General features: G+C 36.5%; 1 protein-coding gene and 1 long non-coding RNA gene across 2 annotated transcripts; both read left to right on the top strand.

The window, feature by feature from the left end:
- Window positions 1–16426: 16426 nt before the first annotated feature.
- LOC108639107 lies at window positions 16427–20877 on the top strand. Its single transcript, XR_001920278.1, has 3 exons — window positions 16427–16539; window positions 18273–18392; window positions 20827–20877. It is a non-coding gene; the product is annotated as an uncharacterized LOC108639107 (long non-coding RNA).
- Window positions 20878–53958: 33081 nt separating this feature from the next.
- UNC13C (unc-13 homolog C) lies at window positions 53959–185975 on the top strand. Its single transcript, XM_025894835.2, has 32 exons — window positions 53959–56923; window positions 71817–71839; window positions 72358–72422; window positions 77684–77753; window positions 79418–79423; window positions 82554–82625; window positions 87582–87801; window positions 93865–94092; window positions 95999–96140; window positions 103833–104002; window positions 105472–105587; window positions 106893–107056; window positions 115194–115344; window positions 117785–117853; window positions 118637–118726; window positions 119764–119892; window positions 127960–128093; window positions 133876–133961; window positions 144456–144582; window positions 145496–145592; window positions 146032–146175; window positions 147193–147270; window positions 150531–150608; window positions 157324–157412; window positions 159605–159754; window positions 160993–161116; window positions 163604–163660; window positions 164735–164815; window positions 168464–168611; window positions 182635–182727; window positions 183457–183616; window positions 184574–185975. The coding sequence occupies exons 1-32, from the start codon at window positions 53962–53964 to the stop codon at window positions 184857–184859; spliced, it is 6609 nt and encodes a 2202-aa protein (XP_025750620.1). The 5' UTR covers window positions 53959–53961; the 3' UTR covers window positions 184860–185975.
- Window positions 185976–288358: the final 102383 nt, after the last annotated feature.

Below are 288358 nucleotides of genomic sequence, written 5' to 3' on the forward strand. Positions count from 1 at the left end.
CTGAACTGCTGAAATACTTAGTCACAGTCACATCTAGGGCTGCAAATAAAATCACGAGACATCATTATATTAAAAAAAGATCTCTAAAATCACGTCTTCCTAAATTTGTTTGCCTGATGCTTTTCAATTTTTTAAAAAAAATTACGTTGAAATCCCCAGGGAGTTGAAAGGATGCTAAGAGATTTAAGTATATATTTGGTGCCTATTTTAATGTAATAAATGCCTATTTTAATGTAATAAATGTGGTAGCTAACGTATGCAATGTTTTTATTTTAGCATTACTGGATTTGCATTTACACTAAGACTGTTTGCCCAAGACATCTGCCTCAACATAAATAGTAATGTTCTCAAATGCGTTTCACAGTCTGCATCAACAGGCTACATTTTATAGGTAAGCAAATACAATAAATAAAAACAAAAGTCTGTAAAGTTTGTAACATGCTGAGCCATATTTCCTGCAAACTTTTTTTTGTTGTTTTAGCAGTTTTGTAGTTTGGATTTCAAAGTATTTTTAGTACAATAAAATAAAAGACTTTAAAGATCAGACTTCTTAAGCCACATCACTTTATGAATTCTTTTAGGTAGACAAGTCCTGAAAATGGAACTTCAATATAAAGGGTGATGTTTGATTAGACTGCATCAGGCCCAGTGTAGAACAGTGAAACATGGTGTCTGAGGTGAAAACTTACAAAAGTACCTCTTTTCTGGGCTTGTTTAGGGGGATTTTAGTAATAATCATATCGAAAGAAAAATGAGATGATACAAGTCAACATACTTTAAAAATCATAATACTGCTTTTCTCAGAAAAGGGGAACACTGCCCCTTTAAAGTCAGTAGTGATAATTGGAGCCTCAGCTAAAGTTTTTGTAGTCAAAAGATGCTTATCAATACAGTGAAATAATTGTATGAGACCAAGTAGCCTAATGGATAAACTAGATATTGCTTGTGCTTTTTGACACTTTGTGTGAGTTGTGAATTCTGCCTGTGAACCTAAATAAATTATTTTGACAGCCTCTCCTTAATCATCAATACCTGGAGGTTTCCATAAGAAAAACTGTCACATACATTTTAGCACAATTTGACACAAAGGGAAGGTCACATCGAAGACCTTAATTGCATCTTTTGCTCAGACAGGGTCATGAAACTGTGATTCATATTTTGTCTTTCAGCACCATACTTGTTGCCTTGGTAGAACAAATCACTTCATAAAAGTAATACACATTAATATCATATGAATATATTTCATAGAATCACAGAGTGGTTTGGGTTGGAAGAGACCTTAAAGATCATTTAGTTCCAACCTCTCTGTCATGAGCACCTTCCACTAGACCAGGTTGCCTTTCAGCCCTGACCTTGAACACTTCCAGAGATGGGGCATCCACAGCTTCTCTGGGCAATGTGTGCCAGTGCCTCACCACCCCCACAGGAAAGAATTTATTTCTAATATCCAGCCTAAATGTGCCCACAAACCATTCCCCCTGTCATTACATGCCCTTGTCAAATGTCCCTCTCCAGATTCTTTGTAGGCCCTCTTCAGGCAGGAAATAAAAAAATTTGCTGAAAATTGTTCTGTTCACATTCTGCTATTCTTTTAAAAACAATGATTTGGCTCTGAAAAAATTACCTGATTTATAGATATAACAGGATTTTTAATATAATATTATTCAGTGTTTGGGAACTCTGTTGTAATTTCTTTTAAGAGACCAGAAAGCGAGATTTTGATGCGTGTTTCAAGAACAGAATCTAGGATTTTAGGTATAATTGCCCTGAGTATGAGGGTGAAACAATAATTGAAATCATTACTATAACTTTTGCATGTTATTTCTGAAAGTGTTGATATGATGATCAGGTTCACAGAAGTCTGGTTTATTGCACTTTTCCTGTGAAATGCTCCCTCACTATGTCCCTTTCTCACTATCCCTGGTTTAGCCATCTCATTCCATCTCATTATTTCCTTGAGCAAAGAGAGTCATGGAATGGTGCTGTTGTGCCACTGAGAAATCCCATGTAGGCCATAGCAGGTGTAGGCAAAGTACTTAGATGAGGTTAAAGATTTGATCCTTAATTGTTTTTATGATGTTCAGTATTTTTTTTTTAATGTAAACACTTCACTTTTTTTTTTTACACAAGTAAATATACACATACACATTAAATTGAAAATGTTGTGGCAAAGGCAAGACTTATACAGGAAGACAGAATTACAAAGACTAAATATTCATATATAAATTCCTGTTTTGTGGCCCTGGTTCTTGGCAAAAGCCTGCATTATGGGGAATACAGAATGAACAGACTCATCAACCTTCCTGCTGCGACAGCAGCTGGGTTTGCATATGAAAACAAACTATAAGAATTACTTTGGCTCTAATTTTCTGAATAACTTGTGATGTTTACAGAATATTCTTGATTTGGAATCCATAATGAATCAGCATTGGGCAAGGGCAGTTCAGTGATGAATACACACACAGAGGAAAAGGGTGGAGACAGTGAACAATGTAGACATGAGAAGAATCTCTCCTGAAGGAAGTAAGACTTTTTTCTAAAGTGAATTTTCCACACCACAGCTACAGAAATCAGTTGTTAGTTGTATTCCTTGGGCATTGCTCTCACAGGCTGTTACAGAAGGCTTGCATTCTAATTCTAATCCTTTTCTTAATTTTTGGTCTGACATGCAAACCACTTCATCTCATTTTATCCTGACATAATTCTTCTTAACAGAAGGGGTAAAATGAGATTTTTTTAAAGTATTTTTCAGATTCTTTTGTTGCAGAGGATTTATCTTGGCTTGGTGAACTAGTGCTGGATTCAGAAAGGCAATGTTGCACTACAGACTTGGGTATTCAGCTACTTGGAGACATTGTGCAGCTAATTTCCCCATTGGTGGTTTATTTTTCTCAGCTGTAATTTCATAAAAATTATATTTACTTCCATTATGAAAAGTCTTGACATCCACTAATGAAAAGCACTTCAAAAACTTTGAAAAAACTTCAGGAATGTGAAAACCTGGGCCTGTTTCTTGAGATCTGGGGTCGTATGAACCTGAACTTGTACATTCATACTTCTCATTAGAAACAATATTGGGCCACTATTTTATTAACCATTCAGGCCATATAATAATTTCAGTCTTTGCCAGGATTATCATAATCCAGTAATTAATTTTTCTAGTTTTCTTCCCTCCAGCTTCTTTTGAAATTTTTTCCTCTTTATCTCAATGGGCAGCAAAGCAATTTCAATAAACTAAAATATTTATCTGGCCTCAATTAGCAATCAAGGCATGTTTCTGAGATGAATAAGAGCAATTAGTGGTTAACAACATTGTTGACAGATGTTACATACTGAAATATGAAACAGCACTAGCTTAGATTGCATTAGGGGATAGTTGTCAAGTACTGAGAATTTATTATATTATCCTATGTATAATGTGATGAAATATTGATGAAAAAATGTAACATTTCATGACACTGGAGCTATTGTTTTGCAAAGATAAGCTGTATGTTCACCATTGGGTGGACTTCTGGAGACTTAAGAATGCTGTTGATTAAATCAACAAACCTTTATGAGAATAAATGTAATTTCACAAATTGCTGTGAGATAAAAGGGTGAGATAAGTCTGTGCTTGTTACGTTGTGGAATTAAAGCCAGGCAGTGCTTGGTGATACAGAACTCTCTCTCTTAATAACTTTCTTACTGGCTTTACAAAATGTAGTTTATTGCTTGGTTTTTTTCCCAGAAAATAATAAATTTGTAGTCACTACGTCCAACAAAGAGGTAGTTTCACAATATTAATAATTTTAAAATATGAGTAATCAGTATGTTTTTGCTTATTTATTGTAACGACCAAGGAATGTCATACACGCTTTGAGACACCAGAGGGAGCAAAGTGCAAACAGGGGGGAAGGAAAAATCCTATTTACAGTTTAATTCTCTTGGAATGCAAAACCGTGGTTTGTTATTGTTGAATTGTGGTTTAACTGCACTTTGAGCTTGTAGAAGGAACCTCCTTGTTTTGTCCTTCTCGTATATATTTAAGGGCTTTTTCCTTGCTTTAATTCCTCACTTCACGTTTTTTCCTTGCAAGATTATATGCGTAAAATGGATTTATTTTTCATTCTTTGCGTTTTTCTGAGGAAAAGTGTGGAATAATAAATTATATTTTTAAGGAGGAAAAACATGAGGGAGTTTTTGTAACAACTTTCCCAATTTTAAAATGTCTCATAATAAGGATCACAGCCACAACTTTTCAAGTATTCTTGGTCCTGTAAAACCATATATATTTGTTTCTAAGAGTTCCTCACTTAATACTTTTGGGGGATATGAGAATCCAGGAGAAAGAAATGATCTATTCTGTTTTTCTGCAGCAGCAGAAATATTTGGGTTTCTTATAGGTTTGTATTTAATGTGGCTTTAGGGTATAAAGTATTTTCTAAAAAAATATTATTGGTAGGAGTTTTGTTCTGCCACCTTTCTTTTATTCCCGTGTAGAACAACACGACTGACACCGAGAGAGCTGCCTGGGTTCAAGTGCTCCGTTAAACCAGGAGTTCAGAGGGAGGATTGTATGAGCACCAACATATGTGAAACAATGAAAAATGACATCTAGTTGAGATTTATAGTTAGGACAAGATGCAGACGCCAGAATAATAAATCTGGTGCACAAGATTAGTAAAATTGAATTTCTTGAGGAAAAATAATTTAGGTACATGCTCTATGGTATTTTTTAAAAAATAGGTGTGTTTACTCATTTTGAAAATAATGAAAAAAGGGACAAACTTTTTGTTGTTGTCTCCAACTTTTCATGTGCACTATGAAATACAGTTGTGTATTTTAGTATTTTTTTTCTTTTTTGTGAAGTAAAATGTTTACCATGCTGTGTTTTAAGAGACTCAGATCTGGAAACACCTGAAGTACGTTTGGAAATGAGAAATCATTGCTGTTTTCCAGAGCAAATCAGACACGAGCCACTAGAGGTCTCTGAATGTAAAATAAAAGCAGTCAAGAGCGTTGCTAAGGCTACAGCAGAACATGTGGAAGAGCAATGCAAGAGTCTGGAAAATATTTCCTTTCATAGGGAACAGATTGGTACTTCTAACAGTGAGTTACTGAGTACAAATGTTTGATTTGGCCTCTGATAAGCTGTTTGTTTCTTTTGAAACTTATTCCTTCTCAATTATAATGAGCACAGTGTAATTTTTGTGTGGCAGCAAGCAATTTTACAGAAGTCATACCAATGAGCAGCAATATTAACAAGGAAATAAAAACCTGTAGAAAATCTTGGTTAACTTGACATAGACTCCAAAAGAGAAACCGCATATTTTTAGAAGATTTATATTTCCTTGCAGGATTTAAGGTCGCTTTTTCTAATCTGTCTTGCTTCACAAAGGGTCAATGTTTTCTGAGGCATGAGGCTTCAGTGGTCCAAAAATCTCCATCACTGAGGAGACAGAGGTCGCAGTGGAGGCAGAACTGGACCCGAACTTAAGGACTATAATCAGAGCCTGTGATCCTCTTCCCAGTTAGTGCAGTAGTTCAATGTTTGTATGTATTCAATTTCTGTTTATGCAAAATAGTAAAAATATTTTTCTTTTCACGGCATCCTTGATTGGAAGATCCAAAGCACCGTACAAATGCTAATTCCAACACTATTTTCAAAAGACAGGTAAGTGACAGTTTTCTGAGTCTGCATGAAATTGAAATCAAGGAAGGGGATATGCATAAAAAGATCCTTCAGGTTAATGTGAACTGCATAATCTAATTTTTTCTAGAATTTAGGGTCAAATTAAAAGAAAATTATATGGTTTTTTTAATACCTCCAGGTATTCAATTATTCAAAATTTTAAAATTTGGGGCACTTATTTGTAGTTTAAATACCATAATTTATTAAGATCAAACCTGTGAGATAAGTCTATTTTTTAGTCTACTATCTCCTGTGACTATCACAAATATGAGAGGTGGAATATGAATCTATGACAAGTTATTGTATTTTTGTTTGTGTTAAAACTTCAAGATTATTTTATTGCTGTGACTTCACTGCAGTTTTGGAGATTAATACCAAGTAGATATTTCAATGAAATTTATATCTATATACTTGGTGGTTAATAACACAGAACATTTTGAAGGAGGGCCCTTGGTTTGTGTCCTGTTGGAAAAGGGTAAATGGAGTGCTTCAAACTCATTTATCAAGGTGATTCCTGTGAAGCCCAGAACACATCCCCTATTATCCCTAACCATAGTTGCTCCAATCTTTTGGAGACAAGGACAAAACTGATCTAATTTCTAGTTCCTATCTGCAATATTGCTCATAGTTTCTCAGGGTCAGAAATCAGCTGATTGATTTTCTGCTTATCCTGTCGCTCTGATGATGTATCTCTTGATAGCATATTTTGTTACAGAGTTCATTATTTCTGTCTTTTATCACTTACAAACTCTACTGAAAATTATAGAATACACTGGGGGATGCAGAGTCTATATTTCTGAAAGTCAGAAATGAACTGTCTAGGAAAAGTGATTTTTTTTTTCTTGCTGTCGTGGTTGAATTCCTGTTCATGGGTCTCAGCTTTGTGTGTTAAAAGGATCACCATAATGATAATATAACTATTTATCTTTGAATTTTACCTGAGTTGTGCATAATTTTTTCCTTGTAATAGACAAAAATCTTCTCCCACTAGCTCCAATTTTAAACTAATGACTGACTTCAAGGGGAACGCAAAAATACACTTTATCACTTAGTCTTCTGAGGTGACTGAAGTATTTCTTCATGTGCTAGTGTTGAGGAGATGCTGATGAATGACCAGCTGAAAATTTCCCTGTCTATAATAATTTGCAAAGGAGCACATTCTCTTTCTCCTCAAGAGAAGAACTTCAGAAGAAAAATAGCTAAAATGTTGGTGTTCCAAGGCCAAAACCTCTTTAAAAATACACATGGGTCAGCATAAAAATAACCAAGAAAAGATGGCTTCATGATGGTCTCAGACAGAAAAGTAGGGTATGCAAGGAAACTGCTCCTATACTCTGTATTTTTAATATCAATTGAAATTTGGATTTTTTTTCCCACCAAGTTTATTTTTTAATGTTCTCTTTTATAACTGATATATATTAAAACAGCAGTAGGCTGTGTCTCCTTTCCCTGTGAAAGTTAGAAGTTGTCTTCCACATTCTTTTGCAATCAGTATTTCAATGTTCTCTGTTCCTTGTTTTCCTTTTACAACATATTATATTAAAATCTATGAGTACATGACCTTAGTTATTGCATTACGAGTATCCTGTAGACAAGAAACTTCCTGAAAAGAACAATATGTAGTTTTGCTGCCAAGTAGGTAAATCATCAGAGTGAAATCTCCTTGCTTTTGATGAATTAACTGGAAGATGGTGGCAGGCTTTAATCTGCTAATGTATGCTATGTGATTTCATATTAAAAAAAGAAGTTAAATAAAAAAAAGGCAGATCCTCACTAAAAAAAAAGTGTACTCACAAATGAAAAGAATCATATCATCCTCATATCAATTGAGAATTTGGCTTGGAAAATAATTAGATAGCTCTTTTGGAAGCTGATCACTCAACAGTGTCAGGTCTCAGGTGACACATCTATACATAACAGCATTGTTATACATATTGTTATAACATATTGAATAGAGTGAAGTCACTATAGGCAGTCTTGAAATACGTTAGGTAAAAAATGCAATGTAAACAATTTTGCTCCTTTTTTTTTCAAATTTCTTTCTAAATTCTTGATTCTGTATATAGATCTGGAATGCTGAGACCTTTTAACTGAAGTCAGCATATAGGGCTGAAGTGTTATATCAGGCATTAAATGGGAATTGTAATATGGAAAAGGGAAACCACTGAGGAAGGCCATGGCTGAGTAACAGGGTAATTAACTGAGGAACTGAAACTATCAGTTGGTGAAAGGTGCATGTTGTACTGCAGCCTCTACTCTTATGCCCTTTAGCCAAACACCATCTTGACAGCTTGTTCCAGCTCAGTGCTTTTCACTATTCCTTTGTTAAATATAATAAATGCTTTTTCCAAATGAAAGAGCATTTGTACATGCACTGTTCTGAGTCCACAGTGACCTTCTGCCTATGTTCAGGTATTCTCTGCATATTTCTTACCATAAAGTCATAACATCTTTCCCAGTAGCTTATGTAAAAAGCAGCCATGGCATCACAGTAAAGTAAATGAGCCACAGTGGCTGCTGCTGCTGCTGCAGCTGCAACCCAAGAATTCAAGGAGAAAATTCCACAGGAAGGGCCCTGATATTTGAGGAAGGGAGTGGAAGAAAGGAAGAAGAGTCAAGTTTGTACAGTTTCAGAGACAGTTTCAGATACAACTGTGTAACTTTGATTGTGTAACTCAGGCTTACTGTGAACTCTATTTACTGACTCTTAAGTCAGCAGCTATTAGATTTTTGTTCCAAGTAAATTTTTTTTTTTCATGTGATCCAAATACACTGTTTGGGATAATTTCTCAGCCAGTGTGTACCAGACTAGCTTTGTTAACTACAGTGGTATTCCATTGCTTGCATAAGGTGGAAACCTGTCTCTAAGAGGATCACACTGTTGTGGGAGACTTGATCAGAACAGAATTCAGAAGAGAGAGATGCAAATATATTAATCTAAAACACAAGACCAAAACGTAATATGCTGACAACTTCAGATTTTGGCATAGTAGCATGATCCTGAAACAACATAGGTACTTCTTATGACACTTCTATGGAGGGGAAAAAACTCTACACATATTACACATAGTGACTGTAGATTTTTGTGATGTCCTGAACTACATTTTCTTCAGTCACATTTAACAGTTTGACCTTGTGAACTATCATAGAATCACAAAGAAACTCTCAATACCATCTAGTCCAACATCCCTGCTCAAAACAGGGTCAGCAAGAGCAGGTTGCCCAGAGTTTTGTTCAGTCAGGTTGTGGGTATCTCCAAGGACAAAAAGAGTCCACATCCTCTCTGGACAACCTATTTTAGTCTTAAAATACCCTCACAGGAAAAAGAGACTTTTCTTATGTTCCGGTGAAACTGTGAGTTTCAGTTTGTGCCCATTGCCTGTTCACCTGTTAATAGGCAACAATCACAAGAGTCAGTCTTGTTTACAGCCTCCCGTCAGGTTTTTATAAACATTGATTAAACCCATCCTACCTCCCAAAGGTTTCTCCTGGCCAGGCCAACCAGTCTCAGCTCTCATTTATCTTTTGAGGTGTGCCTTCCTCCAGACCCAGTTTCCTGGGGCTTCAGACAGCCACTCCTTAACTCAGATATATGCACTCCCCTCTGCTCCAAGGACACTTCCTTACTTGGATTTAAGACCTAAGTATTCAATTATAATATAATGGAGAAAATTATATAAAAATACTATATATCTGTGGAAATATATATACTGTTAACCACAATTAAAAACAAACAAACAAAAACCCCCAGTATTAATCTGAACAACTAGTCATAAACACCACTATTTTTATGATAATTTCAGTGTTTTGAGTATTGTTATAAAATATTTTAACATTTTATGGCAACATTTACAATCCCATGAACTGCTGCAATAGAATTAGAAATTCATGAAGTATAATAAAATCCAACTTTTTGTGCAATATTTATTCACACTATTTTAGAAAATTAAGGCTACTTATGCCTAGCTATAGCAAATACTGTAAAATATGTGTTCTGACTGTGTGACTGTGTTAAAAGATAAAAAACCCGTGAACTTTCTGTATTCCAATTCAGATGCTTTGCAAGTATTAAAATCAAAGTGTCAGATCTCCAAAAGTATGTCCTTAATAAAATAATTGCACTGAGTTTCTTATTTCTGGAAAAGATGACATTCAGAAATTTGTTTAGACTGGAGACAGCTGCATAGAGCAGATAGAAGTTGAGGAAATGAGGGTGAGGAAATGAGGGTAAGCGAACAGTTATAATATTTCTCTTTTCCTCTTCCATCTCTGTGTGTAGAGAGGGAGAAGGAATTTGTCGTCAGTATTTTACTGCTCCATCAATTGATTGGCTTTGCTCCATGAGAAACATGGGAGGAGCGAGCAGCAAAAGTGAAACACACTTGCAGTGAGGGAACAGCAGCAGAAGAGTCATTTAATTCAAGCCAAACTATTTCTTTTCCTCTTGTGAAGAAAAAGCTGAATTTCAATGCGTGTTCTTTAAAATATTTTTCTCCTGAAATGGAACTTCTCTCTGTGAAAGGTAGGTTTTTCTTCTCGTAGAAGCTCCTTCACCCATGTGACAAATATTTAGTACGTGGCTATAAAAAGTAACCTCATAGACTGGAGATGTGCATTGTTTTAAGCTGATAAGAATATTTCTTGCAGTGCTTCCTTCCAGGGAAGTCAAGTAAATGCCGTGTGTAAATTCTGCACTCTTGCAGTGCAGTTGAGCTGCTGCAGTGTTTAGACTCTGCTGGTAGCTCAGCAACATTTTGGCCCCTCACCATTTGTGTGGAAAGTGAAAGCTTTCTCAGTGTGACAGTGGTGGAATCGTTCAGGCTGTCAGATGAACAGTCTGCAAATGTGGTGCAATCCCATGGCATTCTTAGGGAAGTTTAGGGAGAGATGAAAGCAAAAATAAGTAATAGGAAGGTAGGTGAGGTTAAGCAAGTGGGAAGGATATTGGAAAACAGTGGCAAGCTTTTGGGAACCTTTGCATTGTAAAGTTGTGGACTTCTTGTTTTATTGGCAATTACTGCTGTCCTAAGTGCAGCAGTGAAATATATCATGTATACATTAGTTTATTGCTGGAGTTTGTTCAATTATTGTAGGACTGCAGTGATGTTTCACTCAAACCAAACTGTCTTACATGCATTGATATGGCAGGAAAATTTAAAGAATATTTAGTTATATTGTTTAAAAGTCTAAATTTAATGAACTTTAGGAGTGAAATAAAAAATTATGACCAGGTTAGATCTTCATAATTATGATTATATGAATCCAAATCCTATTAATTTCAGGGCATTTTTCATTAATGGAAGAGATGCCATAGTGTGAAACATAAGGTTGCTAAGCAAAATCAGGATTTGAAATGTTCACTTTTTATTTGGTAAGGTATTTACTGAAGTGCATCCTTTCTAACAGCCAGAGTAAATACAATGTAATAAAGGATTCTCTGTAAGATGATAGAAGCTACTTTAGGTTATATACAGTCTGTGAGTCTCCTGTGTCTATTGGGAAGAATTTTGAACTAGCATTACGAGGTGATGAATAGCACACTACCTTTCCTGGACACCTGCTCTTCATTCTGCCCTCTGTGTTGTATCCATGTATTTATTAAGTTCTTGTAAGGTGCAAAGAGTTTTCACATGTTCTCTTTCCCAAAGAATTCCGAGAAATCATATTACTGTCCCACAATGATGTTTATATTTTTTGAAGATTCCTTGTTTTCATTTTTGATTGAGGTTTTTTATACCACATAAGTCCTTTAGATTTTATTTTTCATAAAATCCATTGGCAAGCATTGTTAAGGTATTATCTGAAAATAATATATATTTTCTTTTTTAATACAGTGAAAAAAGGAAGGCTGGATAAAATGACTGGTAAGTTTAATTTCCCTTTCAATTTCTACTTTACATTTTTCTTTCTTAGGCATGCTTGTCTGTGTCACACTAAAGAATCACCTAAGCTTGGGACTACTTTAATATATTTGATCAACAGTTCAATAAAAATGAATAAACGTGGAAAGAATTAAAGATTATACATATGTTTTAGAGATCAAATTATCTTTACAAGGTGGTGGCCTCAGACAATTGGAGATTGTGTCTGAATTTTCCCAGAGAGGAAATACAGGTTGGAGATACTGATGGACAGTTACAGAGATCAGGTGTGTGCCCCAGCCAATAAATATGAGCAAAACCAAGCTGCCCAGAACTCTCTAAGTCTGTTTCCAGGACCAAGATTTAGCCAGGATGGAAAAGAAAGTCCAGACTCAGCCAGAGGTTTCTCCCACAGAGGTGGACTATAAATTTAAGGCCTTCAAGACCTTTGTAATTACTAGTTCTCAGGAGAAGCTGATATACAACCAAATCAGTGCAGCAAAATTGGCTGGTTAATACATTTAAGCAAATACAAGTTGTTTAAAGTTATTTGAATTAAAGAAAGGTAACCTGAATGGGCACAGATCAAGCTGTTTGTTCTTGACACTTCTAAAAGCAGGCTGTGAAATCTTTGTACAAAGTATGGACTGAAGAATCTTCTCTTTCTCATTGAAACCCTAATGCAGCCAGAAAAATGTTCTGCAGGGTTCAGCAAATCTCATATTTTGTTGATGCTCAAAAGAGGTGATAAAGTACAGAATATGACTATCAAACAGAATAATTTGATAAAAGAGATGTAGTTTCAAGTTTCTTTTGAATGCTGTTGAAGACTTGTTAACACCATAAATAATAGCAATAAAATTTGAATGGCATATTCTCTGATAATTAGTCATGTTTTCTTGGGCAGAACCATTATGCAGGTGGTGACCAAGAGCAGCATTGAAATGCCCTCATGTTTCTCAAAATTCTGTGATTATCCTGTAGTTTATTTACTCCTTTGTGTAAACTGCTATGAAGTTGCTGTGCTGTGCTCTGGGTTGAAAGCTGGAGGTTTGAGCAAGTGGATAACCTGCTGTTTGACAAAAAATTGCACTACATGCCTCTGGTTTTTGACAGCTGAAAGGTTTGGGAGCCACAATAATGGCTTCATGGAAACAAAACTGCAAAATTGACAGCTCCTTTCTGCTGCCAGGGTATTTTAATAATATTCACCCTGGGCAGTGTTATTCCTCAAGGAGGTTATATACTCACAGTTATTTACAAGGTAGAGTATCTTTTTCTTACTTGACACAACTCATGACATCTAAAGGTGAATTAGTCCTAAAGCACTGAAGGGTAATATTTAAATCCAGAGAAGAGCCAAAGAAGACAAGGAACTACTGGAAAAATAGCTCTTTTAAAAAACAAATGGCAGGGTTTCAGGCAAGACAATAATGCAAGCAGTCCAAAATATTTTTATTTTTTGTGATAGAAAAGGAGGTGGGGAAAGATACAAGGTGATTAGGTTTGGTCACCTCGTCTGGTCCGTGAAATTACAGTTGAATATAAAGATAATAGTATAATGAAACAGACTACCACTAAAATGTGTCTTTAAGTTTCTATCTTGTCATTTATGGCTTTATTTAAGGGACATATGTTTTAATTATGAGGGAGGTTGGTTATTGTAGTTTTAATTTACATGGGTGCTCTAAATGGCTGAAGTTAAAGACTGTGGGTTGCTATTTTTCAGCCAAGCAATTTAGAATTCTTTTGAAAATTTCTCAAACCTTGAGTTGCAGCTAAAAAACAAAGTCCTGATTGAGAGGACTGGTGCACTGAGTTATAGAAAATAAATAGATAACATTGGCCACTGTTGAATGTGTTTATTGAACAGAATAGTTCCTGTTACGTGATATCTTTTGTCCTTTGGCCAAACATTATAATCAGTTCTAATCAATAAGATCTACATACAGGATGTACACAGCTAACTCTTCTCCTTCACACTTTTTGTTAACTGCAGTGTAATTTGATACAACCTATTCAGTAATCTGGTGTAGACATTGACACCTTCCCTGTAACTCAGACTGTTTGACTGACCTGTGGTAAAACACACTGCTCAAAAATTCTGTTCTGAGCTACCTCTTGTATATATATTTTGGCAGTAGTTCTATTAAAAAAAAAAAAAGGTTTTCTTCAGTCCTATGTCAATGTTGATCCTTATCTAGGATGCTGGAGGGTAGTGAAGGATGTGTTACCTGCATGCAAGCTAAAAAGCCACATTCATTGAGATGATATAATATACCTTTTACCACCTTAGATTCCTGTATGAGGCCCTACAGAATAGAGCTTTCCCTCAGTTCTTTCGCTTTTTTCTGGCAGTGATATTTTCAAGTCCTTTGAAATTTTTAAAATTGTATTCTTTTTGCTGATTGGGTCCAATTTATGAATACTCATACTGTGCTTTTACAAAGGCATTTACAGAAATATGAGTTCATTTGGGGCTGCATCTGAAACCCATTTTGCTGCTGCATCTATAACAGAACTAGATTCATGCACCAAGACTGAATTACATATTACAAGACTGTGGCCTTGCCTTAATTGGACATAAAAACCCGTTAGTCAATCATCAATATTATCATAGCAATGGAAAGGCAAAGAAAGTCCTAATTTTCAGAAAAAGAGTTGCATGCTGGTTTCATGCAAGAGCTGTCAGGGAGATTGATAAGCAGTAAAAAGCCCTGTCTGGAAGCTGATCTTTAAAATACATTCAGTGAGATGTTCTCTCTCACCTGTCAGGGGCAGAGATTTTTCTGGAATAATCCCATTAGAATTAATAAGAATTTTCTTGTTCAAATCCACATATTTGAACCACACCTCTAAATGTTTTGTATGGAGTAAAAATTAAAACTGCCTTGGGGTTATATGTTTCCAGTTTCTGGAAAGAACTAAAGTGAGGTTTAATGTGCTGGTTATTTCTTTTTCAGATGCATCTAAAACCTATGTTGTTTTGAAAGTCCAAAATCTGAAAAGCACAACAATCGACAGACGAGGAAGTGACCCTTGCTGGGAACAAGACTTCATGTTGTAAGGAACAGGGAATTCTTATGAATTGATTTTGTTGTATCTTTGTTTTATTTGTATAGTTTAGAACAGTTTAGTACATGCAAGGCCATGTACAGACCACAGAAGCAAGGAAAAAGTATCCAGCTCAGAGAAAAGGTGCAGACTAGCCCTGGGGAACAAAAGTAAAGTTAATTTTGCAAGGTACATTGCAGATCAAGGCCAGGACCAACAAGGGGAAGAATTTGTCTCCAAATTTAATTTCATATAATGTTGTAGAAATACAGGAATGAGAATAAAGAGAACTCAAATTGATCCTCAAGCAACTTGATTTTTGTTCACTCAATTTCCTTTTGGTGTGACTCATATTTTATGCATTAATTTATCTCCTCAGCTGCCAATTTAGGTAGTTACTTTAATACTGACCCCTGCTCTTTCTCACTTCTGTCTGCAGATCTTTGTCTGCTTCACTCAGCTCTCCATCTTGTTACTCTGTTGTTATTGTCCTCTTTTCTCTAGAGCCTTCTACACACCTCACTGGTCAGGAGGTCCAAGCATTTATATACTACCTGACATTCTGAGGAAATCTGCTTACAACTGTCAATTCCAAAGCAGTTAAACCCAATAGATATAATCTAATTAGATCCTGATTTAGCACATTAATCTCCACCATTTTTGGTCCCTTCTTTTTCCCTGCACAAATCTTTCTCTGTCACCACATTCCTGTTGAGGGAACATAAATTTAATTCCTGAGGTCTAGAGTTGGTTGAAATATTTTTGCAGAATTCAACATTTAATTTGCTGTAGTTCTTATGAAAAAATGTCATTATGACAATTTTGGGTATTTTCTAATCCAAGTATTTTAATATTTTGTCAGACACATGAGTTGTTTTGAATAACTTTTTCGTATTTTCTGGTTACCTGAAGAATGTGTCAAAATATTAGTTAATACATTTGCTTTGCTGTTGTTTAAAAGATTTTCTTTTTATCATATTATATGTAAATGAGTGTTGCATGATATCATTGAAAATGAGCAATTTATTAGGATTATTTTCTCAGTTGGCAATGTAAATCTTGCCAAAGAATGCTAAAGCACTTTTCTAGCATGTTACAAGGTTGCTGTAGCTCCATCTACTGCCTGCTCATCTATACAACACAGCAGACTTTTAAAAGGGATTAAAAGTAGGCATTTACAAATACATTTAAGTAGACTTTGGTGAGTCATACTGTAGTTCATTTTCTTAAGGGCTGTCACTCCATCTCTCACTTTTACACACAGATATTACCAGCTTGCATTTTAAAAACTGCATATTTTTTAACCTTTCAGTCTGCACTTTCATTGTTGCTGGTGCAACAGTTTTAAAGTTGGGGTCTAAAAATTTACAATCTGTCTTCCATAACGTATTTATAAAGAGAGAAGCTGAGCAAAACAAAAATTCAATGAATCTATTCAACTGCATGAATACAGCAGGAAAGCAGACATTGATGCAGCCAACATAATGATTTATGAGAGCCATGTGATGAGTTAAAAAGTTGTCTCAGAGGTGGCAGCCCTTGCCCTTCTCAGATTTCATTTGTTCTTTTCCTGATAACTTTAAGTACACAGTAATTCTCTGTGGTTCACCACACAGTAACTTGAAGATTATTTTAATAAAAATTAATTCAGACAAATGAAGATGATGTGCAATCAGTCACAGCAGAGACACCACTGCCTACTATTTTATGACTATATAGGAAAAAACCCACCTCTGTATCTCCTGTAAGTCACTAACTTATTATTATAGATTATTGAGCAGTTGAAACTGCGTTTTCAGATTCAGTTTAATGGTTTCTATATTCATTCTTTTTAGTGAAATCTGTGCTGATGGAAAGGGCTTCCTTGTAGAGCTGTGGAAGAAAGGCTTGCTCTGGGATAGCATTTTGGGAGTTTTATGGATTCCCCTTGCAACTGTGGAATATGCAACAGATGTAAGTTGACTTTCTGTGGAATTATAAAACACTGAGTAAAATCCAACAAATTTCTCATTCTTAATCTCCCCAAATACTGTAAGGACATTTATGGTCAGTGTATACTTCTATCTCCTTTGCTCCAATCTGCAATGGTGAGGTATAATGTACCTGTGACTCTTAAAGTGAAAACTGAAATGCATTATCCATATATCCTGGAGAAATGGCTCAGATACTGAACCAGGTATTCTACAGGCAGTGGATTAGTTCATCTGCTCTCATGAACTGTTAGGGAGGCAGGGGTGGTTTGGCTTATATGATTAAAGTGAAAGAGTTTTAGATTAACTTTCCAGGCCTGGCTCTTCATTGTGTGACTTTGGGTAAATCTCTACTAAAGTGGGCAAAATACTGTTGTTCTCTCTCTCAAGGGAATTGGCCACTGGCTCAGAGAGAAAAGCTGAAATTTGCCTTGTGGAACTACAGAAGAAATTCTAGAGTGCACAGAGAAGGATGAGTGGAGAAATTGGGTCAATACCAAGAGTTGTGTATCCAGCATAGTAAGTTGGCTGCCAGAGTGAGCATACTTGCCCTCAGTAGGATATCAAATAAGGAGAAAAGGTTTCTGGGATCGTGGAAATACAGAAGCAAACTGCCTGTGCTGCAAAATTTTCTGAATTCAGAAAACATAAGAGTTACCTCATTCTAATATTCCACAATTCTCCCATCCATGAATATGCTCTGCTACACATAGTCCATGGAGTCTGTTTTTAAAGTAGCTCTGAATGACAGAAGATTAATTTAATCTTTGAAAAAATTTTTACCTTCTTTAATTTTTCTAAAACATAAAAAGGCAATTGAAGATGAGGTAAAGGAGAGAAAATCAGAAAACAACTTCCTACAGTATCTCTCATCAGACCCTATAGCAATTTCTTTACAGGAACTAATAAATATTCATATATACATTGAACTGATATTTCAGTGATTCTACTCAGAAAATGGAAGCAGAGGAAGAAAGTAGTTCCTGCTTAAATTAGAAGTTGCTCTGTATCACAGCTGCCAAGTGCCATTTCCAGCCCCAAGGCAAGTGGTTCTGCTCTGCTGCCCTGGCTGTTGTTGAGTTACAACTTGCTGGCACAGAGGTTGTGGCTTACTAGTAAATATTGAAACTTTAAACAAACACAGATGAAAGATAAGGGACTTGTTCTTAATTTCTTCAGATCCTCTAAACCTTCATTTATAATTAATCCACTGCGGAAATTTCCTAGAAATGCTGCTTGTCTTAACCCCACAGTTCTGTTCTGGGCTTTATAGCTCACAAATAAACTATAAGGGAGCATTACTTCAGAAACAAGGTTTTTTGGCTTTGTTATTAGTTTATATGGATTGTTTCAGTCTTTCTACAATGTACTTGTTTGGCACCAGTTCAAAGGGAAACTGGAAAATCTGAGTTGATAAGTGTAATTTTCAATATTCATATTTCTTGTGTCTTAATCATCTGACAACCTAAATGTGCATTCATCTCTATTGTGGAGCAAATGTTATATTATTTTGAATTCAATGACTGTGAGAAAACTTGATGAAGTCCTAAGTAATACTCACAAAAACAAAAGTTGGAAGAGTCTAGAATGGATATCTAAACATATTGTTGTTACAAAGAAACTCCTATTGACTCAGGGGAAACCTCATCCAGTAAAAAGTAGATAATCCAATAAATCCTGTCCAGGTAATTTTCATAACTTCTTTTTCCTAGGAAGGCCCAGGTTCCTGGTGGACATTGAATTCTGAAGTAATAAAAAATGGAAGTGAGATTGAAGGCACAAAAACACCAACTTCACACGAGATCTTACTAGATGTCTACTTTGCATTACCATTTGGTGAGTTACAGATTAAGATCTCTCTCCAGCATTCCAACCATTCTATATTTCACTCTAAGTTTCTGAAACACAAAGAAGAGGCAGTTTATAAAGAAGATGACAGAGAAGGACAACAGTTTGTCCACTAACAGTGGAATGTCCATTAAAAAAGGAAAAAAAAATGGTACAAATGGTACTTTTATGGCACAGGTCACCCAGAGAAGTTGTAGATGCCTGGAAGTATTCAAAGCAAGGTTGGATGGGACTTTGGACAACCTGTGGTAGTTTTTCTTGTCCATGGAAGTGAGGTTGGGACTAGATGATCTTTAAAGCCCCTTCCAAATGAAACCCAATGATTCTTGAAACCTCCTTTGAATCAGCTGAATATTTTAAGTAAGTCCTTATATAGTTTTCATATCTAGAAAACTACCACAAATCTGTGTTTACAAGCTGTAAATTCAGATTGTTGCCGATTTCAGGCTGATACTTGGAGGCAGTGTTGGTTTGTATGTTGCAGTTTGTCTTCTATTTTCAAATAAATACATTTGAAAGTGTTCTAAAGACAGTCCCTGGGACTGCAGTCTTGGAGCACTGTGGAAATCCTGTAGAGGTCACTCTTACACTGTAGTTTTCTACATGGAGGGAGGAATCCTAAAGCATTATGTCTCCATTACTGAGAAAGCCACGTTTACCCTGTACCTGGAGTTTAACTCGGACATTCCATTTCGATGGCTTACTCTGTTGAATGGCTCTCAGCTCTGCTTTGAGCAGCTGAGGGTCTGTCCTTGCCTGTTGGAGTCAGTACAGCCTCTTTATTTTGACAAAGTTACACTGGGAAGGTAGAAGGCTGCAGTTACTTCTGACAGTTCCTGAGATGTCTATTTGAGAATGCCAGATTCTGCTGCTTTAACAATATGACTTCATTTGGACTTGAAGCACTTGTGTGTAGTAACAGGGAAATGTTTTCACATCATTAGCTCACCATGAGTGCTTCTTTCTAGATATATCACCTGATGTGGTAGCAACAAAATTGTCATTTCACCATTGCCATTTATACTAAGCTCCATTAAAAGGCTGCTAAGTAGAATGAGGATCTAGTATATTTAAAATTCTGCGAGCAAAGTCACAATAATAAAATCCTATTTAGATAAATACTACAGCTGGATTGCAAACATTTTTAATGTGTCTAAAACTCAAGGTTTTTTAAAGATAATCAGGGTTTGTTATAAAATACAATAATTTCAATTTTATGAGGCCTTTCTTGCAAGAGACAGAAGAAAATTTACAGGGCATATCTTATTTTTTTCTTAAATTCATTTTCTTAAATGCATTACAGACGTATGGCATGCTCCTTAACATTCAATTACACCTTACATAAAGAGTATAAGAAATTAAAGAAAACTTTAGTGAAGTGAATTGTAATTTGCAATAGCTATAATTCTGAAAATCATTTATGTGTCTTGGGACAAGTAGCCCTCTGAAAGTCAACAGAATTTTTACCTCATGAATAATTTTGGAACATACCATGCAGGTATTCACCTCTGAGGCTTGGCTGAAATTCAGCTCATTGTCACATTTTTCATATACATTAATTAGCAAATGAGGTAACAATAATAAAGGAACAATGATGAGATGAATCCCTGTTTCTGCATTAGTCACCATACTAAGTCACTGATACACCAAGGGATTAGCAAATGACAACATTAATTGTTCTGATACAGTTTTGATCAGCATAAACCAAGGTCCTGAAAAGTCACAACAAAGTGATTGGGAAAACTCATGTGCCAAAGTATAGAATTCTAAGTACAGACCACTTTAGTTAGTGTAGTAATTCACATACTATAAGTATATATTACATATGTATATACTTACAACCTAAACATATACTTACATAACCTTACATATAACCTGAAAGTTGTGATTAACTTATGCAGTAGGAAAACCAAAAGATCCTGTTGTTTTCCAAAGTATTATCTCTATCTTCTCCTTGTTTCACAACAGTGTTGCACTCACTTTGAGCAAAATATATGACACAAATTTTTGGCAGCTAACCTGGTGTTAGTAAACAGTGTGAGAGGAAATAAATCAAAGCATAGTTTCTAATTCGTAACAAAACTTTAAAAGACAAAAGAATTAAAAAAGGAGAAAAGACATGGGTGCCCAAATTTTTCTCATCATTGTGGAAGAAAATGCCCCACAATCAAGGTCAGGTCATGAACCCCTTCCTCTCACTACAGCTAAAAGGATAATTTATAGAGCAAAATTATCATATTGGAACTCTATTTCTGCTGTTCTCGTCATAAGTGATTTAATCATTATAATGTTTGTAATTGACTTCATTAATTCCCTATTACTGTAAATTTAACGAATTAAGTTAATTAATTTAATGTGTACTTCCTCTTTTGAGAAGTAAAATGGGCTGAAAGATTTCTATCAGCTTTTTCCTTCTCTACAGATACCCACAAAGACTTAGATTGCAGAGCCTGGCACAGAGAGCCACCCCTCCAAAGTACAAGACCTTCACATCAAGATACATCTGATATTTGGTCACCCATGGAAAGTGGTCTCAGCACACAAGAGAGCAAACCAAGGTATTTTGTCTTGTCACATCAGACATGTTTGATAACGTTTGTTGATTTTTTTAAAATGTCTGAATGCCAGAGTGATACTTTACAATCATTTTAAGCAAGAATGTGACTTATAAACTTAAAAAGTTTCATAAACTTATAAACCCATAAGGGATGTATTTCCTTATTATGGTGGGACAGAGCATGATAAATCTTCATATTCTAATGAAAGGAAAACCATGAAGGATACTGTCTCCTGTGAAACCACTCTGCAAACATGTGCCTTCTCAATAAATCTTTGGTGGTAAGTAAAGCAGATTTTAACCTACAAAAAATGTAGGCATTAAAGAAAAGGCAACCAAACTTATATTTGGCTAATTAGTACAAGACAAGAGTATGAACTATTAATGATGCAAAAGGGGTAAGTACCATTCTAGACTGTTCTGCAGCAGATTGCTACATATATACAAATGACTTCAGAAGTGCAAGGGGATTGATTGATTGGTGTTCATTTAAGGTGATGTTTTAAATGATAATGTTTTAAAGACAACACAGGTATTAATTAGCTCTGCTATGTTTTTTTATGGCAGATACATGTATATCTGTCCTGTTCTCACCCTTGGGCATGTGTCTACATAGAGTTCACCTATTCAATAGTGCCTTTCTGAAAACTTAAGAAAAGAAGGGTAGCAAGTCCTAACATGATTTAGATATTGTAACTGATTGCATCTGGAAATCAGGAAAGACATTTGATTCCATTTTTGAAGCTAATATATTTACCTAGACAGGCTACCTTTACTTGTGCAAGTTTTCCAGAAGAGAATTAATATTTTCTTTTTGCTTTGAGCAAACACAAATGCTGTGGGGAAAAAAAAAATAAGGAAAAGATAATTGCTGTCTTTCTGCTTCCCTGAGTGTGGAAAATGATGATGCATAAAGAGAGGAAGGGGCAAGGTGGCAAAATTGTATTACTTTGATGCCATCACCTTCTGCTGAGTGGAGTTGAATGCTCAGGAGGGAGTCCAGTCAGCCTCTGAGAACATCTCTCAGCAGTGGTCTCTGAGCAGAGAGAGCCTTCTATGCCTTGGTATAATCACTTCCCTTCTCTTGCAAAGGCAAACTGGGGAGAAAAAAAGTTTTCTGTCTCTACTGCTCATTTTGGCTTTCATGTCAGCTGTCACAGACTGTTACATTTCATTATGGTGTCCTTTATCTATAGTAGTGCAGGAAAGATACTGTGAGCAGCTGACACTCAAAAAAGGCGTTTTCTTGATGAAGGGTAGAACAGGCTCTTGGGAAAAGCAGCAAGAATATATGGTGTGTCAGGCACTTGACTCATGTTTAAGTCGTGCTTAACAGCAGTGGTACCAGAAAATTAGCTCAAACACAAGAGAAAATAGGATAAAACCTCTTCCATTATGAAGTTATGTGTTCTCTGAGGCAATAACATGTGGATGCACTTAAATGACCTTTTCATGGACTCTAAAAAAGCAGAGTCCTAGTGCATGTACCATCAACACAAAATTACTAGGAAACAAATGAGTCTGCAAAAGGATCATCAAGCACATGGATGCAGTGAGTCAGAGACTGTACATGGACAAGGTGCCACAGCATCTCTTTGCTTCTTGTCATCCTTAGCCTGTTTACATTTACTAGTAAGTCCTTGCAGGGTATTTACAGAGGCGTACAAGTGCCTCCTTAGGGGGAGAGCTGTCAGTAATGGCAGCGTTCAAGAGCTGCTTCTCTATGTTTTTCTAAGCACAAGTCCAGCCATTAGCATATCATCTGGGTTGATGTGTATTTTTCAGCAGAGATCTGAGCCTCTGAGCAGGTTAAGTTAAACCAAAAGAAGTTAACCTGATCTGACTATGGAATTATTTCCTTTACCTCTTTGTACCAAATAATTTTATTGAATTTAATTAAACTTTTATATTAATAAATTAAGGGTAAGCACTGAACTACATATTATTTTTAAGTGGAAGGTTCTTTCATCTAATAATAGGTATTTTCAAAGATTATGAGCTGAAAGATTATGATTGTTTTAAAGTTTACTTAGAGATGTGTATTTATTCAAAATAACTGTTTTGTACTAAAAGTCTGAGAAGTTAGATTACACTATATGTTTTGAATAGCTGTATTAAACACCAGTTTAGCTATCCTGTAAATATTCAAGTATTAATGGGGATAAAATTTCTTCATTAAGTTTTTTCACACTGATATTTGTTTGTCAAGTCTTTGGTTATATATATAAATGGTGTTTATGGCAGCTAACTTTAAATGTAGACTGATAGCTAATTAAGTGTAATTGATTAACTTTTTCCAGAAAGCATAAACTCACTAAATCAGATTTTGAAGGATGTGGTAAATTATTAAGTGACTACTTATTAGAGCAATATATTTTCTCCCAGAGGCTTAAAAAAAAAAAAAAGAAATGCAAGAGAGAGAGAGAGAAAGGCAAAATACTGGTAAAAACACCCCAAACAAAAATCACCTAAGTATTTCTCCATTTAATGTAATCAATGAATGAATGACTGTGAATTTATAAAAATTAGCAATCGAGTATTTATTATATACTTCATTCCAGCTCTGTATAGTGACCATATGATAAGTCAGTTGGCTCTTTCTGTTTGCATCATTAGTACCCAGTGCTGAATGCTATTACTGGCAAGAATGAGGATTTCACGGTTAATCTCTTTGGTACCACTGAGGTAGAAATATGTTACTGTATATCCAGAAGTGCCAGAAATTTCCAGATATGCCTGTTAATCAGAAACTCAAGTGAATGGCATAAAATTGATTAGGGGCATTTCCAAAAAAGAGAAAATGAAACAAGAATTTCTTATAAAAAACAACCAACCAACCCCAAAACCTAAGGAAGTACAGCAACATGGACAAGGATCTCTCTTTTAAAGAGAATATTGATTTGTCCTGGGATAATTTTCTTCTCTGCAGAACCGAAAATCAGTCATTGGACAAGGAGAAAAAAAGACTTTGTTACATTTAAAAAAATTACAAATCCATTATTCGGGTTTATTTATTTCTACCTGCATAGGCCAAATGAGTAGATATCATACATACATGCACAGGAAATGAAGGAGGGATATGCTGCCCACAGACCCGTGCTAGATCTATAGAGATTTTATGGACAAATTTGGATTTGAGTATCTGATTCTGAAGTGTTTGGTTTTAACAGTGTTTCCTCTGATCTAATGTTTTGGGTTGTGGTAACTGTTGAGTGTTAAAAGGAGACATATTACTAAAAGTGGACTTCATGACCTGCAACCATTGCAATGTTGTTTTCAGTGTAATATTCATTAAAGTGATATTAATTAAAGCAAATTAGTGATCTATGACAGCAACATACAGGTTTATTTTTTCAAACTGATGAATGCTGAAAAGAAAGCTTGAATGTGATGGACTTAGAAGTTTCTTAATACTTGGAGCATCATTAGCATTAAATGGCCTTTTAAGAACATAATTAATCTTCCCTGGCTTTAAATACAGAAAGAACCAAATGATTGCTAAGAACTAAATTAATTTGAAGTGATCACTTTGCAGCCATTTCTCCAAAAATCTGTTTCATTATTCATGCCTAGATAACAGAAAAATTGATGGGCAGGCATAAAATTATTTCTAAACCATGAAAATTTCCATCTCTACCACTTGGCTACAGGTTATGAACTCCTTAAACCAAAGCCATATTTCCAGTGCACAGCCATAGCTGTTTATTAAGCAGATAATGTTTGTCCATGTAAGTTTGTTTTCTGTTGTGATCATTCATTGAGAGATTGTTTCTCAAAGTTAAATTACAGAATAGTTCAGCATAACTGATCTTGCATAATGTGTTGTTGTTTCCTTTCATGTTTACTGCCAAAAACAAATAAGGTCCAAAAGAAAGTAAAGAAGGAGGCAGGGTAACAAAAGTTGTATGTCACATGTAAGCCTTTTAGCTATGACTGTCCACTGGTTCCCAGCTTTTCAGAACTGGCATATTATTTTTAAAATATAAAAAGCAGTTGACATTATAATTAGTGATAGGTGGGTTTACATTTAATTATTATTCTGAGGCTGTTCTCTAAAATTCAGATTGTTTAACTCATATAATACTTCTGTGTTCCAAAGGCAAGGTAAAATGGTTGTTTACATCAAAACACATGAACCAAGAGAAATGAAATATTTTTACTTAATATGCATGATCATTCCTGCTCTGCTGTCATTTCCAAGTTCAGTTCCACCCTCTTGCTTTTTGCAAATGTGTTTCCTTCAGATGTTCTGTACCCTAGAACTATTGCTCTTGATTGGAACAAAAGTAGTATTTTAAAAGACTACTTTAAAAAAAAAGGTTCCAAAGAATTTTAAAGAATGTTGCAGTAGCTCTCTGCAGCAGGAAAACTACAAACAAAATTTAAACTTAGAACTGGAGAATACTAAGTCTCATAAATATAATGAATTTGAAGTTGAAGCAATTTTTATGGGTTTTGTTATACAGCTCTACTTTATGTCTATGTCAGCTTTACAATCATTACCAGTTTTATTCTTACATTTTAAAAAATACTCGGTTGCAAAAAAAATACAAAAGAAGATAAATTAGCAGTTAAAAATATAGAGAGAAAACACTGTATTTGAAAGAGACTGAGAAAAAGGACATTGAGGGAATTGAGAAACATTAAGGGAATTGAAGATTCTGTCAGAAAAAAAACAACAACAATGAATTACGTATAAAACTGCTTAGAAGTGTAGTAAAGAACAAAACAGCTTTACTTGGCAGTTAGAACAAACGATGGTGAGCTCATATGACATGTTGATGCACATTTTCTTTCCCGAAGTTGTCCCAAATAGATTTTGGTAAGTTATTTTTGTAGCTATTTTTTATATCTCACTATTATTATGGCCTTTCATTAGCTAAAACCATAAGGAAAAGAATCCTACAGATGTTCAACCTGATGCAATTATGACTAGTTATGTCTTTCCATGTTTTTGTTTAGAAGAAGAGACAGATCGAATCTATCTAAGGATCTATTTGATATAGAAGTTTATAACAGTCAGATAGTTTCATGCATGAGGCCAAGTTCAGGCAATAGTTACCTACAGGATCTTCTATGAAACCTCTCTTAGAAACAGTGAGAGTTTCTTTCTTTGACATGAAATCAAGCTTGTTGGACATTTTTTCTAAGGCTGATTTAGAAATTCAGGCAGAGATGTAGCTGTGGAAGTGTGATGTAACACACTCTATAAGACCATCCTGCATCTAAAGGTTACATATTTATTTGGTTTATTGCATGCATACACAATCAAATACTTTTATAATACTGACTTTTATTTTCATTTTAAATTGAAAGATTAGGCATTGGTTTTGAATACAGAGACTTGATAATGTAAAAGAAAATTGAGTTCAGTTGAATGAAGAAATATGTCATATTTGGAAAAAAATACATTATTATTTTTTGAGTTGGATGTATTAGAGGAAAAAAAATGTTTTAAAATTGGTGACTACCAAGTAGCTGCACAGTGGCAAACCCAGGCAAAATCTGGAGCAATTTGTAAAGTTTCTCTAAGTGTCAGTTAGACATTGTTTGCTTTCTGGGAATAATCCAAGATGACACTTTGACAGATTCAAGATTGACTAAAAGCTGCAACTTCACTGGACAGCAGATCAGTGTCTTGCTAATGTCTTATTTGTACAAAAATGTGTTTCTTTGTGTCCTCTGTCTTCTGTGATAGCCTTTGGTCTTGTTCTGTTTTAGTTCCATGTTCTTTTGTTCTGATAAATATCTTGCAGTTTGGAAACAATTAATGTAGTTATTTCAGCACTGAGGAGATAATGTATCTTGTGAGTGTTTCTCAGGTAGCAAAACTGCCTTGTAGACTCCTTACGTCCAGAAAACTTGGAAGTTACTTTGCAAAATCTTGATTTACTGTCTTGGCACACTTTAAAAAAAATAGAATCTTTCTTCAAAGCTATTTTTCTATGGTAAGGTAGGAGAGAATATGAGCTGTTACTTACTGACATTCTATGAACTATACTAGATAATTATCACAAGTGGTGATTTTGACTGATCTGAATGACAGTTTACAGTCCAGTTCAGAGTTTTGAGTGGTAATAATTGATATTTAAATATTTTAGGTATGGATTACTGTACATCTCTCTTTGCACACCCTTTAGCATCAGGCCTTCAGTTGCAGTGGTTCTTCAGAACAAGGTTTAATTTGGTTAAGTTCCTCCAACATAACAAAAATAAGAAGCCATGAAGTTGAGTGTGCCACCTTTTGAGAAAGGGGCACATTAATGTTTGAGAACAATAGTTGATCAAAGAACAAGAAAATCCCACAATGTTGAACCCAAAATGCATATTTTGAAGTCTAAGCGTTTGAAGTGGCCTAAATACAGAAGTTTCAGTAGTTATCACCTCCCTTTCCCAGTACCTATTCTCAGCTACACAGAAAAGTTTGCTGTTTCTCTACCTGTGATAAAACAAAAGTTTGCTGGGTCATATGGGAAGTCAGAATACTCAAATAACCTAACTGGAAAGTAATTGTTAAAGCAAGATGGGACTTTCTGAATCAGCTTTAACACAGACAGCAACAACCAATAAATAATTCACACTGAGATCAGACTTCACAATAGTCTGAAGGGTGAAAAGACACCAGGTAGATGAAAGTACTTTCCTTGCAACAAAGAGTTAATTATCCCCCGGAAGGGCAGTGGTGGGGGGACTGCAGTAATTGCTGGGTTATCTTGAGCAGCTGTGCTGGCAGGGCACTTGGCTCAGGGGTATTTCTAGAAGCAAGCAGGGGCAGACATCTTCTCTCAGGGTGTGAAGGTCCACATCCATGTGGATTGTGCCTACAAAAATCTTGTGAAGAAGTAGAGGAAAAAGTCAAAACATGAGTTCTGTTATGAGGATAAATTCGTAGCTTCAAACTATTCATCTTCTCTAGAGGTGAGTCAAAAGATGTAGGTCTTGTATAACAATTAAGTTCTTAATGGTTAGGTGAGTAACCTGTGTAAGAGTGCTGGAGGAAAAACTCTAAGAACTTAAGTAAAGCATATATGTAAGCATAGTTTTGTTTCTGTTCATGCCTTGCTAAGCATTAGGACCTGAATGGTTAGAAAACATGTTATATTATATTATATACATGTTGTGTTATGTGTTTTAGGCACTTATACAAGGTGATCTCAAAGAAATCAGAAAATGTTATTTCATTACTGTAATAATGTTGCTCTCAAAATACAAGCTGAAAAAAATTAAATACCTTGTCCCAAAGAAACTAAGGTCTTGCACTTTTAGCTTTAAAACACACAAACCCCACCAAGAACTCAGAAATGTAAACTATTTGAAGTGAAAGCAAGCAGTTATCTAATTGATATAAACATGTGATTGAAGATGATAATGCAGCTACTGAAACTTCTGATTTTGGACAGTAAGAAAGCAGATGGAAAACAAAATAATAGTCAAATTTAAAACTAAAATTTTACTGTAGAGTTGAGTAACTGGTTGGTGTTTGGAAACTAAGTTTTTAAGTACAACTTAAGCATCTGCAAAAGGGAACTTGTGTAAGGGTATAGATTTAGTGCTACCAAAAAGTATCTTGGAGGAAAATCTGCCTTCTTTTGCCACTGACACACAAAAATATCTATGAGGCAGTTGGGTAATGCTAAATTATATTTATCTATGTGAGGCTTAAAAAAGTGGGTCTCACTGTGCTAGAACTAACCGTGGAAAGCCGAAATCACTTAATTTTCCCTTGCAATTTTACCACATCAATAATTTCCTTTTAATGTGATTATAGCTAAGATGGACAAGTAGTGCCTACAGTTACTCCTAGTGTTCTACTAAACTACTACTTATTGCACAGCTTTTTAATGTTATACTGATTTTTTTTTTATCTATACTGTATAATTGAGGCCTATGAAAAAAAATTAAAATTGAATTATAACTTTATAGTACAATAATCCTTAATGGGATACCATTAATGGGATACCATTTCCATAGTTCCACATCCCAGATATATTTTCCAATAAGAATAGTGTTCCCTTATCCTAAGTGCATGAGCTGACTTGAAAGCTAGTGATTTAGAGCACCTTGTTTTCAGCTGGAAACCATTTCAGTGCAATCAGCTTCAGATAATCCCTGGCAGGTACTATAACGAGGACAACGTTTGGTAGCCCAGGTGCAGTTAATACAAGTAATGACACTTTGGCCTGATGTGCAAGGCTGGGGTAGCAACTGCACCAGCAGTGACAGTCCCAAAGAACTGTACTGCTGCAGCCTAAATGAGTAACAAATGTGGAAATCCTCACACTAAACTTTTGAGTCTCTTACAAACTGACATACTTCCAATGCACATTAAATTGTTTCAGAAGTTATAGCACTGGAAGTGCAACACTTGAAAGTACTTTTTAGGTTTTATAAACAACAGAGAAGCTGTTATTCATCTTTATTTATTCTTTTCTATCCTCCTCCAGAACTATAAAAGAATGTAAAATAAAGATCAAAATTGCCATTAGCATCCTTATCCTATATTTGTACAAGAATTACCATTACTGGAATGTTCTGGGAAGCATATTTTAAAGGAAAAGAAAATTAAAAATCCTGGTTTTGTAGTAGTGTACTACCAAAGTACAAATCTGCTTGATCTGTCCATTAGAGATTGATTTGAGCACGTGATGTGTGTTTCAGCTTGGCTGCTGCTAGTGGGGAGTGGAAGTTGCTGAGTAAATAATTGTCATAATATGTCATAATAGAGTGTGATTATTTCAGTTTTTCTTCCCCAGTTTATTTCCAGTTATAGTCAAAGCTGACAATATTGACACTAGTGATGAGTGCTTACAAACCCATGCAGATGTTCAGGATTGCCTATTACAAACAAATAAGCATTCAGAAGATGTTGTTATTTGTCCATATGTGGTCACACTGCAACTGCTTTATAATTAACTGCTTTACAATGAGGTCTGCAGTGGGATTTAATTTTACAAGAGGTGCTGTGAAAATGCAAATCATCGCTGAAATACTAGACCAATTTTAATGTAATTGTGCAGCAAAATTGACAGGGAAAACATCTATTAAATAGAAGTGTCAGTGTGACTTTTGTTGTGTATTAAAGATCTCTTTCAATAAACTAGCCTGAAGAGCCCTCGTGTTTATCTAACCTGTGCCTTCCTGTGCATGTAACTGTGTTCTCTTGCAACAAAATTCATTATTTTGATCCTTCCCGCTGGGAGATGTGGAAGCCTGCTGGTTTGATGCATGGTGCATCAAAATTTTAACCTGGGCTGCTTCCTCAGCTTTCTGGATCTAAATATTGTTGGACTTCTCCAGAGGCTTTTCTTCTGGTTCTACAGCCTGTTGTTCCTGTGATGTGTGTTGGTTCAGAGACTGCAGCTGGGCATTATGTTGCAGGAATGGCGAAACAGTGTGATTTTCAGGTGCTCCTGAGGCATTTGTCATTTGTTTTCAAGCTTTTTGTTGTTCTACCACTTGCAGTTAATGCTTTTCTAATTATAGCTGTGATTGCTTTATTTTCTGACTTAATGCTTGTTTGAAGTTCTCCTAATCTGTTCTTGTTTAAATTCTCAGTTTCAAAAAATTGTAGCAATGCATTTGCCTGGAACATGATAGTTCAGTTGCCAGGACAAATGATTCCCAGCAGTATCTTCTTGGTATTTGTTACTCAGAATTCCTGCAAATCATGTGTCATCTGGAGGCTTTGTTCAGTATTGATAAATTGTTTTCTGCCAGGTAACTGATTAGTTTTACTAGATCTGAATAGAAAATTAACAATCATTTGTCTAAACTGGACCCGTCCTTGTGTGAGCAGGCAGTGGACAGGTAAAAAGCTACTCCTGGCTGTGTCTGTCTGTGCTGAGTTTCTACGTGGCACAAGCAGAAGTGTATTCAACTGCCTCATTTACCTGCTCTGCTCAGCAGTCTGGTCACAGCCCAATGTCTTCCTGAAGTGCAAACCAGTTAAATGTTTCTGTCTGCCTGTGAACATTATGCCTCCAAATTTAAGAGTGCTCCTGACCTTACCTACCTTCAGTTAAGACAATAAAAGCTGTTTTTTTCTGTTCCCTCTGAAGCAACACTGGCACTCTCCATCTGACCTTGAGGTTAATTACCTTAATAATTCCTAAGGTTAATTATTACCTAGTATTTCCAGTCTAGTTAACAGCTGCAGAATGGAGTGGAACCATTACTAGTATCACTTGGTTGATTTACCTTACAATAAAAAAAAAAAAAGAAAATAGTTGTGAAAAGGAAAAAGGCTGAACCTGCAAGGATGCAGCCTCAGAGATGAGGGCAGGGGAAGAAAAGCCTCTTCACACTTAGTTTGCATCATGTGCACTCAGCTGTGTGTATCAGAGAGAACATTTTTCTCCTCAAATAGAAGAGCACTGTTCCAAAAGTCCAAGATAATTAAATAGTAATGTGTAGACCAAGGGGTGACACTGAAATATAACAGAAATACGCTCCAACAACTTTACTTAGTAAACAGGCTGCTGCTGTCCCTTGTAAACTGTATCTATAGAATGTTACTGTACATTTTTATTTTGCAACTTAACTGGTTTTGTACAAGTGTCTTTTGAATTACTTAGAATCTGGCAAGAGTGGTAGAGCCTACACTAACTATTTTAACCTGTGCTTAGCAGCCATGAACTGAATTAGCATTTTTCAGGTTAAAACAACATTCTTCACAGGGGTTGTGAAATAGCTGAATAATGAGCTCTCATTCTAATAGGCCTGTGCAAGTGTGCAACTCCTGTGTGGGGGTAACCAGTCGCATAACAGATTATATTTGAAAGATTTGTTGGACTAAATGTAAGCTTCTGTATGGTGGCTTTTTGGAGGGGGGGGGCGGTGGTTTTCTGTTTTCGTGTAGTGTGATTTCTTAGTAACTCCTTTAATTCAGTTTGCAAAGACTTGTGGTAGCACTCACTCTGTGCCTCAGAAGGAAATGCCTTTACTGAGGAAATTCAAAGGTTTCCCCTTTTTTTTTCCCTCTCTTGGTGGTTTGGGGTTTTTTTTGCTGTTGTTTTCCCCTTCTCCTCCTGCCATTTGATGCAAAAGACCTTGTAATCCTGATTTATGAGCTGCTATAATTGGAAATATATTCCTTTGCCAATGGTCTGTTATACCCTGATAATAGTATGAGGAACAGGAATCAAGTCTTTTCAAGCCAGTGAACTCCTAGATTTCAGGGAACCCCCTGTAATCCACAGATGATAGTGTGAGCCAGTTTTCTCTGCTTGAGTATATCTGAATTGTTGCAGAATGCAGTTTAGTATTTTGTTACAGCAGAGAAAATCAGCATATAAAAATACTTCCATGTGCTTTGCTGTAGTTACTGTCTAGCATCTGCTTATTTTTTCTCTGTGTATCAACTATATGTGTGCTGTGATCTCACAGTCAAATCACCATCAGGTCAAGGGACTCTTTACTGTATACATTCTGGTTTCTTTTATCAACCAGCTGCCTAAGTAGAGAGTGGCACAGTATCTGGAAATAAGTGGGGAAATGTGGGGAAAAAATAAATTTTTCTACCCTTATCTTCAAGTCTGGTGAAAATAAGACAAAATTATTAATTATCAAACTTTAAAAAAAAATTAAAAAAAATTTCAACTTCAATATTTTATTTTAACATTCAAAACCTACAAGAGAAACAGAGCTGTTTGTATCAGCAATATCAGATTTTCTTAGACTGTTACTTTTATTTGCCTTTTGTAAAAAGTGGACTGGAGTTGAAAATAGACTGAAGTAATGTAAAAATGCATTAGTTGATAATCTTTAACCTGATCATCTCTGTAAAAACTGTTAACTTAGCTCATGGTCTCCTGTCATTCATCAGATATAAATAAAATAAATCTTCCATGTGGAGGCCTAAATAGATCATAATGAAGTGCTTTCCTCCATTATTTTCCACAGCTTGTTTGGATTTAATATTGACAAAGCAAACCATTCCCTGAGACAGTCCTTACTAAACAGCTCATATTGAGTCAGAGTGTGAAATTTGGATCAGCCCAAACCAGCACATCCTGCTAAGTGTAAAGTTACCCTTATGCAAATTACCAGGATAAGCTTCCATAACTCGCTGTCAAGAATAACTTCCACAGAGCTAATATATTCTAGGATATAGAGAATACTATATACAGAAGAAATGGATGATGGAGCTATCTGACTTTGACCCACTTGCCCACAGTGGGTCAAAGAGCTCTTTTAGTTATTTCTTTTCATGTTCTGACTTTTTCCCCTCCCTTTCTCCAGGAGAAATACATTCCAGGGTGATGGAGGTAATTTTGCAAAAGCACGATGGGCCAGGGCTATTCAGAAGGTAAGAACAGCTCTTAAAGCTACTGATGTGTTACTGTAATTCAAAAAATTTCCTAGGTTTGAAGGAGAATTTAGTATAAAGTTTGTAGTTCATACAAACTGCTACTTAGTTACAGCAGGACCTGAGGATGTGACTGCTGAGTTTCTGATTGTAGAGACAGTCCCTTCCATTGGTTCTTAAATCCATGTTGTTCCCTCACTTCAGGATTTTTGACTACTGAAACAAAAAGAGGACGAGATTCTGAAACTTTAGATGCATGAGGAGTGATTGTAGATTGGCCTTCTTATCTGTACTGTATATTAATCCAGAATTGATAACCTCAGACATCTTTTTTTGATTACTTTTTGATATTGAGAAACATCAGTATTTCAATAATATTTAATAAAAATTGTTTAAGAAGATTTTTTCCTAGAAAAAAATATTCTAAGTTCTACTGATGATACTACTGCCTAAATAGGGATTTTTTTTAATTAGATGTGATAATTAAGAGAAATTATTACTATGACTTCATCTGTTTATGTGGTCAATAATGGTGCTAAGTATTTTCTGTCTCACTGTTGCTCTTAAACTGTACAAACCATGACCTCACCACAATGGTTGGGAATTCAGATGTCATCAGTTTTTTGACCAGTCTTCCAACCTGCAAAACTATTGTTGATAACTTCTGAGAAACTCTGCAGTTATGTCCTTAGTGTGTCCAGTGACCTACCAAAAAGCTAAAGAGTCATGGACTTATCTTCCTGTTTCATTTGTGTGTAGGCCTTTTGGAAATACTGCTTATTCTCAGGTCGTGTGCAGTAAAATGTCATTTCTATGGTTTCATGGTAAAGCCAAACCTGTTTATAGTAAATATGAGTCAAACTCCATCCAAGATGCACCTTCATCAGTTTATTTTGAGCTGATTTTTTCCTGTTCTTTTGGGGGCAAGTCCTATTTATTTTTTACTGAATTCTCTTGCCTTTATGATAATCCATAGACTGTGCCTGTGTGAAAAGCATGGGGAAAATTTTGGTTTTACTGAGGTGTCATGGGAAAAATACTTATCTGATTCACATGATCTCAGTTTGTGCGTCTTACTGTGTCTGTCACTGGTTTGATCTCTTCTTTCTTTTATGCCAAATGTTATCTCACTGTAGGAGGAAGGCAGGACAAAAAGTCCTGGTCTAACTGATATCAAACACAAGAGTTGGATATGCCAAGTAATCCAGTTTTGTTTTGTAGAGAGAGTTTGCAGTAGTTTTAAGATGCTCATTCAAAAATTCTTCTGTGAAGAACCATCCTTCAGTGTGTGTTTAGTTGCCCAGTCAGTGGGATACATTCATTTCTGAGTTTAAAACCAATTCACTTATGTCATATGGTCAGCAAGTTTTATGACTTGATGACTCAGCTGCATTTTGTTCAAATGTTAAAAGAAGTATTTGAATAAAGGGATATTAATATTGCACTTCTTCCCACTACAGTTCTTCAAAGTAATTTCGAGGTCAGCATTTAGAAGATGGTTAAGTAAGCAAGTTAATACGTATGAGCTGGAATTTTGGCTTGTCACTGTGCCATTGAAGGTTTTTCTTTAGCAAAGTCGTCAAAAGTGCACTGAAATAAGAGCAGATTGCTCAGCAGTTAGTGTAGCATCAGTTTGGGGCTGAAAGATGGTGGCAAATTTATTGTAAGTCTTTAAAGAATTTGAAGATTATGTGGGATGGGATGTGTAAATATTTACCTCACTTAGAAGTCTTTGAAGAGGAAAATTTCTATAAATACTTATAGAGTCATTTAAATCTCAAGTTACTGTTTCATTATAAGCCACGTGTTAAACTTGATTCTTCATATGCTTCTAGTTGTAAATTTAGTAGAAATCTGGGACATTGGAGACTATGGAAACACAGTTCTTGAAGGGCCGAGTTGTCTTGCAGAGATAGAAGTAGACCTCCAAGGGGAGGAAACCTTAACTTAAAAAGTATTTAAATCATTCTAATGCTATATAACTGAACATTATGTTAAGATTTTTCCATCCTAGTGGAAAAGGGAATAAGAGGAAATGGACAATTTTTGTATTTTCAGTTGTGTAGTTTGTGCTCTTGTCATGATTCCTGTGCCGAGCATGTGTCTAGTGTTGAATATTTGTTAGAATTTCATTCTAATGCTATTCCTAATTAATGGCCTTTTAAAGTGAAAAGTATAATACAAAGTTACATGCTAACATTTTACTCAGATAAGCTCTTGATTTTCCTGGGCCTATGCACACATTAAGAGATATTGCACAAAGCAAAACAAAATGTAAGGTCTGATCACTTGTTACATCAGTTTTGTAGTTTCCTTAAATGTAAAGAATTTCTTTTTCTTTCTGTTAAGGTACAGATTAATTTGAATGATATTTTTTTTTTCTCCTTATAAAATTATTTTGCCTGAAATACACTTACATCTTTAGTCCTTTATGCTTCGGTCTCTTACATTGTGGATTGTCTTGGTCACTTTGCTTTGTCTTTTCTGAAGATAAACTGGTTTTCAGAAACAGTACACTGGTATCATCTCATCATTGATATAACACAATTGATGTGACACTTAGTGCCATTGTTTGCTCAGAAAATCTGAGAGGCATGAAGGATGAACCCCTGCCAATGCCTATCAAAATAAGCTTCACACTTGCAAGTATTATTGGGGATTAAAAGGGCCATCAATTTAAAAAAAACCTGTGGAGCACAATAAGATCAGAAGAATAGACAATCCTGATGTATTGTGCAGAAGACACAATATGCACAGAGCCTCATAATGGAGACAAACAAACACATAAAGCAAAGTAATTTTCCACTGAAAGTAATCTATGTATGTAGGCAACTACTGTAAGATGCTACTCCCACAAGAAAGGAACTTTCTCTATCCATAAAGAGCTGGAAAAAGAAATAACAGCCTTTAGGAACCATGAGGGAGGTTTTTAGTCTTTGGAGCAGGCTGTAGGCAGGGAATCAATCACTGGAGGCCTTTAAGAACAGAGAAGTGACAGTAAATTTCTGGGAGTTTTTAGCTATTCTTGGAAGTGTAGGGAAGTGGGTTTAGCTTGAATAGAGGAGGGGAGGTGTGGTTTGCTGAGGTTAATGGCCTTCAGGTATTTCCTCACAGGTGGAACAAACATGAATTATTACTGCAATAGAAAATATTCAGATGGCTGAAGTTCCAGTAAGAATATTTGAAATGTGTGCTTTTAATGATAATCTATGGAAATAAGAAACTGAATTAGGCTGTTCTGATCAGATATGAGATGACAGCCCAGTGGTTCACCAGAGGCACTGTAGCTGATGAATATTTATTTAAACATGGACTAGATAGGAAAAGTGCCAAACTGTTTTGGCCAGTGTGTCTTTCCAAATAATAAATTGTCTTGATGCCTACTTGACATAGTTAAACGTTTTTGCAATCATATAAGATCTAGCAATAGTAAGATAAAAGCATTAGGGAAATCCTTCCCATATTTGAGAGGGGAGAGGAATTAAGCATTTGAGGGAAAACTTAATATCAGGAATTAATCACTTCTAAAAAGACACTAGGGGGGTCCTCTAATTGCACTTCTGCATATTGATTAAAAACAAAAATCTAAACCACAATTCTTTTACAATAACCCAGTCCCAGTATCTGGCTTGCAGTTTCATGTTCACTGTACTGCCAGGAACGGTGAACAGATTTTGTTTGGTTGCCTTAGTTCTCTAACAGCTTAGAAATGAGTGCTATGGAGTCCTGGCAATTATTATGAAAAGGTTCACTTAGAGGGTTTTTTCTTTGAACTCCATGTCAGCCATGAGTCAAATCAAGTGGATTTTCCCCTTTCCTCCCTCCTACCTCAGTTGTGTCTGTCACTTTGATTATATCTGTCTCTACTAATCCTAAGTGGAGTAGAGACTGTTTTGCTGCTGAAATATATTCAAGTAAATAAATGTCACATCTCTGAGATGGATATGCTTTTTATAAAATACAAAGCATACTAATTGATTCCTGAGGTTGACATTAAGTGGGAGGCTACACTTGTAAGTTCCCCCTTCTATGATTCCCCAACTATTGGCAATTGTGAGTATTGGAGACAAAAGACAGTGAAATAGTGGCACTATATTAACCAGTTTTATAACCTGGTGGTCAACAGTGACAGTGGTACAGATTTGCCTCAACAAATATTCTCTAGATGCCTTATTCCTAGCTTTGCAAAATGAGCATAATACATCCATAGACCACAAACTGTGCCATTAATTCAAAAAATATTGGTGTGTTTCAATATTAAAAAAATATTATGTAGAATTAAATATTCATTGAGGATTGCTCTAGTACTGCTCTTTGTGATTTGTGGTGAATTACGTGATGGTCGCAGTGGTGAAGCTCAGGATGAGAAAGCTCACTAATAGAGAAGTTATCAGGTGCCTGATTTTGTCAGCACTATTGATTTACTGTCTTATTCAGAAACAAAACTTGATAGACTAATACTGAGGAAGGTATTGCACAGTGACAGCAATGGGAATTTAGGGCTGGGTAAGCAGAAATCAATCTTATTTTAGGAGCCATGGGGCTATGAGATTAACACAAAACTTCCCTTTCAAATATTCCAGTAGGCCCAAAGAAATTGTCTTTTTTTTTTTTTCAATCAATCTTTCAGTTGAACAATTTTTTAACCCTCCATTCCAAGAAATGTTTTGTATGCAAGTGTGTCTTGAAGTGGAAATAAACAATTATTTCCTTTTCTTGGAGTATGAATAATAGATATTTTGTATCCTGATGCAATTAAAAAGTTGTGTTCAAGTGACAATCAGCATATTGATTGAGCTAAATGACTGCAAACAAGCTGCTTTTCTTAGTCTTGTGAATTTATTTCAAAGATGAAATATTTAAACAAAAAATTGACAAACTGACAATTTGAAAACAAAGAAATGTTGAGGTGAAATTTCTTTTCAATTAAATGAATTTAGGATCCGTGCAGGTTTGCCAGCTTGAAGATATTTTGACAAGGTTAATTGGTGCATGAGGAGAATGAAAATACCCGGTGATTCAAGGAATTTCTGGGATGTCTTTGCTTTATGAATCACAGTTTTTACATGAAGAAAATTATTGATTGGCTAGATCAAGGAGTCCTAGTTCTGTAATAGAAATAATCTTGACTACCTTCTGTCTGAACTGCCTGAGTTTACATGAAGGTAAAAAGGTTGATGTGGGGCAATTGAACTGACAGTTCTAAGATCACTCCATAGTTGCTTTCGAGGCTGTCAAAAAGTTGTGCTTAGAAAGTTTACTTTGGCAAAAGGAAATACACTCTTGAACTTCTGCCCTTAATGTGAATCTCACTCATGACCAGTGAACCCACAACAAGGAGTACAATGATTGCAAATAACATCAATTCTTTCCTCAAAGAGATTATGGGAGATGAATTCATCTTCCTTCATGGCTTCAAAAATCGTGCATGACTTCACCCTGATTCCAGCCTGGAATGTACAGCTCTAAGTAGAGATAATGGGTTAGAAATTCAGCTGTGGTTCAGGAGAACAGCTCCCATATCTGAGGCATGGAGGAAAGTCACAAAAAGCAATAAATATAACTTGCAATTTCTTCCATACAACAGCAGTTTTATGCTGCCCTGAAATTATCCAGCTCAGATTAATTATAATTGGAATGTGTTTTATGTTAAAATTTATTCCACCACCTTGTCTTCCATGTCTTATGACTTTCATGCAGGATAGATTCCATGTAAAAAGATCAAATCACACTTCCATCAATTTTGACCAAATTGTTTTTGTTTCTTTTATTTCCTATCATTCGAGGTAAACACACTAACATACTTGATTAATTTTTTTTCCTTCTGGAATTACTTCCTCTGAAAGTTTCTTGGGCAGAAAATGTTTTATAAATTGATACAATTGTGAATAAAAGAAAATGGAGAGGTCTTCTATCTGAATAAAGCTACAGTTAACTTATTTGAAGACTTATTTTAGCTTAGACGTTCCTATGGTATTGTGAGTTTAGATATTCTATAATTTATTCCCTGCCTTCACCTCTTAAATTGCTGTGAAAATTGAAAATTCCTTTCTTCAGTTAATTGAAGGTATTAAGAATTATAGACCCTGGGAGAAACCTTTGAGCTGCTGCACCATTATTTGAGGATTCTGTTAGGCAAGGTCAGAAAAAGAATTATCACTCTGCTTTTCTCTTCAAAAAGTGAGATACAATGATTCACAACAGAGGGTAAGAAACCTAAGCTTTTGCTCTTGACTGTCATAATAGAATATCAATAAACAGGGATATAACATGCTCTCTTCCACAATGAAACTTCAGTTCTTTCCTTTGCTTCATAGTTCAAAAAGGGGTCATTGTAACATTCTTCCTCCTGTTTTGAGTAACCATGTTAGAGCATTTTGCAGGTTGTCTTTGGACTTCTGTTAAATGATTTTTTACTGGTTTTATTAGTAACCTGAGGCTAATTAAATGTACTATAGAATTATAGAGGTCCTGGTGCATATTTGTAATTGAATTACAGAGAGTTTTGTGAGCATTTGAGGCAATGCTTTTAAAAGGAGAATACTTTAGAAGACTGAAACTCAACAGGTTTCCCATAGGAGAAAGTTTACAAGTGATAATCTGTGTTTCACAAAAACCAGGACAAATAAGCCAGTTACTGTGAATCAACTGGGCTGTCCTTTAAGGGCACCATTGTGTGGAGGCAAAAGCTGCCATTTGGAATGCAGTGAAGATAAATAGTGAGGATTGTGAGGGCAAGAATCCGTTATGTTAGAGGTTGTTAATTATAAGAATTGGCAGAGTACCTCTCAGGATGCAGGAAAGGGAAATGGTGAGGAGAGAGAAATACTGGGATAACCTGCAGTCATATCAGTGGGAGATCTGGGATAGGACAGAGAGCTGAGAGCAGCCACGAATGGAGCACTGAGGAACTCAGAATCCCAGCAAAGACCATGACAGGTCATACACTGAAAAGCCAATGAATGATAGTGATGGAATCGGAGCAGTAGCTGGAGTGAGAGGCCTTGGGAAAAAGAGATCCAGGAGAGCAAATTACTTGGCTTCCAGATTTATGATAAAAGATGTAACTCTTGGCTCTGGCAATCCCAGCACTGTGGGTACAATCGTTGAAAGCACTAATTTTCTAGAATCCTTGCAGCATCTGTCTACATCATCATTATGGATCTTTCTTGCCATCTACCCTCTTTAACCATTTTCAGATTGATGGGGTTGCTTGTTTTAATTCACTACCAAGTAATTTTTTTCTTTTCAAGTTTGTTGTTGTGCTCTTTATTGCTATACCTTTCTGTGCTGCTGCCACTCTTGACAAATCTTGAAACAGCTCTTAATTACTGTAGTTAGTAGCACTGTTAAGTATGCACTTGAATTTAAGTATATGACTGCAGGTTTTGTGGAAGGGAGATGCTGTAATTCTTCCTCTCTAAGTCACTTTTGTTCCAGTGAGGTTTACCCTGTTGTGATTTAAGCCCAGACAGCAACTAAGCCCCACACAACTTCTCACTTGCTCATCCCCGAGTGGGATGGGGGACAGAATTTGAGGGTAAGAGTGACACTCCAAACATCCCCCCTCTTCCTCTTTCTTCCTCCAGCTTTATATGCTCAGTATAATGTCATGTGATATGGAATATCCCCTTGGTAATTTGGGGTCAGCTGTCCCAGCTGTGTCCCCTTCCAGCTTCCTGTGCACCCCCAGCCTACTTGCTGGTGGAGTGAGAAGCAGAAAAGGCCTTGGCTCTGTGTAAACACTGTTCAGCATAACCAAAACTCCCTGTGTTATCAGTGCTGTTTTCAGCATACATCCAAAACATAACCCCTATCTTTTTAGTGAAAACACTGAGCTTTACAGTAAGTAAAATAATAATTGCATAGAGAAAAAAAAAAAAGGGAAAATATAGTTTAAACTCTGTGTGTGCGCTTCCAAAAAAAAAAAATTAAAAAAGTGGAGGGGAGAGGATGTATTCCATGGGAAGGGCTGTGGGTGTGGGATGTTTCCCCGGGATGAGGCCGGCAGAGGGCGCGCGGGGAGCGGCGCATCCCTCGGGAAACGGCCCTTCCCGGCCTCATCCCGGCCGGCTCCGGCCACAGCAGCGTGGTTTAACTGCAGCATTAGAGTTCTCTTAAATTCATTGATTAGGTTTAAGAATTGACACAGTCCTTTCTTAGATAAAAGGGAAGAAATAACCATCCCTTAAGCAGGCTGGGGAGATGTCATGTGGGAGAGAGCTTAACTCTGTGACAGCTTTTCCAACTTTCCATCATGAAATCCATCACAAAATATAAATTACTTCGAAGTTGTTCTGTCAGTTTACTGTTGTCAGCATTTCAATATAGGTATTAAACAATAGAAATTGTCAAATAATATCTAAAATAGTCACATGTTATTTCGTGTCAGGTTTATTATGCAGAAACAGTGATATAAATTACTGAAATATTTTCAGAGGATGGGCTTTTATTTCTAAGAATTCAAAGAATCATCTCTGAAAGTCATAATCATGTAATCCTGGAAAAAGGCACGTAGAATAACTCTTTTCTCGATGAAGGCTTGCAGCTGCCCTTTGGGGTTTGGGGTTTTTGTTTGGGATATGGTTTGGGGTGGGTGGTGATGGTGTTTGGTTTGGGTGGGGTTTCACTTTTTTGTCCATTAAACCGCAGAGATTAGCTAGAATTGTGTAACAAATTGCAACTCTGTACATTGTGTATATATTCACCTGTAAATACGTGTATTTCTCCTATTCCTTCTACATGTGGGAATTACATCTTTAGCATTATGTTTGGGAAATACAGTAAATCAGTGGGAATACTTAAAGCTATGGTTTTCTAAGGTCAGCTTCATCGAAGTGTCAGAATACTGGCAAGTAACCACAAAAACACTTGTGGCCCACACATGCAAACTGCTCCTCTGTTAGTTTATCAAAGGCTGGCATGGATACCTCCTCTAGGTTCACTGGAGTTTCCTTCCAGTCATTGACTTACAAGTATTGGCTTCCAGAACTGTGAGAATGTTAGCTACTGGACACAATTAATACTGCTCAGAGACTTACTATAGGAAGTTCCTAACATCCTATCTGTGTGAGGGTGGGCTGAACAGAGGTATAAGACAACTTTGTTATGACATCAGTTGTAAGTAAGTAATTAGGATGTATTTATATATGAAACTTGATTCTTGGTTGGTTGGTCTCATTATAAGTGAAGTCAGCATTTTTCTGCCTTGCCAAGTTCTACGTAGAATTTTAATTCCAGGGAAGATAAGTCACGATTGATTCTGGAGGTTTTTGGATTGATGTCTGGGTTTATATTTCCTTCTGAAATATCAATTAGACGATGCAAGTGGGAGGCCAAAATGTCCTGCTTGTGCTGGGCTAATAAATAAGTAGCTTCCATATGAAACATTCAACATGTGGTGATGTAATAGATTAGTATAAACAGCATCAATACTTAAGAACTTCCTTGAAGATGACATTAGGTGTTATGAATTACCTTTTTTTGTGAACACATTTTTTTATTAAATGAAAACACATTATATTTTTGCAAAACAGTCCCAATATTTATGGGTTTTATTGTCTGTAGTCTCAAGACCAGTTTTAATCCTTACGTGAGTGGTGTTGTTGATTTTGAGAGGGATTATTGCTACATCTCATGTAGTTATGACTGTATCACTGAGTATTGATACCAGTGGAATATTTCCTATTGTGCAATAGAAGTTTTGTACAATCTTGTGCAATAAAAGTTTTGTTATATATTTTGTTGGCATGCAACATGGCAGATATGAAAAATCAGTTGGTTTCAGTTTAGACAGAATATTAAGTAATTGCTGCAGGCTACTAACTACAATAAGATTTGAAGAACAAAACATCCATTCATCTGGCTCTTAACTATAAATCTAATTAATGGAGTATTTCTGGGTTACATTCATTTCAACAGGACATAATAAATATAACGGTACATAATTATTTTTACAATGATATACAAAAAATCCAAAATATTAATTTTACAACTGTATGTAAGAGAACTTTTCAATTGGTAAGTTGTATGTAAAGCATTGCATCCAAGATGACATTGCTAACAATAATACAAGGACTGGACAAAGTGAAAACTACAACCAATAACTTTTAACTATTACTAGAAATCATTAAACACTCTTAAGTGCTGCCTTTTACTCAAAGTATCCTTAATACGTTTTTTAAGTAACTGAATTACAAGCTTCTCTGTTACAAATGTGTCAGCTATTACCAGAATGTCCAAAGTTTGGGGGGTTTTATTTTTATACAGGAAACGTACATAATTTAATATTTGTTATGGCATTTCAGTCAGTCTGTCTCCCAAGATTAAAGAGGATAATAACATACCCATGGTTTTATGCCTGTACACATGTTTTGTGAAAGATTTACACTTGGGCTATGTGTACACTTTGTAGAATGGTTTTATATAGGATCATTCTGGATGCATTTTTGTAGTTCTTCATGTTCTTCAGATGTTAGTTTTGAATATCAATACATCCAAGGCCTTAAACACACTGCTAAACCTGTTAACATTTGTGAAAAACGCCCAATGTGTTCTGCACAGGATAATTTACTCACTGCATGCACAATAATAATCCACTCTGCTATTTGAGTTGCAGTAAACAAATGACTGAGTCCTATTGTCTAGGTATTAATTGGGAACATGCAAAGTACTTTTTATGGAAGCTGAGTGATATGTTTCCTATTATCTGGAGCACCCTTAAATCATCCTGGAATGACGGTAGTTAAGAAGCTATTTAGCAGATTCATTAGCAAAAATGACCAGCTCTTGATGAAAGCACTGCTGAAAGAACAGCTATACAGTTGTTTCCCTGGGTCATGTCAGACTGATAAATAAAAGGTTAGGCTGAAACATGGCCCTGCCAAGCAAGAGATACCATCTCCCACTGTTATCCTTGCGGCCACTGGTGCACCTGCCAGCTCTCACGGCGCACTGCATGTGCTGCCTCTGGGAGCGAGCTTCCTCAGTCAGCCCATTTGCCTGGATCCGTGGAGCACAGGGGCTGCCTTTCCACGCAGGAGGGCTGTGCCTATTGCAGGGAATGCTGCATTCGGAAGCAGTGACAGGAGAAAACAGCAGTGGGTGAAGTTCCCAGCACATAAAACACCAGGATGATTACTGTTCTCCCGTGTTGATGTTGGTTTTGAACGGGAGCAGGACACTGACTCCTGCCCTGCCATTATAGAGGAGAAATAAAACTGAGCTGCGGAATGAATTAGTAGCTAACACTATGATTACTCTCAGCTGTTAGCATAAGTTGTAGGAGGGGGGGGGGAAATGGGAGAGGGAGGATAAACCCCCCCACTTAACGGTGCCTAGGGAATACCGTGGAATTTCGGGCAGACACCGTTGCGGACTAGCAGCATGCCTGACTGCACTTGAGTGCGAGCACTGAGCAGCAGCCTCATGTTGTATCGTACCGTTTCTAAGGCTGGAGGAAGAACAGCAGAATAGTAATGGATTTGTGTACAGTGTTTCTGCATAAATGGAAAATAATATAAAGATGGTGGTATGTAATTTGTATTTTATTTTTAAGAAGAATTTAATCCAGGTATGTATGCTTTTTTTATTTTTGTGTCTAGTCTACATACAGTTTTTGGCTTCCTTTGTTTCCTTTTCGTATTTTCATTCTGAATGTACCTCCCACTGTTCTTGCTAATGCAATGCATTGATTTGTAACTGATTTGCTTTCTAATGCTATAATGTTGGTGAAACTGTCTGGGCTTCTGGAATTAACACTTCATTAAAAAGTGGGGGGGTAATTTTGTAAGGTACCAACTTCACAATATAAGTTGAGTAAGACAGCGTGGTGTTTGATTTCTCAATGAGTTGGAACATTTTAATTGGTATAAAAAGATAAATAAATTAGTTATACGAATACACAGTGAAAATATAGTATGTTTTTCTTATATATGTCAGTACTTTTTTCCTAACTTGTGACAGGATTAGTAATAAATTGAGCTTTATGGATGCTTATGTATTTCTGGGTCTTGACTAATCTTCAAGATGAACACCCTGCAGCTTTCTTTTGAAGAGGCAGCTTGCTTAGACTACAGGCTTGATTCTGTTCCACAGCTAAATCTGTGTCTTAGAATACCCTCTCCATGTACCTCCCCCAAGCCCAACCTGAAAAACCACCAGAGATATTTCATACTTTTTTGTCCATCCTTTTAGGTTCAAGAAGATAACATCAGCATTTTGCCTTCTGCAATTTCAGAGGCCAAGTAATAGTAGCTGAAACTAATTTCTTACTGTGAGATTGAGGGTTCATTTTGCTTTAAGAGGAAGAATTATGCAGATATAAAAATCTGACTGTATTCATTAACCCTTAACTTTCTTTAGTCATGTGGCTCTTTTTTGCATTTTTTGTCTTATTAAGAATATTTTCATTCTACTGACTACTGATTATATGTAATAAGTGAAATAGAACATAATGCTACATGCCCTTAAACTAAGGACACATCTTATAATGTCCAGTAGAATGTATTAAACCCACTTAGGTAATGCTTATTTGATTGTTCATTAGTCCTGAAATATCTCACAGCATTCTGTTGCATTTCAAATTTGAATGCAGCCCAGTTTTAAGAAAGATGATTTTTTTTTTTTTAATAACGTGTTGATCCAAAAAGAGTTAATATCAATTCCAGCATCTTAATACTGGTGTTAACTCTTGGTTGGCAGGAACTCTTATGCCTGAAAAACATTCACTGGAGTAACAATGATTGCTTTCTGAAGTAGAAATAAACTCTGTCCATAAAGTTGTAGTTATTTTTCACAGAGAAGGTGATACAATGCTTGTTTTCTGATTGAAGCTGTTGGTGATTATATAAAATAGTTGCCTTTATTTGGTGTAATACACAGCTATGATTTGACAATTGAAAATGGCAGGTTACTTGATACATTTGAATGTTCTAAAAATCAGTGGTAATTCTTACAATCTAAATCAACATACTGAGGAAAGCAATGAGAGAATGCTGTTAAGTCTAAGAGCACTAAGAGTCAAAAGTAGAATTTAAGGTTAAAACATGTTTTGTTCGTCACAAATTATTTTTGTAAAGGGTAATAGGATAGAAATTATGGTTGACTGTCATCTCAAAGACCTTTCCTACAGAAAGAAGCCATGATACAATATATATGAGGTTTCTTTAGGTGGAATGCACATAACTTGGAGAGTTGTATAAAGGTCTTCTGTCACTATCTATTTGCTTGGTGCTGTAGTGATGTCAGCACAACATTATCATAATGACTATATATTGCTGTGAAAACACTTAGGAAATCTCAGGTGAAGTACTGGGATTCCAGAGTGTTACTCAGGAGGAGAAGACTGATAGCTCAGAATATCTCACAATTCATTAAAGCATCAAGGAGGACTGAAAATTCCAAGTTTTCTTTTAACTGTAGTGTTGTGAAAATCTAGGAAGAATGTAGTATAACAGCTTCTGACTTTTCAGACCAATACAAAAATTCTTTGGCACCCAAGAAAGTTCTTAAGCAGGTTTTGTTTTTCTCACTTGTGTCGTTCACTTCAGTTGACAGCTCCAAAGCAGAGGATCTTACTTTCAGGTGTAAATCTAAGTATTACTCACTATATTTTAGCAAAGAAGGTAGAGATTTTTTTCCTTATAAAGTTTTGCAACAAATTTAAAATTGTGTTTAATATCTCCCATCCTCATCAATGACAGTCCTTTCACATGTTTAACAAGCGTGGCTTTTATCTGTGTGTGCCTACTCATCCTGGTGTATGTTGTTGTCAGCAGTACTTGTAGTGGTTTGTGCTTGTGGCATTTTTCAAGTTCAGTAATTGCTACCATTTATCAAATGAAAGGCCTCTTTATAAAAGCTGCCTGTTTCATAATTTTATGTTCTAAAAATGTCCTGTAATTATTAGTTTACTAGAATTTAGAAAACACATGGGATGGAATCTAGAGGGCTACAAGTACCATTATGCCCATATCAAATTGTTCTCTTAATCTAAATATATCACCAGGAATTTCTGTAAATACTTTTAAAAAAACCTCCCCAAACCCCCAAGGAAACAAAAAAAATCAAAGCTGTAGAGTGGTGTAGTGTACACATGGTCACAGACCTCATGGCAAACTCTGTCCAAGAGGGATCTAATTCAGGGCAGTGTGTTGCCTGTTCTAAGGCTCAGGCCAGTACAGTTAGAGGATTAAAAATCTACAGCTGAAAGAAAATTGAGTTGTTTTGGTTTTTTTTAATTACATTTTCTGATGGAATTATTATCAATACCAGTTTAGGTTGCTGAAAAGTTTGAAATGTTATTATTAAAAGAAATTTTGAATATGCTCAGTATACTGCAAGCATATTCTCTACATATGTGTTATGCTTCCATGTAAATTAAATCATTTATCTTCTCAGTGTGTAATGTCTGAAAAACTCTCCTTATTAAAACACAGATGAAATTAAGGATAGAACTGAGATTTTGTCAATTGTATATTGATGCTTTCTATCTTTTAAAAGGCACTAGATAGGTTCTGATTATTCTGTACTCTCTATATATTCTATACTGTATAACTTGTTTATTTGTGGTAATCTGACATAATAGCATGCAGGTAATAGCCTAACTGAGAAGCTAATATGTCTGGTAACAAGTTAGTAATACAATAATCCCCATGTTGTCAGCAAATAATTTTTCCCTTCCCACATTTTCCATTCCTTTTGTAGTCTCCATTTAAACAGGAATGAACTCTTAGGTGGAATCATCTCAATTTTAGCAGTTTTTGAAGTAAGAGTACTGACTAAAACTAAGTTTATGTAGGACAGCACACATCATATAGTCAGCTGAAAAGGGGGGAAAAGTCACTACTGCCACCTTCTTTATACACTTTTTAATTGAAAAAGTTGAGGAAGCAACTAGAAACATTAAAGAGAAAAAGGTTAGTACATTTAGTCAGACAGCATTGAAACTGTGTTCCAAGTCATTTGCAGCCTTTATTCTTGTGTGCATTAGTACCCTCAATTACCCTATGCTAAGCTGTCTGTGGACAGCTCCCAATGGAGCACATTTTACCTTTAGAATCTGTTCAGTAGCTTTTTACATCTAAGTATTAATCTGCTATCTTTAGCACATCTCTTCCTTTGGTTTTAGTTCTAGTCAAGACCATTGTCCTTTAAAAACAATTGCTTCAAATATCATTTTCACTTTTGTAAAATTGTCTTCAACAATTTCATTAGTAATTCATAAATAACTGAATGACGACTTTAGCCTCACAGTTGGTGCAACAAAATTTCTTAGAGAAAAACATAAATATTACAGATACACACAAAGGTGTGGAGAATGGTGTAAATAAAAAAAGTAATTATGGAAATTATTGCAAAATAGTGAGAGGTTTTTTTCAACTCCTGTCTGTCTTCAACAGTAATTGGAAAAAACCCCTGTCTTTTACTGCAAAAAAGTCCTCTTTTTTCCCATAGTGGTCATAGCAGTGGGAGCAGTGGGAGCAGTGAAGATGACTTTTCTTTCAGGAATAATTACTCATCCTAGCGTGCTGGGAATTTACATTTTCTTCTCAGCTCTCCTGAAGACCATATGCTTCTATATAATACTAAGTAGTTTAATTGCAAGTAACTGAGTTCATTCACTAATGCACAAAGTTCTATATGTGATTTCTGTTTTGGACTCTATTCTAAATCACAGTGAGTGAAAATCAGTTTTAAACCTGTGCTGCTTGAATCTGTCATCCTTAAACTCAAGTTGTATGCTGAAAGAACAGGTATGTTACAGCTATGAATGACCAGTATAATGAGCAGTATAACTGCTAAAAATTTAGGTTGGATTCTACCTTATACCTAATGAATATACATGCAAGCTCTTCAGGACAGTGGTAGGTCTTGTGGGCTAAAACATAAGCAGCTTGTAGGATCCTTAGATTGGGGGTTGAAAAAACAATTTAGTGGTTAGTTGTATTTATAACACTTCCTATAAGTAGAGAATGCAACATGTTTAGTGGTGGTCAGATACATTAATAGCAGGATCCATAAGGAAATATCACTAGATAAATAAGCAGATATAGTGAACTTTCCAAATCATTTTGGTGAAAAATAAGAATAGCTTTCTAGCCAAAAGTAGACACTGCTGATAACACTCCATGCTTTTGTGGGAATGTTGGAGGGGCTAATACAGTAGGACAAAGGTCTACTGGTGAAAATCTAAGGAATTCCTGGAACAAAGAGTAATTATCCAAAAGAGAAGGCAGGACTACTCCATTGTTGTGGCCTCCACCTCTGCCAGGGTCTGCAGGCAGGCCATCCATGTAGCTTGTGCAGTATTAAGATGTACCACCTTACCTTGAAAGGCTCACCAATAATGCACATTTAAAGTGTCAGTATTTAAGATTACGAGGAGAATTTAAGAAGAATGTAAAGGAGCAGATAATTGTTCTAAATTAAGTTCTTCTGAATTAGGTCATCTGAGATGATTGTCAGTATAATGCCACTGTTATAGTAAATTAATGAAGCTCTCTGGAGTATACACCTTGTTTAAAGGAAAGTAGCAAAGGTTTCACCCAAGAGACATGCACTGAGGGCAAGTACAGTTATGTCAAGATAAACCTTATTCCCAGGCAACCTTAAGACTAGTAAAATACCATGCTTAATAAATCTGTGCATATGAATACTTTTATTGATTCCTTGTGTTCCTGAAAGTAAGAGGACCTTTCTTAGCCTCAGTTTCTGTGACTGCAAAGTGAATTGTTTACATATTTTTGTTATGTGTGATTAATTAATTCCTGTGAAGCATTTTGCACATCAAAAAAAGATGTTGCTGTCTGTACAGAGTAGTGACTATTTTGGCAGTAATACAAAGTGGTTTTGCTGCAGAAAAAGACTGTCTGGGTTTGGTTTGTTTTCCTCTACTGTCTTGGTGTTGTGAACACAAACTTTCGTGTGGCATTTTGTAGAGGGAGACTGCACTTGAGTCTCATCTTCTTCCCTGTCCCCTTCCAATACCCACAGACCCCTTGCTGTTGATTCATAGTGTAAAGGCTAAGCAAGGCTGTGGTTCTGCCTGGTTCTTGCTTTTTTTAAAGGGGACAGTCTGCATCCCCAAAGCTACCTCTGAATGGAGAGAGCTGCTGCTCTACAGCTTTATTTACTGGGGTCTGAACAGAAGATCAGCAGTGACCTAACTATTCTATTTAAATACTGAAATCATGTTTTTAAGATGATTCAATTTTCTTTATAAGAATAAAGGGCTGGATTTGTTAAAATAATTTTTAAAAATTGGAATCTATGAGGGTCTGGTGCTCAGACATGTAACTAGAATACACTGCTTGCATTGTTTAGAAAGGTGTAATTTTTAGCCCAGCCCACTCCACCCCCCTTCTACCTGACGCATTAGTTTTAGACTTGGAAAAGAATCCTTTATAAGTGATGCTTCCAACTGACATATTTATTTTGACAATGCTTTGTTGTCAACAGTATCCAAATTACCTTTTCACCATCATGTTGATTGGCAAATGTCTATTTTCAGACTTGCTGTGGGTAAAAAGTTGATGGAAGTGCCATTGTGTCCTTTCTTTATAGAAGAAGCCCATTTACAATTTATTTTAGTTCTAATCTCACGGTTCATAACACTTTCCAGTTTCCTGCTCTATAACCATCTAGCATAAAGTCCATACGTCATTACTGTATCATTTCAGCTTGATTCCTTATGCTTAGAATGGGTTAATTCAATGGTGTTCATCTTTATAATATAAATTGTTTTAATTCAATAAACAAGGAAAGTAAAAATTTTAAAAATCGGGTCCTGATGGCTTATTGGGAGACCTGAATAAAACCAGAAAATATCCGAATGACAGCTTTCAGATCATTCAAATAATTACTTAGTCCTATGTGCTTCTTAAAAGAATGTTCCTTATTTTCTAAAGTTTTAACCTACACTGATTTAAAATATTAAGAACAACCCATGTAAATCTTTACAGAAAGCAATGGATGAGCCCTATAATGACTCAAACTTGATTCCGTGTGTAGATAGACAATTTTAGAAAATGAGTTTTTGACAGTGCAATGGTAGGCTGTAAACTGATTAACAGATCATATGACTAATACAGCTGAGATGGAATAGAACTCGCATGAGAGAACATAAATCTGCTCCATTTAGCAGATCTCCCTGTGTTTGTAACAGTACAGCTTTTAATTGACTATGGCATTGTCAGAAACTGGGTTTCTGACAAATTGAGTGCTGAATGTGTACCTACTTGTAATACTTTCAATTATCTCTGATAAAAAGCATAAGTTAGACAGTAGGTCAAACATATATATATATCTGACTGGCTACGAAATCAAGATTATTCTACAGAGAAACATTAAAGCTTATTTAAAATGAATGGAAATATTCCTGATTCCAGTGATAACTTCATTATTTCTTGATGTTTTTAGGCTGAGACAGGAAACAAGCCTTCTAGCTTGTTTATTCGTTCTTGGTTTGAAGTCATTTGAAGAATGTCCAAGTTATCCAAGTGAACTTTATATAAGAAGGCATTTAAAAATCTATTTCTGTGTGGGTATAGAAGGCAGGCAGTCACACTTAAATCCTATTTGATAAATGGTTACAAACATTCAGTGTAAGAGCTGAATTGTTAACAAGTGTTTCTACACCTAGAAACGTACCTTTGACATTGAAAAGTGTCCCAGGATGGTTCCTTTCGCTACTAATAATATGTGAAAACCAGGCAACCTTGGCTGTAGTGAAAGCTGTGCAATATTCTGAGAGATACCATTTGCACTCCTTGAAAATTGCATGCAGTCACATTGAGCACGCCTTTGCTTCCAAACGTTGCTTGCTCTTAATTCACTCTTAATACTCTGACTTCAGGCATAAGCCTACAAGAAAAAGAAATGGCAAGGGGTGTGCTGATGATACATTATAAACGTGACTCATATCCAACAGATATTTCAGCTTTTTATAAAATAATAGGTAGTAACTTTGGAAAGGATGAACAATGTTGTTTATTCTTGTTCTGCTTGCTCTTGGTCTGCATTCCAATTTTGTTATAACTGGAAAAGATATAAGTCTGTTTACATCCTCTGTTCCAGGATTCCAGAAGCCAACCAGGCTTTTAGCAGTTCTCCCTGTGCTTTCTGCAGCATAGTGCATTTTGCTGCTGCAGTGTGAATCAGTGGTTAGTGTTTATTATTGACCATTGCATGAGTTTAACAGTAAGATCAGTAAAGACAAACCATGTTATGCAAAGACTAGATCTTGAGGTGTGTGAGTGTTCCATAATGTTTCACACAGTGCCATGCTGTTTGCAGACACGAAGGACAGTTCATATTCTTTGTGCCTCTGAAGACACCACAGAGCAATTTTTAACCCTTCATATACCATGTATCTAAATAATATTCTGCCAAAGAATTTTTAGCTGCTTTAGAAACCAAAATGGTCATTTTAAGAACTTCTTTGTTGGATTTTTCTGAGCTATTTGTCTTGTTTTTATTCCGCAGCAATGAAACTGGGAGGTGAATGATATACTGTACAAAAATACATTTACATGTTTAAAGCATGTTGACCACATTTCTATAGAATACAAGCTTTTGTTTTATGGAATAGAAGCTTCCAGATACCTCATGAAATCTTTTCTTAGTCTTCTTTTAGATCAAACAGCTTTCCTGTTGTAATGGCACCTGTTTCCATCCTGCAACTGTAAATCATATCTGTATATTGTTTTGTATAGGTTTGATGTTTTCTTTCTGTGACCAGAACAATGTCAAATTTAGTAACCTAGTTGAGAAGGTCCATCAGTTGTCATTAAGATTTTCTGCTATTTTATATGCCTTTTTTGTTTGTTTTTTTTTTTTTACTTCTTAAAGAAAAGAAACAAAGAAGATATGCTTACTTTTGAGTCCTGGCTTACCAGACCTTGTTAAAGTCTGATATTAAAATAAAGCATTTATTTCCCAAACCATAGTCATGTGAATAATCCAATGTCAAGATAGAACAGTACTTCTTGGATACAATACTCACTTGTTATATCTGAATCCAACCTTGGTCCAAAAGATAAAGCAAGAGAGAACTTTCTACTTCTGTTTTACTAGATAGTAACAACTTGCTTCCCTGTCTGTTTTTTGATCACTGCTGTATATCGTATGGATCTAAATTGAAATGTCATTACTCTGAAAGAAAACACAGAGCATTAATACGAATATTTCTGTTCAAGTCAGAGAATTAAAGTGGAGGAAGAAGCCTGTAAATAAGTATAGCTTATTCATTTATGTTAAAAATATTCTTCTAGAACTGTTTTCAGTTTCAATTATTCATGAAAAAATCTGTGCAGACAATTATGGGGAATCATCTGTGTTTCCATTGTAACCTAGTTAAAACAACATCAGTATTATTGAATGATAAGTTTGGTTGGCAGCCATTGTAACATCATTCCCTCCTTTTTAGACACTTCAAGAAGCCATGAACAACAGAGGGAGATTTTGCAAGACGTACAAAACCCCTGCAGGATTTTGTTTCCAACAAGCAGATGTGTGATTCTTTTCTTTTTTTTTTTTTTCCTTTTTTTTGTATTTTTCTGTCAAATTATTCCAGAGCAACAATAGTTTATATGGATATGGTCCCCACTGATGATGATCCTGTTGGAGATACAAATACTTGTCTGGATCAAAAATGGTGTTTTGTGGAAACGGCTTGAAATAAATTACACTCCATGGTTTCTGCCCTCCTAAAGAGCCTGATCTCATCTTACATATATAAGATCCGCAAAGGAATGTTTACAAAGAAATCGGGAAATAGTACAAAAAGGAAAGAGAGTTGTCAGAGCAAAAAGGAACAAGACTTTACTCAGACTGGACATACAAAGAATCCAAAATTTTCAAATACTTTAAAAAGCACCGTTAAAAAGATTGCCAAGTGCCCATCTGCTCGCAACTTATCAACTGAAGAACAGGAAAGCAATAGAGAATTTTCCCTTTCGCCAACATTCAGTTACAGAGTTGCTATTGCCAATGGACTGCAAAGGCATGTTTTGGTAGCACGCACTGATAATGAAGATATAGTTCAAGACCTGTCTTCAAATGATAGCTCGTGTTCTGACTCTTTAAGTGAAATAAAAAGTAATAGCAAGAAGAACGAATACTCATCCCACACGATGCCTGTGAGACGCAACAGGAAAAGCTTGAGCAGCCTCGCACCGTCCGATGGAAGTTCAGACGGGGAACGCACTTTGCACACACTGAAACTGGGAGCTTTAAGAAAACTGAGGAAATGGAAAAAGAGCCAAGAATGTGTCTCATCGGACTCTGAACTAAGTACATGGAAGAAAACATGGGGATTAAGAAGTAAATCTCTGGACAGAACTGGACGTCACCAGAAATCAAATACTCTTGAACCTGGCTTTAGTTCGACAGGTTGTATTAGTCAAACCCATGATGTTATGGAAATGATCTTTAAAGAGCTTCAGGGAATAAGTCAAATTGAAACAGAACTCTCTGAATTAAGAGGGCACGTTAATGCTCTGAAACAATCCATTGATGAAATTTCCAGCAGTGTCGAAGTTGTGCAAAATGAAATCGAACAGTTGCGAACTGGGTTTGTACAGTCCAGAAGAGAAACCCGGGACATCCATGACTACATTAAGCAGATAGGCCATCCAGGAAACAAAGCAAGTCTTAGGTTTCTAAACGTGCCTGAAGAGAGACTGGAAAAAACTGAAAGCATAGTTTACAAAATACTGATAGATAAAATGGGCTTCTCAGAGGCACAAAGCACTATTAAAATTGAATTTGCCCAAAGATTAGGGCAACAAAGAGACTGTCCAAATGCAAAGCCAAGACCCATTCTTGTTTACTTTGAGTCGTCACAACAGAGAGATTTGATTTTAAAAAAGTCTTATAAACTTAAGGGAACTGGCATTGGAATTTCTACAGATATATTTTCCCATGACATAAAAGACAAAAAAGAAAGAGGACTACCTTCTTCTCAGACATATGAAAGTATGGATATGAAACTTTTAACTGTGGAGACAAAATCTAAAATGCATGACTGGGAGTCACCTGACAGTGATAAAGACTTGGAATCAGATATAAATAAGAACAGTTATGCAAAGATATCTAAATCAGCATTTCAAATAAAAACAAGCACTACAAAGGGGATTACTGAGTCCCCAAACACTAAAGACCTTAAAAGAACTGCTGACAATGGCACCTTTTCAAATAGAAGTTATGGCAATCAGTCACCAGAATTTGACAATCTGGAGAAACAATCAAAGGCCTATTATTCAGACATGACTCCTTTGTGGCACTTACAGAATGACTTTGCAACACCAAAGCTCAGCCGTTCAGAGTCGGATTTCTCAAAATTGTGTCAGTCTTACTCTGAGGATTTTTCAGAAAACCAGTATTTTAACAGAACAAATGGCAGTTCGCTATTGTCTTCCTCTGATCGAGAACTTTGGCAACGAAGGCAAGATGATTCTACAAACTGGTATGGCAGCTCCCAGGAACAGACTTTTGTCCAAGACATGGAACAGCATCCGGAGCAAAACGAAATAGGAAACATAGAAACTGTTGATAGTGGAGTAAGCAATGGAATGATCTGTGCATCTGGAGACAGAAACCACTATAGTGATACTCAGCTTGCTTTACATGATGATCTTTCCCCGTGGAAAGACTGGAATCAGTTGGAACAAGGGGCAGATTTGGGCCTAGACACATCCACACAGGAAGTTTTTGTGTATGATATGAGCAGCCCTTCAGATCAACAGACGGATTTTGGAAAGGGCCAAGGTTCTGACCTCCAGTATGATACTGAAAGCTATGATTTCACCCTAGATGGTACTTCTCCATCATGTCCAGGCCTTGATAGTGAAACACAAAGTCAGTGGACTGGTCAATATGATGATTATCAGGATACAAATTCTATGTCCTCTTATCAGAATCAAAACAGATTGCCTATGATGTACCGAAGTCAGAGTGAACTACCAAGTGATGATTCAGAAGAAACAGCCCCTAAATCGTGGCATAGCCGGTTGAGCATAGACCTTTCTGATAAGGCTTTCAGCTTTCCTAAATTTGGATCTACACTTCAACGTGCTAAGTCAGCTTTAGAAGTAGTCTGGAATAAAAGCACACAAAGTTTAAGTGGATACGAAGACAGTGGATCATCTTTTATGGGAAGGTTTAGAACTTTATCTCAGTCTACTGCAAACGAGTCAAGTACAACACTCGATTCTGATGTTTATGCTGAGCCTTATTGCTACAAAGCTGAGTATGAGGAAGACTTAATTGAACCATCTGGGGAGAATGAAACAGACTATGTAGAAGTAATGGAACAGGTGCTTGCTAAACTAGAAAACAGAACTAATAGTAGTGAAACTAGTGAGCAAGTCCAAGAATATGAACTGGAGCAGTCTTTGTATGAAACTCCGTATGCAATGCTGCCAGAGGAGCAATATGACACACAGTTTGACAGCGTGATCAGTGAAGAGATATTGGAAGTTGAAAGTGATGTGGTTCCTGAGGTAGAAATAAGAGAAGATGAAAATCAGAATGTCCCAGAGACAGTTATTGAAATTCCAAAGAAAAAAAGAATACGGCCATCATTCAAAGAAGCTGCTTTAAAAGCATACAAGAAACAAATGAATGATTTGGAAGAGAAGATTCTTGCTGGAGGTAATAATATTTTAATACTCTTCTAAGTAAAACATTGTTCTCACTAAAGTTGAATGTTAATTTTTGTATAGTACTTAATCCTGCTTCCACTGAATTTGGTGGCAAAAATTCTGCTTCTGTCTGGTTTTATTTATGAGGTGAAATAGTTCCATAGAAGTCAAAAGGCTAAAATTTCACAAGTTTGTTTTGAAAGAATTTTCTGAACATGTTTAGTCAAACGTGTTTGTAGGTTATTGTATTGCTTTGAACTTCAGTAATTTCAAAATTAGATTTCACAAGACTTAAATCTAAAAAAAAAGAACTAAATGGCACACTGTTCTTGGTTTTCTTATAGATTTATAAATGTATGCATTCAATTTAGAGTGTTCAGACATTACCCTGCTTTCTTTAGCAGTTTTCAAGGCATTGTTGGTTCTATATTCACCCTGGTGAGCACTGCTCTCCATTGTCTGGGCAATTTATTAGGTACTTACAACAGGGAAAGTCTAAATTGATTTCATGTTTGTCCTTATTTTAATTCAGTCCTTATTTGTACTCTAAGGAAGCACTCAGACAGGTAGTCAGTCCCCAAAACTGGGAGAGAGAAGGGTGCAGAGGAAAGACAAAAGAGTGTAGATCGTAGCATCCATGTACGAAGAGTAAAGAACTTAACTCACAGAGGGTGTTGACACAGATGTATTGTCAGACTTCAAACCAGACAGACATACATATAACTTTAATACCTCTAATAATACACAAATCTGGTGATGTTCAATATTAACATACACCGTAATGTTAATGTAATAATATTGCATGTGCATTTAATTGGGAGCATAATAATTACAGTAGCTGGCCAGATGGTAATTGTCACCTTGACTGAATCTTTGCTTTCTTTATCTGCCTTGGCAAAGTGATTATCTAATACATTCATTTTAAAGATGAAAAATTGTGCCTGTAGCCAAAGATTTTATTTCGTAGTAATGAGCATCCAAAGCGTGAGCTACTATAGAGCTTCTTTGGTACATGAACAACTACATTTACAATAAACATATAGTCTGTTACACAAGCATTTAAATATTGCTAATGGCAGAGTTTACTTTAAAGTCTACTTCTATATTCAAATAATGACACTAGATCGTATAATTGTACTTTGCAGGTATTTTTCTACAGTAGTGCGTTAGACATTAGATGGTGTATATATATGAAGAAACAGCTATCAATAATTAATATTTTCATTATTTTTTCCTGATTTTTATGAGGCATGAGAGAGGGGAATCACAGTCACTTTACCTGGTCATTGTAGTACAATAAGAATATGAAGGTCTGAGGACATAATTGAAGATAGCGCACAAGGAAGATCCAAAATATTGAAACTCAAATTGGTTCCACTATTTAAAGTCTGTGCATTTGTGTACATTGTTAGAAAATAAGAACTAACTTTGATGTTACATCTCATGCAATCATTTCTATAAATTAGATTCTACTTTTAACCCAGCAGGTGAAAGTCTTTCAGTCTCTTTTTATTTTTTTCCTTCTGAATTGCTGAAGTATTTCTTATATTTACAGAGAATCCATTTGACACCAAGGCCAGGTTATGAAAATATGTTATTGGATGTAGTCTCTGGGCAACGCGTGTCTGCATGGTTATGAGATGTCATACTAGGACCTCCATTTTTGTTTCCACAAATAAAATAATATAAATTATTATAAAGGAGAAAAGGAATACAGCAAGTGGCTAAGGAGACTTTACAGGTGAACTGGTACAGCCCACTTCTCAGCTTATTCTGAATATGTGTTGACTCTTGAGTAGCAGTTTTGTTTTCCCTTCACACTCTGTTTTTCATGCCAACAAGGAGGACGTGTTTCAGTCAGGGATTCTGCCTCAGCAGTCACTAACTGGTTTGGTAAGAGTGTATCTTCAGGTCCTCTAGCATATCTGGCAACACTTATTAACAAAAAGTCTTTCATGTTTTTATGTCTAGTGGATGAATATGATATTTTTTCATTTATGTCTGCAGAACATTCAACAATTGTTCAGAATTTAAAACTTTCAAAATATCTTTTCTAGCTGGAACAGCCTACTGAAAGAACATATTGCCTGAAGAACAACTTCTGCTGAGTAGCATGCAGTATTATTGGAGCCAAATAGTCCCTTATTTTACCTTCAGCTTGCTTTTACTGAGCTGGATAACTGGTATTATAGACAGTCTATTCACAGATAATGAAATCCAGTGGAATCTCCACCCTTGGAGACAGTCAAAAACCATCTGGGCGTGGTCCTGGGCATTCTGCTCTGGGTGGTCCTATTTGAGCAGGGTTCTTAGACAAGGCCTCCAGAGTTCCCCTCCAGCCTCAGCTGTTCTGTGATAAGGAAATGCAGTTTTGAACTCTTTGTATGCAGCCTTTGAAGAAGGATATGTTCTTAATGTCAGTTTGTCCACTAATACAAAATATATTCATCTTCTGTTTATTACTTGAATTGCACATTATTGTGGGAAAGAACATCTTATAAATCAGTTCTTAGAGGAGTTCTACAAAATTCACAGCATGTACAGTTTGTAACTTCTAAGTTATCACAACCTGCCCCCTCTTCTTTATGTGTGAATTCATGCATGTCCAAATACCTAGTTTATCATTTAAGTAAATAATAGTTTGGCTATAGTAGTTTCAAGTATTTAAGCAAATAGCAGTTTGAGGTTTTTTATCTTCATTTTAATATTTGCAGGAGCAATAATAACTTTCAAGAGAAGTGACTAATAGACACTCCAGGGTTTACATGACTTTTATGAATGGGTTTATTTTTTTTTTTCTGTTACCCCATAACTCATTCACAGTCAGCTTCCCAATTCTTACTTTTGGATGGAAAAGTACTATCAAGAAAACAAGTTCTTTGAATTAATCTTCATTATATATCCAAAACATAATCTATTCTTTAATGAATTGTTTCATCCCTCCATGTAGGCAGGAGCGGGTAAACAACAACCTGGCCAAGCAGAGTTGTAACCTGAAAATACAGCAGTGTTAGTTCTCCAATTTAATACAAAGGAGTGATATGATTTTCATTCTAGTAATGCATGAGGTAAGGTCAATGAAGCTTTGGTACATAAATAATTTATTAGTGCACAAGAACCCCATCAGACAGTTCTATTCTCTGTCTCTAGCTGGTGAGAAAAAATACACTGTGGGCTGATTGCTTATGTGTTATTTATTACAATATATTTTCAGAAATATACTGGGGTGACTTAATGTGTTATATGAATGAGAGGAGACATGAGTGGTACATGAGTAATCCTTGGATTTAAAGTTCTGTAAGGATATAGAGACACTGTGATGACAGGTGTGTATTAATAGAAGGATTGATGGCTTGAAAAATATCAAAGAAATGCTAGCCAGTGGTTTGTTTCTTTGTACATTGTAATCAAGAATAACTTACCCTTTTATTCATTGTTCCACTCCTCACTTGTTTTTTTCTAGCTTTCTTCTTCCCTAGTGTTTTCTTTTATTCCACCCATCTTATTATCTTTTACAGGTGCCCTAGAATAAGCATCATTTTCTCTGCTGACAAAACTATCTCTCTGGATAAGATTTCAGAGTTGCATGCCTTCTTCTGAGTTGTTTTTAATGGTAACTTAGTCTCTTTCTATGAATGGTAGTTTGTGAGTAATAACTTCATCTCGTTGAGGAAGATCTTGGTGATCATTTGATATACCAGATTTTAAAAATCAGACAGATTTTTAAAAGCCTTTGGTCTGAATTTTCAGCCACAGAGTAACCCATAGATTGCTTCTGGTGTCAAGGTGAGTGAACTCATCTTACTCTGTACATACATACAGTGGCCAGGCAGAGGACAGGGCCCAGTGACTGGAATTGCCTCTCTAGCACTGGGTGAAAGTGTTTCTAGTGTTTTATAGCAAGCATTTGTATTACATTTAATGATTTCTGACTGGAGAACAGAACTTAGAGATCAAATATGAGATCAATACTGTTGTCTTGCTAACATCTGAAACCAAAGGAACCAGTAATCTATTACCTCACTACCCTTGTGGTGTGGTCATTTTGTTCTATATTAAGAAAAACTACCAGTAAAATAAGTAAGCTTATTTCAATGCATATCTCAATCTCTGTTTATTCAAATTATGACTGGATTTTTTTTTAACAAATATATATTTTCTTATTTTGACACCTTTTCTGGCTTTTTAAATAATAACTGTTTGCTAGAACTGCCTGAGTTAGCTTTATTTCCCCAAAGAGTATAGGCTTTAGAAGTTAATCTGATCTTGTCTTGTGGCACTCAAGACTTTTGTATCCTTTATGTCTTACCTCCATCATGTTTGTTTTTAATACACTTGCATGGGTACCCAGATACTGGTAACTGATAGCTAGTAGTAACTAGTAGTTAATAGTATTGTACTGGTTTTGTTATGTGAATATAAATCTTGAATTTGGACTTGATCAGTGCTGTGGTCCAGATGAAAATCAATTTATCTGGTATTGTTTAGTAAACAAATCAGTAATTTTATAGCCATTCAGGTGGAAACAGGATAGAAAAAAACATTATCTTGGTCATGGAAATTCCATATTTGTTGGTGGCCTGTTACAAGTTAAATTGCTTTTAGATATTAAAGAGTTCTTCTACACACAGTCTACATAAACTGTGTTGGGAAGTTGGCTTTAAGAAAGGACTACTGTTTGTACAAAAAAAAATGGAAAGTAGATGTATATCCCATCTTATTTTTTAATTGCTTGAGGTAATTATGTCGACTGATTAACATCTTGAGAGTTGTGTTCGGGTTTGTGGGGTATTTTTCCTTGAAAATAAAGTTTCTTCTCAGGATGCTGGTGCAGGCAGGGGAAGGGAAGGATGTCTAGACAGATGATAGAATTCTAGTGTATAAGATACTGCAGCAATTAATAAAGATAGGACAAGTATATTTGCATGTATTGTGCTAAAATGAGCTGCTTATTCCTTCACTGACCAGTAGTAACAGCTACTGCCAGTCAGTCTTGTTCCTAAGACAGTATAAAAGAGGTTGTTGATAAGTCATCTTTTCCCCTTTTTGATCAGTCTGCTTTTGTTATAACAAAAGGAACAGTTTGTCGTCTTGTGGTAATTCTTTGAAATCGATAAGACCCTTCTGTTCTCACTACACCTCATTTCTTCAAGTATTTTGTTGTTAAAAAATTGAATATTAGCTTTAGTTTACACTTAACCTTTAACATATAATGGTGTTGTGGCACTGTTGAAAGCTTAGGTGTAATTAGTTTTAAACAAGGTGTCTTGAACTAATACAGCTTTAAGTTGTTATAGTGTTGACATAGTTTATACACTTCAGGGTCACTTCACTGTAAACACTCACCAGAAGCCCCCCCAGGAAGGCTTGAAGCAGAGTTGTGGCTACACAAAGTTTTCTGTAAGTTTAGCATCACCCTGTACAAAGTAATGAAGGAAACTTTTTTTATGTGATCTTTTTGCGGTGCTTTTCCTTCACTGAGCCCAGTGGCATTTCTCATCTTTCTGATCTCAGGCCTAGTCTGATGGGGGGGGAAAAAAGCTAATGAGTGAGCATCCTGTAATTAGTCTTTGCATAATTGGGAAAGAATAGCCCAGAGAAAAACACTTAGAGTTAATAAAAGGTAACAGCAATAGCAAGCCTCAAGGTTTTCTGTTCTGTTTCAAAGTCTTGGTAGCACAGTATTCAGTGATACAAGATTTTATTTTCCCACATCTCATTTCTTTATGGTTTGTTTGGTTTTTTCCCACCAGGAGTGATGAATTACTTAATTAATATAAGGACTGATTGTATATTCAGTGTGGCCGATATAGTTCATCTGCAATGTTTAAGAATAATATATTCCCATAATGTATCATCTCTAAAGAGCTGGATTTGGGGGCATAATACTGTTCAACAGAAGTTGATTAATCTGTTGCTCTTCCCTTCATATATAAATAATGTAAACAGGCAGATTACAGGGAGTTTTCATCAGTGTAAATTCCCTTCTGTGCTGGCATCAGAAGATGGTCACAATGGAGCAGATGTATTGTGTAAGCAGGCTGGGGAAGAAGTGGTTACCCTTGCTGTACATTTGAATAGATGGGTAGTACTGAGGAAACAAGATTTACTGTGAGTAAAGAAGTCTATTTTGGTGCAGTATTGAATGAACTACAGAATTTAATAATCCAATTTTTTCAGCTATCTTTGTTTCCTTTCCCAGCACTATGTTTGTGTTGGTAAACAAAATGATGGATATGTCTAACTCCTTTAACTCCTTCTTTTTTCCTTTTTTTTTTTTTTTTTTTTTTTTTGTAGAATAGGAAGCTGTGGGGGGGGAGAACAAAATACATTTTCAGATGATGTGGGTAGAAACTGATAAATACAATATATTCTTGCACTCAGCCTGCTTAGCTGAAATTCTAGAAAATCCTTTTTCATATATGCATACATATGTGTGCACTCTGAAAAAGTTCCACTAATATTACAGGATGGAAAATAGTGCTCTAGAGAATTATTAACCACTCCATGAATTCAGTCAGGGTGGTGTAGATGAACCAAAGTACATTGATTTGACTGAGTCTCATATGCTTGTTTCATAACATACAAGAGTCTCTGCATTTTTTTCCTGCTCCTGATTTCACTCCAGAGTCAGGCATAAGTCTTTACACCCTTCCCTTCCTATTTCTCTTCTGTTCTTTGATGGGGAAAAGGGATATCAGAGACTTAAAACAGAAATGGCAGTGTGTTCAGCTTGAGATTGATAGGACTGTAGAAAGGTTGCTTTAGAAAACTTATGAGAGGAAATCTAATCAGTTAATGATAAAGATGTCCGTCTCTTGTCTGTGAAGAAAGATCAAGTAGTTACCTTCATCAACTACTCTAAAGTAAGGGCTTCATGGAAGGATGCTCTGTATTAGTTGCTTGCTACATGTTCAGTCTGTCAAAAGAGGGATTAGAGTAAGGAAAATTACACTGAGAGTTCTGATCATCATCTTAAAACTTTTACTATTCAAATAAAGCAAATTCCGATATATGAGAAGTTAGCTTTTCCCCACTGATTCTTAGTAAAATTATTTAAAAAACCTGTTTAATATATCTTTCAGAAAACATAATAGTGTTCTCATGGCTTATTTTACTTTAATTCTGTAGTTACAGCATTCATTCTTATCATAAAATCTTAGATTATAATCCTGCCTCTCTTTGTAAACAGGATAGTTATCAAAAAGATTGAAGATCAACAGTTTAATTTAGTATAGTAACTCCTGCTGAATCAGTGTGCATTAAATTAGGGAAACGTGTGTCACAACTACAGTTGTGTAACAGCCTCAGATTCCAGAAAAATTCTATTGCTACCAGATGCCCTTTTGCTAGAATACCTATTCTTTAATCATAAAAAAAACTCAAATAAACTAACCAAACAAGTAAACACACACAAAACCCCAACCAAAACCAACCAAAGAAAAAACTAAAAATAAATCCAAAACACACAAAGCCCCTCACATCCTTAGTCAGTAAGGTTTAGCAGGAATCTGTATTTTGGCTGTTTATTAAAAACAAGCAAAACACCAAAACAAAACAAAAAAGCAAAGCAAACCACCCCAAATATTTTCTATTTAGAGAATGACTTCTGGTTTTAAGAAAAATAATTAACTAAAACTGCTAGTTTCCTTCATAAAAGAAGAAACTCTCTGCTACTGAGAGTTTTGAAAACGAGACAATTTAACACTATTGTCTCTGACTTTAGAATTCATGTAAATTGATAAATATTCATGCAATTTGCTTGTTCTTTTTGTGCTTAAACAAACTTAAATTTGATAGAAGTAAGAGGAAAGCTGACCATGAGTGTCAGTTCCAAGGTCTTTTTTATATTGGTTTTGCTGTAAAAATGAAGGCAATATTATATCGCCAAGATTAAAAAATATTTCCTATTTTTATTTCTAAAATCTTCAACCATTTTCTTTAGATCGTTGTATTTTAGAAGTAAAGATAGTACTGCATCATTTTGTAATGCAGCTTCGGGATAAAAGGAATCTCATTAAAGCAACTGGCTGAAAAAATATCCAGACATGCATTTAAAAGATGTAATGATTTGGAAAACACAAATTCATAAATAAGCTTAAATCTTCTTCTGGTGTATTGGTGAAATAGAATATTATAACAAAGTGTGAAAATTAGAGATTCTCTGTTTAGCTCCCAGAGGGACATTCTGATTATTTTCATGGAACAGGTACCAGACTTATTCCTTATGCACATTTTCCAGGTGGTCAGTGGAGCACCTACAGAGTTGTGCTCCCTGGAACTCTAAATAGCAGAAAATATCCAAAACCTCTCCACTTCCTGCTGATACAAAATTATTGTTGAAACTCATGAAACTTTGTTAACCATGAGGTTTGACTCCTTGATGAGTGGAGAGTATTCTTCAGGTAGCTTGCATGATCAGAAGTTTTAGTAAATTGGAAAATAAAGACAGGATTGATTTACATGTAACTAATTCTATCAAAAAACATCAATGCATACATAAAGACACCTGCACTTTTGTGTTGTTTAATAAGTACCATTTTTGTAAGAATTTTCTTCTGCGCTTAACTGGTGTAAAACTCTTACTCAGTCCACTAAAAATTACTAATCTTTTTATTAAAGCTGTGTAAAGAGAAGGTTTTCCAGGTAGCCCATGTCTCACAGTTGTGTTGCTGATAGAGCCATTTTAAAATGTTTTGATGTTATGATAAAAAATATGGTGTCTAAAAAGATAAAAGTTAACCAGAAGATATGAAAACACAGACAATACTGTAATCTGTTTTCACTAAATTAGTAGTAGTAAAGAACCAGCTGCTGACTTAATACACCAACAGATTCTCTGGAGCTGCTGCTGAAACAGCAGCAAGTGATTTGTCAATGCTGTCCCAGACCCCTAAACTATGCACAGCTCTGAGTATCACCAGTGCAACTGCAGCCTCAGCAGAGGAATCCTTGTCCTTCAGCTGCACATAGACCAAGATGGAATAAGAAGAGACAGAGGTGATGAATGTACTATTAGTGAATGCGAAATAAACCAGGAGAGAAGAATATTTATAAAATGGATGAGTATAACTAAAGCAGTTTTTAATCTTATCCTGTAGGTCTTCCTGTTTCATTTAGCACCAACAGGATGGAGCTGATGCTCCTCTGCATCCCTAAGGCAAGGAGGATACTGCAAACAGTAGAATTTTCTTTGGGAACTTTAAAAGGCATAGTGTCAAACCAAGGGGCTATTTGCTTGGATTTCTTTGGAAGTCATGCAACGAGACTGCAGCTTGCAGGACTATGATACAGTTGTGATACAGTTTCACCAAGTGAAACACTTGGTGGCATTGCTAGCTGTGTGATATGGAAAGATTTGCAATAATCAATTATCTGTTTGCTTTCGTAGCAAATAACTAATTACTTGGTTACATGTACTGTTATCATATGTATTGAAGGAGGTAAGATATGCTTCTTTGTCCTTTATGGGTAATGTATGCCTTGTCATACTGATGTTTCCTGGGGTTAGAAGAGATTGCTTAAAATGCACACTGTCTTTTACTTCTTATCACTCAGATGAGCCAGAGACTTTCAAGAAAACATGGTCTTCAAGAGGATGGTAGTTTTTTGAGATCACCACATTCTGTAATCAAATAGTTCTCTTGACAGTTTATTCTTTTAGAAGTAAATTCCAGAATTTGGTAGAAGAATCTAATAGCTGTTGAAAAACAGTAGAAAAAAAAGCCATTTGAAGTCTAATGGGACTCAATATCTAAGTGCCAGAGATGATCTTAAAGCATGTCCTTTTGTTTCAGATTTGCAGACGAGTTTATTAATAAAGACACAAATGCACTTTTCATCTTCACCAAACTGACCTCCTGTTTGGCTCTCAATGTATCCGCTAGTAATTTTTCTACATCACTGCTAGTAAAGTGCTAGCAGCAATTCTTCTATTTCTCCTGTCAGCCAAGCTTTATTCAAGTTTGACCTTCTCTTTGTCAGACAAGCATCACTCATCTCTCGTGATGTGCTAGCATTAATATTGTCTTTCAAGCGTTATACAGTATCTTCCTAGAACAAACTCCAGCAATACAACATCCTCTAGGCTTGCACAGCATGATGTTCTGTTCTGCAGTGGCAATAATAGCTTGTGGGTACAGCATTTATTATTTTAGCATGGCTTAATTTGTGTCATTGTTTTGGGCAGACAATCTATTTCTTTAACGTGCTGTTTCTATTTGAACATGGTATTTCCTCCATTATTTCCCTTTCTTAGCAATACATGCTGATTAGAATTGCCCAGCTCAGCCTACAAACTACTTCTGAAGACAAGGACTTTACACATGCTATTTCCAGGGAACAGCTGTATTGTTACCTAATTCCAGCAAGTATTTTGTCTGAAGGGTTTGCTTCCAGGAATGATGTAATTATCAGTCAGTTTGACATTCTCGCAGCCACAGAACTAAAGATTGAAATGGTACTTGGAAAGAATTATGAACTTTAATTCTTTTTCCAATTTAGTGTTATGCAATTACACACACTTCCAGGAGTGGAAAATCAAGGGTTTGATTCATTTCCATCCTGGCCTTTCCTAACAGCTTAGATTTTTAGAACCTTATTACAGTTCTTGCGCTGTGGCGGGGGGTGATGGTGAACTCAATTTTTGCAGTCATTAAAGAAAGAGGAGTGTATTGGGACTATGGTCTGCTGCTCAGAAAAATGTAAAAGTGAAATAATGACACAAGCCTTGAAGGATCATTATGATGGGGAGGGAGGACAGAACCATTCAAACCTCTATCTCTGCTGATGGATAAGGCTTATTGTCCAGTTGTATTTCTGATGGTATCACAAGCTACAAAAGCAGAGGTCTCTAGGTTCACTTCTACATCTTCATTGCTAATATATATTTCATACTGGAAGAATCTACCTTTTCAACATCTTTCACAGATTTTTTTTCTCAGAAGTTTGGGTATAGGAATTTGTTATCTTGTATGATGAATTCCTGTGTTGTGTGGTGAATTACAGATGGCAACATTGCTACTAAAAATGAATAAATTAGACCATGATTTAATTTGCAAACAGTTGAGAACCGTCTAAAGTTAAACTTTTCTAAGATCTGTTAGTTTTCAGACTAAGTTCAAATAGTAATTATGCAGCATTAATAAGCACTTGTTGGAAATTTGACTTAGCCTTGGTTTAAACTGATACGGGGATAGAGAATAACCTGGGGGCTTATTTGAGGGTGCTGAAAGAATACCAAATAAGCCTCTCTCGCTCCACCTCCCCATCCTCACCATCTGGGGATGAACTTACCTCGGTGGATACTTGTGAACCATTTTCAACAGAAGTCAGGATTTAGTGGCTATGCTAAATATTATTCAGCTTTTTAATACCTGAAATTTATTAATGGAAATTTAAAGACTAATTTTAACTAATTTCATTACTAGTTACCTAATTAAATATAATTAACTGCCTTTAAAAAAAGGGATCAGGAAGCATTTTCCTTTTGCCTTCAATATTTAATATTTGTAAATATAATGTTCAGTAGTATGCAGTCAGATGACCACCCTGCGCTTTGTCATTCCACTACATGAGTGTGTATATGTGGAGTGCACAGAGATAAAATAGCAACAACTAAGGAGCACTATCACTCCTTGGAATTTTCCTATAATTCTAGTAAAACACTCTCTTGTTATCTAAAATGGCATATGGTATAGAGGCATAACATGAAGGCAGTTACTGGTATTTCATAACGTAGTGAATTTTCACTTAAAAATCTAAGGAGCAAACTAATTCAAATAAAATAAGTATCCTATAGGGTTAACTAAATCAACCACTGTTTACACTGCTCCTAGTACACTCATAACTTTTTTAGGTTAGTTTTTTGGATGTGTGTATGACAGAAATGAGTTATATGAAGATAAGCTCTTTTAAGTAAATCATTGTCATTCAGCAGTATAATCTGAGATGTCTGGCCTTGAATCTCTGATTTGAAAATACCTTCAGTGGTCTCTTACATAATCACAGTTCATTTCTTATCTACATCAAGGAATCTTCCTGTCTATTCTGGTAGCCTAACGACTACTAAAGTGAAGTGCTTGGTGACTCTGGACACTTCCTGACTTGGTGCTCTCATACAGGCAGAGAACACTTGCACAATTCAGATTATTTCACTCATGGTGAGTTCAGAAGAAGCAGTAAACAATGAAGAAGTTTTCAAACTAATTTAGTCTCTGAAGATGCAGTCATTTGTTACAAAATAGGAGATGCTCTCAAGATTTCTTTTTGGGACATTTGCGTCAGTTGTCTGCTTTATGCAATTTCTATTCAGAAAAGAGACCATTAGATAGGTGGGGGTTTTTTGTTTCTTCGTCTGTTTTTTTTTGTATGTAGCAACTGCAAAGAAGAGCAAGTTAAAAACCACATTTTCTCCCTAATTTTTGATTGTCACTCTCCTTCCTAAATTGAGGCACAACTAGGTTCCAGTAAAAGAAGCATAGTGAAATTTGATGAAGTTGGCTGAGACCCAAGAGAAGTAAGGAAAATTTCATATGTCCATCTCTCATGCTCTGAAATACAAGATTCTATTTAGTGTGGAAGACAATGCTCTGAAATACAAGATTCTATTTAGTGTGGAAGACAAATCTCAACAATTTTTAAAATAACTTTCTAAACAAGTGAATTAAACATAGAATTCATGTGATTCTTTAGACATCTTGTAGCAAAGTACCTTCACATTATTTAAAAATTGCATTCCACATAATGTGAGATTTATTATGTATCTTTACGTGGCAGTATTACCAGTGTTTTGATTAGACCTTCTAGAAAGAAGGTGTAGGTTGCATGAACAGATAATGATGAGGCTTCTTAACTTACTTAAAACTTCTTGCTTAAAACTCCCCTCAGCCCCCCCATTTCTCTTCACCTTTTGGACCTTTCCTTTTTCACAAGTGTGAGAATTCATGCAGTGTCAGTCTCTCCTACTTAGAGTCCTGTTGGTATTTGCTCTCTTGCCTTTTCTCACTCATTTGAGCAGATGCTGTTCCAACACTCTGGTTTTAACTATTCCTCATATTTTCTTTAGCCCTCATAAAAGTATATTTCTATTTCCAGCCAGCCCAGTTCCAGTCATCACATTACTCCTGGCTCTGCTCCCATCCTGCTTATGAAATACTGTAGTAATTTTGTAGTGGGACAGTTGGATCATATGGTTGTCCAAATCTTCTTTATGTGCTCGTGGAGAAAGAGTAGCCAGTCATATCTGATGTTGTCAGACAAATACATTTCACAAATAAATAAATTTAAAAGATACTTTAAGAGTAAGCTCATTTTTGTAAATCTGCTCAGTCAAATGAGGATAATTTGACAACTGAAACACTATAGTTTCATTTAGCCAAGAATTAATTTCTGAGGCTAAATGAAAGTTCTGCCATTTCAGAAGAGAGGGTAGGGAAGTTTTGAAGTGAAAACATCAGAATAGTTCACATCCCAGCAGCAAAATACCTTAATGAATTTTTCTAAAACATGAAAATAGAAATTGATATCATGTCCATTTATATTCAGGAGATGAACTATGAACATTACCAATTCACAGCATATCAAGCAGATATACTTGGTGCACAGAGATGTGCTTACTGTACTTTCACTAAATTGTGGAGTTTACTATTAATAAGAGTTTTAATTTAATATTATGTAAAACTCAGAGCATTATTTTGCCTCAGGTCAAGTAGCTATTGTTCATTCTTTTAGGCATACTCTTTCTAAAAGGATTGTTCACAACAGCAGTGAAGGAAAGCTAAGATCTGTATTCAAGCACAGGAAAATGACAAATTTTGTGGTCTCACAAAGGAGAAGAGACTCTTGCATAGCTGGATTTTCTGTGGATTCCAATTTGGTGTTGTGACACTGCTAACACCTAGCAGCTCAATCGTCTTTAAACTTTTTGAATAATACAAAATCAGACATAATTTGACCTGTAAAACATGTTTTGAACAGTTTGTCTCCAGTTTCTATTCTCCCCATTCTTGTGCATGTGCTTTGCTTTGATCACATAATTAGACTTTAAATTAGTGGCATAATAGAGCCTTTTAGTTCCCTGGATTGTCACTACTGTACTGTATTCAGCTTTACATTTGCCAGCATATTTTTTTTATATGCATTTGAATGTGATATTTTCTTGCAGATAAACTGGTTTAGAAATGAAATGTGGCACACATTTAAGATGTAAATTATTATTTTGTAATGTATATAACCTGAGATATCTCCAAACACCTCAAAAATACCCTAAGTATTTAAAGGGTTCATAGAATGTGTCCTCCCTTTGGGGGAAAAAAGTGGAAAGATCAGTAAGGTGACAATTAAAACAGTTTCATGTATGCACTGTACTATAAAATGTGAAAGTGAATTAAAAAGGGGTAGATATTTCTATCAGCAAATATTTTCTGTCTGATAGTAAATGTGAATACATCATGGTTTTGCATTAGGCAATATGGAATTATCTATGTCATATACTTTCACAAATGTAGTTCTTCTATTGGTATTGGGGGCAATTTCTATCATTATATGAGTAGCTGTGATAGAATAATTACATTTCAGGAGTTGGAGCAGGGGCTGTGGTGTGTTTATATCCTTGGTAGAAACAGTTTCCTTTTCCTTGAAAATAGACCATTATTTTTTCGAACACTGCAACTGCAATATATATTCATTAATATAAAAAATATATTTAAAAAAAACAATGAAATTAAAAATCATGTGGAGATGGGACACGGTATGTAGATTATATACTATCCACACAGTCTTTCATAAGATTCTGGTCTACAGAATCCAGATTGAAACAGTGATAGATTATTATGGCATAAGATATTTTCTCAGAGTCTGTTTTTTTCTAACCTATATTCCCCTTCTTCCCAATTCTCTTTCAGATAGCGGTTCTGTGGATGAAAAGGTTTAAAATCACCTATTTGCTATAGGGATCATGTATTTTGTTGATGTTCGTTTGTGACTTCTTTGACCTATTTTGTTCCTTCATTTTAGTTGTGAAATCTGCATGTTTTTTCTCCCAGCTTTCCACTCTTTTGTTCTCCTTTGAGTGTGTTGCATTTATAAACAGGATAACCCTCACTGTTGTGCTTATCATAATTGCCAACACAGGGGTCTGCTGCTGTCAAACATGATATCTCATATTTACCTCTAATTATCACCAACACTGCATTCACTATAGGACTTAAAGGACAACAGCATTTGGGAAGCAATACCTTATCTTCCCATGGGTTCTTCCAGTGTGTTTCACTAAATGCTGAATGCTACCAAAATGTATCCCAAAGGAATAGCTATTCTAGCTTTGGCCTGGAGCTGACCCTGCTAAACATTTTCATATGTCTTATATGTTTGATGCAGTTAAATTCTGACCCAAGCTTACTAAAAGCAACCAAGTAACTGTCCTTTTTTTGGTCTCTATTAAAGGCTCGGTTAGTAAGTGGAAGTTCCTTGGATGCTTCCAAGCTTTATGCAGTCCAGGCATTTACTGGGTGAGTACCAATATGACTTTGAATGCTGTTATTTATATCTGCAAAGTAGTCTCATAACATTGTAGTATTTTTTCTAAGTTTTCTTATTTTAAGAAATTGCATTGTTTTAAAGGGAAGATACACAACAAAACTGACCATGTCTTCTCCTTTTAATTTTTTTAATTACTTATTTTTTTGTGAAATCGATACAACAATTCAGGTGCCAAGGAGACTGGATGACAGATCTTTTTACCTTTTTTTGCATATAAAATAGATGACCTTTGAAGTTGTAACACAATTTTGTCTTCATTCTAGTAAATGTAATATAATGCTAGTAATATAATGTCAGTCTAGTACTTAAAAACTAAAAGGTCAAGGGAGAAAGATCTTCCAGTTGGCCGAGTGTGAATGTGGCAGAAACCAGAATATTTTGCTTTGTTGTCTCCAGATGAAGTTATCTTGCATCTAGTTGTAGGGATTCCTTCCTTTGAGGAAAATCTCTCCTTCCTATTTTGAATTGTCTGGAAAGGAGAAGAAGTAAAAGTCATTGGTAAATTTATCAGTTACATTAGTACCTAATTAAAAGGGATATTATCATTTTGCTGGCACACTCTGAAAGCACTTTTTGCTATAGATATGCTTTGTTACAAAGACAAGGTGATGACATCAGATTAATCATTCCTCTTCTTGTTTTTATATCTGAAAGGCTATACAACAGATGGTAGATACTATGAACTTTTCCTGGTTAGATTCCTATGTTTTGGGGTGGGGGTTACCCTAAAAGGTATTTATGTCATTTATTTGCTTAATGTAATTCACATGCTTCTGTGGAAGGTATAGTTAAGGTAACATTTGTACTTATTGTTAGACCTCCAACAAAATTAAGAGCATTCTCCAGCTTTTCAGTGGCTTAGGGAATTTCCATATAGTTTGTCATATCTCAAAGTCTTATGTTTCTGCCTTTCCCAATGCACAGAACCTTCAGAATTGCTGTAAAGGTGTGAGGCCACATGTGACATCGGGCAGGATTAGTTGCTCAATGTAAACCAGAAAAGAAGCAGTTTAACATCTAGTTATTGTGGAATTTAGGAGAGCATTTTGTAAGCAGACTCCAAGAGTGTAGGTACTGACAATCAGGTATGGATATCTATGCCTACAGGAAGCTGTATGTGACCATACTGTTTTGCCATATGCACTACTTACCATTTCCTAATAGATGTAGGTCTTTAAAAAGTAATGTACAAGAGTGTATAGAATTCTAATTTTTTGTGGGTTGCTCACAAAACAATCTCATAGGTGTTAGGAGAACTTTTGCTACTGACAGTGACTGTACAGACTGAAGGTGCTCTTTTTATGCCCTCTCTTCCAGTCACAGATGAATAAATTCAAGTATTGAATCCTCTGAGAATAACGTGTCAATCCTTTGTTAGGACATCCTGTAACCACTGCATGGGATGACTTCAAATGACTGACAATAGCTCAATACTAGCTCATGGTTTTATATTAAACTTTACTTCTACTACTGACAAAGGGTAGATTGGACCTCTCCCCTTTGCTGTCTGCAATATCTTTTTTAAGCCTCTGTTTCACTAGGCCTCCCTGGAAACAGTTATGCAATTTTCATTTAACTTCTCATTCAACCAAAGAATGCTGTCATTTCAAAGACTTCTGTGGCTCTGTTTTAGTCACACTTCCCAGTCTACTCCTGCATACAAAAACTAATCCTAAATTCCAGGATCCCTCAGCCTTTTCACTGACTGCAGTTTTAGCTATGATTCTCACCAGCACATCCCACATCCATGGCAGGGACTGCAACACTTCATTCTCTGCAATGATCTCCACTTGGCTGCATGAAATGAGAGAAAAGCCAGGACAAAAAAAGTAAAGGCAAAGACTAAAGACAGCTTTCCTGGGGTTTCTCATCCAACCTCTCTGTTAAAAGGCAAAAAGCACCACCTTTCCTGGGTCTTCCATACCAGTATACTATAAGAGCTTCTTCATTTTAACTTTCTTCTTCATTTTAACTTTCTTCTTCATTTTAACTTTCTTCTTCATTTTAACTTTCTTCTTCATTTTAACTTTCTTTCTTCTTCATTTTAACTTTAACTTTCTTCTTCATTTTAACTTTAACTTTCTTCTTCATTTTATTGAAAATGAGACACTTTAGAGTTCATTATTCACATATTTTTAAAAAGTAAAAGGAGGTCAGCTGGGTTTTTTGTCATGTATCTTGGGTAGTACTGTTTTACTTTTTCCAGAGACTTGGTCTGTACTAATTTACTGTTTGTCTTATGGTGAGTCAGAGACTGATAATTTTACACATGGCCTAATCCATTCTGAAATTTGTTAATGATACACAGATTGTGCTCCATGCAGATGATTACTCCTTTCCTTCACTGGCATGCTCTCAATGGTAAAACAAACTTATTTTTCTTGGGCTCCAACAAATTCAAATACATTATTGTTGTGCAAAATGTCTTCAGAAGCACATAAAAGATAGCCAGTATTGAAGATTTTTTTCATGACTTGAATAATAACTTTGATTAAACTTCTATGTCAAAGTACCGTTGGCTTATAATTGGGCATAGGGAGAGGAGTAGAGAACTTAATTTATAACCTATATTAACATGAACAGTTTTTCTATGGCTAGTCATTAATGTTCCAAAGATTATACACAAAGACCAATATTTCACTGTCAATACAGCATTGCCCAGTTTGTTGGTTCTGATGAAGTAGCTATTCTGTTTTTCAATAAAATTTGATCTCACAATCCAGATCAGTATATTAATCTTTACTTCCAGCGATTGCCAACAATCTTTGCATATTTACAGTCCTCTTACATGCTCTTAGAAGGATCGATTTGTCCTTATACAGAGAATTTGTGCATTGGAGGATTTCTAGTTTACATCCCCAGAATCTGGGCTTTTTCAGTAAAGATGCAAGAAAAAGTCCTACATAAGCAGTTCTCCAAAAATAAGATTGATTTCAGCCAAGAGGCAGGAGATGTTATTGTCGTCTAGGAGTTCATGGTCATTGATTCATTGCACAAGAGAAAGGAGACAGTTTCCCTTCACAAGCTGCAGTATGGGTACCTCTTCACCATATATAACTTATAAATAAATATTTGTTATAGCATAGAGATGCGCGGAGGAAAAAGCAGATCAAGATATTTCTGCCAAGTTGAAGTTGAGTTGAAAATCACAATGAAAAGATTGTGGGGGGAAGTACAGATTGAGTAGAAGATTAAGCTATTTAAAGAGACAGAGGTGTGAGTTGTGACAGATTACTGACTGAGCATAAATTACACCACTACTGTCATAATAAAATATCTTTGCATTATGTATTCATCTGCCTTTATTCTGTCATTCTTGCTGTTCCCTCAAAAGCCAACCTTTTCTTTCTTTGGTAACATCATCAACATGCTTAACTCAGACATAACTTTTTTCCCCATAAAAAGACTATTAGTCATTCTTGAATTTGGATTTTTTTTTTTTCCTTGCTGTGTGCTGCTCCTTAATGATCAGTAAAAGGAGTTCAGTAAGAACCTCCATTTCACTCATATTTTATGTTACAGAGCAACATAATAGATGGAAGTGATTTTACAGATATTGTCTGTCAGAAGTAGCTCTTTGTGGCATAAGAATTCCTTATACACAGGGTGAGTTTTATTTGCTGCTGATGGAACTGCTCCTGAGTACCACAAAGCCCTGAGTTTATCTCTTAGCCTCCATACATTTACTTTTCACAACCTCAGAAATGTTATTTTATTTCTATCACACTTTTGATGGGTTTGTAGGTCTGGAAGTTGCAATTTGGGTTTATTTTGATCTTTATGTTCTTGAAAAAAAATTCTAGTATCACAACCCTTCACAAGGACTGTTCATATCAAAATATAAAGGAATTGCATAAACAGCTTATGAATTCTTTCCCTGTTTTAGATGATGATGCAGGGGCATCAGAAGGGGGTATGAAAGAAACAGATTATCCCCTGAATTTATAGGGTAAGAGTTAAGATAGTGCTTGGAAAGTGGTAATGCTCATAAGTGTTAAAATAAACTCTCCTATGCTCTAAGTGCTTTACTGACTCAACTAAGATATGAAAGGCATGACCTTTTTTTCCCTTGTAACTAGAAGGACCTCTGCGAAGAAAAACAGAGGGATGCCTTGATTTTAATATAGGAAACTTGGAAATTTTCTGTGGAAAAAACTGTGTCAATCACTAATCTAATGCATCACTTGATGCATTAGAAGAATTAAATTGTAACATCTACATCCAACAGGAATCCTCAGCCAGAGTCTTACCTTAGATATAGAATTTGTCAAAGTCTGTCAGGTGGTGTGGGTGGGGTGTGGGGGTTGTAGTCCTCAAGTCACCGAAGGACCACCTGGGACCGAGTGCTGACCCTTCAAAAGGAAGTGATAATTCTGTCACTGATTTCAGTTATATCTCTTTTCACCCCAAAATTGTTTTGTGTACGAATAAAATGAGGACTTTCAGATGATAAACTGTGTTATACACCACCTTCTCTGAGAATATATCTCTGAATTAGATCTGGCAAGGTATGTAACAATCTTCCAATATCCAATGCAGAAAATGTTCAGGAGGATAATACCTGTGCTAACTGTTCTGAAGAGTCAGGAAGAATGAGGCACATTGTTATCTCTATCACTATGTATTCTTTCAAATTCTATTGTGTCAGCCTTTTATTCTTTGAAGTGATTACAAGTTGCTCTTTGCTGCTGTTTGCAAGTTATATGTGAGATCTAATTGGAGTTTAATTGTGTGCTTAATGAGAAAGCTTAAATCGGGAAAGAGAAAATAATGATGGTCACCATGGAAGTATCTTAAAATGGGACAAGCTCTGTTTTCCACATTCACATGGAGATGTGAATCTGTGACTTTGCTAGATATTGTAGTCTTTATCAAATTTATTACAACAGTGATATTCTCTGCAATGTTGGGCCGCATCTCAACTACCAGATATACAAGACCTTCTGATGGAAAGCTACTGTTCTAACTTTTAAATTAATGGTAAAAAGTTTTAGGAGGTATTAAACAGCCTTTCAGCTACTCTGCTTTGGGTGAATGCCAGAAGTAAAAGACAGCAGCACCAAGAACACTTTCACCAGCTTTTTGTAAGAAATAGAACATTTACCTTCTTTAGCTGCTAACTGCTAATTTTGATTTTATCTGTAAATACAGATATTATAAGCAGTTCTTAAGGATGCAGACTTGTAAGCCTCGTGTTTGTATTTTCTTCTTTCCTTTGTATCTCCTGCAGTGGACTGTATGGCATTGACAGCATGCCAGACCTGCGCAGGAAGAAATCTTTTCCCATTGTTCGAGATGTGGTGAGTAACTCCTGAAAGTGTCATTTGTTTGTCAGTTGTCTACACCTTTCTGGTAATTACTACTGTGCATGTGAGTGACAGTTTGTCAACAATTGTGTTAGGGAAAATAGGTATCTTGAGAGGATGGATTGAGGCCAGTAAAAGTCAATGAGGCGGTGTTATAATGGACTAGATAAGTCTGAATATCTCAGGGAATATTTAGATATTACTTGTGTAATCAAGTAATGTGCATTTCATGCAATAATAAACTGCCCATTCTCATTTTAAGTTAGCTTATGAAGACAGGTGCTATTAAGGGTTTGGGATAGTGATTGACTTGATTTGTTTTGATACTGAAAGAGGAAGAAAGTTCCTTTTAAAAAGCAACCCTTTTTCACTGTGAATATTTTAAAGATTTATGCGTACTTTTGGTACAAGATGAGGCAGGGGGTTTTCAACAGTCATCACGAACAATAATAGTCTAGAAAAATAAATTTCAGAAAGGTGAAAAGAATGGCAGTTCCTTTGAGATTTATTCTGGCTTCCAGTCTAAACAAGATTAAGTAGATCTCTCTGCTCTGAAGAATTTTGAGTGCTATTCACATTTCTCTGTTTCTTTTCCTGGAGTACAGAATTCATAATTCAAGAAAATCCATACTTAGTCTCTGATGGTGGTGAGCCCCCAAACCAATTTTTCGTTGTAAAGAAATGATGGGGTGTTAGCCTAAGTAAATGGTACTGGAGCTGTCATTAAAAGATCAGCCTTTGCTAAATTATGGCTGGGTTTTCTCAGCTACACTGTTCAGTGATACACTGTGCTATCTGAACAGTCAGAAAGAGAAAGTACAGCAACCATTTTAGGGTAGAATTCCTTCTGAAATCAATGAAATGTTACAGTGTGTGACATAGTAGTATTACACAAGTATAATCTACTGCCCCATTATGACACATTTATGCATATTAAATGACACTCTGTTGTAATTGTTGGAACTGTTTGCAGAAAAGTATAGCTCAAAGTTCATTAAGACATCAGAATGTTAATTATTCACTTTGAGAGGAGTAACACTTTCATTTTATTATTCTAGTATGTCAATGATTGCTGCTTTACTGTCCAGTCCCTGGAGGATGACTCCTCTTGAAGGAATTCTATCCTTAATAAGTATAAATTGCAGAGTTTTAAAACCAAAATTCATTCTGAAATTGAGTCATTATGGACTTACAGTATCATTCTTAGCTATGTGTTCTTTATACGTCTTTAAAAGAGTAAATTGTATTACAATTCAGTTCTACATCTGTAAGCCTAAAAAACTTCTACCAACATTAGAAGAACTTATTTCAGGCTTAGTGTAGGTCTTCATCTTTGAAAGATTATTTGTATTTAAGGTATATGTTTTAAGCAGCCTCCTGCAAGCTCTGAGCTTTCAATATGTTCCAACGCACCTCATTTAAATCAATGACTTAATGATCAGGTCCTTGTGAGATGTGATACACTGTAAATGATCCTTGTTTTATGCTTACTTCTGACTGCTTCACAAAAATAGAGATAATATTGCTAGAAATGAGTGATATACTCTTTTGATACTGACTGAAATAGATATAATTTCATATATATTTCTGTTGCAATAAATCTGACAAATTATTAATATTCTTTAAAATTTCTTTCCTATCTTGACTGGATTTTTCAGGCTATGGTAAGTACTTTTATACTGATAAATGTTCTAAAAATATAGTAAAAACGTTTATGAATTTCATTAATGTCATATTTTATTATGACCTTGTACTGGAAAGTAGGAAAAATATTTTATGACCAAGAATTTAATCATAAGAGAATGTCTTGTCCTCTGCATCATATATACCAATATTATTAGAAAGGTGTTAAAAAGGTGTTGATGTATTCCAAATATCCTTTCTAATGATACAAGCAGAAGGTTTAGCACCCAAGCATAATGCTATTGAATTATCACCAACTACAGTATTTCAGAACAGCAGCATTTTACTTATGGACTTTCTCTTGCAGATGCAGTTTATTCTGACAGTGATACCTAAATGGAAATAACCCTTGTGATTTTTTTTTTTTCACTAAAATCCCTGTAAATTTAATCCATATGACTGTTAAATATGCTGGTTTATCACAAATCCCTCTGGACATCACTTTCTTCCAACACGACAAACACTTGATTAAGAACAACCTAATTACCTGTTTTCTATTAGGTTTTGTTATTTTATATAGGGCACTGTACTATAATTTTAGACACATTTCTGATTAAGGAGCAAAATGCTAAAGTTCCACGATTCCGTGAGTACCCGTTGGGAGAACTGAGCTTCAAGGACAGAGGACAGGGCCAAAATTGCCTCCCTTTTTTCCTTTTTTCTCATGGGAAATAATATCTGTTTATTGACTTCTGCTGATATCATGAAACTGCAATTCTGCTGGCTCATGTACTTGGATGAATTGCTGGAGGACAGAGCACAGTAGCAGTCACTGCCCCATAATCCAGGTTAATGTTATTATGCCCTTTTTACTCCTGCCCTGACAAGTCATCCACATTGTTCTCTCACTTGGAACGACTGGAATTGTGCAACTGAGACCTGAAAGGATCAAATCCCTTTCTAAGTATAAGGGACATGAAGTCTACAGTTCAAAACTATAAAACTAGCACACTGTGGGCCAGTAAATATAAATGCAAGACTTTGAGAAGAAACCTATACTTTAAGAGGGATCAAATGATGGATGCTTTAAAGTAATTTTTTTTTAACCTGAAACTCTACTGATTATGAAAATTATTTCTATTCTTCTTAATGATCCCATTGCATTTTTACTTACCATTTTTTATTTTGATGTATGGGTCCTGTAGCATTAGGTTTTGTCACAAAAAGTTGGAAACAGCAAAGCCTCTGGGCTCTGTTTAATCTTTCCTGTGACTTTGTCAATCTCATTGGCACACACTGATGGAATTTCCCATATTCACAGAAATAGAATGAAAAGATGGTCACAGAGAAGTAAACAGAATTATTTACTCAATAATATTTGAATGGGAAAACTGATAGCAAATTAATGGCATAGAGAGGATAAACTGCTGAGTTTAAAAGAAAGAGAAAAGGAGGGTTCTTTGCATCCCGTCTTAACTGTAATAGCACAGTGATAAATCAAATCAAATATTACTAAACCAAGGGTGACTTCTTACCCTATAATTGGTTTCACAAGATTAATAATTTTGTGTCAATCTGCAAGTTTAATTATTATCAAGGGAAACTTATTGAAAATTGAATCAGGGGAAGTGAACATTTAAAATTAAAATTGAACAGTCTTAATATATCTAAATAAATAAATAAAAATCCATTTTAAATGTCGGTGTTTAAAATGATAAAATGGGAAGAAATTAGAATTGTCTCTTCATCCAAAGATTAATGATGCAATTCCTCTGTTGATGTGAGCCTGAATTGCTTCTGACCCGATACGTATTTCACAAAAAATGTCATATGCAAAATATCACCAAAACTTTTGCTGTAATAGCTCTGCAATGGTGAACTACAGAGACACACTGCACAGTTAGGTGAAAATTTGTATCCCCACAACAAAAGCAACAACAGACTTATGGTTAGTGGGTGGTGTCATTGATCTGCACAGTGCTGGGCTATGAGGGCAGCAGTGCATGACAAAGCAGATACTGGGTGACAGAAGAACAGAGATACAGCACAAGTATAGGGACACACATGGGATGATTTAGAATAGGGGGAAGGAAGAATGAGAACAACATTGCAGGTGAAGTGCAGTAATAGAACAGTGTTATGGTTGATATTTCGCACAGTGAAATAAATCTTACCTGTTTCTGTCAGGCCAAAAGGAGAATTGATAGCAGAAGTGATATTCAGATTCGAAATATTAATTGGAAAATACACAGAACTCGTTTCACCAGGGTCTTTTTCCTTCTCATCATTATACTTGCTAATTAATTCTCAAGGAACTGTTTAAATTTCAGGGATATTGCAGTAAGGAGTAGAAAAATTCACTGTTTATTGTATATTAAAAATACTTTATTTTGAGTCGCTTCGTATGTACTGTACTAGAGCAAATGAGATTGTCTCTACAACCCAGTGTGTATTATTTGGAACCAGGAAGTGTTCATAAACCAATAACCTCATGTGGCCAAACGAGGACAGATTGCAACAGAGTTCCAGCCTTTTTTCTTGCCTCCAGGAACCAGAGTATTTCTCCATGTGTCCATATATCCATATAGAGAAATATGGATACTATGATCCATAGTATCAAATTAATATTCTCTTTAAGGAAAACAAGAATTTAAGGTTTTTCAAGGTCTTTTTTTTTTGAAAACAAGTAACACTGTTATACATATGCACAGTTTAAAAATGCTCAGTGAGTTACAAAAATCATCCACACTGACAACTTGAACCGTAAGACTACTGCAAAATGATCTCCCATGTTGCTGCAGGCACAGTCAGCTTCCAAATTAGGACAGGATGCCTATCCTTGTACCACATTAATTTGGTTGGCAAAGCGGAAAAACAGGGACAGCCTGTGGTTTAAAAAAACTAAGTCACAAACCTCTGAATAACAGGTTTTCTATTAGAAATGGCAGTTCAGCTGGGCACTGCTGAAAGAAACAGTAATGATGATGGAAGGTGTACTTCCATTATGTACTGAAACCTTAAAAGTTGTGGGCTGCAAACATTAAAAGTTTTTGGAACTTGTGCAGTTTTGTTTATATCCAATAGCATAGTCAAGTGCTAATTGCCTTCCATTAGATTTGACAGCTGGTGTTACAAGTATAATTTTAACCATTTTGCATTTGCCTCAAACAGACACTTGCAGCTCGAAAGTCTGGTATTTCCATGGCCATGCTCACCCGGACCTCCATAAACACTGAGGAAATGGTAAGTGTGTTCAATGACACGTTTAAATCACTTAAACAATGGAGACATTTTTGTTAAAAGAACTTTAAAATTTATTTCAGCCTCAGACGCTCCAAACTGGATGAAATTGAGTGTGTAAATATTCCATTTATTGCGTAGGAACTTTCAGGAATCCTGAGCAGAATTTGCTGCCTGATCCACGGTTACAAGGCCAGGTTTGCTTCTGCTGACTCACACCCATGGCAGTCAGAGGAGACTGAGCAAGAAACCTTTGTTTTACCAAGCAGTTATTTGGGGGAAGCGTTTTATACCATGCTTTACCTGCAGTCTTTCAGCATCTTTATGTCTTCATCACATCATGGGGGCAATCAGAATGACAGGACTCTGCAAGAAGGTTTCTTTGTGATCATTATTTTTTCCCAGTCCTTATGGATGGCTGGGACACTATGTGACTTTTTTTAATGTAACTCACACTAATAACACATCATTCTTGAAGAAATGTTTAGTTCATACAAAAAGTGACCACAAGAATATTCTGAAAAATCATATTCTTATAGCTAGTAAAACCTGTGTATTGTGGTTTCCCATTATTGACTTCACTTAGGTTTTGAAAAAGAAATTTATTTGAAGCAAAACCACAAAAGGTGTCATTTTCCTCAGGAATACTTAAAGTGTGATGCAAGAAGATTTACATGGCTAAACTAAGCAAAAGGACTAATTTGAAGGAATATAGGCCCATTTCGTGTTCCTTAACTTGCTAGTGCATACATAGCCTTCTAAAATATATCCTACATTGAAGAAAAATGAAGTGTTGAATTTTTCTTACACAGTTGTTAAGCTCCATAGTAGAAGAATGGAAGAACAGAATATACTGACAGGTGTTCTGGGAGCTGAAACCCACAGCACAAATACACACACGTCCATCTCACCTGATTTATTGTGAACTTTCTGTGCTTATATGGTAATCATAAAGTAACAATTTGCTAGTGCTCAGGGATGGATTGCTGAGGTAGAAAACAGCTGGTGTTTGAAATGTTCTTTCAGTAGAAGAAGGAGTTATTTTATTCTGCTATCTCAAAATAGTAACAAAGGTTGACAGAATGAAAGAGAACTATTGAATCTTAAGAAGAAGTTCAAGGCTGAGAGAAAATTATACAGAAAAACTTACACCATGCAAGTCATACAAAATAAAGACTTTTTTATCTATGTTATAGTTTCTACAAAAATACCTAAGTTCAGTAAAAGAAACTAAGATACTCCATATGATTTACTAAAAGATGTTTACTGAAAAAACCCTATGTATGTATTTATTACCTTTTATGATGACTAATATAGATGCAGCTATTCATTTACCTGCCTCCCTTCCTGTAAAAACTATCAGGCTCTGACTTTAGTTGCAAGTTTTAGAGATAATATTAATTGCCAACAAATGCAGGACAATAAATAATAATGGGGGCTGCACTTACAGATTCTTATTGAGGGGTACTCTTCAGGAGGAAAAAAGAAGGCAGCAAATCCCAGTAGACAGCTCAGTGAAAGCATTTCTCCAATGCTTGCTGTCAACCAGGAGAAACAACTGAACTATGATTCAGGAGATATGAAAAAATAATTTCAGTGTGGTTTTATGCCTTTATACTCTTTGGCCTCCCTTTGAACCATGCCACATGAAAAACTCTGCATCAGAAACAGATATTTCCTAAGAAATCTTTAAATAAAAATGTAATTCCAAAGGTAGACAGCAAATACAATTTAGATATATCAAAGTTCATTTGATGAGAAAATGTAAAAAGGTAATTTAGAGAAGAGGTGAATAGGAGAAGCCTCTTATTCTTTAGTGAGCCAGCCCTCACTAAGCATATAAAGGGAAGTGAGTAATCTTTCACAGATAAATGTAATGCTAGAGCCAGGAAAGCCACTGGCTAGATATTTAAAACATGGAAAAGATAATACTTTTGTACTTGGTCTCTAAGTAGCCAGCTGAACTTAATAACCTAGGGCATCATTCAACAGGGTAGAGCAAGATTTGAAAACAAAAAGGACAGACATTTTCAGGCATAAAAGAACTCTCCAGATACTCTCCACAAAATGAAGATGTGAAATGCAGATGAAGAAATGCAGTCACCAATGAGAGTTAAAGAAAAAAATCCCTTTGGGCAAGTTATTCCTCTGATTAAGGTTTTCTGGCTTTTACCCTCCCTCAGCTTTTTCTAGAGGGAATATTAGTGACTCTGGTGGGAGCAGGTTATTTGGCTGACTAGATTCAGCATGGAAATTCTTTGAACTAATGCCTTTTATTAAAAAATCAAATGCCACTTATACAAAAAATTAAAACCTGAGGTGAAGGCTGTGAGCTTTGCCACCTGACAGTGCTGTCCTGGTAGAGCACACACGTGACCCAGTGAGTTTGTGTGTTTTCAGGCACAGGTCCAAAGACATTTTAAACAACGTGATACTTAAACATATGTTTTCAGTTGAGCATTCATATAATTGCTTTGCTGAACAAAGAGACGGGGAGTTTGTAAAAATAATATATCGATGACATTTAAAAGTATTTCAAGTAGTATATGACAGAAATAAACTTCAATTCAGAGGATAAGCAGATAAGTAGATAATTCTCCTATATATTGAGTGCTAAATGTTGCCATGCCCAGAGCTCAGTGAATTCATATAACAGAAACATTTAAACAGAGAAAAGTAATAGGAATGAAAGCCTCTAGACAGAAAGATAAATAAAATTCTCCTTTGCAATTTCCTTTATTAACAACAGGGGAAGGAACATGTTCAGCAGCAAAACTAATCTACAAATTGTGCCTTTCAGCTGAAAATTTCATTTACCCTCAAATGTTTACTTCAAGGCCTGTTGAGTTGTGCCATTTCATTACTTACTGACATTTTAGAAAAAGATAAAAGTTACTGGCAAAATAATTTATAATGTGAAAAACCAATGAAGCTGAACAGGGTGAAAGGGCAGGATTTGTACTGAGGCTACTAGAGTTGAGGAGTGGGACAGTGTTACCTGCAAAGGAATCTTCAAATATCTGGTGGTTTCTGAGAAGCATCATTTCTCAGCAGGCTGCATAAATTCACCTTGGGTTTCTTTCTAATCCCCGTGACTGGCAAGTTGTGACATGGCAGGCAGAAGGTGGACATATGTGCAAAGAGGGATTCTCCAGAGATAGGTGGCTGTGTCTGCCCCAGTCCTCCTTAGGGTCTGCCAAATCAAACCAGTGCAGACCTTTCCTTGCTTTCAGGGAAGTTATTAGGACAGACTAAGAAGTACCCCAGAGAGCAATTCAGAATTTGTTTTAGTCTTTCCTGCTGTATCAGGTTTTTTTCTTAGTTCAGTTCTGCAGTGTTCTCAGAAGTGCTAGGATCAAATGCCCACGAAATGTCTGACCATGTATATTTGATTTGGCTTCACAGGATGGATGCTGTTTTCAGTGTGTAACTCTTAACTTCAAGAAGAGTTGTTGCAGCCTAAGCTACTTAACACTTGGTTCTGCTATTTTTAGTGCTTGAACCTATGGATCAGTAGATTTATTGCTACATGCTAATGGTTTTCCCATGGTAGCAAAAGTCCTTTAATTGATGGCTCTGATTGTGCAACATTATACAGATGTGTGCACAAAATATATTTTATTTTTATCATTAGCAGAATATCTCACATGGTTTGAGCAGAGAAAACCAAGAACATGTCAGATATTGGTAGACAGCCTAATATCTTGCATTTGGTATAAACTTACCACAGCTGAATATTAAATATAAGGGAGTGCTGACTAATGCTCAACTGAGTAAGTTTGCTTTGTTTCCTATCCTATCAGAACTGTGGCAGAGATGTTGAAGCACAAGTGGACAAATCACACATGTTCCCAAGTGTTGTTTCCCATTTTCTACAGTATTAGAGCTACCTCATATTATATCCACACCGAACAAAGACATGGATGGACAGACAGATTTTCAGAAATATCCCTCTGTGCCACCCCTTCTAATATGGTTTCTTCTTTCTAACAGAAACAATCATTCATTATAAGGGAACAGGTCTAGAACTTCTAATACATTCATGGCAGCCATGTATGAGTTTAGTGAACACACAACCCCAAAAAACCCACAAATGTTGTAAGATCATATTTTTGTGTGGTGTCAAGTACAGCCTACTTTTTCATTCCCGGTAAATCACCTGGACTTAGAAGATCTAGGTGCCTGAAAACAAAGCTCAGATAAACAAACTGGACCATTGTGGCTGTATAAGCCCGTGTTTTACATACAAAACTTCAGAGATTGCTTTGTATTTACCTTAATAAGCACTGAGAAGTTGAGATTGAGGTTGTTACTGTACTAGTCAGCCAATAACTGTTCTTGTAGTAGAACTGGTCATGAGTCTTAAGCCAAAACAGTCAAAGAAATGGGTGGGGATTTTTGAGAGCGTGGATCATTCTTTTTTACAGGTAAAAAGCAACTTGATGCTTAAACAGGAAGTAGTGAGTATGGTATTACAGACAATAGCACAGGAATACAGATAAAATGGAACCCTAAAACTGGCCAGCTTTTATTTGAGGTTATATAGACACTAAATATTAAATGACAGCATTGTATATAATCAAAGTACATTTTGTGCAGTGTGTCTAAGTTCCTGTAGAAAGTATTTAAACATTCAGAAGTAGTGTTAGGCACCAGTGAATGTAATGTGATGAATTTTTTAATTTCTGCCTAAAAATATAAAAATATGCATAAGACTTCTTGTTAAATGACTAACTTGATTCCAGTTTAACTCTGCTGTTTCTGAATTCAGATAAAACTGTCATCCAGGGTTCTTTTGTCTTCAAAGCATAAGGCAAAATGAGTAAATCAGTATTTTGCAAATTCATACTTCTATGTATATTCTGATATTTTCTAGCATTGTAAGTGTAAATGACATATAATTTAGCTACAGTTCACGTGTATTAAACAAAGTCTTGATTTTTTTTTCTTACCCAACAGAAAATACACGTCTTCAAGAAGACATTGCAGGCTTTGATCTATCCTATATCATCAACCACACCTCATAACTTTGAAATTTGGACAGCTACAACTCCCACATACTGTTATGAATGTGAAGGTCTACTTTGGGGCATTGCCAGACAAGGCATGAGGTGCACTGAATGTGGTGTCAAATGCCATGAGAAGTGCCAAGACCTCCTGAATGCTGACTGTTTGCAGAGTGAGTATTTCTTGACGACTAAAACATTGCAATACTTCACATCTTTTGATTTTGTGTGTACCCTCAGATATATCCTGAAACAAAGGACCCGATCATCCCAAACCAGTGAGGGCATGTTTAACAGTTGAGAAGCTAGCCAGAAACTTCAGGAAACAACTACTGTTAATTTTGCTTTTGTCTTTAAAATGTGCCAAATGTTGCGGGTCAGTTACAAAATAGTGCTTGGTAACATCGGAGAATTGTTTATTTTCTACTGCCTAAGCCTAAAAAATGGCAAAGATTAAAAAAATATTCATGATACTTATTGTAGTCATATTATTGTGCTGCATAATAGACAAAAATATTAAACAGTGAGTAGGACCTTACCTTTCAAAATACCAAACCATGTATGGGTAAGGGAAAGAAAAATTTAGTCAGGAAGTCCTTTGGGACCTTTTTCTTTGCCCAGATTGATTCCAACCACCATGCATTCTCCTTCAAAGATATACTAGGTACATTGAAACCATACTTAAATTACAACACAATTATTACACAAGATTCTAAACAATAGAAAAACAAGACCTGCAAATTGTCCAACATTCTTATTTTGGGATGAAAGGCGCTTTTATAACTCTGGAGTTATTCCCCATTGTTAACTGCTGATCTGTTCCTGCGCTTCTACATGTAGGAAAAGTACATAGATATTTCAATGAGGTCTTCCTTCTTCCCACTGTGTTCTCTGTGTGAAGAGCTGTCACAAGGGATGGTTTCTCAAGGTTCATACTGTTCAGGAACTAATCAAAATTTCCCAGAGCAACTGACCCCATGGAGCCCAAACCAATGAAGAATTTCTAAATCAAGCTGTTTAACTGCGCTTCATTGTCATTCTGCACTATGGCTGAAACTGGGCTGTGTTTGACAACTAAGCTTTTTGACATAGTTTCACAAGTGAGAAAGGAATGTTTGCTTTGAAAATCAACTACTACAGAAGTAGCTTGTGCAGCATTAATGTGATTGCTGGTGGTGAATAGTCAAAGGTGTATAAAGATGATACTCATGAGCAGCTTCTTCAATAAGTGCAAGTAGTTCTGTTACTGGGACAGTAACAAAAGCAGGTATGTTTTCAGAATGTCAGTTCCTGTTCACTCTTATTGACTAATTGTCTCGTTTCATTCTGGGTATGTTTTAAGACAGGCTAAAAATAATAGTGAATTGCACATCAGCCCATTGATCTCTCTGTTTTGAGTAGTCATTTGACACCCTGTTTCTGCTGGGAATCACTTGGTTTATACTGCCTGGATTTATAGGCAAGGAAATGAGTTAAGCTTGTACTTCTGCTGGCAACAGGATATGTGCAAGTCACTTGCCAACCTGACGGAGGAAGCAGAAAATAGGAATAGCTTTCCTAAATTTAATGTCTCCCCTTATGCATCTTATCTTGTTTAGTGCTATTTATGTGCAGGGGTAAGAAAACATGGGGGAGAGGCACTGAATTGATACTGATATTCTCAAAATGTAGTGTGAGATTAATCTTGTAGGGGGGCCACAAACTGAATCTTTATGAACCACATTGGATCTAATTGAAGGTTACTTTCTACACATCCTTCAGGAACTGGGCTACTGCTGGGATTAGGAGCTACTCTGCTATGACTCATTTTTGCTGCTCCCTGAAAAGGCTTATTGTATTCTGTGACAAAGAGATAACTATCAAGTCTTCTGTAGAGTGTTGTGGGAATTCCCGTATCATAATTACATACAATAATGGTCTAGAAATAAAGCATAGCTGAAACTTAGTCCACCAGAAGGGGACCTTTTATTTTGGAGGATTTAAGAGAATAACACGTCATGTTATAACACTTTGTTTCAGAAATATTTTTAATTTAAGAAAATCAAGATTAATTTGCTCCATGAAACATATACAACAAATCTTGTTTCAACATGAGTGTTATGAAGTGTTGCAAAGATCAAATGGTTATGAGCATGGTAATCATGTCTTTGTGCTGGGAGGAACCTTTCTGTTACTGTTATTTGGGTGGTTCTCATCTCACCAAACATGTGAAAACCCACCTCTACTCCACCAGGATTTCAACCTGGTTACTGCATGGCATTCAGTCCCCTTTTGAATTACATTGGAGGTTTTTTTAATTGGAAGTTTTATATGGCAAGAACATTTATTTCTGTCTCATGGATCCTCTGTCCTGTAGTGCATTCTACAAGTACAGCACAATACAGATCAGTGGTGTATTCTTAAGAGATACCTTACATACAGTCACCCCTGCTTGAAAGACTATTTAGATCTGACCTCTAGCATTTTGGTTCATTTTTATCAAAGAAAACAGTGATTAAGTCTGTGTCTTTTCATTCCTGTGAAAGTTTGAAGAGTGGAAAATGAAAGCTTCCTGAGGTGTCTGTAGGAGCTAGCACATATCAAGTATAGCATTTTAATCTCTTTTTGCTGTTTGAGAGAGTCACAGTTCAAACTGGAATTGTTACTACAGCTATTTCTGCTCAATAATAAAAGCAATGTGAGAAAAGCAAGATCCAAGATCATGTCCCTGACAATTTCAGGGTTACAAGTTACTCAAGGGCTGCATGTAATACTATGATTTCTCATAACAGAGAATGGTTAGAGAGGTTGTTCTTTGTGAGGCTTCTTAAAAGTGACCAAATCTCTTGTCACTGCACACACTGAAAAACAACATTTAAGCCAGCTAGGCCTGAATATAACACTAATAAGGAGCTGAGCTGTTATTACTCCTCAGAATAAGTAATCCTTTCTCTGTGGGGTGATATACCTTCACATATCTGCATGCTGACCATGCCTCTTCCTGTTTCACTTTTCCAACTGTCAAGGCAATAATCCTCTGCTAACTTTCTGAGAGGTGAGCTGTTTTTCAGGGTACCACAATCATGCAGGTGACATGAGAGATGTATCCATCCCTGAAATAATTTAATCTGGCTAAAATTGAAAAGCTACAAAAGGCATACAGAGTAAAAGTATCCTTTTTATCTTCCTTTTCACTTAGCTGAAGAAAAATTCAGCCCAGAGGTTCCCTGGCCCACATCACTAACCCAAAAAAACATAAAAAATATTTCAGAGCACCATGCTGTCTTTGAAGAGTTTTTATAGATGTATAAATGAAAAGTCTTAGAGAGGGCCTGCAAAAAAAGAAATAGGATTGAAAGTCATTTGTGGGGTGAACAGTTTGAAAACATTGAGCCACAAAGTCTTGAAAGGATAAACCTCTAGAAGGCAAATTGCAGATAAAATATTTAACACACATAAGGGATCCCGCTCTTCCCATTAGCATGCAAATGTTTTTGAGCATCCTGTCATATTTTTTTGCAACAGATTAATTGTTCAGTGGGTTTGAATATTATACTGCTTTGAAAATTAGGTTCATGCACATTGTTTTACATTGGAAAAATGAATTGACCAATTGGTTAAATCTCTGTTGCTGAGAAAGCTAATGCTAACAGTATCATAAAGTGAAATGTAGTTATTTTTATCACAGTCATTCTTTGGGCCTTCTCATAATCATGAGGGTGTATTGGCCTCCAAACCTCTGTGATTTTTTTTATATGCAATGATTACTAATGTAGACTGTAGAAATGAAGTCACATCTCAAGCTCTTTAAGGTCAATATCTAACCTTGTTCTAAATTAAGTTTAAAAAAAAATCAGTAGTACTTTCATTAGACCACTCATCTTCAACAAGAAATCCCTTTCTAGTACTAGGTGCAGTATTAAGTTAGAATTGATTTCAATCATGTTGAGTTTGTATCAGTCCCTAGGGTAAAAGGGGCTTGTTAACTTTGTGTGCAATGTAAGTTAACGATATTGTCTCAATTAATTTGATCAATACTGGATGAAAAGAGTTGTTGATAGACTGTCAGCAATTGAGGATGTAAAATTAGTTGCAATAAATAATTTCATATAAATAGAAGGCTATTTTGTTAAAGGAAGTTGCATTTTAACACATATTTCAATTTTATCTGTACAATTTTATCAGTAAGGTTTTTAACAGGAATGTGTTGTTGCCATTCATATTGTGTCCATGGTTTATCATTCAGTTATGATGTTGCATTTGTACTTTTTGAGGAAGGGCAGAAAATAAGAGAAAATGAAAAATATTCCTTCCTGCATCTTCCAAGAATGACCTGTCACACTTCCAAGCAGATCAGCCATCATCCCTTTTGTAATAAAATCACTAGAGAATTCCTTATCTGGTATTTAATTTCATGGTAGCATTTAATTCTATTTCTACTAATTCCTGATTTTTCAGTCTGGAAAATCTTTAATCACTAGAACTTTGGTCTTCTGCATTCAAAAAAATTAGGTATTCTGACCTAGAGATTTTCAAGATTTTTCAAGATTTAGTGCCATGGAAAACACCTTGAAGTAGGCATATAATTCAGCCCTTTGACAGTCTGGGATCACTGGTATCTGTTATCTCATCCCACACTTTTCCAATCTTATGACATTATGCCTTCCCACTTTGTTATCTCTCTCTATATAGATATCTCTGCCTCCGATGTGCTGAGATACCTTCAGGCACATTGAAAAATGAGGAAAACAAAAACATGAAATATTTGTTTAGTAAGACTCCACTGAATTGTATGCTGAAAGATGACCCTTTCTAGTTCTGTGGATGTGTTGATAATTTTTTTCTTTAGCCATTGCAAGCTGAGAGTGACTCAACAAAAAACTCCTTCCAAAGAATGTACTGGTGTTTGATGGTATTGTAAAGACAGAACTCTGTTCTTCTTCAGTATTGAAATATCTGTATTCTAATTTCATAGCAAATTATTCAGCATAATTTTGTCTTAATTTTACTGTCCTTTTGAAGGGAACAATAATACTTTGATTCTCCCAGGAGTTGAGGATGGCTGGTTGGATGATGTTTCCAGAAGCTTTTGGAAAAGTACTTAGTGCTGCTAATGATAATGATGATGATGATTGTGACATTCAGTGCCACAAGCCTTTGAGCAGTGTTTAACAACATGAGCCAGAATTCAGCAATGCCTGTAGCAAGTGGCAATGTGTCACTGATTATAAAATTTGTAGTATTCATCTTGCTTAATATGTTAGTCTCATCAAGAGGTGGGATAGCCTGTTAAGCACTGCAGGAATTTAAATTTTTACTTGCTACATTTGTAATACTCTCCTGATCATAGGGGTCTGATGTTTCTTTCCTCACACCCAACTGCAAGATCAATATTTGGGTTTTTTTCAGTGTACATTTAGGTATTGTAGAGACATTGATCAGAAACTCTTTCCTCTGGCACACAAAGGACACTTTATAAGGTGAACTTCACTTTTTTTTTTAAAGGACCTTTGAGATCATTTACAATTGTTCGAGAGAGAAATCTCTGCAGAGCACTTCTGAAAAGAACTGTGAATAAAATCTGCAACAACTTGGTATCCTTATTTTTTTTAATTAAACCAATAAAATCTGTAGTGGTTTTGATGTTCCAGAAAAATTACCTGAGAATTTTCTTTGTTTTCCAGATTTGTTTTATAGGATAGACCTGACATATTTCCACAGGGTAGTATAGCCTAGAAGTATTCTCACATAGATAATATCCTCTGATCTCTTCTACCATCCTCATATACTTACTGAAATTATCAGAAATGACCATTTTACTGAAGAGAAGAACCTCTCTGTTCTGTACCTGTGATATGTTATTTTCATGAGTGATCCCTCAAGAAGAGTTTTAAGAAAAGCATTAAAGTTTAATACCACACAAGCACAGTAGTGGTGTTTAATGATGGAGTTTTGAGACCACAATTTAGTGCCTACTGTTCAGTTCATGTGTTCAGATGTTTTCACAGTACTGAGCAGTACTGATTCAATAAATATTTTTAGGTATAACACACCTGATGGAAGCTGAATATTAACCCATCGTGTTTAACTAAATCAGTTGATAATTTTAGGTATCACAAAGAATAAATTCTAGAGTCTTGGTATTATTCAGATTAAACAAAGGTACTGCAGTACCAAGAGTTGACTGGAGACTCTAGAGGCAAAAAAGAACTAAATTAACTTTTTAATAACAATAGTGACCTTTTCTCTCATTTCAGGAGCAGCTGAAAAAAGTTCCAAACATGGTGCAGAAGACAAAACACAGAATATTATTAGTGCTATGAAGGAAAGAATGAAGATTAGAGAGAAAAATAGACCAGAGGTGTTTGAAGTGATCCAGGAAATGTTTAATATTTCCAAAGAAGATTTTGTACAATATACAAAAGCAGCAAAACAAAGTGTTTTGGATGGAACATCCAAATGGTCAGCAAAAATAACCATCACAGGTAAATTTTTTTCTTTCTTTCGTAATCATACCCTGGTTCAGGAATAAGATTTATTGCAAGCAGAGCTGGAGCTGTGTGTTCAATTGCACACTTGGTGCATCAGCAAACAGTTGAATTTATAGCATGCTAACTGCAAGAGCTTTAAGTTACATCTGTTGGCAAAACTACTTTATATTCTTCTGCTCTAGGAAGGAAGATGAGTAAATGGCCTTGTTGCATCTCCTCTACCTCCTGCCAGTATCTCCTGTGCTAATGATGAGCTTTTTGCCAGCAACTACAAGAGTCAAAGGTCACACAAAAAGGTTTTGAGTGACTAAAAACACTTGAGCTTGCAGTTCCAGACCCCATTGGTTTGAAACTCATCATTCATTCATGTTGTTTAGCTAAGGATGTGTTCCAGTTCAGTGCTGCTGCTGCTGCACACCCAGAACATGCTCCAAATGGCTTCCAATCACGTTAGCCTGGTTGCTCATGATGATTTCCAGGTCTTCTGGCTCTGACATTCAAGTTTTTGAATTAAAACCTCACCAACAGGGGAGTGTTTTTTTTCTACTTAAGGTTGAGGGATGGTGCACAAAACTCGAAAGAATAATTGTCCCAAGCACTAGGGACAGAGTTAATTCATGTATTTACTTTTAGTTGTACCTCTAAAGGATACTGAAGGCTGTCTTGTGTTCAGGCCAGTATAATACATACCATTTAACAACTCTGGAAGACATTTTCTAGGCTGTCACTTAATTCTCCTGCATGAATCACAGCAGGTTACTTCCTTGCCTTCTAAAAATTTCGCTATGGATTTAGAGTGAATGGGGAAGGCAAAATATGCTAGTTTATTCCTAAGAGTTAGTCTTTTCAGAAATTGGATGCATAAAAGAGTAACAGAATCTCACTTTTTTCACTGAAGTCAGCACATGTGACTGAACCCACACAGGAGCTGATCTGCTGAGCAAGAAGGTGTCGTTTTTATGTAATCATTTTTCTGAGTACACCGAGGGAGCTTCATTATCCAAAATGAATGACATTAGAGAACGTTAACTAAATGTTACCACTGAGATGCTTTAAATAATATGTGCAGAATAACAAAACCAAGCTCAGCCTATGGTAGGAGACAGAGTGTTTTAGCTGCAGTTCTCTGGGTTTGGCAGGTTGCTCTTTGACAATTCTGCTTTCCCCTGAGGTTTCCAGTTTTATGAATTATGGTTAAATTGGGTGGATTTATATTTGGCACTAAATTCATAGCCATTAACTATACACCCACAATAACTGTCAGAAAAGCTAGCAAATACATAAACAGTTAATGATAATTGATCTGAACTGTCATCCTCTCTGTAATGGCATAGAAAGTATTCCGAAAACCATCATGGTTCACCTCTCACATGAGGAGAACAAATGGCATGCCCCTCATGTTTTGTTTCATAATCCACAGAGCAGACTTTTTTATATTGGAAGTTTTACTTTGTAAATGTTAGTTTAGAACTTTTGAGAAATTTTGGAGATCGTTATTTATTTTTTGGGAGTGGGGATGATGGCTGTGGAATTTTAGGGAATTATTAAGCTCAAACCGAGTTATACAGCAACATTCTATTGTTTGCCATGCTGATTAAGTCTCAGTTTGAGAAGAATATTTGAATTATGCATCAAAAGTATTTGTTTTGTGCTTGGTAATGAATCTTTGCATTTATTACTCTATTAAACTGTATTTTAAAATTGTATACAATCCAAAAGGGTAGTTAGACAAACCTTGTCAGGCTCCAGACTTATAGACGCTGGGAAAATAATCCAGAAATCTTTGTTTCAGGAGCCCTCACTGTGATGATTTTGTTTCCTGTTGCTGTTGACACTGTCATTTACCTCTTGATAATGAAGGTCATGAGGGCTAAAGCACATTTCTCTCCTTTTGTTGCAGTTCTTTGTGCTCAGGGCTTGCAGGCTAAGGACAAAACTGGCTCAAGTGACCCATACGTTACTGTGCAAGTTGGCAAAAACAAACGGAGAACAAAAACTATTTTTGGAAACTTAAATCCCGTATGGGATGAAAAATTCTACTTGTAAGTATAGAAAATACTGTTATTTCTTGCTTTTTTAATTTACTTGTAGGTAATATAATGCTACAAAGTGAAATAATCACTTAATGTGAAAATACTTTTTGTCTGTACTATGTATATTCATAGCATTAATGCATTAGCAAGTTCTGAATGGAGAGAGCATCAAAGTTTTTTGTGACTTTATCTTAAAGTAATCACACAGCTCATAATCAGGTCCTTTTGGGGGATCTATTGTTGGTGTCTGTTTATTCTAATTTTTTTAGGGAACTTCAGTAAATTTTCAGACTCCAACCTTACATAACAAGTACTGACATTATAATGCCTTCCCACGTGTCAGATACTGGCCATGCGAGGTAAATGCATTTTTATGTGAGGTGGTGATTCTCCTGAGTGAAACTGGGGAATTTTGTAGGAACTGATGTGCTTCAGGCTCTGGGATGGGCTGTTTGTAATGGCTATGCTATTAGAGACATGTTGAGAGTATGTTATGATTTTCCTGTCTCCTTTCTTTGGCCACAGCCTCTGAATGAATAGGGTATAGTTTGGGGTCAGGACACCACAGAAGTTCAACCCTGACTGCAAAAATGTTCAGTTTGTAATACATTGTCTAAGGTTTGAATAGGATTTCATGCCAGTTCTGCTAAAGTCCCTAGATTTATTTTTTTTTCCCCTAGAAAGGCATGTTACAGTACAGGAAAATCTAATTCTCAGGTACTATACTGTTCCTTTCCTGAAAATATTGCCTGAGGATGCAACGCATTCCTGACTGAGAATTTGACTGATTTGACAGTAATATCAATTTACTGTGCTATTCCTCTACGTGTTGCAGAAGTATTTGAGTATTTATTCTTTTCTTAACTTGATTATGCTGTACGACAGTATATGATGTGCACTTAACTACTATTATTAAACTAAGTCAAGGATTCTGAAAAGCTAATAAAACCCCTAGATTTCCTTTGGAAATTTTTAAGTGGAAAAGAAACATTTATTTAGGCAGATTTTTTAAATTGTTCAGAAAAGTTCCAGTCTACTCTGAAAGTACTTACCACAGTAATATCAAGTGAAGTTTAGGAGGTGTTTTATGAAAGCTGTGTGAAAACACTAGGATGGTAAATTCTGAAAATAAGAAATTATAATAATAAAGGATCTATAATTTAAATGTTCGTTAAATAGAATAGTTTTATTTGAATTTGTATTGAGAGTATATGCAAACTGTTGACACATTTTAATAGCCCAACCTTTTGGTACTACATTATAGAAGTCTAATATGTTTATGTCTAATAGTGATATTCAAAACAGGGTCTTAATTTGCTGCAACTTGATGAAAGACTGTATCAGTGATGATAAAAACAATGTGTCATTTTTTGAAGCAATGCTGAATTTATAAAGCAGCAACAGAATAGCTCAGGATCCTGCAGACATTTAAGATTCAGAAGCTCCAGCTGGTCCCTGTGTGCAACTGGCAATTTCAAACTAGCCACTCACAGCAATTTAAAATAATTGTCTTCAGAATATAACATTGTTTAGTTTATTCTTATATTCTTTTCCTCCTATAAAGAAAATATGAGTTGTCATTATCCCTATTTACATAAAAGTGGGAACAATTTCTGTGAAGGTTCAGGCATTTAAAGCAGAGCACTGTTTTCTTCAAGAAGGTGCAATATCGTAACATGAGGAGTTACCTTCTTATCATGTTGCACTTGCCCAGGTTTTCACTAGAATCTGCTCCCTTATTGTTGAGGGGGTTATTGTTTCAGTAGTGAGTTCAAAAGAGGTTTGGTCCAATGTGCCACTTCTGTTTGTCTGGAAAAGGTATCAGGGGATCCAAATGTATTAAACTACATATGCTCATGCCTTTCACAGATTCAAGCAGGTTATTATTAGAAATAAATAATTAGAAATAATTCAGAGCAAACACACACTTAGAAACTTTTTACAGGCTTCCCCTATACAGATGGTGTTTTCTTTTTGACTTATTTGTGCTACTCCAGTAATAGTTGAAGTGTCATTCCTCATTGAATGAGCGTGAGTGACCAAAGATAAGAGATTAATTATTTTCTTGCATTTAATTGTATAAGTTGCATAGTGTCAAAAGTTAGATGAGCAATTCAGCAAATTTGTTAGGATATTTTAAATGCATTTTCTCAAAGATGTGAGCAGGGCTACAATAAAATCCCTGGAAACTTGAAAAAATTCTGGGTTTTTTTCCCCATCACTAAGTATTACTATGATCTGCTGCTCTAGCAATAACATTTATAAAAACCCTTCAGACTTTACTATAGCATGAACCTCCAGGGTAACTGCTTTGAACTGAATGTATTTTCAATCGTTTTCATAACACTTGTGCTTTCAAAAATAATCTTCCTGACTTATTCAATGCATTGGATTTCAATTCAAAGTATATGAGAATTTCTGAAGTGTATTAAATAAACTATAAATGTTTAACCCCAAGATTACATCTAAAATAGATCAATATAATTTTTTCATTGACTCAAAAAGTATGATTTAAATTAGGCTCTACTAGTGATATTTGACAGTCCTGTTTAAAATCTAATTTATAACTCCTAAATGATAAATTTGCAGAAATAAAATGTGTCTCGAAATCTTACAATCTTATATTTACTCATAATACCAAAATATGCATTTAAATCTCCCCATCTGTTCCAAAACAAGGACCTGGAAAAAACATTGGCTCCCCACTGTGCATTTGCTCTGTCATAACAGATAAAGTGAGGGCAGTTCTAGTTCTTAGAGTTACACATAACCTGACATGATTTCATGGTAAGCAGAGAGTGAATGTTTCTAACAAACTATAATGTGACCCTCTGCTAAATGGGATATTGGCAGAGATTTTAACATGGGAACTCCTAAGCCATTAGAGCTTTTTGGTGCATGGGGTAGAAAAGCAAATTGACCAGCAGATTGTCGTGTAATGAATGTAATATAGGTGTTAAGGGCTTTGATCCTTTCTACTGGCATCATTAGAAATGAGATAACAGAGCAGTTTTTATTTTTTCACTAAAACATCAGTGATAGGAGCTGTTTGTCACCTTCTCTTTCTTCTTGAGTGTGGTATCTGATATGGGAAAAGGGATTTTTCAGCTTTCAGCTGCATTTTCAGCTTTAGTTACAGGAAGATATATTTGGGCAGTGTAGTTTTCAGCTTTGTAGAAACGTTTGGATCTATATCCTATAATAAAACTCTACTCTCATTCTTTTCTTGACCATTTTCAACAGTTGATTGCTGAAATATAGAAATCTGGTTTCTCTGACACTGTTTGGCAAGCACACATCTCTAATTGCCTTGCTGACTTTGCAGGTGCCACATTTCCTCTGACCATTTATTAACATCTCAGATACAAGTGTAGAATACAAAAGTCTTTCAAGTAAAGACTTCTTTCAAGAAAGAAAATAATAATCTTTCAAGATTATTATTTTACATTATTTATTCTTTCTATTTTGCACATATGTGCTCTGCTAAGTAGCTTAATTGGATATATATACTGCTAACTTCAGTGCATGGAAACATTTGAGCAAACTGATTTCAGGCATCCAAGTGTGGATGTTCTTCCTTAGAATTACACACATTTTATTTATTCTGAAATAAATTATTAATGCATTCATCTAAAGCAATATTTGGTGTAAGCAGCCAGGTATAGGAAATAAATACAAGAGGACATCACCAAAGTCACTTTCTATAAGAAGTCATTTTATACATTCTTGATCAGCTGAACTGACTTGTAAAAAGGATGAACTTCACTGTAAGTGAAGGTAACGTGGTTGGCTACCTGTTTAAATGGTGTTCCAGTGATATCTAAATGGTGTTCCACTGATATCTAAACACAGTTTTGTGAGAATCGTTGAAATAACTTAAGGATTGTCTCATAAGAAAAGTATATAGCAGACAATTATATTACATAAAACCAATTGAGTAATAAAACCTGCATATTAGTTTACTAGACTTAGGAGTTCTTCAATAAGCAGCCAAGTTTCTGAGAGACTAATTAATTAAAATAACTGGATCTCACAGCCTCAACCCAAATCAAGAGAGAAGAACACTTCTAGGAACCAATTCAAATGATAGATTGTTTGTTCAGCAATAGTGTTTTTCAGTTTCACAGTACAGCATGTTTGGTCTGAGTCTTTTTCTCAAACTGCTGTCAATCCAGATTAATTTTATACAACTCTCTTTTTGTTATGACAGAATAAACTAATGCAAGAAAAGACATAATTAGTCTCATTCTACTTTATCAGAAAGCATGGCCCGTGACCACACTGCTAAAGAATTGGGACTGTCCAGACTAGAGAAGAAACAAGTAGTGGAGGTAAGGATGTCTTTAAACACATCCTTTCTCCTGCAAAGAGGAAAGGAATAATCTCTTTTCCATGCTTACTGTTATAGTAGAACAAGAAGTAATAGGCACAAAGTCCATTTAGAGAGGTTTAAATCAGACTTTAGAAAATTTTGCCAATAGTGGGGCTAATGAAGTACTGGAATAGATTTCTTGACAGACTATGGAACTACCTCTAAACACATAAGAACAGAGTGGACAGACTTCTCATAGCAATGCTGTGGATCTGGTTCTGGCTTGCAGTAATGGCAATAATAATAAACATGAGGATAATAATAACAATGAATTGCTTCCTAAACTTACTGAAAGTAACATAGTATCACTTAGTTGTCATTTTAACACTGGGTGAAGATCTCTTGGAGAAGATGTACAATCAGGTCATGCCAGTGCATCTAATATTAAATTTACATTGAGATACTGTTGTAGAGATAGTTTACTATTACAATTTTATTACTCTAGCCATTTGAATAAGCAGAAATTCTGTGACAATTATTTCGTGTCTTTGTGGCATTCTGGCAATGCAGAAGTAATGTGTCACCAGATTGTTGGTAAATTATTAAAACTGTCTCTTCTGTCTTGCATCTGTAAATATACCGCAACTTTCCCAGCTTTCAGTGTCTTCATTTTCTGTGTACTGAAGAACAATTCACTTCTTACCTTCTTGTATCACATCTCTGTGAACGCTTTCACTGAGCATATAAAGCAGAATGGCAAGAACAGGAACACTAAAAATAGCATATGTTGTCTTAGCCTTTAATTTCTTGGGTTGATTTTCCTAGACAGAGTAAGCAGAAGTAGGAATCCCACCCAGGGCTTCTGCACAGATGTTACCAGTGACTAAGGCAGAATGTGCATGTCATTAAATAGTGCTATTTCTAAGAGTCTGGGCAGGTAAGTACAATCATGCAGAGACAGCTCTGTGATTTTAATAGTAAATCTCCCTGCAGTCACACTGCCACAGGACAGGCCAGTAGAAATATTTATTCATCCACTCTTCAGTTCTTGCAACACAAATCCATGCTATTTTTGTGGTCTTGCACGGGAGCATTGCAAACATAGCAGAGCTGACTCAGTGCTAAAGTTTTGACACAAAGATGAACATGGTTGTGTCTCACCATGTCTCACTGACCTAGGGTTAAAGGAGAAAAGGATGTGGAAGAGACAACTGAGGATATCAGGGAAAAGTGCAGTCATCCTGACCACCTGAATAAATATTTCTTAATCAGCTAAGCATACATCAGAGGGAAATCGTTGCTGTCTCAGGAGAATAAAAATATGGTATTTGTGCTGAAGTACCATTTAATGACCTTTTATATGCAGCATCTCCTTGAGAAGCAAAGCAGGAATAAGATTTCTACTAAAAGCACAGATATGGTGAGGGTCACATAAATACCTCACCAGTGATGGATCTTCCTATGCCACTGTCGAAATCCCCTGCTTAATATTTCTGTTGGGTTCCCACCTAAATGCAATTCAGGACTCCAGCAATGTTAAGCTACAGAGCTACATTTCAGGAAAATTAAATGGTTTCTGGGTTTAGCCTCATTTCTTAAGGCAAAGATGTTTATTTGATCCATCTCTATCTTCCTATATTTTATATGTCCTTGCCAATAGCTTTTGAATTTTGTAGTCAGTCAGAGAAATTTCACAGATTGCCTGTCACATTCTGTGAAAATCGGTGGTCAGGGAGAGATGAGAGGTGAGATCCTGATGGTGTCCTCAATATGAGCTCACCCCATAACAAACACCAGGGAGTTCACATTACAAAAATCCCAACTATGGGGGAAGATTCAGTATGTGATTTGCAGTTTGTTAGATGTCAGGGAAGCCAGTCATAAGACAAAAGGAAACTAGGCTTTATTAGTTTTGCTAATCACAGAACAATGTGTGTTTTAATTACCAGAAATATCTGCAAAGTTAAAATCTGGAACACAGGCAGACACAAGCATTTCTGTGATACTGAATGATGTCACAGTGCAGCAGAGTAAGAGCTGTGCATGCCATTTTTAGTGTCTGGTTGGTCTTGACAGGAATAATACCATTTACAGCACTTTATTCTTCCAAAACCCATTACCACCACTAATTAATTCTTAGAATACCCCTGAGGGGTGCCAGTTGGAAGATAAGTTAGAGTATTACTGTTTTAATGCTGGAGACACTGAAACAGATCACTGAGCAGTGATAGTACTTGAGTAGAATTCAAGTAAAAACTCTTAATCTAGTGTAAACTAAGACCCTGCTGAAGATAAAAATTTGCTGCTACACTTTAAAATTATATTTAAAGATATGTAATTTTAAAAATATTTTTGCAGCATTCTTGAGTGGATATTAAAAAACATAGCTAGTGTGCATGAGTATGACATGCCTTATAACTGGCGTCTGTACTAGTCATCAAATGTCAGCAGCAAAGTTTTCACTACCACAGACTGCTGCAGTCAACGTTAAGATATTCCAATCAAGGCACCAAAAGCCAGCACTGATGAATTGTAAATAGTTCTCATTGTGGCTTACAGAATTAAGCAGCAACAGAGTTTCTTTTCCATTTCTGTGCAAATACATGCAGGGCATAGCTGGGAGAAAAAATTTTTATCCACTGGGTACTCTGCAGATTGCAAGTGAAGCCTCCTCATTCCCTCACACATCCAGGAGTTTCTCAAATCCACTCAATCCATGAGGGGTTAGTAAGCAAATTAAATTTGCAATAAATTTTTTAGTACATGGCAGTCTGTCTCCACTCCTTCTCCTTACCAGGGAATGGAGGTCTTGGAGAAAAGAAAGAAGCTACTTATTTCCCTAGGTTTTTCTGTTTGCCTTCTTGTCTTGCAGTGATGTGTGTGGGTACTTCTTGAGTTTTTTCCAAAAGCTTCCTGACACACAGTGGAAATGTTCTTTAATTTATTTTTTTTTTTTCACTTTTTGTATTATTCTAGACTACTACTTTTGTAGTTTGCTCTATGTACTATATAGCACTCCTAAACAAATAAATCTGATCTAACTGTATCTTTCTTAGGATACTTGTTAAATAATAGCATCAAGAAGTACACATTTTAAATTAATTAATAATTTAATGAGGAGTTCTTGACATTCCTAAATAAAATCTCTGTGCATATATAATTCAATCAAGTTAATCTCTTTACTTTCTCATATATATAGCAATTCCAGTTTTGTCCCTGGCAATATGGGATGGCCTTTTATTCCACTAGATGTTGCAGGTTGTTTGTATTCTGACACTTTATGCAATTAAGCAAGTGTATGAAAATCGAGGTCAATTAAATAGACAGCAGTACAGAGATATATAGCTTGTGTATTACTCACATTTTGTATTTTATCTTTGTTTTTCCAGTGAATGCCATAATTCTACAGATAGAATAAAAGTGAGAGTATGGGATGAAGATGATGACATCAAGTCTAGAGTAAAGCAACATTTCAAAAAAGAATCAGATGACTTCCTGGGGCAAACAATCATTGAAGTAAGAACACTGAGTGGAGAAATGGATGTATGGTATAATTTAGGTATGATTTTTACTGATTTCTTAGAACAAATTGAAGTGAAATCACAGTGTCTTTAATTTTGTGACTTTAAAAAAATATAGCTTTGGTACCAATGTGCAGCTCTTAAAATCTTAAATATTGCAGGTTAATTTCATCCTTTTTTGGTTTCTGACAATTACAGAGAGCAGACTAATCCCAATGATATTAAAGAAAAATATTTCATTTAAAGCAAAATTAAAACTGTGTAAGAAAACCGAACATCTTAGAGTAGTCCCATAACAGTAGCATTCTTTGGGAAATACATTTACAAATATTTTTATTGTTCTTCACATTCATTTTATCACATATTTTAAAAAATTATTTATTACCATTCTGGGCTTAATCATCTGTTTTCCGCTGTTCTCTGTTGTCCTCGATGACTGCACTTTCTTGTCTGGACAGGTCTTTAAAATTATCAGTCTTTCAACCAGAAATAAATTAATGGAATAGTGTCTCAGAATATATTTTCTCCATCTAAACTGAAGCATAAAATAATTTTAAAAGTTAATCTCCCATATTTGATAATAAAAATATGATATTAACATTTTTATTTTATTTAAGTTAGCCTGCTCTATAAAAACTTCAGCTGAATTACATGATATAGTTTTCTGAAATTCATTTCCTAATCAACAGCTCTTTTTACATTGTCTAGTGTTTCATTTCCCAATATATATATTTCATATATAGATCATATATAGATATTTGATCTCTTATTGACAATGAATGTAAACTCTTGGGTTTTTTCCTAATTATAATGAGTTATTTTTCAAAGGTAAGATAATTGGGTCATTATGAATTCTGAATTTTATTTCTTCAAAAATTTCAGTGACTTAAACCAATGTAAGTTATTATGAAATAGATTTTTGAAACAAATCATGCTGAAATGATTTGACAGGAAGCAGTTTAATAATACCATAAAAAATGAGTCTGGTATTGCCCATGAAAGTAACTGGTGAGTGAGCTGTCCCTGTCCTCTTGGCCCATGAGGCTTTCATTCTGTTTTTTTTCCCCTGTTCAGCTGAGGAGGGGAAGTGATCCAGTGGCTTTGGTGGGCATCTGGTGTCTCCCCAGGGTCAACCCACCCCACTCAAACACAGTAGTCCAGGTTCTTGCTAAAGTCTTCATAAATAAAGGAAAATATTAATAATTAGTACAGATAATAGGATAGAAAATTAAAATAATGTCTTTGAAAAGGGAAGAGTGATAAATAAATTGCAATGCAGTCTGATTTGAATATGGCAGATAAAATAAGAAAGATTCATTATTTCACAGTTTGATATTCTATTTCATGGGCTGAACCATGTGTGAGGTACTAAAAAATTCTTGTTTTTCAACAGCAGGACTTTCTGACTTTAAAAAAGTCATTAAACTAGAATGATTTATGAAAGCTTTTCATACGACATACATGTGTTCTTGGTAGTTAATTGATGTATTATTTTTCTGCTCCTCAGAAAAGCGAACAGATAAATCAGCTGTCTCTGGTGCCATTAGACTGAAAATCAATGTTGAAATAGAAGGAGAGGAGAAAGTTGCTCCCTATCATGTGCAATACACCTGTCTACATGAGGTATGTAGGAAAAGTTAAAGTATACTCTACAGAAATGACTATTCTGTTGTTGCAAGGATGAGGAAAAAAGGCTCCAGAACATTACAGCACTGTAACAAATAACTGCTGACATACCTCAGGACAAGTTTATTTTAGATTTCCCATTTTGTATTGCTGATGGCATATCAGGTTCAGAAGCAAAGGCAGAACAATGTAAGACCAACAGATCATTCCTCCCAGTAGGTGTTAGAAAAATAAGAGATAGAGCCAGATAAGCTCTCCCTGTACTGTGTTTGGATTTAGCACTTTGATGCTCCTTACATGCTTTCTGACATAGAGAATATACAAACATTTCGGTATATTACAGAAATAGAGCTATTAACTCTGAAGGATTTATTTCCTCCTACATTAATTCATATCTTGGAGAGAGTGAGAAAATGCAAGAGAAGCACAGACAATATAAAATTTCATTTTCCTGTCATCTAGATTGCTTTTGTCAACATTGGAAAAAAAATCATCACTGACAAAGCAGTGTGTCTTTTGAAAGATTTTCCTTGTAATTGGTTCCCCTTCCCTCAAATAGTGAACCATGTAGAAATTCTGTTCCAAAAATACAATCAATTTCTGAAAGCTGATAGCTAATATATGGCTGAAAGTTCAGCACTAGTATGTATCCACAAAATCCCCTTGTTCACCATTTGTAAAGCTAGATATTCACAGGGCGTTTGTGCTGATAGATTTTGACCTGCTATTGCTTTAAGATAATCCTTTAAGAGGCAGTTATGGGCTAATTAGCAAAACTGAAAGTATTTCAAAGTTTTAGGGTTTTTTTCACCATTGAAAATAGGAAATAAAATTGACTGCTCAGTTAGCTTTACTCCCAAGGTTACTAAACATAAATTTTATTGCACCCCTTGCACTGCTTGAGAGGCATCTGCCATATTTCTGTTATCTTCCTGTAACTTACAGGTCTCAAATAATGAATTTGAAATTTATTGTTCACAGAGCCAATTAAAGTTGAAACACTATGTAGTTAAGTGTTACAACATCACATTTTCATTCATTAACAAGAACAATTAATAGGTAACTTTCTGCAGTATTTTATGTTGCAGTCTTTCTGTGCCAGTTGACTGTCAGGACTTCATATCAAGGAGACAGAGCAATGCTCTGAATCACAAGCCTGCTGAGCAGTTTGTGCCAGTCTTCAGAAAAATAAACAATAAAAAATCCCTGGCAATTCATATATTAACGCCTATATATAGGATGTATTTTCAGAATGCTACTTAAAAGCCTAAATTCCCTGTTTGAAACGTTTCTTACCTTTAGAATCTGTTCCATTACTTGACGGAAGTTAAATCTAACGGGGTTGTGAAAATCCCTGAGGTGAAAGGCGATGAGGCCTGGAAGGTGTACTTTGATGATGCTGCACAAGAAATCGTGGATGAATTTGCAATGCGCTATGGAATTGAATATATTTATCAGGCTATGACGTGAGTATTAGCAGGTCTGCTTTTCTGCTCTACTCTCAAGAATCTGAGGGAATAGATGAGTTCCAAGGCTTCGTACTTTCATTCTCCATTTCTCTTCCATTCCTGATTTAAATTTTTGTTATAATTTTCGTCCATTTGATTCTTGTTGAAGTGCTTCTCATCTGCAGTGGAATTAAGATATATTATAAGCATTTATGAACTGTTACTGGTATTACTGCTAATGCATTTCTTAATCCTTATGATACTCATATATAGGAGGGCTCAGAAAGACTTCCAGTGTTCCAGATGGGACTGGGGTGGTTGAACAGGGATTCACAAGCTCTGTGCTCTTTTCCAGGAGTACAGAAATCATCATAGAACAGCAGCAATGTCTGTAGTGAGCTTCCCTAGTATATGTAAATAATAAATGCAAACTGGTTTTGACAGTATTGAAACCTGTTGTTACATTGTCCATTCTAAGCAGCTGCCTGAACACTTTAGAACACAGCACCATTTAGCTTGGAGGCCTGGAGGCATGAGAGCCCCATCATGTATTCTCAGTTGTCCAGTAAAAAGTTTTCTGGTGAAAAGGACTACACTCTGCCCCTACTGGAGCTGTAGGAAAGCAGAGGACTCCAAATGAGTTCTCTAAAGAAGAAATAGTGAATTTTTTTTCTTACAGAAAGCTGATATTATGGAATTTTGAATCAGAACGTGTCTCTCATTTTCACCATCTCTTTACCTCCTGAAAAGTCATATAATAAGTATGAAGGCACATAAATGTATGAAGTTTTCTTTTTATTGCAGGATATAATGGCACCATCTGCTACTGCAATGAGCATGTCTTTCACTTTATGTAGCTCTCTATGAATTATTGTACTGTACATCTAATAGAAAGGCAGAGGATGTCTTTGCAATATATACATTTTATTGCTTTTCCTTCAAGGACCTTACACAGCCTTGCACAGAATAATTTATTAAACTTGACAGTTCCTGTGTGGTATCACATATCTTAAGTATATATGGAGAAATTCATGCATTGAGTTTCCTGAATATTTTTGGTTTCATGTTTAACTTCTCTTTAGCCATGTATGTTTTTACATCTTGATTAAGTTATGTCTCTTATTAACTAGCGCAGTATTATAGTTTTATAACTTGATTTAAAATGGTATGTTGTTTTTATCAAAATGTTAATGATAGCGTTGCTCCTGCTGTGTGTATCAAAATGAATTCAAGGTTTGATGAAAGATGAATTCTCAAGAGCTATTAATGCCAAGGGAGGGCTGTTATTACTGGTTTGCATTAAGAAATAAAGTACTAATCTTGATTAGTGTTTCCTCTTAACTATAGCCCAGTAGTTGGTTATCTCAGTACCACGTGGCAGTATTTCTGATGGACAACTTGAACTGTAAAATTATTTTGAAGTTGCTTTTTCTTCATCTCTTGATGTATACCAGTAATGTGAAATTTGCCAGAAAAAGTTTGAAACTGGTTTTAGAAATTCAAATGTTGCATAAGTCAACATTGCAAAAATAGCAATATAACTGATGCATTTAAAGAACTTTTTCACTTCCAGTGTTAGAAATGAACAGGTTATGTTTTCATATAAAGTTGCTTTTCTTTTAATAAAGAAGATACTTAACTTTCATCTTGGTAAACAACATAACACAGAGATAATCATGAAAAGGAAATAAATTTACTCTGAACAACTAACATGGAACTGGGCAAGTACTGCAACACTTTTTTCAGGAATCCTTACTCAGAAATTCTAACCAAGCCATTTTAAGTTAAATGACCTACTTTGCCTTGTCCTCTTTTTGTTCTTGCTTTCTTCTATACCTTTTCCACCAAATTTCCTTGCTGTTGGTGACTGCAAGCAAAGTATTTGAAGGCAGGTATAATAAGAAAGTTAATTTAATATTGGTATTCACAGGAAATAAAAGCTAAGATTTCACTGCCCCCATACCCACGTCCTTTTAAATGTTGCTTGTTAATAATGAGCCCTCCCTATTTGAGGGGAAGGTCTCATCCTGTGTAAGTTAGGAATAAAATCAGTAATGAATGTAATCTCCAAAAATACTTGGAGAAGAATATATATTCATATATATCATTTTGCTGATTCACCTGCAGACATGTCTCAGAGCATTCAGACTTTGGGGAGAAGAGTAGTGAAAAAAATAGATCTGTCATGAGGAATTTTCTTTTGGACTATTATCTGTTGGTTTTACTTCTTTTTATGAGATCACCTTTTTCTTGTGGAACAATTTTAGTGGCTGGAAGAAAATGTACAGTTACTTGATTTGGAAAACAAAATTATCAGATTCCATTTGGTAATGAAGAGCTCCTACTAAACAAAAGCAATTTTCTACCATACATCAGAGAGGGAATTTGAATGTAATCACTTTGCCCAAAGGAATATTGTGTAAGCATTCTTTGCTCGAGAATCTAGTTGCACAGTACTTTTACTGCATGTCTCAGGATAACATTGCAAATTAAAATGTTTGCATTTGTAAATGAAAAACTGACTATGCTTTAATACTCTATGATCCAGACCCCCAAGAGCATCCACATGCTCTTTATCAGGCTCACATGAGTTTTAGGATGTTGTTAATGAGGTGCTCTTTTTGTCTGAGTGTAATTTTTAGTATTCAGATTTGTTTTGAAATTAGCTACCGTATAAAGCTTCAGTGTCACTTAATGATAGTCAGTCTTGACCCTTTTAAGTATGGGTAGATGGCCTATGCTGGAATAGAAACATATGCCATTCTGCATTTCTGAACACAACAAAAGTCTTATTAAGCTTCCCTAAAGTACCCCTGTCTAGAACAATTTGGCATCCTGTTCCAGTAAAGCAGTAAACAACCCAACTTGTTTATCATTGCTGGTTCATGCCAGTGCCTTTGTCATTGTGATCCTCTTATGTGATCCCTGATGATTTTTTCCTGGCTCTCAATATTTTTTTATATTTATTCCTTTAGAGCAAAGAAATAACACTTCAAAAATATGCTGTTGATATTCCAAATACAGAGTATACTCATACTGGAATGTGGATACCAACCCAAAAGGTATCACATAGATGGTTACTTATCTGCTCTCAGTCATTGTCCCCAGTGAGACCTTTCTCATTAAACTTATGAGAATGAATTCAAGCTTGATTGCACCTGTTGCTGGAAATAGAGGCATCCACATTTCTGTGAGAATAAATGCAGTTAGTTTTTCCCTGAAGATGCCCACTTAGAAGGGGTGTCTTACTCTCAAGACACAGGTTACAACTGCCCAGTTCCTAAGCAAGGAAATCTGCTTTTAAGTCACCAAATGTGGAATTCATGTGAGTAGAAAACCAATCATTGACCCAAAGTCAAAATACACCAGAAAGTCTGCTTTAGTTGCAGTAATTACAGTTCTTTGAAATCTTGACCAGACAGATTCCATAATCCACCCTTCTTTTTTATGATTATTATGTTCCTCCACTCATCATGGAGTCTGTGTTAGGAGAAGAAATGAAAGACAATTGCAGTCATTCTTATATGGCTCAGAAAAGATTTTTTTTTTTAATGAATAGCAGCCAGATAGATGCTGTTAGCTACAGGAATAGTATGTGTAACTCCCAAAAGTAGAAACATATATGTGTGAGAACATAGGAGAGAAAACAGCTACCACAGAAAACGGGAGGGGAAAGCAGAAAACCAGCTCAGTGATCTGGATGGCCTTTATTTTGATGACTGCGGTGATTGATGGCAATTTATGCTGTAAATTCAATGTCTTGAAGGAATCATACTGAAACTTTATTTACCTACATATATTAAGCCTCCTCTCCACCATCAAAAAAACCCAAACATTTTTCCTCTCATTCCTTTTTCAATGTAATTTATTTCTCTTTAAGAGGCAAAAATCAGAGCACGTATTGAAACAGTGTTTGACTAGACACTGAAATTATACATAACATCAGCAACCTGGATTTACTGTGTAATGGAGTCAAGTGCATTAAAAGCTCTAAGATCTTTGCTTCTTACTGGCAAGAGTCACCACAGGTAGAAGCTAATGCTCCTCAATCAGTGACATAGCTCTCATTCCAGCAGGTTAATGGACATTAACTATGTCATCTTGTTCTCCTGCTAGTCTTCAATTACTGTGGCAACATTGCAAAAAGCACACAAATCGCCCATTAAACTAATTTTTTATTGATGGCATTTGGTTGCTGAGTGTACAGCACATCAATTTGCCTTCTTTCTTCACCAATTCACAGTAGCAGAAGTAGTGGAAGAATCACAGGCACTGCATGTTAGTCAAGAAATTGCATAAAAAGAAAGTTGGAGCAAGCAGGCCTGGTTTTAGATCTGGCTCTAGCTTAAACAATGCAATATTACTCTAAGATGTGTGAGACTTAACACTGTTTTCTGTGACATTTTCTACACACTAGAAATTGTTAATAACTCATGTTATTTGCTGCTCTTTTCAAAGATCTACAAAAGCAAGGAAGGAGGTTACCTTTGGTTTATATATGTTAGCAAGCAGAAGAAAGCCAGGTGGCTTGCAGGTGGTTGATAACCTGAGTTATCAACACTCTCAGAGTCATGACCCATATTGCATGTGATATATTTAATAGGTTCTGTGAGCTTGAGAGATTTTAATTAAACAAGGGAGAGAAACAAAAGCCTGTCGCTTGATACTTTATCATCATTTTCACTAACACAGGTGAAATGGTGCAGTGATACAATGAGGACACAAACAAATTACACTAAGAGGTTTAAATTTTCCTCATGACAAATTGGTGCAATTTGGGACTATTTTAAATATAAGAGCTCAGTACAGGTCATGGGTAGCTCAGTGTGAAATGGTTGGAAGAACCTGCAGAAGATGCCATACCAAACTTAAAATGTCGACCAGAACTATTTTTCCATGGTCTGTCATGTTCCCTGAAGGCAAATGGCACAATCTCAAAGGCTTCTCATATAGAGCTGCTGCTGACAGCCCCTTTTGCCTGCCTCCTCACACAGCAGACCATTCTGCCATGTTATAGGTATGACTCTAAGGCCAGTGGGGTTATTAGTGCCTTCTTCTCTCCACATTGGGGTTACTCATACGCTAAAGGCCTTTAGGTCCACTAGAAAATTTTTGGAAATTAAAGGTCACCGGTAAAAGTGTATATTCATTATTTTGGTGTCGTTTTTTTGAAAAATAATTCTATTCATTTGTACTTATATTTCTCAAAATTCATGTGATTAATATATCAGGAGAGATTTCCATTAACTTTGAAGGTTATCTTTCGTGGTAAGAATCACCTGACATCACTATTGTATTTTATTACAAAGGAAATTATTATTCTTCTACTTGACAGAAAACATGTGACATATAATGACAGGTTCTCCTAAGGGGTAGGGAGCTGTGTTGTGTTTTTGTCAGATTCACACAGTGGCATTTAAAAGTACTTCTTGAAAATACTGGCAGTGAATGAAAGGTTTGATAATATTATCCCATGAGCACATAGCTGGGAATGCTGAGTTCTGGTCCTGGCCCAAGTGATTGATTTGTGTGTAGATTTGAGCAGTTTCTCTGTTTTCTAAAACAGAGATGACAAAACTTACAGATCAACCTTACAGGAAGGCTGAGAAATGCTTGTAAAGCATTTTGAACATCACTACCATGATACAACTTGTAAGTATCAATATACATTGGGGCAAGACTGTGTGATACATAAACCCAGCTTGAAAATACTTTAAAGAGAGTCTAATGGTAGAGAAAGCCCACCTGGCTTGGCCTAGAAAGGCTGCAAATACAGAAACACCACACATATGAGGACTGTAGCCTTAGATTCTCTTTAATATGTCAGAGATTTTGGATGATACTATAAAGTAGCAAAACATGAATACGTGCTGGGATTTTCTTTAGGTATTTTTACATACATAGTTAATTACTTGATTTTTTCTTGGGAATTATGGTTTAAATTATAAGTGGATTTATCTTGAGTAAAATGCTAAAGAGTTAGAAAATTACCATTTTAGAAGTTTTCCTGCCAATTACCTTTCAATTACAGGATCAGTTGACATGCATCTCCTGTGCTTTATTTTTTTTAGGAAAAATAAATAGAAAATACTTTCATTTATAGATCACACACATGTTTGGAGCACTCACTGGTAATTAAAACACACTTCCAGTCTAGAGCACTTGAAAACTTTGGTCCTGCATTGACCACAGAGATCATGCAACTGTCGTGAGAGGTGGATGTGTTCAGCATCACATTTACCTTACTGCAAGTAGCTGATTCCATTTTCAATCTTTTCCCAGGTTCTGTAGCCTGTTTCATTGACTAAAGTGCTTGAGAAGAGCAGTTTGGTCAATAGTTTTATGGTATCTGCCTCTGATATCTAGGTATGGAATGGATATCAAATGCATTTAATGAAGACTGAATCCTGAGCCTGGGCCCTTGGGGAGTTTCAGAATTTTCTTTTTTAACACATCTGTGACCTGACACAGATTTCTGAAGTAAACTACAGTTGAGATGTCTCCTTTGCCAACTAAATGGAAGTGTTGGAGAGTGCTTGGTTTGTAGTGGTGTGAGTGACTGACAGAGACAGGAGTACTGGAAAAGCAGAAGCAAGAGATACTTTGTGATGCTGCCTTGTGATTCACTCCATTCCCTCTAATTTCCCTTTTAAATCTACAGACTAACAGAACAAGAGTTGTTTGGTAGACAGAAAATTGCAATTTCCCCAAAGGGTTATGAAAAAGGCATCTACAAATACACTTAAGGCATCTACAAATATATGGAGTCAGTAACATGGGGGACCCTAGAAAAGATACTGTTGTCTCTTCAGCAGAAGCAAGTTTCTGCAGCCCTGGAACATCAGAAAGCAGGAATGTAATTATTAGGGTCAGTCACAATAGCAGATTGAAGCAATTTAGAGGACTGCTGAGACAATGAGCGGGTATCAGAAAGAATAATGCAGGTAGAGTGAGTTTGTGTGCAGGCTTGGAAGAAAGCATGAAGAACTCATTTTTTATAGCTTTAGGAACAGGAATCCAAACACAAGATGAAAATAATCTTGAATGATGTCTTGAAAGATGATATGGGCAGTGACAGCAGTAAAGGGTACTTGGCCCAAGTCCAGCAGGACGGAGCTCAGTCGTACCTTGTGTTAATTTTTTTCTTGGAAGGGCACTAGTGCCCAGGTGGTTCAGGCCCAGCACACTGCTCTGCCTTATGCTCCTGAGGAAAAACAGGAGAGAGGAGCCAGAGTCTCCAGCTAAGAGGAGCATGTGGCCAAATCAGGACCTTCAGTCATACAGAGAGCTCCAGAGTGACTGGAGTTTCTTCATCCTTTTCTGTAGGACTGTACACTCATTTTCACCATCATCTTCTCTGCCTAATCCCCCTCATTCTCTTTCCTATCTATGTACATTTACTCTTTATCCCTTTATCTCCTTCCCAGTCCTGCCTAACTATAAATCTTGACATCAGGAATTTCTGTTTTCACTCTCCTCATGCGTTAGATCTTTCACCCATCTTATCTCTCATGTTTTCTTGTGTTGTAAACTCTTTGTATGCTACAATCCGGCATCTCCTGCTGTGTTAAACAAGTAAACAGTGCTGCTGCTGCTACATTGCAGCTCTGGTTTGGGCTGCTTTGGGTTTAACAGACTGATTACCTAAATTTTACTGCCCTGAATCAAAGTGGAACAATTTCAGTTATGGCCTAAATCAAATCAAGGTGGACCCAGAAGTTGCTTTCATCAATAATGTAGTTTAAAATGAAAGCTACACAAAAATGCTTGACTCTTTTTGTTGGCAACAATTAAATCCTTTTATGCTGTAGATCTCTGTGGCTTTTTATGTTGATAATGTTTTTTTTTTTGTTTTAAGTTTGTGTTAGTAATGAACATTTTGCTTAGTAGTAATTAAGATAGTCAAATCATGGGTTTTTGTTTAGGATTAACAGGGTAAGAACCAAATGCGAATTTGATATGTTCAATTTGCAAATATCAGTGTGAAGGAAGGAGCAATTATATCAAACATGTCTGGATTTTCCTCATATGCATCTGCACAGCTTTCCATGAGGTAGCTTGAAAGTTACATCACTGGAGCTGAAAAGAAATTGTGGTGAGAAAACGAACAGATTCCTTGCCACCTTTAATAACTGTTGGTTTATTTGAATTGCAGGCACTTTTCCTGTCTATCTTCTAAATATATGTGCCCTGGTGTTCCAGCAGTTATGAGCACATTGTTGGCCAATATAAATGCTTTCTATGCTCATACCACAGCAGCAACTAATGTATCTGCCTCAGATCGCTTTGCTGCTACTAACTTTGGGGTAAGTAGACTTTCTTTTTTAATAGAATTCCAGTCTTCTCTTTTTTTTTTTTTTTAAGGCTGATATCAAAGGTATTTTTGATTTAATAGTTTTCATAAAATACCATTTATTGACACAAAATATTGATCATAGTTGAAATTTATTAAACACAAATTACAGTTGTTTTAAGTAGTGATAGAGATACTAGTACTCTTCTCCAGTATTAGAATAGTAGAGACATTATGAATTTTAGGATTTTCAAGACAACATTTTGAAATTCTACATTTGGATGAGTAAACCAAGAAAGACTTAATTTTGGTTTTGCTTTTGTCTTCCCATCAGAAGTCAGAAACATAATTATCAGATTATCATTGGTAAATAAATGCAATTCCTGCCTGGAAAAATGTGTAAATTTTTAGTTTTGCAAAAAATATTTGCTCTGGATGCTAAAACAAATTTTGGGTTGTAACAAACAGTGTATTAAGAATAGCATTCCTGCATACTTTTATCATGCAAGGCCTCAAATACATGAAATTAAACATTATTTTGTATTTCCTGAACACGCACCTTTGAGATAGAACTTATGTCCCTAAATTCACTTTGTGTAGTAAACACACCAAAGATTGATTTCTGTTATTATTACTGAATTCTGAATATGCTCAGGATCTGATGCTCTGCTTACAGCCATAAATAGTCCAACAGTTAGTTCTAAATACTCCTAAAGTAGTAGTGACAATATATTTTGAAATTTAAGGGATGTCATAAGCCAGTAAAAAAAATGTTTAAGAATTCTGTTGTCATTATTTTCGAGTCCACACAGTAATTTTTTAGAGAAATATTTACTCTCAGTATCAATTGATTTTTCTTTTAAATGTTCAGTCTGGTGGAAATGCCCACATATAAATTTAGCCAGGGCTGGGTCTTTAGTTTGGAGACAGCTTGTTTTTGAACTGAAACCTTATCTCCTGCTGCTAGAGATTTGATTTGGAAGAGGAATATTAACCTGGCTCCTTCACTTTAAAGGAAAACATTTTATGGTCAAAAATCAATGTTAGAACATTTGTGATTCAATTATTGTATTACCATGACAGTAATACTTTTTTGTTCTTACTCAGGTTTTCCTTTTAGAGTAGATTGATGGGTTTTTATGGAATGACTCCATACTGTTGTTGAAACCAGGCTTCTCTTTCAATGTTCAAGCTCTATCAGACCTTTGATGCAACTTTTGAAATTTAGAATGTTTCTGCTGGATTTTTTATTCTTTTTTTTTCCATTTTTCTAATGATCAGAACTACTTTTATCCTCAGAGATTAAGTCCTTTCTCTGATGTTAATGCCAGTTTAACTTTGACGCAATTCCAATCCAATTCATAGTTCAACAGATGGGTGGAAAAAGAGTAGTAAGCATCACTAATAGAGATTTGGAGCTCTTTTTTCAGACAATTGACTTATAGGCAAAATATTAGATTATTTTTCTCTCTTGGGTCAAAAGGCATTTGTTAGTGAATAGCTGCATATCATTCATCAAAAAGAACATCTCAAATTCAAGTCCTCAGGCTACAGCTGGGAATGATTTGGCTGACTGAATATTTCAGTACAGATTTATAACATGACAAAAAGTTCCCTTTTGATTAATCCCTTAAGGGAACTGTGCCAAATTAGTGGCTCTTGGTGTAGGTTAGTACTCCACTGATGAGAGACAGTGCACAAAGACTATTTTCAAATTACTGCCGGTCATATTTGGGGGAGGGTGTGGGTACAATCGGTTCATCCTGAGAGGTGTCAGATCTTGCTACTTCCAGAAGTCTGCTGCTTTCACATAGGCTGATGAGGATTTCTGCACACTTTTGTGCAGCAGACTAGGGAATATGTTCTAATATGGTATTTAGAAACTCTCATTAGTATTACTACTCAGCTGGATATCTCACAGCAAAATATTTTCACTGCACCTTCATCTGTCATGATAACAAGTTAATCTCCACATTTGAGACAGAAGACTATGACAGCACAGTATTAGTATTACTTAGCTTATTCCTCCAAAAGTCACTGTTTCTGAGGTATAATTTTCAATCATACTTTTATGCCAAAATCTGCTGTAAATGAGCGTAATTCCTCACTCATTAAAGAGAGGGGGAAGTGCTTTCTTCAAGAGTGTAAGCAATCACAAGGTAAATAAAAGAAAGGGAAATACTGCATCAGATAGTCTGTGTTACCTCACTAATGCATTGCACAGCTGCAGTTTAATGCATACCAGGTAAATCTCAATATAGGATAGAAAGGGAAAATCAAGTGAAAAAAGATGCATTGCCTGGCCTTGAAACACAGATATTTCAAACCAGCATTTATATATGAAACAATGGAAAACAAACTGATTTTCCAATAAGTTAAAAGTGAATAGCAGCTTTCTGAAACCCCACCAGCTACAGGAACCTGCAAAATCTGTTCTTGTTTTCTTTTTCCAGAGAGAAAAGTTCATAAAACTGCTGGATCAACTGCACAATTCTCTGAGGATTGATTTATCCAAATACAGGGTATGTACAGTGTATTCTATCTAGAGCTGACATGAGACACCAAATTCTTTGGAACAAAAATTTACAGAATTCAAGCAGTTTAACAACAATATTTTTCCAATTTGGAAAAAAAAAAAAGTAAAGGGAAAAAAAAGGGGGAGAAAAAAAAAGAAAGAAAAGAAAAACTTAGTATTTTTTTTCCAAAAGGTAAGAATGGGTCAAGGGATGAGCCAGACATTCAAGAAAGAGTATGATTCAACAACTTTGATTAAATTAGTCTATAATTAAGTTAATTCATCTGGGAATGCTATCCAGATAGTATTGTAGCATGAGGTTATTTGGCCCATGTTGCATTAATAGGAACCCATTTAAATAACACTACTTCCCATCAGTCTGTTAACCCAGAGATCATAGCAAAAATTATATATATTATTTCTTCACTAAGATTGCTACTGCATTTATGCCCACAAGTGATGCATGTGCCATGAAAACTGATAAATTATTTAAATTAGCAACAGTTTCCAGTCTTTTTGTAGTATGTTTTTACTCCATTCATGTTTTAGAAATATAACACTAGTTTTAATCTTGATATTACAAATACAGGAGCATTATAAGAAATGTTCCTAGTCATGTCAAAGGGATACTTGTCACTGACTTCCTCACAGGCAGAATTCAGGTAACATGGGAACACCTCTAATCCTTCCAAGCAGCATCTTAGTTTTCCTAGAGGGTTTTTAAGTAGTTGTTCAAGGATCTTACCTGTAACCAAAATTTTGCACTCTTCCTCTCTTCCTGATTCACCAGGATAATTTTCCTGCCAGCAATTCTGAAAGACTCCAGGATCTTAAATCAACCGTGGACCTGCTTACCAGCATTACTTTTTTTCGGATGAAGGTATTGTCCTTTATTTGCAGAGTGACTCCAGATTAAAAAAAAAAAAATTAAAAGCTGTTACCATTTATTTTCCAGGAGAATCATACTCTAGTTAATACTCTTAATCAATCAATCTCCTTTGATTTTAATTTAAATCTTTCAGGTTACTGATGATCATTGTAGGAAAGTCATTTTATTCATACTTTGTATTCACAATGTGATAAGAGCCATTATTTAAAAAAATAAGCAACTATATTTTCCTTTTTTAACTATATTGTTACATCTCCTGAAGAAAACAAACATCTTTTTAATGAGTTTAAAATCAAACCACATAAAGCAAACTCAATTAAACTCCTTAGGAATATGTATCATATAGAATAATGTTTTCTTAGTAATATCATAAAATCAGAAGTCAAACAGCAAAATAGGTGTGATAACTCTATTTGCCTTAGTAACTCCAAAGGTTGATATCTAAGTGATCACGTACAGAAATATTTTGGAATGGAATGATACTTGTTAATGTTACTGAATGAAAAAACAAACACAAAACAACAGTTGCTGTAATAGTATGTGATTTTACTGCATTAGGCACTACATAAAGAGAATTAAAATAATCCCTTAAATTAAAGTTGAAATTAATGTATCCTAAAGTGGAGGGAAAAGCTGAACCCTTTGCTCTAAAAATTAAAGTGCTGTTTGGCTGATATTCTTATTCAGAGGAAAGCATGTAATTTTATGGTTTAATTATTTCCTAAATAATCAAAGAACTTTCAGGATGCAAACCCTAAGATGTAAAGGTGTAAACCCTGGGGTCTCTTTCAACATATGAGTAATTTCATTCAAATAAAACTTAGAGATACAATCTGCTTGCCTAACTTAAGCATGTGTTTTAATGCATTTTTGAACTAAAATCATCTTAAGTCAAAACAATTTTAATTTTTTTTGTTTTATTTGCTTCAAAGCTTTTTCATTCTGTATGACAGAACTATATTCAATGATTGGATTTGCTGTGTTCCATATAATTCTGACATTCTACCATTTACCAAATATTTTATTAGGTCCTGGAATTGCAGAGCCCACCTCGAGCCAGTACTGTGGTGAAAGACTGTGTAAGAGCCTGCCTGGACTCAACTTATAAATACATTTTTGACAATTGCTACGATCTCTACTCCCAATTAGTGGATCAGGTAAGGTCAATATGAACTTGTTTCTTGCTCATTCATTATTGTTAGTTTACCTTAAGTGAATAGAAAGCCTTCCAGTGTTCCTTCATATCAAAGCTCTCAGGCTGTTTTCATTTTATTTATGGTTGAAGGAGCAATATATCATAAATACACCCACAGACAGCTATGAACTCAAAAATGTTTACCAAGCTGAGTTTCAAAACAAGCATGTTAACTTATAATTGAGTCATCGCATCAGATATGACTGTAAAATTGTCCAGTGGTTTTAGGGAAGATGACATTAGATTGATTACTTTTCATTTAAGATCTGTAACTGGAAAATAATTTTTGAAGATCTAATATTTTACTTTAGCAGCTTTAGAAAAAAAAAATATTATAATTTGCTGAAAATTATATACTGTCTTTCCAGCCTTATATTTTAACATATATGATGCATACTTGGATCCAAGCTTTAGTAACAACTTTAAGAAAGCGGAGGATAATTCTAAAACAATTCTTAATATTAGTCTGTCAGGCTGAAGTGTCAATGCAAAATAATTATAGCATTTGTTGTATTCCAAACATGATTCAAAATCTTTAAAAATGTTGCTTATTTTTTTCCTACTATATGGCCAGAGTTCATTCTATAACATTAAAATTAAGAACTGTCTTAAAGGAGCATCACTGCTTTATCACATTACCTCTTGTTTCTTGAATTTTCTTTCTGGATGGTACACTGAAAAAATGGTATTACAGTGACTATTCCATCCTTGAATAGGATTATTTGTTTGACAAAAGCACATTTTCTGTGTAGTATATATTTAACAGGAACACTCATACTATTGATATAAAACATCAAATTTCATCTGAAAGTACATTTTATTTGAATCCAAAATATTAATTACTATATTTCAGGAAAGGTAGTATATGCTATTTATTTAACTTTTCTGAAACGAGAATTTATTTTCTAATGTTGGATTACTGCTATGTGAGAAAATTTATCTGTAGCTTTGAACATACAAATTTTTCACCAGCACCATGAGCACTCCACACCCTTAGTGCTCGTGGATGTGTTTATCCTACAAAAGATTATATTGTAAGCTGAGTAGGAGTATCAAGTAGTAGAAGGAGCAGCTTCAGGCATCACATCTATTTACATCATAAACTGCTCTGTTTTCTTGCTAATGTTTACTCTGCAGCAATTTGATCTTGTCTGTTAAATATAATATGAAGTGCTGCTACACTGGGTATTACATAAGTCTGCAGTTCATCAGCAGATTCCAGCAGTTTTAGTAAACAGCTAAAAGTGGTCTTACTTCTGCAAAGCATTGTAACACCTGCAAAAGCTTATCAAAAAATTCACTGCTTTTTTCTCTGAATTCATAAAACAGTTTAGCCTGTCTATTTTAAAAGATGGTTTCAAAATGCAGGGATATTATGGTCCTTCTGTTTGGTAGTGAATGTAAAACACACTTAAGTGATGGTCCTCTCCAAATTTCTTTTTTGAAGCAGGATAGGCAATGTCATTATATTATTTTTCTCTCACCCACCTCTACTTAAAGATAACTCCTTAATATAGGATAAAGGTATCTACTTAAAGATATGAACTCCTGAAATGAAATAAATAAATAAATAAATAATCCACAAGCATTCACTCAGTTGGAAAACTGAATTAACTGCATTTCACTGTATTTCTATGTTTCTTGTGTTCTTTTTCACAATATCTCCAGCAGGGGTGGTTTTACATAGAAACGTTAAGCAGACAAGTGTCTATAGAATTACAGTCATTAGGAAGTGCAAGAAACTTCAGTGAAGATTTGTAAAAAACCCCAAATTTAAAATACAAATAAATAGATTGCATTCAAAATAATTAATTGCTAGCAGTAATCAAACAACAATCATATATAATCTTAATGCCAGACAAAACTTTGTTTCACAGCAGGTGGGAGGCAATTCTGAGAAATATAATTAGTCTAGCTTTAATAGAGAGATGAGTAAAATAATTCAAATTACTATGTGAATTCTGCATCAACTCTAGAGTTGTACAAGGGAACTGTGTTCACCATTATCCTCTTATAGTTTCCTATCAATATATCCACATGTACATTTGCTTTTAGGAACAGCTGAGTATACAGCTTGTTCAAACCTATAGCTCTGGAGGTTTTCCAGTGAATCCAGGTGACTGCCTTGTGGTACCACTGTTATAATAATGAAGCAGTAACCCAATATTTTAATTAACATTTCACTAGCTTTGTGTCCAAACCCCTTAGTCCAACTACACCATATTCCACCCTTAAGCCTTCTTTATTACCCATTCTCCTATCTCTGCCTACCTCCCTGTCAGATAAGGTCTCCTCCTCTCAGAGGCAGGAAGGCAGTTCATCCCACCGTGGAGGTGTAGCACAGAAGGCTCATGTTTTAGCTGCACAGCTGAGGTTTGAGCTGTGAGTGCTGAGAACTGAAATCAATGAACCCCAAAGCAACAAGAAATGGTTCAGATGCAGGTCAGCACCTGCTCTCACTCAGGGGAAAGCCTGGCAGCTGCTGTCCTGCCCAGGCCCACGGGGCGCTCAGGGTGTAGATCTCTGTGTAACTCGTGTCAGCCATCACCTGCCTTTGCTTTTGTCTGCAACCTGAAACTCTCAGAGACGCCTGCCACAGTATCATTAGAAAATATGTTTAATGTCTGGATGTGTGTCATTGTTTGATTTTTGGGGTGAAAATAGAACGATGAACGATGACCTTGAGGGTACCCAAGCTGGAGTTTTGGGGAATTTATCACTCTAAGAAGCGCAAGAAGTAAATTACAAAATATGCTCAGCAACCTCTCTTTTTATTACCCTCTACCTTTGTGTCAGACACACAATCACTGTTATAAAGCTAATGTCTTGCAGCAAAATATCACCCTGGGGAACAGCTATATTTCCTGGGGTGAAGCACAGCAAATGTTAGCAGCATGCAAAAATATCATACTACAGTTCCACACCAGAATACAAGGAACAGCTGATGGCAAAATACAAATGAGTCCTACAGAGAGTAAAACATGACAGCCTGACAGTCTCACTGACATGTATATTACTGTCCTCATTGTTCAAGACGAAGCCCTCTAATGAGGAACTACCTAGTTCTTTTGCAGCAGATGCAGTATTCTCTCTTTTTAATTAACACTGATCTGAGTGAAGTGTTTAGTCTCCCTATGTGGAAAAAAAAAAGACTTGAAAAAGTAGTTTTGGAAGCACTTTGATAACGTGATGACTTAACTTACAGGAGAGTGGAACAAGATGATCTTTGATGTCCCTTCCAACCCAAACAATTCTATGATTCTGTAATGATTCTCTGAATAGGGATTCAGTTTCAAATAAGAAAACACTTTAGGAGTTAGTTACTGTGCAACAGCATTGCTCAGGGCAATTTCTCACAGGTTGTGAATGCATGTTGAGTGTCTGCAAAGTTTCTGGTTTTCATTATTTTACATACATAAAAACAGAAAAAGAAATAAAAATTATATAAAATTCTAAAAATAGATGTGTGCGATATATAAATGTCTATATATGTGTATGTTTGATATATAATGCATATTGTATATCCCCTGGGGATTCTTAACATCTTCCAAATGAAGTAATATTAACTAAGCAGTTTAAAAATACAGAAGTACAGTTAAAATTAATATTTCATCATCTAAGACTGGTATATAAAATAGCCTTCTGCTGCCTCATGCTAGTCAGGGCTACTGTGCTGGTTTCCATTCAGTTTTCACTCTATCACTCTTTATATAGAAAATATTATATTCTGAAACGTTGCTTGGGGCATTAGACAGCCATAGATAAGTTTCTGATATCATAGGATTGGACTTTGAATCAAAGTCACACAGATACTAACGTGTATTGATTGCACATAACAAAATAAAAACAAAGCAATATAAACCCAGACATTCATTCTACAAACTGGTAAAATCAATGACGAGAGAAGTTGAAAGGCCTGTGTATCTCAGATCAGCCTTTACAGATTTGTCTCAGGGTAATACAGATGTAGATTTTAATTCTGCTTCCCACCGTGCCTGCAGTTGCTTTCTCCACCTTCAGTCAGTGTTTCAGAGTATAAAATATGTTTGCTTGTCAACAGTTTAGCCTTTTTTTTTTTACTTGAACTTGGAAAAATCCCTCTATATTTTATTTTTCTATTATCGAAGTCCCAGCAGCTGATTTTGATGGCTCTGTGCTGCATGATCCATTGTTTACACATATGAATTCAGTTCATATATGCAAATACATATATATAGTCATATATATATACTCATATATATAGTAAAAGGAAGCTGAGAAAACATGGTTTAGTGCAAGCCAAGAATTTATTTTGATACATATCCTATGAAAAATTGCTCTTACTTCCTCTTTCAGATTTTGGTATCTTCTATGACAAAAGACAAAGAGTTATAAATCACCTAGTTTGGATGTTACATTAAAAAAAAAAAACACATAGAATCTGCACTATTTCCTGTGTTAGTAAATCTTTAGTGAATAATATGACTTCTTTCTAAAGATGTTTTTCTTATAAGGTGTTTGCTACAACTTTAGAGTGATCCTAAATACAAGAAGTAGCCAAGTCAATTAACATGAGTGTATAAAAACCTGTATTGACATGTCTTGATGGTAAGACATCATCTGGTATTATTGTCTGTTTGATCTGCCAGCAGAAGCCTCTCAGGAATATCACTGTTTTGCCTTTGGCCAGTTGTTGAGCTTTTAAGTACAAGACATTTTATGGCATTTCATGGATCTGTGCATGGGACAGCACTACCTCCCAAGTGACATCAAGATATTTTAAGTGGTTTTACTTTCCTAAATGAAAAGACTGGTGAAAAAGAAAGTGATTCTGCTAATTGGCAAACTTTCTTTCGTATCAGTATTCCTGAAAGGTTTCTTGGTTACTGTAAGTGCCATCTGTGATTTTAGCTTGTTCAGTGCTAGATCAAACAAAAACAAGACAGGACACTTCACAAAATTATTCTTTTTAAAAGTCAAGAATCATGAATAACTTCTGTTTAATTAATGATTTTGTCATCTTGATATATTGAGATTTTTCTCTTCCTCTTGACCTTTGCAGTTTTATTTTTAAAAAATTCTCAGTATTGTTAATATCCTCTGCAATGATACACAGTTAATGGCTCATATATCTTCTCACTGTGTTTGTGCCAACATGGCACTAATTGGGTATATCAGGTATATTAGTATATCAGCAGTTCATATTCTTATACTGACAGTTTCTTCTAATGAATACAACTAGAGTGAGAAAAAAGACTTACTATTACCAAGATAAGTTTTTTCCACTTAATAGACCACACAGTTAACTATGTTTATGCTCCAGAAACTCGGTCTGTAAGCTATTGTAAGCGTATATTTTGCCTCTGTACAACCTAATCTAATCTTGGCATTTTAAAGCCCCTTTACACAACTTCTGCACAGCCTGTAGATACTCTGTACTAAGTAGATGTGTATGGTATTATTTCCTAAAGGGAGAGGACGCATATCATGGAGAATTGGTTGGATGTGGGACTAAATCATAGGACCGAGACATGAGTTATTATGATCACAGTTGCAAAATTAGAGAAGATATTTGTTTGGTTTTTCAGTTTTTTGAGACCACAGTGAAGGAAAAACTTGCTCTTTTATCTAGTAAGGGGGTGTTCTTACTGACTGTTCGCAACACACTGATGATGAACCCATGTCACCAAAGCTGACTTCAGCAAAGCAGTTTGGAAATCAAACTTGCAGTGCCTCTAAAAAGTGTTTCTTTTAGTTGCAAAAATGTTAAAATGCAAGTATAATTATATGATGTTGTGCCCCCACTCACTTCTTCTACAATGTTATGCTGTTTACTGTTCCTCTCAGTCATGTCAATAGAAACATTCTGAAGTCAAACACACTACACCACTGAAATTTTTTTTCCATATGAAAATAGCTTGTTCTCAAGTTATTTTTTATTCCAAAATGGAACTTTCTTCTGTTGTTTTTTCAACCCTGCAACTACTCAATGCAATCAGATTTCCAGCATTGTTTTACCCCATTATAATGGCACTGCACCAAACCTGCCAGAGTTGGAGAAGCATTTGGACAATGCTGTCAGACACAAGGTGTGATTTTTTTGGGATTGCCCTGCACAAGGCCAGGAGTTGGACTCAATGATCCTTGTGGGTCTCTTCCAGCTCAGGGTATTCTATGTTTCTATAATGCTTCCATGAAGGTATCTGTTGCTAGAAACCACATAAAACAAATAACAATGCCAACTATGCTAACAATGTCAAACCAGCTTGAACGATTCTGAGTGTTTCTAATACACTAGTTAGACTTTAGGATAAAGAATTGAAATTACCGCTGGGCATGGGCAGAATATGCACTTTTATTTCAAGGCACACAACTCCATCTGTTAATGTGAGACTATTTTAAAAATACCTTCTCTGGGGCTTTTGAAAGGACCATATTGATTTTTGAGAGATATATGTTTCAGAGAATTTTTGTAGAAAGAGCCTCCTTATGCAACTACTACTTTGTAAATTAGTTACTTTTTACTATCTCTATTAAAGAAATGAATTTCACATTCTGCGATTCACATTCACAGTCATGAAAAGCTCTCTGAGCTACATGTCACTCACTGCAAGTTGTTTTCTGTGAAATATAGTTTTGTATAAGATGCTGAGATAAATGTGAAGTGGCTTTGTCCTCTACAACTGCCTTTCAGTGGGTTTGATTTAAACATGCACAAACCTCTGAGAAAAAGATGATATATCAGACATAAATCTTTGATATAGAAACAAGACCTTCTAATAAAAATACAGTGTACACCAATGAAAGCCCTTGTGAGTGATGTTAATGCTCCAATGTTCATTTCTGTTTTGAAAAGCACTCTCCTTAGCATGTGTTTTTAATTGCCAGTGACACCAGGCCCATCCTCCCTTGTACCTGAGCTTTATCTCAGTTGCTTTAGACATTTGAAGTGGTACCATTTGTAGTGCAACTGAGTATGTAGCTGTGTGATTAATGACACTTTTCTAACATATTCCACAGTGGCCACAGAAACAATTTCAATTAAGTGCTGTTGAAATTCCCTTTCTGCCATTTTAAATGCCGTTAATAGATAAAAGTTAATTGAGGTTAAAATTACATTTAATTAATTCGCCATGGCACTCATACAATGTTATGTCTATTCAAAAAGATACAGGATCCATTGAAGTGGTCATATATGGACTAGGAATGAAAAGTACAGGGACTATATGTTTAAATTTGCAGGATCACAGGCATATGTTCTTTCTGACTTACTAGCTGAGACCCCTTTCTATCTCAGACAGCTGTGTAGAAGAGACAGAAATTATGTGTGTATGTATGTGTGTATCCATACAGAACTAGAAATATTTATTTTCATCTTTGGGACTCTGCAGTGAAGTTATTTATTGGACATTAATAAGGAATCTGACCCTTTTGTCAAGCAAAGAAGTGCAAAATACTTTGTTTCTGAAATTGTAGGCTAAGAATTCATAAATCAAAACTGTAGATGCAAAATCTAGCTGTAAGTGCACATCTCAATTAAACTAAAAAATACAAAATTCTCAATAAAATAAAGGGCAATTTAACTGCTTCTGCATTTAGACCATACAGCATAGCAGCTGTTAGGCTGAATATTCTCAGTGTATAATTCAAAACAAAACATTAATACTCTTCAGCATTGATTTGTTTGGTCTTTATTGTGTAGAGTATAAGTTCTGCCTCAGCAGAAAATTTTACCTGCACTGTTTCAGCACAACAAAGAATTTAAGAATGTACTTAATTAAAGTGTAGACATACACCAAAAATAAAGCCTTTATTGATCTTCTTTGCTGATGTAACAGTCTTTGCACTGTCTATGTTTTTTAATATTTGTCCACAGCCAAGTACAGTACTCCATAAAATATACTCTGAGTTGGATAACCAGTCTTTTTCTAAAATTTCTGAAGATTCTTAGCATGTCACACTTCCTGGCCAAGTAACAGTCTGTAGGTGAAAATCCATAATATTTTTTCTAATTGCTCTAGTAAAAATATATTCAATCTTGTTTTAACAGAGTAAGAAACAAGAAGTTCCTAAAGAAGAACAGGGACCAACAACAAAGAATTTGGATTTCTGGGCACAGCTTATTACTCTGATGGTCACCATTATAGATGAAGATAAAACAGCATATACACCAGTCTTGAACCAGTAAGTAATTAATTCCCCATAAAAAATTAAGAATCATGGATTTATTAAAATAAGGACAGGAAATACACTTGAATCAGTACTTGTAATTTTAAATAGAATCTAGCTAGAGGGTTTTATGCAGGATATAACATTGGCATAGTTTGATAAAAACTTAGTGCTCTGATAATGGAAAGAGAATCTTCTGTTTTGGGAACACTGAAGACAGGTGGTATATGAACCATCCCAAAAAGTTGAGTAGCAAAATACTATGCAAGAGAACAAAATGGATAGAAGGGAAAGTTCAGTAAAAAGGTGTGATGGCATTAATGTTATTATAGTATCTCTATGCACATAGTGTTCAAATCATGCTGAGAGTCTTTTAGGTATGAGTTTTAGGGATTTATTTGTAACAGAATAATGAACTTCACAAAAAGAACCTCTCCAAATTTACAATTGGCTAGGGAGAAAACCTAGCCACACTGACTTGAAAATTTATAAAATAGAGAGCAATATCCTAGAGATGGAAGCAGACTACTCAGAATTGACAGTGTAACAGGCGAGGGAGGTACAATCAATAACCAAGACAAGTCAAATAACTTAAGGTTGATGCAGTAGTAGAAAAGAGAGAGCCAATCAATAAGTATAGAAGGAGGAGACAGAGTGCTGGGTTTGAACACGAAATATATAGGAGTGCAAAGGAACATGTTTCATATCTTACAGCTGCAGAAACTGGCGTAGCACTGATTGAAATGCAACGTGATGAGGCCCCAGGGAAATGTTTTAGCTCCTTTAGCTCTTCAGAGCTATTTTACAGAGAGACAGAAAATCTGGGCACAGTCTGGCTGTAATGACTTATGCAAAAGTTAAAATTGAAACCTACAGCTGTATTATGACAGAACAAGTAACAGAGGTGTCTGTAGTTGCATTTAACTGAATGGTCTGAGGGGGAGCAGGAATAAGCCTGTTTCTTTCAGCCGGGATAGGGTAAATACTGAAGGCACTCTGCACATTGAGATGTGTTTATTTGTTGATAAAAGATACCATACTATTTATGGACTTGAAATATAATCAACAAAGAAACCTCCTGGAAGATATTTATTTGCCTTCTGATTTTTACCACTTAGTGTGAAGTTCCTCCATTAACATTTTGTCTGACAGCTGTGTAACAAATACATTTATTATAAAACATGTAACTGAAACAAATACACACATGCATTTCATTTCAGTCTCTTCATTGAAATTAAACAAGTGTAATTGGGGGTTAATTATCTTAAAAAGTTGTTCTAGCTATATTTTTATACAAATGCGAGGGAGAAAGTAAAGGGATGAATAACAGAGTTCTAAGGGGATTAGTAGGCTCCCTAAAGTACAGCTGAGTGATTGTGTAAGATGTGAAAAGAGAATCAGGAGTGGATGGAATTGGGACAGTTTAAGGGAGAGAGCTGGTGTCTCTGACTTCTCTCCCATTTTCACTGTTGTTTTGTAAGTGGAAGAGTGAGCACAGGGAATAACATGTCTTTGAGAAGTAGGAGACACGAAGAGCAAAAGATGAAGAGGCTGTGAGGGGAAAAAAATTGCAAAACTATTCAGTTGCTTTGGATACCTTTTTTTTAAAAAAAGCTTCTCCTAAAACAAAAGCAGCTTGTAAAAACTATTGAGAACAAATGGCAGCCTCTTCCTCTTTGCTTACTCCAGAAAAGAAAATAGATTAAAATGAATGAAAAGGAAATATAAGCTGAATACTTAAGAATATTGCAAAACTATGATTCCTTATCAGGAATGCGTGACCATGGAGTATCTCAGTGGAATATTCAGGCCTACATCCATTTGAAATCTATTTTAGAAATGAGATAACTGAAGATCCTCAGGAGACCTCCAAGCATTCTGATAGGAGTTTTCACAATTTTATAATGTTGCTCAGAATTCTTTTCCTCAACCATTTTTGGAAACCCTATTTTTATATCTACCTTAGAGGCAAAAATTATGCTGTGATACAGTAGTTTGAACTGTATCAGATTATGAATCCAAATGAAACATGACATGATTGCCTCAGCAAGCACTGCAGCCACTGACAGACCAGACCAGATCAGACCATCCAGTGGGAGTATGGGAGGAAGCTGCAGTTCTTATATGACATAAGAAACTCGACAGGTTTGAGGGGGAAAACATGGTCTGGTGTTTAAAGTGTGAAATTCTCATTCAAGTAGTTGAACAATGTAAAATGTGTTTGAAATCTGATTCACAAGCAAATCTACGGCTTCCTGTTACTTGTAAATATACATTGTACAGGCTGTGAGACAGAAGAAATTGCTATCAAAATAAAAGAGTTATTTTAATAAAAGGAACAACAAATCAAAAACAAAATCTTCACCTGAAATATGCTTGTGCATTTTGAAAGCAAAATCTAAACTTTGTGCCTCTGCACATATTTTTTTTTCTTGCATATATACTCAGAATAGTCAAGTTGTTATTGTAGCACAAATTTAAGAAACAAGACAGCTCTAGTGGGACTTTTCAGTTTGTTCTTTACTGATCCTTAGGTCTTTGCAATGTAAGGATCTGTTTTCTCTGTGATCACACTGTGTTCCACACACTCCCTCCCCATTCCACAGTATGGAAAGTACTGGCTGGTGAAATCTGTGGGAGCAGATTTCCTCATGCTTCAGGAGCCAGGATGTTTGCTAAATCTGTGAAGTTAAGGATAGTAACTTGTATTGCAGAACAGCAACCTGTGAGTCAGTGAGTTATGAAAGGCATGTCAGTGGGGAAAAAATTATGGAAAGAAGATCAAAAAAGTCAGGGTACACTGTATCAAGAATTGGGCTGTGTCAGGCTAACTCTAGAATGTTTCTTTGATGGTGGAGAGTGTATCTGATGTGTTTTGTGTCTTGATTCAGTGATATTTTCCATTATCAGTTACACTTTATTCTGTGGAAACATGAATATCAATTCTTTCATTGAACTTGTGAAAATTATCCTGCAAAACAAAGCTGTGCTCTGGTTTTTCACAACATACACTGTCATTTGCTCATGTAGTACTGAAAGACCAGATTAGTGATACTACTAGTTTTGTAGTGCAAAGTATGTCTTACATGCTATGTTTTCTTCAAGAAAAGGAATGTTACTTTTTAAAAAATGAAAACTTTGGCTAGGTGGAGAATAGAGCACAAAAAGTAAGAATAAATGAACTCTTTGCTCATAGTTTAAGTAGAATACATATTTTCCAAAATCAGATAGAACTTCTGTCTTAAGGGTTAGTGAAGCAGTGACCATGGCCAGCACTCCACAGATGGTGTAATCTAACCTCTTGCTGCAAGCACAGCACAAAAATGAATGTATTCACCCACAGGACTGATGCGATTTAGTACCTGGATGAGATTGAACCGTCCAAGTATGGAATATGAGCTATTCTGAGAATGTGCCTCTGAGGTTCAGGGACTTTGATATTCTCAAAATGTAGCAGACTGAAGATCTGACAGCACAAATTAAGAAAAAGCATTTTTAATTGTCATGATAGGATTTTCTTATTTCAGGGTTTAACTGGAGACATGCAGCACTACCTGGGATAAATGCTTTGGGGGGTTATTTATGTTTTGCTTATACATTGATTCTTTTCATTTTCATTCGAGTTCAATTTCACTCCATTGATCTGTGGTTTTATACATAGCCCTTTGTTAGAACTAGCCAGTGAGAACAGTTTTCACTAAATTTTTACTTAATTAAAATCAATAAAGAGAAGACATCCACAAGTGGCTGCCTTTTACATGCAGTTTAGTCTTTTTGGAAATACATGAATATCATCATGTAGGGGCAACCTAACTGTTCTAGATAAACTGAGATTTTATGGTATTGTTCTAAGAATGACATAGAAATTGGGGAAATTACAGCCTATGGAACAAATAACAGTATCAAGAGCAAAAAAGAATAACTAACAGAGCACTCTTCTGGTCATCCTTTTTCTTTGCTGAGAAATATAATAATACGTGACTTACAAAGATTAGAAAATGCAATTTGTAGAGTTTGGCATGGGAAATTTCTCTGATATTTTGCTGCTTAGGGACCAAATTCTGAAATAGTTGGCAAAAGACAAGTCTATCAATTTTAGACTTTATCTAAATGAAGTCAGGTAGGATGAATCCAGGACACTGTGTTGAACTACAGCAATTTATACAACACAGATAATTGAAGTTTGTGTGTGTGTGTGCATGTGTTTTCACAAATTAAAATGCATACACATGTAAATCCCACTAATCAAAAAATTGCATTTTTATCAGCCCCAGCCTTGCTTATTGGCCAGCTTTGCATTAGGGTCAAAAGACAATGTCAATGTTAAATCAGCTGTCAAATACTTCCTCAGAGTAACACTGCCAAAGTTCAAGTCTGGTGCTAAGAGAGCACTCAGACTGGACTGAAGGTTAAGAAATTAAGGCAGCTGAGATGTATTTCAGCTTTTGAGCAGCAATTAATTTTGTGTTAACAGAATTAATACAGAGTTCTTTAGTTGAGCAGCCATTAGCACAAAGAAGGCTCAGTGAACTGAGATAGCAATTGCCTCCTATTAAAGTGACTGAGCTAATGAGCTGTCTAAGTACTTTTTCTTTGCAGATATTATCAGGGTCAAATATGTGCCTAGAAAGTATACATTAATTAGATCATACTGCTACCAGTATAAAGTTGCACATAATTCTCACTCTTTCTTTGTCAGCAAGAGCTTTAAAAATTCTTACACTTTTACAAAAATTTATTACAGAATATTTTCTGAATCTCATTAGTGCTTTAATAAAAGCACTACTTTGGGTCAAATTCTCTGCTCGTGTAAAATGGTGTAATAAACTCAAGACAAAAGTCACAGAGTGTATTTTCTCATGAATATGAGAATTTCCTTACTTCATGTGTTCCCAGTGAACTGTGTGGCTCTCACTGCACCCTGTGGTGTAAACAACTGCTTTAACACTCAGAGGCTCTGTGATGTCCTTTCTGCTCTTCAGCTGCATGACCTGGTGTGGTCTGCTTCTGAGAACATCCCACACCTGCATTAAGAACGGCTCTTTTTTTTCAAGACAAATAACTCTTCTTTAAAATGTGACATAAAACATAGTGTCTATCACGTAAATGTCAGCTTTTTCTCATAGCTAACAGTGAGGATGGTAACTGAAAGGTTAAAACTTCTTCATAGAATAAGGAGCAGATGGGACCTATGAAAAAGTTGTGGAACAAATATTTAATTGATACCTGCAGAACGTGTCTAAAAGGGACTGTTTCTCTAAGATGACAGGAAGCATAAAACCAAAACTAAAATTCTGAATTAAAATCTGCATTTCACTACCTGTTATATTCTTTAGTGCTTTATCCATACTTCAAGGTGGAAGTCTTCAGACAGTGAATTGTATCCAACTAGTAAAAACCATTATAGCTTCACAGGCAGCTTCACTCTTTTCCAGTGTAATAAGGGAATTAAAGAAAAGCTGTAGCTGCTAAACATCTGGGCCAGCTGTATCAGATTTTTCATAAGCCATCTGATTTATCTGAAGCTGAGGAGTCATCTGCAAGATAGATGGATGGTTCTTGATTTAAAATGTCATGTGAGGGAATTTGTGCAACATTCAACTAATTACTTACCCAGGCCTCTGCACTGAGGAAGTTTGTATTTGAAGATTTGATGGTTTATATAACTGTACAAAATATAAAATACAGTAAGTGCGTACTAGAGGAATTATTTTGTGGAAATATTTGCCTTTCTGCTGTGCAACTGTAAGCATAATTTCTAACAGCAGGTGAACTGATGTAATGTGATTGATTGCAGGTTCCCTCAAGAGCTGAACATGGGGAAAATCAGTGCTGAAATCATGTGGACTCTGTTTGCCCAGGATATGAAATATGCTCTGGAAGGTAATTAGAACAAACTATTAGTTACACTAGAGAGTTCACTAAGACTGATTTCCACTGTAAGTGACACCTGGCATCAGATTTCTGCATGTGGTAAGAGCTTTGTGGAGTACTTGTTTAAGATGTTTCACAGATTAATGAAAAAGAAGTGCTGTAAAGGAAGGAAATCATTACACTGTGAGTATATGTGGAAGAAGGAGACAAAAGAACTGTGACTTGAAATGCTATTTCTTTTTACCTAGTTCTGACAAAAATTCTAAGTGTCCAAAGAACCACAAATATCCTTGCTGGAGAGCATTTTAGACTCTCCATATTTTCTTACTACCTGAAAATTGGTAACCCAGCTGTAAGAAACATTTACAGAATGAAATTATGGAGAAAGCACACACTATAATTAAATCTTTTTGTGCTCAAAAGGAGGTTGTATTCATTCTAGTTCCGACAGAATCAAATACAGTTTCATTTTATTCCCTAGGATATTACTGTGGTTAACCATTGCTAAAATATATATTTTTTTCTATATAGCAGATAGTCTTCAACTAATGGCTTCAAACCTATTCATTAAAATATGGTTACTGCAGAAAACCAAGTAAAAATACCTGCATGAAACTGTCATTGTCTTTAGTCAAGTCTGCTACTAGTTACAGAGCAAGTCTGACAGGGTGAAAAAGAAGTATGAGGTTGAACTTAAAAAACAATGCAATTCAACAGACATAAAAGTTTAAACAAAATGAATACTTGAAGATCATTTCTATATTACTTTGTCCAGAATGTCTTTGATAGTGGTGCTTTGATGGTAGATTTTTATGATGACAAAGAAAAACAGAAAAAAGATGAATTACTAGAATGTCTCTTGATGGAAGAACTGTTTTGTTCATCTGCTGTGATGATAGTTTATTTTGTTATCTTATTTGAATGTCTCTTGATGGAAGAACTGTTTTGTTCATCTGCTGTTATGATAGTTTATTTTGTTATCTTATTTGAATGTGGAACTTGCATACTAAACACAGCAGAAGAAAAAGACAGAAAGAAAGGAAGGAAGGTAATTATAATATGTAGAATGACAACAGAAGATGAGAAATCTAAAACACAAGTAGGAGAAGAGATGTTCAAACTAATGTTTGAAAGTGATGTTCTGTAGTCATGTCAGAGTGAATCAAAAGCACAAGTCTGAGAAAGCTGATGTCAGCCAGGAGATTATCCTTTGAGAGTGATCAGTGAAGGCAAAAGCTTCCAAGAGCTGAGAAGCATGAAAACCAAATGAAAACCACTGTTTTGGGTTAGAACATATTGCTGGTGAAACAACCTCCTATCTAGAGAACAGCTGCCAGAAAATTGCTGTTCAGCAACTCAGTGTTGGGACTGAATTTACATACAGTTAGCACAGATCACTAAGAATTTCCAACAGCCACTACTTGCCATGGTTTCATAACCTTGGCTGTGTAGCTTTAGTCTGCACACAGACATCCCTGAGCACCCCAGCGCTCGGAGTGCTTTAGTCATGGAACTATAAACATTCTGTACTGCAACAAGATAATTCACAAAACATAATTCACTCTACTTGCTAAGTAGAGCATGCTGATCACTCAAAGGTGTCTTCAGATCAAGCCACGGTTTGTTTCTTGATTGTAAAGAATAGAACGGGAAGCTCTTGAGGAAGAGTTAATTATACAATATATGAAGTGTGGGTGGTAGGGCTGAATCAGGACTTTAAAACAAATATTAATGTTAACGTTAATCCTAATTCTGCAGAGAGTGATATAGAGAATTCATTAGAAGGCACTTGACTCTTTCTGTCTATTCCAAACCTATCCCCGAATATGGTCTCATCTCTGTGTTGCTGTGGATACTGTCTCTCTGAGTAGAGTAAATGCCATCCTTGTCATTAGAAATTCTAAGTAATTCCCAGAATCAATAGTGAAAAGGTTCCTGTGTATAAATAATAATTAATGAAAATTGAAATTAGCATAAAATATTATAAGTATACACAATTTCACTCTCAATCCTAAACAAGAACCTCAATAAATCTAGTCATAAAATATAGATCAGCATTCTGTTTCTCTTTCCAGCTCTGCTGGTTTTTAAATCATTGATTATTCCCATAGATATTCTAGAAACTGAGTTTAACTCAGTTGTTAATGGCAATAAAACTTTTTGCTTTGAATTCCATAAGATTAGAAGCAAGTCCTTGAATATGGCCACAGTTGATTCTCCTGGTTTTAATGGAGTTCATTAAAATGCATTGCATTCTGCTCTGCCACTCTCGCCTTCCAAGTTATTAACATAGGCTACCATCTGTTCATACGTAGTGTCCAGGGCTGTGATTGCAATCTTTCCTTGATCCAATTTAGTATTAATCTCCTGAAGCAGCATATTTTGTGTTACAAAGTTGATTCCTTTCTGCATCCAATCAAGAAGCAATGAACTAGTCCAACATTATTTGCAAAAGGATTGCTCCTGTGATAAAAAAGATTAAATTAGCTCATCCAAGATACTGCTTCTGGTTTTACCCACCTAATATATTCTCAAATATACCCAGCCACACCCATCGGCTTAATTTCAGAAAATAAGCATGTCATATCTCCATTCTCTAACAGAAGACCAGTACTGGAGCATCCACTGTACATTGCTTTTCCCCAAGCGTTCAGAATGGCTGTTCAACCCCTCCCTGTGGAGCTGGATGCCTCCTGTGTCTTCCCAGGGGACGTGTGGAGCTGCAGCTGCTGCTGGGCAGAGTTGCTGCTCTCCAGCAGTGCTGCCACCTCCTCTGCAGTAGGACCCAGCAGCCCTGTGAGCCCGACACCAGCAGCATCACACCCTGCTGCCTTCTCTTCTCCCTTGCTCCTTGCCCAGGACAGTCCAGCTGGGAGGCTGCTGCTGTGACACCGAGAATGCAGAGGGGACAACAGCTTCCATAGCAGTGGCTTTTGCTGGAGAAGGGCAAAGCAGCTGTTTGTCTCTGTGAATACCCAGGAAGAACATTGGCATGTGACAGGCTGCTGTCACTCTTTTGGTAGGGGAGGAAAGGACATCACAAAGCACAGTTCTCCACAACTGCTGAGATCAGGGCTGCACTGTGCCAAGCTGACATGCCTTGGAAACAAAATTGTACTAAATTCTGATATCAAGTTCATAATTTCATTCTGGATTTTCTTCCAGTTTAAGTTAATAAAAACGTTTAGCCTTTGCATAGTGTTAAAAGTTTTAGGCAAACTGTAACAAATAGAGTTCACACCAGTTCTAATTTTTTTTCTGATCTAAGGAGCTTGAGATTATTCTCATGTATAGGTTTTGCATGGAGAAGGTATCACAGGCTTCTCTCTTTGAGAACTGACTTCATTAGATTTGGTCCCTTTAAGGTTTTTTCTTCTTTACAGGTTATTCATGAAGCATCAGTGGTTTGCATGACAGATTATACGCTGTTTTTTGGCCTTCAGTTTACACAAGCATAGCTGATCTTATAGGATGGTATTATTTTTGTACGGTCCAATCCCCCAATTATTCTGCATTTATCCTACAAAGAAATAAGAACAGAGAGAGAATTTCACCAGTAGTGCAAGCGATTTGTTACTGACTTCATATGGCAGCAAATCTTTTCCTTTACAAGTATGCAAAGGATAAAAGATGATGAGAGAGTAATGAGCTGAAATTAGACACACAATTGCAAAGTATCTTTTTTATTCTTTGTTCTCAGAAATGTCATTTTCAGATCTTTCCAATGTCCAACTTTTGAATAGGTCAGATCCAGTGTCTGAAGCTAATCAGTCTGTTGGAAGGAGAACATCCTAATTGCTGTTATTATGATAATCTAATTCCAGTAGTAGCCAGAAGTCAAGAGCAGAATCCAGCCAGAAATTAATTAGCTGCTGTGTAAATACAGCAATAGACAGTCTCAGTCCTGCAGAGCTGAGATTCTGAAGGCCTTATAAAAATAGAAGAGGAACAAGAAAGTCATTCCTCCATTTTATTCATTTAACATAGGTTTGCTTTTAAAGTTTGCTGTTGTCCCCAGTGCATAAGCAGACACCATTTTCCTGTTTCTCTGGCAGATACTTCTTTTACTACAAAAACTGATAAAATGATTTGAAAGGTCTGTGAGATGATGTTGAGCACAGAGACAGCATAGAAAAAAACCAAAAAGGCTGACGCTGCCCAGAGAAAGGTCACGCCATTTGGTGGCACATTTCATGTCTATTTTCACTCCAAATTTACAGAGTACCCCTTTGTGAATAGCATTTAGCCTTGGCTTAGAGGGAGGCTGCAGAGTAGGTTTGAGGAGGTGAGGCTGAGGTTTTGGAAAGGACAGGAAGGCAGCATCCACCAGAATGCAGGGTTTCATCGCTATCAAAATATGAAACCTTTTTCATTTAGTCAGACTCATCTCTGCACTGGCACACTTGAACAAATGTATTCCATCCTAGCTTTTTCAGAGACCTGAGGAATATGTGGTGTCATGGCAATTCAGAGTCTGTAAAGGCAAAGGCAAGGGGATTAAAATTGGAGTTAAACTTTTCTTTGGCAGACAGTAAGATAAAATGTTGACACAGTTGGAGGAAGAGGGGAGTTGGAAGTTTCTTTGGTCAGCATAACAGATAAGGATGTTACCAGCAGCAGCTGCACACTGCACATGCTTGGGAGCTGAGCTTTGCCAGTATGAGAATCCACACCTATCATGTGCAACACAGGGATCTCCAGGCTTGCCTATAAAGCACTGTAACCATACCAAATGGCACTTTTTTGTTGGAGTTAATTAGACCCAGTAATTAAGACAGAGGAAGTGGATAGAACTGTTCCCAGGGGCTGAGTTAATACTTCTTCATGGCACCATATTGTGCTGTAGCAACATGTCATCTTTACTTGGAACTACCTCAGTGATCTCTAGTATGGCACAACCTTGCACTTGGGGAGGTGCCCACTATATCTATCATTTCCTTGTTCTCTAACCCATTTTCTTGGATTTTACATATTGAACCATAGCCAGAACAGTGAGTACTACTGCATTACAAGTCTACAGTAATCTTAGAGTTAAAGCTTCTTTATGTCTGACTGTAGATCCTATCCAGGGAGGAAATATGGCTCCATGGTTAAGGAATCTTCAAGATCTATCCTGCCTTTCATAATTTATCCATGTTCTCTTAAAAAATGCCCTTGGTCTCCCTACACCCTGGTTTTCCATTTGCACAGCTTAATCACCATTTGAACAACTTAATCAGTTGTTCAAGGTACAATCCATTACCTTTGTGAAGCATTCAAAGATATTTTGATGAAAATTTTGAAGCAAATGTAGAGAAAAGATTGAATATGTAAAAATCTGTTATGAAAGATGCAATATATGTTTTAAAAGGAGAATTAGAGTGAGTTTTAGTAGTAAATTAGAAGTAAGTGTAACACAAAAAAGAGGTAATGACAGAATTTTTTGGGGTTTTGGTTTATTATATTTATCTTGACATGAAGAGCCCTTTCAGAAAGGCCAGTAGTATTTCACATTATCAAAATCAATGTAAATTATACATAATTGTCAATTAGTTGTGTTCTACTCTGTATTTCAGTTAATAACCAGAGACTTCTACTGCCTTTAGCAAAGTAGAAGAATCCTGGAATGTCTAGTTCAATGTAATGTTTCCTTCTTCTAAATCAGTTAGGAACTTTGAGTTTACATTTTTCTTCATTGTGCCCTGATCCACTATGTTATGTGCAAACAGGGCCTTTAAGCTTATTTCAGTGGTACAGGGATTAAGTCAAGAGCACTGCAAGCACAATACTCACATTTAATAAGGCAGTGGTATAGCACTGTAGGGAAGATGCATTGGGATCAGGTACACTAAACATTAACTTCTACTTTTATCCAAAACATGTGAGTATCATACAGGTGTGATGTTCCCACAGTGATGCAGAGGGAGGGATAACAATTCATTCTCAATCAATATCATGGCTTATAGGAGCTTTTCTCCTCTAGCCATACTCAGTTTGTGTCACACATACACCTCCCAATTATACGACTGAAAGTTTGGAAATCACGGGTTTTCTGAAACAACAGTTCTGAAATAAATAGATAAAATATGCAGCTGGTAATCCCTAAACAATTCATAAGTAATTATTGCAAATAGTATGGAATTATGTTGCAATGGCTGAAAATAACAGCTGAGTTTTGATGTGAAAATTTGCGGTTAATCCAAACACAATTCCCATATGCTTAGTTTCAATCATTTCTGTTTTAATAAACTGTAGGGCAATAGTATGTATGGCAGTCAAACCAACTGGTTGTGATATAATTAATTTGCTGTACATCAATATTCTTTGTAGTAGTTATTAATCCCTGCAACATTATCTATAAAACCTGAAAACTGGAAAAACTTTTTTGTTAGATATATATATATTTATTTGTATCTGGTCAATTTGTTCATTTTTTTAAAGACTAATTTCTTTGTTGTTCTTCTTCATAAAGATTTGAAATATACTTTAAAAGCATCTCATTAGAATCCTTTGAGCAGTTTAACTGTACATTGTTACAGAAAACAGTGGCTAAGAAACTGCTGTTAAAAAAAAAAACCTGAGTTTTTGTACCCAAATAAGGAAAAATCAGAGTTGAACAAAATATCAAATTGATTATCTGAATATTTAACATGTTCATCTTTTATGATGGTTGTTGGATTACCCTGTTTTCCTTTTTTAGCAACTAATACATATCAAAAATCACATGGAAACTCAGAGTGATGTTATTACCTCAAGGTTAAAAAGAAAAAATAATTCTGTATGAACAAAATTGTATTCCAGTTTGTTAAATGACATTATGTCTTTAGTGTCATGTAGTTACTTCTGCTTAATAAGTTATCATTATGACTTTTATTTGTAGCTTTGAGAAAATCTTCTCAGCTTTCTTTATCAATTGCTGGGAAAATGAGCAAGAAACCAAACATGATTCCAAAGTACTGTTGCTTGGTCACAGGCCTGTGAGGAAAGTACCTTGGGATACAGTCCTTCCTGTTATGTCTCTTCATAGATTTTTCTCTAAAAGAACAGGTGCCTACAATTAGATTATTTGCAAATACAGCGTCACCAGGTCTGTAGCTGATATCACCACACACCAAATATATTTGTATATATTAATGGATTCCATGTAACAACCTTTAAAAAAAAAAACCAAAACCCTCTCTTCTTTCTTGGTTATACAAATAACACCTGAACGGATTTATTTTTTTTCCCCAGCACTGTTGCTTACTGGAAGTCTTCTTAAAGGTGTTACTGTCACTGTAATTTGTACCATGGAGATGGAACAACTCTCTACAGTTTTCCTCGTGGTTGCAGTTCCAATGCCTGTTACTGCAAGCCTGAGGAAAGCACGTGTGCATTGGAGCATTACCCACAAGGAGATATGGAACCCTCCCCACAATGCTGTAAAAAAATCACACTTACTGGAACTGCAATGCATAAAAGCAGCTAAAGTGCCCCTTTCACACAGACTGAAGTTTACAGATGTTACAGTTTGCAGAAATCTTACCAGTGTTTTTTTCACTGATGCATGATACAGTAACATAGGATATGCCAGTATCCCTAATGGGAACTGAAAATGCCCTCTTAATGGAGCTCAGTAGATTAATAGATGCTTATAAAAATGTGCTGCAGTACAAGGAATGTCTCATAAAAGGAGCAGCATAAAATAAAGAAGATTAATAACATTAGGTTTGCTATACTGAGATTTCATTATCTAGAATCGATTATGAGAAAGTTCAGGTATTTCTGTTACCATCTCTCCCAGGCACATTTGCACACAATTGGCAGCTTTACTTCCAGACTGACTGACTCAGTGTTATAATAATTTTGCAAAGCAAGAGTGGGCTTTTTTTAAAAAAGTTGTATGGTGCAGCTACTAAATCTGTCTTCCAGAAAGTCCAAAATTGGCATATCTGTATAGGAAAACATGGCACCAGCTTTCCTTCCAGGAAAAAAGACACAGATCTTCAAAATGCATAGGTGTATCCTCTGGTGTTAATTTGCATTAACTTGTGCCAATTTTTTAGAAATTAAGAAAGCAAACCATTGGTCCTAACCTAAATTCAGAACACCTACAGTGATGTTGCTGTTTTGTAACCAAAATCCATGGTTACTGTGGATAAACCCATTCATTTTCCAGTTAGAATTGTCATGGGCTGACTCATACAGGAGCCTTTTTCTCTGTTCTTTGATTCATATAAGCTGAAGAGGTAATATGCATGGGTACTAAGTGACTTTGTAGGTCATATGAAGTGTTTGCTGATGTTCTCATTCATTAATATTGGGAATTGAGGATGCATTTTTTCACAAGTAATATCCTAGGAGACTCTTTAAATATTCCATACAAGGTATAACAGCCTGGAGAAAAAAGCTCAATTATTCATGAAAGACTTTTGTGCTCATTTCTAATGTTTTATAAATTTTAACTTAAAAAAGAAAATATCAATGAATGGTGGTGTATAAGTTGTACCCTCCTGGACAAGTTTGCCCATTAGTGACAGCTCATTTTTAAAATTGAAATAAATATTTGCTTGGATTGTGATACCATAGCAAACATTCTTAAGTTACATTGTATAATCTACCAACCCATTCACACAATGCTTGAATGAAAAAAAATGCTATTCATTTCAGAAATTCCACTCTTTTTGGATGCAATGCAAGTCAGATTTTTAATATTGACTTAAGCAGTAGATGTGCAGGGAATGTTACAGCAATAAGATAATTGTTCTCAGTGAAAGGCTGGTCTACCTTGTAAGAACCACCTCTTATTGAGCAAACATTTGCTCATTTAGCTTTCTACAATAATAAGCTGTAGAAAAATTCCTACCTAGAAACAAACAAAAAAAGATGCCTCAGGTCTGTAGAAAGCATGAACTATGAGAGCAGGCACATCCCTTTCTCTTCTCTCTGTGGTTCTGTTTAAGGCTAGTAACTAATGATATTATACTGGGTAGAATTTGTAGTACTCTCAAATAGCATGAAGATGAATAAATGCAATATTTAGACAGAAACTGATTTACTGATTTTTCTTGAGTGTGATGAAAAGGCAGTGAAGGTGAAAATGCTACCACAATGCTAAAAAGGCAATAAGAGCCCACAGGGCCACTTGGTAAGCTGATTTGCACAAAACTTAGTAATTCATTGCATAATAATATGCTTCTGCAACACTCCTTATATGCCATGGTGATATTACTGTAGTGCTGATTTGGCATAATAATAAAACTAAAAATTTCTTTTTAATGTGCCTGGTCAGATCTGAAAAGCACAGAATGTGTAATTCAAAGTGCATTTGCACTGACAGAGAATCAAATGGTATATTCAGTTGTGTGACAGAGGATAGGATGCTCCTGCTGTTACAGTAAATTAGGTTCACATCCAAATATATATGAAAAATTTGTGTAATACTGTGCTGCAAAGCAAGCAGAAGTAAGTGGCAAAGAGGAGGTTTGAAAAAGATAAGTTCTTAATACATACTATTTACACAAGAACATCACACCTGCTAAGCATCTGTATCAGGTCATTTTTTAAGGGACCTGGGAAAAGAAATTAGCCTTTTACTTAGGGAAGAATGTGCAAGTGATATGACACCTCAAACAGATGAGATCTGTGGAGATTTTAGGAAGTTGTGAGCAGTAAGTAAAGGTATGATTATTCTGCCCAAGATTTGTGGATCCATGACTTCATGCACTGGGAGAAGGAAATGAAAGATTTGAGGAAGGATAAAGTGCCTGTTACTAATGGAGCAAAGGGATGGATAGTCCAGGTGTGAAGCAGCTGGGTAGAGGCTACAGAGCACAGTGTATAAGCTAAAATTAGGGTCATAATCCTGGCAAAAAGATGGACATTTGTTCCAAACACATTAAATCAGACTTTAAAAACACAGGAAGTGGTTACAGGTGGCCCCTGCCGCCCATGACCATCTGCATATCCAGTATGTTGAAAACAGGAGGACAGTGAAAAGCTGAAGGCCATTTGAGAAACTTCAAAAACATTTTATTAAGCCAGCTTTTCTACTTGTGCCATAAATCAGATGGGTGTAGGACTGTGGAATTGTCTCCTCTTTGTTTTTCTTAGCTCTGATAAATGCAGTCTGTCTGCCAATGCAGGTTTTACAGATTCATACAGGAGTGGCGTTTACAACTCTTATTTCATGTGGCTACTACACAACCTATGGTTGTCTTTTCTCACTTGACACCCAACAGCTTCTTAACCATTTTGTAACAGTCAAAGAATCTAAAGAATGGGAAGTCAGCAAATTTGGGGGTTGTTTCTCGTTGCAGTGGAGAGAGGTAAAAAGCCTAATTTGTGGTCTGGTCTTTGATTTGGTTTGTTTTTCCTGAACCTGGAAATTGTAACAGTGGGTACTACTAACTGTAAAAAAATCAAGCCAATTATGCTTTAAAATGCAAGCCCTGTATTATTATGTCACCAGTGCATGGAGGCACAAGAATGTTATTTACTCTTAGAATGTAATTAAGTGCTTTTTTTCTACTCCTTCTCTTACAGAACATGAAAAGCAGCGGTTATGCAAAAGCACAGATTATATGAATTTGCACTTCAAAGTGAAATGGTTTTATAATGAATATGTGCGAGAACTCTCTGCTTTCAAGGATGCAGTGCCTGAATACTCTCTGTAAGTGCTGGATCAGGAACCCTTCCATGAGTTTGGCCTTGGCACAAGGTTTATTTTGGTCAAATATTTATGCTCAGGTTTGTGCAAGATCTTAAGGTGTGTAGCACTGACAACTCTACTTTTTGGACTTTCTCCTCTTTAATTCTTCATTCTATCAAGTGAAGTAGCCCAGGTGTTAAATGTGCAATCAGCTGTTTCATAGACTTTATACAACTTTTGTAACTGCAGGTCTTCATAAATGACAAAATATTTTGGTCATAAAATGTCTGAGGAAGGTATGAGATGTGGGAGCAACAGCACTGTTATAGGCCCCTGCATTTGTTTCATACCCAAATCTGGATGAAGATACAGTGCTAATGGGATACACTACTGAAATGATTCTTAGTGCATTGGGTTGATATTCAGCTGCTGGTTTCATTTTCACCTCTATCCCTGCAGTAGATGCATTCAGTCCTGTCATTTTATGTGAGCCATCCTTAATCTCATTCCCTGTTCTTCTGCAAGTGTGCTGATTTACTGAGATGGTTTGAGGCCTCTTATTACATTAATTTGTTTAAATAAACTATAGAAAAATAAAACACAGCTGATGTTTTACTAAAACAGAGTTTTATGCAAGTTATTTAATGTTAACAGAAAGCCAGTATTGACAAGACAGGTGCCTTCCATGTGGTAGAGAATTAGCTGCTAATTTTACATCACTAAGGCACACCAGTATTACGAAACTGAAGCCCAAAAAACCTTTTGGCAGCCACAGCATCTTTGATGACAAAAATTTTTCCAGGGTTGTTAGGCTTTTTAGCAATAAGAATGGATATGAAGACATGAGATGCCAAATGGCTGGGTAGTATGACATCTCTCCTCTCAGGATCTTTATGCAACATACCTACTTTACAAAATTACTTTTAATTTTCAGGTGGTTTGAACCATTTGTCATTCAGTGGCTGGATGAAAATGAAGATGTCTCAATGGAATTTCTTCATGGAGCACTAGAAAGAGACAAAAAAGATGGGGTGAGCCTTTACTTTTAAAATAAAAGAATAAATAAAGTATTAAGACAGTGATTTAGTATTGCAAAACCACAAGATCATTTGGTCTCACAGTATTCTTGTTAGACCTCCCAAGTTAACAGCTTTTGGAAGATAACCCTATAGACAAGTTCCTCCTCTAAGCCTCTCTGTCTAAATCCCCACAGACTTTAATCTATGGTTTTACTGACCTATGATGTGATAATGAGGTCATGAAGGAGAATTTTGGTTTTATTTTTAATAGGTTTGAAAGTATCAGAAACAATGAAAAGACACATTTCTCAGTATTAGCAGTGAGACTTTTTTAAATTATTTTTTTCTTTATTACTTTTTGTGACTCTAGGAAGAATTTCAAGTGTAAGAATCAGTTAATACATTTTTGATCTCTGAACAAATATTAACTCATTTGAATGTTTCTTTCCAGTTTCAGCAAACATCAGATCATGCCCTCTTCTCATGTTCTGTGGTTGATGTCTTCACACAGCTCAATCAAAGCTTTGAGATTATTAGGAAACTGGAGTGTCCTAATCCAGAAGCACTATCTCATTTAATGAGAAGATTTGCAAAGGTAAATTAAAATCAATGTGTCTCGACTGAGCTTCAGAGAGAATGACATTGTGTTGTCATGTACTTAAAAGCTAAGTGATCCCAATGTTTTTTAGAATCAATGTTTTCTGTCTGAGTGGGATCCTCAGAAAGACAGGCTGTCAGTGGCCTAAGGCTGGTTTTCATCTACTTTGTCAAAATGATTTACCAGTTTGAGTAGTTCTGTCCTCTCTGAGATTTCATATTTATATATTTTATACATATATGTACATGTACATATGTGTTATATAGTCAATTATTACCTTGCTAAGCACTGATTACAATTTCATTAATGGAGAAATTCAGTGTAATGCAATTAGCTAATTAGTGAGTGCAACTGAAGTAAAAATTCAAGGTGTGGCAATAAAGTACTTCTGGTTGAAGCCTTGAGGTGTGAGGGGTTTTTTTACCTGCTGTTTGATAAACTCAACTCTTAGGGCAGCTTTCTATTTGTATAGTAACATTTTCTCACAAGCTCTAGATGTCCATTATAGTCCTGCTGACTTTAAAAAGTTCACATTTATATTTAATCCTGTTCTTTCATTGCAACAATTCCCATTTGCAAACGAAGTTCCTGTTTACATGATTATTGTAAGGTAACTTATATTGCCAGGCCTTGAGCAGTGCTGCTTTTATCTTATTTTTTCCATTATATTTCTAATCTATGTATTATCACCCTAGAGGATTTTTTGAGCTTGCTACTGTTCCAAGAACTATGAAGAACATTGCAAGGAGTAGAGCTCTCAATGCTTCTCAAAAACAGTACAGCTAAAATTAAACTATCTCTGTTATTGAAGATTACATTGCACTAAGAACAACCCACCATCTGCTGTGCAGGCATTTGAAAATGTGTTTACAGTATTGTTTATATAATATCTAAATAATACTATATACTAAATGTGTAAGTATCTGTAAAATCTATCATTTATATAAACCTTTTTTTTAATTTTTGTTTTACATTATGAAATTTACCATTTAAAAGATTCTTCTCCTCTTCTAGACTATCAACAAAGTGCTTCTTCAGTATGCTGCAATTATTTCAAGTTACTTCAGCTCGTATTGTGATAAAGAAAACGTGGTAAGAAGCTGTGTTTTTTTCTGCCTCAGAAATTACCTTTAAATGACTTACTGTACTTTTTGAAAATGTGATCACTTCTTTATATGCGAAAAGGCATGAATGGAGGGAGATCAGCATATTTTCATAGCTGCTTACATTGACATGTCCAATGGAATAAACAACATTAGTTAAAAATCCTAGTTAATAATTTCAGTATCAAAGTTTAAAAAAAAAAAGATGACCACAAACACATCCAAACACATCAGCCCTATGCAATGGTGAATATGGTGAATGTATCTTCATCTTGTTTCCCAAATAGAAGAAAACCTTTTTGTTTTTCATTTTGCACTGGCTTGCCTCTCTCTTATCAGTTTATACCTTGGAGAGTTTATAAGATCATCGTTCCCTGTGCAGGGAATGTGTGCAGACTTTGCTGCTGCTACCACTGTGCTTTACCCATGCAGCAGTGAGAAAAAGAATCACATGCTGTTTTGGTGCCTCACTGCTTACAAGAAAGTCCCTAATGTAGGACCAGATTGCCATGGACTCAGAATTAAATGAGATGTGGACACTAAAGATGTGGTTGAGCAGATGGAGGCATTATCAATACCTTCACAAGACCTAGGAAAATTATTCTTGTAAACTGACTTTTCAGTATCACTGATATTCAGTCAAGGCTGGTACTCCCACAACTGGCAACCTTTAGCACTATGACTGCTGTATTTAGTGGTGTGTTGTACAGCTGTAACAATCTACAGTCAGATAAATAACTGCAGCCCCATCCTCACTCTGTGCACCTTTCATGGTACAGCCCTTACCCAGCCCATCACAGATCTCACCTGTCCCATCCGTGCGTACCTGTCCCTTCCCATACATGCTCTCTGTATTGAGAGGAAGTGTGATGATCTAGAGCTCTCCAAAATATGCAATAATAGAATTCAGAAAGACATCTATTGCAGCTCAATATCAATTATTGGTGGTTCTTACAACTTTAGTGCTAATATTAAATAAAGCTTACTGGTTTCTAGAATGAATGAGTTTTGATACAGTTTTGAATCATCAGGTAGTGTGATGTAGTTTGTGTAGTCTTTTGGCCTGTCCAGTGGGATTTCTGAAGTCATCCTCATATGCCCATCTTTATTAAGGATTTAGATGGAATTAATCTCCTTATAGTATCACAGTATCATAGAATGGTTTGGGTTGAAAAGGACCTTAAAGATCATGTACGTTCAACCCCCCTTGCCATGAGCAGAGACACCTTCCACTAGAGCAGGTATAAAGTATTATATCAAATGTCCTTGAGGAACATAACTTTTTTTTAACAGAAGTTACCCTATTGAAATACATAGCTTTTAGCTTAATAAAAGACCATTTGCTCTGTTAATTTCAGCCACAATAAATGTCCATCTCCTGCACTAGATTAGATAGAAGACATTTAAACAAATAATTTTTATTATTAAAATTAGAATTTGGCATTCTTTTTCAAACCAATACTTTTAGTAATTTTATCAAACACTAAAAAATGTACACAGAAAGTGTTCAAAAAAAAGCACATTGAAAATGCTTTTCATAAAGCTATGTATCTTATCTTCCACCTCCTGTCAGCATTTACAAACAAACCCGGGTTTACGTATTGTAATTGCCACTCACTTTTACGTGTTGTTGCATCTGGCTGTCTGATTCCTGTAAACTCCTGCAAAGGCTGTTCTGAAGGGCAAGATGATAAATATGAAGAGAATGTTTTTAAGTAATGTTCTTTACTGACAACAATAGCAAATTTTTCAGTGAGCCAAGTTAGGCTTAGGCTCTGAAAGAGCCAGCTGAGCCAGCCTCAAAGGAAACTTTGAAAACTGCTTCAGCATGAAGCATTTCAATTGTAGCTTCAGTACATTACCAAAGGCATTTGCATTTGTTTGGAACAAAAGGACCAAGGTGTCATACTCAGCTACTTATGCCCCCATCAGAAATTATAATTATTGACTTGTGATATTGCAGGTAATTTCCAGAATAATGCATTTGTTAGAAGAGAGGAGATAGCACAGGAAAGGAGGGCACAGTCTTACATGATTGTGAATTAATAGAAGGTATATAGACAAATATAAGAAGAGAAAGGCAGAGAGGTAACATTTCAACTGCTATACAAAGCCAGCAGCCTTGTGCAGGAGCACACACAGCATGCTTTCCTGGGAAGCAGTAATCTAAGTATTAAGAAGTTAAATTTCCTTTTTTTCCCTTTAGTTGAGAAAGACTCTGATACTAAATGCCTTTGAGAGTAATGTATTAATAATTAAAGCTAAATCAAGTTATTGATTCCCACCATGTTTCAGCAGTACATTGGAACATGTTATTAACTAGAAAGGTACAAATGTTATCTTCCATCACCTTCTTGTTGTCTGAAAAAAAAAATATGTGTTTTGTTTTATTTATGTATATGCACTACTTCAGTGCCTAAATTAAGCCAGACATGCATTAAAAGACACTGGCCTTGGCCAGCCAGAGCTCTTTTAGCAAGTATTGTCATATTGCTTTTCCTGCAACATAACAAACCAGCATATAGGGTCATCTGAGTACACAAAATTCTACTAATAGATTCTTTCTTCCACAATTTTTTTAACAAGCTCCTTAATTTTATTAATTTTATTTTTCACCTTATATTTATACAGAAATCACTCTCTTTTACTCGTTGGCTCTGTGTTCTGCCTTAAGAAAATGTGCTTAAAAAGCAACATTTCTAGAGATTACAGAATTCTGTTGCCTAATTCACCAACTTTTCAAGTAATGCAAAAAAGTAATGCAAAACTGCATATTTCTGAAATATTCTGTTCTTAGCAGATCTGCCTGTTGATTTATTCAAATACTTAAGCATCAGCCATTACCCAGGTTATGGTGCTGTCAGTTTTCTGCGAAGGCTGGGTCTAGAAAGCAATCTGACAATCCCTTTCATCCCTCTTATTGTCACTCCAAAGCACTTTGATCATTGTTGCCTCTGCTCTCCAAGAGATGATGATGTGCCACTTGCATTAATCCCCAGATGTAACTGTACTAAGTAGAAGTAGCAACTACCTGGGATGTACAGCTCAGGATGTGAAATACTGGGGTCTGATGGTCAATTAAAAAAAAAGGAAAGGCAGCACTGTTTGGGGATCTCCTCTGAAAAACCTAGTTGCATGAATGATGATCTGAGAGAGCTTTTCTGACCTTAATGATTCTGTAATTCTACAAATTCAGGGCTGCTGAAGAGTTGGTCATGCACAACCTCACATTTGATGCTCTCTTTGTAGGCCTGTATCTTGATGAACAACATTCAACAATTAAGAGTCCAGCTTGAGAAGATGTTTGAGTCCATGGGAGGAAAGGAGGTGAGCCATATTTGTTTCTTTGTTCATTCAAAGTTCCTTAGAGATCATTAGCACCATGTTTGCAACCTAGTAACAGGTTTCACTTTTACTTGCAAAGAAAATCAAAATGTTAAGAAAAAAAGTCTCCAAGACCTATTTAACATCCTGACAACAGTAGAAAGACCTACCTCTATTTCACAGAAAAATGCTAATGATCTGTAATGTTCAGTCAGCACTGGGTGTTCTGTGTTGCAATCTGTAGTGCCAGCTTTATTTTAATGTTTGTACTGGACTATACTTTGCTTTTTATGTATTGGTACGTTTTGTCTGTAATGTGTCATGTCTTTGTCTAATGCCTTTGACTTGCAATCCACTGAGCAGAAGAAAGAAGGAGAGAGATTCTCTTATGAGGTTTGTGATAGTAAGCATCTTTTATTATTCCTGACCGTTATTTTCTAAGGCTAAGAACAGTCACATTTTCTACTTATTTCCATTTGTGTAATTCCCTATGATCTAAAATCAAAAAGAGCTATGCTTGGGCATTCATTTGACACTCTAAATTGGAAAGTTTTACTAGGCAGATAGTGTAAAGTCTTTCAAAGCTTTAAAAAATTCTATAAAACATTTTAAGTGCACTTTTCAGTATCTGAGGGCCTGCTTGTTTTCAAGACACCATTTCACCAAGAGCTGCTACTCAACAATCCAGAACATGCTTAGTTTTGTCTCCTTTTTTATTTCAGAAGGCTTAAAAGTGCCTGAAGTCCTGTCACGAGTAAAAGGACATAAACATGTGCTTCAGCACTTTGCTGACTGTAGTCTTTGATCGTTCTGAAACATAATGAAGACATTAACGTATTTTCCAGCCATGGAAAAAATTCTGTCATCTTGTTGAGAAGCAATGTTTAGACCATGAACGTACTACCCTTAGTAACAGTAGCTGGCTTTAAAAAAGAAGTTAGATACATCAGCTCTGTCTCATTGAGACTGTAGTTTGATAAAGTTCCCAAAACTTTGATCTAATGTGGGCACATTACAGAGAGAACTGGAAAACACAGCATTTCATATTCCCACATCCATAGTGGGGCACTCAGAGGTGAGAGAGTCCCCTGTGTCATGCAGTGAACTGCAGCCTCCAGATAAACCTACAGATTAACTCCATGGTGAGGAGGTTCTGCTGAGCCAGTAAGAGCTTCTTGAAGCTGCCATGGCTCCAGAGGACATGAAATAAACTTCTGCAGCCCTGCTGTCATTGAAAACGTCTTACCAAACTTGGAGAATATGTATTTATCATCCAGACATGGCTGGTTTTGTGGTTCCTCTTAATCCTCTTTCACTCTTTAAATATTACAAATAAACTTGTCTTCTGTGCTCTTCTGTTCTGTGCAAAGTACTTTTGTATTAGGTCTTGGATCCAATCCCACATTTGAACGCCATGATTCATAAAAACAGCTAATTGTCCATAAATCCTGACACAGACAAGGGCAGTGGAAAGCTGAGTAGCACTTTATTTCTATCAAATTGATTTCAAATCAGAATACTTTCTTGATTCTCCAAAATGTTCCATTTTCCTCAAGAAAATATTAAGTCTTTTGCCCCCAACACCTTATATAATAAAAAATAATAGTACAAAAAATAATGAGGACTTTTTCATTGCAGTTTTCTTTTGAAATCTCTCATCACTTCTCATTCCTTTTTGCTTTCCTTTTGATGTTAATGAGGATGAATTATGAAGGTTGTTAGAGTATCAAAGCAACATTTCCTACAAATGTGGTGCAACATACAACCCTCACAGGGAATTTGGATATATTTTTCTATTATCCCTTTGTTAGGTACCTTAAGTGCATCTCTGATTCACGGTCTAAGAAAAAAGACCTAAAAAATATATTCACACTTTTGTTTGTTTGTCCTTAGGGCAATTTCTTGAGGAAAAGTACATTCACGTTCAGTTTTTTGTCACCCATATGGAAGTGCCCCTAAAATGTTTGTCCTCATGTTAGAATATTAATTCCCCTAGCTATTCCAAAAGCACAACTGCTAATGGCCAATTTGGCTTATTGGACTGGTACTTATAAGAAACAAAGCCAGCAATAAAATCTGTAAGCAGTTTCCTTGCAGGGAAAAAATAGTTTAATATTTTACTTGTGGAGGGCATAAAAGTCAGATGATTTTCAGCAGAATAATGAGACCTATTTCAGTTGAAGCAAAACTAATTCTAAGAAAAATTAAATGCTGTTAATCTCCTCAGTGTCATACTGTGAGCAGTATGTCTTTCAAACTGTGCAGTCGAACCAGCCACAATCAAGCAGCAGTCCCTATGTTCAGGGTAGGCTTATTGCATAATGCAGGGCAGGGAGCTCTATAAATAGAGAAAAAACTGGTTTCTCAGCATCCCCACCATTAAAATAAAATAGTCTGAACAATATGAGTTTCTTTATAACTATCCTTTTCTACTGCAGCAAAGCAGAAAGGGTACTTAAAAATTATGTCAATGAGAACAGTCTGCCATAATAAAGAGTAGTAAAGTGGGATTCAACCCACTGTTTGTTTGGGTTTTTTTAAATCAAGTCTAAAAATATGAGAACAGGTTCATAGTCGTAAAATTTTGGTTTAGCTCCTGTTTGTTTCATCCAAAAGGAATACATACATTTACACTAAGTACTTTTTGCATGTCTGACATGTTGGAAGCTGATAAAAGAGAAAGAAAAAAAGTTAATGTTTGTGTTGCTTTTCGTCAGATGGTAGAACATGGCAGAAATGAGTTACAGCAATTAGGATCAAAAAAAAAGGTGTAAATCTTTATGTAGGACAGTATTATAATGACTGTAGATAAATCATATTTCCACTTTGATAAGTTCAGTTCCCACTTTATGTGTAAAGCTTAGGAATTCCAATAGGAATCCATATGTGGCCTTATAGAATTTAATGGGATGACAGAGGGCCAGGATAGTTCTGAAGTGTCCGTCTTTAAATCTGTAAAATCAGAGGCCCAAGTGCTCATAAGTGTAGTTAGAGCAGCAGCAACCAAACATCTCACTGTCCCTGGAGAGCTGGGTGGGGATGGAGGAAGGATGATGTGTATCAAAGACAAAAGGAATCACTGAAGTGATGGATCTGATAAATACCTGTATCCTTCCTAGATGCACATACAATATGTAAAACTACTTTCTGAAGAGAATTAACTGCATTAGGAAACTATAAGCAGTTAAACCTGTGAAATTGCAGATAAATAGTTGAATTCAGGTTAGAGGGGTTCCATTTAACGCATGCAAAAGTAATTTGCATCTCTGTGGTTTCCTACTGAAACACTACCAAATTTGCAGTTAACAAGATTATGTCCCTACTAGCACACATGAAATTACAGCAGGGAATGCCTCAATCTAACACGTTATGTTGAAAGCAGCCAAATTCATCAGATTCTTAACTCTTTTCCAAGGCTTGTATGTGTAAAAATAGTCACGGTTCTAGACAGGCAGCATTTGGAAACAGTGATGCTCAAGTATTTCTTATTTTTCAGCTGTTTAGCAAATATATTCTCTGTTTTCGTGTAGCACTCAGAAAACATCAAAGTTCTAATTGTCTGTTTAATAATCCATAATTAACAGATCTCATGAAATGTGCCAACAAATTTATGAGTATATTCTACTGTGAGTAAAAATTAACTCAATTATTTAAGAAGGTGGTAAAATAACTGAAATATGACTCTAAGAAAGCCAAGCAAATTTAGAATTGGTAGACAAGTATGATTTACACATTCAGTTTGCTCCTTAAAAAATTACAGTTTTGATACCTAAGCAACCTGTGAATGTTTTTAAGACTAGCCCACACATGAACTGGAAATGAAATCCAAAGAACTAAGGGATAAACAGTCTTTTCTCTTTTGATGCTTAAATCAGATATGGTACACTAATGACACTCATCTTTTTTTTTTTTTTTTCCAAAAATAATCTGCCCAGTTAGGGCTTTTTTTCTTTTATTTTCCTGAAAAATAATTCAGGCAAGTTTGTTGGCTTTTATTCTTTCTTCATCAAACTCAGTGGAGCTGATGAGACTTGAGAAGAAAAAGAAAAGTCCCCAATACTGGAGATACTTCATTTTCATATCTGTTTATCTCTGTATGACATCATCTTGGATGCTGATCAGCATTGCCTACTGTCTCACTTTCAGGCTCCCACCTTAGCTATAAAAAAGAAAGCAAGCTAGAAAAAAAAAAAGGCAGGTCATGGTTCTGGTACATTTGGGTGATGCCCGAGGACAATCAATAGCACATAGAAGGCACAGGTTAAAATAAATGAAAAGTGCACACTCAAATCACCGTATTTTCCAGTAAAACAAAAGGAACAGTGGCATTTAAAACTCTTGCTAACATATTCTTAGCCCTGAGAGCATCCCCAGGTGTCCAGCACCTGGTGGGCAGCCCGCATACCTCTTTATACTCCACTCCTCCCTCTGACACCGCATTAAGAAGCATGAGCACGTGTCCACACAAGGCTGGATGTCCTGCCAGATGCCTCCAGCTGTGCACACACAAACTTGTTCATGCAATTTGTGAGCACAAAGCCCTCTAAAACATTTAACACTTGCATGCACCCTTTTATAGTGTGTCATTATATCTGGCATTAGTATTTAATCCAATTTTGGCCCGACCGAGTCCAATTCTAGGTGAATTTAGCAGATGTATTGTGTTTTCTGGTTATCACAACAACCTCTGATAGAAAGTAACTCCATTGACCTCTGTAGGCCCAGTAACAAGGTGATTCTCTAGCTTGTGCATGACCTGCTAAGAAATTTTGAGTCTTCTGCCTGCCTGGTATTTTGTGCTTTCCTTGATATGTGCCATGTTCAGTGTGAATGCTTATGTGTTCAATATTTGTTAAATGTTGATATTCTAGTCTTAAATATTCTGGTTATGTTAATATTCTGGTCTTAAATTTGTGTTTTGTATGTATCCCACCAAAGGAGGCAATATAACTCCCTAGTGAAATGCATTTCCTGGAAAAAGCTTTGCCTTTGTTAGTAAACTCTAACTCTATTAACTAATGTAGACATTGCAATAAAATTAGCTCTTTAATCCCTGCTTTTCATATGAAGGAAAACAATCACTTTAAGTCTATGAACTGTCACAGTGTATCTGCCAGGAAAACTACTAAGATATAGAGAAGCAACAGAACTCTCAATGCAAAGTAATTCAAAACTAAATCTGTAAGTAGCCACAGTAAGTACTTGCAATAATAAAAAGTGAGCTTGTCAGATTAGAAGAGTGCTTAGTATCTGCTAAAGGATGTGTGATAAACCCCCTTTGTCACTTATTCCAGGTTTTGCCAAAAATTGTAGTGAACATCTTGGATTTTCTATGTTTTTAGACCACACATAATCTCAAAGGAGAGAAAGGATGGTCTAAGACAGAACACAGCAGATCATTGGATCTATTTTGAGAGTTTACTTTGCTACAGAATTCCTGTGTAGTCTCATGTAAATTATCCAATGTGCTGTGATAGCTTCCCCTTGTCTCTGAAGTGTGATTATGAGAACTGACCTGCTGCACCACAGCACTCTGAAGCACCAGATGAAGGATAAGCACTAAATGCTACTCATGCAGTTGAAAGATAGGAAAATGCAAATAGAGACAGAGCTGATTATATATTCAAAATGCACAGGTCCTTTGAAATTGTCAGATCTGTACCTGACCTTACTGCAGAATAGAGTCCAGAAATTGAGGGTTATCATTGCAAATCATTCCTTAACATTGTGGGTAGATAACTGAAAGACCTGGAACACGAGCTACTGGTTCGCATTCAGCTGCTGATCCTGATGATCATCAGTCGTATCTCCCAATGGGCTGTCACTATTTTTCCTAAATACTAAAGATCAAGGAGATGAAAAAATTATGGTTTTTTAATTTGAAAAAGAATGCATAGCAAATAAACAAGCTGCTGATCAATATCAACATGGTACCTTTTGATTAAATATCTATGCATGGATCCTCATCTCTGTAAGTGAAAAAATATATTTCTCCCCTGCGTTTTCTTTTTTCCTGTGTTCAGAAAACCTGTATCAGAGGTACAGGAGCTGTTCTCCCTGTGCATCAGAATGTGTTGCTCTGTGCTTGAATTATGTATGCCTTAATGGCTTTTAGAAACAGCAGTACTGGAATTTGGTAGGTTCCCTTCCTGCATACTATAGCAGTAGAAGCAGCATGGATAGTCTTCAAGCCATCTTTTCCAGTGCTGCCTGTTCTGCTTTTACACTGCATTAATGGAAATATGGAAACATCTTCAATGCAAATCACAAGAAAAGAAATATCAACAGTGATGACATGTACAAAAACAACAAAAATATAAAAACATCTGCAGTCCTATGAACACAAGCACTAACTTCTTATGTATCCTTCCCTTCCTGTGCTTTGTGAACACTGCTTGCCCAATAATGGTACTTCTATCCTTGTGACTGACAACCCTATTTGTACAATCCCATAGGAAGTCATTTTTCAATGGCACAGTTTTGATTCCTAACAATATAATTCTTCACTATCGTAATCAAATATTTCCCATATTTTTCTTTAAATGGTAATTGGATTTTTAGGCCTACTAAAGCAATTCTGTGTTGCAACAGGTGTTTCCACATTTGGTTTTCCATAGTGCAGTGTATCATTACACATAATTCCCAATTAATTAATTGTAATGGAAAACACAGAAACCTAGTGTATAAGTAAAATATAACATTATTTATCTCTTTGCAGTTGGATCCTGAAGCTAGTGTTGTTCTAAAAGAACTTCAGGTGAAACTTAGCAATGTGCTGGATGAACTCAGTGTAACATATGCTGCAAGGTAACAAACCCATTTTACTGCAAACCTTAGAGAAATATTCCTGCTCAAAAAGCTACCTCGTTGATGAAGTCTGGGTGGTTGTTTGGATGTCCTAAGGCATGGCTTGCTTCTGCCCTGGTGAAGTGGTGTGTGCATTTGTGTCTGTGTATGTGTTTAGACTGAAACAAGCAACATTAACCTCACTGTAAAGAAAACTGCGCATCATCTCTGGGCATGAATGTGTTACAGAGGTGAGGCTCTGTAACATGATGACTTTTGTTCTGCTTTTTGGAAAGCAAAATCGCTGGTTTGGTCTTGCCTGATGCTATGTTAAACTTTTCTCTCTGCCCATGTTTATGTTACTTCCTGAGACTGACAGCTTTTTCCAAGTGGCCTGCTTCAATCAGGGGTGTCTGCCTGTGTTTAACCTGCTTCAAATGGTCATCATGAATGGCCTTCCTGCGTCATTTGCTTGCCTGTGGCTCTGCAAAAATTGTCTACTGAGCCTTACTCTCAAAATCTTTCATTAGTCAGAGTGCAGTCTTGAATGAGTATGGTGCTGTGCCAGGAGTGCCTTTGGTATAAGAAGCAGTAAGTTACTTTTGCTTCAAATTAGAAAGAAATCTAAGAGAGAGGGATTAGTGCTGTAGTGGTGTTCATTAAGCAAAATCTGTAGTTACTTATTTAATCCACCAATGAACTGTCTGGGTGGACAGTGTTTGCTTTTTTCTGTGTGCTTAGTTTGCTGTATTGTCTTGCTTTATTTTTGCTCCCAGGCCCTGGTTCTCGGATCATTGACAGTGCATGAATATTATTTCTTTCCAGGGCTTCTTTCTGAATGAGCTGACTGGGTTTCTGCAAAAGAGAACCCAGAATAGCTCAATCTAGGATATGCTCCATGTAGCTAGAACATTCCTCATGGGTCAGTTTACTTCTTGGATTTGTGAGGTTAACAATGTTAGAAAGATGGCTAATGTCAAGAAAGGCAATGAATTATTTTGGCACTTGTTGGAGGGACTGGTCCCAAGGATGTACATGAGCAGCATCACCAGCAACCTCATGTAATTTTTGTCTAGGGCTTTGATGTGTGTAGGTAAGTATACTTCCAAGAGTACTTGGAAAAGTTTCCAAGTTTTCCAGTTTTTTCACAAGGAGGTTTGCAGTTTCTTTTTATGATTAGCCATGTCACTGGAAAAGCTTACTGCCTAATTATAATGTTTCTTTTCTCTCACAGTAAATTCTCTTTCACTTTTCTCAAATTAATCTTTGCCATTTATCTTTTCACTTTAATAGCCCTGATATATTTTTTGCCTCTGTTTGGCATTTCTGTTCATAAACTAATCCTAAACCATTTCACTTCATTATAAATCAATCCATAAACCAAATTACCATGTGTGCAGAGACTCATTCTGCCTCTGAACTGATGATTCTGATTTACTGCTGTTCTGCATTGTGTAATATATTGACCAAAGACTATCACATCAATAGCACTATAAGACTGTCAGACACTTAATCAGATCAGTTAGGAAAGAGAATAGCTTTCAGAAAAGCTGAAATACAAACTTGAGGACCGAGAATGTGTTCACAGTCACTTTGAAGTGGAAAAGTTTCCTCCCAGGAGAAAAAGTTTCAGTACTTTTAAAAAGGGGTTTTTGAAAAGGATATTTTAAACAGTCCAAATGCTTTAGCTCTGTCTAGTTGCAAAGAAGTGCACAAAGCTTCTGATGGCACTGACTTTGTGTGATGCCCATAAGAAGTCAAACTGAGCCAAATGGGGCAAAATCAGTAGAAGTTTCCTATTTGTCCTCAAGAAGAACATCAAAGCTTGGTTCATATTAACCATCAAGAGAAAAACTATTAATCGTCAACTGTTCCTATTGTTCTTTGACACCAAAAATCAGATCTAGCTGGTAGTCAACCGTACTCTAACCTACAGATTCTGATACATCTGGTGCTTTGGGAAAATAAATATTTGGCACCTCTACAAGGCTATGAAAAACATCACAGAATAGAAAAGAGGGAAAAGATCGGAACACTGCATGGATTAGTCATATGAGCTATGATTCTTAGTAAAGTTATGTTCAAATACCACAGTATCTTCATTTATGAACTTTGCACCACTGCAGAAAAGCTTTAAATCTTGCTGGAGACTCTGATGCAAAACGATAAATGTTGAATTCTTTCCTTATTCTTTTTTATTTTTCATCGTATAGTTTCCAATTTGTTATTGAAGATTGTGTAAGACAGATGAGCAATGAACTGAACCAAATGAGAGGCAATGGGAATGCAGCAGCCAACAAGAACAGTGCAGCCATTGATGCTGAGATTGTGCTTCGGCCTCTCATGGATTTCCTGGACAAAACGTAAGTGTGGCAGATTAGGAACTGGATGCTACAGTCAGGCATTCTTGGTTTTACCCTGAAGGATTGTTGATACCTAGAAACACTCTGTAGCATTTTTAATACTTGCAGCACTCACATGTGTGCAGAATACCATGCTTAACCTGTTTACCTCTGCTAAGCAATTTTTACATGAGCTACATACTTGCCTTTCTATGTCTTGTCATGTTTTGAGTCATTGCAAAGGAACTGGTGTACAGTCTCTCCTCCACTTGCTGTGTTATGAAAAAGATTGTACTGAACAAAAGAACAAAAATAAATTCCCATACTGACATAGGCATTAATATGCACTTCTGTGTCCCCAAAAACCTGGTCACCACCTAAACACCAGCTTTTTTTTTTTTCACTTGGTAAAATCCTAAATTTTTAAAGAGACCTTGCAGACTTACTCTGGCCTCTGAAAGTGAGGGTAACTTATCTTCTCATCCTCCAGCAGTGGCAGGTTCTGCAAGCCCATGTGCAGCACAGGCACATCTGTAAGCACATTGCTGTCCTTGGTCATGTCATTACTGGTACTTGTGAAACACCAGTGGCCTTTCACTGGAAGTGATTGAACAAGCAGCCTGGCACTGATCCTGCACTTCAGATCTGCAGTCACACAGACACAAATTACATACCCTTTTGGCTCCTCATGCCTATTTTCCCTAGCCAGACATTTTCAGAGTTAAGATGGAAAAGGTGCTCCAAAAATGTAATTTTACTGTTAGTAACAGATAGCATAATTGCACAAACATGTCAGTATATAGAAATAAATGCTTCCAAGCAGTAGCTGTGAATTTGTATTAGCTGTCAGCACCTAGTTTTAGATCCCAGAAGAAATACAAAATAAGGGAGACATTCATTTTTTATTTTTAAGACACAAATTATATGTCAAATCTTTAATTTAAGGGTGTGGGAGTGCTAAATTCTATCATCCATCAAACTTTATAACTCATCATCATTCTGCATTTCTAATAAATATACATCAGTTATATAATAAGCATTCAATTAGATAGTGGAGATTTACATGAGTTTGTAATCTGCAAGTAATTTTTACCGAAAATATTTACTGGTAATATTGCAAAATAGCTAAGTTACTGAGAAATTTTTATTGGTAGAGAAAAGCTAAGCCTTAAGGCCATTAATCTGAGTATATACTGATATAGAACCTCTGAGGTCTTAATACAAGTTTCAGTGACTGGTTTTGTTTTGTTTTATTCCAGTTTAAGCATCTCGGCAAAAATCTGCGAGAAAACAGTTCTGAAACGGATTTTGAAAGAGCTCTGGAAGTTGGTCTTAAACAAAATAGAAAAACAAATTGTGCTTCCACCACTGACAGACCAAACCGTGAGTGTTGCAGCAGTAACTCTCCTGTGTTCTAGAGGATTGTAATAAAGTGATTGATCCGGTGTTTGCCAAGGGGTCTGACACTGTCCTGTTCTGTACCTTGACCAGAGGGAATAACACATGGATTGTATGTAGATGGTGGGAAAGACCTTGCTCCTGCCACTTACTGCCTGCCCTGACTCAGAGCAGTTTTTGTGAACACAGTTATGTAAAAGAAGCTGCATCACTGACTTAGTAGTGTGCTTTCATGTAAGGGCTTTTAAGTTTGATTGCTCTTGACTTCATTGTGCACAGTAACATGAAGTATATTCCTTGCCCTTCCCTGTTGCAGCAGAAATTCAATCCCTTCCATTTTTGCAGGTTTCAGAAAGGTAGGAATGCCCCATCCCAGTCTCCAGGCTTGCCTGCTCTGCCATTCCTCATCTTGAGGCAGCACTTAATTAACATCGGGAAGCTTAAGATAATATAGCTCTAAAGTTTTGGGGTATTTTAATAGCAGGCTTGATGGGAGGTCCTTTTTGGGCAGAACTGCATTTACAGCCTGACAAGAACAGGGAACAAAACTGTAAATACAAAAGTAGGGCTGCTACACACGAGACCCATGTGGGTCATGGCCTGACATGAACTCCAAGTGGTGACTGAGCTGACCAGTAAAACCTGATTCTGTCTAAGGATCAACAAAAAAGAGCCTGGTTTGGAGGGCCTTTTTTTAATTGCTTTTTTGTGTTTTTTAGGGACTAGGATAACATAACTGTTAATTCTTCTTGTTTTCAATATTGTTTAAAATAAATTGACCATCTGACGATGAGATAATCATGCCATAGTGTTGGGCAATTTTGCCATGTACCTCCTCCATGTACCAGTTAAGCTGCTAAAAATCTATTAGTCAGTGTCCATAAGTTAAAGGCATATCATAAAATCATATCATACATTAAAGACACATGAAAGAATATTGCTGGAGAGGCAGGAAAAAATCTAATAGGACATGTATAAATGGTGCTAAGGTAGTAATGAAATGACCTGAGCTATTAAAAATTCTAGACTAGAGCTAATTTTAAAATCATAGCCAGGACTCCAATCACCGAATTTTTTCATATTTACCATGATGATGTTGTTTACTATGCATAATCAGAAACAGCCTCTCTTTCAATGAACAACTCTTTCAAATTTATGTTTCTGAGATCTTTAATTTGCTTTTCCAACATCTGGGGGAAAATCTTATCTGCAAATACGTAAGTAGAATTTACATTGGGTAAACACTGGCATTTTCCATCATGCTCTAGGAGCATTTATTAGCTTTATGCAGGATCAGTTGTTACACTTCCATTCATAGAACAGCATGGGTCAGAGGTGAGCTTTACTGTGGTAGACTTTATATAAAGTGTCTCCATTGGCAGGAGAAAGGTGTATTAACTAGTTGCATTTATTTTGGTGCACTTCTGTTTAGTATTAAACACACAATTAAAGAAAATCAATAAAAAGTAGGATACCATGAGAAATGTTTTCCTTTTCTAGCCCTGATTTCTTTCTATCTGAGGGTGAGAGGCACAGGTATTCAGAAGCAGGGTTTATTTTTTAATTTTCATATTTATCTTACCATTCTCACTAATAAATAAATAATGAAGATTTAAGCTGCAGTTCTATATTACATCTTCTTCAATTGAAGGATATAGAAGCAAGGTTATTTCTGGAAACTGAAACCTATTGGTACAGAAAGACTGATGAAAAATTAGTCCAACATAAGTTGGATGAACCTTTTTCTCTGAAATCCTGTTATTCAGAACTATGTCTTGCAGAACTGCCAAGTAACTGCGCTAATAATTATATTATTTGGAGTAACTGTGATAAAAGATGTGAGCATGGAATTACAGTAGGATTCTGTGTGTCTGAGACAAAAATGTAGGTATCAGCCTTTGGTGTCATGCCAGGAGTTTGCTATTGTAAAATATTGCTTTCTTTTTTTTTAAAAAAAAGGCTTTGTCTTAACAGTCCACCTTTCCTCTGAGTGTTATTCAACTGAGATTTCACTGTAGGCAGTCATGCTTCTGCAGGTTCCTCGGGGCTGCTCACTTCCCAGGATGATTGTTTATTTTAGCATAATGCCTGAAAGCTGTGGTCATACACAAATATCTCACTGACACCCTGTGTGAAAGCAATCACAGCCTCAGCTTAAAATATTAAACACAAAATGAGATAGCAGAAAGGAGGACACGAAACCACTATCAGCAGAATGTGCAATATTTGTTTCAAGTGCAGGATCCTGGAGGGAATCGTGCTGAGGAATTCAACTACTTGGCCTTATCAGCTGAGGGAAAATGTGTCTCACATGTAATTGAAACTTTTATTTAGCTTTGCAAAACACTGTTTTTGCAAAACCCTTTGCAAAACACTTTTGGCTGATGTCCTGGCAGACAATAAGATCATGTTGACATAAAAAGCAAATGCGCCGTAGTGAGTCTGTTTCCTTAATTTTCAATGTGATTACAGGGGCCCCAGATGATATTCAGTGCAGCCAAAGATCTTGGACAACTGTCAAAACTCAAGGTAATGGAGCCAGATGAAGCTGTGAATGGCTTGAGCTAATGAAAAAAAATAGATGGATAATTAATGATTGTGAGGCCAAACCTCAGGCCTCATTCTTATTTACTGTAATAAGATTGAATATGGCAGTAACTACTCGAAGGTGAATGATGGTTTTACAGTTTCATCAAAACCCAATTATGAATAAATGACTGATTACTTATATGGTAAGTGATCACTAGATGGGTCAAGAAGATATCATTCCCATATTGCAAAACTAGGCTTTAAAAGTATGAAACATCACCAAAAAAAATATGAGATCTTTATGTTACCTCCTGGAACCAGTTCTAAAAAACTCTAAGGTGAGAAAGCTATTAATTTTCTTTCTGTGCACTATTTATGGTGTGCATTGAAACATAGTATTTACCTCTGCAATAAACTCTTCAGCAGTACAGTGCTGGAGTCCACTTGATGGAGAGCTGAGATGTTTGATACTGATGTCAGTTGTTTGCCAATTAATTTTGCCATTAGGACTTCAGATTTGTGCAGATATGTGACAACTCGTGCTTCTATGAATAATTGTTTGGTTTGCTAGAGGAGTTAAAATGTTACATAAGTCACTGGTGCTTACATTAGACAAAGATTTCACAGGAGTGCATCACTTTATGACTCTTTAACGTATTCTGACAGGAGCCCCTTCTTTAAAAAAAACCATGAGGCATTAACAAAGATTAGTTAAACTCTCATGTGTATTAATAAGAGTAATAATTTCTGTATCATCTAATTATTTGAACTTCAATTTTAACCTCTCCCCTACTCGCTAGAACAGAGAAATAACACATCCTAGGAAAATATATAAAGCTATGCAGATAGCATATTAAACAGTGGATCTTTTCCCCTGCAGTCCATATTTTTAAGAAACAACAAGACTGCTCTAAGTTATAATTTTTTGTAAAAGAAATCTGAAGTTGAATTAATGCCTGTTAATCATATGTCCTTGGAGGGCATTTGGCAGATTTTTTTGTGTATTTGTTTTTCCAAGACCAAGCCACAATAGTTTCCTTTCAAAACCAATTGCAGTCTTCACTTGCTTTGCAGGACCATGTGATTCGAGAGGAAGCCAAAAGCCTGACCCTGAGGCAATGTGCAATAATGGAAGTAGCATTGGTTACTATAAAGGTACAGCTTTATGTGTTTTTTTCTTCTGTGCTGGAATGACCAAGAACATGACTGACAGTTTTTTTGATTAAAAAAAAACTAGAGACTTTCAAGCAGTCTTCACAGATTGGGTTTCTAAAGTCAAAAGAAGCCATTAAGGAATATCATTTAATGTATTTATCAGTGTTTCTCACATTGGCCTGTATCATTCCTTGGTGTAACTTAAAAGCAATCAGTTACTAGATAACAGCGTGGTTTTGTGTCTGCTGTGAAGAGACAGCACATCAGGAAGGTAAGGAGACAGCTACTAAGTATAAAGTTGAAGATATAAATACGAGGAAATACTTAGGATCAAGTCTTGAGCAACAAAATAGAGTCTCAAAAGACAAGAAAAAAGCATCAGAGGGCTGCCCAATTGCATTTTTTTGATTTGCAGTGGAATTGGCATTTCTTTCAGAAATAAAAATAATCTTTGGGGATTACTAATGTTGTGGAAACATAAATGGAACAAAATGTTGAAGTACTGCATGCTCCCAAATTAAACCATGTGAAATCTTCTGTTCAGTATGTGAATCTATTTTCCGTTGTTCTAAACACATGGAAGTTGCGAAAAATCTAAACTCTAACCTTGCCTGAGTTTCCAGCACTTAAAGAGACAGAGATAGGTGTTGATCATTTTACTAAAGAAAAAGTCCAGAAAAGGAGGGAATGGTTAAATAGGGGAAAACCTTTATTAACTCAATATTCTTATCTCTGTGTGCTACATTCATAAACTGAGCTAAATAATGCTTTCTGAGAAACCTCTTTTCAAATGGTAAGGCAATGACATGGCATTGTAACTGTCTACTGTACTTGGAACCTGATATGGCAAAATCTTTGCTTTCCAAAATACCAAGCAAATAACCTTGACTATGCAGAAATAAGGCATACACTGGTAGGAAGTGAAAGACAAACTTTGTGAGTTACCTCAAGAAAAAAAGACTGCTCTGTTGATTTAGGAATGCAGTTCATAAATTTAATGATCAAAATATAGAATGTTTTTGGTAATGCTAAGTAAATATGGTTTGTTTAAAAGCAAAAAAACAAGGCTGCCCAAATAAGAATAGAAGAATGGTAAAAATGGCATATGGTATGTGTTCAGAAATTAAGTACATGATTACGGTAAGGAAAGGTATTGCAGGGAGGAGTATGTCTGTACTTGCAGACTTTATTATTTTTCCTTTCATTTAATTCACTGAGAAACAATTATCATTTAATAGTTGATGGTGTAATTAAGGCTTCAAAGAATATAAAATAAAGGAATCATTTTCTTGTCTTAAATATATATAGCATATCATGAGGTTTTATATTATGTAAAAAGAACTGTAGCAATATATATATATATAAATTTTTTATCTTAATTTGCAATTTACTATTAGGAGAAGTGGCTTTCTGGCCTCAGTTATCTCAAACTGAATTCTCTCTGCTGTCTCATTATCTCAGCCCAGAGAATATGTATATTGATAATATTGTCCTAGTTTCCATTGTGCACCCAGAGGCTCTCTGCAGAGTGACACCCACACCCAAAAGGGCTTGTGTGACATTTGTCAAGTTTTGGCTGAGACTGCAGTGGCTCCTGCATTGATTTCCATATACTTGACATCTGCCCCTTTCATTTGTCACTGAGCCCTTCAAACCTTTTGTGTCACCTACAAACCTTGAAACCCCTCAGACAGGAACACGAGGAGCAGGTGAATTATTTTGAGGTTTCCATCTCTCAGGAGCAGGATATCAGCCATCCAGCTGAATCTGTAAAACCCTGTTTACTCGTTATTTTTCTATATTTGGTTCCATACAGTAATGATATGTTCACATCACTGGTTTTGCTTGCAAAGTTTACCATTTATGGGCAAAAGCAAAGCAATGTAAAAAACTCAGGAAGATAAGGGTCAGGTGTCCTTGTTTCTTTAATTATCTGTTAGCTTTCATGGAGCTTTTAGCCATTTGCAGATAACATTTTACTGGGAGACAGAACTTTAAAAAAATCACAGTGATTGTCACAATAGCAAGAAATATTAACAGCTTTTAACACTTGCTTATAAATTGATTATAATCCTTAGTGAAATCATGACTACACTTTTAAGCAATTAAGACGAGAGATTTCTTTGGGATATATAGTATGAAATAATTTGCTAGGAAAGACATAAATTTTATGTAAGTATGCAATGATGAGAAGATAGAGGTGATTTAGTCAGAACCATTTAAGCTGACACTAAGTGCCCCCATAGTGATAGAGAATATATAAAACTTTGCAGCCTGATGATTTCAAATCCTGTTTTGCTGCTACAGATATTTTTTTCCCTATCATGACCAGCATCCTTCAACGCAGAAATGTAAATAATAACTGTTATGAAAAGTACATTTATGTTTCATCTCCTGCAAAATCTTGAGAATCAGAAGGTGAAATGTGTACACTAAATACAAAGGGACTGTGGGTCTGCACTGTCCACATAAGTTTAGGATACAGCATTTAGTGGATATATATGTATGTAGAGACTGTATATTGCATATATTCCTCTGGCAACACTCCAAAAAGGCAGCCAGAAGATTCTGTTTACAGTCCCCAGCACTCCCTGTACAGAGTGGACCATGTCATAAAGTAGTCACAGTGTGTTCCTGAAAAACATTGTTTGTTTTTACTAATTAGGTGTTAACGGGAGCTTTACTGATCTTGAGACCTAGAGCTGTAAGGTAGATTGCAAAATGCTTTGCAAGGTGTTTGAACAAAATGAGTGTATGTAGCACATTTATCTTTTCATTGGAGCTTAAGTGCATTAATTCATCAATGACTGTCTCACCTGAAATTTTAGGAAAAATTCTTCGTTGAGGGAGGAAGAAGAGAAGAATCTGTCCTAAATTTTCTGAAGTCAGCTTTGGGACTGAAAAGGGACTATAATATGTTTTTATATTCAGTTTACATATATTTTATATAAATATAGTTTACAGCATGGCATCAAAGTGGTAAACATGTTTTGTTCCAAATCTAGTAGATCAGTAGTCATTTTCTCTTTTAGGTATTTCTGCTAATATCTATTTATCTATATATATATGTGTTTGTTTGGTTTTTTTTTAATGAAAGAAGGAGGGACCACTCAAGGGACAAGTGGGACAGCAAAAGGAGCAGGGCTGTCTTGTTAGGCCTTGCTGCCCAGCTGGCAGTGACCTCTACACCAGTGCAGCTGCTTGTAGAGGGAAGAACTGCCCCATCTTAGGGGCAAAAAGCAATATATTCTTCACTTGTGCTTGTAAATATGCTTTGATTTGAAAGTTTGGTGTTTGGGGTTTTTTTAGATAAAGAATTTAAACTGATTCCACTCTCTGCAACCTAAAGGAATGCTGCAAATATTTATCCAGTTTTGGCAGAGAAGTACTTCCAATCTGGAGGACCAAAATTAAAATCTTGTATTTTTTTCTTCCCCCAACACTTATTTTTTTTTACTCTGGTAGAGAAGCTCTGTAGCAGAGATAATACAGTTATCTCAAATGCTTTAGTCATAAATCCAGCTACACATGCCTGCTGTTATTTCTAAAAGTTCGCTTAAGAATTTTACTTAAAATTGTACGTCTGCAACTGAGGGCTTTCTCAGATAACTTTCCTCTATGAACAACCATATTTGCTTCTCATTTCAGCAATACTTCCATGCTGGAGGGAGTGGGCTGAAAAAGAATTTCCTGGAAAAGAGCCCAGACCTACAGTCCCTCAAATACGCTCTGAGCCTTTACACACAAACTACTGACGCCTTGATAAAGAAGTTTATAAACACTCAGACTTCTCAAAGTAAGTGACCTATAGGGGACATAAAAAGTACATCAGATTATCTTTTAAGTGTTTTAAATGATTGATTGCCAGTCATGTTCTCCACACACTGTTGTATTTTAGAGGTTATTGTCACAAATGGTGGTGTTATCCCACATCCAATGCTGTTGCCAATGGATGGAGCTTTTCTGAGGGCAGTTCCTTTAGTGAGCTGTCACTTCCCAGGGAGCACAGGTGCCAGAGCTCTGTGTGAACACTGAACATCAGGGTTATTTGTAGGAGCATTCCACACACAGCCAGGGTTGTGGAGGCCATTCCAGAGTGCACGTTATAACTGCAGAAACAGTAAATTCATCGAGTGCATTGGCAGCTCTAGATAACTTCGGAGCTGGAGGATATTAATTACTAATCACAGATAACTGCAGAGGGTTAAAACCCTTAGGAGGTTTCCTTTTGTGATTAAGGACAATAAATTATGAGCAACATGCCCTTAATGTAGCACACTGATTCCATGTTACAGAATCCACATTTCTCCTTTTAGCAGTTCATCTTGGATTCAAAAGAATTAGAAGGTTTCTGTAGGTTAAAATACACCATTATTTTCCCTGTCTAGATTTTTTTCTCTGTGTGCATTTCAGAATTCAGATTCAAAGCCACTCTGCTAAAAATGGCACATATTTTTTTTTATACCTGCTATTCAAAATTCAAATTTTTGATACTTTCCCAAAAGTAAACCAAGGCAGGGAACGTGCAAGAGTGTGGTATTAGATATACTTTGAATCTGGACATCAGTAACACCCGAAGCCACTTTTTCCTACTTGAGAATTTTGGTGTAGGGGCACTAAAAAAATTGAAGTACAAATTTCTCTTCATTTAAAATACACATGCAATTCATTAATGGTTTATTTCAGGAGAGGACTTTCTGTGGTTTCAAAAAGAGGACAAGAGTTCACGGTTATACTTTAAGGCAAAGAGTCCTTCTATTTTCAAAAGTAGGTCTTATGGATCTAGGACAGCACATTCAGGAACTGCTTTTATATAGCTAATGTGCACCATATTCCAAGCTGAATGTTTCCTTTATTCTAGAAACTGCAAATTTTTGCACAATAGTGATCTTCACTAGATTTCTTTTGAAGGAAATGGGCATTTGTAAAAATGGCCTGTCTGGTCTGCCATTTAGTATATTTGGGGAAGAATACAATTTGCTGATCTATGATAAATTAGTAATACAATTTGCTGATCTATAATAAATCACCCTGCTCATAAGAATCAGAAGAGTTTTAATTTGACAGTTAAGCTGGAAATCAGTTGTTTTTACTTCTAAAGTACAGGATGTTACTCACAGTATAAAAGCCATGAAACGTGAGTTTTGCAGTTTGCCCCAAGATTAATTCCAAGGAATGATTTCCTAAGCTATTTCTGTATTAAACTGAGGATATCTCTGTTAATAATTCATATATTACAAGTGAGAAAATTGCTGTAAAACTCTAATATGTAGGGAATAGATTCTTTTTTCCTCTCTCTCAAAAAAAAAAAGATTAACAATACGGATTTAGGCAGAAAATTGTGATTTACTAGTATATTTTGCTTTTCTTTATACCTTTATATTCTATATACCTTGATACCTTTATTGTAACTTCAGGAGCAAAAAATTATCTGGGCTGTAGCCATAAGTAAAGATCTTTTATAAATCCTGAACAGCAAAATTGAATTTTCTGATTTTCATTGGGATTTCAGCCTGAGGTCTGTGTTCATTTCTGTGCACACATTAGCAGGCCTCTATTTGCACACCGGTATTGTCAGAAATGTAGCCACTGGGAACAAAGTTAAGGAGAAGTGACTCATAATTTTTCATTATCCTTTAATGTCTAATTTAAAAGAATTAAATCCTCACCTATTATGACCTCCAGTCTCACAGCTGTAGCTGTATCATTGGCATTTAGTTCAAATGACCCTCTTTACAAAGCAGAAACTTTCTTTGGAGTATAACTGGACTTATATTTGCCCTCATATTTGTGCACATTTCCAATCCATAATCAATAGATAGTTGGATGTAATTAAACTCAAAGCAATGGAAAAAAAAGGAATATTTTAAATAAAAAGAAAATAGCATATTGAATAATAATTGTGACTAGAAAAAAGTGGATGCTAGTTTTTCCTCTAATGACTATTGGAATCAGACAACAATCAGGCTTACTCAACCACAGGTGAAAATACTTTTTCGCTTACCATGATTAAGCTGTAGTTTTTCTAAGAAATTTATTTAATTGGTGTGAGAAGGGGGAGTTAACACACACACAAAGCATAAGGTTGGACTCTGTGATTCCATGATAATAGCTCTGTAAAATGTATGTTATGGCCCTTGATACATCCTGTATTCATGTAGATGCAGGATCAAGTTCAGTAGGAATAACCACGTTATCCAAGACTATGATTTGCACCATTTCTAAAGAAGGATGACTGCTTGAACCAACATTTCCATTCCCAGCCTTTGTGCCTACACATTCCTAAAGAACTTCTTGGCAACAAAGCAATTTGCATAGACAATATTAATAAAACCATTCCTAACTTTTAAAATGATGATTTAGGGATTCATAGTTTTTCCTGTGGCAATTTAACTACACTAAATATTTGAAAGCTAAACTCTTACTGCCTTTTTCAAATACATCATGAGACTACATCATTATGGACATATGCTTTAAAAGCAAGTTATCACACAGACAGGAATGAGGAAATAAACTTCTGTAATCTTACTCTGATGACTTTTCCTCTTCAAAGCACCACCACAGACTGTTTTCAAAGCAGACAAGTGTTTGAATAAGTAAATGGCAATGCTGAGCACATAAGCCAGCAGTAACTGTTTCAGTAACTGAAAATATTGGGGTTTTTTTTTTGCTTTTCTTTTTTCTCCATATAAAGATTTGTCATGGCTCAAGATCTTTTTCAACTGTAACAATTCTATGCTGCAGAAAGTTGTAAATTTAATGCTCACGCAGCCTGTGAAAACAAATCTGTAACCACACTATGAGAATTATTTATTAGACAACATTTTTCTGTTATCTTTAAAGTTCATACAGACAGTAGAGGTACCAGATTAGCACACTTAGTGACAGTTTAAATTCTGTCATATGCTATCATATTAAAAACCTAGATTTCTTCCTGGCACAAAAGGAGAGAGAGGTTTCTCTTCAATTGCATCCCTACTGCTATCCCAAATCTGCCACACACTTTCAACTTGTTTGTTTGGAAATTACACACTGCAGAAACTCTGATCTTTACAGATTTAAAGTTGGTATCAATAGGGGGACTTTCATCTCTAATTGTCCCTTAGTATAAAAATTTCCAGAAAAATAAGAAAAACCTGCTAGCACTTGTCCTGTTTTGATACCAACCCACAGACGGAAAACACGCAGAGCAGCATTGCATTCTCTTTGGCAAATAAATTAGCAGTACTTTTTGGTAGGAAAACTTTTGTAATACTACATAGGATGAATCATAAACTGCTAATGAATTTCGTTCTACCTGTCTGAATTTCACATTTAACATTACCCAGGAGGTAGTCAGGTGATGCTGCAGTGCCTGTTGTAAGCGCATTCTTCTGGATCAGTGTTTTCTTCTTATTCAACCATACACTGGTGCTAATGCTGCCAAGAACCAGTTCATGGAGCAGGTCACTTTTGGAGTCTTTAAAATGGACATTGATATACACCTCAAGGATTTTTAAAAACCTGAAGGCAGTTTAGTGAAGAGAACTGCATTTCAAAGCCTGAGTGATCAGTATTTAACACACTCTGTGGTCATTGATACCTCTGCAAAGAGCATATAAAACACAGCCAAGTGAGAATCTTGTGGAACAAGTATATCATTACCAAGTAGATCACCTGAGGTTCAGATCTCAAACTGATCTTCCTTCCTCTGGACTTCTGTCAGCTGTAAATCATCACTATTAGATTGAACAGTAATAACAACAAACATGTTGTAAAACTGGGTGGTTCTTTCTCTAAATTCAGCTGCAGGATAATATGCTTGCATAAATTCAGTCTATAATATGGATTGTTTTCAAAATCTTTTGTAACCAAACAATTGTTTGTGCATCCTGTACTTTGTGCCAAGAATGAATCGATTGTAAAATAGTAGCACACTGCCAAGCCTGACCTGTAAAGCCCAGCTCAGGTGCAGGAACTGGGGGTTCAGTGCTGGATGGCCAGAACACACCATGGCTGGGTAACAGGTGGAAAGCAGCCAGCAAAACAGCCCAGAGTATCAGGGAAAGCTCCAAGCCTTCTGCAAACGACAATATATTTTGTATATTGATGTATTTATTCAAGTTATCAACCTACAACAGCTCTAGACAAAATGGTCAAATCTCAGTTCAGGCAGGATAAGCTAATTTTAAGTGAACTTGAGCTAAATTCAATGACATTCTCACAATGAAGGCAAAACTATAGAAACCAAAGGGCAAACTCCTACTGTATTTCTGTATTTCAGAAGAGAGGGAACAGACTCAGAATGCTGAAGTAAAACTACATCCATAGCTACCAGCCTATTGTATAAACTTTCCTACTCTGTGGTGTATTTGCCTCACCATTACTCAAAGCTGAGATCAGAACTGCAGAAGTTTCTCTAAAATAATTCCTAAAAAACCAGAGAGGCAGTCATCTTTTTACTGAATTAATAACTTTCACCTCTTAAACTACTTAATTTAAAGGCTATCAAAATTAAAATGAGATTTATGCCTGTAGTTAAGAAAGTGCCTTAAATCTTCAGTAATTTCATAAACTCTGTGTTGTGAATATTTACATTTGGTTAGCATAAACTCTAATAACACTGGAACAAATATTATTTTAGCTTTAGCAATGTACATAAAAAGGCAGCACCTCAAACACAGTGTCCTGAATTAGTTCTCATTTATTAGCACTAATTTCTCCAAAGTAAGTAACACTGTTGCATCAAAAATGGTTACTTATTGGAAACAGAGAAATATTTTTTCTTATAAATTTACAGCAGCTTAGCTTGGTTTTATAAACCTCATTAGAGAATGCTACTGTTATTGCAAGATAAATGACAGTAATAGGTAGTGGCAGGACTGCAATGTATTTTTTAGCTTGACTTTAAATCATTTGTATTACTTAAGCAGAAAAATCAATATTCATCTCACAACACAGAGCTCATACTGCAATCCCTACTTGTGTGTTTACAAGGCTGCAGAAAAGGCTTTGCTCTCACATCAGCTGGTCTGTATCAGATTTCTTCATTCTTGAGACAGACAACTGAAAGGCAAAAGGGGAAGATGCATCTGAAAACAAGAAAATATAATAAGCATATTTACCTAATGAATTGAGTATCTCTAACAGGAGCTCCACACTCGTCTTGTGAAGTCACCGACACAGGGAAGGAAGGTACACAAACAAAACTGAAGAGAAATTCTTTGCAACTGCCAAGTCAAAATTCATTTCTGTGTTCCTTTGCAACCTGTAATGGTACAAGGCAAAGCAGAACCTCAATACCTTTTTAAATATATGGAATCACATTAAAATAATAAACTGCTAGTTAACTATAGTTTAGGCAAGTAGATAGATGACATCAGATTAAAGAAAATAAAAACTGTTTAGCAGCTCTTATAAGTGCAAAAAGAAAGATTTGTTTCTGCTTTTGCTTGTCAAAACTGTTTTACAATCAACTGTCATGTTTTGAAAGCTATACTTGTATTCTATCAGGAAATTCAAGTCCTGCAGTTCTCTCATAACCTATACTTCAGAGAGAATTTAACTCAAGAAATAATCCCTGCTTCATCCACTGTAGTTTCAAATTGAGGTCAGAATCGTGTGTTACACAACCTTATTTCATGAAAGAAAAAAGCCAGACCTGCATTACGAGCTGCAGGAATCAGTGCACAATTGCAAGCTCTGTATAGGAACAAACAGCAGGAAATATAACAATGAAGAAACTTGTGGAATTACAACTAGTAGAAATATTCTAGTGTATGCTGATAACAAAATAATGCATTCAGAATAGTGGTAGAAAACAAATACTTTTAAAGTTCACATATAGAAAACCAGATTGTTGGTAAAGCAGAAGATCTTTACAAAATATTCACCTAAGAGGCTGTTACATTAGGAAATGTCTGGTTGTTCCTTAAATGTCACAGTAAAGCACCTAAATTAGAAACAAGTTGTATATCAGTTCCCTCTAAGTCTTCAAGAAAATAAACACAAGCTACAGATATCCATCAATTATATGTCATTAATTTTTAAAAATAACTTCTTATTAGTATCAGTGGAGCATTCAATACATATATAAATCTCTTAAGAGGCCTGTATGTTGCCTGGTTAAAGTGCTGGACAGAACACACACATACATATACATGAGGGATGGTGCCAGTTGGACACACTCCTCCCAGATCAGAGCTGCCTCATCCGTGTTTCTCACCACACGGGCAGAGCAGCAGCTCCACAGAAGGGAAGGTCACGGTGGAGCTGTTCAGTTCCAGCCCTTGCTGTGTAAAACATGGCAGAGATGAAGGGAAAGGCCTTAACTGGGTTTCCACTCTGACACTCAAACCAGTACTTTCTGCTAACACTGTAATATTCTACTTTTATATTATGCTCTCTGAATGCCTCGAATCGCTCTGTCTGACACCACAGAAATTCCAGTAGGAGAGGCTGTATTTTGATAGTGTGGTTTTGTACAGTTGTAGAGAGAGGCTTACAGATGCTGCCGAATCCCCTGTCAGCCTTAATTCCGTCACACCAAGCGATCCGTAAGAGAAATTACTTCCGTTTTCTAATCAAATACAAACCTTCTAAATCTTTTCAATCTTTTCATGGCAGCCTGGTGAATAAATGGTTTATGAAGTCAGCCTTCAAGAAACTGGACTTGGTTCTCAGAATCCCCCAAAACAAACAGTTATCAACCATTTGTACAGCAACCTTTTAAAGCAAAGCACATGTTGCAGTTAGTGTGGTTATCACAATAAAATCAGGTTTCCTTCATCATTTCCTTTTCTCTTAATATTTCAGCTTTAACTTACTCTTTGTATTAAGTGGAAATGTTAAAAATGCACTCAAGATTTTCCTCTAAATCACAGAGTCTCAGGATCCAGTGAAAAACAACTCGATGAGTCACTCTAATCTTTTATCTTCTAATAAATTAGTAGATGAACGCCAGACAAATATATGTATTTTATTGGCATCATCAGTCAAAAGATGACAGATGCTTGTCTGAATTAAAGTGCTCATTTCATAGCTTGTGTAATTCCTGGAGCATTAGGCACTGTGAAAGCTTGAATATTTGTTCAGCTTTTTCCTTCTTACATCCTGTATGGAAAATAAGGGCAAAACATAGGTCCAGTGTTTAAATAAACAGCTTTATGCTGAAGCAGCTAGTGAGCAAATGGGGTAAGGTAGGACAGGGTTACCACAGGCAACATTGCCAGGTCAGCTGGTTTTACTGCCTGGCTCACAGTGCTCAGTGAGCTTTTCTAAGTCTTGGGTAATAAAATCATGTCATGCATGATGATTTGTTTGCAGGTAGTTGTTTTTCTTCAGAGCTAGATTTCTAATTCTCAGAGAGGTAAAGAATGTCTTGAAATCCTGAACCCTAAAAGCTGGAATAAAAAAAAAAAAAAAAAAAAAAAAAGGAAACAAACGTAAGCCTCCACAGATTTAGAAACTTAATACAATCATACAAACTGTTCCAAACTCTAGCTTATTGTCTTTGACTACTTTGGGGCAAAAATACTGCTAGTTACCACTTGCAATAACTTTATGAGTGACTGGATGAGAAGAGGAGAAAGCCAAGAAACTACCAAAGTCTAGGAAGAAGACAGTCTTTAAAAGCACGTCCAGCCCCAGAACTATAATATACAAGAAGCCATAGACATCAGAAGGAGGCAGTGTAGATATACAGAGACTAAGTGTAAAGTAAAGGGAAAGGCTGAAAAAAATCAGTAAGCATTAATCACCTTCATTTAGTGTGAAAGTTGGGGAAATCAGAGACCTCAAATAAATAGTGCAGAAAAGAACAATGTGAGTAGCCTACCATCGATTATAGATCCATGCCAGCTGGAAGGAGAGAAATACCAAACATCAACATGGTAACCTTAGCAAATTATAAAATTCCAAGATCAACAAAAGACAAAAAATCCCATTTTTTTTTAAATCTCATCTTACATTATTATTATATAAGCACTGATTAGTTCAGTAAAAAACACATTAGTATTTAAAGTCAGATGGGTGCTTGGTAAATATTAGACCCCTTTGCTTTTTAATGAAGCACTTCTTTTGCATGAAGTAAATTATTTAATTCATGTGTACCTTCTCAACCTAGGGGTCATTTTAGCCCTTCAATAATTGTAAGGAACCATGAATGTATGGTAAATGAGAAGATAATTGTGTGAAGAAAAAAAATATAGTAAATATAAGTAAAGGACTTCTGACAATTTTTACATATTCAATAAATTCGGACATTTCATGCTTTTCTTTCAAAGCAAATAATAGATTATTACATTGTAATAAATGCAGATAGAATAAAAGCCTTTCAAATATCTGTTTTCAAGCACCTGAGACCAGATGCTGGTCTCTTTTGGACACTGTGTCAACTGTTTAGTAAGTTCCAGCTTCCAGAAATGGAATCAATTCCTTCCTCAGACATATGTAACTTCTCACATTAGGAGAGGGATACAGTACATTCTTGACTTCTCTGGGACCTGGGCTGAGAAAGACCATGAATTTCAGGTTTTGGACACACGCTGCTGGTTTGGGTGACAAAGTTCAACCTTTATTTTTCTACCGAATTTCCACAAGCCTCCAGTTTTGACTCCATCTCCTTGTCCCATACACATACTCTCTCTCTTATATATATACTCTGACAACTTAACCATATACTTAAGGCTCAACAGATCTATAAACTTGGCAGAAGGTAGAGGAAAAAAAACAATCTACTTCGTTAACTAATAAGATTTGGTTTTTTTTAATAAAACAGAACTTTTGTACAGAACACAATTTCCCAAACAAATCCTATGAGCTTTATGTATGTAATGCAAGTTTGAGGAAAGGTCAGAGAGACAAAGATTATCTGCATATTGCCCTCGTAAACATTTGGGAAGAAAAGTGCATTTTTTAAAATATGGCTGTATAGTTAGAATTGTCCTTGCTAGCACCAATAAACAAGATTGGGCGCTGCATAGACCACAAACACTTCATCAATTAATGCTTCTGGAATATAGCATTAAAAAAAAAAATTAAAAGAAAAAAGATAAGGAAAAGGAATTAAATCTGTGTTATTGAAAGGTGTAATTGTTATTAGATGAAACAAAAATAACATGTCCGCATGTGAAGAATGACAAAAACACTCCATTATTCTTCTCTTTTGCTACTAGATAACTTTGCAGTAGAAAAAGAATTCTTGTTTTGCAAGCATGTCCTCACTCTCCAAGACACACAATTTGCTGCTGTCTTTTATCATTTACGTTGTGAGAAACACACTCTCAAATAAAGCCTTCTCTAGATTTAAGGACTTATGTGAGCCTACCAACAGGAAGATGAATATCAAAAGATCTGAAAGCTGTTTCAAATGAAAGAATTGCTATCATAAGATAATACATAAGGCAGATGATGTTCCATATCATGAAATGATACGTTAGTAATTATGTACAAGCTCAGCACAATCATTACCTCGGCTTCTCAGGGTCCTTTTGTCACTCTCATTGAGGTCCATGCTGCATACCAATGCTCCCTGTAGCCTCCAAACCTAACTACTCTTAATATTTTCTAGTATTTTTTAAGAACTCATGAAAACATCCCAGTCTCCATGCCTCAACTTCCAGAACAGCTGAAAAGTACCTTCCACCAGATGTACTGCTTCTGCTATTTCAAGGCCTGAAATTCTGTTCTTAAATTTTATGCTAGTTCATCCTCTGTGAATTCCATTTATTTCTGCTGGGGTCTTTTATCATGCAAACCTAGAACTTATTTTCCAAAGTACTCCTCATTTGAAAACTTCTTGCTGCTAAAGGATCAAGGAGGACAAAGGAACCCTTCCACAGTAATGTACTTTTGTGCACAATCACAGATTGATTCACTAGAATTCTCTTTAGCAGGAATATCATCCTAGAAAATACAGGGAGATTCTGTTTTATTTTTACATTTTTCCCCTGCATTTTCTGCTGTTTTATCTACCAGAGTCCACAACAGTCCACAAGTTCACACTTCTCCAAAGGTACCTACAAAGGAATAGAAGGCAGGGGAGTTTGTTTCTCTGTGCATGTGTAACCAATATGATTATCATGACTAAGAAGTATTTGGCTTGGTCCTTGGTCCAAAATGTCTGTCTTCTGTCAAAATCCTTAAGGCTATAACAGCCATCACTTTGATGACATTCCAGGTGCTAAATAAGGAGGAATCAAAGCCTGACTTTTTGGACTTTTTGTTACCTGAGGAGCAAGCATCTTTGGCTAGAGGAGATTATTTTTCCTTTACAGTTTGTTTGCTGCAAAAGAGTAACTGCACTTTAAATGTAGCTGGTCACTTTAAGAAGCATCTATGAGAGGATGCTGTATTTTGAATCACATGAATATCCTAACAAATTAATTGTAAAACAGAGATTAGAGTGCAAGCAGCAATAGTTAAATGTGCATAAGGTTTTCAAAGGAGAATTATTTATAAGTTTGTTAATCTTTGAATATTACAGCACTAAAGGAAGAAAAGTGCAGTCATTCTCTGCAGTGCAGGGCTAGATATTTACTGTCAGTTAAACTGGCTTATTAGATGTGGTAGGATAAATGGACCTTTCTATAGTGCAATCAGAATCACTAATTCCTGCTGTGACTTCACAAGAACTGGTAGCAAGAAAGAAAACAAAACCCAGCAGAAATAGGCAGATCAGAGACTTTAAAATGAGGTGCCACAGTTCTTGAACACCAAGAAGAGCCGCCCTAAGCAAATATTGAATGTCCTAAAATTGTATCTCTAGTTTGCTCTGCAGGTCAGAAAGAGAGAGAAAGGTGGATGGGGTGGTCACCGAAAGAAATCAAGTTTATATTCTAGACTCCACTAGAAATTGTCTCTGCTGGCTGAGACATTCTGCTGCAGGAGGTTTCCTCATTAATATTGAATGTAGGATCATTTTAATGTCAGCTGCTTTCAGTATAAAACCATGGGATGTTTTGCACAGATTTCTTTATAACCATATCGAGCAGAACTGTGCACACAGGGCTAATCCCACCATATATTTGTGGTACTGCTTAGAGCAGTGTTGTGAATTATGGTCTACTAGGAAAAGGAATGGGAGATCAGTTAGAAGACCTTTGCAAGAATATACTTTGCATAAGTTAATAAAAAAGTTGGAGAAAGAGAACAAGCCTTATCTTACAGATTCATAGATTTTTGTTTTGGTAAAATCATACATGGCATTAGAGGTTAACACAGCACACTCCACTATTACCATCATCCACAGGCTGCTGCCTAAGGTATCTAATAAAAATGCTAATTGTTTTCTTTTACAACACTCCTGATTTCTGCTGATGGGGGTTTGGTTTGGGGTTTTTTTAAGCTAGAGGCTAAAACAAGTAATTTGCACTGGTTGATATTTTCAGTGACATTCAGGATCAGCCTAACTCACCTTCCACTGCACTCAGAAGTGAATTATTATTAATTGTGATTGAGACAGAGCTCAAGAACTTCTCATTCTCTCAGTATGTTCAGTTTATCCGACACATTCCTAAGATTTAAGTGTTGCAGATTCCTAGTTCTTTTCTCCTGTCCAGCTTGGCATTGAGAGCTTTTTAATCAGAACAAAAGATTGAAAACTGAAGAGTTACAGTATGTTCAACTCAAACTTCAGAGCTGAAGGAAGGCTATCCATGGAATAAAGAGCATTGCTCGTAAAAATGTTCACCACCACAAAAAGAACTCATTACGTTTGAATTCCATGCACTATGTAACAATTTGAAAAGGTGGGATTTCACAAGACAGACTAATGCTCCAGGACCTCCAGTCTCTACTCTCTTTGATTTACTTTACAGCATCACAAAGCCAACAAGAATACCCTATAGATAAATATGTATTATGTATAGTATTGGGGTTTTACCCTCGATAAGCTGCCTTCTGAATTATAGGTGTTGTCTTCATTTAATCCACAAAAATGCAAGGGAAGGCTTTTCCACACAAGTCAGCACCGTGGATTAAATGTAACTCCATTAAAAACATGCTTCTCACAGATACATGGCCTAAGGACACTGTTTGCAAGAGAAAAGAAAATCAGGGTTAAATTTATGACCTTGACCAAAGAGAGTTCCCTTTCTCTTCCCAAATAAAAGTAAATTTTACTGTAGTTGGGTAATACTTTTGTTTACCCTTTTAAATAAAGCCATTCTACTAATTTTATTTAGCTTTTCTAGTCCATTTGATTCCTAAATTTTTATATAAGTTCTTAAAAAAATTATATATTATTTATTGTGATCAAGATGAAGAATGGTTCACCATCCTAAAGATTCTATATGGTGCAGCTTTAAGTAATTATGCAAATACAAAAGTAAACTTAATTGTTGTCATAGAAACCAAACTGCTTGTCATTAAAAATCTAATATCTAATATCTATGCTTTTTTCCATGCCAGTAGTGGTCCAAACCCTCTACCTTTTACTGAAATACATCTAACAGTAAGATTTGTACAGGTACCCTGCAATTCAGAAGTGGCAGCTATAACTACATTAAGATATTGACGCTGAATATTTTTACTAAAACACTGTTGGTTATGTTCCAAAAGTGGATTTATTACAATTCCAAGCCAAACTCACTTGAAAGCTGGAAAATGCAGAAAAATATTCAAGGTTCTGAGCACATTAAATGATTACTGAATTTCCACGTTTTGATTTATCAGGAAAAAAAAAAACAAACTTGTTCTCTGAAGCAGTAACACTTGGGGTAAGAGTATTTAATTGACTTTGCAATGTTCATCCAGCGTAGACAGTGTAATTACAGATCACTCCAACACAATGAATAAAAAGCACTGTGGAACCCCTTTCTAGGAAGCCACTGACAAGGAAATCAAGAAGCAAAAAAAAAAAAAAACTATGTATGATAAAGGAACAAAAAATATTCTGGGTATAAACTAATTTGTGGGGGGAAATCATTTCCCCCTTTATTATTACATAAGACACTCTTCTCCCTATCCTTTCCTTAATTCCTGTATGAACTGCTGGAAAACTTCTAGAGGTATGTTTGATTCTCCTCACATACAGATTGATGGGGAACCAGTGGTTAAGGAATTTCTGTATAAATAGAAAGCAGACAGAGTCATTCCTCTGCTACCCACAGAAATAGTAGCCTTATAAAGGGGCAGTAATTTGCTTTAGTCTGTGGTTTGCAGAGATTACACTGGGGCACAAGTGCAGCTCACTGAATTCAACACTGAGAGTCATCCAAGCAAAGAACAAGTAAACACATCCAATTTTGTTTATGTTCTACTGTTCTAATCTGACTTTTCAATACATACTGAGAATCCTTTTAAAGAATCTTTCCGTGTAAGTTGACTTAGAACCTCTGTTGGTACTCCAAAGCAAAAATTTTAAAAATTAAAGTTTCTGGCTCCTCTGCCATCCCTTCAACCTTCCTCTTTTTTATTTTAAGCCTCTCTGTCTTTGCTACTGCAGAACTTTAATACCTTGCTGAGACATAACCCCCAGAAAAGGATTAATCAATAACAACGCAGAAGTAACTTTCCAAATGCATACTATCAATAAGATTTTTGGGGTACACATGGAAACAAAGTTTGACAAAACTTTTGCATTTCAAGATACAACCACATCTGATGACAACAAAAATGGAAAGTTCCAGATGAACAGGATATTTTATTTTATTGAGGCACTTTACACAAACATGTGCAATTGCCAGCTACTTTTGTGGTAAAATCACTTATGAATCTGTAACTGATTCACACCTAAATGTAAAACATGTCAGAAACATCTTTTTTTGACAGAAAACACCACTCAACTTCCACTATTTATCTTGAAGCCAGATGTGCTAACCTATTAATTATTGTTTCAGCTCAAACTGCTAATAATTCTGTGGGTGAGATATCTATACAGGTGGATGTCTCCACACATCCTGGAACTGGGGAGCATAAAGTCACTGTAAAAGGTAAGTTTCCAGCAGCTACCTTTAAAAAGAAAACAAGAACAAAGAGCAAACCCCCCAAGCACTACCTCTTAAGTAAAACGTACCAATAATAAAACAACAAATGTTATGTATTGCAGTACTCGTGAAGCTGTGAGTATGTTTCAGGTGATTGGGAATGTACTTTTCCCTTTCTCAACATCAGCAGAAGTCCAGATTATGCACTTAAGTACTGTCTGGGCTTCTCTGTGTAGACAGTTAAAATTTAAGTTATAAAGCTGGAGCTGTAACATGTCAAAATATCCTCTGTATTGCTTGCATATCATTTAACTCTCAAATCTGCAGCAAAGCTGGGTGGTGAATGACTGCACTAAGTATTAAGAATTTGCCTTTTTAACAAAATGTCTTTGTTCTGCACAACCTGAATTTCAGAGAGAAACCCAGTATCACTGAGATTAGTATAAGCTGTTTTTTTAATTACAGTGAAGGTAGCAGGCAAAAAAAAAAAAAGCTGTAAATGTAAAGGATTTGTAAAACATACGTTTGTGTTTGATACTGTTGAGCTCAAAAGTAGTCAGACATCTTTACTTGGCAGCAAACAGGCAAAGCTCCTCCTGGGCTTGCCAGGTATTGGTATCCTGTAGGAAAGCTCTCAGGTCACCTTTTGTTGGCTATACAAAGTCATGGAGGGTAATTAATTGGAACTCTTCCAATGGAATTTTATTTAACTTTGTTTCTTTCCTTTCTTTGTAGTTGTGGCAATCAATAATCTAAACTGGCAAACAACAGCCATGTTCCGGCCATTTGTGGAGGTTTGCATGTTAGGTCCTAAACTAAGTGACAAGAAAAGAAAACATGGAACCAAGACAAAGAGCAACACCTGGTCACCAAAATACAATGAAACTTTTCAATTGTAAGTCTCTTTTGTCTGCTAATTGCGTATTTTGTGCAAATTTTTGCAGTTAAATCAGTAAGAACATAAAAACCCATCCTAAGGCTGCTGTACACATCAAAATCCATAGGTATAGACACCACTTCAAAATTATTTACTAATTTGTATCTTAGTTTTATATGAAGATGAATGGCAGCCACTAAGCTCTCAGTCTTGAAAAAGCTGGTTAAAATGTATAATTCATTTCCCTATAGAGGAATAACTGGTTTTATACCTCGGAATCCATTGGCCTCAGTAGTTATTTGGACTGAAGCATTGATTATTACTACTACATATCTGGGGCTTTAGGACTGTAGAGCTATCTAAATATGTAAAGAGTTGCACATTGTTACCAGCACTGTTTATCTAATGCTGTTATAATTTAATCCTTAAAACTGTTAGAAACTTTCACCTAACCTGGAGTTTTAAATTTAGTACTTCTCACAGCACTTCTCAATGTTTACTCCTCTTCCCCTTTTTTAAGTGAGACCAGTTTATTTTCATCCTCTTATCCTTCAGCCCTGACTGGGAATGAGTTCAATCACTGTGTCTGACCACAAAGCTACTTTTGATGTTTGTTGCCAATGATTTTCTTTATATTTTTTGCAGTTGATTTAAAGTTGAGGTGCTGACAGTTGTAGAACTAGTTGAATATTTTATGTGCTTTCTAGGGAAAGGTAACTGCCTATTTCAGACATTGAACAAATTCTCTGTTCCTGTTCAGATCAGTGGGAACAGAAGCTACATCACCAGTAGCATCTGAAAAGTTAACTGTGTGGGAAGTTTAAAACTAAATGATATTTGTTGCAACAAAATGGAACTACGAAATTAAACTACCACTATCACTTTAATTTTTCCAAGATTTCTACAGTGAATTCATCCCTTGGGGGAATTAAACTGAACTCCTTGTTCTAAATTCACATTTTTTCATCCCCACAGCACGCTGAGTAACGAAGATAAGCCAGGAGCCTACGAACTTCACCTCTCAGTGAAAGATTACTGCTTTGCTCGGGAGGACCGAATCATCGGCATGACGGTCATTCAGCTGCAAAGCATCGCCGAGAAAGGGAGCTGTGCCTCCTGGTACCCCCTGCTGAGAAACATCTCTGTGGACGAGACTGGGCTCACCATCCTTAGAATACTTTCTCAGAGGAACAATGATGAAGTTGCTAAAGAGTTTGTAAGGCTTAAAACAGAAACAAGATCTGCTGAAGAAACGGCCTAAAATCCCCAAGTAATGCAAGATTGTCGCCGCCAGAACATAGATACAATGCTGTTGTCTGAATAGTGCATGCATGTGCAAATCTGTGGGAATGTTTAACTAACTATGTTTTCAGTGTTTGCCAGTACTTATGTACTATATTTGCAAGGTATGTCAAGGAGCTGTATATCTTTTATACATATTTTGGTCTTTGGTAAAGTAATTGTTCCAATGAAGTGCCAAAACTAAGAGTAAATGTTTCATCATATCTTTTGAAATGCTGATTTCACCTCATCACAATTCCTTTATTTTTTAACATTTATTAATAAATAATTAGTTTTTTTAATTGATTAATAGATTGTCTCTGTTAAATTACTGTGTTGCTTATTCTAAATTAAGTTACCTCCTTTACCATTATTTTAAAAATGAGGTACCTAGTTTTCTTCAAACTGTCATTTTATGCAAGCCTCATTTTAGGTGTCTTACTGATAACTTTTTCTATCATTACTACAGATGCAGTTACTTATAGAAAGTGTTTGTAATTTTATAATTACCAATATAAAGTAATGATTTTTGCATAAAAACTGAAAAAGGATGGAAATATTTTATGCTAATCTCTTTTCCAACCTTTCATAAATATCACTGTGAAGAAATGCTGTTTAAGCAGGTCCTCAAGAAGCTGTGCTTACCAGAGTTTGTTACTGATGTTTGATATCTTGAGATAACTTTGTTCTTCAAAACTGCCATGGTAATATCATATTTGTATTAAAAGAGTAAGTCAGTATCTGTAGAACAGACTGCTGTACAGTACAGTATATGTGCTTTTAAAAAGTCATTTTTTAAATGATATGGTACTGTACAAGGGTTGGTAGTTTGGGATATGTAATGTTGGTTTGTGGTTTGTTTCTAGAAATTGTTTATGAAAAGAAAAGATGCCGTGAGCATTTTCACTCAGAGTTATAACGTTGCTTTACATACTTAGCTGTAACATCAGTTAAGTGCTTTATTTCTTTAATTTTTTTTTAGAAATGTTCAACAGTTTGTACTTATGCAACATTACTATGTATTGCACTAAAGCAAACTCTGTGTCCTGTAAATATATTTAGTGAGGAATTGTAAAATAAAGTATGCAGAAACTGCTTTCTAGTTTTGTCATTTGATATTATTTATGTAACTATTGGGTTTATCTGCATGTGAAGCCCATGCAGTGGGCTTACTATATAACTTTATAATATATTAAAGTAAGATTTGCACTGTCTAGCATCTGGCTGTTTTATAAGTGTAAGATTTGACATTTCAGTATCCTAAAAAATACAATAAATTAGGTATACATATACATATATAATATAATGTTGTGCAATAATACACATAATGTTCTGTAATGATACAGATTTGTCATTGCTTTTGGTCACAAGTGGTTCTAGTTACACAGGTTGGGGTTTTCAGCTTTGCTTAGGGAAGAAATAACTAAGAGAAAGGAAGGACATGTAGCTGGAATGTTGATGCCAGCCTTCTAAAAATGTAGTGCCTGACTCCACACAGGTAATCCAGATTCTTTCCAGGAAACCCTTTTGGGAGATATTTAGATGAGATTTTAAGGATGTCTTTCAATACCCTCAATCCTCTTGCTTGAATAGTAAAAAGTAGATTTGTCCTAAGTATATTTAGACATTTAGAGAAAATCTGCACAGCCTTTAGAGAGTTAACAACGCTCCACTAAGATCATATCAGGGTGGGCTGGACCCAAGTTATCTTGTTAGTGCATATCCTGCTGAGAAGCATTGCAGAACATGGCAGAGGGACATCTTGGTGGGGATATTTTTTAAGTCACAACTTAACAAAACCACTTTTCCATGTGAAAAGTTAGGCTGATAATTAAACATTTTATAATGTAAGCATCAATGTAGACATTAAGTGACTTCTTAAACAATTCAGGCTTTGTAACTTTAATAGTATCAGGTGTGGCACCAGTAACTTCAAACAAATTAAAGAGGATTTAATCTGAGTATAATACTGCCCTCCTCAGAAATTTCCACTCGTATGTGTAAGTCAGTCACAGCACTTCCTAACTATATTTCTGCAAGGTATGGTCCAAAGTGTCAACAGTAGATGACATTTAAAACACAGAATCTATTAACAGTTAACAAAAATTAATGTAAGAGGATATCAGCAGACTCATTTTCAAATAAAAAAAGAGAAATAATGAAAAGATGAGATGGTTCCTGCTACATAACATTGTTGTGGATAAAATGCAAAGAGAATTCCACAATTTTTCATTTGTGGCTCTGTGAATTCAGAAAGGTTGGAGTAAACAGCTGCTGGGTTTTTTCCCCGAAGCACTTTCTTCATCTTTTTCTGAAGCTGTTTATTCTACTGTAAAATGGCCCACATTTTGGTGTATAATGTAATCACCACCCACTTAACTGTTTATCCCTGAGATTCACCTATAAAGGAATAATAACTGAATTAGTGAAGGAGGTCAGTTACTGCTCTTAGTGGGCTCTTAGCTGCACGCACTAGAAGTAATCAGGCAAGCTGATAAAGCCAACCCTTATAATCTACAGCTTTACACAGTGCACTTTAATGTTTCACTGCTTTTAACAGAGATATTTACTTGCTATATCAAAATTTGTCAAGTGGAAGATAAGAGGAAAGGATGTTAACTCTAGACCACAGGACTGTTTTCAACATTGTTATGAATCAAAATACAAGTCTATGCAATTCTGTAGCACAAGCAGTTGGAACTCACACATTTCATGTAATCAAAATGCTTGATAAGGAAGAGTTTTCAGTGCTGTTTTAAAAGCTGTTATAATCTCTTCTAGGGAAGTAAATATTCCATTAAAAAAAAAAAAAGATATTTTCAATCTATGAGAAAATTTTCTTAATTCAACTGAGCTAAACTTGGTCAACTGACAGATGGTTCTGCAGTTTCACTTCCCTGCAACAACTGATGTAATCAAAACTCTAACTGGAATTCCATTTGTATTGGTTTGATAAGATAGCAAATATAAATACACACACTTAGAGAAATAAAGGAGAAAAGAAAGAAGGAAGAGCAGCAAGATTAATTGGAGAACAAATTTTCCATTCTCCAAGGAACAGTTACAACATGGTAGTGCACCTGAATAAAACAAATATGTTTAGAGAAGCCTGTGATATGACAGCACTTCAAGTTAACAAGTATACTCAGGACTGACAGTTTTATATAACTGTTCCATAAGGGTTGAGAGAGAGATTTTTTCCCTTTTTATTTTGTTTTCTAGGATGGAAATGTAATAACCAAATATAGGAACTGACTTAAATTTTTCTCAAAGTGTTTCACAGCTAATAGCTGACAAAAAAGGGAATTAGTAATGTGTGAATTAAATGCATAAATATAAGAAGCTAACACTAGCTGTCATTCTGAAACCTAAAGCAACTTATCTAAAATAATTTAATTTTTGTCTAATGTCATATTTAAACAACTCCTACATTTAAGAACACAGCACTTGAACTGGCCTTTCCTTTTCACATGGACTCCAAACCCAGGAAACTACTAAAATTGGAGATGGAACTAGATGTGCATAGTTATTCATACCTTTTGTCTCTTCTAGGGAGTTAAATTTACATCCAAATAAGAAATTCATGAGTATTGGGCCATCACCAAGAGACTCAACCAGTCCCAGCAACAAAATATGAAAAGATTTTTCAAATTACTTCCTCCTTATCTATAATCTTTTCAATACAAATAAATCTAGACTTCAGTAAGATTTAAATTTCCTTATGTCACCTATGTTCCATCACTGAAAATGCCCCTAAGACATATTTTACTGCATTGTAAGTAATTGTTAAAAGTTTGTCTGTATGCTAAAAGAACCAAGGGATTTCATAAGGAATTCAAGAAATGCATGTGCAAATGCTACCATTGGGCTGAGGGAGGCATCACTACTGAATTACTTGAGAAGCTTACAGAACAGAAATAACAAACCAATAATTTTCATTATTTTTCTCTAATCTTTTTTACCTGTTTTCATTGGTATTCTCATGCTAGTGACTGTAGAAATCAAATTTGTGGGCAAATACTGAAAACAGAATAATAATTTACCATTACTGTATTAGTCTGAATTAAATATACATTTCTTACAAATCCCTTGAAATCTAAAGAGCTGAACAAATATGTGGAGAATATTAAATTATTGTATTAAATTTAGCCAGCAGACACAAAATTAACATAAATGGATTCAGTGTTATTTGTAAAATACAACTGGGCAAGTGTTGGAAAGCATTCAGTTGTTTACATGTGCTTATTTTGCTGGTATTTTCATACCATTGTGTTTACATTTTCACACCAGATATGTGTGATTGACTTGTAGTATCAAAAATTCACGGAAATGAATTTTCAGGAAAGAAATTCTAAATTATTTTAGAATTCAGAATTTAGAAATTATACTCAAGGTATGGGATACAAACACTCCACTGTTCCTAATAAGCAGAACTGACGTATTCCAAAAAAGATGTCACTGTAAGTATTTGTTGAGATACTTTAATTTTTCTGTGTCTGGAGGATATCTGCCTCTCCTGTGTGTTCTACACTGAGTGAATGCATGCACACACTACAGAGTATGAATTAATTTCTAAATGATGAATCTACAAAATCTAATTTGAAGACAAACCCAATAGAGAAGAAAATTATTGAAAAAGAAATTTTTCAAACAGATTCTCTGCCTGAAAGTCAGCTTCCCTAAAGAAACTGTTCCTAAATGACTCATAGCTTACGACTATTTCATTATGAGAATTCGGTTTCAGATTTCAAAGACTGCAGCAATCACAGCTGAAAGCCTTCCCTATGAATTTAGCTACATTAATTAATCACTGCAGAATATGAAATAACAAGTGGGTATACTGCAAACTTTGTAATGAAAGCCATTAAAACGTCATAGATTAATTTTCAAATAAATAAATACAAGATAATTAGAAAAATTAATCCTAGGAAGAAAAGTCTGCTCTTTAATATTTTTCTATTATTTCTGCATACCATGATACTGAAGTTACAGTAGTAGACTAAATACAGTCCCAGAGCTCGATCTGCATTGCCCTGGAGTCTCATGTAAGTTAACACCTATTTATCTAGTTTTTAGGAACAATAGTAGGAGGTCCAGGCAAAGGGGACAAACCACAGAGCATCCCGGGCCACAGAACCAGCTCACGGAGCTGTTCCCAGCTCTGGTCTGTAAACTGGGCATATATTGTTGTTTGACTATATGCATAAAGGAAAAAAATAAACCTACACTGGTAAGCACAAGTGAATTAACTGGAGCTGTGACAGACTCAGAAAAATATCAGAGATCCCCATCTTCACTTGCCCTGGATATACAAGGGCTTGTTGACAATAACAGAGGCAGCTCTAACTTTCATTCCTGTGAAGCCTAAGAGGGCTTACACGTTTTGTTCAATAATATTTACCCATTTAAGCAGGAAGTTTTTAGTTGCTGAGTGATGGCAGCTGACTGCAATGAGAACTAAGCCTCCAGGCCTGAGGTCACGACAGTGAGAAAACAAATGTCAATTACTGACTAGTGGAATCAAAAAAATGAAAAGGAATTGCTAAAATATGCACTGAACAGTAGAACACTAATGGAAAACTACAGCACAGTGAATACACTCCCCTCCTCTAGATAACAGTCTCCTAGATTTGTTTAAGCAAAGACAATGCCTGCTAGCTTGATTTGAGCTCACAACACATGGGAGGGCTTTGTCCACAAAAACCACCCAGTGTTTATACGCATCACACAGCAGTCATACACAGGAAAAGCACTGCATACAAGTAATTTGGATACACAGAATAGCTGTACTCTATGGGGAGATACTCAGAGGGAAAAAAAAGAAGGAAAAAAAGGAGGAATGGATGTGGAAGAGGGCTGACAGGCAGTGCAGATTCAGATTGCATTCCTTAACTCGTAGCAGAGTCAGAAGACGCTCTACACAGGTGTGACTGTGATTTAACAGACAGAAAGGTAGATCTGTGTCTGTGTTTTTGTCATGTTCTAGTCTAGTCCAAGAGTTTCTTCTGTCAATTGTGATTCCAGTGGAGGTACAAGACAGAATTCGATCCCTGAGAGGGTCTCTCTCTTCCCACTCCTTTTGTACTCAGTGGAGTCTGGAAGGTGCTCTGCATGTCACTACCCTTGGTTAAAAAAAGATAAACATATTCCCAGCCTGGAGGTCGCTGCAAACAAGTTCAAGTTAGAGTCTTCAGATGTAATTTCCCTGAGCAATATATATCCAAGACACAACACCATTAACTAGGTGGAAAGTTCTCTTGAGGATCTTCAGAAACGACAGCAATTTGGATCTAATGATAATCAATGTATCAACGTGTGAATCTGCACCTAGGAGACAATATTAAATCAATATGCCATTAAAATGCTGTCCTCTTTTCCTATGCAATTTGCAAAGAAATTCCTGTGCCAGACTGAGCTTCCTCAGTGCAATGACCACTGGGAAATTAGGTAAAGCCCCTCATTCCCCCCAGCTCAGCATCAGAGACAAAACATGGCAGTAGCTGCTGAAGTGGCTGGAGTCAGCAGCAGCAATGAACTTAACTCCTACCAAATACACTCTGTGATGTTCAATAGTCCATAGAATTGCAGCACATCTTCCATCTACTGTAGAGAATTTCATTTCTGATCAGGGAAAAATTCCACAGCAGAAAAAAAATTCTGTTTACATTTAACACTTGCTTACTATATTTTTATTAGATGGAAACAATGAAGAGTATAACTCTGGATATATACATCCTTCACTGTCACACAGGCAATAAGCAAATCTTATACACAAAATTTATTGCAGGAATTGAATCTCTTTGTAGATAGAAAAGTGTTTATAAACAGCTTGAAATTTTGGCAAATGCTATTTTTTCAAGGGGCTGGCTAAACAATCTGAGAGAAGGGGTTAAATCTTTGTTAAATGCTCCAAGTCAGCTATTGAGGCTAGTCCCAGCTAAGAGAGTCCTGTCTGGCTGAATGCAACACCTAGGATCACCTTACTGAAACACAGAACTGGTTTAAAATCCAGCATGCCATACATTGCTGATAGAAACACAGACAGTTAACTAGAACACTTAGAGAGTAACATCTACCTCTATGCAGAGAGCAAAGTGAGCACACAGAAAAACAACTTGTCAAACAGAGGAGGAAAGATTAGAGCAGCATCATTATTTACAGTGGCAGTTTGCATCGATGACAGTAAAAAATAAAATATCACTGAAAAAGAGATCCCCAGAACCAAGACACACTGCAATAAAACGGAGAAGGAAGGGCAGAATCAAAAGAAAAGGGCTTTTCTGCATAAAAGGCTGTGCTATTCTAAATCAGACCTGCCACCTAGAGAGTCCTTTGAGACTTTTACACCGTAAATTATTTAGACAACTGACTAACAGAGGGTAATTAGCAGATATCTGTATACCAAGGTGACTGTGACTAACCATAAGAAAGAAACAAAAAACCTCTTCAGACAATCTTGTAAGGGAGTTATAGCAGGAGGAATAAAGTTCTAGGTTCCTTTTGAGATTCCATTACAAGAACAAAATTTATTTCTGAAGACTCTAAATTTTTATTCCACATGAAAAATACATCACATCATCTGTAAGTATTTGAATTTTTCTCACACAACATGGAGAGAGAGAACTCTTTTTGAAAGATGAAATTCAATGGTTTTGTGCCCTTTCTCAGCTAAAAATGCAAGAGCTACTGTTAGGAACTGAAAGATGTTGCATGCACCATAGCTATCAATAATTCTTGCAAGACAAAGAGCAATTTTTCTGCTAAACTGTGAATAACAAGATTACAAGTACTTAATTATTGCACAGCCTCACTAAGACATTAAAAAATTCCCCTATTAAAAAAAAAAAAAGTAAATCTATGCACACTTTGCCTAGAAATTATAGTGTCACACAGCTCTACAATGATTCTCTGGCTGTTTTAAAGCTGAAACAGCACTATGCAAATATGAAAACTCATGCCACCATAGGAATCACCACAGTTCCCCAGATCCAAAATAGTTCACAAATAAGTTACAGAGCAATTCAAAAATACTCATACCACCATAGGAACAACCATAGTTCCCCAGATCCAAAACAGTTCACAAAAAAATTACACATTCAAAAATACCTATGAAGTTTTAGGTCATTTTCAGATATTAACTTGGTCAAATTCTAATACTTCTGTATTTGCCATCACTAGATATGAAAGAAAAATTCAAATACCCCAAAAGGCTGAATACTTTCTAAATTTTAAGGTACTACCTAAATTCATTATGCTACAAGGACAAATTGAGATCCAAATTTAAAATTAAAAGCTGCCAAGATATTAATTCAGACAGCATGCTGTCTGATCTATGATTATACTGAATTTTAAATTAAGTTGCAGACAACTGTGTAAAACATTTTCCTCTAGAAAAACAGCAGGGAAGAGAGAGTTATGTGCTTACGTTTGTGTTTTAGTATATAACTTTATACAGGTTTTTGGTTTATTGGGGGGGTTATTTATTTTTTTATCGTCATGTTCAACATACAGAACAACATATAGCATATCTGGTACAGATGCACTCTGCATATGTGACCTATTATCTCTAAAAATGCAACCAAAAGTAGATATTTTTGCTGCACAGAGATCCTCCAAATAGATAAGGCCCGTTAGAAATAAAGGTAAAGAGAAGCAGAGACAGGTGCCCAAGCTCACACAATAAATCCATGCCAGCACAGGGAATAGAGCCAGGCTTCTGAATGCCAACCCCCTGAGCCATCTGCAGGTTATACACTTCACAAATAGCTCTTCTGCAGCATTATTCTAATTTACTAACCCAGGAACTCAAGAAAGTGAGTGTTTTGCTTCACTGGCACGTGACCACGCTATTTCCCAACTATAACTATGATGGTGCTAAAAATTATTCAGAAACCTAAAAATGCAGAGAACTGAGGGTCATTTGGAAATATCACTGAACAGTTTTATAAGCCCCCACACACACAATCATGCAGCGATTTGATAAATCTGTGTCAGTGCTCAAAGTGGAAAATCAGAGCCTTTAAGTCTTATTATCCTAAACTCTTCCCAGACTAATTTTGTATTACTTAATGTAAGAGAATTGAACTTGAAACCAGTCTCCCCTACCACTCTAAAAGTCCCTAAGTTCAACCATGAAAATTTTTATTATCGCTCTTGAATTTGCCCAGTAATTAAAAGATAATGAAGTATTAAACATTATATGGCAAAGATGACCTGCTGTGATTGTTGGAGAGAGAGAGAGAGAGAGAGAGAGAGAGAGAGAGAGGGGCATGTCTGCCAGACATTGAGGATTCAAGGCAATTCTTTTCATTAAAAATACATATATATTTAGTTATTATCCAGGAGCTGCTATTATATTATGAATTAAACTTCATTGAAAATCACTTAGATTAAAAATAAGATTTCTTCAATCATTGCTGAAGTAATGAATTCCCATTACATGGTCCTAGGGTAGAAAAACACATATGAGAAAGAAACAAAGGCTACACTTCATCAAGGTTATTCTGCCAACTGGAAAGAGTTACACAGCACAAAAAAATATTTTAAGAGGTGTATTTGAACTCTAACTTTTCTTAAACTATCAAAGAAGTAAACTACACCTGAAAAAATGACATAACTACTATTTAAGTAGTTGGCTTTTCTCACAAAATATGTTTGAAACCTAACTTGTAAGTCTTTACACAAAGTGGATCAAGTCGATTTGAGGAAGGTTGCAATTATAATGTAGTGTCTGTGTGCAGTTATTTTAGGTGAAAAACTTGGAGAAGAAAAAAACAAATTTTAAGGAGCAGTCAATCCAAGGACTTGAGAAAGAAAAAAAGATCAAAAAAAGGAAGAAAGTTCAATTTGAAGCTTGTCAGAAAAATTACTACACAAAACCCATTCATTAAAGATATCCTTTTTCCAAAGATATTAAATTATTTAGTATATAGTCTTGACTACATCTCAATTTTTTTTCTAAATAATAATTCAGAATAATTACTTAGGGATAACTGTTTCAAAATATGCTCAAGCATACCCCTTAAGGAACTCTCCATCTCCCCAGAAAGGAGTACTTCCTTTGCAAGTTGGAAATCTGAAATTCAGGAGAGCTGTGTTTTGAATGTGTACACGTTACACCTCTCCTTCCCAAACTCCTTAATTATTAAGAGTCAGAAACACATTGAAAGTGCTCCTACTCGGTTATGAGAAATGATCACACAAATCACAAACCTAACAAACCTCATTTGATGGGTGAGAAGGTGACACGTGCCAGGTTCTGTTGTTTGATAAAGCCCCTCGTGCACTCGCAGCTGCTCACCCAGTTTGGCAGAAAACCCAGGTGAGCCCCAACAGCTGAGCCCCCAGTGCTGATACATTTGAACCCAAAGAACTTAGGAGGATGGACCTGGACACATTCCTAAATACCTATTGGACTTGAAAAAAAAAAAAATCAAAATCACGATCATTTGCACACAGAAAATTACATTTTGAAAACCAAGCTCAGGTAAAGAGAAATTCCTATAAACACTCTAGGAAACAAAAAAAAAAAAACAACAACAAAATTGTCAGAAACACATGAAAAAGTAAAAAAAGAATCCCAAACACACCCATTGCCTTGATTGATGTTTAGTATTTCTGCTTATTTTAATATATTTTATCATATATTACATATTCATATATAGATATTTGCTACGTTTGTTGCTTGATTCTAACAATATTAATTCCAAGGGAAGGGGGAAATCTCTATCAGCCTACAATGTCCAAATGGGCAACTCTCTTCTTCAAATTAGATACACAACAAAAGGTGCTCTAAATATGGGGTGATTTTTTTTCTTCAGTAAATATCATGTTTAATTAATATTACTATACAAAACCATGTTTTAATTTCCTTGACACTTCCTAAATATTCAGCAATGCAGACACTTAATTCCTGATTGTTTAGAAAATACCCAACCCACACATCAGCCACCATACCCTGTAGCCCTGAAGTCCTCCTTTTGCTGGATTTTAGCTTAGTGAAGAAAAAAAATAAAAATGAAACACCAAACCACCAGTTCATCATTTCTTCTTCTTAGCTAAGTTGCCATTAGGTCATGCATCAGCTTCCTTTAATCACAGCAACACAGCATTCCCATGTTTTCACAAGGGTTTTAAATTCTGGCTCAGCTGCTCTAAAGCACTTTACATACACTTAAAAACTATAAATGAGTCAATACAGACTGTCAGTCTCCTAAGTAATTACACATGCCATCCTTTTGCTAACAGTTGGGCTCTACACAGCTTAGCAGTGCTAACCAAGACCCTTCCACACCAGGAAACACATTCATAATCATCTCACTACTGCTGACACAATTCCCCTCTGATGACTTTGATATCAACGGGTAGATTTTGCATTTCCAGGTATAGAGCAGACACATATGAAGGACTATTATGCAGGAATGCTCTGAATTCACACTTCCCAGAACAGATTTCAATGAAAAATGTGCATACAAAATGCAAACATATTCAGAAACAAGACACTGATCTTGGAATTTTTGCATCTGTAGCAAGTAAATATGAAAGGACAAAACATCTCCATATGAAGTTTACAGGTCACAATTGAGCTGAAAAAAAATGAGAGGTTGTTCTGAACCTGCATGGCAAATCTCTGAGGGGCAGAGAGAAGCTCTTCTGCTCAGGTACTGAATGTTCATAACAATTGCTTAGTGAAGGCTGACTGCATATTACCACATCCATCTGGTAAGGGAAAAGACCAGACAGATAGAATTTTTTTTTATATACAGGCCCTTATCTATTGCTAATAATATTTAATTGAATCTTTTTCCAGAAGATTTTTGGGTTTGTATTTCATTTGTCTGCCTTTAAACTCTCCACTTTTAGAAAAACATTTAGCTAAATAAACATTTCCAAAGGCAAGAAACTAAATATTTATGAAATTGAGGCAATTTTTTAAAATCGAAGATACATGATTCATTCATCAAGTGGAAGATGGAAAGATGATACAGGCAAGAGAGAAAATACAAAGGCTGTCACCTTTCTTTTCTTTTATTTGCTGCTTGACAGTGCAATGAATGGTGTTCAATTAAAATCAGACAATGAAGAATGACTTCACAATAGTTCTCCTTAACGCTTTTAGCACTTCCATGAAGGCAATCTCTTCACAGTGGAACCCTTAGAGAGAAGAGCAGCTCTTTATAGACAAAAATTGACCCAAAAAGTTGGATCAGCATCTGGCACTGAGTTTTGAAGAAACTCTGCTCTTTCTTTCAGATTCTCTAAAATAAAACTATGATCCCTGTCACCACGAACTTCCTTCCTGACTCATGGACCACTGACACATTGTCAGACTTTCTAGACATCCAATACCTGATTATTCCCCATTCTGAACTCTAAGAGCAGTGTAAAGAAGGTATAAGAGAATCATACTCTAACAAATTTCTATGCCTCTTCCGTACTCTTCTGTGCTGGTATGAAAAACTGTTTAGTTGTAAAGCAACAGAGAATTATATACACTTCACACTGATGTCAAAAGACAAAGATGACTTTCCAACTTTGACTTCAGCAGGCAGCCGTCAGCAAATCTGCCAAAGATATGTCCTGTTTATTGCATTTTGAACAAGTATTTTCTTACCCTGCACTGTGCAAATGGAGCTTTTATACTTTGTCTTTGCACAGACTCAAGAGATGTTGCTTCCTTATTGAATCTGCCGCTGATACGGTTTCCACTCCCCAAGACCCTGGAAGGCAAGTGCATTTATTGAGGAACAACCAACCAGGCAAAGCCCAAACCAGGGTGTTCACAGCACTCTTAATCATCATGCAAACTGGGTGCATCCTTCAGAGGGAAACATGGGGCAATCTAATTACTGCCAAGGGCGCATTCTGCCTACAACAATGCAGTTTGAAAGACAATAGAAACCTGGGTTCAAGTAATTAAACCACATGAAGATGAAAGGATCTCCTACAGGTTTGAAAGCAGTGATCTGTGTTTGATTGAACTACTTCCAAGACATTTTTTCAGCTCGCTGTCCTTGAACGTCTCCCTGTGTGTCGCTGAAGTTTCCCGTTAGGAAACACAATGAATTTCAGTCCCAAAAATAAAACACATTCTGAGACTGCAGTTTCACATCACAAATCCTTCACTGTGAATGCTGTCGTGGAGTTCCCAGCTGGGAAAGGAAGGGAATATTCCCCTGTGTGAATAAGCAGAGAAAGCGTGGGCGTCTTGATTTCAGTAAGCCACTCAGACCCATTGTGAGCCCACACAATCCAATCTTGTCTTTCCACGGTCAGTCCCCACCATATCACTTCAGAGCAGCCCTGAGATGTTGCACAATGCTTCCAGATTCAATCAAGCACCTGAAACTGAGTGTGCACTCATCACTTCAGCTCTCTATCCTCAACCAGCCACTATTTCAAGAAAATTAGGACACATTTCTCTGTGGCACAGTAGAAATACTGCGTGGTTATAAACAAGGTAATAATGCAGAGATGATGGAGTTGGCCATCACTGAAGGATTAGCTGTAGTGGTACTGACAAAAGCAATATGCAGAAAATATTGCTGTGTTATGACACAAAATCCCTGCAAAATTTGAGCTATATTTTGGCATGTACGTGAAAAAGCACTCGCAACCAGTGCTTAGTTTGTGTTTTTATGATGCTGAACAACAACACAATCTGCTCTCATTACCATTCATTGCTGTATAATTGCTCTGATTTTCACAGAAAGTCTTGGGATGAATGGAAGACCTACTCATATACACCATCTGACTCAGTTTCCCCTTGTTTCCTGATACAGTACTCTATGCCCTAAAAACCAGCTCTGGTCATTTACTGTACAGACAATTTGTCATTTATTGTTGTGACAATAAACAATCCTTATTCTCCACAGACCCAACGTGCTGTGATAATAGAACATTTGTTTTCAGAAGTAGGATTTCTGAACTGCATCGATCTGAAAATCTCCCAAGAAAAGACACCTGCAAGTCTTCAAAGACTTGGGATTCTCCTTGATTAAACAATGGCTCAGGAACACAGCAAGATCAGCCATTCTGTGCCTTTTGAGATTTCTCATTACAATATTTTGGATGTCAAGGACAACGGAAACTTACACAAGAAGTTTTATTGTGTATTTTCCGACTCAAAGTAAGGGAACACACACAAAAACCAAAGCCAAGAAACCCAGAACCAAATTTTGGCAGAAGCAGTCTCAAGGCATGCACCTCTGAGTCAAGACAAATAAAAGCTGGATCCATCTGGATGTAGGAACCTATTATCAAAGATGTCATCAACAAATTTGCTTTATAATTAGATCCCATGGGGAAGTCAAAGATCAGGAGTTTAGAACTGTCCTTCTTCTTGTCTTTTATACTGTTCAATTTATGATCTAAGCAATCCTGGTAAATATTTGCCATTAGAGATTACATTAGTTGTTCCAAAATCACAGTTAGAGAACCAATTCTTAATTAGGCTCTCTACAGTTTAAGAATTTCACTATCATTTGATATTCTTAAAGTCTGTCCACAAAGAACAAGATTTTAAGCAGCAGGTAAATCCACCTGCTTGGAAGAGACCCGGAATATGCAGCACTATTTTTTTTTTTCCTTTTCTCCTTTCTTTCAGTCTAATTTTGCATGATTAATCAGATGCATGGTGCCTGCCTTTCTACAGACTGCAAAGCAAAGCCATTGCTGTTATAAAAAGCTACTTTTGCATAATCAGATAAATTTTAACATGCCATTCATCTTCATTATACAGCTGATAAGCAACTCCCAAGTTGCATGGTTTAGTTCTCCTGCATGCTGATTGGCTATTATAAAATAAACACAGTTTGGAGCATCCAAATATGTTGATACAAATAAACAAGAGTTGAAATATAAAGAGGGTGGTATATAACTCTATTTCTGTACAGTATAAACCCTGAAAGCATATATATGCCAGAAGCAGCAAAGGTTTTCTTTTCTTTTTTTTTTTCAAAATATACCTTCATTTGAACTTCAACTATACATGGAGGTGAAATCTGTTCATCTGACCAATGTGCATTTTAAAAGATGAAACATGCAGACAGACTGAAAATACTTCCTGGAAAGATGTGAAAAATAAATTTCCAAATTCACTATAAATAGTTACAGAAAGAGAAGAGGCAACCTTAATATTCTGAAACATTGACCCAAACTCCTCTTCAAAGCCTGTTTCAGGGGTGCAGAGGGAAGAATAAAATTCCATATTTTTGATAAACTGAACCTTATATGTTGATGATGAGGCAATCTATTCAATTTAAGGCTACTAAAATCTGCTCTAGATACAGCCAACATAAAGCTGAGTATTGAAAACTCAAGAAAAATCCTTGCAGTGTTCAGTGTAGCAACTCAGCAGAGTCAATCACTGCTGTACGTGTAACTTTGTGCAAACTAGCACATTCACAATTATTTCTTTGTTCATACACCTACACCATACAATAGGATAATTTACACTTAAAGTAACAATATGAATAGCACTTCCAAGACTATAATTAAAAACAAAAATCAAAGTGTCACTAAGAAACAATTATGTCTACCAGCTTTAGTAAAACCTCCTTCATCAGAATGTGAAGTATTTACTACCGATGTCTGCCTGTTCTGGGGCTCCCTAGAATCCATCACCAAAAGGACTGCACGGGTGAAAGGAACATTGCTTTTTTTCAAAAAAAAAAAAAAAACAACACAGTATATTAATATTGATGAATTCATATTTTTCTCTCACTTCACACAATTCTGAGTTACAAGATACACCTGGTCAAAATTTTCTCTCACAGCACCTGTGAACCTTCACCTCTGCAGAGACCTGTTACCACCTTTCCGAGCTTTCCTTCCTGAGCTTTGCTCTTCTGCAAACTTTGGAACTGAGCCTGAGGAGCCAGGCAAACTTGGATGTTCTCACTCTTTTCTCAGTGGCTTTCTGCCTGTAAGTATGTGCTCCAGATAGAGGTTATTTTTAACCTCAATTAGTTTGTTGTGTTAGCGCAAACAAGGAGACAACATAGGACTGAATAAAAGACAAGTGCAAAGTAGGAAATTAAATTTGCCTGCCAGAATGCACGCGTATTCTGTTGCTTGATTTTACTTTGCGTTCTTCCTTATTAGAAGTAGAGCCCATCAAATTTGTCTAAGAGATAATTTGAATGAAATAACATATGTAATGTTATTGTGAAATATTTTATCCTTGTTTCCCTTTCTTCCCCCAGCAGTATTTATTCTGATGCTGCTGTTCTGAATGATGGCAGATGTCTGGGGCCTTGCAAGTCAGCTTCCTAATGGAAGATAAACCAGTGACATCAAGGCTGGGTATCATTTCAGTGTAGCTTGTTCTGTTTATGCAGGATCTCAGTTCAAGACTTGAAACAGAAATTACTAAGTTGCCTCTGGGCGATGCCTTCCTTCAATAACAAGCCCAACGGCAGTGGGCAGCTCTCAAATAGCAGCTCTGCCTCAAGGATTGCATTTAACCAGAACCCTGGATAGGGAGCAAATTCTCCTGCTGCTCTCATACTCCCTCTCCAAAAGACTAGTCACTATAGCCAGACTTGCATAAGCAAAGCTCACAGCAGCACAGCATGTCTCCCCAAGACTGAACATATGCTCGTAGGCTGAGGAAAAAACCTACTTGAAGCACCATCTGTTGGCACCCACCTACCGCTTACAGAGACAGCACCTACAGGCCGAGTCAGAGGCTTTGTTGTGCTAGACTTGCTGCAAACATAAACGTGACAGTCAAGCTCTCTAAACATTCCTACACAACACAGAAGCACCAGCAGTTACTCACCAATGACTAGCAGAACAAGGGCACTTTCACATGGTTCGCATGGAGCAGCTCTTCAGATGCACTTTTCAAAGAGGGATTTTTTTGTTTCTAAATAGCTAATGTACAACGCTCATGTTAAAATCTCAGATTTGTATGAAATAATAAATTTCCCTCATTTATTATGAGCTTGTCTAAAGAGGGGGGTGTATTTATAGCCAAGATTACCAGGCAGTAGCTGAGCTGAAACCTTGGCAGGCGTCCATTGAAGATGACAGTTTTCCACTGAGCTACATTAACAAGGACAGGGCACAGGGAAAAGTGACCACAGAGGCAGAAATACAGTTGAGGAACAAAGCTACTGGACTTTGCTAATCTGATTATATCAAACAGCATGTTATAATTTTCTCTGTTATAAACTTTAAAAAGCATAAAACTATTTCTTCATGACATGCCAATTCTAGTCAAATTATTCTAGATCAAGTCCAGAATGGAAAATCCAAGAGAATTCCATTTTCCTGTAACTTTATGAATTGGATTTCAGATTTCAAATGCAATTATGTTTAGCACCATAAAATAAATTGTAAACTAATTGTGGTCTGTGAAAAGTGATCAATGAATATATTTATGTTTTTGTCTGCTGCATTTCCTCGTGCGTTAAGCAACGTTTAACATCCTGTAGGATTATGGAACTAAAAGAGAAAGAGGACTGCACTAAAAGGGGCAGTAGCAGACTAACCTATATAGGTTTAAAAACATTGCAAAGAGAGATGTGAGAAAAATTATCTTCCCAGTCATTCCACTGATAATTAGAACTGTGCAGTAAAAGCAGTAATGCCACACACAGAGCCTCGAATCTGATTTTCTAATTTCATTCATTTTCATGTTCACTTTCATAAATTTTTGGTATTAATTGGAATGTTATATGAGCCTCCAGAGTTATCAGTCATCACATATTTCAGTGGAGATAGACTAGAATCATGTGCAGAATTCCTCATGAATAAGGGACCCCAAGGTTTGCAGTTTTTTCAGAAACATCTGTATTAAAGTTCCCTTCATGGATAAAAACCCAATGTCTACAGACAAACCAGGTTAAACTAAAACATAATGATTAAATTTTGATGTTATTTTCTCTTTTGCTATAGAATACATTGTCCCCACTATTGTTAAAATTATTAACTGGCATTCCCAACTGTTTTAGATTCAAAACGCTCAGAAATATAAATAAAGCACAAACCAATATCTTTTTATAGATTTTTAAACAAAAACTGTCTAAGAGCCCTGAAGAAAAACAAAAACAACCCAACAATTTATATTCAGGATTTGACCCACGACTATTAAAATCTAAAAGACTAGTGTTAAAATTAGGAATACAGTTTATTAAAATAATAGCAATATGCTTAAACATGTCAGTTGTGTTCACTCAGTTTCTGTTTGAGATTCTTCCAAAGAAAAAAACTGTAGGTTTTACTGAAGCAACTATACGATAGAAATAAGGGACAGATGGAGAATGAGACTGGAGCAGTGCACTCACAGATGGAGGAGACTGTAAATTATATACTCAAGATATTTTACACCTCCCTGTATTTTGAGTAAACAGTGAAATAAGATAGCAAAAGGCCATCACTGTTGGTGGTAGAAGTGGCAGTTCCTCTTTGCAAAACTGTGCTAGAACCTATACTTGAACCACTTCATCTTAAACAGTTTTAATTTCTGAAATGCCCTCATTCCTGGTTTCCAAGAGATCAGGTTCAGTAACTACTGGGTACCGTGGCTTAACCTAAACCAGCGCCAGATAAATTAGGGAGACGTTCCCAGCAATTCTCTAATCCGATTGCTCTCAAATGTGGGAATATCAACAGTACTGGCCAAATAACTGGACATTCTCAAGAAGTTACATAAAAAAGAATTACTTCTTTAAATTAAGAAATCATGTGATCCCAAATGAGATGAATCAAAGTGGTAAATGAGTTACAGTTACAAAAAAAAAACAAAAAATACTTGAGTTGCAGCGGTTGTAAATTATAATGGTATTACTGGGAAAGGGTATGAAGAAGTTCTCTCACAAATCATCATAGAGAAAAAAAAATAACAAAAGTGAATGCAGCTCAAATTAGATTAAGCAGCAATGATTCTTTCCAGACAGAGTTTGTAATATGAACCTGTTTTTTCATAAAAGAGAGTATAGTATTTATATAAATATGAATGATTAATACTCTGTCTACAACAAAGCATTAGCTTCAAGAAATTGTCATTAACATTGATCCTAGGCACCTCAGCAGTCTTCAGATTATACTCTATCTTTGTTTTAAGGAAAAAAAATATCTATTTGGCTTTATTAACTAAAAGTGTAAAATGCTGTAGCCTCAAACTAAGATTCAATAGGTTTAATTAAGCAAACACTTGTAATCTATACAGATTCAATATAATAGGTTTAAAATTAAAGTAATGCTACTCAAGTTAATGAAATAAATATATTATACAAATCAATATTAAAAATTTTGTGGTCCTCTTAATTTCTTCTCCTTTAAAAGAACAGAGCTCTACCACCTGCTCTTACTTTTATTACAGAATAGTACCAGCTGCAATAATACCAGTTTTATGCCTTACCTTCCTCTAGACAGGCATCACTATTTGCTGCAGTGTCTCTTGGCCAGCTTTTACATTTACCAGGCTGCATTATTTAGTATTTAGTTTAAACATTTCCCTCCTGTCCTTGATTGCATTGTCCTTTACCTATCAGGGATGAATGTCAGATTTTAAATATTTACAGATGTTTATACCAAGGGTCCAACTCCTACTAAAAGAAGGGAGCAAACTGAATCCCATCAACTCTGAACCACGTGGGATTCAAGTTCAGATCTCATCTTTTGGGCAAAACTCCCTTGACTACAAGGCAAGAAGAAGCAAGTAACAGCATCTGAGGCGGCTTCCAATGGTTCTGCTGAGAGCCATAAATGCTACATATGTGCTACATGAAGAGCATAAAGGAGCCTAAAGATATTTGTTCTACCTCACAGAATTTCCCAAGACAGTATTATGCCCTTCTCCTTCCTCCTAAAATCTGTTAACACTGGCCTTTGAACAACCAATGAGTATCAACTCCTACTCCTGTGAAACATGCCATGGTACCTTAAGAAGATTCTTCACTAATAGAAGTTTTTCTGTAGGAGAGCATCTCTGGAAGGTAATAATGCTCATGGACAACATGATTTCAACCAGATCTGATGAAACCATAGCCCCAACTTTGGCTGTATCTATGTGACCAAGAAGCGAGGATTAATAGCTTGGACTAATAATTTGTAGAGCAAATCCAAAACCACTAAGGTCCCAAGATCCACAAAATACAAACTGCAGAGGATTTTACTTTGTAGCTGTGCTGGTTTGGACTGAGGTAGAGTTAATTTTCTTCACAGCAGCTGGTATAGGACTGTGGTTTGGATTTGTGCTGAACACAGCAGTGATAATACAGGGATGTTTTTGTTACTGCTGAGCAATGTTTACAGAGCCAAGGCCTTTCCTGCTCTCTGCAGGGCCCTGCTGGTGAGGAGGGTGGGGCTGTATGGGCAGCTGGGAGGAGACACAGCTGGGACAGGTGACCCACACTGACCCAAGGATATTCCAGACCATATGACATCATACTCGGTATATAAAGTGGGGCAAAGAAGGAGAAAGGGGATGGGACATTCAGAGTGATGACATTTGTTTTCCCAAATAACCATTACTTGTGATGGGGCCCTGCTTTCCTGGGAATGGCTGAACACCTGCCCACCCGCAGGAAGCAGTGAATTAATTCCTTGTTTTGCTTTGCTTGTGTGCACAGCTTTTCCATTCCCTACTAGACTTTCTTTATCTCAACCCATGAATTTTCCAACTTTTACTCTTCCAATTCCCTCCCCCAATCCCACCGGGGTGTAGTTGCCAACTGGAGTTAAGCCACAACAGTTGTTTAGTCCCGTGGACTATAATCCAAAATTGTGAAAGTCTCATGTTCCACTTCATGATGTAGAGCAAAGAACTGTAGTTTGGAATGATCAGCAGATTCATTTCGAAAACATAACCAGTCCAAACTAAAACTCTATCATAGGCATAACCCTTTTATTTATATTCAGAAAAAGCTAGGCTGCACAGTCTGTGCACTCTTAACATTTGCCTCCTGAAGAACTTGCATAGTTAATAAAATTTAAAATTGCCTTTCTTCTTTTCAAAACTACTTTGTCTAGACATAGGTCGTCAAAATCTGCAATAATAAATAATTTATTTCAATGACTTTACACATGTTTTTTAAATCACACTTGCTTTGGTTTAGGGAATGAAATATAAATATCATATCAAAAGACACTCTGCATCTTTTCGTGTAATTGAGTAATGGCAGTTAATTTTTGGTTCATGTGTTGAGGTGCAGAATAAAGTTCTCCAAAATTGACAAGAGTTGTTCATGAGATGAATTGACAATTTGGTACTGTGTCATTTTAATTTATTTATGCTGCAGAGTTACATAGAATCACCTTCAGTCAAGATTAAAGATAAAATAAACATTAAATAGTTAGAGATAAATTAAACATTACAGTGACACTACCACTGACAACTGTTATAGTACCACATTTTTTTGTTAGATGAGATTCATAACCATCACTGATATTAGTACAGTAGATCCATCTTATGGGAAAGATCAATCTTGCAAACTGAAAAAAACTACCAGCGTGAGGGGGAGGTGAAGGAAAGGGCACAGAAGAGACTTGTTACTTCTCATTACATACTGAGCAACCTATAAACATAAATATGAACAGCTAGATAAGTATGTTACTGTTTCTTTCTTAAATTCTAGCCTCAAGTAAAGTTGACTCATTTCTAAGCCTCCTTTCAGTATCATTTGTTCAACAGTTGTCTCCTCTTGTAGACATTCTCTCTGCAATAATCTCTTTTGACCATCCAGTGCAACAGGTTTTGCCTACAATTGCAAATTATGTCTGTATAATGCAATTAATTTTTGTTATTTCTTATTGAAAAGATATAATCACAGGAGACAGAGAGATACCCACTGTTTTAATCACCAATATAAATTGTGAGAATTAAGTTTTCAATTCATCCCTTTTAAAAATATGTCTTAGAAGTCTTTAAAAATCAACTGTTATTTTTAAATAAAATCAGATTTGTTTACATTATGAAAGAAGTAACTAATTTTTGGTAACAGTAAACAGACTTATGTCATGTATAATTTGGGTCCAATGGATTGTTAAAAGTAGCTAATAGTAATTCACAAATATTCATGAACCAAGTCAAAAACTGAAATATTGATCAACTATTCTGCTAAAACCTACACACTGTTATTCTCACAGCTAAACAGGCTATTTTTCTGTTGATCTCTATATGCTTTATAGAGGCTGTGTGTGTCTAAAATATTCTGTAATCACATTTTCTGCAACAGAATTTGACTGCTTAGTCCTAGACATCATAATTAGTCACCAGCTATTATTTTTGCAAATGGAAAATTATATGTCTTTTGTTAAAGCCTCACATCAGAGAGGCAACCAGCTTATGAAAAAGATAAATGTAATAAACATAATATTAAAATTTATTAGCAATTAGCAAATGAAAGCAATAGACCATTCAAGATTAGACGTACTCTGGATTCTCCAGCTAAAGTCCTGGAGCTTAAATGCAGGTAATAAACACTAGAAGGAAAACATGCCAATTGACTTTTCACCTGATACTCTTGTTTGTATTACTGTGAAATAATCAAATACCGGTCTCTGAGCAGTCATGTTTCTGTGTGACCTCAGCTTATTCATCCTGTCCCAACAGCAGCTGTCTCCCAAGACTGAACTCAACACAGAAGCATTTGCAAGCACTTGGAAGTTAAAACTAACAGCATCACATATACCTGATTGTTTAAGGGACCCAAATGTATTTGCAATGTTGCTCCATGTCAAATGGATCAGCCACCTCACCTAACGTACCTTGTCACACTGAAAACTGATCTTGCATCTTTCCAGGTCACACATCCATTTATTTGTGCCCTAGAAACTCAGTACTCTGAATGATTTATGGGTACCAGAGGGAAGACACACTATTTTTTGTCAGACTACAAAAGGAGTTCAGAAAGCAGCAGCTCCTAAGCATTTTCCCATCTCTTTTATTGACCCACAGTAAGCGAACTTCATCAAGACTTTAATGTAAAACATCCAAATTAAATCAGTTATTCTGATTTTGACACACTTTAGGTTCCCAAACAGAAAAGTCAAGACAAAATGGCCATCTTCTAAAAATAGAACAACTTTCCCTGCTACACTAAAAATTCTAGTTCTGCAATTAATGAACCTAGGTACAATGTTTAAAGTAAATAAGCCCTTTTAATGTAATAGAAGGGGAAGCATTTACATGTGGATGAGGTAAAACAAAGCAACCCGTTCCTATGTTTCTTGGCAATTCCTCCATGGAATTACTGCAGCCTCAGAAGTACAATGTGAAACCTCAAAATTAAATACAATTAGTTCAGTTGATTACCTTCACACCAACGACACATTAATACTCCCAGGGGACAACAATACCCCCTCTCACCAGGGTTCACATAGTCTGGTGCTAAGAATAAATAGGCATAGCACAGGACAGGAAGACAGAGTCATCTAGTTCAAAGGATTTATGAAACTATCTCTCCATCTTCTGCTTGAATTGTGGGATTTATTTGAGTAGCTCTGTGGCTCTAAACCAGTTGCTGTTGGATGCACGGAGGGAAGGAAAATGAGTAGATCAATTCAGGGCCAGATACTCCATAGGTTTAAGTGGCTCAGCTGCTCCTAGGATAGTTCTCCCACAAACAGATGAGAACTCCAAGGGTTAACCTTAAGTTTTCAAGTCCCCTAAATCATACAGTGCATAATCTCCTCACCAGTGTGAGTGCTACAATGACTGATACTATAAAACCACTACCATATGCTTCTGATTCAGGATGTAAAACACTCCGGGGCATGTCTGAAAGCAGATGGACCTCTGCACAGATCATCTAAATCTATGGCACCCTGGGGACACTCCAGGGATGGCACTACACCACAAGACACTATCTCCTTGAATGGGGCAAAAGAACAAGAGACCTGAAAAAGTACCCTCCATGGCAGATCAGGCTAAATTTAAATAACATTCGTGATGCAAATAGGGAAGTGTTCACTTTATATATGTGATAAGCTCTCAGGTGAGAGTTCCTTCACTTGGATTTCAGATCTGGGCTTATGATATAATGAATTCACCAGATTACTATGGTAGTCAAAAAGAAAAAAAAAAAAATTGAATTTTAGGCAGTATTAAGAAAGACACAAAGACCAAAACACCATTGTGCAGTTCATAGTGGACTCTAAGGTTAAACGTCATCAATTTTTGGCCTCCTTGCTCTCAAAAAAAAAAAAAAAATGAAATAGAACCACAAAAAGCACAAAGTGGGCTGACAAGGATGATAAAAGCTATTAAATAGTTTTGTGTTAGACTCAAAGGCTCCTCAGTCAAGATTAAGGGAGAATTTTGATAGAAGTCTATAAAAATCAAGAGTGACATGGAAAATAAAGCATATCAAATGACATGGGCAGATGGCAGGTTACAAACAAACAAAATATGTGATCCTTCACAATATTCAGGAATTACACTAAGGATTTTAAAAATATGTATATATGCTTTCTTCATTTACAGGAATTCCTTTTTGTTCAACATCTTAAGTAAATCTCTGAGAAAACCAAATCAAGTAAAGCATGAGTGAGTTCAACAGGGAATCATAAATCAGTAAAATGAGGATTCCTTTAAAAATAGGTCAGGATACATTGCAATATTAATCTTTCTCTAAGTACGGGTTGCTTTATCTATATTCCATTTTCTTATATTGCAAATGCTTTTAAGCACCATATTAGTGCCTAAGCAGTTCAAACAGCACAGAACTCTTGTTCAGCAATGGAAGGGTTTCTCATCTTTTCCTAAACAATGAGAAAGGAGATGTACGCACACACTACATGGGGAGTTACCGATGAAGCAGAATAAATAGGTCACACAGTGTTTTTAAAAGTCTATTACAGTGAAAATACATGCCCACTAATGGGATGTAAAACCAGGTTCTCAGTAAGTAGGTCATGCAGCATTTTTATAGACTATTAGAACATACACATGCATACTAATGGCATACAAAACTGGATTCTGTAAAAGTAAGAAGATTAGAGAGACCAAAAAAATCCTGTGACATGGATGGGTCCGAGGAGGTTGCTCTATTAGACAGCTGTATATATTTGTCAGGGATAATCTGTTTCCTGAAATATTTCCGTCCTTTCTTATGAAGTTGTTTGGAAGAGCCTCTAGGGGAATTGTGCTTTTCTGTTAGCTCAGAGCAATAAAAATATAGCTCACTTCTAAAACTGCATGTTAAAAAGTAATTCTGCCTGTTGAGAGCACTTATTTAAGTAGTCCAAAGTTTCAGAAAAGGAAGATAGAAGATGACAGAAACAAAACTAAGCATAAAGTTATATTTAAACCTATCATTCATTCTCCTATCATTTTTTTGACAGACTAAGCTTACTTATAAAATAAAAACCACATTGAATTGGTATAACGTACATCTACAATGAAACCACAGCAGTATAATATAAAGGATGTAAAACAACATGACTAAAATATAAACATCTATCTTCTGTACTTTCAAGAACAGAAAATATTTATACTTAATGATCATTTTTTATATTCAAACACATTTGAAACCTACCAGACAAGTTAATTATATCTACTCTTAATAGTCATTTTTCACAGCAAAATCAGTAGATGTTGAAGCAAAAGATCTCTGATCAGTGAAAACACAACTTCACTTTAAGCAGCACATTATACGTCTCAAAAGTGAAAGTGTATTGATCTGACAAGCTGTAACTTTATACCAGATAATGGCTGCAATGTGCTCTACATACCCAAGAACCCAAATATATTTGCACTTTAAGTGCAGATGCAGTATTTGAGTATTTTGGCCTTGCACAAGTTATTTTTTGGTTTTTTGAAAGTAGTCTGCCGTGAAAGAAAGAATAAGTACATCACATCCTTCATCCTTCCTCACAGGAGGCTTGTGGAGGCTCCCCACCTCTCCCTAATTTGAGAAGCACAAACCCCTTTCAGAATGACATCCCATTACAACCTGTCAGTCATATGATGTTAATGCCTGTGAGAGAACACATCTGTATTTTGCCAGACACTTGGCAGCCTCTCTACTGATTTACACTGTATGCACTTGTAAATACACTCTGCACAGACTTGAGGATGCCCTGAGACAACTAAAGCAGAACTTTTAATACAGTCAGAGGTGAATGCAAATGGATTTTTTGGAGTTTACACTTACAGAATCAAAAAAAGCAAGCAAATCAGAGCAGCTAAATTTCCCCATCATTGTTGCTTTGGAGGTTGGTTGGCTTTTTTCAGATAATTTTTCAGATTATCCTCTCACCCTAACACTCTTGCATTATCAGCAAAAAAATTAACTTAAAATTAAATCAGCTGAAAGGTATAGTGTGATAATTCTAATCACAAACATAGAGGGCTGATACTCTACCAACAGACCATAACAACCTTCATTCATTCAGTATCTTTTCACTTCTTCCCTTGGCTGATGAAAACTAGAATTAGGATGCAGCACAAAACAGGCATGAATCTAAAGAAACCCAACTAAGACCCTTACTAAAAGAATTCAGATGAAACAGACTGAGAAGGTAGAAGCTAAATTTTATTTCTTTCAGGAAGAGAAATTTGGAAAGTGATGATATTCCCAATTGATTTATTAATACTGACTGTTTACTGATAAACAGAGCCATTAGAGTGAAAAGTGGTAGCTTTAGTTTCCCATCAAAGCTAACAAATCAGCACACTACCCAAAAATTAGGCTGGCAGTTACATTATTCTATTGTTGGCTGTTTCAGCTTACAAAATTACATCTCATCTTATTTAGGTTAGAATGCCACATTTTAAAATATTTCCAAGAAATTTCAAGAAAATAATGGATTCAATGAACAGGTGCCAAAACAAATGGCTACATTTGATAACAGAATAATATTTTGTAAGTGCTTGTCCCAGACTAAGTGCAATGGTTAGGCATCATAATGAACTGAAGATTTATTACTGTCTTTGCCAGATTTATTTCTGGATCAAAACTTCAACTAAAAAAGTTACTCTGATGAGAGTGGTGAGACTTCTGTTCCTGCTATTCCTCAGTTCAGAAGGACTTATGGTATTTTGTGTCATAAGCTAGGATATGGGCTGGAAAACGTAGCTCTCTAAATAAATAATTCCATCAGTAAACTACTGAGTCTGAAAAAAATTCCCTCAATAGGTTTAATTTGTACAGAAGCACAAAACTTCTGGTAGGTTTGGGATTCATTTTGTTTCACGCCCCCCTCTCTCACTGAGCACAAGGGGCTCACTCCCACCAGGTTAACCCAGCAGAGGATGACTCCAACCACACTTCCTTTACCTCCTAGAACTCTTCCCCTCCAGCATGGAAATCAGAAGTGAGGAAATGTTCTCTGGCTTACCAGAGTATAGGTACAGGTTGGACAGCTGCCTCTTCTCCTCTGCTGCCATCTCCCTCAGCTGCTCACCATCTTCCTCCAGGCAGTTCCTCCTCTACAGTTTTCCCCCTTCTCTCAGGGCACATCCCAGTTCTGCTGGACACATCCCTGTTTTACAGGACACTCCAAGCCAGACTGAGGTTGGTGCTGGGCCTGCTGACACCTTCTCCTACACCAGGTTCCCAATACTACAGGAAAGATTTCACATTTCAAGTAGAGAAGTCTCAGAAGGGCTGGAGACAGCACTCAGAAGTTTTATGGACAGCCAGCCCAGGAACTGACCGTCAGCCCTGAAGATCCAGCTGGCACCACAATCACTCTCCACCAGCACCTGCTGGATCCAGAAATCCAGAACCTTCTCTGGCAGGTGCTGCCCCATTCAGAGGGTGCTCCCCTCAACCCTCCACCACTCTCACTTGTCACCCCTCAGCAGGGCACCTCTTGTCCCCCTGCCCTTCGTCAGGGCCACTCTTCAGCCTCTGACTGATGGCACGGGGCTCTCCTCAGTGCCCTCCCCAGCCCTGCAGGCACAGGTGTTTCCCATTTTTTCCTTATTTTATCCCAGCTGTGAACAGCAATTAGACCATCCACGCTCTCCCTGTTGCACATACTTATCACAACAATGTCCACAGCTGAAAGAAGAGAATACAGATATGCCTAGTCTGGGGTGGGAAATCAGAAGTTTGGACTTTCTTTTATTTTATTTTACACTCAGAATTTTAGCAAGCTTGATAATACTCCTCACGGCTTTGCTGCGATGTAATTATGCTGTATGAACACCACAGGCAATAATCACTTGTATATCTCTAACCTAAAGCAATAGATCTTGTTTCCATTATAAACTATGTCTCCTTGTTCTGATTCTTGTCACACCTTCTCCCTTGTCACATGAAAACCAGTTTTTCTAATAGCAACATCTTTTGGGGAGGTTGATTTTTTTTTTAAAGTCTGAAAACAAGACCAGAGAAAGATAACACAATGTAATTGTAAGAGTTCAGTACATGAGGACAAGCAGAAAACACTGAAAACTCTCAGATAACACAGAAAGATTTATATGAAGAATATATATGTATATTTTCAAATAAAACTCATTTTGTGATGTAACTTGAAAGATTATATTCTATGTATAGTATTCTAGAATTAAAATGCAAAGCTTTTAAAAGCAAAAATTTTTTGGCACATAGGAAATTTAAAGTAAATTTTGAAAACCTTATGGACCATTCAGGTACCTAATGATCATTGCCATAAGTAACTACCTGTCATTTCATTTTTTTTTTCCACCAGCAAATAACCCTTTAATCAAAGAGCCCAGCACTGTTCAGGGAGCAATAGAGTAAGAAAATTCATAGACTACATCCAAAATGCAACTTGCATTGCCAGAATTTACAGACCTGCACCCAGGTCTAACTTCATTTTCAGCTGTTCTCACCACCCGTGGGGAAGAACCATACCATGCCACTTGTCAAAATAAGACAAATGCATTCTGTTCTGCACCTGGATGTTCATGAGGTGGTTTCACTTCTTGTCAGCTTCTGACCCTTACAATTTTCCCTGCAGGTTTGGTTTCAATAGAACTCCCAAAGTAAACCACTTCACAGGGGTTTCTGACTTTCGACAACTATAAAAAAAAAATCACTCCTAGTGCTGGCAGAAACAGAATATTTTCAGTTAAAATGACCTTCTCATTTCTGATGCCTTCAGCCTGAGCAGCTTGCCTTAGGAATCAAAGCATAGCAATGTCCACTCAAATCTCTCTTTTTATTTTATTCTTTGGTTTTGGTCTGACACAAAGTTTTTGACACACCAGGAAACACAAATTCACATATTATTTCTAGCTCTAAAGAACCCAGAAATAACAAGGAACAAAAAAAATTCAAAATTCACAGTAAGCCATCTGCATGGGATACTTGTACACAACAACTAAGGCAATATGTGCACAGCATGTCAAGTAATGTTAAAATTGCAGCTGTTGATCGCAAATAAAATTAAGGTGGTCTGAAACCACCACCAAACATTTTGCAGGGTATTGCCTTGTAACCTGTGGTTTCCCATTCTCTCTGCAGAATTACCTTTCAGCAAGAACAGTGGAAGGAAAGAAGAGTAAGTATTCCAGAGCCTGGATGTACAAATTCTTTTTCACACTGGAGGATGAGAGCAAATTTTTCTAAGAAATTATTTGTATTGAAACCCCACTAGGTGACCTTTAGGGAGTCATCTTACCCATACCCTGTGAGTTCTCCTGCACATCTGGACAATTTAGAAGAGATCATTATAAAAGGCTTTGTTTTTCTTTCTGAACTGGAGGGTTTCTTTCCAGCCTTACACATGCACTGCCTGAAGGTGACCCTCAGGCTCACTGGCAACAGATGAACAGCCCTTAATTCTCATGGGTGCATTTTAGAAACACAGCAGAAACACAGTATGGGTGGAAAACCTCTGTCAGACTCATTAAGCAACTACAGTGATTTCTCAGAGGAACAAAACTACTCTTCTTGTAATAGCACCCTTAAAAAACAAGTACTGTTCTTACAGGTGCACTGCATTACTCTGCACTTCCCATTTCATAGGCCACCTCAATGGAAAAGAGTTAAATTTCTACTGTGTTAACTTCTGATCAGGGTCTCTCAGTATCAAGTGGCATTTCCAAGACCTCACTGGCACTTACACTCTACCTTAAAGGTTGTTTCATTAAAGACACTTTCAGTTTAGTTTTGCCTTTTTTTTTGTCTGTCCTGAAAAAAAAATCATCTTTCTTTGGGCATATGCCCTTATTTAAACATATATAATGCTAAAAACCTTGATAAGACTAAGATACAAAAGTAAACACAAAACAAAATTTAGGTCTGAAAGAACAAAAGATCACACTATACAGTTGCAAAGAGAAAAAAGCAACCATTCTCATCTCATGCATTTTTTCCAAATTTGAATTCACTAGATAAATACAAACCAAACTTACAAGTAGTACCATACTATTTTCTGAGCAATGTCAGAATAGGGAAGTGGGGGAGTGGAAAATGAGCTGGGTTTTGTTGTGAAGAAAGGAGTTGAGGTATTTGTTTACTTTTTATCGAATCCCACATGAGGAACACAAAGTCAATTTGCAGGAAATACTCTGTTGGTCTGCTAATCTAAAATAATGATCTTGAGTTTTTGCAAAAGCTGAATTCCAGAAAGAACTGACTGTATCAGCACAATTACTCATTTCAACAATAAATCTCTGAAGTTCTTAGCCAAGAACAATTATGTTGCTCTTAAATTCAGAATAAGTGGTTATAAGAATGTGAAATTATGCGAAGGCCAAAGGTACTCTTATTAGAAAAATCTTACTGGCTTCACTAATTCAATTAACAAGAAATGGTCTCCTGTTCATGTAATTTTAAACAAAGATGTATTCTACTCTGGTGCCCACCCATCTGGTTTCTCAGCAGAAAAAAACCTGCCAAAGAGCCCAGTTCACAAGAGCCACTCTATTATGGGAAAATTCCACATACGTTTTGTGAAATGGGAAGATAACAAGGTTGGAATGTGACAACTCACAATCACTTTATGTGTGAATTCAGGGCACAACAACATCGTACAAACAAAGCAGCATTCAGAGAACATTTGCATTCTACACACAACACTGAGAAATGAAGGAAAAAGATACAGACTGACTGCAAAGGAAATCAGTCATTATGGGAGTCCTAATGCAGAACTGCACCACTTTTACTCAAATGAAAAACTGAAGTATTTTCATGCTGACTCGCCTATAATGAAAAAGAATTATATGGAGAAAATTAGTAGGAATAATTGCTCTACCCTTCCGGTTCCTTCTAGTTGAAATGTTTACAAGTGCATGTGATTAATGGCAATCTGTCACCACCACTGCCTCTCAAAAGAAAAGGCTAAAGTACAGCACTTCTGCCAGCATATATTGTATTGCCAGAAGAAAACAGATAATCTAAAGCTGGCCTTCACACCTTCCAGAACCAGAAGCTGCCTAATACTAGAGCAACTCTCAGAGAGGTCCCAGAAGCAAAGCTGGCTGGCCAAGTGGAATATATTAGCCCAAAGCAAAACACTTTCAGCAAAACTTGTCTAAACAAGAGCTCATCTCGTTCATTTTCTTATCAACAGTCGTGAGGGCTGCAGAGCAGGAAGGCAGAAGGAAAACTTTTCTCTGAAATGGACAGGAAGGACTTAAAAGTCTCAGTGTTAACCAGACTGTACTTATGGGTGTTTCAGTGGATATGTCAAAACCACTTATTTTAATAGAATATTAAAAATGTAGAAGATCTCAAAAATTTGCAAAAAAATTTCCAGCCACTCTTCTTACCATGTTTCTCTCTCCAGTGTGCACATGGGCAACATCAGGACACAGTTTTTTTCCTGCTTTATTCACAAATGTCCCAGATTATCTCTTTTTCAGTAAAGTGGAAGTTTAAGCTGCACTCTGAAAGCACAAGCTCCATTTCAGTATGGTTAATATGAACAATAGTTTAAGGTCAATAGTCATGCAACATGCAGAGGGTTTTAAGCAATGATTATAACACCGGGAGATATTCAGTTAAGTGACACAGCATCTTCACATTCAATCACCTATACTTTAAACTTCAGTGAGATTATATCACAAACAAGAAGGCCTTATAAGATGGAATATTACAGCACAACTCTGTAAACTGAATTCAGACACAAGCAGCACATTTCTGGAGACTCAGCATTATATTACACAGTCCTTAGTCACTATTTTTAGGTCAAAATAGAATTAAGCATGAAGACATATAAAGTTTCTGAGTCTCTGACAGTTCAAATTCTAGGTCTGAAGCAGAATATGAACACAATAGGGAACTTAGTGGATACTCTTTTTTGGTGTCCTTAAATCTAAGTAAAGAACACGGATTTCAGAAACACCAGGAAATAGTATAAAAATTTTCAGTATTTGCTCATCTGTTGAGTTTTCATTAGTAATATTTAAACCCCAAACCATTTACATATGAATGGTAAGGAAGTGGGATGTGCCAAGTGGAACTTTCACTGTCATGCTTTAAGATCCGTTAAAACATTAATTTGTTGTTCCTGAATAGATTTAACAGATGGGACTCTCCACAGATTTTCCCGTGGCAGCACAAGGAAAACACTGAGACAGTTTATAGTGCTTCATAAGATCTCCAACTACTCATGCATAGGTTGGTTCTGCTTCTCCATAGAGTCAATGAAAGTTTGAGAGTACGTATCCAGGACTTATTTCTCAGCTGTTGTTTTCACCAATTATCAGTAAAAAAAGCTGTACCTGTTGTAAGGTTTATGTTTTGTAATGTTTATTACTCCCTGGAAATGCCTTTACATAGCTTTGAAACTTTTTTTCTCCATGTAGCCTGTTACTGTGCTACAGAGATTGGTAACAGCACACTTGGACACTTGTGGTCTGTTAGTAATTGTATAGTGGTGTGCAGAACTATCCATCCTAGTTCTAACCTCATTGTGGCAACAGAAGCATATCAGTATTTTCCAGACCACTTACACCCTCCTCCATCTGGACACCTTATATGACTTTTCTTCCTGAGAAGCATTCAAATCCTAGCAACAAAATGATAAAATAAAAGCTATGGTGTGTACATGTTTCAATGCAGGGAGAAAGTGCATATGCTAGCTAAGTGTATAAGCTAATCTTACAGTAGTAAGATTGTACTGGAAAAAAAAAGTGGACAGTGATGAACTCCTACTTTCCCCTAGCCTTGTCTTAAAAAAAAAAAAAAAAAAGGCAATCAATCAGAAGAACAACTTCAAGTGAGTTATTAAATGTCTTTAAAGTAATTTAAAGCGAGTTAACCCTCAATACAATGGAAAAAAATCAATGCTTTGATCCAAGCATTTCCACAGCTCAGTACGCTTAGTATATGTCACTTAACATTTAGAAGAAAGAGAAATAATAGGCACACACACACAAAGCATAAAGGATATAAAAGCTTGCTAAAGAATTGCAGAGAGAACAGCTCATTCTAGATCAGGTTGTCCCTAAGCTGCAAGGTACAGTCTTCTTTTAACCCTTTTTAGCTCATCTCCTTCTCTCTAGTTTTACTTAACCCAGTCCTTCAGCTGTGCTAACATCATGATGAGGTTCTGCTGTGGTCCAGTTGGAAACTCAGGGGTACATCCAATTTTCAGTAACAAGCACCAGCAGGAACCAAGTACACACTTAGCTGTGCCACCTGCTGCTTTCTCTGTCAGACTTTATCCTTGGATATTGGATCCTTCTCCTTTGCTTCTAATCTCATAATAAACCTTATATACCTCCACTTTCTGTCTCACTGTTTAGGTTTACATTTTATTTCCAATTTGTATCCACCTTTCTTGTGAAAAGGATGCTTTCACTTAACAAGAGTCTGCTCTAATTGCTCTTTTGATTTATTGTTTAAGGAGACAGTGAATTAACCCATCCTCAGGAATGCTCAAAGATTACTACATCTTGTTATAAATTTGGATACTTCATTTTACTTCTCTCCCACTTCATTTTAAGGTAAAAATCTTAACATACTTGCAATGCTGTTCATTGCTAGAAGAAATATTTCCACTTCTTAAAAAACAACAATAAAAACCCAAACAAAATGCCTACACAAAACTACAAAGAGAGTGAAAGATAAAGACAAGAAGTTATCTAATAGCCACACTATCAAAAAATCCAAGTGTATTTGCAGAAGGTAACCAGGCAGCACAGCAAACATCATTAGGTAGAAAGTAAGGAAGTGCAGTCTGTTATCTACTGAAAATTAACCACCGTGCCTCATAAGCAGATTTAAGATTTAATCACAACTTCCTAAACTACCTTTAATTTAGGAAGAGGTCCAAAGAAAGAAAGACTGGAATGGTGTATTTGAAAACCTCAGATATGAAAGATCCCTAAATCAGTCCTTCCCTCAGAGCAAGGGCAGTGATGGTTCCCTGGTGTGAAAAGGCCAGATGAACCAACACAGTTGTACTGACAATCCTGCAGAGCAGCTGACTGCACTCATTCAAAAAGACAAACCCCTGAAAGGGTTTAAGTGTCTTCAGCTCCCTTTGCAAAGTACTGAATTTAATCAGATCCTGCCAACTTCAACATTTAGCCCTGAAGTATCCCAAAACATTTGCTTTAGGCAAGTTGATCTAAACTTCTATTTCCTTGTTGGCATGAACCTCTGTAAATGCTGAGACACTGTGAATTTCTGCAGAAATTACTGGACACTTTAGCTTTCCCTGAATCAGAGAATTTATGTTTTACTGTTTAGTGGGGAAAATATACTTCCTTTATTTCCTCCTAGTTCTATCCCTGTTGCCTGTTATCTTGTGTATCACTTCTTAAGAGAAATTTCTAACCAGTTTTATCCCTACAGATTTCTTCTATTCCTTTGCATTCACCCTTTACACGTCCTCCCTCGTTTTCTGTGGTTTCTATTTGATCTTCAAGTAAGTGAAGAACTCCTGATACAGCCATTATGGCCTGTTTCTACCATTTCTATTTCACCTCCACACTGTATAACATGTACAAAAGCAAAATATATCTGCCTCGGGAGCTGCAGCCTTTTATCCCTTAGCTTATCTTCCCAAGAAATCCTTCCTATCAATTCCCTGAATTTGTGGAAGTCTGTTTCTCTGAAATGTGTTATTCTGTTCCTCCAACATATTATTTTCCTTAAAAAAGTGAGTTCTACCTTATGATCTTTTTAATCTTGCGCTTTTAACTCAACTTCTTAGTTCCCCACATTAATCAGAAGCCAATCTAAAACAGCTGCTCCAATAACATTTCACAGCTTCTGAACCAAATTTCCCAGCTGGTTTGAGGACCCTTTTTCACTGTTAGTACTTGTATAATCTTACTAGAAACAGGTAACACTATTAATACCACAGTTCTAATAACACTATCATTTCATTTTCTGCAGATATTATATTATAAAGAACAATACATAATTGTAAATAATAATAATAAACAAAATATAATCATGTGTAGTCTAATGTACAATGTGTATAATTTTGTTATGTAGTTGGTTATATACTTCACATACTATTATTAACATATTTTTGTAGTTATATTTGAAGTGAATTCAAGTGATTATTAAAGCCACTCAGAAAACAGTATTTAGTGTCTTGCTTGATTGACCCCAAACACAGTGATATCTCCTCTAGTGCAGAGATTACTGTGGCTCACTGACCTCAGAAATAGTATATCCAGAATATCAGAACATAATATAGACAGCCAAATTTCTGTATCCTCAATCTTTTCTCAGAGAAAGAAGTATATGCTTCAATTAGAAGATTCTATCAAGACTCTGGGATAAAATAATTCTTTACTGAAAATGGAGATGAATAGTTAAAGTAAGAATTCATGCTTTACAATGAAATCTTTGCAATTTTGGAAATGTTTCAAGTACTGTTTTATATAATCATTTTATTATTGTAATTTAAAACATCTGTGTTCCTCTGTAATCTTTTTCTATAGCACTTACTTGCAGACTATAATCAAAACATGCTGTAATAAATGGTAAAGTTTATATTCTACTTCCTTCCAGCCAAGGAATTCTAGGAGATGAATTATTAATGCATTGTTTTAGATTCAGAACAACTCTACGGTTTCTCCTTATGCAGCTTCAAATACACCACCAGAGATTAACAGAAATGAGATGGATCTATTCAACTTGGTAGGAGTTCTAATTCCACTAATCATGAAAGATAAGATGTTCTTTTTACTTGCTACAGATGCAATCACCCTCAACACAAGTGCACATACGCTGGCTTGGTTTCCTTAAAATAAAAACCCCACCACAGTAAGCCATCAAACTCTTTACCTGTGAACATTTCAGAAACAGTTTTTAGATGTTTTATAAGAAGCAGTAATCAATAAAGAGTCAGTTGCCCACTGCAGGAGGAAGGAAAGAGAAGCAGCAGAGGTCAGCAGTGTGTGAAGCAAGGGCAGCCAGTCGGGCAGGCAGCAGATGCCCAGCTCGGGATCTGCCACAGCAAATATTCTGTCCCTTGGCCAGACGTGCAAATGACATGAGAGGGAGCTGAAAGCAAACCAGAGGACCCCAGGAACACACCAAGCAGCTGCAGAAAGCCCTGGGGTGATTAGAAGGTACTCTAATTATTGTATTGAAAAGTCATACGTTGCAGTGATAATGCAGTAGAAGCTTTCCCTAATGTTTGTGGTAAAGACATCAACATAAATTAAAGATAATTCTAAAATACTGCATTAGTTCTCCTGCTCAGGGAAACCCTTAAAAGTTTGATGATTTTGCATAAATATGCATCTATTGCTCTTGTCACTCCCAGAAGTAATAAGAACATCATCCCAAATAATCCAGCTATTTCTGACAATAATAGCCATTTTCCTAGTAGGAAAAGAAATTCCTTTCTCTTTAATACAAGTAACATGTAGGTCAACAGAAAAGTGTTCTTTGACATCAGCATTAGCAATACTGCTCAAGACTAATGCTGATTTGCAGCTTACAGCTATTTAAGTATTACTTAAAATTTGTCTACTCTGCAGGTAGGAGATTAGTTTCCTCAAAACCACTTTATTTTTCTTGACTTTAAACACCAGGGGGAGGAGGGGCAGGAAATCAAGGTACAAAAGTTCAGAATTTTTTTCAAATATAGCAAAAATTGACATTACATATCAACCTGACACCTAGTGAGCATTCATTCCCTTATATTAAAATTTTCCTCTTGAACACAACATTAGCCAGAAGTTTCTCTGCCTTCATAATACTGAGTTAGGCTGGCAGTGCATTATGAATATCTTTCTAGAAAAACTTCCTCTCTTCTTCTATTTCCATTATTCTAAAATGAAACAATAAAACCTGTAATTTATCTATCTTTTCATTATTTAACAGTACTATGAATTATTTCCTACTAACTAATTGCAGTTTATGGACCATTTGAGAACAGATCACTATTTGTGCTTGTGATTTGCTGCTTAGTCATATAAATGGCAATTTTTATTCTCTAATTGAGTAATGTTGGCTTAAAGATAGGAAAAGAATTCTAGATAAAAATGTATAGGAAATATTGTTTGAACATTTAAAAATCATTTCATTCCTCCTCATATGCCTAGCTATGCATATAGATCTAATAAATAAGTACTATTATTTATAGCAATAAAGACAAAAAGACATTACTGTCATTAAAGGAATTACAACACAAATATATAGCAAAATACATAGGGTGGAAGAGGAAAGGAAGCAGTTTTTTCAGTGTGGAAGGGTGTGCTCCAAGTATCATAAAACCCCAAACGTTCGGAGTTTTTCTGGAGAAAACTTGAAGCAAGCTGATGTTATAGTTGTTGAATTTGCTGTATCTCACTGAAAATTGAAGGATTTTTTTCTCTGCTGACAGTGAGGAAAGTAGAGGACAGTAGAATCCAGATTCCATATAGAGCAGAGCCCTCTGGAAATGTCTGCTCAGAACCTCAAGACAATAAATTTGCATTCAGATTCAAACCTTCACTCTGCAGAATATACAGAAATCCCTCAGGAGAGCTGTAAAACATTTTTGCAGCAGTGTCTATTATCTGAGAAATCATCCCTCAAATTTTCCTGCAGAAACACATCAGTGAGATGAGTCAAGAACGTATTTTATCCATCTTATTAATATTCTGAGCTGCAAAATATTCTACCCAGCCACAAAGGAGGTCCTCAGGAAGCTCCTTCCACCCCCTCTAGGGCCAGGCTGGCTGCTCCCAGTTTGGGCCACCTCACTTGCTACCAGAGCAACCTTCACAACCTCCTTTCCAAGCAAGCTCAATTCCACATAATTTTCTTGGAGAAACTTGTTGCCATGACAAGCAGAAAAAAAATAATAATATATAAAATAAAATAATCAAATAATTTCCATAAAAAACAGAAGCAGAAAAAGGATAGCAACAAATGGAGGGAACTCTAAAAAATATATATTTTTGCTTTGTGAATTTTTATTTATTTTCACAAATTCAGAATAAACTGCTTTGCCTTCAGAATATTGCATAATTCAAACACACATTCCCACACTGAAATTCTTAGTTACCAGACAGCCTAAAAAATTATGCTTTTCAAAGAGAAGGTGCACCTCTTAATTTCTAGAGGAGTTCTATAGAATTGTTTTATTTTGAAGTGCTAGTAGTGGTATTTTAAAGAAAAGGTACTTCAAGTATTATCTTCTAGACAAAATGTCTCTATTATCTCCTCCTTTCTAAAAGGATCGTTTAAATATTAGTAAATACTAGGTCATCTAAATACTAGTGAATAATGATAGAGAAAAATCACTGAAGTAGTTCAGAAGATGACATCTCAAACAAAAAAACCCCTATCTAGTAAGGATAATGAAAAAATCAATTTTCCTTTTGACTCTTCTTTCAACTCCTTTCTGAAAGGAGGAGATAGTAAAGGGATTAAAAAAAAGCTAAGACAAAACTAAAATGGATTTTGAACCAACCTAAAAGTAAAATAAAAGAGCACATATGCTGAAATAAGTGTATGTAAATGTGCAAAGCTGTAGAATTTTACTCACTACAGTTTGTGATTTTTTGCTCACTAGAGTTTGCTACAGCTTTACAAAATGATGATCACATCCAGCAAGATACTGAAAACCTTTCAGATCAAACCACAAGTGTAAAGCAAATCACCAGAAAATTCTCATCTACAGCCTTGTGTTCTGACTCAGACTCACATCAGCTGTCACACACACCATGAGAAGTGCCACTGTCCAAGAACTCTAAAATCTCTCCCGACACGAGTTTCAACAATTTGAGAGTTGACTATTTAAATCTGGCATCTAATGTCTTCTGTCAAAATAATTACAGTCTTTTGGGAAAGGTTTTCCTGCATTGTCTGGATTTCTCTTGTGCAAGGTTGTCTCCTTGTCATTTGGAACCACATGCATAACATTTTAATGGCAAATGCTGGACCTTCAACTCTGCTGCTGAGCTTTCTCAAATAACTTTGACATTTTATTATTCTCAGGACTAAGCCTGATGAACAGTTTGAGCTGACAAACCATATCAACCAGCCATATATGTAATTACCAAGAGCAGCTCAATCTTAACTATTAACTCACTAAAATGTTTCGAATTCAGAAGCTTATCACAGGAGTTTTAGGGCTCCAACTATATCTCCGAACAAAAATGTTACAAGGTGGTTGTTTTAAAAAAAAACAACCATAAGCACGTATCCTCTTTGGTAGTGATTTTGAAAGTACTTTCCTGTTCTCTTTTATGCTATACATTTTTCTCTTCCTGCTATATCTTTGGCTAATTGAGTTTTAGACTAAAAACAGGGTAAAATAATCTAATGCATTATGAGAATTGAAATCACTCTTTGCTTGCATTTTTAAATTATCTAAATACTAGTACATAAGGATAGAGAAAAATTAGTGAAGTAGCTCACCTGATGACATCTCAATCAATAAAAACACAATCTATCTAGTAAGGAATATATACAATGAAAAAATTAGGTTTCCTTTGGACTTTCTTTTAACTGTACTTCAGACTACAAATATTGTAACTGTATTCCAATTGAATTACAGAATTCTAGGAGCTGAACCTTTCCTGTGGTCAGTAAACCTGACTTCAAAGGCTGGATAGATTTTTCATAAAAACCCAATTTAATTCTGATTTGGCATCAGATTCTCTCTTAACTTTCAATGAACGAGAAATTCTGAGAAAAAGTTTTGCCCTAAAAACACTAAAGTGCAGTATTCCTAAAACAAAAGGTCCTGGAATCATGGCAAATTAACTTGACAGCTTGCCCATAGGACCAGGGGAGCACAGCAGAGCCTGGGAGCCAGCTCAGCTCCTCCCACGCTGCTCCCTGGGCAGAACAGCCGAGCCTGGCACAAGCTGAGCTCCAGGACCCCAAGGAGCAGGAACCTTACAGCCCCAACCTTATCACAGCTTCACTCTGAAGTAAAGCAGGACTCAGAACAGAGTCCCCTTGGTCACTTCATTCCTTGAGGACCAAATTCAACACATTCAGGGCCCATATACCTGGAGCAAACTTCTTATGGGAAACCCCTCTGAGCTGTGACCCAGAGTTTCTACTGTCCACAAACATGATTGCCCCAGTACTCTAATCCAGCAGAGGAAATGGTTGGGTATTTTATTTTATCAGAAAATTGTCTACCAGCTCTTGTTGCCAATTACCTCCCAAGTAATAGGTAAATTCAAAGGATAAGGGCTCCGTGACTGCGAGCAGCTGCAGCACTTCAGTTAATGCACAGCCTGCCCAAGCCCACGGCCCGTTCATTAGTCTGTCTGGGCACTGGCACAGCTGAACACCATCCCTGGCCTGCCCCAGGCACAGCACTGGGATATTTTCCTGAGCACAGGATATGTGTAATTAGCTTTTTGTCAGAAACCAGTGGCGTGTCATGCCACAGAAATCAATAACAGTTTTCTCTGTTGCCCAAGTCTCTATTATGTTTGTATTTTAAATTAAATAGGGCTTTATCTGAACTGCTGTCCACGACTATGTTTTGGTATACCATATCCCTTGGGAATCTGCCTTTTGCATTTCTATGGGGTGACATATATACTCCTACATCTGATATTTTAGTTATACAAACAGAGAAACGGAAAAAAATAAAAACCTGTTTGCACATAAAAGTTCATGGCAGTCAAATCATTATCTGAATTTCTTGTTTTCTCTAATCACTGGAAAACAAGTTGAAATTCATTACCCCTTTCCCAAGGGACTCTCCAAGTATTTTTAATTAATTACCAAGCTCTTTTGTTTAGCCTTCCAGTTCTTGGGGTCTGAATACACAACAAAGGATGTCAACTGGAATGTCACCTGGGCCTAATTCTCTTGGTCATTACACTGAGCTGTCAGAATATAATTCTTCTCTTCCTATCCTCTCATTGCAGTAGGGATCAATTTACATTTTGCACATAAATCTATGAAACACAGATTGTACCAGAGATTACTTAAAAATAAAAGCTTATAAAGCACTTTTAAACTTAAAAGTACATCAAAAATATGTGTTTATCTCAAGCTGAAAGATACGTAATCTGTTAATCGCCCCTATGAAAAGACTGGATTTTTTTAATTATTTCTCTGGTCTGTGAAGGTTTCTAACTAGCACATTTCAGTCAAAATGGAAAAGGAGGTTTATCTCAGACTATTTTCTTAGAAATGACTTAAGTTTTCTTCCACGGGTCAAGTTTCAAAGGCCTGAACATTGACCCAAGAGATAGTGAGCAATACAGTGATTATTCTGGAGCACACACAGCTTCAAATGATGTCTTTTTTGGTCAAACATTTTCAAAATAATCCAGAGTCAACCATTAGCAAGAAATTATTTCAGACAATTGACTGTAACTACAGATGTAATAGGTCCTTTGTATACAATAAACAGAATACACACATGAAATGCACATTCTATACGTCAGAACATCATCATGTTTATACACTAAACAAAATGGAAAAAGAAATTAACAATAAATCCCCCTGTACATTCCATTCACTTCTTTGCATGCATACTTAAACATGAAATCTAGTGTAATATCTGCAGCAAATAATTCATTTACTGATTTGGGGTTTTACTTCCAACACAAGTCTGACATTTGCATCATAAAAATGTTGTGAATTGTCAACCTTTCATGCATACAGCAAAAATAATGACAGCAATTTGCAGTATCTAACACATGAAAACACACATTCATTTTATTCTACTTTTTTTTTTTGCAATGTATGTTCCAATTTAATGCTTTCAACATCTAAATAGACTAACAGTGATGGTCATGGAAAGTTGGAATAAAGCAATAAATACTCTATAGACTTTCATCAAAAAGATATGGATCATCAACACCTATGATACAGGTACACAGTAAGGTAGAGGACTGGAAGTTGATATACCCTGAGAAAATTAAACTGTGATATATGCAGTAGGGTTTAGACAAGAAAATATTCAGGTGAAACAACTACAAGAGTTTTTTAAGGGCTTTTTGTATAGTAAAGCCTCTTGGGCAATGAGATCATATCACCATTATTCCTATTTGAACACTGACATATTGAATACTTTGCACTGCAATGCATTAAAAGTGTCTGATTAAGAACATTTTTTTGCCAGAGGGAGAAGAGATGAGACAATTTTCCAGCTTGAATCTGTACTCTAAAATGATGGGTGAATTCTTAGCTTAATGTTAAAGACTAGAAGTGCACTGAATTCCTCTTGCATTGTATATATGTAAAGTATTTAAGTGGCTCAGCTGAGAAAATACTGTTCTTGCTGTGTGAAATACTGAGCTCTGTAAGTACCCTACCCAGGCAAGATTACAGATGATTTAACCACCAGACAGGTGTCCAGTGCTTTTTAAAGTTTAAACATAATTTCTCAATTTGGGGCTTCAATATAGATGTTATGTACATTTGCATAGTTTTATAAACAATTTTCTTAATGCAACTGGATACCTGTGTACCTACTGAGATGGGTTGACAATTGAGAGCCAAGGAGACAACAAATCTATTTAAAAAGTAAGACTGTCATTCTATGATACTGTGCTACAATATGTTATGCCCCTGCATAACATATATTCCAGAAAAAAAAAAGATAATTATATCTACTAGAAAAATAATATATCAAAAAGGCTACTTTTCAACAGTAGTTCCCAAAAACCCTTTCCGTTTCAATAAATGCTTTTAATCCCAACTTTCTTTCTAAATTAGTTAAGTCATTAATCAGACATTTCTTAAGTAGTGTAACTCTTATAAGGGTCTGAAGGTGGTTTTCAGATGTGAGGTTGTATTTCTTCCTTTACACATATCACTTCCTCTAAGTTAGGGAACTTCATTGAAAGGTATCATGGTGTAGCATGATTAGGAATATATCTATTCCCCATTTGATCAATGAAGAGAGATCTAAACTTTTCATAATCATAATATTAATAAGGGCTTCATGTCCTTCCATTTTGTATTGTGTCATGTAATTACAGTGTATTTTCTGATATACGAAGTGCATCTAAAATAGTCTTGTAGTCTCTCCCATGACACTCATTTCAGAGCTACAAATACACTCCCCTTTCATCTACAGAACTTGAATAAAAGCACAGAATTTTTGTGTCTACAGAAAATGTGTATTTTAATATCTCATGCTCAAAATTACATCTGAGAAACCACTAAATATTTCAAGTAAGCCCCAGGAAACTCTGAATATGGTTTCCAAAAGAAGAAACATTCAATAAGTTAGATTTTATTATATCTCAGTGTACTAAGTTAGATTATACTAATTCTCAATATCCTATATATTGCAAAACAGATCGTAAAATTATTAGACTGCGGCTGGCATATTCTTAAATGTATGATTTCTAGGTGAAAACTATTTATTGCTATGTTTTTCAGTCACTGATACAGTAAAACATGTTTGATGTTTTGCATTTTTTTTCCCCACACAGAATAATGAGGTTAAGATTTATGAAGATAAATATATTACTCCTTATACTGAATGATTTTTTTGGAAGGAAATATAAAACCTTTAGAGGGAAAAAAAAAACAGAGCTGTCTGCCACCAAAGTAACATGTTATCATGATCAACAGCCACAGTATTAATCCATGTGAAAATTACTTTTTTATTACTTTTGTAACATTGAAGGAATACTCAGGATAGAAAATGAGCTCCCAAATTCACCTTTTTACCTGAACATTTACATTTTAACAGAAAATCTTCTCTATGCCTAAAGCAGATCAGAAACTTTCAGTCCAAACCAGGGTTTGGTTTACTCTCTCCTTCCACCCCCAGATTTCCAACCACCACTCTAATGAAAAGAACAGAAATTTCTGAGGCTGGACAGCCACAGCCCAAAATTCTTCTGGGAACTGTTCATTTATACAATCCTCCTCACTTAAGGAAATCAATCCAGGCTCTGTAATTACTACAGACCCACAGCTCTCTAGGCAGTGAACCCTCAGGTTCCTCAATGAACTCGTGATGATTTTCTTTTTATGAAGAACTCAGCTCACATATTTATCCTGGACATGATCCTCAATGTATTGAGCACCCAGCCCAGTGGAAGGCACTGAGCATCCCAGAGGTGCAAGGGAAAATACACTGAGTTTGAGGGACGTACGTGAGAAAAAACTGCAACCAAACCCTCCCACTCTAGCTACTGCTACAGACTGTGAGAAATATAGAGCCACTAGCTGGAATATTAAAGAATAAATAGAGGAAAATGAGATTTTAGAGGAGAATAATGAGAGGGGGGAAAAAAGGCTCTGCTGTGCCATAAAACATACCTAAAATAGTAAACGAACACAAATGCTATTTTACAGCCTGAAGGACCTCTGTGTGTTACATGTACTTCAGAAGGTAGTGGATATCAATAACATTATGCACTAAAAACTTGTATTACATTGTCTATCCTAAAAATGAGTGGGAAAAATCATTACAAAAGCAATGTTGGATAGCTGGTGCAAAAAATCTCCTTCTACAAGCTAGAAGTCTTCTATTTATTTTTACTTTATTGTGGAACGCAAATATAAACTTTTCAACTGTTATTTATCAAGGCCACAGTTTTTGCAAAAGTACAATGCTTCAAGTAACTAATGAAATGAAACCAAAATTACAACACACCCATCAGCTTTTGCAGATCCAGGTCTAGAAATTTTGTATTATAGAAATAAAATATAATAATAAAAGTATGTGTTACTACATCTGAAACTAGAAAATTAACATTGGATGCATCAGGTTTTAAAGAAATGCATCTCTGTTGTAAATCCAAGGTAGTGTGTCTAATCTAGAGCTACTCCTTATGCAGGAAAAAGCTATTCTGTACAAGACAGATTTAATGCAGTTAGGGATGTCACAAACACTCCTCAATATGAAAAAGAACATCAGAATACACACCTTACTTTTCCTTTTCAAACAGAAGTTCTTTCAAGCAAACACAAAATTAAACATAGCCATCAACAACATTCACACATTTAACAAATTAAATTGTCCAGATACTCACCTATTTAATCATCAAACAGTATAGTTATTTTTTTCTGATGAAATTTGCTGTTGTGCTACCAAATTCAAGCATACAGACATTTGCAAAGTGAACACAAAAGAAGCAGTAGCAAGGTTTAAGGCAAGTCACACCAAAATTACAGTATAGGCAGGTTCTTTCAGACATGGTGTTCTTACCTCCTTCCCCAGGTCTAGTTGTGGAGAGATGTGTACATATTTACCTCTGTGCATCACAAACCAACTGTCCCAAAGACTGCCAAAGTCCCTACTAATCCATCTGCAGCTCTTCACAGGGCCTGTGCTGAGAAGTTCACACGTGTTGTGCATTAAGCATTACTTAAAACCAATGGTTTTCAGCTGAGCTTCAACGTACTTTGCACCCTGTAGGACCCTGTGTACCTCTTTCACAGGTGAGACCTATTGAAAGAGTGAAATCCTGACTGAACAAAAGAATCTGAATCTCTGCTAGAATACAGAGCAGGAACACACACCTCCAGTTTTGTCGCACCTGGATTTAATTGCCACATTATTACTTAACCTGAAAACGCTAATGTAAGGGAGTAAAGCAAACACCAGAAAGGGCAACTTAGAATTATTCCATGAGAAATACTGATAATAACTTCCCTGAATTTTGCATGAGCACAGTATTAAAATTGCATTCCATTCCTGCACACATCAGAAATTTTGCAATTATTCCCTCTGAGCAAATATACTTTATTGGGGTCTGTCAATATAATTTCATACCAACTGCCACTGTATTTTGTTCACCAATATAAATTCAGGTACTTTGATCAGCTTCTACTGATAAAAAAAGAACTGTGATTGGCTTAGGACACCTTTCCAAAAGTTCAAACTTCCTTCCCACATGCTGGCTTCAGTATTCTTTTTATAAGAGATATAGAAAAGAACTAGCCTTTGGGAACAGTGTCAGTTCTGTCATCTCTAGTACCAGTGTTGCCATCATCCTGAATATGACTCTGTGAGTAACCTTTTGTTCAAAACTGGAACATATCTTTATGTAAAAAGCCACACATGTCGGATTAAAGTTATATAGACAATAACAATTGATTCAAGTTAAATGCTGCCATGTGAACGAAAAATCTACCTATTGCAAGACACCAAAGATTTCTGAAAGCATCCATATTATGAATGACAGTCTAATCATGAAATTGTATTATTTCCCATTGCAAGTTTCCTGTTATGGGATATAATTTGGGAGGACATTTTAAATGTGGTAAGCTTCAGCTTTGACATAAATATGCAAATAACAGACCCAACATTTTGTCACTGTCTGCAGCTTCAGAGTCCTTCCAGCTCAGACAGGTGAACTGCCCTGAAATACAATCTCCCTCTGCCACTCTGATGGATTTTCATCAGATTTCATCTCCAAGAGCATCTTTGTCATTTCCAGTTAAGTTTCAATTTCATTTCTCATCCTGACGGACTGTGGAAACAACATTTCAGGGGAAGGGGTGGAGGGCTTGGGATCACAAAGACAGAACTAACAATGCTTAGTTTTGCCAGTTGGTGATTCTTCTGCTTTGTTTGCTGATCTAAATAAACATACAGCTCTTCTCATATATCAATTTCAAACACAAGTTAAATGTCCTCAAAATATTTATACTAATGCTATTCATACAGACAGTGAAGGCATTTTGTAATAGGAGAGTCACAAATACTCAGAATTAACTGATCTTGCTTATTAGAAAGCATCAATGTTGCATTCAGAGGAATTGAAAAGGCACAGAAATACATACAAAGTAAAGATGCTTTAAAGGAAACAGTGTGAATCTACATCCAAAAGGGATCTAGGCAACAAAAGTAAAAACCAAAATACTCAAAACCCTCAGGTACCTCCAGGGGTACCTGGAGTTCATCCATGGCTAACTTTTCAGCATGGAAATTCTGACCATGACACGGTCCTACGGAACATTCCCAGGTTGTGCAGAGTGGGGCAGGCCTTTGCATGAATCAATCTCAGTCATTCTCTGGAGTGATGGAATTGTGTCTCTCTTCTTGTGCCAACCCACAGGCAATCCAAGGGGACCCCTTATTTCAGGGCTGATAATTAGAAAATGTGGTCAGAAAAATAATGGGCTGGTGCCATTGTTGGCACCCTTCTCTCTTAAAAAATAAAAAATAATTCACCCCTGCCCTGATGGGTGGGGAATTTCTTCCTGACATTATGGATTAGCCAGTCTTCCTTACACCCTGACAAACATTCCTAAATCCCCTCTCCTCCCACTGCCATTGTGACACACACAAAGTTACTGACAGGTTGCTTTCCCTTCTATTGAGCTACATATAATCTCTCTTCTACTTTGAAACCTGAACCTTGCAACCCACTGGAGCCAGTGGTGCTGTAGTCAGCTTAATGAGGATACAGGGCTTGCATTAGATAGCAATGATGCTTAATACTGACTTCAGAAAAACACTGCTTTTTTAGCTGATACTGTCTGTGCCAAGGGCTTTAAGGTAATTCTTCTCTATAATCAGTGTAGTCCCTGAAATTATAGGTTATACACTGTAAACTACTCAGAAAACATATTTTGCAATTATTAAGCTTAATCCTCTGAAAACAAACGTGTTAATGTACCTGGTAAATAACTAACGTGAACAAGCACACATGAAAGACATTGTAATGGGCCAAATAAATAAAGGGTTAGTTATGCTTTTGTTCTTCAATACGCCTGGAAAACACTTTCTATATCCCACAGAGCAAATTACAAGACATTTGACTTTGGAGACTCATATAGAGAGGTAGGAAATGTATAAAATGTGCAGTGTTATCCATCAGTGACAATTATAAAGCCTCATGAATATGTAAGTCATTGGGTGTTCAGACAAGTGAAATTCATAGTTCATTTTGCTTATTCCCAGCCTGCAAGTTCCTAGCTCAGTATATTATGTTGGTATGGGAATTAAAACAAAATATTAAATAATTGTCATTTTCATACAAAAACTATTTTCCAAAATAAAAACCAAACACCATAAGCACTAAGAGGTTTCAATTATTACTGATTAATTGAGTCTGACTCTCCTAAGGTCTCAGTGGAGTACTTGAATTATTTGCATAATTAACTTTTTATACCCATATTTTTTAAAGATTCGCTATGTAACCTGAACCCTATTAGAACGTAAAACTTGATTTTATTAGGAGTGTGGATAAAATAAAATAAAAACGTACAAAATGAAAGAAGATAATCCTAGGAAATTGCATCAGTTGAGGAGTTACCAATCTTACACAAAGCAAAGTTAATTATAATCTCTAATTTGTGGATACAGAAGCTGAACCAGAAGACAAGGAAATCTCTCTTCTGCAATTCCAAAGCACAGGCAACTCGAATATTCTCCAACTATGCAAAATCCTATAAATCTGCTCAGTTTCACTGGCATCAAATTAAGATACCACCATCTCAGTTTAGACACCAAAAAAAGCAAAGTTCTGCATCACTGACACCTTGAAACACAACTGCAAACACGCTAATGAGGTTTGCTTACTGAGTCATTGGCAGAGCTGTGAGAGCCCTTGAACCACAAACACCCATGGGAAGGCAGCTACCATGGATTCTGGGGTAGGTAGATCTTATATTATCTGTTCTTTACAGTTCATGGCTTAGACAAGAAACAAACTGCCCAGCTGCATATGAAGTTAGTCTACTCATAGAAATATAACTAGAAATTTATAGAAATTTGTTCGTAGAAATGCAATTTCCTTTGCTCCTTCCCAGAATGTGTTTTAACCTGCATCTCTTCCTTTCAGACACAAACACACACAACAACCTTATGCACAAAACAGGCTCTTAACAAGAACAATTCAAGCAGTTCTTGTAGTCCTCAGACTTTAGGCAAGGGCTTCCACGAGACAGTTAATTCATGGCAAACATTGCTTTCATTATGACAGCAACTGTGTACATGCATAAAATGAGCCATGGAAGTGCATATTCACAAGACCAAGCAACAGATGGTAAAACCAGATTGTTCTCTTCTTTCACCTTTCCACAGCATCTAACGTAGTAGGGCTTTGACTCCAAGCAAGGTATTTAGGAGTGAATGGAATACAAAATATAAGTAACTGATTAAACAAACACAAGGTAAATGCTAAGTGTCATAAAAGACTTTACAGAACACTGTATAAAGATTAAAAAATCCATATAAAATAATAAGTTTGCTGTATTTTTCCATTGTTTTCCATTTTAATAAAAACCAGTAAATATCCGGAGCAAAACAAAATAACAGAACAAGTAAAACCTCTCCTAGTTGCACATATAGATATTACTAGAGAAAAATACTTTATAGTATAATAAGTAGATATACCCCTTATGTAACATTAGCACAACAGGCTTTTAAAACCTGCTACTGAAATCCCGAGAGTTTGTATCCAAGTAGGTGATTTATGACCCCTGCTTTCACACATGCTTAAACATTGATCTGTTCAGCACAAGCCTCGCAGTGAAAAAAAAAAAATCAATTCTGGTTTTCAGTGAATGGAGCAGTTTGGTAAAGATTCATGAGCTTTATATATATAATGACCTAAAAATCAAAGTTGTATGAATGAGGATCCACTTCCTTAACTATCCTTCATACACTGGATGATGCCATATGACACTTATTTAGTGGTTTTAGAAGAAAAGAGTAGTTACTTCAAAAGAAAGCACTTGTGGGAATAGTGCCATATAAATCAGCACAGCCAACTGCATGGTCATCCTGGGAAGGACTGCAACAAGTTAAAGGGTTGGATTTAAGACCCCAATGCCTTTATGCACCTTCAGAGTGAAGAATGCATGTGGGTTACCAAGTCACTTGATCTGCCTTCCTTCCACCACCACCACCAGGCCTTTTTTTTGGCTTTAGTAAGATGCAAAACATACAGTTTCCAATAGCACTGAGTGTGAGTCCAGTGAGAATTAGCACATTTGTAAGTACCATGCAGCTCCAGGGCTGAACTAACCCAGCAGCTGTCAGGAGCAGGGAAAGCTCTGCATGACAATGGTTTGCAGGCATGCAAGACACTGCACTGCTCTGAAGGACTTCTTATGTAAACCATTCCCATTTGGAAATGTGATTTTTGTTTGGTCTCAATAGGAGCATTTTTATGGAAAAAAAAAAAAAAAGGTAAAAGAAAAACTTGGAATCCTAGACTATAAATTGAGTATAACTGCTTTTAGATATTCAGTGATTTCCTCACTACTGCTGAAGATAAGAGTGGTCCAGACTATGTAATTAGTTTTTATTTTTTCTGGCTCACAGACCTGGTGCCACACAGAGAGAAAGCCCATTTCTCCCCTACTTGTCATGTACAATTAGGACCAAAGTTTGATCTCCAGTACCTTTCAGTGACAATTACCAGGCAAAATCTCAAAGCAACGAGGTTGCACAGATGAAGTGCAAACTTTGCATCAAACCACTAGAGTCAAGGGCCATAACTTGGACTTAATCATCATTCAGAGTGATTTAAACCAGGAAGTAAAACAGATTTTTAACTGTCTGACTGATTTGTCTACTTGTAAAATTATTACCTTTGCCTAAAAGACATTAAAACATACAGAGGGACTCCAGATCTATATGAATTATTCATACAATAACAGATACACCACAGTCAGCACACTATTTATAAAGGAAAATCTTTGAGTTTTTTCCAGACCTGAATGTTCTAGGTAAACAACTTCAATTAATTTTGTCTGCAAAACAGAGACAAGGTTTATCTTACTCCTACCAGTGAATCTCTCTGTCAAGAGGCTTCAGACTACCTTTCCTCTGACATCTAAATATTTATATGCAATGTATCTTTCAAGTAAATATTTAGAGATTCATTCCAAGCAGAAACAAAGAAAAACATCTAAAAAATGTCTTTTGAGACTAAGATTTGGGATGAGAAAGATGTGTAAAAGAAGAAGAAGAAAAGACATCTCTAAAGCATCAAAATAGCCTACAAGTATTCACTCTTTTGCAGGTTCTTCATTTCCCTAGAGAACCTGTTTCACCTGAGATAATTAACTACTGCAATTGCTTGCTAAAGCCTCCCTGAAATTCAGGCTTTCATTCCCCCATTTTTAGTACCATTAGACAAGCTTGACTGGCAGTCTAAGCAGAAGGTCATGTTCAATAGGTTCTGTCATCTGTAATATTTCCCAATTAAGTACTTGTGTTGCAGCTGATGTCATCCTTTCACCACCTTACTTGGTAACAAAGAGAACTCCTTGGAACAGATTTCCTGCATGAGGATGCTCTCACTCTGTACTTGGTTTGGTTGGTTGTTTTTTTCTACTAATAAGATGTGTACATTTCATTGCCTAAATTTCCTGCCTAAACTCATAATGACCTTTCTACACACTGATAATCATAGATGGAATAAACCAAACACTGACACATCATAACTTTTTTCATAAATTTGAGCTTTGAACCACAGTCCTAAAATAAAAAATTGAAAAATGAAAAAAATTAAAAACCTTTTTTTGATCATGGAAACCAGAACTAATCTTTAAAAAATGATGGTGGTACTGTTTTAATCATTCCCATCTTATTGAGGGGAGAACAGCTCAACAAGTAGACCAGAAAACGGTCTCCTTGTGCTACTCTTTTGTAGCTCTTCCTGTATTACAAAAATGCTGTATGAATATGTCAGTGTACTTTGCCTAGAAATGCACTTGCAGAACAATCATGCTGCTCTCATTGCTTTTTGAAGGCCTGCAGGTTATTAAAAAAGAGAATTGTATTCACGAATGAAGCTGTTTGGGAGCATTTTTAACTGCCTATAAAATGCAATATTAAAAAATCTGTCTGTTTTTTCTAACTGGTACTGCCATGATGACCTTGGGCTACTTATAATGTCTCTCTTTTCACATTACATTGTCTCTGAAATAACTCTGAAATTGCAGAAACGTAAAAAATGAGTAACTGTTGTAATATCAGTAGATTTGCTGCTGCTCTGGTTATTCACCTAATTAAGCTTTAAGATGGAAATAGATGGTCCTAGATTTTGATTCAAATAAGTATCTAAAATTCAACATCATTTTCAACAGAATATGAATTATAACATTCTATTCAACCATGGCCAAATGGGGTTTTGGAGGTTTTTTTAAATCTGATGTTACTAAAATACAGATTTCTTTCCACAAATATATTTTCCCTACTGAGAGGTCAAAGGCACAACCACTTAATTGTGTCCCTCTGCTAGAGGGGTTTTCACATCTCTAATTATCATGTATCTAATTATCTGGTTTGTATCAGCAATTATAGTCAGACTTGGGTCCAGCTCCACCACCCTGCTGGAGCTCATTTACCCCAACATGCATAAGCAGGATCAAGCATATAATCTTTCCATTTGTATCCCAGTTGCAGCACATCTGTTCTCAACAGTGCTGGGTTCATGAAATTTAGTTGGAAATTAATAACCAGTCCCACTGGTAATGGCTCAGCAGGGCACTTTGCAAGGAAGAACTTTCACAGTCACCTACAAATGTATGCCTGGGTGGGGATTATCTTGGATAAACCCAAGGAATCAATATAGTAAACATAAATGTACTTGATAATGTACATAAGAAGATAAATGTGTGCCCTTAATGTTGTTTTGTTGTTGCTGATTTTCCAGGCAATAATACAATGAGTCAAACAGGTGATAAAAAGAAGACAGCTACTTTTGCTGCTCTTTTCAAACAGAATAAATTAGTCAGTTTTTCAGAACCTTACTTGGAAAAAAAAATCAAATGTATTTTAGGTTTGTTTTACCCTTTCTGGCTCTAATCCTATCTTGGAAGTGGAAATTTTTTTCCATGCAGCTTCCTAGCATAGCTTGTAAAGTTCAGAAATTCGAAAGTCAGGCTGTTTCAGCTGCCAGAAATGCAAACCTATCAATCAGAAACTCGTAATGACAGGAAACTCCATATGTATTATTATGAGACTTTGAGCAGATACATTACCAAGAATGTAATACTTCTGAAAGATCAATCAAGGGTGCAAAAACCTAATCTTTCGTAAATGGAGTTTCATATAAATTAACTCCATGTAAAAGCTGGCAAAGAGTGGGTCACTGCTACCTGCAGCACAGGTGGACTGAAGAAAATGTGCTGGAAGGTGTCCAGTATTGCACAACAATCTGCCTCAGTCTGCAGTTTCCAGCAAATGATTGTGAGCTGCTCTGGTGCACGGACAAGGTGCCTTTCAGATGTATCATTGAAATATCCGAGAAGTTTCAGCTGCTTAGCAAAGAGAAAGTTTTATTCAAAAACAGGCCTGCACAGGCTGGTCAGCTGAACAATTTTACCTTTTATGCAGGTTCAGTGCTTTATCAAAGCTCAGGGAGAAAATTGTGTAAAGTTCAATGCTTATCTGATGTTCAAATTATTTAAATTTCAACATAAAAAAGACAACTAAAATGAGGACTCCCTGCATTTAACAGAGGGTTAATGATTGGTTCCTAGCTCCTAGAAAACCTGAGGCCTGAATGATCAGTCTCACACAGAGTTAATTAGACACTGCAAAGGTAAATATAGACCCAGGACTTTACTGTTCAATAGCAGCATTCCAATTAGAAGAGTTCAATGTATTTAACAGCCAACCCAGCAAGTTCACAGTGGGACCTTTTTTCTATATACAGGAGATGCTACGTGGCCAACATCATTTTGTAGGGAACAAATATGGGCCTAGAAAACCTCCCCACAGAGAGCCCCAACTATATGTAATTGAGTAGAGGCCACTCTGCTAAAACAAACTCCTTACCTTCTGCACACAGGCTGATGGATGGGTGTAAAAGGATGGAGAAGTACAGCATGAGCAGATGTTCATTAATGGATCCTTTAGTGGACAGTACAGATCCCCCAAGGATGTGCTGACAGGTTTTACACAGTCACCAGTGGCATGTAACTGCCATGGAGATTGAGTTTCTGCACAGGACCCAATATCTGGGAGATTTAGAGGCAAGTCCAACACGGGGCAAGAGAAATTCAGTCTTGACAGAGCTGCAAGAAAAAAGCTCCTTGGGGAAAAGGGAATTACCATGAACTTCTATTCTCTGAGTTTTTAGAGTGCAATCTGAGAATACTACTAATGACTTCCTTCCAGCTTACTGCTAAGCTGACAAGCCTTCTCAACATCCAGCTGGGAAGGCCGTTGTACAGGTGGGACGTTGAAGTGCAGGAAATTAAAAGGCATGTTTCAAAAACGCCTCAAATTCCATTACTTGATTTTCAGAGAGGTTCTTTTTTAATTCAAATCCAGAATGTTCTTTAAGTAGTAATTAGTAGAAAAAGCAGGTGTTCAATTCTCTTGACTCCACAAAAAGCAAATGACTAATATTAGATAGCTGTAAAATGTGAATGACCTAAAAATGAAGGTCACACTTGAAAACAGGAACTTCACTCAGTTGCCCAGAGTCCAGCATTAAATTAATGAGTGAGAACAGCTGAAATTACTTTGTCAATACTGCAAATGGCAGAGAAGGATTCAGTAACACACTTTCCTGGCCACGAATGCATCATCCAGGGAGGACGAGCAGAAGTAATCGGTACATTCTCTTTGGTTAAAGTTTATTGCCTGTTTCTCAGGGTGGCAGGCACACATTCACCAGGCTAAGTTAAAAGCTATCAGCCTTGCTATAATCATTTTCTAATCATTTCCAAACCATCTGGGTGTTCCTTGTTCACATTAGAGCAGGAAAGCTTTCCCAGGGCTGGAAATTATCAGTATGATTATCAGTCTCTACAGGTGACTTGACACAAATTCATCTTTGTACAGCTTGTGGTGTACTCATTGCTGTCACAGTCAATATTTTGATATGTCCAGAGAAGAATACAAGGTTCTTTAAGTGCCAAGAGAAACCTCAGCTCTCTCAGGAACAGAACATTGAAAATCTGTAGGAGGTTTTACATTTGCAGCTGTAGACACATATTTCTGTCACAAGGGAGGCTGGAACAGTAACTCAGCACTAGATTTGCGTTGCCTGCAGTCTTGCATCAAATGAGGAGTTTATCTAAACTGGTGACCAGGGTCCATTAATGAAATAGAAGGATTTTGTTCCTCTCACAATGGAGAATTTTCTTGTTCCAACAAACCCTTGGGTTTGCCATCCCATTTAAAGTGATAGCAATGATATTCATTACACTGCTAAATGTTAGTAGGTTGTTTTCTTTAATACTGTAATAATTTCAAGGGCACATTTTCATAGTCCAGATGGCATTCCTTATGCTTTTATTTCTCAGAGATAATATCTACTCCAAACAAACAGTCAAAGCTCTCCTTATTTCAAATATCCCATATTATCTGTAAAAAAAAAATTCTTGTCCTAAGCCTAGTGCAGACATGCTGTTCTATTTTGCATGAAGTTACTGAAAAACATTACATTTGGAAAGTTTCTAGCAAATGGGAATATTTTCCTTTGAATCTTTTTAAGGGTATTTTGAAATGACAACTCTCAGGAACGAAACACAGAAACTGCTGTTTGCATTAGCAGAATGAGCAGGGTTTCTGTCACACTGCAAACCTTTAAACAACTTAGTAAATGATGGTTTGCATGTGATTTGTTTCCAAAGGCAAGTACCTTTCTTTACACAGTGCACAGGCAAACTGTAGGCAAGTTTAAATACAGCCAGGTACATTCTAGAGACATAAGACCAAAAGGAATAATAAATAAATTTATAGGAAATGGATCTATTAATTGCTTTCACACACACCAGTCCGTGTACAACTGTCAGCTCAGGAAGATCAAGTTGTTTTCCAGAAGAGTGGGTTAATGTTGGGAACAACAAACTGAACTTTCAGTCTGAATAACAGATTCCTTGTGATCCTGCCTCAGGTTAATAAGTCTCTGGCATTGCCATATGGGCCACATTCATGCAGTGAAATCCTGCTCATAGCACATAATATGATTCAAACTAAATCTGCTTATTGTAAAACTTCATCTGGTTTTCTGGTAAAAGTATTACCAAATACTTCTTTTCAGTCTAAGTCAAGGTAAGTAATTAGTGAGTCCTGCTCTCCACAGATCTCTAAACACAAGACAGCAATCCATGTAAACAATTCACTCTGCTCAGCTCTCAGTCAGGCCTTTACCACCTCCAAGTTGAAGCAAAGTGTCTTTCATAGAGCAAATAGTTTTAACATTAGCTAGAACTTTTTCCAGTGTAAGTTCAGAAACTGAGAAACCCTATTTAAACTTGAAAGAGAGCCTATATCAAATAGTTCATTGAATTCCCTCCTGATTCTAAGATGAGACATACTGTTTCACTTTCAAATTACTCAACTGCTTCACCTTTCCTTCATTTGCATGACTTCTGTGCTTAGCTAGGAAGTTGAAACTTAAAATTAAAAATAAAAAAGCCCCTTGACTTTACTCTTTTTTCCCTGAATAAAACTTCTCTTGTATAATCAGCCCATTTTTCAGAAATTTTTTTTAATGGAGAAGTTGGGTTTTTTTCAGTTTGTATGTCTTTGTATCATTTTTATTTAATACAATATTTATTTAAGCTAATTTACTTTGTAACTTTTCTTTTGAAAAAAAAATTAAAAAAAAACCAACAAGAATTATAAAGTATCCCTCTCCCAAACCCTTTTTTCTCTTTCACATTCTGTGCATCTATAATAGTAAAAACATCCCTGCTAAGAATACTACATTTGAGATTGAAAACACTGGCAAAAATCCTACTGGATGCCAGCAATGCAGCAGACTTAAAAACAAGGGAAACAAAATGCAGTGGTAGTTTAATCATCAATAAAATGTACTACCACTAAAAAAAGGTACAAAGCAAAAGGCTAATACCCACATTACAAGATTTATAATGCAAACGGCTGATAATAGACACTGAAGGAATCAATCAATAGGCAGTGGGCTCATAGACATCAAGAACATGCTCTTAAAAACAAATTCTGGAAAAAAGAACTTGTAATCAAGGCATATGCTGAGGGCCTTATGCAGATAGTACAGGTATCAATTTGTGACATGAATATATGCTTCTGAATTTTTTTATGCTGCATTTAAAAGAGAACTAAAAGATATTCAACCTGACTGTGAACAAGACAGAATTGCACAGCCTGTAATAAAAGAAGATATATGGCAGCATCTGGAAAAATTGAACAGTTTCAAATGAACAGACCCAGATAATTAGCTGATAAGTTCTCTAAACTACTGTCAATTTTTTAACTAACCTAAAAATCTAAGGAAACCTCAACCACAAAATGTTCCCAGTGTCACTGCAGTGTTGCAAGCAGTAAAAGTGGTGGCTGGGGAATTGGAAGCTGGTCAGCCTTATGCCAAGCCCAGAACAGACAACTTGTAATGGGCAATACAGATTCAAAGATCATCAGTGCAAGTCAGTAATCAAAATATAATATTGATGTTTTCCTGACAAGTTGGCCCCATGAAAACAGTCTGTTTTCAAAAAGTTTCACAGCAATTTGATAAACACTGATGTGTGAGTGCAGTCCACTTGGACTGAGGCACTCAACTTAAAATCAAAACCTTACATGTGGAGAAAAGAGCCTATTTCATACTTTTGAAATTTGCTGAAGAGGCCTCCCAGTGTACAAGTCAGGGCACATCACCCATGTAGTTCACATCATGTCTTATTAGCATTAAACCCAGTAAGTCCTACAGTGATTGAGCAGGTGGCCTGTCTCCTTTCCTCAGTCAGCCTCTCTTCAGGGACGTGTTTCCAGTCAGTGCCAAAAATTCTACAGTGTTTTTAACAGAGATATATATATTTAAGAAATGACCCAAAGCTTCCTATAGGGTAGTGTGAAATGAAAATAATACTTCTTCAATTGTTTATAGTGATTTGCATGGTGAAAATATTTTGTATTTCAACTCATCACTTTTCTAGTTTTTTAGGTATTTATATTCTGGGGATTTAAGTTGCACTTGGCAAAAAACACAACAGCATGTCATATACTGTAATCCAATGTCTAACTTCAGCAGCCTGAGGCAAGGTCTTCAAATGCTCATCAGAAGACCTAAGGGAGTCTTATGACAGCTGTTTCCATTCCTCTCGTTCCTGGAGGAACCCAGTTTGGTTTGTTCCTTGTTCTAAGTGTAAAGTAGATGAATTTCTAGACTGCTTCAGATGTGCCCTAGCTCCACATCACTCTCTGAATGGCTTTTGACAACAAAACAGAAGATTAATAAACTTCGCATCTCCTCTCCTATAGCATGGCAGGCACTTAAAAACAAGACAAACCCCAGTATATCAAGAATATAAAACAAGCTGGTATTGAGCTGGCTGTACCAGCTATGCCCCTGACACAGATTCCTCCCAAAGAGTAGAGATTCCTTCTGTCTATTTTCAGCACTTATCCTTCTCTTCAGCATCTGACAAGGGCCTGATCAAGAGTTGAGAGTTCATTCAAAATGCCCTAAGTGAGCTATTTGAAGATGGCAAATAATCATCCAGAGATCCAGGCTCAGGTCATGTTGGCTGGCTTTAAAATCAAAAGCGTGTGGGGCTTTCTGATTATATGGGAAATGTTCTTTTCAAAATAATGTTGTAGAAGTGGTTCTCATTCCTCAAAAGCTGTTGTCAGAAGATTTTACTCCTACATCAGACATCAAACACTAATGTCAAGCTGCAAACATTAAGAGACAGTCATTCCAAGAGAAATCATCTCACAAAAAGTGTTTGGAAATACACTACATGAAGTGTAGTAATGAAAATAAAGGAAATTGCAGATGCTGCCTACACACCCAGGAAATTACTTCTTTTGCAGGAAAAAAATGTGTTGTTTTGCTATTTAATTTGATGTGCTGTCTCATTAACAAAGGCAGCCCTGAATATTCTTTCTCATATTCAGCTCTGCCTGCTGTTGAATACGAAACACAGATCATCTTGCCTTTCTAGCTAGACCTGTCTCTCTAAACCTCGACTTCCATCTGTTTTATTGACCTCCTTGTGTTATTCAAACACCAAGAGTAAAGATAGTTTAATATTGCCACGTAATTTATGATGTCAGTCTGCAAAAACTGTGTTACTGTTATAGAACAGCCCAGGAACACAGCTATAATGAAAAAATAATAACCCCCCAGGCTCAAGAAACAGACACATTCAGCAGATGTTTAGTAATATAATCAGCTTCTAAAAGTCAGCAGCTGAACAGAAGCAGCGAAAGGTCCATGTACTCTTTTCACTTACTCTGAATGTTATTTTAGATGCCAGTAATTTTTCTCCCTCCACATATTCAAGCTTTTTGCATTCTCACATTATATATCAGTATTTCAATAAAAGTATAATAAAAACTCAGAGGGTCTGAACTTGATGGATGAGGATGCAAAGAAGGGTGAAAAAGTGAATGTAAATGTGCCTTTCAGCTAATCTGCTGATGAACTACCAATTGAAAGGGGTATGGTTCATAATTGTGGAAAGAATTGAATTTTAATAGAACTAAGTAAATATCTCTGACACTTTAGAAAACATATTCTTTAATGTAAATGGGGAAAGTAGGTATTTTCTGTGCCATGTAACTGTCCAAAATATAGCATTCATTAATCCCATTAAAAAAAGATAGTGACAAATTGATGAGATAGTTATTCAAGTGAGATTTGGACCCCTTGGTTTTTTTAAAAGTCAGTATGTGGTTTGATGTTCCTAGGAACAGAGTATGTTCCCAGGCCACAAGTATGCTGGAAAATATATTTTTTTCCAGAAATCTCTATCATGTGAACAGCTTTCAAGAACACTGAATCCATCTCAGACTTACAGCCCAAGTTCTACAGCCTATTATTTTGAATTCATTGAAATTGCAATGGTGTACATTTAATTCTAAATGAAAAAAAAATATAGTTACATTACATTAATGTCACCAGCTTTAGTATTCAGACTTTTTCACTGCTCAATGCTTTTAATTTTCTACTTATACTTCAGTATTTTCCATCAACTCATTCCCTCAGACAAAAAGCATAATAGTGTAAAAACGGATATAATATATTTAGTCTGAATAGGAAGTTATTGCATGACATCTATAAAACTGATATCTTCAGATCAGTGAAGATTATTATAATATATATACACAAAGAAAAAAAAAGTAATTTAAACATAACATTGTTATTTTCTTTTGATCTCCCAACAGGTAAACATGCAATTAACCTGCACTACATTTTCTAAAGAAAAAAGTCTCCTCCTGGGCTGTAATCTGTTGGATAAGAGGGCGCTTGGGGTCAAGCTGGCAACCAGAAAGTATAATGGGAAGTCTGTAATTCTGCTGCAGCTGCTGTGGACACAAAGGTGATGCAGAAAAAATTGTCAATAACTCTGAGAGCTGACTTTGCATTTCCAGATTTATAGTGATAATATACATACTGTTAAAAGAAACAAAAATATGTCTTGACTCCTAATATATTTTGCTATGCCCCAAATTTGAGTCTTTATACATGCCCACAATTTAAACCCTTCAAATGATTTAAATGGGATTTATGTTGATTAAAATCTACCAAACTGAACAAAGCAGACCATGCAGAATATTCCAAAAAGACAATCCAAAGAATTTACATAATGCTTGAGAAACCAAAGAAATTCAAGAATGATAAAATCAAGAAGCAACTGTTGAACACAAAGATCTGAAACAACAGTACTAAGATTATATCAGTTTAGAATTCATTTTGTTAAATGCAAATAACTTTAGAACTAACATGGTATTCTTCTTTAAATTAGATTTTCTTTGTAGATTTTTTTAGGAGTCAGTTAAAGAGAAACTCTGAAGAAAATCAGTTTGATAAATGTAAGTTAAAAACATTTAAAGCAGCCAATTCTGGGCCTTTTACATTAGTGTGAAAGGGTTGTAGTCTGAATGCACTGGGTCATTTTTACTGTTTGGGCACCTAAGACTCAAAGTACAACATGTGCCAAAAAAAAGTTGATCTTTCAGATAGATAGCTGTTACTTTTGAAAAATGGATAAGTATTAAAATCTGGCAAAAAAGTCAACCAAAGGACAGGCAGTACAACTAAAAAACGAATCACTGCCTCATATGCCCGTGGTATTATCTTGCTTTCATTAAAACTAAATTAAAACCAAAATTTTTCTCAGTCTAAGCACTTAGTAGTCCTCAGCCTGTCTGGTTTTGCAATAGTTTCTCCCAGAAGAAAATGAGCGTGTTTGGGGTTTTTTTCTAATGAGGAATAATATATTATTTCACCTCAAATTAATTTAGAACTGATTGATGGGAAAATTAAACCTTGGACAGAAAGAAATTGCAGATTTCTTTTTTAGCCAATAGGGAAATGCTCTACAGAATCCTGGTGTGAGAAGGCAGCTGTTGCTATGGAAACTGTTTTGCAACCTTAGACGTGACGGCAAGCACCAGGTGTCTGCTGTAATGAGACTTGAAGGTAATTATGAATTGTAAATAAAGTTTGCTGCCAAACTGACTCAGTAATAAGGGTGGATTTAAGCCAGGCCTAAAGGACAAACCCCTCTCTGGATGCTGGGAAGAAGGTGCGGTTTTGGCGGTGGCCAAAGCCCAGCTCACGAGGCACACGGGCTCCAAAGAGGCCAAGCACTGCTGACCAGCTCCCTGCTCCCAGCTCCCTGCTCCCAGCTCCAGGGCCCAAAGGAAGGGGCCAAGCTGGGTTGTGTGGCAGGAGTTACAGAGCATGAGTGCATGGTCAGCAAAGGGTGACACATGCCTGGGAGAAACAAGACACAGCAGAGCCACCAGACTTTGCCTTTGGTCACTCCTGTTCTGCAGCACTCAGGAAAATTCCTTTTGCCCTCGTGGCCAGCTGCAGTTTGGGGATCCTGTGTCCATGGCCAGGTGGTGGTCAGGGATTGCCCCCCAGCACCAAGATCCACAGGGTGGTTAGGGAGAGGCTGAGGACCTGGCCCTGGTGAGACAGTGGTTCTTGCTACACAGCCTCTGCAGTCATGCATAGGTTCAAGCTGGATGTGGAGGACACGGATTCTGGGAAGTTCACATAGAGAAACAAAAGGCTTTGGGTCCTTTGACAGCACTGTGGGTTAGGGGATTACCCTAGAAGGGATTATGCTGAAAAAGGCATATCTCATATCAGGACATGGGAATGCAGAAGTTTGGGTAAGTAAGGAGCATGGTGATACTGCGGCAGAGGAATAATGAAGTCAACACTAGAGCCTAGCTTTAAAGGCATGGAGAGTTTTGGAAGACAAACTACAAAGGTACAGTGTGTTCAAAGTGTAGTGGGGACATGAATTAATGAGTAGATACATGAAAACTGAGCAATGAAAGTCTACAGAGCCCTCTGTTTGGCTGTTTTGATGGAAGTGGTTCTCTGTCCCTGAGCTCAATCCCTTAGAGAAGAGCTCACATGCCCTTTAGAAAGGGCAGCTGTTTCCACAGCAGAGGCAGTGTAAAGCTCCCACAGCTCACCACTACCATTTTCCACAGATCCCCGCAGGACTCCAGCCTTTCCAGTCCTGTGTGGCAGGTCTGCAAGCAGCCAACCAGCTCATCAGGCTATAGGATCCACAAGTTGGAGAAACCACAGATCTACACTAAAGGGAGAGGGAAGCACCCACATTCAAAGAAGCCCAGCTGCAAGGACCATTCCCCAGCTACAGACATGCATTTCTTTTTCAGTACTGACTCAGCTTCTTTAGGATGCTGAGAAATAGTAACAGATAGTTTCCTCCTCTGTCCTGACAGTATTGTACATCAAAATTAACCTGCTGCTTTTCCGAGTTATTTTAGAAGATGTGATACATTTATTTTTGCATTTGATGTGATGGACTTTAGTTTCCAAAGCTTCAGTTTTTAAAACACTTTAATAACTGGCATTATGGAAGTTACTCAAATTCACATTGCTGAGTCAGAGCTGAAACCTGGCATTGCTGAGAAATCAATTGAATTTTCTCTAAATTAGGTCATTTTGGGAGATAAATCTCTACAAACTTTTCCTTGAAGAAGAGTTCCTCTTCTGAAATTTATCTGTATTTCTACCAGACACTTCTGGATTTCTTAGGTCCTCAAACCAGTGCTCAGAAATTCTAAACAGGTACATGTTAACAGACCCATCTCAGAGCCACCTCCAGGGGAAGAAAAGTTTTGCCTGTAACCCTGATTTTGTCAAGGCAATCAGCATAAAGGGAAGCTCAGTCCCACCCGCCTTCACCCTGCACTTGCACAAACCGACCACTGTAACCAGTCTGGGGGGAACTTTAAGGGGTGACTCCTCAGATCCAGCAGTTACAGTCTCCTGGGTTTGCTCTCACATTCCTAAGCCAAGTCTCATAACACTGATGAACTGACATTGAAAAAGATCCTCTATTAAAAAAAAAAACTTATAATTTATGCAAGAGATTATATTCTTCAATACGAATTTTTCCCAGCACTCTCACTTGCTGTAGCGAGTCTCTGGTTGCTGCTTGATGAAATTTGTTTCTCATTATGAACCCCAAACCACTCAAATGATTGCACTTATTGAATGGCACATGACTGCTTTTGGTTGGTTAGTGAATGTTTCTGAGAGAAGCCCAGGAAATCATGCCTTGTATTCCAGACACAACAACACAGTATCAGAAAGTCAAGTAATGATAACCTTGACAAAGAGCCAACACTAAAAAAAGCAAAAGCACATTCATGTGTCCCTGTAGTGCTGGAGGGGTGGAGGGAGGAAAAGGTGCAGTGGAGCATAGTCATTTATCTCAATTATTGTCTGCTTTTCCTAAATCAGTTTTGACAAGAATTACATTTCATAATATCTATTATTGTCTCAGCCTTGTTGGGTTTGGTTCTCTCTCTCCCTATTAACAAATTCATTGATGTCTTCCTAAACCACATCTCTTGCTACCGCTGATGAAGAGCAAACTGCAGGCTGGGTGGACCATCAACACCCACACACTGTGTTCTCACAAAAGAGCCACAGGTGCTCCCTTTGCCACTGAGCACAGGAATGTCCCAAAGGGAAGGTGTTTTCTCCTCTGGGTCCCAGGCACAGCCAGGAGACTTTATATGTGCAAGTGTTTCATATGATTTTAGCACTGCACAAACATAGTGTGAAAGGGGAAAAGCAAGAATAGAGTACAGATCGTTTCTTCCTTGGAAATATTCTTTAAAGAAGGAAAAAAATGTTTTCAAATGATGTTGTGAGTTTTTAAAAAATTTTATCTTACCTCAAAGACATGATGACCTTTTCTTGCTATCTTTGCCCTTAGTAGGGTTATGGGACTCATAAGCTAATGCATATCTGATTGCTGTCCTATACAAAGAAATAAAGCATTTTATACTTTCAGTGTTGGTAATCAACAGAACTCCAGCCTAAGGAGAATTAGATGAATTAGGCTACTTTGCTAAATGAAGCAACATACCTTTCTACTGTGATGCTGTCAGGAACACAGGAATAGAGAAACTTTGATTTCACACTGGGGAAAAGAAAAAAAAAAAAAAAAAAAAAGAAAAAAAAAAGCTTTAAAATTTTTTTGCAAAAAGAGAAGAACATCCCAGCTCACTGTACATTATTGTACCACCTTGAAGATGCCCTTTGGTTTAATGCAGCTATTAGGTTTGTCCTCCTCTTTCTCTGTCTTTCTATTTCTTACCTTGTAGAGGTCCATTCTGAAGTAAAAATACAGCAACAATCATTCCTCAAATTGCTTTGCCTTTACTGTGACATTTCTGAAAAGAGAAGAGACTTAACTTGGACTTAACCTTTCTATACTTTAAATATTCAAGCATTGCCATGATCAGAACATCCTCGGAGACAATTTATTTTATTTATTTAACCCCTACAGGGAAGAGCCTTTTTCCTGCCATTGGGTTTTCATTTTAAGAGGCTAGAACAGGAGAACAAAATACGTAGATTTATGTCCAGCTACTGGTAGGAACATCGATTTCTCCTTTTAACTACATCAGTTATCATGCTCCTATGAATGAGAGTGAAAAGACTTTTCACTTATTAGACAGTTTGCCATTTGTTTTGTTATCTATATCTTGATATTTCAATAGATCTCCAATGTATTAGAAGAAGATACAAAATATTGTCACTGAAAAAGAATGAATTATGGCCATTCCTGCCTTTGTTTCAATGCTTTTCAGAGGGAGAAAAAGAGATTTTTAAATGTTATTCAGTGCATCAAGAGTTTTATGACAGAATCACATTGACCAAAATTATTTATGTGGTATAATTAAGTTCAGCAATTGATCAAGAATGTAGGTCGTTATTGGTGCATTAACCAATCCTGAAAGGGAAAGCAGAAAACTGGATGATACAGAATAACCATAGCAAACAGTGAGATGGCCAACTGAGATCAAAACTCATAGCAAGTAACATTTTGGAAGCACTGAAGTAACAAAATATCATAAAGTTGAAATGATTCAAGAAGATTAAAACTGGTTCTACAGAAGGGAGATTATGATCTAATTTTTTTTTCCACTTCACTACTGTTCTTGTTCATTTATAAAGGGCAGAGGTGCATCAATTATAACATTAAATACATTTTTTTATTTAGGAGAATTCTGCTGTATAGTCCATAGACCACATTTCAACATTTTCTTCGTGTGAATTATACACTCAAAATTAACACAGCACTAATAAATGGAGATGACAAATTTCTCATCTGTTTGCAGACATGTTTTGCTGTGTCCTCATTAGCTCTCATGAGCCTGTGCAAGATTCTTTTGGAAAGATGACATAGTTCAATATCTGGCCTTCCCTTCGGGGCATTTCTGCCACTTAGTTATGAGGCAATTCTCATATTTAATTAAATTCACCAGAAGACATTTAGATTTGTATGTCTCAACTCCTATAAATGAAAAATATAAACAGGAACACATTGCAGCATTCTTTGTGTCCTCCAGCCTTTTATCCCTCTCAATTCCCTTTCTGTACTTTACGGTTCTCTGCTAGTCTTAAAGGTTCCCACATGGACTGCAGTTTTCCTCCTAAATATCCCATCACTAAATGTCCCAGACTTTCAGTGGTTCATCAGAGGGAGCTTGATTTAAATGTCATTTTAGTACCATGTTTCTTAAAACCACTTGCTCAATGGAAACGTATTTATTCCATCATTTCCAATACAGAAAGAAAAGCCAGTTCAAAGAAAAACTTGCAAAGTACGGGAAGCAAGATCTATCTCAAAAGACAGAACTGCTTTTTGTACACAACCTGACAATAAAAATCTAAAATCTAAATCTAAGTAAATGTATTTCATCAGTACTGCACCCTTGGCAAAATTCTGTATAAAACAGCACATTTCACAGCCTTCCCTTGCCATATTTCCTACCTCATTATGTCACAGTGCTTAGACTTTCTGAGTTTTATTATAGAAGAAAAAGTTCTGAAAAACATACACTCACAGAGTCAAGAATTTCTCTTACATGCACTGTAGTTCTCATTACTGTTATTCATGATCCCCAGACAGGAACTGTTACGACAGTCAAATATCAAGGTGTGTGTAAAAATCCATGTCCATATTCACCAATCACAGCAAAATAAACAGCAATTATACTGAATTGGTTTTGATGTATCAACAAGTCGTTAACACTTCATGCAGCAGAAAATACTGGTTCACTGGTTATTGGTACAAGGGTCCTGAACTAGGAAGCTGGAAAGAAAACTAAAAGTAACCTGGAAACTCCAGATAAACCAGGCAAATACTTTCGATTATGTGTTTGGCTTCTGGTTCTCTTGCTGTCTCCAGAACTGGAAGGTAATGCCAGTGGCATAGGTGAAAAAAAAAGCACCTTATATTACCTGCTGATTTAATTCCATTGAAGACAATTAGTTAAACGAATATGAATTTGCTCCAAGGCTTTATCACTTCAGCCATGTCTTTTTTAATAAATCAAATATTATTGAAAAGATAATTCAATAAAGTTACAGTGGGGTTATTTGGGATATATTAAAATTAAATTCACGTGATACCAATATACAACAACTCACAAGTTTGTTCTTTCACTTATAAAATGTGTAACATTCTCCAACCAATTAAATAAAGTGAAATAAAATTCAAGGAAGGGCAATTGAATTCATAGATTTGCTGAGTCTATAAAATAGGTTTATGCTCATAGTACCAAACAGACTGAAAATTCTTGGATTACTTGAATTATTTCACACATAGCAAAAAATTTATAAGGTTTTGATTCTGAAAAATTTTAAACTATAACTGAAAATATATTAGCAAAATTAATTCTTTTGTTCTGTCAGTTAAAGATTGGTCATGAAGATATAAACTAATCTCTTATTCTCCCATAAATAAAAGAGGAAAGAATACATCATGAGAAAGACAGAAATCATCATGAAAAATCATCATGAGAAAGATAGAGACATTCAAAGAGGCAGAATCTGCTGCAGTCGTGGTTATCCCAGACTGCTGGGTCCTGGGCAGAGGAGACTCCCCTGCAATTACTAATGGTCATGAAAAGATTAAATGCTTTCAACTCCTATTTCTAAGTTTTAGTGAGATTTGCCAGTTCAGCTCTTGTTACTGTTCTTAACCTCGAAGAGATCAATCGAAAAAGGAAAACTCCCAGACTGGGTCTTTGACCCGCCTTGCTTGCAGGTGATTGGGATATCAAAGGTCTGCCATGACGGGGACAGCACTATTCCTTTCAGAGGACCTGACAATGAACGTTTGATGGCACTCACAGCTCTAACAGAAGAGTTCCGTGTGAGGACTCTAATTCTGCTTTTAAGAGTGCCATAGTTAACGCTGTCACGGGGGCGGGCAGGGAGGGGAGAGATTCAGGGAGCTTTTTGTTGCAATGAATAGCAATGAGTTTGGTACCTCCTACAGACACGCAGGCTCGTTAGTCAGAAGAGCTCAGCAAAGCAACGCTATTTGAAAGTTCAGTGACTCTGAGCAATGGTCAAAACAGTGTGGAATCACCACAATAACAAAGAAAGATGACTTGATTCAAGCATGTTTAGACAACGTCTTGAAGTTCAGAACCTCTTGTAGCTCATCCCCCGGATAAGGCAATTGCTCTGCCAGGGGGCCCAGCCCCAGCCAAGGGCATCAGCCTCTCCCACAGAGGGAAAGATCTCTGCAGGGCTGAGCATCGTAGCCCAGGCCTTACGGATAATTTTTAATCAACTTCCTTTTCTTGTGAGAACAACTCAGTCGGGTTTGCTTTGTTCTTTAATGTATAACTTCTAGTAATACCTTGAATTAAGATCTTTCATTTATAATCATTGTAGGTTTCATTCCCTTAGCCCAGAGCATAAACCTGAGATTTAGTCAGAGTCATTTTCACCTCAGTGTTTTCATTAACAGCCTCCATTGGGAACACAGAGTTTTCAGTAGTTCTGCTCTGCAAACAGGGTATGGACCTGCAACACTTTCCTTCTACTTACCCAAAACATTTTCATGCAAGAGACAAAACAAGTATTATTAGAAGTATAGTAACGTGTTCATCTGAATACTTTCTATGTTTCCTGCAGCTATTTTTTCCACAGGGTTTCCAAATGGGTTTCCCACCTCAACAATTCCACTAAGATTCAATTAATGTCATTCAGCAATTACTACCTCCCTGACCTTTCCTACTTGCATTAACTTCTCCTGGTTTAGTCTGCATTTTCATGCAATGAAACACCTAGGAGGTATGCAGTAGGGGCTATAAATAGCCATTTCCAATTATTCTTTCTCTGACCTTTCTGTCTCTCATTCTTGCCACTGCTCACTCTCAGGGGAGCCAAATGACAGTTTTGTCAGTAGTTTTTTGGATGCACTCTCTTCTCTCCTTTATACTTTTCTATTTTCCCTACACAAAAAAAACTCTGTTAACTTTTCCAGTTAAATTTTATGCCTTCTTTTTGTTAGTCAAGGACTAGTGCTCCCCAAGCAGCTTCCAAATTATAGCTTATATATATTTACTGTACACAGCCTCATCTTTCTTCCATCTTTGCTCTTTTTCCACCCTTTTACAGTCTTTATAGCCTGTTTTTCTGACCCTGTTTTGTATGGTCAGAAAGAAATTAAAGACTTTCTTGTATTATTTTAAAGTTTCTATTCATTAGTGACTATTAGCATGTGCTGATTTGTTTAAAGTGTTCCTTACTTTTTTTTTCTAAGAAAAAAATATTTTAGGGTTAAACATAGTGCATAGAACCTGAAGGGCACAGAGAAAATAGTGAAAATAACTATCCCTGTAGCTCCTGCAAGAGGATCTTGAGTGAGAAAGACACCTGAAAGCCATAGCTTGAAATTAGAAGTATGCTACTTTAAAAACATTCTATACATTTACAACTTTGAAATAAACCAGTGTTTTCCACTGCAAGCACTGCCTGATTTGTCTTCTGACTTCAGCACAACAAAATGTAACAATGTGATATTCTTGAATAAGAGCTTTAAAAAAAAGGTGTTTGCAACTGTTTATACACAGAGCTATAGAATGTAACTCTTGCAAACTTAAGCATCAAAGCATACCTCTGCTATAAAGCCACCATACAGACAGTCACCTCTTACAGTGGAAAGTTTATTCAACACCTGAAGCATAAAGACACCCATTCTAAACCACTTAACATGTTTGGAACAGCCTATGGAAGCAGTCAGAAACATGCACTGTAAGTGATACTGGGTGGAGAGAACTGATGTGGGAGTGAGGAAGCTCACAGGTTTAGCCTGAAAAAGTTAAATGAGGATTTACTTACCTATTCCCTCCTTCTTTTATGACTCCATTAATGCAGGACACACTCAAATAAACAGCTGTAAAACATTTCAGCCCAACCAAGGATGGCATCCATCCAACAGAAGTTTGTGTGGATCTGAGGGTTTGATCTTGTGGTCTGTGGAACCGTGGCAGGGGCTCTGCATTATTTATAAAAAGTCTGCAATATGTAATTAAGAGCAGAAAGCCTGTAATCAGTAGGTTTAAACTTGCAATACAAGAAACCAAATGCAATCAATACAAAAAGTATAGGTGAAAAAAATTACCAGTATATCAGGCAAGATTCATGTTGTAGGTCAGAATTCAGCAAATATAACATCACATTTTTTTCATTAATGTCATGACAGTAGTCTGTGAGGGATGATAGATCAGCATTTGCCTATAAAATTGTCCCGATTCTTTGTCAATATGTACTGAGCAGTTCAAGTGACATCAACCACATACTAACCTCTATTACAATTATTTAAATTTACAAGTGCTCTGCAGAGTGAAAACATGATGCAGTTGTCCTATTTGCCATGCTGCTTGGGGGATAAAAAAAAAAGGTTACAGAAATAAGATCTGTAATATTTTCTTTTGAAGCTCTGCAGCTGACAGTTTAATCTCAACAAAAGTTACAACAAATGTTTGAGCTGTTCTGAAGTTTCATTTTATGTCTCCAAATCTCTGATCTAAGTAAAAACCTACCGTTTGGAGTTCTTTTAAAATTGCATCTAGCATTCTTCAGAGAGCAAGTTTTTCCCGGTAGGACCATACAGACTAAGGGATGATGACCTTTTTTCAGTAAGACTGCACATCAACTCTATTGGTAGAGGATACAACAGGAAATTTGGTTTTAGCTTCCAGTCTCAGTTGATCCACAAATACAGCGGGATGATGGTTTACAGACCCACATTTACTCTAGAGAACACAAAGGACTTAAATTTCTGCTAAATTGTTTTAAGAATACTTTATAATGAAGACAACTCATAAAGTACTTCAGTTTTGCAAGACTTTTAACTTCACATAACTTACTGTATATAGTTTTTTATAATCTCTGATTTCAAGTCCTATAGTAGTGAAATAATCTGAATGGGAACCTTCCACAAAACCGGAGGTGTTAGATGGGTTTATACTACTAATTCATAGAAAGGTTCCTTTTGTTGGAAGAGCAAATAGCCCAGCAAGATCTCCAGGAATGCATACAAAAAAGGACATTCTGCCTAAGGAGTAGAGCCCGACATTTTCTCATTATTAAGAATTCATAGAGCCACTTGTAAAAGTCAGGGACACCAGTCCTTGCTTGCTGGCCCATCTTTAGTTTTTGCAATTACTCTCCAACAGCTTAAATTCCCCTATGACTTTGAAATATCTTCCTGTTCTTTGTATAAAATCCATAACTACATTTTTTTTGCTAGTACCTATGCTTTTTGTGGTAGTCGGACTTGTGTACCTTGACTCCTAGATCAAAAATAAACTTTATTGCTTTGTACCTCTCTCACTATTGGAAAGGCCATGTCTCTTGATGCTCTGGTTTCTCACTCAAGTGGCCCATGGAGTACCAGCAAAAACAGTAGGTGCTCTCAGTCACACTCAAATGATTTCCATTAAAACAATGGGTTAAATTTACTCCTTGTAGTTCAGTCCAAGGAAGTGGGACTCTAAACTGCTGATGAAAGAAGCTGTAAGAAAACCAAAGACTTTGAAATCTGTGAAGTTAAGTTCCTAGAGCAGAAAGGCATAGAGAGAAGTCCTGGCAGCAGGCTGTGAATTGCAAATACAGTTGTTACAAAGCAATTTCTTTCTTTGTTTGTTTCTTCAAGTCTTCCTATTGCTGTTTTGAGATTTGTATTTCCTCTGTTCATCCTTCCAGCCTAATTCATAGAGTTGCTTTAAAAATCCCTGTACAGTGACAGGCCTTGCTACTGGTACAGAGAGCTATGGAATCAAAACTCTGAACTCTCCCACCCTCCAACAAAAATACATGCAATTTTGGACATAAGTATATTTATTGGACTTGTGGTTTTGTTTGAGTTTTAATACTAAATGTAATTAAAATAATACCTACCACAAAGAATTCTGCAAGCAGAAAGAAAACACTGGGAAATACCATGAAATTTTACTTTGCCCTTTGGCCCTACCACAACCAGGGCCTGGATAAACCCCTCATGATGCTGGATTTCACTGTCAGATTTTAATTTGCAGATGGTGAAATTGGAGTGGCTTCGATTTGATGCAAAACACTCTACTGAAACACTTCTGCTGAGCTCTGGAAGTCACCTTCTCCACACAGCAATAACCCACTCTGTTAGAGCAAGAGCTCTTTCATTCATGAAGATGAGATGTTCAGTTAATCTATAGCACTTCTGTGAAGGAAATAAATGCTTTATGGGCAAGAATATGGTAAAATTATTAAAGATCACACTCTACTGCTTTGCACAGTATCTCACAGCATGTTGAGTCTTCTCTGCAGTCATCAGAACTACTCCCAGCCCAAGAAAGAGTCTGAGCTTGAGGCAGTCCTGCATGGCTGGCCAAGGTCATGCAGCACATCTGTGACCAAACTGGGCAGACAGCCCAAGCCTCTTCCAAATCCTGCCTCCCATGCCTTAATTTTCAAACTATGCCTCCTCTCACTATGACATTCAAAGTCTTCAGAGCTCTTTAAAATATTGATACAGTACATTAGTTTCTAAAATATTTGGGATAATATATATTCTCCAGTGGTATGCATACAAAATACAAGTCGTAGCAAGGAGAAAGGCCATTCGTAGGGAGCATTGGAGTTAGAAGTAATAACACTCCTTAACAACAAAGAGCTCTGTGTCACAGGTGGCTCAACAGCAGAGAGCTCTGACAAAGCCATTTGACCAAAAGAACTGAACTCAGGGAGCACAGCACACACATGGCAGGGGTCTGTGCAGCCCTCCCAGAAGCCTGGGAAACACACACACATCCACAGAGACAGTGTTTTCAGTACACTACTCAGGAGTCTCTGCACAGCCACACTTTATTTTTAAAGTGTTGTCCTTGACTTACTGCTTCCTCAGATGTATACAGCTACAAAGAATTATAAAGAAAAATCTTTAATTTTTTATGCTCCTTCTTGAATACACACTTTGAGGCTGTCTAATGCTAGAGCCATACTAACTTAGTCACCTTGAAATGTCACTCTGTATCTATTGCAGTCTGATGTGCAGTCTGATGTTTTTGGCTGATGACCAGGATCTTCTTGCCAGCTGCATCCACTGTTTACATCTAGTTTTTCACCTCTTCACTTCTTCCTCTGCACCAATAACCTCAAACAACATTTTTCTATGACATCCACTGTTGAAATAACATTGAGATTTCTTGCAACTTTCTCCCTGGTATAAATATGTCCCACAACCTTTGGTGCTTTTAGGCAGCAACATCAAGTGAAAAACACTGCAGGCAGAACTGCAACAGCCCTGACGCCTCCCTCTGCAGGCAAGAGGGAAAGAGCTCACAAACAATGTGTGGCTGCTAGGACAGAATTATTGTGAAAAGTTTTTATTCACGTTGTTGAAAGATGAGAAATTCTGGACATTCTTTCTCAGCTGAACAGCAACACTAAGAAATCTGTCAAAATAGCTGACTCAAGTTTTGCAGAGCAAGTCCCCCCTCTTTGCAGCTCCCTTTGTTTGTAATGAGTGCAAAGAAATTTTCATATTTTTGACAACTGAAGTTGCTACAAAGTAAAATACAAGGAACGTTACCCAGTGTTTCTCTAGAGGCTGCTCTATGGAAAGGCATACAGCTGTTATCCTTCCTGGGATTTCTAGTAGCTACCTTCTTTGATAAGAGATTTGAGAGAGGGGAGGTTCCCAGAAAAGAGCACCTGAGAGGATTCATTACCTGCCAGTAACCTCAGCTGCTCTGGATGTGCTGCTCAGATCCTGCTTCCCCTGCCAGCTCCACAAGCTGAAGACAGTACCATCCACCCCATGCCCCCACAGCAGCACATAAGAATTTTTCATATTTTAAGACAGTCTCACTCAAGGACTGTGTTGCCAAAAGCTGGTTTCTTCTGCAGTCTTACACAGGTGACAAGTTTCTGTCTGAAACACTATTAAAAGGTACAGTCTGCCTCAGACATGTGTTTGTTTCTGTCTCTGACATGCAAACCAGAAAAAAAGACAATATTTCTACAGCATTGACCAGCAGTGCTGACAGAGTGATGGGTAACTGGAAGAACATTGGTAGAGTCTTGTTAATTTGATTTATAAACATAATTGCTACTAATCAATTATGTAGTGAATTAGATACCTCCACAATCAGGCTCAGTGAAGGCCCCTTAATTATCTTTGGCATTTGCAGCAAACAGCTCCAGCACTACTTGTTCCTCATTCCCATCAATGCAGCTTTACACCCTCTTGGCTTTCCTAAAACAAAAGCTCTCACATCAGCACCTCTGTGAACCTGTGAATAGCAAAGTGAGCTAGCTTGCAGCACCAGGAGTTAAGAGCAAATCTTCACAAAGACAGTGTAAGCCCAGTTCACATCAGCCATGCAGCCAGCCTTGATTAGAGCTGGTTTGCAACAGAAAATCATCAGTGGAGATAACCCTACCTCACTTGTCAAAAGAAAGGGTATCTAAAATATACAACAACCTAATACTCTTATCTGAGTATGAAATGAAACTAAAGTACCAGTCTCAGCATTACTCAGAACACAAAAGAATAAAAGGTTCGTTAAATTAAAATTGAATCTGATTTCATTCTTTCCTACATAATAGCATGATTGTTAGCTATGCTAAACATCATCATTCAATACACCAATTATTAATTTAATAAATTCAGAATAACAGTCTCAGAGCAGAAAGAGGTCAGTAATTCAGCAACTAAATCTGAGCAAAAAATTAGGCAGAGAGATCAAATGCCCCAGTTGAGACTCGAGGTACCCCTCTGTCCCACTGAAGTGACCTGTGCTCCCTGGGCTGTGCCAGGCACTGCACTCTGGGCACGTCCTTATGTAACACTGCAGCTCCTCACCTGCCAGCCAAACATCCACCACAGGGGACCTTTGGGGAGAATTCCATCATGAGGAATGTACGCAATCATTAATTACATATTTCCTCTGTCACGTGCTTCCAGGCCTCTGGAATGTGGCCACTGCTCGTGAGCAGCCTGCAGTACAGCACAGCACACAGCAGTGTTGGAAGCTGAAGGGATGGTCCTCAGAAAATAGGGCTGTTTATATTACTTTTATTTTCCTTTCGGATATTTATAACTGTGCCACTAGTGCACTGTAGTGCGGATGAATGATCTGTATTTCATATTGATCTTATGCAACTCGGCAAAGGCTTTCTTTAATCTATAATTAAAAATTAAAACCTTTAGGGGAGCTATTCATCTGACTGTGAGTTTTCTTTCTGCTGCCCTCTGCCAGTAATTAAGTTCTGCTAGCATTTTCAATTTTTATAAGGACTTGGTTCATTACAATTTTCTTCATATTTGTTGCCACAAAACACCAGAGGCTGATGTAACAACTACTACTTCCATTTTTAAAAAACCCTGCACAATAATATGGATAATGTATTTGTAGTGCTTGTATTACCAAGCTGTATTCTATGAAAAACTTCACTGCGTATCCCTGTGTCTTTACAGTATACCTGTGACAAGTAAAAGCTACAGTTTCCAGAATGAAGAATGTGGATTTCACCACTCTGGATTTCATTTTGTTAGTTTAAAACTGCCTGGGTTGACCAAGCAAATTCAATCGACCTGACTGATAATAGGAAAGGATTGATACAACAAAACAATGTCAAGTGATCACTTTGCAGTCAGAGACAGGACCTGATCAAGTCTCAATACCTTTTGTGCAAGAGCATTCCTTCTGCACTGCCCCAACAGGAGAATGCTGCTGTTTGTATTAACAACAACACTTTTCACCCAAACAGCTCAGAGCACGCCTCTAGGCTTGAGCATAATAATTCCCATTTCCCACATAGGCCAGGCACTGTCACAACTAGCCTGAGACCCAGTTCTTAAAAAACAAATGTTTCTCTAGATTTTCCCCAAACCTTTTCACTTTAGGCTAGTTAACGTGCAGAAACACCACCAGCAAAATGCCTCGGTAATGTCAAACAAACGGGGTATCAAACTCCCTTGCTGCCTAAAATATATTTGACTTTCATCGCTGCTTGTCAAATCAGAAATCATTAGTTTACAATAGAGAAATCTGGCACTTAGCACTTTCCTTATTAGAATTGAAGCTTGGGAGGAAAACATGATAAGAACAGCTCTGCAGCAGCACGCCCCTGTGATTAGGATAGAGGCGTGTGGTGCTTGACACTGCGGGTCTTGCTGGAAGGAAAAAACTACAAAGCAGCCACCAGCCTTCCCCAAACCTGTCATCAGTTGTAACCACAGGACTCAAAAATTTAATAGTAAAGATAGGATCTGAATAACCCCCTGCTGGGTTACACAGTTTCTCCAAAAGGTTCCCAATCACTAGCCTGCAAAATGCTATAAGAGAGACAAAAATTATTTTAGTTAAACAGCCAGGGAAGCACGAAAGATCATAGCTAAAGCAAGCAAATCACTGTGCTGCTGCATTTCAGTGAGCATTTAGAATTTCAGCCCTCGCTACTATTTTTTTTTTTTTGATCAGTAGAGATAAAGAAACATTAGAGAGTTTAGATTTTTACCAGATTTAGAGTGTCAGACCCTGGAGCTAAAGTGGTCAATGTCATCAACATTCTTCCCACTTTTTAAAGATTTATTTGAATGCAAAGCAAAGCTAAAGGCTCTACACTCGTGCAAAATAGTTTTTTATAAAAAGTAATTGATATGCCTTTTCATGCCATACTAAGAGGTTAAATATATGTGCATGGGTAACATAATTAGTCAAAACAATTCTGATATGAAGGAGATAAATATATCTTTGGTATTAATCAGAAGAACATGGAAGTTAATGTGTATTATCCAGGAGGGAAGGCTGCAAGTTTAGAATGTGGGTGGACAGAGGTAAAATTGAAGTATGTGGTGAATGTGACATCAGCATCACCCGCAACAGTTACTTTGCTTATCAGTTCTGATTTAAAAACTATTTTGAAAGACATTTGAATTTTTTATGAAAGAGAATGAGACCATGGAAACAAAAGAACCAAGTAATCTCAGCACAAACACAAACCCCATGACACTGACAGCTCCCTGAGGATCATAGCCATAGCTTGGAAAAATCATGTATTTTCTGCACTGACAGTGTTTCTGTGTTTTGATTCATACCCCTGCATATTTATGAAGCCCAAGAAGGAAGTGAGGAATCTACTTTGTAGGAGGGGAAATATGTAAACAGGATGCTGGGCCTGCTGTTTTACCCAGGATAGGAGGATTACAGGAGGATTTCTGTAATCTGACAGTCTGTGTTCACTGACTACCCCAGTTACAGTGGTTAGACATACTTAACTTTCAAAATAGAAAATTACATATGCCAAAGCTCTGTTTCTATGGGGTTTTTTTCCATCTGAGATCTCTTGCATTGTGCTACTGCCTATTTTTCTGAACTGAAACAATAGACTGTCCTAGATCTTTCTACCAGCACATGTCAGAAGAACAAAATTAGATATTTTGGCTGTCTGGACTTTTTACCGGAGGCTGCTTTTCTTCTATGTCCTTCCTTTTTCAAGAGTGAATTTCTAAATTACTAGACATATTAGGCTATATATTCTTCTCCTCTGACTTGTATATTACAAGACCTGACCTGGCCAGTACCTTAGGGTGGAACTGCTTCACCACTTCAAAAGCTAAAGGGTACTAAAGGTTTCCAATCTGCAAAACCAGCCTTCATTAAAATGAAAAATATGGAAAACTAGAATAAGGTAACTTTTTAAAGCAAGAAAACATAGACCCACTGGAAAGGACAAATTAAAATTAAATTACCTGAGAACAAACCTCTTTTTCCCTTCCTACCATGTCTTTGCACAGTGCTCCATTCTACTGCTTTTCACTTTCTAGTACAGCAATTTTCAGTGCTCTCTTCTGACTTACAGCTCCTCAGGCCCATAAACAGCCCCTATGGGGGTGTCCTCTCTCTCAGGTCTAGGGCTGTCTCTGAGCTGCATGGAAAACAATGCAGCACCCAGCCCCAATTACAGGTATCATTCTACTGTGCCACTTCACAGCACATTTACTCGTGACAAATGCATGTTTCCATAAGTAAAGGTATTTTCATTGCACTGCAGTTAATGCTGTTTTTTTCACTGAACCTGACCAAAGTTTGCATGCAGAAATTACACTGAAGCAGCAGAGGAGAGTGTCTGTTGACCTTGTCAGTGAGAGGAAAGTAAATCTCTGTGTTCCATTTTTCTTCTAGAGAACTTCTACATTCTGCTGCTTCACTTTCTCTTTGCATGACTCAATGATCCTTGATCCTGAAGGGATATAAAGTTTGGCAACTTTATTTCCTGTTACTTCCTTGTTTTCTATTAGCTGTTACTGTCAAGATATCGGATTTTTTCTTTGATCCATCAGAAGAAAATCAATCTTTCTGAAGAAAAACAAGTAAAAAATTGTCTACGGATAATCGTTGTTCATTTGACTTTTCCTATCATTTGGAAGACAGAAAATGCCTCATTCTACTGTAACAGCACTTGTCCTAACACCAATTATTCTCCAAGATTTTCCATTTTATTTCTTAATCTAAAAGATTTCCTTTTGTTTTAGTTCAGGCTCTGTAGCGGTCACACCATATGTGAAAGTAAATAATGCAGTGATTAAGACATGACTAAGTTATAAATCAAACCTCAGATGGGCTGGAGCAGAAAGTCTTTATTAAGGGGAAAGCCTTTAAAAGGCTATAAACATCAGAGGTGCGCCTCATGCCCAAACTCAGCCATTTGCACATTGCCCAGAATGGAACCTGGCCCAGGATCCTGCTGTGTGTGTGTGGCCCAGGTGATCTGTGCCTGGGCAGCAAAGCCAAGGTTTCTGACACATCCTGTGTCTCCTGGCTGGGCCCATATGGTTGAGCAGCCGCCCCTGGCACGGCAGTGGCTTGGACAGCCTGTTGTGCTGCTTGGGGCACAAATGGTTGAGAAAAGAGCAGAGGGGACTCTCCTAACATCCCATCCCTTTTCCTGCTTTGCCCGAGCAAAGTTTTCAAATTTTATCCCTTACCTGTTAGTTTGCTGTTATTAGTTAGCAAGCACTGCCAAACAAGCTGGGGAAAAAAAATAGAAAAATACTTTCGTCTAATTAATAACCCAAATTTCAATTAGAAAAACTTGCATAATGGTTTGAGGCGAAGTAAACCACGACACAAAAAATAATTTGCACTAGAAAATTTGCAGAAAGCAATATATTGTCAGTAAGTTTCCTCATATAAGTATAAAAAGATCTTATTAAATTAAGGAGGGAGAGACAAAATCAACAAGAAAAGTATATGAAGATTGATTATATTCAATCATCGTAATATAGATTGTTCTTTTTTCCCCTGAGGTCAAACAGTAAAGCTGATTTAAAAATTCTGTTCATCTGCCTATATTAAAATTGATCATCAGAAAATCTTGATCTCCCTCACATCAAATCCCCTTTGGCAGTCTCTCTGAAGAGCAGAAGGGAAGGCATTATAACTGACATGTCAACAATACTGTAAATGGCTTTTCATACTTCAGAGAAGACAAGGATGTAATCAAAATTCCATGCTTAAAAAGCAAGGCAAAGGAAGCAAGACAGCTGCTATAACTAGATCTGCTAAAAATAATATACAAATATATAAAAATATAGAAGCCACTTTTCTGAGAAACAAGATACAAGTCCCCACAGGGCAAGAGGGGGCTTAATTAGTGGTTCAGTGCCACAGAGAGTAACAGTAGACACCATCCCTCTTGAGTACTTGCAAAACAAAAGACAAGATGGGTGTTTTCAGGGACCTTTCAGGGACCAACATACTGCAGAAATCTCAGAGGGTACTGTTACTTTGCTGTAAGAAAAATGTTTTATTCCTTAAAATCTACTCACTTGATTTAGGCATAGTCAGAGTGAAATCAGAAAATATGAACTCGACTAGTCTGTCTCTAGTCTAGTCTATCTACGAACTGAGTGACAGTAATTCTAGATTTTGCAGTCAAGAAATGCTGTGACTACCTCAGTCTCCTGGAGTGGACTCCCAGGGTCTCAGTGGAAGCACCAGGTGCCCTTTGCTGAGTTCATGTCAGAGATCACCCATTGCTGCCCCACTGAAACAACCTACCCTTGTCCTGCAGCCCTAATCCAAGGGGGACAGCCAGCCAGGTGAAAAATCCAGTCTGCCAAGGGAAGGTGCTCTTTGCTCAAAAGCAGTTCTGTTCCTCAAAAGACATAGACAAAAATTTTCCATCAAAAAATGCCGATCCAGCAAACTTTTGCAAGGGCAAGTCAGTTTAGTCAACCCTAATGACTGAAACTTTCTGGCTCCCAGCCCACTTGCCTGCCTCCTTGCCATCCCATCTGTCCCAGCTCTTCATAGCATTTCCTGGTTTCCTGCAATAAAACTGGCAGCCAGGATGTGCCACCCTGAGCAGAGATTCCCAGGGCATCATCCCTGCAAGGAGGGCAGACATCTATTTATTGTTGTTGCTGTTATTTTAATAGAAACATACATTCAGAAGAGCCAATAAAGAACACGTTGAGTATCCAGGTGCCTTCATGAATATTTCTGTCTCCCATCATGTTAAAGCCCAGTGTTCCAATATAAGCAGAGAGAAGGTGTCCTCTCAAAAATATAATTCATTTCCTCACTAGACATATTAGAAGATATATTTATGGCCTAAAAAGATACTGTCAGGGCTTCATTACCAATGTCAAAAGCAACCAGACAAAATTAGAAGTGTTAATGTTTTGTATAACAATTTCTAAATATTTGTCTTTCATGAAAAAGAGACCTTTTTCAAGTAAGATGAGAGGGAGAAATACAAATGAGAGAAGAGGAAGGGAGAGGATTTAATTCAGAGAAAAAAATTGGAGTTTTCCCCCATAAACAAACGTATTTTATTATTGTCACAAGACTTAACACATGGTTTACTGCACTTACAATGTGTATGTTAACTTCAGTCTACTTTAAGTATGATTTTGAGTAGCTATAGGGAATTAGGAAGTGCATTGTTCTTCCAATAAGAGCAGGGAATAATGATCCAGTGCAACCAGGAGACAGTATTCAAGAAGGCTGTGGCAGCACAGAGAACTCCTAAACTATTTTCAAGTGTGTCTGAATGTTTAAAAGAAGAGTATTTTAAGTGTGTAACAGAAAAGATTTCTATATGAATTTACTCTTAGATAAGGTGCTGGCCTGACAGTGAGTCTCTATTTCACTGGTTTTCACTGTTACTCACAGGTATTTGCTTTCACCAGTTCTCCAGGCTCAGAATATGCTTTTCTGCACTGGTGAGATACCCTGAGAGCTGATATTTTGGCTTCTTATACATCTTGCAAAAAATCAAAACTGCAGAAGATTTTAAGACCTCCTTACAAAATGTAATCCTTAATATTTAATTCCTGTTAAATTCCAGGGGGAAGAACCTTTGGGAATCTATGATTTTTTGCACTAGAAAACTGTTTTGGGAAGGAAGCTCTATAGGTCTGGTTCAGCTTCCTGTTAAAGCAGGACTAAGAATAATGCTTTTCTTTTTTCCTGAGATAATAACTTACATTAAATCAAATTGCCATATATAACAAGTATAAAGTCCCCAAAATGTCAGAAACTTAAGGGGAAATGAAACAAAACCTACTCAAAGATAGTTACCAGCATGAACATCCACACTTCTATGCAAATAAAATTATCCCAGTCTGCATAACTTGCCCTTTGAATACTAAGTTTGTTCCCCACCGACACAGCTGTGAGTTGTTGCTTTCCCAAGGAGGATTTTTGCAGGAAAGGAAGGTCTTATATTGGTATTCCTCCTGCAAAAAACAAACCTCTCTCCTATTTATTAACTGTTCATTCTCCAGTAGGTAGGTAATTAGGGAGATTAAAGCATGCTTTTACACCCAGCCTAATTAGATAACTACATTAACTGAGCCATTTACTATCTCATTCATTTCTGAAGCTGCTGATGTTTATAGCACTTCAGTGATTGCAGCAATGGCAGTAGTGCAACTATTTATTTGCCTTGCTACAGCCTTTCCATGGCTTTGAGATATTGATTTATGTTGAAAGGACTTCTTCCATCGTAAGAACTGCAGCTCTTCGAGAGTAGCCAGGCTGTTTTCTGTGAGTGAGGTGCTGACAGCCCTCACCCTGCTCAGCACCAAGATTTCTCATGGCCCTCCATGAGCGAGAGCAGAGCCCACATGATTTAATCAAGCACACTGCTATTATAATGCAATACAGACCTTAATTTTAGTGATTTATGTAGAGCACCTCTGCTGTCAGCTTAGCCCTCATGAAAGAGCCATCAGTTACCTGACAGGAGTTGCATGAAAATAACTTACTTGCAAATACATGTTAAACATTCTCTGAATCCAGCCAGTCAAAGTTTTATGGCATAAATTTTCACTTAGTTTTTCATCTGCTGTGAAATCAGTTTGCAAAGCTTACTATTTTCCCAATGCTTCTATAAGCTGAGTTTCACTACCAACTCAGACACACAAGCTACAAATTCACAAATAATATCAGAAGCAGCAACTCAAAGTTCTGAGATCTAACAGGTATCACTTGTTTAAACACCCATTTATTTGAAAGCACTATTGCTCCAGCATAAAAGAAGGTTTTCCCCATTTTATTTTTAGGTTTCTCTCACCTGTAGTAATTAAATATAATTTAAATTCTGCCTTTTGATAACTATTAAATTATAAAAAATAAGGAAAATGAAATTTGCCACATTCCTCTGTACTTTATAACTGAATCTGAATTTAAGTTCTTCATCATGTTATCCAGATGGCAGAGCTTTATTTTTCATCTTCTCTTAGGTCAGAAACAACCAAGATTTTATAGTAAAAAGAAATGGTTACATACGAAATTTTTTTTTCAACTATTCAATTCAATCAATAGCAGAAACAGAACAAATCTCCATAAATGTTCCAAACTCTTTAAATTTTGCTCAGTCACAGTTGTTTGCTGTTACATAATTTCAGAAATACAGAAAAGAAGCTTCAGTGGAAGATAAAAAGCTAGAGTGCTGCACAGACAACGACTCAAGTTTGTACAAGGTAGAGCTTAGCTCAGCAGATATGTATATATATAGGTAAAACTAAAGCAAAACAAAACAAAACAAAAAAGTGAGGCAAGTTATTTGTTGTATTCATGAGGTCTTGGTGAGATTCCCAGGGTTCCCTGGGAAGGAGCAGAGCCTGCTGGAGCACTCTGGAGAAAAGGGCAGGCAGGACCAGGGAGAAGCACAGGGATATGTGGGGTAGGGGCAGAGGCACAAGCAGAAACACAGAAAGAAACAGAGAAGAAAGAGCTGCCTAGGGTAGAACTTCCCAAGGACTAATGGGAACTGAGCAGAGTTTGCTGGTGCCAAAATTTGTTGAGTTAAACATTGCAAAGCTTTCTTCTTGACCCTCACTCTCCCAAAACATATCTTTTAGCGTGGCAGTTGCAACCTGGTGAGAACAGTTTGCAGCCAGAAAAAGAGTTAGAAGATGACGGTCAGATCAACAAGGTACATGTAAAGGAATTGGCTTTGCTGCTGTAAGGTGGTATTGATGAAAGTGAGAAAGCAAGGAAAATTACTGAAGGAGAACTTGATGCTGCAGTAGGTCACAGAAAAGTATTGGATTTTTTTAAGTTAGCCTGGCCCGGAGCCACCCTGCTAATTGTTACTTGCTGTGAGCACCCAAATTTCTCCTCTTATTGCTGTTTGGAGTAGAAGACCAGGGCTGTGTGAATTGCAGTCACAGCAGCTGCTCGGAGCATTCAGAAAGTACACAAAATATTGACCAGGGATCTGGCACAAACACTGACATTTCCCTGAACGGGGTTATGTATCAGCTTACAATTGTCAGTGCTGAATCTTTATGTTTAGACAATACTAATGTCAGATATATAGTAGTTTTAAAATTATGGCTTTCTGGAACCTTTCATTCAAAATTACCCCCCTGCCAAAGCCGAGTTTCACCTTCCTTACAGCACAAATCACACCACAGTCCCAGCATTAATACAGCCTGCATTATTTATAACTGTCACTAGCTACATTTTTCCTCTAGTGGAAACAGTCATAAGCCTGAAAAATACTCCAGAGCATTGTTTCAGAATTCAAATTTGCAGTGTTTGGGGTGGGGAAAGCTCTCTCTTTCCTGTAATTCAATTAATCCAAAACTGAACCATATATCATCTCCTTTGATTACACTTACTTTTATCCTCTGTTTTACCAGAAAATAATTTTAAATTCCTAACTGGTTTTATCTGTTATCTTTTTGGTTATCCCAAAAGATTGCTAAAAGTCAGATTATTTGCAACTGTAGTAATTTGGCAAAATTGCAAACTAAAGGTGCAATTTGTATTGGGACTGAGCATTAGAAACTCCCTGGAGTGGAAACTTGCAAAAATGCAAGAGCATTTGTGATACAATACATTTTCCAGAGTAGAAATTTTATTTTCATGGAAGCTCAGAACAGCTACAGAATAAAGGACATCCATCAAAAAAATCTGTATTTTTTGAGGAAAATATAAAACTTCCTTGCCTTTGCAGCATAAAGCTTCCTCTCTCTTGCAAACAGGAGAAGGATGAAGAGATATAGAAAGAGCTCAAGATTTCAGACTACAGCATTTAACAAAATATGAACAAGCACATCACACACACTGAAACTACAGAAAGATAAAAGGAAAAACTTTATAAACTAGTTTGAGTGCCTCTGTCTCCCTCCTCTAGTGAGACTGCTGGGCTGCCCTAGCCATTTACAGAGAAGCACAGCAAGTACAATTTTAATAACTGCTATTCTTATGATACTACACCATTACTAACATAAACTAAGTGCAAAATACTTCATCACTGAGAAGGTTTATCCAACCAGACTGATCTCACTTTCATGCATATAATGCCAAGCTGGAGAAAAAGCACCTAAGAAAAATGAAGTATTAGTCAATGCTTAGTTCCAATGCTCCAGCAGAAAACACTGATTCACTGCCTGCCTGCCCTCCAGGCAGTGTAAAACATGTCTGTCTGCAGCTATTCAAAAGCTCGAGGACATGTTATAATTACTGCACCACTGGCCAAATCCTCATTTTTCAGAGGCCAAATGAATTCCAGGACCAGACTGGGCTCTCTTCTGCCATGACTCAGTACTTCAATCCATTGCAGTAACAGTGGCATGAAGAAATTTTTTAAGGAGGTAACCAAAAGTTTTAAGTAGGAGTATGGAATAAAATTGAGAGAAAAAAGGCCATTACAACCACACTGTTTAAATCATTTTAATCATTTTCTGATATTCTTTGTTGATACATACAAATGACTAAGCTATTTAAAGCTTAAATATTTTCTTCCTTTATTCCCCAACTACGACACCTTGGTAATGTATAAGTACCACTCCTTGAGGGCTTTGTTAATATGTATAGTCCAAGGTATTTAATGCATCATTAACTGGACATTGTTTCAGTTTAGTTTCTAGAAATAATGTAGCCATAATGTAAATGGCTTAAAATATTTTATTATTTGAGATTATTTGCAATCTTCAAATTGAGGCACTTTCCTCAAATAAAATGAAAAGGAGTAATTGAAATGTCAGTTATTGCAGTCATAACTAAATTTATTCCATTGTCTTGCTTTCAAGACACATGACTAGAAAAAAAGTCCCTAATAAAATGCTTGTATTAAAACGGTGGCTAAAACTTATGGAAAATGAAGTAGTACTTGTCTATTTTTCTCATTGAAAATGAAGTTACAGTTCCTCCCAGTTTTGTCTCAATGGTCGTACCAGCCCCATCCATGCCAGCATCAGTCTACACACAGTGCTTTATAAAGCACACTCCAAATCACAGAATACATGGAAGGACTGAACATGAAATTGTCATCATACCAACTTGAAACTGTTTAGTAAAATAAATTGTGAATATTATTTTTAATTGGCCTTAACTGAACCGTATGAAAATACGATTTCTTTCTATAACGTCCAGACATGATTATCGAAGCATTTGGAGTGGCAGAACAAGCAAAGACTAAGAGGGAGTCAGAATTATGCATTTAAAAATAAAGATTTCTAATTCATAATTACAGCCTCAGACAAGAATAAATGAGCCAAACCACAGGGAGATACAATAATATTTAAAGCAACATTGTAACAAGCTCAGTATTTTTCCTCTTCCTAGAAGAAAATGTGATTCCTGGTTACACGTTCAGCTGCTTGAAGGGTAACCTGAAGAAGATGCAAACAGAACTCAGAAACCAGTCTTAAAGAATTTGGGTTGCTTTCCATTTCTTTATATGCCAGCAGAAAAGTAGCTGACAGAAGTATACACTTCTAATTTGGAGACGCGCTATCAATAGTCCCAGCAGGTTTCTATACAGTCTTCTATTTCAAAGAGTCGCAGTAGATTGTCACTAAGTGGAATTTACTATATTAAAAGCCTTTTCAGTGGAATAATAATGACTGTTTGCTGAGACAGTCTCCCACATGAATCAGCACAGAAGAGACAAACATGTTCACCTTCCTCTAATCTGCTCTAAATTGCCATGTAGTCAGCTACATAAATCAGTACACCCAAACAGACAATAGTTGTCTTTAACATACACATAACTGTGGATGCACAGTAGCCCCATTCCTACTTAATAGAACACTATTTGCAGCACTACAGTTATGAATATGTCAGACACTTCATTAGAGAAACCTATTTACAGAGGTTTATCATTGTCTGCAGGCTGCAACACGGCACGAAGTTTCAGATGTGGTTTTTAAGGGCTTAACATAAAATAAATAAGAAAGAGGAAGGGGAAATAATCTTGCTTCATAATTCCCATCTCAGATGCCAAACAGAAACAGCACAGGAACAGCTCAGAGTGTTCTGACTTTACATATTCCAGTATGTCCAAAAAGATCAGCAATCCAGAGTATTTGTGACCATTACAGATTCTGTGGCATGTTTTACTATGGCTGAGAGGTGTTCCTGACAGTGACATGCCCTGCTTCTGATCAAAGAGATTAAATCCTTCTCATACAATCTTTCTGGACAGCTTCATTTGGACAGAAAGCTCATCCTTGCTGTAATCCACTCTATAGCATTGTAGACTTTATTAACAAGCCACTGTGAAGCACTCCAGAGACAGTGGTTCATTAGCAAGTTAAATTATTTTTCTATGTGATTATTTTTAGAAAGACCTATGGTAAATGGCTCTGTCCTTTCATGTTTCTACAGTCAAATAAAAACACAGAGGCTGTCCATACCACACAGGAGTTGGCTGCCTGGTACCTGGAGTACCACCTCAGGGAAGGGGTGGGCAGACAGAGACAGGAGTTCTCAAGTGCTGCTAGATCTGGGCCATGGCCATAGCCTACCTATATCCCTGTTTATTTGACATAGATAAGTTTAATTAGAAAGTCTGCAAGAGCAGTTTTAGAAGAAATTCAAGCACTTTCTTTTCAGGTGAGTCTGATGCTCTTAACACTGCCTGTATATCTCCACTCTAACCACCCTGTGCATCCAGAATTCCCAGTTCAAGGAAAAGAATGCTCAAATATAGGAGCCCACTTGAACCTTTGCTTGAGAGGTCCATGGCCAGTACAGAGTGTCTAGTTAGTTTAATCTTTAATATCTGTGCTGTATTTGTCAGCCAGGATAGCAAACCACATCCTCTGATAGATATTTTTCCACTCCTCACTCACCCTGGCAGGAGAGTGATGTGTTCTCCAGACCTTGTGCAAGCCAAAACCAAATACACTTTACTGCCATTCAGCTCTCAGAGAGTAATTACTTTCAGGGAATAGTCAGTAGGGGCTCTAAAGAAAGGGCTATTGAAAGCCCTGGGTCATCTTCTGAGTGATCTGAACAAGTCTATCTTCTCCAAGTGCTTTAGTATTGCTTTGCCTTCTATGGAATGCAAATTAAATGTGCTTTTTCGCAGGGGAAGTACAAAGCTGTGCAGTTCTCAGTCATCATTCTGCAGAGCTGATAATAATTTTCCCTTTCAGGATGGCCAGCAGGAACTTGGAGACAATGCAGGCATGAAGGAGGCAGGCTCCACAGGCAGGAACAAATAAAGACAGGATTTTTTGCACTTTCTTTGCTGCCATACCCACTACATCTACAGTGGCAAAAGGACATTTGGTCCTGTCAGGGCTTGTAGCCTTTTTCATGACTTTACAGCTCACCCTGTTCTAACTTAATTCTGCAAATCAAGACAAACAGATAGTTAACATCATTTTGCACCACAGGCAAAAATTCATATTTCAGGTTTTAAAGTCTGATTTTTGTGACAATTACCCTTTTTCTGAGAGGTCTATCTATGTGGTACTGAGGAAACCACCAAAGTCCCAATAGAGGTCCCTGTGGACATGGAATCAGAGAACTGAACTACAGGCTTGGTATTGAGTCTCCTCCTTGTTCAGTGAAATCATCCTGATACAAGTGGCTACCATCTCTCTGCCATACAATGATTAACATATTTTCTAATACAATTTTCAGGTGTCAGCTTGCAGGTCCAGTAAGAAAGCAAACTCTCCTTCACCGGGACGTGCCAGCCCACTGAACCTTAGAAGACTTGAACATGAGCTATCCTCTGCCAAATAAATTTCCTTGACAGCTGAATAATTCTCCTTTATCAAAGAACAGGAGTCTGCTGGCCTGCCTTGAGTCCCCTTGACAGGAATGCATAAGGGCAGTAGCATCTTTTAAATGCTGAGTTGCAGGAAGGTCTGATCACATGGCAAGCATCAGCTTTTCTCCTGCACACCAGGAGGGGTTGTCAGCTTGGGGCTAAGAAGGGAAGGATGAAAGTTTGGCCACGAGCCTGAAGGGTGAAGATCATTCGTAACCCCTTCTAAAGCAAGATCTAAATCAATATTTCTTAGCTTTTCTCACTCTGCTTTTTTTTTCCCCCTGGGTAGTACCTCTGCCCAATTTTACAGGAAAAAAAAACTGCAACACTGCAGTAGAAGGAGTAGGTCACCAGATATAGAGCATCTGGAATATCTACCTCGCATCACCACACAATTACAGAACTAGAAGACAGATTGTTCAAAATATGAAAAACTAGAAGACCCAAGATAAAAATCAAGGCACATCTGTATTTTTTAGCTGAGCACTTCACAAACTGTGGGAGTCTTTACCATTGTTCACTGTTTTCTATAAACCATCACTTTGTAACAAGGGCTGATCTTGAGGTCTGTTTTGCAGCTCAGCTCTCAAAACAAAGCAAAACAAACAAACAAACAAAAAGACATCATTTTAAAGCAACAAATCCCTTTATAAATGTTGCATGTGAGGGGACCAAAATCAGTTTGAGTGTGCAATAATACCTAAAAAAATTGACTGTTTTCAGACACAAATTCACACGTTAGTGAAAATGGAACTAGAAAGCAAATTCTATTATAATTTTCTGCAGAAAAAAACCAAGGCATTCTGTTGCAAAGCTGTGGCACCAGCTAGCTCAGGGAAACCCTTAATCTAAACAAAAATGCCAAGAAGACTTGAAAAACTATGCACTAACTTGTAGTCTGCATTTTGAAATCAGTAAAACTTAATTTGAATCCACTTTGCAAGCACACAGTGGAACACAACACTTTCATCACTTTTCTATAACCATGAAGAATGCTTTGTATAAGCTGAGTTGAGCAAATTATCTCTGGAAGACCACAATCAACAGAAATTTCCATTCACAGATCACCTTCTGCAGAAGAGCTGTATTGTATTATCCTCCTGACAGGGAGTGGAGCTCAGACCTGAAATCTGAGCCCTGTTTTAGATGGATGGAAGTGAATTTTGCACGCTTTGTACTAGTGTTTGTCAGATTGCCTGTTCAGACACATGGCAGTTACAACATTCATTTCCCAAGTGTTTGCACAGCTGGAGTGTTCAGACAAGCAGAGGTGAAGGAACGAAGGTGAGGGCAAGAATTACATTGAAAACATGGCATGATATTTCTGTTTTATGCCTTTTCACCTCAAAGACATAAGAAATAGATATTGTAATCTTTATGTCCAATCTGTGACTCTGCTTATCACTGCATATAAGAAAAAAAAAATTTTCTGATTGCAATTTTATGAAAATGCAGAACCTAAAAAATCCTACATCCTCCTCGAATCTGGAGGCTCAGACTCATCTGAGACAATACAGTGCCCTCTGCGGGTTCTCCTCGTATATTACAATCCCAGGAATTACCTTGGAGTATTGTAAAATTCCGCCTGCTAATCTTTGTAATTACGCTGTAAGCACTGTAAGTTGAAAGGAAGACATGAGCTAAATAGAAATACTCTCTTTAAAAAGTAATAATAGTTCTGTTAATTTATCTAAAAAAGTTGAAGTTATAATAGACAATAATGTGCAGTTATACAAGTCTCCTATGAAGACAATCTGAGAGAGTTGAAGTTGGGGTTGTTCAGCCTGGAGAAGAGAAGACTCTGGGGAGACCCAAAGGCACCTTTCAGTACCTAAAGGAGCTACAAGAGAGCTGGAGAAGGACTCTTTGTCAGAGAATGTATTGATAGGATGAGGGATAATGATTTTAAAATGGAAGAGGGTAGGTTTAGACATTAGTAAGAAACTCTTTACCATGAGGGTGGTGAGGCCCTGGCACAGGTTGCCCAGAGAAGCTGTGGATGCTCCATCCCTGGAAATAATCAAGGCCAGACTGGATGGGGCTCTGAGCAACCCGGTCTAGTGGAGGGTACCCCTGACAATGGCAGAGGGGTTGGAACCAGGTGATCTTTATGGTCTCTTCCAACCCAAACCATTCCATGATTCTATTAAATGATTCACTACTCAGGTGATGGAATTGAATGAAAGCATAGAAAACACATAACTGCTTTGAAGCATGTGTTCTCCAGAGAGTCTGGTAATGCTTTTTACAGAAATTCCACTTGGTTTGCTTGGTATTACCTTTAGCAGGAGTTACAAACTCCATTAGCATTTGATAAGTCAGAGAGGAGATTAAATCCCATCATACCAACTTGTGCAAAGCCTTTCCTTCCCTATAACTTGGACACATACAAGCTAAACACTTAAAACCATAACCACTTTGGCCATAGCACTTAAACACTCAGCCACAAACGCAGAGGTGGTAACACTTGAAGCAGTTCAAATACAGCATGAAAAACTTGTTCCTTGGCCTACTTTTTCATGTAATACAGGAGAGATATTAATTAGCTTCATTTTAAAAAATAAATATTCATGATAAGCTTAATTCAGCATCTTTTTAAGGGATTTACCAAAATACCTGAAATTCTATTCACGGCATGGTAAAACTTAGTAAACTTCAGTACTTATATTTAATTGAGCTGTTTTGCAGTAATACATCACAGTAAATTTTGCCAGCAAACAGATTGATGAGTGACAGAAGTTGGTTTCTTTTTGAATGTGTAAAATCCAGACAGAAAAAAACACAGGTTTTTTGGGTTTTTTTTTCCTGAGGAAGCAAGGAAAAAGATTAACAATGTTGTCATTTTCCTTCCTTTGTATACAGTATGATTCAGTGGCACGAAAATCCCTTTTAAATCTATCACTGAGCAAGAGGAAATGTCATTGCAATAAAAGTCAGCTTCAAGACTGCAAAAAGCATGTTTTACTGAGATGGCTATGCCCTGTACCAGAAGCATGGCAAATAGTTACCTGGAATTTGTACACATATGTGCATGCATGTGTAATAAACAAATGTATAATGGTCAGTTTGCTTTATGTAGCAATTCCTTCTAAGGTACTGAACAGGAAAGTTCTAGATAGATACCCAAATCATTTCATTAGAATCTCACAACCTGGGGAGAGCACAGCAAACATCTGCCAGTTCATCAGATGTAACCACAAACAAAAAGACACCCTGAAAAGTCAGAGAGCAAAATGGAGTTAATAACTGAGGTGGCAGAGCTCCAAAAACCTAATGAATCTGTTTATAACCTCCCAGGAATATCAGCAGACTGTGACTTTGCAGACAAGACTAAAGGAAATACTGTCCTTATTAATGTGCAGCCTTTTGACAATTTCAACATTAAGAGGAGCAACATTCCATTAATACTTTAGCCATCTAGATTTTTTTCCTGATATGCCATTTCATATTCTCTTAAGAGAAAACTTCTGATTTTGCTACCTTTCCACTAAATGCTGAATGCTCCCAGCAATCTTGGGTCTCTAGTAATCCATTATTTCTCTCCCTTGTGTTTGCTACAGTGATGGGAAGAACAAGGCAGACATCTTAAAGGCAATATACTGGATAAATTGTGTTATCCCACCAGATCCCTTAACCAGCTGGAAACTTCTCTGAGCAGGAAAGTCTAAAACATGTCAATGCCCCAAGATTCCAAGATACACCAGGAGGTTATCACTAATCACCAGCTGGGAAGCTGCAATCTGACTATTTGTTGTCCTCTGAGAGGACAAGACAACCATGCAAAAGTGGGTAATGAGAACTGTAACACTCCTCTGATAGCTGTCCTCACACAGTGAGTGTCAGCATGAGAAAGACTAAAAGTTAAATCAGAGGAGTAACAGCTGATGTCAGTGACAGCAGCAGCTGTCACTCTGCTGCAGAAAGCCAGGAGAAAAAAAAAGATTTGTTAAAACAAACAAACAAACAAATAAACAAAAAGAAACAGAATCAGCCTCATTGTCCCACTGGATAAAATTATGTCAGAAAGTGAGGAATGAGAAGCAAATCGTTAGCTCATGTGAAAGGGTACACTGGTCATGTGGTGTGTCCCCTTGAGAGTGGGCTGCAGCACAGACTGGCTCCTTGACTGCAGCTCTAAGAGGATTCATCTCCCACAGCAAAATAAACACAGGTTACAATGACATGTCTGCAGTGCTGCTGCTGAGGAGCAGATACACACTGCACCACAGGAGAAAAGGGAGGGATGTTTCACCCAAAACCTACCAGGATAAAATGGCACGTTCTGGTTGGAGCTATTCATTGAGCAGGAGGTTCTCCATTACATTAACAAAACACTGACACAGCTCAGCCCATCCTCTGCCTTGCCAGTGCTGCTTCCTGGCAATGGGAGTCTTCTCCAGGTTACTGCAGGGTGGTGCTGCCTCCTGTGATTACTGGTTCCTGCAGGGGTAATATCCTCCAGGTGCTCTTGCCCTGTGACAACGAGTAAGGATTCAAGAATTAAATAGCTGCTGTGATGGTCAGGTTGATGTTCATAGAGACTGCAGATTTTCCTGCTTTTCTTCGAAGCAGGCTTTCATTATTTTGTTAGCACAGTGTGAATTGATCCATGTGACCTCAGGCCCCTGGCTTTCACTTCATGATTTAATGTTAAAGAAAACCCAATATCTTACCCTCTAACCTTCAAGTTCTGGACATAGCTATCCAGGTATACCTCAGGGAATTGTATGATTATGTTCCCACAAGTGTGTGTCTATAATTAGGAGCACAGCCTGTAATTTACCAAGTGAACCGCTCAAAGACAATTTCTCCATTGCAGCCAACTCATATTCCCAGCCAAATCCCTGGTCACAGGAGGAATTCCAAAGTGGCAGCAGCCAAAAAAATACAATTAGTTGGGTTCCAAATAGAGAAGTTCATCAGGAATTGGCTGTGTGTTAGAAAACAGACCCAAATCCATATGGAAATGAAACGCATACTTTCACTCTTGATAATGAGTGAAATATCCAGCATCCTGTTGGAATTACAAATCTGGATTTTTTTTTTAATGCATCTTTGATGATCTATGCATTGTCACCTGAGCACAGAGATGCATAACTTCAGTGCAGCTGCTACAGATACATCAGAGATGTTACATCAATGGCCCACACTCTCCATGGCCGCTGGGTGAAGCCAGGTGAGCTGCAGAGCTCCCTCTTCTTGTCACAGCACTCTGAGGGCCTCCCCCAGAATTGCCCCTCTCCTCCTTTTTCCTCCTCAAAATAGGTGAAAGCTGAACACTCCCAAAACAAGGAGGACCTGGCAGAGGGAACACAGCAGCCAGTATTCACACACCATTGTCACATATTTAACAAACTCTTCTGTCACAGTAAGGCCAGTTTTGACTGAGGCACTCTGACATTAAAAGAAGGAAAAAAAGAAAATGAAAAAAAAAAAAAATTTTTGTCTCTTTTAGAGCAAGATGAGTATGTCCATTCCCATTTTACCCACAGGTAAAGAGAAGACCTCCCACGAGCACTGAGCATCCAGGGCAAGGTAGCATGCCAGGAAAAGATCCCAAGACTGCTCTACAGTTGCTGGAAACCTTATGGGCATGTAGACAAATGGTCCTGTCTCTAATTCAGTCTGGGCACCACACACAACACAATTCTTTCAAAGCCTCTCTAGAAGCCTCCCCAGTGGGAGGCTTATTTAGTTTGCTTTTTAGTTAGTTTGTTTTGTTTTCAAGTTTTCTCCATTCTACTTACCTCCCCAATCCCCCCATGATTCTTAGCCAAATTCACATGGAATTTAAGCACAGATTATACCAGTTTCCTCTAGAATTTAGGAAGAAAAACGTGCTCATTAGAAAAGCCATATGGCCTGTTGCCATGATTCTGCAGCACCCTCCAGCATTAAGTATATACTAAGTCATGTCAACAATATGATAATAAATTTAAGACCAGCTTTCAGAGATAATATAATGAGCTTATCCCTTGTTGTGTGTAGATACACCTGATTAAAAATAATTTTTTAAATCAAAATAATGGAGACAGATTAAAAAACATTCCAGTTATAGCTGCTTGTATTCTCCTTTCTGGCTTTATACCTTAAGCCAATTACACACCAGCCAGTTGCTGGAAGTGTTTTGTTAGTGCACCATCATTTGACTTACAGGGACGCAGACAAGATCTTGTTGTGCATCTCACAAAACTTGTTGTACCATGTACTGGGTAAGAGTTCAGTGAACATGTTATATAGGACTTGAGAAGCCAACCATTAAATCTTGATGCTGACGAGACCCACATATCTAACTCATAACCAAGTTCTTTTACTCCAGTGTTGTTGTAACTCAAGGAGCATCTGAAAGATTGAAAAGAAAAAAAAATTCTCCTCATTTTCACCTGAAAGTTTTGTGCCATCATGAGCATTTTTTATAAAGTCTATTGTATCTTTTCCATGACATCTTCAGTTATTTTCAGAGATCCTTTCCCCCATCACAACAAACAACTTTTCAAATAAGAAAAAGAATATTATGAATTATGAAACAGTTACAAAACCAGAAAATATGCAAAGTACCTGGAAATAAAAGACATTACTACACAGAATTTTGTAACTAATTTAAAACTATCTATTTCCTGACCTATTAGCTGTCTTCTGAATACATATGAGGTCTCACTGAAGTCATCAGGCCTCCACTAGAGCTCAGATGTTTGTTCAATGGCCCTGACAAGAGCAAAACCACCAGGCTTTAATTGTCACCTGATCATAACAGCAAGGATGCTTCAATGGATAGTCTGGAGCCTTCTCAGCTATTTGCATATTTTAACTTGGGTAAAAAGCTAATTTCAAATTTATATATATGTGTATATATATATATATACACACGCACACACACACACACGTAGCACACAGATACAGAAAGTGTAGCTGACATAATTACAAATCAGAGTTTATGTAAGAGAGGAGTCTTGCCTAAGCAATACTATGACAATCCCACCTACTTCAATGCCAGCATAGTTTACACTAAAGAAAGAGGAGAAAAGAGGACTTTTGTACTAAATCAGCTAAGAAGTGAAATCATTATCGTGCTGTAAGAGAGCAAATATGGCCAGGTTGACTGAATAGAGTGAGGGGTATGCCTAGAATGGGGAGGGCAGAGGTAGTTATTACAAAGAGATGAAATCAAGAAGAGGAAAGGAAATTATGGCATCAGAGGAAAGGGGAGAATGGGAATTTTATCCAGAGATTGTTAGAAATGTAGGTAGGGAGAGGGAGAAGCTTCCTGCAATGTGCTTGAGCACAGTGAGTTCTGCTGAGCAGCCTCTCCAAGGAGCACAGCAGGGACACAAAAACTACATCATGGTTAGTAAAATCCAGCAAATTAATGAGCTCAAAGACATATAGCAGCAAAGAATGTTCACTGTGTCCTATTCACTAGTGAATATGGACATTACTGAATATTAGTTAAGCTCAAATATTTATAGGAATAATGATTCTAAAATCTACACTACTCCAAGCAGAGCTGGAACTCACTTCTACAGTCTCCCAAGTGAAGGAAAATCCACACTGAAGTCTGGAACTTTTGAAATTTTGTTTATATACAGGTCTACTGGCTCACATGTGCCTGCTGAATCTGGATGTGGGTAGTGACAACCACAAGCAGCTGATCTCTGCAATTACACTTTTGGTAAATTGAATCACAGTTTCTTCTCCATATCAGAATGCAACAGGCAGTCAGACATCAGCTGACGTGCAAATACCAAAAGCAAATCACAGTAACCCAGAAAAGTGAGATGGAATAAAAGACAGCTTGCTTGTGTCTACAGCTCTGAGGAGACAGAAAATACATAACTCACTGCCAAAATCCTGTCCTGCCATTCTGGGCTCTCATATGCCACAATTATTCATAACATTTCTGTGCCTCAAGGAGCCAAGAACTGACTGTCTCCAAGCAATCAGGACTTGAAATACAGGAATCCCACAAATCCCAGCATAGAGCAACTGCTGCAGTTTCCAACCAAACCAGTGGACTCCTCCTCAGTCTATGTTTCTTGCTTTCCTTTGCACTAAACACCAGCCTTTAAAACCTGAATTTTCAGTTGGGTGTTGACAGCATTCACTGACTGGGAAGCAAATCCAAGTGCCCTCCTGAGAAGTACCATTTTTGTATTTATTGATGAAAATCTGTTTTGCCCTGGCACAAAGTAATATTTTGCATGTACTCTTTGCCAGTAACCATGCCTGAGCCTAAATGTGAATGATTACTCAGGCTAATGGCTCGTCCACAAAGTGAGTCACACAAGTAAGTGTAATTATTTTTAAACCAAGCTAATTATTTCAGTGTAAAAGGTTACAAAGAGTTGAGTTTAACTCAGATGCAATTTGAGTTTAGAAGTCAGTAAGGAGTGTGCTGACACTACACTGAAAATGAGAGTATTGAACAAAGGAGTTTCGACCAAGTGATGTAAATCAAACCAAGTGTATATATAGGTAGGCCTATGAAGGCCACACCTTGAATAATACTTTACTCCAGTTGTTTTAGAAAATGTAGCAACTTCATACCAACTTTAGTTTTAAAGATGCTTTAGAGGATCGTGAATGGTTTATATTCAAATGTTATTTATCCTCCTTGAGGACTTAAGGTCCAGAGAATGACTCATGAGAAGAGTATTTAAATATCTTTTTTTCAGAAACTCATAACATTTTTCTCACATACAAAACTTCTTTTAATCTAAAAAGTCGGATTTCTTTCTGCAGCTTTAATTACAAATAAAGTCCAAGTTTTAAGCAAAGGCAAGTCTATTTTTAAGGCCAAGATCATTGGCACATAGAAAAGCCACAAGCTTGTCCTCCACAGGCAGTTGAGCACAATTTATATCTGCTTGTGGAAAGTTATTTCAGACACCCTCAATTTTTGGTGCAATGTGTATCAATTAACACAGACTCCTGATTTAATGAGAACAGCATTTAGAATGTGAACAATAAATCACTCTTTAGGGTATCATGGACAAAATTCTGCTGCAACACTGAAGAGAAAAAAGTAAAAAAACAGAGCTCAGCCAGTATGCAGACCCACAAAACCCAATACCTGGATCTACATCAAGACTTTACATCTAGCTAAATCATTTTTTTCATTTAATTTTTTAGTGCCACTGATAATCCTCAAGGATTTACAATTGATTAAAAAGTAAGTGTCTCACTAGTCAGTGAAAATCAGCTAATAAAAATTGCACATTCCCCTCTCAAAATTAAAAAAAAAAAATAAAAGATATTTTTATCAGACAAATAATTCCCTCTGCAGACTTCTAGCATACTAACTAGGAAGAGGGGATAGACATCTATTAATTGCTAATGGCTTCCATACAACTTCAAAATCTACTTTTCACAAAATAGGAGATCTTAACTCTTGAGAAGCCTAAGTCTTGCATCATAATGTTGTCTCTTGTGGTGACAATCATCAGAATCTAATAGGGCTCTTATAGCTTTTTTTTAACTTTCTGTTGAAATAGGCTTTAGTGCCTGTGTTATTCCTGTCATTTTAGCAGTTCTATATGTAATCATTTTCACCAGTTATTAAAAGCTGAAGGAAGCTTGAATTTCTGAATACCAGCTTTAAGTTAGGTAACTTGATCCCCAGTATCTACTGAGCATCTAGTAAACATGAGCAAGAAGTCTCTAGGAAGAAAATAAACTTGATTTGACAAGAAAAGAAATGAGAAAATTAAGATCTGCCAGACAGAGATCTCATCAAATTACTAAAACCAGGCATGACACAAGTGAGAAGAGTTAGGTACCATGGTGATGGCCTGCAGTAGGCTCAGGTGCTTGACTCTGTTGTTCAGAGTCATTAAATACTTTCCCATAGATGACTTAAAGTATCTAGTTTTCTACGACTAATTCCAAGAATTTACAGCAGGCTGCTGTAAAACCAGTCGCAGCAAATTGCATCTCTCCTTGTCTGAGCAGTTTTAGCTGCTGTGGCAATGGCATTTTAGTGTTGCCTCTTTCTTAAGAATGATCATAACAGTGGCACATCCCCAGGGATCACAGGAGTACTGCTGCCCCTGGGTTGGAAAAGGCTTTAGCCAGTTGTGGTTTGCAGCATAAGCAAACACCATCTGAAGATGAACATTTTCCCAGCTGTCTGTGTTAGGTTTTTGCTCAGCTGTTGAGCCATATCACCTTCATTTTCCAATACATTCTGCACGATCTTCAGAGGATTTGAATAACTGACCTTTGCACAGCCACACAAAGCATCACAAATTCACACTGAAAACTGGGAGTCTTTCTATACCTTTTAATGATATTCTAATTTTGAACTTCTTCTTTAGGAAGGTGTTTAGTAATTTTCCCTGGATTTTTTCTATATTCACTACATCACCAAGTAGACTCATTACACTAATAGTACAACTCGTTTCATGGTTACTTGTTGCTTCCTCCTCACTCTAGTATTGCATTTATCCAATCTAAGCTCACAAAAGTGATGTTGAATAGTTTGCAAATGAAAGGTACAGGACTAAAGTCCTTCCTGATATTGATTCAAACAACTTGCTACCATGCCCATTTCAGATATTTTCTTAAATTAAAAGAATTGTTATTGAACTCCTCTCTTGCTTCCACTATAGGTATATTGTCCAAAAGTTTAATTCTTCTGACATTTAAGAATTTGACTTTCAATCCAAATTTATTCATTGTCAATCTGAGCCCATTACTTGTGCCAACATTCTTCTTGCAAAACTCTTTCACTGGAGTTTATTCTTTAAGCATATTCATAAGGTAACACATCCATTCTCAGGCCTTCCTTTCCTGAGCCAAACAAATCTTCCTCAGAATATGTATTCTCTGTTCCCTGATGAACCTCACAATTCCTTCTGCATCTTTTCCAGCCTGCAGTGAGATAGCTGTACATATTTGCACTGTTAAGGGTTTACCAGGGCCAGGAGCAATGGTCCTTGGAGTCCTTTGCCCTCACCCAGGTGACAGGAGCAGCAGCAGCTCAGTGCCAGCCTGGAGGATGCCTGGGCAGCACATGAGCAGCAAACAAGTGTCCCACACCTGGGACCCCACTGGCTCTCAGACCCACTGTGGCACAGCCCCAGGGCTCACATCAACACTCTGTGCTGTTGGAACATCCCATCACACTAACCATCCATCCAGCCCCAGCTGGTCATGGAGCCAGCCTGCATCCAGCAGAGCTGACAGCAGGCATACAGCTCAATCACTCACATCTCACTGGTTCACTTAGCTCAGACCTGTCAGAGCCACAGCTGGCAAATCCTGCCAGAGCCCCAGCTGGATCCACACAGTGCTGAGCCAGGTATCTCTGACAGAGACCCCACTCACCTGCAGCTGAGATTATGCACCCACAAAAACCAGAATGTCACCTGCCTGCCGTAATGTCCAGAAACATTTATGGCTCCATCATACTGATATCTCACACTCACCCAGGGCTGCTACAGCGTAGAAATCCAAACAGGTTTTATTCTACATTTCCTGTGGGCCTCAGCCATTCATTTCTTCATTGGTTCATCAACAGGAAAAAAGTTGGTATGGGTTACAATAATGAATTGCTTTCTGATCAACTATTAAATTTTCAAGATAGCTGTTTCTGGCCAGTAGCCAACCCCACAGGTCAGTAGGCAGAAATGTTTGACATGGGTGCCAGCAAGAACATCCTCCATGTCCCCCCAACACTGGAAATGCAAGAGCAACAAAGCTCAGCTGGAAGGAGACCTTCTCATTGTAATCCCATTCTGCTGAACCCTGAAAGTCTAACACAGTTGTTTCAGTTATGTTCTGATACTCTGCCCATCACTGCCTGCCACTTGCACATTCACGAACGCAGGCCATGCATTATACAAACTGCAGCCTGAACACCAGATTCCGAAATCTTTTAGCAGCTGTTTCCATTGACAATAATGCCATAACTCATCAGGATGCTGAAACAGTGGTGAGTACCTCTGTGCCCCTCTGGCAACACCCACCTGCTGTGACATTTGCCTTCTGCGTCTTTCAGTGCAGGAGAAAAGTCATCCTTTCAGTCTCACTGTGTTCTGTAAAAAAGCACGAACCAAAAGTAAGAAGCTGAGGCCAGCTACACGTCACACATAGTTCCTGACAGAACTCACAAATGGAGTCTGTAGGGACAGATGAGCAGATTATACTGGATAAAGGAAGGAGATGGCACTCCTGTGATGGAGGAAAGAACAGAATAAACAGGGGAACAATGCAGAAAGTAAACAGGAGAACTGGGACTCATTGCAGGCAAGAAAAATGGGGGGAAATGAGGGGGAGGAAAGCAACAGAAGAGTAGGGGGAAAAAAAAAACAAACATGGAAAACAAGGATGGTGTAAAAAAAGATGAGTTTATAAATGAAAAGGATGAGTCAGAAAATATTCCTGATTTCATTTGAAGTCAGTTCATTTGCAGAATAATTTTTACAAAGCCGAGCAGATCTTGGCAGCTTCATAGTTTGAGATTGCAGGTCTCACAGATGGCAAAGGGAACAGGAAACTTTTCATGCTATTAAAACAAACTGAGAGAGAATTGCAAAAAGAGAGCTGAGACTCTTCATTCCACAGAGTTATATGTATGCTAATTTCCTTGTTCCTGTGTGTAGTGGGGAAGGGATCCTTTGAAATGGCTGGAGAACAAGGTAATTCTTTTTTTTTCTGCAGGAAAAAAAGTTTTATTTTAAATGGTCTCAAAATTCAGAAAACAAAATTTTGTTTTACAGAGATTTTAAGAGATTGGTTATCATTTTAAAAAGAAACACAAGAGAAGGTGTGTTACTGTGTATGTGCTAAGCACAATTACATATCTTTCAGTGGCAGTTCTAGCATGAGTAGGTCCTACCACCATTCCCATTCTGCCTGCTGCTCATCCTTACCCCAGGCTCCCTCTCCTGGTCTTCTGACACAGTGGTCAACAAGAGCCATGTTATGAAACAGATCCACAGTACAGATCTACCCTCAAAACCACCACTTCTGTGAGAAGAAACAGATATATACGTGTGAATTCAGTTCACAGACAAAAGTCACCCAAGAAAATTTAAAAGAAGTTACAATGAAAATTGAGAATTTATTCCTTGATGCAGTGAGCAAAATGGCCTTGTGGCTAAAACACAGCTCAGTTCCTAGTTCTGCCAATGAATCCTCTGTGACCTTGTAACTCACCTCTGTGCCTCAGCTCATCGTCTGCACATGACAAGCTCTGCAAGAATCCGTTCAAGATTGTTTGAGACATTCACAATCAAATCATGACAGCCAGAGACAAACACACCAAGCTTTCAGATAGAGGAAGGAAAAACCCCAGGAATGGAATAATCCAACTGTCAAGTACACAGAACAGAGAGGTTTTTTATTTTGTTGGGGCAGAAAACCAAGAGTGTGCTGAGGAAAGGGAGAAAAGACAGAAGACTGAACAAATGGGAAGTGCTGAGTGTTCAATCACAGTAGGGACCATTAAAGAGGAACAAGAGCTGCATGCCCTGCAAAAGCAGTGCACATGTTTGGGAGCAAGTTTTTCCAGATCAGGACCCTTGGCAATAGAAATTGCAGTGCTGGCTGAGAAGAATTTGCTGGAGTCAGCTGAGATACCATACATGGAGATGAAATGGAAAGTTGTATTAAGATATAATAACAAGGTGCAATAACAGAATGTTTGCCAGCCAGCGTGGGGGATAACATGGGAAACACTAGAAGCATAGAGTAGAGATGGTGGAATTAAGTTTAATGCATTTTTTCACTCCTTCTGGAGTGTCTGTGCAGGACTAGAGTTCAAATCCTCGGGGGTTATCCAGGAATTCAATTGTGAAGTGAGATGTAAGTGCCTCAGGAGGCACTCAGGAGATTATACCTGCCTGACTTTTTCCTGTCACAAACAAGTGCAGACCAAGAGACTGTCTCTGGGCATCAAGGCCAATCTTTTCTTTCTTTCTTACTACTGACATTTAGCCCCTTGCTAAAATGAGATTTGCAAATCAGTAAAGGAATTCTACTGTACAGTACCTTAACTTTAACCAAGGGAAAAGCAAAACAAAATCAGGTGATGAAGTATATATTTTCTTTAGCAGAGTTGCATCACTGCACAAAAGATGCAAACATCTTCCTGGATATATTACAATATAAGTTCTGCTATCAAACTCACTTTAAAACTGTGTTTTATCTATACATGAAAATAAGACTGTGTGTGAAAACTCCCACAGAACTGCAGCTTCCATCACTTTCAAACCCCTCTCCACAGAAATCCTCATTCCTCTCCTTTTGTATTCTTCTGGTCATGCTTTTAATTTTACTCTTGCCTTCAACAAGATTATCAGCATCTTTTTCTAAGGCAAGATAAATGAGCATGATTGCTCTGTCCTCAAAAAGGTCCACCAGCAATCACACTATCTTTTTAATCAAAATCACCAGTCAACCAATGTGTTTTTCTAATGAAGTTGCACTTTTCTTAGATAAACCTCTTTCTATTATTTTTATCATGGTCTTCCCTGTAGCTGATTTTGGCTGATATGACTGTAATTGACAACCTGACACAAGGCAGTACCTTTTCTGAATATTAATGATACAGTCTACTCCCTAGTCCTTAAACATCTAATGTTAAAAGCTAGAAATATTATTTTTCCCCTCTCAGAAAAATGTTGTTGAGATTTGTAGACCTGATTTGCAGCTGCAGTGATATTAAAACTAACAGAGCTTTGCTAAGCCTCACCTTTAGGTAGGCAAATCACATACCAATATAGTTATGAGAGGATAACACTGCAGAGTTTTGGCCAGCAGGTTCAAGCTCCCAAAGATTACTCACTCATATTTTCCATATTTACCATCAGGTTACATCAATATTCTCTCTCAAGACACGGGAGAAATTGCTTTTTTCTCTAGCTACTTGCCTCCTTGGCAGGTGAGATCACTCCTTACAATTCCCAGGGTCAATGGAAGATTTCACAGAGCGTATGAAACCAGGCACCACTAAAGACAAAATATTATACGGGTGGTATTTCTTTATTACCTAT

The sequence above is a fragment of the Manacus vitellinus genome, unplaced genomic scaffold (genome assembly GCF_001715985.3).
Source record: "Manacus vitellinus isolate BGI_N305 unplaced genomic scaffold, ASM171598v3 scaffold_16_pilon, whole genome shotgun sequence".
In the NCBI taxonomy this organism is placed as follows: Eukaryota; Metazoa; Chordata; class Aves; order Passeriformes; family Pipridae; genus Manacus; species Manacus vitellinus.

Excerpts from the sequence above, each read along its gene's own strand:
- UNC13C (XM_025894835.2), top strand. The coding sequence starts at position 53,962 with ATGGTTTCTGCCCTCCTAAAGAGCCTGATCTCATCTTACATATATAAG. Across the intron at positions 118,727-119,763 it reads TTACTTTTTTTCGGATGAAG|GTCCTGGAATTGCAGAGCCC; the intron begins GTATTGTCCTTT and ends ATATTTTATTAG. Across the intron at positions 146,176-147,192 it reads TAATGAGAAGATTTGCAAAG|ACTATCAACAAAGTGCTTCT; the intron begins GTAAATTAAAAT and ends CTCCTCTTCTAG.